The sequence below is a fragment of the Xenopus tropicalis genome, chromosome 4, assembly GCF_000004195.4.
Source record: "Xenopus tropicalis strain Nigerian chromosome 4, UCB_Xtro_10.0, whole genome shotgun sequence".
NCBI classification, from domain to species: domain Eukaryota; kingdom Metazoa; phylum Chordata; class Amphibia; order Anura; family Pipidae; genus Xenopus; species Xenopus tropicalis.
In genome coordinates this window covers 64,403,451-64,691,808 of record NC_030680.2, presented here as the reverse complement: position 1 = coordinate 64,691,808, position 288,358 = coordinate 64,403,451, and positions in this window count along the sequence as shown.

Below are 288,358 nucleotides of genomic sequence, written 5' to 3'. Positions count from 1 at the left end.
CGATGCTTTTGAGACAGGACAACTTTTTCATTAATGCTTAATTATGCCTAATTAGGGATTTGTGGAACCTACCTTTCTCAGGTTCCTGGGGGGCCACATTAGCTGTGCTGGTTCTGGCCTGGGTTGTGACCTGCTGCTGGGGAATGTTGGCTGGCTCCTCATCTGAAAACAAGGCCACGTCACTGCCACATACATGTGACCCTGTCTCACTTGCCTCCCCACTAAAGGTTTCCCCTTCAATTGCAGGATCACATTGTGGGGAGTGGAGCAGAGACAAGGAGCATTCAGCAGAGCATCTGTGGCCACCTTTTGGAAAAAAGAAAAAGACTTTATTTAATTTTTTGTTATTATGTTCATGAGGCCAGGCAAACTTCATGGACAATAATGATTGTCATTTGTTTTAAAACATGAACAAGTTTATTTTGCAAAAACTATTTGTGGACATTGATTCCTTCCAAATGAGCTAAAAAGGTAAAATATTTTGCCATACAGAGTGCAAGAGCAAAATCAAGTTGAAAAGATTTATTGTCCAAAAGTACAAGATGAACTGACTGCACCTAACCCAGCAAGACACACTTGTCCAATAACACACCTATCTTATTACATTGTATTACATTAATATGGGTTTGAGTAGTGTGAGTGCTATGGTCCAAGCTTTATGCGGGATAGTTAGAGTTGTTGGTAGTGGGGCTGTGTCTTTAAGGTGTCGATATGGAAAATTGCTTAGTCCTTCCAGGGAGCCGAGTATTGTTGCCTGGAGCTGCATATTTGGGTTAATAGTGTGTGTTTATAAGGTGTGGTGTGGGATATAATTATTTAGGTGGTTGGGCCTCTGGGTTTCATTTTAGTGTGTTTAGTTACGTTAGTGTCTAAACTTGTAGTGTATTCTAGTAATTTGTTTTGTATAACTTTGTGTGTTTATTGTATTCTCTTGTTTTATGCGTTTTATCTACTTTATGATTTATGTTTATGTAAATATTTGTTTCCAAACAATATAACATCATTTTTTACATTTATTGTTTAGTAATCTCTTTGCCACACTATATTGCATAACTTTGGTTAGTCCAATAATCTTACACATTGATGGGATTTACTTCCCCTTGAAACTGGATGAAATAGAAAACAATGATGGGATTAACTTCCCCTTGAAAATTTGTCAAGTACAGGCTGTCAGTGACTAATCTAATTTGTATGTGCAGAAACCATTCTTTTTTATATTTGGCCCAATAGTAAATCCCACTGAAATATTTAATGGGATAGGAAGCTTTAATTTGCAAACTAGTACAAGTACAATTGACAAAACTGCATCATCTTGAACAAAAAAGTGTTGTGTTTAGTTGCCTTTTTAAAGGATAAGTAAACCTTACCTGTAAAGAGAGTGCTATTCTAAGCATGTTTGCAGTTTACATTAATTATTTAGGAGGCTGCTGGGGTTTGATCCCAGGACCTCCTGGTTGTTGGTTGCATTCCCTAACCATTGAACCAGGAGAGCAGCTGACAAGAGTTCATTGCGTATATGTTCCACTCACCTGTATCCTGTGACATCACCCCAGCAGCCTTATTGGTTAGGTGGAGTCAGCCAATCGGGGCTGCATCTGCCCTATTTAAGCCCAGCCCTCCTCACAAACCTTGCCTGAACATTGGTCTAATATGAAGCATTGTGGGTTGCCCCTAGTGTGTGTTTTCTGTTCTGGCTCCTGATATTGCTCCTTTGCCTGTGCTCCATGCCTTTGCCTTTGCTTTTGCTTCACCTGTTCATCCTGCTCCATCCTTTCATACTCCGCCCCACTCCGTCCGCTCCGTCCTGTCCTGTAACAGCCCCTGCCTTAAGGACTCACCTTTCCCATTTCCTTTCTAGCGCCCTCTACCTATTACAGAATCCTTTCCCATTCCTTACAGAATGTTCAAGCCTAAAGAGTCTGCAGAGCCTGTTTCTCAAGTAAATAGTTTTTTCCCTGGCCTAATAAAGGCACTTTGAGGGAATCCCTGCTAAGATGTTTCTGGAGGAAGCTCAGCTCCTTGCAAGGTTGCAGTGGTTTTTGAATTCCTCCCCATTTAAGTAGATCTCTCAGATCATACTTTTCCTGCTGGAGGGGAAGGCTCGATCCTGGCCAGGTCACTGGGGACTTGCAGTACAGTAAGTTATCTATGACACTGCTCTTTTCCTGCTGGCTTTCAAAGGAAATATGCACCTAACCTGCTGTCTATGCCTCCAGCTCCATTGCTGGCTCCCAGCCTGTCTGTTCCATTGCTAGCTTCCAGTTTGTCTGCTTCATTACCGGCTCCCAGCCTGTCTGCAGCCGATGCCCAGTCTGGTGCCAGTTACTCCTTGGGCCGCCTCTAAACCAGGGCTGGATCCCCAAAAGTTGTTGGTACCTGCTCCAAGGTCGCCTGCCCAGCCTTTAGTACCTGCTCCAGGGCCTGCTTCAGCTCCAGGGCCGGCTATGCCAATGCTTTGTCCTGTGCCCTGTACAGAGGGGCCAATGCTTAGTTCTCTGCCCTGTAGAGAGGGGCCTCAGCTGTGTTCACCCTTAAATGTGCTTCCTCCCACTTACCCACCTGAACCCATGAGGGTGGCTCTGCAGCCGACTCCTCGGGCACCCACGAAGGTGGTTCTGCAGCCAACTCCTCAGGCACCCACGAGGGTGGCTCTGCCCACACTCCTGCCTGAACCCTGGGCACCCACAAGGGTGGCTCTGCCAATACTTCTGCCTGAACCCTGGGCATCCACAAGGGTGGCTCTGCCTGCACTTCTGCCTGAACACCCACGAGGGTGGCTCTGCCCACACTTCTGATTGTCTCCAGGGCATTTAAAATATATGGTCCCTTAGAAGTCACCTTGTGAGCAGGGGGATAATGTTAGGTTCTGCTGGGGCTTGATCCCAGGACCTCCTGGTTGTGGGCTACTCTCCCTAATCATTGAGCCAGGACAGCAGCTGGCAAGAGTTTGTGGTGTATATGTTCCACTCACCTGTATCACCCCAGCAGCCTTATTGATTAGGTGGAGTAAGCCAATTGGGGCTGACCCTTCCCTATTTAAGCCCAGCCCTCCTCATATACTTTGCCTGCACATTAGTCTAATATGAGGCACAGTGGCTTACCCCTAGCTTGTGTTCCATGTTCTGGCTCTTGATCTTGCTTATTTGCCTTTGCTCCTGATTGTGCTCCGTGCCTTTGCCTTTGCCCCTTGCTTCACCTGTCTCCACCTGCTCCGTCCTGTCATGTAACAGCCCCTGCCTTAAGGACTCACCTTTCCCATCTCCTTTTCTTGCGTCCTCTACCTATTCCTTTACAGAATCCTTTTCCATTCCTTACACAGGGACACATAACAAGAGCCCTATGACTATGAAGATTTTCATTCATTCAGGTCATGGTATATCTAGTACAGGTATAGGACCTGTTATCCAGAATGCTCGGGACCAAGGGTATTCTGGATAAGGGGTCTTTCCATAATTTGGATCTCCATACCTTAAGTCTATTGAGAAATCAATAAAACATTAATTAAACCATTAGACCCAATAGGATTATTGTGCATCCAGTAAGGATTAATTATATCTTAGTTGGGATCAAATACAAGGTACTGTTTTATTTTTACAGAGAAAAAGGAAATCGATTTTCAAAATTCGAATTATTTGATTAAAATGGGGTCTATGGGAAACAGGCTTTCCGTAATTCGGAGCTTTCTGGATATTGGGTTTCCGGATAAGGGATCCCATACCTGTATAAGTAAGTCTAGAGCAGCTGGACTTGCTGATTAACCACTGAAGATGTTTCACTACTCATCAGAGCAGCTAAAGACTGGAATCCAAGACTGCATCCCAAGCACAAAGAAACATTTTCCTGCCCCTCCCCCCCAAAAAAATCATAAAATGTTTCCAAAAAGGGGGAAGATTTATGAACCATTTTTTTTCAAGCAGTAAAAATGGTTTATATATGATATTTATTTAGAGCAGCGCTGTCCAACTTCTGTGGTACCGAGGGCCGGAATTTTTCTGGCCAACGCGGTAGAGGGCCAATAATGAAAGCCCATTTGACCATTCCCCCTTTTAAACCACACCCACTTAAAACCACACCCATGTTATCACAAGAGCTTTTAAGACTATACCAACATTAATGGTGGTAGCGCAGCAAAACCCAAATGGATGGTGCTCACTGTAGGGATATCATCCTTCATTCATATGTGAAATATTATGTCTTATTAAGACTCAACCTCCTCTTCCCCTGTGGATAGCACAGCAACTAACAGCACATAATTACACATCTTAGGGACCATATAATGACTATTTTAAAATCTAACAAACTCCCAGAACAAACCCCTGCCAGGTTCACCTCCCACAGGCAGCATAGGGCAGGCAAAGTATGGCACACACAGGCAGCATAGGGCAGGTAGAGTATGGCACACACAGCAGGGTAGGGCAGGCAGAGTATGGCACACACAGGCAGGGTAGGGCAGACAGAGTATGGCACACACAGGCAGCATAGGGCAGGTAGAGTATGGCACACACAGGCAGGGTAGGGCAGACAGAGTATGGCACACACAGGCAGTATAGGGCAGAGAGAGTATGGCACACACAGGCAGGGTAGGGCAGGCAGAGTATGGCACACACAGGCAGGATAGGGCAGAGAGAGTATGGCACACACAGACAACATACACTGACACAATGCTAGCACTGCTCCTACAGTCTGAGGTGTGAACAGGGGAACAATGTGCGTGATTAGAGCCTGAGCCTGAGGTGTGAACACTGCAGGGGGTGAACAATGTAGGGAATAAAAGGTGTGAACAGTACAGGGGATTACATATTTAAACAATACAGGGGGATTACAGTCTGAATATGAGGTGTGAACCATGCAGGGGGCCATTTAATCTCAGTACTGATACCATTTAAAGCTTCCACAAAGGTAAACCATCAAAGCAGCCAGACAGGTGGGGAGCCACACAGAGGAGGGTCAGCCCTGATTTAGAGTGATAACTTATAATGATAGCCACTCAAACAATAATAAAAAAAGGAACAAAAAATATACATTTATATATTTAACCTATGCTGTGAAGGCTTCCTGGGCATCTTTGGTTGTAAACAGAGTTTTCCATGAATTAGGTATGGTTCTTATAAGAACTGCAATTCCTTGCTTAGATTAAATAGAAACTTTGCCTGTTCCTGTAATTCCAACTGCAGAAGTTACTTTTCGGTTTCAGCCAGTTCTAACTTTTCTTTATTTGGACTTCCTAAAAAATGTAAATGATTTTAACCCCTTGTTTCTAGAAAGAGGTTTGCAACACATTACTCTTTCATTGACTGTGAGGCTTAGGGAGGCAATAGTTAATTATCGTTTTGTGTACAAATTGTAGCCAAATTTTGCTTCTGCAATTGATGTGGCACGTAAGCTCATACTGTCATACTAACACCTTGCTTTTTGTAAAAAATATCTTTAAAGGCAAAATGGGTGCTGGCAATCTTTCTCCTCCTTTTTGTGTACAAATAATGGTTTTTTTATCATTACAGCATAACAGCTGACCAACCCCAGAATGTAGGTTAGACCGAGGGCTGACATAAGGGTGGTTTTAGCAGCCGTTGAGTGCCATGGCATGGGTTAGACTGAGTGCCGGCGATTTCTTTGTGTGTATTGTGTACATATTTTAGGGTTAAGTTTGTCAAAATTAAACTTAGAAAAGCCAATACTGGCTATATGTAGTAAAAACATTCAATGTAATGCTACCCTCTTGTGGTTTGAAATAGGGTTGCAAGCATCAGATGCCTTCATTCTATGAGCAAACACTAACCTGATCTGGTTTGTGCCCATTACCATGATGCCTAAGACCTGGAGGTGAGCATTTCTAGAATGTGCATAGGATTCTATTTATTTTAGGAATAGGCGGGGTCTTATGCTTGTAATCCATCGCTATTGGCTTATTAAGCTCTTTGGCTGCAAGTGTTTAAATGATTGTATCACTGAATATTTCCCATTATGTGTTATATATTATTAAAAAGTACAATTCCTTTTTTCATAGAGAATGTATAAGGTGCTTATTTATCACTATTGTGTAAATAAAACTTGCCAGTACTGTTTATACCAGTTTGTCCTCAGTTTTCTCCCATCACGCTCTGTCACACATGTCTCTTAATCCGTTTAAATAAAAGTACTGATTGGGAGACAGGACACCAAAGAGTTAAACTGCAAAGTGCAAATTATTCCACTACATATTTCAAGCTTCACAAACCCTTATCACTAAGGGCTAAGGTTTAATTTACTAAAGATGTAAGCAAGGTGCAAAGTACAAAACATCATGTTTTTGTCTTCATTGCACCACGCTTTTCCAGGACTCTCAGATGCAGCTTGTTAAAGTGATACTGACACTAAAAAAATATTCTTCAGAATCTGAATGAACATTAAAAGTTAATTATAGGTCATGTTGATTGTGTTTCACTGATGTTTTTTGCTTTTCCAAGTAGTTATTACTTGAAGTTCCTAAACCTGACTGTTTTGCCAACCAGACTGTCCCTTCTCAGCCTGTCACTTATATCTTTGAATGCTAATGGACTACTTCTACGCAAATATGGCAGCCCCTCACAGAGAAACATGGGGGATCAGATAGGTAATGTAAATTAATTGGTCAAATACTTTTAAGGCAAAATTATAAATAGCATGCCAAGCCAATGTTATGACAGATGTAACCCCAGTAAAGTACTAAATATAATGATATAGATCTGTGAATACACATCTGCACTTCCCATCCATATGCTCTTTATAGATGCTCCCCTGAAACACACTGGGATTCATTTATATGCTGTTTATATGTAAAAAAAAATATTGGTTTGGGACCATCCGTTTTACTGTTTATCAAAGCCGTGAATGTCATTGACATTGGGACAGTCAACGTGCATGTCAAGTCCTCTATGCCCTCTCCCTACCCATACTCACACAGCACATCCCTAAAAATATTTATATACCCACTACTTTACAATATACATATACTCATCTATATAAAAGAGACCTTGAGACCTTGATCATTTATAAGGTTCCATGACTCCTCAGTGGCTTTTCATATTAACAGTAAAGGGTACATTTCACACATATATATGTACACTGTAACAGTCAGCCTTATTATTATCTTATTTTTCATCTGTCTATACATCTGAGGAGCCAGATAATGAAGGCTTCCCTTGTAATATGCCCAGTTCTAGTAATTTAGCTACTGACGCATGGGTCACTCGGGAGGAAATTCAAAAGAGACTTGAACATGTAAAGGTAAACAAAGGTCCAGGGCCAGATGGGATTCATCCCAGGGTATTAAATGAGCTGAGCGCTGTGATTGCCAAACCTCTTCACTTAATTTTTCAGGATTCATTGAGGTCTGGCATGGTGCCAAGAGACTGGCGGATTGCTAATGTGGTGCCGTTATTTAAAAAGGGATCCCGTTCTCAGCCTGAAAACTATAGGCCTGTTAGTCTGACATCAGTAGTAGGAAAACTTTTGGAAGGGGTAATAAGGGATAGGGTACTTGAATACATTGCAGTTCACAATACTATTAGTTTGTGCCAGCATGGTTTTATGCGTAACAGATCTTGCCAGACTAATTTAGTCGCCTATTATGAGGAGGTGAGTAGGAACCTTGATGCTGGAATGGCAGTTGATGTCATCTACTTGGACTTTGCTAAAGCGTTTGATACAGTACCTCACAGAAGGTTAATGATCAAATTAAGGAATATTGGCCTAGAACATAATATTTGTAATTGGATAGAGAACTGGCTGAAGGATAGAGTACAAAGAGTGGTGGTAAATGGAACATTTTCTAATTGGACCAGTGTGGTTAGTGGAGTACCGCAGGGGTCAGTCCTTGGGCCTTTGCTGTTTAACTTGTTTATTAATGACCTGGAGGTGGGCATAGACAGTATTGTTTCTATTTTTGCTGATGACACTAAATTGTGCAAAACTATAAGTTCCATGCAGGATGCTGCCGCTTTGCAGAGCGATTTGACAAAATTAGATAACTGGGCAGCAAACTGGAAAATGAGGTTCAATGTTGATAAGTGCAAAGTTATGCACTTTGGTAGAAATAATATAAACGCAAACTATCTACTGAATGGTAGTGTGTTGGGGGTTTCCTTAATGGAGAAGGATCTAGGGGTTTTTGTTGATAACAAGTTGTCTAATTCCAGGCAGTGTCATTCTGTGGCTACTACAGCAAATAAAGTGCTGTCTTGTATAAAAAAGGGCATTGACTCAAGGGATGAGAACATAATTTTGCCCCTTTATAGGTCCCTGGTAAGGCCTCACCTTGAGTATGCAGTGCAGTTTTGGGCTCCAGTCCTTAAGAAGGATATTAATGAGCTGGAGAGAGTGCAGAGACGTGCAACTAAACTGGTTAAGGGGATGGAAGATTTAAACTATGAGGTTAGACTGTCGAGGTTGGGGTTGTTTTCTCTGGAAAAGAGGCGCTTGCGAGGGGACATGATTACTCTGTACAAGTACATTAGAGGGGATTATAGGCAGTTGGGGGGTGTTCTTTTTTCCCATAAAAACAATCAACGCACCAGAGGTCACCCCTTTAGATTAGAGGAAAGGAGTTTCCATTTGAAGCAGCGTAGGTGGTTTTTCACGGTGAGGGCAGTGAGGTTATGGAATGCCCTTCCTAGTGATGTGGTAATGGCAGATTCTGTTAATGCCTTTAAGAGGGGCCTGGATGAGTTCTTGATCAATCAGAATATCCAAGGCTATTGTGATACTAATATCTACAGTTAGTACTAGTGGTTGTATTTATAGTTTATGTATGTGAGTGTATAGATTGGTAGGTGTGGGTTAGGTGTGCTGGGTTTACTTGGATGGGTTGAACTTGATGGACACAGGTCTTTTTTCAACCCTATGTAACTATGTAACTATGTAACTATGTAAAGGAGTGAGTGCTTGTTCACGCAAAGCTTTACAATTATATTTTACAAACTGCATTTATCTACAGCACAGTCCGGTTTGGTGTCTGTCTGCTATGTTTCTAGAGGCACATGGGAAGTATAATATTATCTGTATGCAGGATAGATTTTTTTCTGACCTCTAAATGAGGCAAAGGGTGAATCCGGATCACAGGTTTAGCCAAAGCAGCAGTGGTAGGACAGGAACTGCAGGATTGTGGCTTCTCCTGAGAAAGAATATCTGCTGTCAGGGTAAGAAAAAGCAGGCCACTCCTTGGGACACATAGATTGATGGAACGATACATTCCTTGTTTTTAGGGGAACATTTCTTTTTTGTTAATACCTAGAGCAGGCTGTGACGGTCACTTTGTAAATTTCTGGATAGTATCTTCTTTAACCTTCACTGGAAATTTCACCACCATAAATACTCAGCAAATCCGTTATCATATATCTCCATGGGCCTGCCTCTTAGCATCACCTTAACCATTTACGTGATTACTATAGAATAAATCCAAAGAAATTCTCAAGAATGATTTAGATTGCTTACAGAGGTTAAAATAATGTTATCAATCTATTACACGGGTGACATTTTTTGTGGGGGTAAGGAGAATTTGCCTAGTTATAAGACAGGCAAAATGGTTCCATTGATATCAACAGAAAGTTAAGGTTATCCACACTGAAATGGAAACTATAAAGCTCTTACTTTATACCAGAAATTTTCAGTCTTCCTTTTGTTATCTATCATGTTATCCTTCATGCAGATACATAAAAAAATTGCCTTAACAGTCACCCTGCTATTGTTCCAGTGCAATGCAGAATACAAAATAAGCATTTACCAAAAATCTTACCTTAACTAGCCCTTTGTTTGTTTCTTGTATCCATTGTGCCATTGTACCTAGCCATCTACCCCTTCAAAAGAGGCAGCGCCATAGAAAACACAGGCAATTTCCCTATTTAGAGCATTGATCTGGATAAGTAAATGGATGTACCTGTAAGGGCACTAATATAAAATATAGTTTCATATAGTTAATTAACAAAATTGCTTTTTTTTACATAAAAGATGTGATCCTGGACATACGTTGTTTGCTTGGCCCAAAGGAACAGAGCATAGGGCTTACAATGCAACTTCATGATTTTGGTTGGTTTCTTGATATATGCAATAATTTTGTTTACTTGGCAATGTGAGGCACAGTTAAAAGAGCTGACCACCAGCAATAAAAGGGTTAAAAGACTTTGCTGTGGGGCCTACACACTTGTGAATACAACACTGCAGCCAACTGTAAGCAATCTGAATTCTGTTTAATAAGAAACTGATATTGCTTCCAGTTAAATGTTAAGTGGTTAAACCACACACTACCAGCCCTGCCTATACATTTCCAAATGTCCTCCCACTGAAGGTTGTACAGGCATATCTGCTCAGGATTCTCTGCCCAGCTGTTAAATTGCAGAAACTGAAAAAGAAGATACTTTAACCTTCATATTAACCCCATTTTGCAGGACCATCATTCAGTGGATGTGTTTCCACTGTACTTTCTAAAAGCACCTCTGGCCCAGTTGAGTTATAGGTTACAATAAATAATGTTCAAGAGGGTGAGTAATTAGGCCTGTTTTAACTCATAGTACAACAGGGCCATGTAGATCTAGCACTTAAGGGGTGAAGTACATTTAAAATAAAAATTTTCTTTCTGCCATATGTGCTATTATCAGAAAATGGCAGTTACAAATAGTAAAATGGGATTTTTTGTTGCCAGGATGCACTTTCTGAGTGTCAGTGATTTTTTTCCCCAGCACGTTAAGGCATCTGAGGCTAATTATGCAGAAGATGACCCTCGTGAGTCAGTCAGGGCCATAAAACAAACATAAGCCACAGCCCACAACTCAATAACCTGCAAAATATTTATTCCTTGTAAGATAAATATCTGCTATAGTGCTGTGAAGGGGCTATAGCTTTGCACGTCTGGGTTGCGTGGGAATGATGGCATGTGTGCATAACTGCCCTGTCATCATGAATATGTGTATTGTTTCTCAATGGTGACGTTTAGAATCTGGATTCTCCAGTGTTACGCAGTCCTGGCCATTAAGACCTCAGAGGTGACCTGGGGGCAATTTTTAAAGGTGATGGTAAAACAAATCTGCTTTCTTGTTTCCCAGTAAAATGGGTTGGGTACCTTTATCTTGGCCATTTCATTTGTTAAATTGACTCTGAAGCCTTGGACATATACCATAAATGTTTACAATGCACCAAACCATGTAAAATAATGTAAAATAGAAGTAAGTGCTTTTATTTGAATACCTTTGGGTTCAAATACGTCCAACTGCTTGAAAACTGTGCTCTACCCAGACCTTTTGCAAGCTTCCAGTTTAGACTCTTCAGTATGTGGCTGAGGCTGCTGGGCCCTGATAGACTTCAGTAACAGAGCAACAGCTACTTAAAGTGCAGTGAAAATGCATAGGGTGGGGCGGGGCTTTGCGATGTCACAGGTAGTCCATTCCTGTTCTGCTCCCTCCTCTCCCCCCCCCCCATATATAACTGAATATGAATGTTATAAAATGTCTCCTTTAAACAAAATTTTCATTTTTACTGAGGGGACTCCCATGCATGTATTCATTTTGGGACTTATAGGGTATAAATACCATGATTGCTGAGGATGTGGGTGAGATGTAGCCCACAACAGGTAGAGCATTTCGGTTGAGACTATACAACTGTATTCTTTATTTTTTACAATCTTTCTTTTATTGATTTTCATTATTGAGAAAGGGGTTACAGAACAGAAGGGGGGGTAATTTATACATAAAACAAGAACAAAAACAAGTACAATGGTAGTATGAAGGGTTAACAACAAGATATCGCTACAGATTTAACACAGTATTAACAGTTAATAAAAAAATATGTAGCATAATCTATACCAAACCTGATTGCTTGTACTTTAGAGCAATAAGGTTTGTATTTAGCCAAGGTCTTCACATAGACCAATATTTTATTGTGTTGGTATGAATTAACAGTGCAATTGCTTCTAGCTTAAGGTAGCCATACACGCTAAGATCTGAAATCGGCTGATATTCAGGCAGGTTTAAACCACGCCAAGTGAGCAGATCTTCTCCCAATATCCCAACCTACGGGTGGATGATATTGGGCTAATTAGGTTGTTTAGGTCGTAATTAGGTCGTTTTAAACCTGCCCAATCGATATCTGCCCGTTCTCAGGCCAGATGTCGGTCAAACAGACCTGTTGAAAGTGCCCATAAATAGGCAGATAAGCTGCTGAATCAGTCTAAGGGACCAATATCTGCAGAATCTGAGTTGTGTCTTTGAAAAATCTACACCATTGTCTTAATCAAATAAGTCTGTAGAAGAACCACAACATTGCAAAGTCATAAAGCTGATTTCCACTGAATCCTGTGGCTTTGCAAAAGCAGAAGTGGAGTCATGCTCTATTATAACGGAGCCAGTCTGAAAAAAGCAATATCTGATTAGGCAACCTGCAGCAGCACAAAACGCCCCTGAACAGCATGATATTGTTAGATCATGTGAACTAAATGGTCACTGCTGCCAATATTTATGATTAGAATAGAAATAGTGTGCATACTTTTTTTCAACTCAAAACCCCACGCCCACAAGCAATTTTTTGCTTAATGGTAAGCTGTTTTTTTTTTGCACTTTGTGCACTTTCTGAATTTTCCCATGGACTGCATACTCCTACCTCCTTGGACCTCACGAACCGAGCGGATCTTAATGTGTATGGCCACCTTAAGACATAATTGAAATAAGTCAATGCAAGTAATAAAAGCGTGAGCAGGTTGCTCATTTAGAGATGCTTTTTGCATGGTGCCATCAGTATACACAGTACTGTACTGTACTGTCAGCTCTGTGCCTATTTACAAAGGCTCCTAAAGTTTGTCTGCTAATAAAATATTTTTTTATTTGTTTGTTGACGCCTATCCACCAAGAGAAGCCTTCTTCTAGAGCAGTATGTGCTGTAGGTACAGTGAGCTAGTATGTGCTGTAGGTACAGTGAGCCAGTATGTGCCAAAATAGTGTGCAGGTACAGTGAGCCAGTATGTGCCGTAGGTACAGTGAGCCAGCATGTGCTGTAGGTGCAGTGAGCCAGTATGTGCTGTAGGTACAGTGAGCTAGTATGTGCGGAAGGTGCAGTGAGCCAGTATGTGCCGTAGGTACAGTGAGCCAGCATGTGCCGTAGGTGCAGTGAGCCAGTATGTGCCGTAGGTACAGTGAGCCAGTATGTTCTGTAGGTACAGTGAGCCAGTATGTGCTGTAGGTGCAGTGAGCCAGTATGTGCTGTAGGTACAGTGAGCCAGTATGTGCTGAAGGTGCAGTGAGCCAGTATGTGCTGTAGGTACAGTGAGCCAGTATGTGCTGTAGGTGCAGTGAGCCAGTATGTGCTGTAGGTACAGTGAGCCAGTATGTGCTGTAGGTGCAGTGAGCTAGTATGTGCTGAAGGTGCAGTGAGCCAGTATGTGCTGTAGGTGCAGTGAGCCAGTATGTGCTGTAGGTACAGTGAGCCAGTATGTGCTGTAGGTGCAGTGAGCCAGTATGTGCTGTAGGTACAGTAAGTCAGTATGTGCTGTAGGTGCAGTGAGCCAGTATGTGCTGTAGGTACAGTGGGCCAGTATGTGCTGTAGGTGCAGTGAGCCAGTATGTGCTGTAGGTGCAGTGAGCCAGTATGTGCCGTAGGTGCAGTGAGCCAGTATGTGCCGTAGGTGCAGTGAGCCAGTATGTGCCGTAGGTGCAGTGAGCCAGTATGTGCCGTAGGTGCAGTGAGCCAGTATGTGCCGTAGGTGCAGTGAGCCAGTATGTGCCGTAGGTGCAGTGGGCCAGTATGTGCCGTAGGTACAGTGGGCCAGTATGTGCCGTAGGTGCAGCGAGCCAGTATGTGCCGTAGGTACAGCGGGCCAGTATGTGCTGTAGGTACAGCGGGCCAGTATGTGCTGTAGGTACAGCGGGCCAGTATGTGCTGTAGGTACAGCGGGCCAGTATGTGCTGTTGGTACAGCGGGCCAGTATGTGCTGTAGGTACAGCGGGCCAGTATGTGCTGTAGGTGCAGCGAGCCAGTATTTGCTGTAGGTACAGCGAGTCAGTATGTGCTGTAGGTGCAGCGAGTCAGTATGTGCTGTAGGTGCAGCGAGCCAGTATGTGCTGTAGGTGCAGCGAGCCAGTATGTGCTGTAGGTACAGCGAGCCAGTATGTGCTATAGGTGCAGCGGGCCTGTATGTGCTTTAGGTGCAGCGGGCCAGTATGTGCGGTAGGTGCAGCGGGCCAGTATGTGCTGTAGGTGCAGCTGGCCAGTATGTGCTGTAGGTGCAGTGGGCCAGTATGTGCTGTAGGTGCAGTGAGCCAGTATGTGCTGTAGGTGCAGTGAGCCAGTATGTGCCGTAGGTACAGTGAGCCAGTATGTGCCGTAGGTACAGTGAGCCAGTATGTGCCGTAGGTGCAGTGAGCCAGTATGTGCCATAGGTGCAGTGAGCCAGTATGTGCCGTAGGTGCAGTGAGCCAGTATGTGCCGTAGGTGCAGTGGGCCAGTATGTGCCGTAGGTGCAGTGGGCCAGTATGTGCCGTAGGTACAGTGAGCCAGTATGTGCAGTGAGCCAGTATGTGCTGTAGGTGCAGTGAGCCAGTATGTGCTGTTGGTGCAGTGAGCCAGTATGTGCCGTAGGTGCAGTGAGCCAGTATGTGCAGTGAGCCAGTATGTGCCGTAGGTGCAGTGGGCCAGTATGTGCCGTAGGTACAGTGAGCCAGTATGTGCAGTGAGCCAGTATGTGCTGTAGGTGCAGTGAGCCAGTATGTGCCGTAGGTGCAGTGGGCCAGTATGTGCCGTAGGTACAGTGAGCCAGTATGTGCAGTGAGCCAGTATGTGCTGTAGGTGCAGTGAGCCAGTATGTGCTGTAGGTGCAGTGAGCCAGTATGTGCCGTAGGTGCAGTGGGCCAGTATGTGCTGTAGGTGCAGTGGGCCAGTATGTGCTATAGGTGCAGCTGGCCAGTATGTGCTATAGGTGCAGTGGGCCAGTATGTGCTATAGGTGCATCGGGCCAGTATGTGCTAAAGGTACATTGGGCCAATATGTGCTATAGGTGCCCTGGGCAGTGAGATGTGCTGCAGGGCCAGTACATCAGAAATGTTTTGGGGAAAAATTATCATTTTGAATGCTTTTCTACTGGTGTTTAAAATGGTGCTCAATAAAAACAAAATACATAAAGCAGTGGTGCTTTATTGTGTTCATCTGTACTAGTATCATGCAACATCTTGCTGGTTGAGCCCTCTTTGGTACATGAGGTGCAATACATTGACTGCTCTGGAGCAAGGGTCCCCTCTACCTGACACCCACCTTTAACAAAAGATCATTATTGGTTTCCCATGTTGCCTGTTGGCTCTATGGGCTCCTGAAGCTGCAGGGGCTAAATCACATGCAATTGTAGGGTGTGTAGGTACATGCCCATGCACAGCTTAAAGGGAATACTTTTAGCCAATATATCCAATGGAGTAACTGCACAAGTATGTGGTTTAGGGTAAGTGCACCAACATATTTGTTGTGGGTCAGCTAGTATACAGTCTGGGATCACTGAGAAAAATAATGTTGTATTACTACCTTGCCTAACATGGGGTCAAACAACTGAAGACTACACATATGTTTAAGTAAGTCAGGCATGACGTAGGTTAATTTTTTATTTTAGAAGAAGCTGACTGAAACATTAGATGTATCACCAGGTTCAAGAAATCTGTTCAAGAAGGTAGATAAAATAATGCCATGCATACTATGTCAGGAATAAAATTTATTAACATTTTTATAACTGCACAATCAACAGCAATATCATTGCAAGAAATGCCAAACATAGTCCTTACTACACAAAGAAGGTGCAGAATGGGGATTTAGTGGAATGGATTTCCTGGAAAATCTTGCATCTGGATGTATGATGCTTATGGGTGTCCTTCCTGGGAAAAGCACTGTTCCATCTCGCTGTAAACCCTGTGGTCTGCAAGAATGCCTTGTGTAAACATTTTAGGCCATCAAAATTACAGCTTATTTCCATGTCTAGTAAGCTGATGTAAATGGCACGAGACACTTGGCTGGGGTGCATGCACACAGGACCTTTTCAGATTCGCCGTGGGAGGTAGAGACGCAATATAGTAACAGGGGCCTAGTGAGAAGATAGACTCACGTATTTGGCACCAGGACTGGACAGAAGACTGCTGTGTGTAACAACTAAGAACTGGCAGAAACACAGCCAGACTAGGCAATAATGCAGTATATGCATATTCTCCTAACTGTAGGGGTAATTTACTTAACCATGGGATGCAAGTGCCTGAGCGCTAAGGAATGCAAGAGCTTATTTCACTTTTAAGTTCACAAGCACTTGAGAATCCAGTGTGAGGGGCAGAGTGCAGCATCACAAGGCTCTATGTGCCTCCCCCACATGCCCCTCACCATTACAGTGCTGATTAATGCAGACGCCTGTGACAATGAAAATACTCATACCTATGCCCTTAAATTGGTACTGCTTTATGCCTAGTGCTGACCTTTACACAATGCAGAACAACTTGACCCCCAGTGATTTGGTACAACCACTTATCATATTACTTATGGTGGCACAAAAATTATCACTGCTTCCTTGCAGTCCTAGGGTTGATTCTAGCCAGAACACTTTAGCAAAAAATTCCATGTACTCCTATGGCTTATATATGGTTTTCTCCCACGCTCCAAGAAAACATACTTACAATTATAAGACTGACTGTAGTGTACATGTGTATGAATGTAATAGGAACCTTTGACTGTAAGCTCCACTGGGGCAGGGACTGATGTATAATCATAGGCGGAGAGTGACTTTTTTGTTTGGGGACATACTAAAATAGACTGACCAAAAGCAAATGTGAGATTCGCTGTTCGCATAAAAATGAACCCACTGACTTCCAGTATTCATACATGAAGTCTGTGAGGTGTTCTCAGTCCATTTGTGTTTGGGATCAGTTAGCTTAAATGAGTTTTAGTTATTTTATAGAGACAAAGGCAGTGCGTACTGACATCCCAGGCACATTATATACAGTCAAATGCTGTTTATATTTACAAAACCAGCACATATATATGCCGTGAGAAGCAGTGGGTACTGATGGCAGATATTCAGGCTCTGGCACTATAACACTGGCACTGATACATAGCATTATTTTGTCTCCCAGCTATGCAGTCTCATATACAGTATAGTACTTGTGGGAGTGGGATGAAATCTGCAGCAAAAGTTCAGAGTTGGTGAGGTTCTTAGGTAAAGGTTACAGCCTGCAGATTGTTTTTATCAGTCTTCGTTTCTGCACTGTCTTTAGTTTGTAATATCTCCCCATCCCTGCCTACATCTGTGCCCTGATTGGTCAATTTTACTGTGTATCAAGAGAGCTGTCTAATTGGAGAAGCCACAAGAAGAAAGATCCAATCAGAGCACAATTGATTACAGCAGAACCGGAACTAGCAGGAAGGAGGAATGCAACAAGATATCCCGATGTTAAAGGTTCCAGACCAGTGCAGAAACTGAGTTTTTTTTAAGGTGCCAAGCAGGTTTGGGGAAGCTGCCTATGTGTATAATCTCTGTAAAGTGCCACACAACATGCCAAGACTATAAATAAATAGCAAAGAAACTGTATTAGAAGATATTATGTACCCCTTTACAGAAGGGGCAGTATGAGCATATTAAAATTTGTGTTATATAGAGGCATTTCTTTGCTTTACTATTTTCTCTCTCCTGTCTTATTGTGGTATCAGCGGCCTAACAAAGTGGTATTGGGTCTCCCTGCAAAAAATTCCAAGGGGTACTGCGCATTGCAAATCCCTTGCTCCACCCTTCATCCCCACATGTGCATACATGCCTGCCCGTGCAGGCAGCAGGTGTGTAAATATTCCCAGGGGAAAGAAAGCTGACCCCACAGGGCTTCCCCCATGGGGTCTGCTACCTCTACAGTTACGCCACTGTGTAGTATGTAACTTGTGCTTTTTACAAGCCTTTTCAAATTCTTCCTTACTGGACTACAAAAGCTCTTTAAACTCTAACCAATAGTTGTATAATGTTCTACAGCAGGGTGGAATCATCATTGGATACTGAACTACATTAAAAAAAAGAAACAGATACCATGCTTAACCCAGCTGTCTAAAACACGACAAATGTATTATGATTTTAAAATTACTGTTATAATACTGTATTTCTGAACCCAGTATAAATCTAAGCACTTAACAAAAACTGTGGTAAGCCAGTATTGTTAGGATCAAATTTAGTCTTGGTTATTATCTATTCATATATAAAAACATTATTGTAAACAGATGCCAGTTACACCATTTAAATAAGGGAGCTTAGCCAAGGGAAGATATTTTATACCAACATTAACTTTGTCAGTCACAAAGCTTAGACCCCAAATAAAAAGTGTCATTGCTTTTTTTCCCCTAATCCCCATAAGCTTTGATTTAACTTTGGTGTAATTTGCTATTTCATAAATAGAGAAAAATGTATAGAGAAATGTTATAGGCACTACTCACAAAGCTTAGGAAACATGATGCCACGTGTTCTAGAGCAATTAACACATGGTAGAAATAAAGAACTAAATGCGGAATAGTTTGCAATAGGAAATGGGTTACATACTAAAAGGAGTAGAACTTACTTTTGTAACTCATAATAACAGATATTTGCTTTTGATTTCTAACAGTGCTAGACCAATAAATGTTAACTGCTGATTGGTTGCTCTAAGATACTGGACTAAGACAAAACTGCAGGAAAAGATCACATTTTTGCAATTAATTCCTTTTTTGCTGCAACCCGTTCTCAAAACTTCCTTGAACATTCAAAAGCATTATTCAACACATACTGGCATTTAGCATTTCCCCAACTGTAACTTCAGTTATTACACTAATTGCCCTAATCAAACAAGAAAAGTAAACAGGAAAACTTGACAGGCTGATAAGGTTCAAAGATCTGGGTGGATGGAGGGATTGATGTTAAAATTCTCAGCATTATGGCACAGGGGAGAAAAGTTCATTAAACTGTAGTTTAAAGAGATGTTACTGTGCCTCAAAAGTCTTAATTTTTAAAATAAGGAACAATAATCAGCATATCTTTTAGAAGTAATGAAACGTTTAGTGTTGCTGTGGGATGCTAGAAAACACTACAGTGGCATGGTTGTCAGCTTCACTTCTATAACCCTTGGCTGCAAACTGGTTTATAAGCAAAAAAAGTAGAATACAAATCATCAAATAAGACTTTAATTCACAGGATTCTATTCTGTATACTGGAAGCAATTTCTATAATGGGATTTCCACACATCTGACCAGGACCAGAATAAATTAATAGCAGAAAAATAAAAATGGATTCAGGGTGAATATTTACCCAAAACTGCCACAAAAATGTCTACTGTGAAAAAGTATCTGCAAAAAAAACGCCGTAGACACCAATGTATTCTGCACAGAGGAGGTTGCTGCAGAAAAGTTGCCATGAAAAAAGGTTGCCATAAAAAATACCCATTGACTCCAATGTATTTTCATGGAGAAAGTATCAGTGAAAAAGTCACCCACTGACTTCAGTGTGTTTTGTGAATTTTATCATGTTTTGTGAATTTTTCAGCAAAGTGAAACGGGACATCACAAGATTTGTTGAATATTCAGGAGGCAAAATCATTAAATGGACAAACCTACAACTTCATGCAACAATTTAAATACAATTCTATTTATTAGGCAACAAGTGATTAATTACTCAGTTGAGATAAAATTCCTGTGTTCATTCCTCCCTTTCCATTAACCTGATATTTTAAAATTTTAAATTGTTGTTCCAAAGGTCCAGTCAAGGGATTAAAAGCCAAAGAACTAAATTAAAGGTATATTATCATGATTTTTATGGTGTAATTTTTATTTCTAAATTGCACTGTTTACATTTCAAATAATTCACTCTACCATTTCAAATGTTATTCTTGGACCAACAAATGTATTTCTATAGTTGTAATATTGGTGTGTAGGCGCCATCTCAGTGCATTGTGCCTGAGTCTGAGATTTCAGAAGGAGCCAGTGCTACACATTAGAACTGCTTTCAGGTGACCTATTGTTTCTCCTACTCCCATGTAACTGGGGGAGGCCCAAGCCGGACTTTGATTTCTTACTATTGAGTGCTATTCTGATATCTACTGGGAGCTGCTATCTTGCTCCCTTCCCATTGTTCTGCTGATCGGCTGTTAGGGGGGGAAGGAAGAGAGGGTAATATCACTCCATCTCACAGCTCTGCAAATCTGTTTGCGTTTTTGGAAATTTTATTTCAATGCAGCATTCTGCTGGAGACGCTCTATCAACTAATGTGTTTTGAAAAAAACATGTTTTCCCATGACAGTATTCCTTTAAGGCACAGTTTAGTGTAAAAATGACACTGGGTAAAATAGACAGACTGAGCAAAATAAAAAATGTTTTCAATATAGGTAGCCAAAAATGTAATCTATAATGGCTGAAGCGGGCAGATGTGTAACATAATGGCCAGAACACTACTTCCTGCTAAACTAACTAAACATTTATGTCCCATGTGCTCCCGTCTAAAGTCATGACTTACTAAGAGGTTGACTTGATTATGAGTACCATCTTCCTATACTCTAGGCATCCTCAGATAAGTCAGGGATTTGCTTAAACCACAGCAGAAGTCGTACTACTTCTTAATGGCATTAGTAAGGGTGAAAACCCTAGAACTTTTTGTGCAGAGTTTCAATAGTTCCGAAATATTAAGCCTGTCAGGCTTTAATGTTTCAGTATACTTGGACCCAGTAGCTTGACCCACCTTTTCCAAGCACATTGTGGAGTCTCTAATTAAGTATTTGGAAGCTTAGGCAGCTAGGCAAGGCCAGAGTGGTCACTTTTTTCAGCTGTTGTCAAACCTTGATACCCTATCAAGCCAATATACTGTATGTCATATTCTTCAAGCTCTAGTAACAGCTGTTGCTGTCTTAGGCATATTCTCAGTTGCAACACTCACTGCTGAGTTCTGTTTCCAGAAACAATGTAAGGGCAAAAGCTCTTTATAGGCAGCGTAGTATTATAGGTGATCAAAGGTGATCCCTTCCACTAAGGCCACACAAATCTCTTGGTGTGCCATTACACTTACGGCTACAGTATATAATGACTTTCTTGACAATACTGTGTTTCCTACCTCCATCCTGTGGCAAAGGTTTGGGGAAGGCTCTTCCCTGTTTAGCATAATAAAGGTCACAAAGGTCCATACAGAATGGGTTTTCTGAGATAGAAATTGAAGAACTTGACTAGTGTAAGCCCTGACCTTAACCTAAATGAACACCTGTGGGATGAATTTAAACACCAACTACAAGCCAGGTCTGGTGCCCAGTATCAGTACTCAACCCCGCTTATGTTCTTGTGGCTGAGTGGAAACAAATCCCACTGACAATGTACCACAATCTAGTGAAATTCCTTCCCAGATGTGTAGAGGCTGCTTTAATGAAAGATTGACTAGTTTCATATCAATACCCTTGGTATGGGAATGAGATTTTGAATAGGCAGGTGTCTGGATGTGTTGGCATAGTTTATTTTGAAGAAGGGGACTATTTCCAATCTTCAAGAAATGCTCTATTTGTTGCTTAAAAAATATAGCCGGGTCCTTTAAAATAGAATCACCTGACCACCCTTAAAACAATGTCTAATTGACAGTTGTCTACTCTAAGTTGAGGGTTAAGAGTTCTGAATCTTTACTCTGGCCTTTCTGCTGTATATCCTGTATGTCAACCAAATGGAACCAAATGGATAAGGAAACTTGCAGAAAAACATTGAGTCTTGCATGTTCTTTCCTTAGAAGAACAAACCTTGGAGCCGTCTTTAAACGTTGCCATTTCCAGGAGCCTGCGCTGGCAGCCTTCTGTCATAAGCAGATTCCTGGCATGAGGAGAGGAGCACCTGTGTGTGCTTCTATGAGGAAAACCTTTTATTTCCAGAGGAAATATGTTTGGTTGCTTCTGCCAAAATAAATGTCCTTGTTCCATTAATGTTCTGTAACAGGCCTGGCCTTTAGGCCAATGCATCTTGCTTGCTGGAAGTGCTGACTGAAGGTACATTAGGAGCATGTGGCAATTATTCACATAAATCTCTTTTTTTCCAAAAAGGTTAACTGCAAGTAATAACAAATTTAGTTTCCATTTTCAAAAGAAAAAGTGATAACCTTCAGCTTGAGTCTCAAGTTTTAGGAAGCTGGACATTTTGGAGACATAAATGAAAACTCATTGCTTGTGTGACATATTTCCTTTCCTTTGTGTGTGTCTTTAAACAAACTGACTACTAGATACAATGCCAATTTGTTTTCTCATTTTAATTACTACTTAATATTGCTGTTTATCATTGGTGCAAACTATCCATTCTTGTGTTAGATAATACAAGCCTTTTATTAATATCAATTTCCAACATGTAAATAAAATTTAAAATGCAGCCACTGCTTTTAATGTGTGCCTGATATTTGCATGTAAACTGTGCCTTCCTACATGTGCCAGACAGGCTAATTTCCTATGCAAAAGCGCACACACAAGAATCGCATTGTTTTTCTTTGCCTGAAAAAAAGGCATATTAGCAAACAAAAATATCACTAACTTTAACTTTAAAAACTTTATAGTCACTTTTGTTCTTTCATTTTTCAAGGTACAGATGAGTCTTTCAGTGATTTGGTTAAATGATTTACATGTACAAAAAAGTGGAGTAGATATGAACATAAAAAAGGGGATAAAGGTTTACAAAACTTTTGAAATAAATAAGAAAGCAGAAATCTTTATGACACTATTTCACCCATAAGCATTGCTTGTCTGTTTTTCATATAGAAAATCCACACAATACATTTAAGACTTATTTATGAATGCAGTGCAAAGTGCAAAATATGGGCACAAATCATACAAAGAAACAATAAAGATGCAAACTAGGATCTGTATAGCAAGATAGCATCATTTCCGGATTACCAATTAATCCATTTGCATTAATTTCCTTTGGTGCATGTTGGAAACCATAGAAGTGTGTGTGCCATACTCTGCCTGTCCAATGCTGCCCGTGTGTGCCATACTCTACCTGCCCTACTTCTATATCATAATCAATGAGCCAGGCAAACAAAGTTACAACATATGTGTTGCAGTTGCCTCTGCTCTGACATAACTGTGGTAGGTGTGGTGAAATTGCATCAAGAGAAACGCCCGTTTGCATGCACTTTGAAGCTGGAATTCTTGGAAATCATGGTGATTGCTCTCAAAATTGCACTTTGCTCACTACTTCAAAGTAAGTTGATGCTGCAGTGTATTGAATTTATTGACAGAGGTTTTCTAAATAAAAAAAACCTTATTCACATATTTGTGCTTATAGGTATCAACTGGATCAGTTAAGGCAGCCATTTTTCTACATCTGGATACACTGTATCTAACATTGAGTGCCCTTCAGTGGCCAAGTTATCAGGAGAAATGCTGGAATCAAAGTCTGATTTAACTAAACAATAACCCTTAAATGAAGTATCTCTCAGAGACAGTAGTACCTTTGCTTGTCTAAAAAAGAAATGGCATAAAAATCATCAAAGTTTTTCTAAATCTATAATAGTATTATTTTTATTACTATTACTGTTATTATTAACACAGATTTATACAGCGCCAACATATTCAGAGGCACTGTACATTAAATGTGAGTATACATTAAACATACACATGCAATAACAATTGATACGAGAGTTTATAAGGGCCTTGCCTGAAAGGTCTTTACTTTTAAATCTCTCTTTAAAATGAAAATACACTGTAAAACAGTCTAGTTGAACTGGATTTTTGTACAGCAAAAATCCTAGCCTAGATATAATAGAATAGTATTATAGCAATGCCGTATTTACCATATAGGCACTCGAGGGTCTGTGCCTAGGGTGGCAGCTTTTGGGGGCAGCCCTCGAGTACCTATATGGCAAATTAAAATTTTTCTTAAATAGAAAAATAAATCTTCCCCCCTGTACCGGATAGTTCCTGACTAAATCCGGCAGTGGAGGAAAAGGTGTGAGAGAGAGCGCAAAAATACAGGGCTATATTGTAGGGAACCAAATTTATATGCTCTGCTGTAACCTATGCCTTGGGGGGAAATGTATACACATAGGTCCAGGTATAGTAGCAATATGGAAAGGGAGCACATATCTTTTTTGAACTCCACCTGGTTCTGGGAGTGGATGTATTAGGGAGCTTGGAGCATAAGACCCCAGTAAAAGCTTTGTGCCCTAAGGGAAGTCAACCCCTTAGAGAAGTCAGGGACACAAGGACCCCATGAATGAGATGTAGGCAGTGTATAGCAGTTTTATGTCTAAAAAATGAGCTAGATAGTGTAAGGGACCCTTAGCGGAGAGGGACTAAGGCTAGATTTTTTTTACTAAAGGGGATCTGGAGAACTAGATATACTGTAGATATCCCACTACTGGTAAACCTGTCCTACTCATTGACTTATGCCTAATCTGTTGCTTACTCAAGGAAGTACCTGCTGCCTGTTATTAATCCCATTGTGATGTCCAAGAACCACTCGTGACATTCATTTCATCAAACCGAAACTGGATGAAAAACTACAACAATGGTTTAGGTGAAAGAAGGCATAATGTACAAAGAAAATAGTAACAAACTTAGAGAAGCTGGGGAAGTCAGTATTCATAGCAATAAATATTTTTCTGCAAGTAGAATAATGTAAATAAGGCTCTATTGTTTGTTTGGGATTACTGCACCCAGGAAAGTTTGCCCAGTGTTAATAAATGAGCCCTGCATTTTTATATAGCATAGTTCCGATTTAAAAGTTCATTTATTGACTTATTTTTTTACTTGCTTCGTTCGTCTTACTCATAGCTTTGTTGTTCTGCAAGGGTTCTCCTTCTTATTCTATTTTTATTCTAACTGGGAACACTATTATTACTATACCAGGACCTTAACCCTGGTTCAAGACCAAGCATCAATGGCAGGGGACCCATAATTTCAAGAGGCCCATATGAAGCATATATAGATATAGATATATATATATATATATGGGGCGTAGCAAGCAGCAGTGCTTGGGCAGATTGGGGGCTAGGACCTGACTGTGTTAGGGAAGGTACGGAGCTGAATGAACAGTTCATCCTTGATTGTTTGTCATTGTCTTAGATCTTTTCAACTTGCCAGCAACAACTCTGGTGTATTTTAACCTGTGGATTTTTTTTTAAAGAAAAGCCTCATTTACACTCTGAGTGACTTTCCTAAGACAATTAAATACTGTGGAAATGTTGTCTCATAATGATAAGAAAAAATATGGTGATATCACAAAAACCGCAAGACAATTAATACAAGAGCAGGTGGGTTTAGCGTCGGACTGGGCCCAGACCCAATCCCTGCAGGGCACTCCACTGATCCGTCCACTGGATGGGTGTTGGGGGCCCCTGTGGGGGATGTGTGTGAAGGTGGCGGGGCCATCATTGGGGGGCTCAGGGGCCCCTTAGTCAGAAGCCCTGGAGGCCCCTGTACCCCACAGTTCGAGCCTGGGTGGGTTTAATCATACAAATATATATTTATATATTATATATATTTATTATACCTTATATTATATACTGTGTGTTGTATTGTGTATATTTATTGTGTTTTGTCTTCTGTATACGAAAAAAATAAAATACAATGTGCAAATGATTTTCCTCCGTAAGGAACCTTCTAACTACAGAAACTTCCAAAATGTTACAAAACAAGAATAGCATATTTAAATTATAACTGTTTCTAGTACAAGCTTCTAGTACAAGTTAATATCACAGAGATCAGCATAATAATGTGACCAGCTGAAGCAGTCTAATGTCAATTCATGGTCAATATATTTGGCTTGGTTCTTACTCTGTGGCCCATGCCCACTTGCACTTTCCTTTTATTGCATCTGTCAAATTACAATTTGTCATTTTGCCACTGAGGATCATTGAGTGCATATTTCATGCACGTAACTTTCAATCCCACATTTTCATTGCTTTTTCACTGCTACACTAATGCACCATTAGGGCAATGAGGAAAAAGTCCTAAAATGCCTAATAATACAACGAAGCAGGGGCTTGATTTGTTCCAATTTGAAAAAAATAACACAAAACCACAATCTGGCAGGTCATATAAAAGGCTGAAATACAGTTGGTTGACAGCAACACTTTGGAAGACACTAAATAACATGGCTACCTTAAAACACTTACAGTAAATGGATGTATAACTGTGTATAGAAAGGGTAAAAGGTTTAGATTACTTTTACTTTAAGTAGTTTATAGAAGGGTACCGGTAAATCAAGCAAAGGCCTTGGTTTGTTTCACAGTTATGAAGAGGGAGCTGATTCCCTTTACAATTTACCATACAGTTTTGTAATTGGCCAGAGGTGTCAGTTTTCCCTAGTGGCTAAAAGGGGAGTCACCATGTGGTTCTGTCTCTTTGGACCAAATTTGCTGGTGGGGATGGTAAGTGCTGCATAGCCTGAGGTAGGAATAGTAAGTTCCAGTAAAGACTCCCTAGTTCCATCTAGGTGTGAAAGTCAGGCTAAAGCTGTCCACACACGTGGCGATTTTCGATTCGGCCCTGAATAAAATTCTCAAAAAAAAAAAAAAATTCGCGAAACGGCAAAAAATTCACGAAATGCATTTGTCGCGCAATTGTTTTTGTCGCCCGTGTCTTTTTTGTTGCCCTGTCTTTTTTGCCGCCCGCATCTAATTTTTTGGTCGCCCGCGCTTTTTTGACGTGGCCATGCCTTTTTTATGCGACCCCGCCCAATTTGACGCAACCATGCCCAATTTGAATCTACCACGCCCTTTTTGATGCAGCTGCACCCGATTTGACGTGTGGCAAAAAAAATTGCAATTACATCTGATTGTTGGTCTCTGTAGTCTTCCATGTTTCATTCCCAAAAGGCATATAAACATAGGCTCATTACTTTGGTGGCCTTTATAGATTGTTAGAGTGCCCATCACCTTTTTTCACTCTTTTCCCTCCCCTGAGCAGGGGCTCTGGGGCTGGTGCACCTGGACCACTACTCTAATTTGGTGAATTAGTTACTGCTGCGTATATTCTTGTGCATTATGTTTTGTTTATAAGGGTTGGTACCACATGGTGTCACCCACTAGCATAGGGAGTCAAGCAGTTAGGCTCAGAGATAGAGAGGTTCCTGGAGTAAGCACTCGGAGCATCCTTTTCTGTTGGGGACTAAGTCACAAATAACTGAGTATTTCCTCTGGTTGTAACTAATACCATTGGGTTAAATGATTCTCTGAGGTATCTGTGAAGTGATTGTATATTGTACCATTTGTGGATTAACACAATAGAGATTTTATGAGAACCAGAAAGTAAAGTGTTAACTATTTTCTTTAAGAACCACTGGCGCCCAGGTTATTTAGTGATCTTCGTGTGTGTGTGTGTGAAGTCAGCGTGATTAACCCTTTCTCTATTCTACAGAGCCCACCCTCCCATTTAATGCATGCTGTAACCCATGCTGGAGGAGTTGCAGGGAGCTATGACTCCAAGGGGCCTTTTCATTAAAACATGAGTTTGAATCCCGAATGGGAAAAATTCAGATTGGATATGATAATTTCTGAAGATTGCAAATATCACTAAAATGCTTACGAAAAAATCGTATTAGTCACAATAAAAACGTATTGGCGATCCGAAAGTCACAAAATTTTCGTACCGAATGACTGTAAACAGCGGCAGGACCTTTCCGAAATTTTCACGCAGGCGTACAAAAAAGTAGTGCAAGTGTACGAATAAGTCGCGCAAGCGCGAAAAAAGCGGCGAAAATACGATTGGAGCATTCGGAAGAATGCTCCAAGTGTTCATGTCTTAATAAATCTCCCCCCAAGTCTTAGTTAGGTAACAGCAATTATGGTTCTGGGGAACAAAAAGTAGTCTATTTTGTTTATAGCGTTACATGTCTTAAGGTGGCCACACATGTGGCGATCTGCGATCTTCAGATCCGCCAATAACCTTCAGGGCTGAAACAGGCAGATAAGGAGGTAGAAACAATAGGATTTCTACCTCCTTCTGCCGATTCAGCCCTGACGGCAGATTTTGCTCAGGTGCCTTCTATGGCGCCCAATCAAAATCTTTTGACCTGGCCGATCGGCGAGTCGACCGATATCAGCAGCCTCCTGCGATACTTATCGGTGCGTGTATGGCCAGCTTTAACAATGCCAGCCAGTAGAAAGTGTAAGTTTTATCTCCTCCTAAGATCCCTCTCTGCCACAGACTCTATTCTTATTAAAGCCAGTCTGTCAACAGGGTTCCTGCTTCAAATCCTCCAGTATATATTCAACATGTGCTTTTTCCTTTTAGTTTTTTCCCTTTACTTTTCCTTTGAGCCAGCTGTCTCCTCTGTGAGAAATTGCTCCCCCAGGCAATCTGAAAACACAAAGAGCATGTTGTGAGAACAATAAATTACCCTTAATGTCTTCATTTCTGCCAAAAGATGCTATGGATTATGCCATTTTCAGTGAATTAATTCAGAGTGCTGACAGCCAAGTCCCCCAGAGTTATTGTTATTAAGCTGAACTCCCCATTCTGGGCTCTAGATCACTATCTAGAAAAAAACACTTTACCTATAAAATTTCATTTGATTGGATGATGTATTTTCCTGCATAAGTCAAACCTTGTAAAATCCCTCTCAATGTTTTGTAATATCACTTTTAATGAACCTACATTCTCCTGCCTAGTCCTTTGCTAGAGGTTAACATTTCAATGAAACATAAAACAAATATAATAAAATAGAATTCAGATAAAGCAATGTCTGCCTTAATGAGATCATACTTAAGAAATGTCCTTCCAAATATAGGTATTTTGTAGAATCAAAATGATTTCAGTTATAAGAAAACCTCTAATATGCAAGCATTCAACTGTATTTTATAGTAATTGGTCAATGACAGAGCCATTTTAAAACAAAACATCTGTCCATTAGCATTTTCCTTGCTGCTTGTTACAACTATATGTTTAATCCAATGTATAAGCAAATGCAATTCCAAAATTTCACAAAATTGCACAAAATTGCACATTAAATGTTATTTTTTCTATCTCCATTGTGTCCCTCAATGCTTCACAGGGTAAGTGGACACAAATACAAGATACAACATATACAGACAAACATTTCACCCCAATAGATGCACAGTTAACATTTCATATTGTATGTAACTTTATTGATAAAGTGCTACTAGGATATGCAGTGCTGTACTATTTGCAAAATAGAAAAGTACACACAATGAAGACAGCATACTAATAAAAAAAGTAAATAAATATGTATAAACATACAGCAATACAGTGCCATGTGGTAAAAGACACATAAAGAAGGAATCCCTGCCCCGGAGAGCTTATAATCTATGTGGCGGATTTATTAATGCTTGAGCATTCCGTTTTCTAAAAGCTTGTGTGGATTCCTAAAGTCACGTATAGTTTCTGCATCTGAATACCTTGGCTTGTTACCGATTGTGTATTTTTTCCAGAGCGGGTTTTTTAAAAAAGTAGAAAGCTCAGCATCTAAAACCTATCAAACTATTTGACATGTGTGAACCATGTGTGAGTTTATGAACTCATGGTTTTCGGAACCGAATACTTGAGCCAGAGGCTCGAGCATTAATAAATCCACCCTCACCGTGTCAGTTCCACTTAATGTAGGCGTGCTGCAAGGTTCTGTACTTGGTCTGTTGTTATTCTCCCTATACACTCTGTCTTTAAATCTCATCCACTCATTTAGTTGTAATATTATATATGATTATAATATGATATCCAAAAATATTTACCAACCCTGTCATTAGTAGGTAAGGCTCAAATCTCAAACTGCCTCCTAGCAATTTCCAGCTGGATGAAATAACACCACCACAAACTGAACCATTACCAAAACTGAACTATTTATATTGCCTCCTAAACCTGGTTCTACCCCCAGGTACCCCCTTCCCCTTTACTATTTCTATTGATGGCATGTTCATTACCCTGTCAGCTCGGCACATTGTTATGGGTTATGTTTGACTCCTCTCTCTTCTTCTCTGACCATATTCACTCCGCTGTCAAAACTTGCCACTTTTCTTATGTAATATTACCAAAATCATCCCTTTCCTTAACAGGTAAGACACTCATGCATACTCTCATCCTATCCTGACTAGACTACTGTTACCTGCTACTAACTGGTCTCCGTAACTTCCATATCTCCCCCCTACAGTCTGTATTAAGCACTTCTGGCAGAATTCTCCTCCTATCATCCATGATAGTACAGGCCCCTCACCTGCTGAAGTCCTTATCATGGCTTCCCATAAAACAAAGAATATCTTATAAACTCCTTCTTAAAACCTTCAAAGCCCTTCATTCCTCTACACCTCACTACATCTCTTCTCATGTCCTCCTTACATTTGGAATGCCATCCCTGATTTTCTCCGGAGAGAATCCTTCCTCAGTCTCTTCATAAATAAACTACATCTTGGGGGCACTCGCATAGCACCTGGGAACTAGCATTTCTATTACTGTGTCACTCACTGTAACCTGCAGCAGTTAATATCCTACTTCGATTGTAAGCTCTATGGAGCTCTAAAACTTTAATGTAACTGTACTTTCTATTTATTTGTATTTATTATTGTAACAACCCCTGTTTGTTCTATTAATTTATTGTTCTGCTGTACAGCACTGCATACATAAGTAGTGCTATATATATAAAAATATACATACTTACAACAAAATAAGGGCCCTGCTTGCAGGAGCTTACAGTCAACAAGGAATTTTATCTGCCACATAGCAGATAGATCCCCTTACAAGGATGCAAAATCCTGGGTTGATAACTTGATATAAGTGTATGCTTTGTGCTCATCAATAACCAGAAGAATAAATAAAGAATAATCTAATGGACTTTTGTAAAACAGTAATACCCTGCCCATAAAAGCAGGAGGGCTTTAGGTGCAAAAAGCAGCAGATTTTCCATTAGGGAATGTTGGGATGGGAAATGAAAACATACAAACTTTTAAAGGATTTTCTATTAGTAGATACACGGATCTACAGTATATGTTAGCAATAAATTAGCTGATTCTTTACCTCACAATTAATATTGGATTTATGCTCGTAGTATGAGATACATTCTGACTGATACATTCTGACCAACTGCTGCGCATATACGACACATGGCTTTAATAAATCACATGGGAAAACACACAGGAAATAATAAAATCTTACAAATTTCACAAATAACCCTTGTGACTAAATTCAAATCAGTCCCCCTCTAATGGTTTGCGAAAACATCCGCTCATTTTAACCCTCTGTGACAGTCAGAAAATTCTATTACAATTACACAAATATGTTCCCTACGTATTATACTATGGACTCTAGAATTGATTTGGCAACCACAAAAAAGGCAGTGTCTATGACAGCACCACCACGCACATGTAACTGGAAATAACACAGCACATACAGGGTACCTAGAGAACCAAAATTACAAAATGTTAGTAAATAAGCACCTGGGTATAAGAAAATCCACAATATGAATAGCAGAAACAACCATGGCTACTAGTGGAGCAGCCTTAAATGGGAACTCTGGCTCGCGAACCATTTTTTATGCTGAAGTCCAGCTGCAAAACAGTTTTCCTTTGTGTCATTTAAAAAACTGGCAGGGGAGGAGATACTAAAACACTGATGTTACAAATTGTAACAACTTCTTCACAGCATACAGACAGCATGCAGGAACTACATAATTTGGATTTGGAGGAAGCAGGCGGAAGGCAGGCTAAGGACAGTTGATTAGTGTTACATTTTTTTTAATCTCAAAGTAGTCAGCCAGATCAGTAGGAGAACAGGGGGGCAGGCTTAGGTAACTGTTCCAAACCATCTTTTTATTATAAATCATGAAAAGGCTGCATATTTTTTAACTTATGTATATTGCAAAGTTGCTTGAAACTATGTTAACTTTTTAAAAAGCCCTAGTTTTGCTGAAGCTGTCCTTTAACAAGGCAACCATTAGAATAAATGCAATCAACACAAAGAGCTTTGCCTTGAAATAAATACAACCACGATGATAACAGTGATCTGGGCTATTTATAAGGCCTTTTAAAAAATGCTAAAAGTACTCTGCAGTTATGAGTTTAGTCTATGACGTTTCACAGTTTTGCCAGCTGTGCCGCAATGAAAGTGTTCTTTGGCAAATGCTGAATTGGAGGTGCAAATTCTGACTGGCTGGCACCAGAATGCATATAATGATCTTATAGTATCAGTTGGCAGGGTTCTTGCCCATGTGGACAAGCTGAGATGATAAAGAGCTTCTTATTAGCTGCACACAGTCATGACAAGGGGACTCTTCACCTTGAGGCACCCCACTAAACACCCTTGTTACATACCTTAATGAAACACCAGGAGACAGAGGTGGAGAAAATGGCCACAGCATTTATTCATATTTTATCAAATAAATAGGACCTTGCCAGCCTAACCCAAGGCAATATTCTAAAGCCATAATTGCATAGGTCACAGAGGTCACTACTATGTTCTTACCTACAGAGTAGATGGCCCCAAACTCTGCTACCAGCAGGAGCTGCATTACCAACCATGAGAGAAGTTCAGCAGCCCTGCTGCCAGTCCTGGATCTGCAGTGTCTCGATGATAGGAAATCCAGGCAGGCTGTCACTTAGCACAAGCAGTAGTAGCGTCTGTATCTATCAATCCACCGTGCAGTCACAGGAGAGAACCTCCTTTCTCCCTCTGCTAAAATTACCTGTGCAGTACTCTGGCAAGGTCCTACCGCTGTTGTGACAAATAAAACTTAAAATATATTATAATATATCTGCTGTTTTGATCCAGAGGAAGGCAAAAAACCCAACCTGAAGCTGGAGCCAATTAAGAGGGAAAAAATTCCTTCCTGACCCCCTTGGCGATCGGAAACATTCCCTGGATCAAGCAATTGTAGTTAACATGAATTGAATTCAATGCTGACTCTCAAGTTTATACTGTATATAGATACAGAAAGCACAATATAACAATGCATTCAGGAAAACATCCACATTCAGTTATTAATAGATAATATGAAAACAAAAATAAGAGAAACTCCTGGCATTTTGCAAAATATGGGTGGGTGGGATGTTTCTACCTACTCAGAAGATAAGGAAGTGAGTGCTTCTTTTTCTGACATCACATCCCTCTCTTTCTCCGCCTCCCAGGCCAGTTTTCTCCTGCCTTAACTCTTTCCTTCTCACCTAATCACAGTTGAACCTAGTTCTGACAATCTCTAAACATAAACCAGTGGCAGCTGGTTATTCAGATCCCTTGTCATGCAGCCCCTGCGCTTATAGCTCCAGAGCTTTCCTTTCCTTTGGAAATTACCATATGGTCACATAGACATTACCAAATTGGAGAATTATGATAATAGGCTCAGGCACTTCTAAGTGTTGGGGCAGAGAAATGGTGATGGGTATAATGTGTGCTGTGACCTTGTGTTATGAGTGTCAGTTTATGAATATAGATCTGTCTGTTTAATGCCATTTGAATTAACCCAGGTTAAAGTTTAAATGCTGGGACATTTAAGCCTGTACCTTACCTATGAGAAGCAGGAAGGGGCATAACAACTTGCCACCCCTCAATGATTCTTCCCTTACTTCTCTTTACCTCTAGTTACACCTTGTATGGCTCTTTGGCTCAGGTCTGGATATTCATCATATAAAACTTAATTCCAGCATAACAGTGTATGCTTTCAAACTAGTGTGTTGCAACTTATGTGCATTTTACCAGTGTAGGCTTAAATTAGCATCCACATTAATAAATTGTCTGCAAGTAGCCATGTTGGGTTTTCTCAGTCAATGTATGTGGAATTGGTGTCACTTCCCGGGTACTGATCCCAGCGTCAATAATCGTGCAGGTGCTATTCCCAGGATTTCTTTGTAGGAAGAAAGTTGTAAAAAACATTTATGGGAGAGCACTTTTGTAAATATCGTTTAAATGGGTGCAAACAAAGCTTGTCCTTATATTTATAAGTAAACCCAGTCTCATTTATATAAGATATTCACTGGGCAAATTTGCACCTGGGCAGTAACCCATAGCAACCAACCAGTAATTCGATTTTTCCAGCCAACTGCAGGTTAAACTCTGAAAGCAATGACATGATTGGTTTGCCATGAGTTACAGCCCAGGTGCAAATTTTTTATAAAATGATCCTAGTCTCTGAGATTGCATCTTTAATATCCTATATAAGAATAACTGGTATGCCAGTATAAATGCAAGGATTTTTTTAATTTATTATTCATTACTTTAGTGCAGACAAGGTTCTAAGATTTGAATTCTTTTATGCTATAAAAGAATTGCTACGGGACTGACTGGATTATACTTATACACTATATATGTATATCTCTATAATATATGGCACAAGTTTCAGATTTTCTTTTTCCTGAGAACGTTACAGCATACAGGAACATAGACATTATACTGCTTTAAGTTTCACTTATGATACTCTGCAGATACATTTTATGAACTGTGTTTTTCCCTCTTTAAATCAGGAAAGTAATCAGCTTTTGTCTAATTCAATGATTTTTTCCCGTTTTGTTGCCTAATCAGGTTTTAGGTATCAGTAACTGGCCAAATTCTGTTCATTTTTAAATAGGAACAAAATCAGGTTTGTGTTAGTAACTTGGCCCAACAAAACACTGTAACAGCCCAGCATCCTTAGCTAAATCAGGCCTATGTGTGGGGCAGAAACTGGGGCTGACTGTAGGAAGGGAACATACAATGAAATGTTTTCATGCTAAGAGCGTGTGCCAAACTGCAGTGGCTTTGGCATCAGTGTCCTGACCTGGAATTCTCTGGTGATGGGCTTTATTATTTTCCTCTACCTTGAAGAACACATGGTTAATCCAATCTAGAGGAATGCTGAATCTATTTCATATTATATTGGCAATTTGTTTTCCCTCTTGATGGTTGATTTAGAATAGAGCCACGTCAGGAACATAACCCAAGCTTAACTGTATGAAGAAAGGAAATAACTTGATGGTATTTTCATTTTAGTTTCTTACTGGTCTGGATGAAAGGCTCTCTTCTACCTTCTAATTTCCACAAATATATTAACCATGTCTTTATCAGAGGTTCCTATATTATTTGTCGCATAATATTTTTATATTTCTAGAGCCATTGCTCAAAGTTATTTTTTGTAAAACATTTATCTAAAAAACATTGTGTTTCTAAAACAAATAAAATATAAAGCAAGGGCATAATAATGCTAATGTTGCTCCATGCTGTTCTTGATGGGATTTTAGACTTATGTAGCCCCAGAAGACACATGAGCTTGAAATAGGGCTACCTGTAGCTGTTAGAAACCCATCACAGGAAACGGGTTTGGTTAGGCGTTTGCTGCAAGAAGTATACATCTCACCAGGTAATGCAATGAATCAAAGCACAAACTTTATTGAGCAGCTTCTCACAGGGATGACAAGGTACAGACTGGGATAAGGGAAGCCCAAAGTTTTCAGTAAATATCAGTTACATTAAATTGACACTTCTCCAAACTATCCTTTCACATCCTCACACACAGTGTTTCCTCTCCTAAAGCCTCCAATGCCCCTGTCATGAGGAAAATCCCATTGAGGGGGACTCCTCCCACAATAACAGTTTCCCCCTGTATCTCTGTTTTGCCCATCATACAGTAATTGAGCTTATGCTTCTCTGTTGTGTCCAGCATACATGAACTTCTCTTGAGTTGTCTCACTACAGCTCCTGTAGATTCCCACTACCTACTTCTGAACACTCCAATCCCTAACTGGTAAACAATCACCAGGGGTTTACGGCAAAGTCTAACTGCTCATTGGGGCCACAGACTGCCCTACTAACTCACCACTGAGATCTATCTCACCACTGAGATGATCCTGTTACAAACCTCATAACTTGCCTAGTCCAAACAGGGTGCTTTGCAAAAAAACCAAAATTTTCTGGAAATCTACAGTCTGTCCAGTTATAAGGCCTTATATAGTCTCCTGTAGGGAAATCATGAAAGAGTGCCACCTGCTGTCTGCATTGGACATTGCTTTAAACTATTTACATTTGAAATAAAATCCAATTCACATTCTTACAAGCTCATAGGGGATGTTTTGCAGTGGGACTAATGGAGATTACTTTTCAATGCTTGTTATCTTTAAACACTGAAATAAGGTGAAAATTGTTAATTTAGTTAAATGTTTGATGTTTCAAAATTTCGCAAATTTTCTGCGAATGGAAATGGGAGAGATTCGCTCATCACTATTCATCAGAGCGGGAATAGAAACAACGATTTGGCATGCACACTGGGGGAAAAATAGGGCAGTGGGGCGGATGTCAGCCAGTCTCAGGACTCGCTTTCTGTAAGTAGTGCATTTCCTACACAATAACATAAGGATACCTTAAGATTAAAAAAACGTTTTTTTAGGTTTTGTTGTCCTTTAATGCTCAAGACATTACTTGAAGCATTAAATGACAAAAAACTATAGTATAGTATATATAGTATAAACACATGTTAAATAAATATTAACCAAGAATATGGGGCATATTTTAAAAATGTGTTCTCATGTATTTTTATTATGGACTTCCTCAGTGTGTCTAAATTAATTTCCCTATATAATGAACTCCTCCTTCTTTATTAAGTCTTACAGCATGGTCAGTAAAGAGAGGGAGGACCTTTTTGTCCATTCTTGAATTAAAACAATACTAACAGTCCCATTCCAGTGTTGTTGTGGGTGCAAAGGAGGGTTGCGCCTGATGCAATTGCAGGCTATTTGTCAAAATGAATGTAACTACCAGCAAACTTCATTGTAAAACAAGTACAATCACTCTGAAGTCCTCTTGGTGCCATTTCTGGTGTTCTGATCACAAATGGCATCTGTGCCCAATTCTTTAGAAGTGTACTGCACCTATTGAAAAAGGGTGCAAATAAAACTCTGGAGCTACCATCTGGTCCAGAAGTGGCAGTAGCTCCATGGTTCCTCTGCATCAATAGATGCAGCATTACACAATTCACAACAGGGACAGGAGGGACTGAGCGGCACTGAGGGCAACAATTCAGAAGAGCAAAGACAACATTTAAAGAACAAAGTTTAATGTTCAACTGACTGTGGGTAAATAGCAGTGGTAAATGTCCCCTACACTTCTTTTTAAAATAGGCCTGAATTAAAGTCCTGGTATGAGTGCAAGCATGGAGGAAGTGAATGTAGGAAGTGAACTTTTAAACCACATTTCTGTCATCATTGTAGTGCGTGAAACATATTGAGGCCTTAGCAGCTTTCTATATATAGATTTATACAGATTTCTATAAATATATGTACATTTACTAAAAATTATTATGGGATGCATCTGCTTGAGGGTCAGGAAACTTTCATGATGACTGAATTTTTCCCTTGAAGCACAATGGCAAACAAAACATACTACTACCTATAGGAGTTTAAAAAGAGATAAGCATAAAAAGTAAATAAAAAATATAAATGTAAATGTAATGTAAAATGAAAAATCAGGTTTGGATGAGTGAGATGAAACATCACATTGATGAAGGAGGTGGTTCTGTTCTATTAAAACTTCTGCAAAATATGTGAGTCTCAGCTGAGAAAAAGCAGTCCCAGTAGGGACTTGAAGTATTCATCTGCTATCTGCTGTGACCTTAAAAAAAAAAAAAAAGATTTTTTTGATATAATGCAGGATGGGAATTCAACTGCATAGCTGTTAGGGTCAGCAGGAACTTGGAAATAATAGCTTTTAATCATGTTGTATTGAAAATGATGTGCAGGTAATTCATTGTTTTACAGCTCAGTAAGACAGTATTTTCCCCTTGCATTTAAAGACACAGAACATAATTAAGGATACTCTATGGACATTTTTATTCATACACGTCATGACATACTGAGACCCTGAGACACAAGGGGTTATACTCAGTCACTTCACACGCAGGTCAGACTTACAACAGATGCTCTAAAACATACCACAACCCAGAACATTCAGTTGCTGACACAACAGGTGATAGAATACTAATATGACTATTCCCTTGCTCTCTGACAGGTACTATTTCCCAATACAAAACATGTATCACTCCCTCTTTCTTACTATAGTTAGGGTTAGCTTCTACTAATACAACAAATACTCTAGCAGCCAAAGGGTTAAGTTCTTGAAGAGCAAAATGACAAAAAGAAAACAGTGCATTATATCAAAAAGATATTACAAGTGTCCTCCTGAGGCAAGAGTTGGAAACCTGGGCACATACTCCCCCATATAATTGGGTCCTCGGTTATGAGTTATCATGATTACGTGTCATCCCTTTTTTATGGCTTGCTGGGACATTCTCCCCTCACCTTATGCTTGTGGTGGGAGTGCCCTGGGGTTGTTGGTTTCAGGCCACTTTTCTGTAATATAATATTGGTTATTACCAGTACCCAATATTATAATGAAAATAGTGGTATGTGGTGATCCTTATGTAGGCGATCAGAATGATACCAAACATGAGGGATGTCTCATATTCCACAGAAATGATCCCTCCTAATTGGCGGGTATAGACTTGCTCTGTTTGGTATCATTAGGAAGCATGTGATCTGCACATAACCAATATGTGATTTATGAGGATGTGAACCATATAGTAGAGGAGATATAATCCATACTTTCTCATATCTGCTCCTCCAGGCAGCTCAAGGTCCACAGCTCCCTTTCTTTGTTCAACAGATTAAAGAAACCAGTTATCCCACCTTCCTTGTCCAAAATGTTCTGTTGACGTTCACTTGGGTGTTAGCTGAAACTCTACTATTGACATATTGAAGAATATGGTGTTTTTATTACAAACAACACAAAGGCTCTTTGGTATCAGCTGATGCTATAATTTGAGAGGGGCTGTAGGAAATATTTTTTAACTTTTAAACAGGGGATAAGGTCCTTTTTGGGTGAGTGTAGCCACAGCCAACATGGTAATCTAACCTATGTGCCCACATTTATTAACGTTCATATTTTGTTTCACAGTTTTTATCTTTTTGTGCTAAAAAATTATATTTTTTGTTACAAAGATGTTGAGGTAATGTAGAAGTCAATGGGAGCTCTCCTAGGCTTTTATTTGTGGTCCTTTTACTTCAAAGTATTCATATTTTTCATATTTTTGGGGGAGCTATACATGCTGTTAAAGAAAGGTTTGCACTGTTTTTTAACACATTTTGGTGTCCACTGCTTTTTTTGTTGTGGTTTTTAATAATCAAGTCATGCTTTTCTCATTTGTGAGTTTAGTTGTGGTAGAAAGAACCTCTAAAACTACACAAACTCCAATTTTGATAAATCTGCCACATCTCTTGATTTGTCTCTTGCTTCCAATGACCCCTCAGCCACTGAGTATTCTCAAGACCTCACCATTTACTCCACCAGCTGAACACTGTCTGAATAGGTAAGTAAAAAGTCACTGACATTTCATGGAAATGTCAAGCCATACCTTCTTTGCCAGTGGTGAGAAACTACTATCTAAAAAATGTTTGGGATTTCCAAGTAGCAAGTTCCAGTTTAAAGAAGGAAAGGTAAAAATCACTGGAGTTGCCTAACATTTGGCCAGTGATTGTAATCACTTATACTGGCCCACCAGGATACCAGGAAAATTCCCGGTGGGCCCAGGTGTTACTGAGCCCTCTTGCTTCTAACTATTTAGCCTATTTCATGGTCATTCCCTATTTCTGTATGGGGACAAGGAAGCTTGATAGATGAAAGAATAGAATATAGTATGTAGAGAAAAGAGAATAGGATAATAAAGAGTTTGAGGGAGGAGAACAGGAATTAAAGTTTTGAGAGTGGGCCCATAGTGCAGGGTTTTCTGGTGGCTAATGCCACAGGAATACATTTTCTGGCAATAGAGAACTGCCTGACTGCCTGAGACTGCTCCCATTGACTTCAATGGCATCTGTGCGGCAGTACAGACGTGAGTACTTTTCTGCCTGAAAATGCACTTGTGAGTGTTTTTTGGATGTGGTTCCTATTGATGTTAATTGGAGCTGTGGGAAGTGTGTATGTGTGTGTCTTTGCTGATAGTTTTCTACCTTTTAACACTAGTGTTAAAAATGATTTGTAGTCTCTCTGTATTGAGTGCATGGAGAATGGTCTGCCTCAGGAAAATGGGATTTGAATTTTAAAAAAATTCAAAGAACATTACAAAAATCAGTAGCCACACATAAGATGAGTAGGGATACAGAACTAAACATAAAACTATATTGGCAACAGCTGTAATTTGCTTTTCACCTGTAATGTATACAATGCTTAAAGGGGTGATTCACATTTCAGTTAACTTTTAGTATGTTATAGAATGGCCAACTTTTCAGTTGGTCTTTATTATTTATTTTGTATAGCTTTTAAATTATTTTCTTTTCAACTTTCAAATGGGGGTCACGGACCTCAGCAGCAAAAAAAGATTGCTCTGTGAGGCTACAATTTTATTGTTATTGTTACTTTTTTTTACAGGTATGGGATCTGTTATCCAGAATGCTGGGATCTGGGGTTTTTGGAATAGGGGATCTTTCCATAACTTTTTATTCCTTATCTTTCTGTTCAGACCCTCTTCTATTCATATTTCAATCTCTCATTTAAACCACTGCCTGGTTGCTAAGGTAAACAAGTCCATAGCAACAAGCCGCTGATGTTCCAAACTGAACTAAGCTTTTTGTTCAACTGAGCTGCTGAACAAAAAGCTAACTAACCAAAAAGCACAAAAGATAAAAAATGAAAACCAATTGCAAATTGCCTCAAAATATCAGTGTCTACATCATACTGAAAATTTTAATTTAAAGGTGAACAATTCCTTTAAGTCTGCTAAAAATCACTTACATATAGAATAAACCCAATAGGCTTGTTTTGGCTCCAATAAGGATTGATTATACCTTATTTAGGATCAAGTACAAGGTAATGATTTATTATTACAGAGAAAAGGAAATCATTTTTAAAAATTAGAATTATTTGCTTATAATGGAGTCTATGGGAGATGGCCTTTCCGTAATTTGGAACTTTGCTGGATAACAGTTTTCCAGATAGCAGATCCTATATCTGTAATTATATTTCTATTTGACCCTTTTCTTTCTGTATTCAAATCTTTATTAATGCACAAAAAAAAAGAACTCGTTATATACAGATTATTCCTTGATGGTCTTAAACACATTTATATTGTACATTCCTTCATTTAGATCTATTCTGCAAGATTTGTATACAGTAGGACATACAAGTTTTAACAAGGTAAGTAACTTAGTGCTATGAAATAATTCTATGTTAGTACTATCTTCTATTATTTTGCTCTGTCTTGTTTATTTGACCCTTTTCTATTCATATTCCAGTCTCTCATTGCAACTGTACCTTAGCAATGCCCTGGTTGCTAGAGTAATTTGGACCTTATCAACCAGGTAGTTGCTGAAATTCCAAACTGGAGAGTTGTTGAATCAAAAGTAAAATGATAAAAAAAAACACATGAAAAATGAAGACCAATTGCAAAATGTCTCAGAATATTACTTTCTACACCTTACTAAAAGTTAATTCAAAGGTGAACAACACATTTAATATAGCTAAGTTTGAGAAATAACTTGTTGGACTCCAACCCCCCCATAATGTTGCTGTTTTCAAAGCCCCCTTTCCTGGGGGACATTTATGAAAGAACAGCCTGCTTTTAATTTAATAAATTGCTCTAAAGGATTGTAACTCACTAATTTCTGCTGGTGTTTCTGTCAGTGATTGCCTGAGGATACTCCATTTCATGCTTGGTAGCATTTGTTAATCTCATACCTTAGCTTTGCTTTCAACAGCAGTACACATCTGGCAGAAGTGTGAATGTATAGTTCTTTGGGGTGTGCTTGCTAACAGCAACCTCATACGTGAAATTCAGAGCCTTACAGTCACAACTGTGCAATGGTTAATTCTATTATACCTTGCTTTACATTTACTAAAATGATACTGACATTGCACAATTCACATCTTTATTATTATAATTATTAAAGATATATTCATTTCCTTTATACAGATAGTGTGGTACATTTTTTGTTTTGAACATATGATGGTTTTGCATTAATTCTTTCTTACTACAGATTTCTGTTTTGACAGCCCTAGAGCAGTGGTTCCCAAACTATGGGCATCAGTGACAGAAGGGGACAGCAAAAAGGTTTATTTGGGGTTTGGGGAGAAAGTCTATTTGTTTGTTTTCCTAGATTTTACTAGAACAGTTCTAGATTAGTTTTGAATATTAAATTATATGTCATTGCTTAATGCTAAATGGTATAGTCCCATCATCCTTTGAGTGACAGCTGCAGTACTGACTTGTATACCTACTACCATTGTCTAGATATTAAAATTGATACTTTATTTGAAATGAATCTAGCATGTATTCTGTTGGTATCTTATTCCAGCTAGGATTAAGACATTGGGGCTCATTTACAAAAATGTGAGTGAGGGGTGCAGCTCTTGGGGGCACATTTACTAAAATGCGTTTTTTTTTGGCCTTGAAACGTGATATGGTATACATTTGAAGTAACCACGATCATTTCCGTAGTTCTAAAATGTCTCAACAATGCTTTTATCGTTCGTATGAAAATATCTCAATTGTGCTCCGAAAGTCAAAAAGTTAAAAAAAGCCACGAAAACAGTTCTTTCTTTGAAGCCTTCAATTGCTGGCTTTGGAAGCCTTCCATAGGACTCAATGGCACTCGACAGATCAAACCTGGTGAAAATATAGTCCCGATGAAAATGTAACCAAAGCCTTAACGAATTCTGAAATGTTTGTATTCTCTGCACATGTTCCTGGAAATTTACCGAAAACCACAAAAAACTTGTGGAATTTTAATTAAATGTTCTATAATTTAGAATAAATACGAATTTATCTGAAAATTGTTTAGTAAATTTACTTTACTCTGTATGTGGCATTTCCAGGATTCCCTAGTGAACTAGCGGGCCCTGTAGTTAAAGTGTTCATGAGCCTGAAAAGTACTTGACTCTCTATGGAGCATAGCCTGCATATAGCAGCACTGCACATACATGAGAAGTGGGCATGGAGTGCATATTGCTTGCCCATATTGCACCATCTTCTGGGATATAATTTCTATTTTGCTGTAAGTTCTTATCATATATGCTTAAGTTTAATGAAAATTTTGGGCCTCACTTCTAATTTTTTTCCTTAAAATGTATTTGTATAGTATATCACTTATTTGTCAGTACATCTCCACTCTTATTATGGAAACTGAAATTACAACATCCAGACTTCATGATGCTATTTTCAAACTAAACTTTGATTTACCCAGGTTATTACAAAAATTATGTGGGTGAAGGATTATGCATCCACAATAATGTCTATTTTTGTGGACACGTAAATGTACAGTATATAAGGTTTTTTCAAATTGACACATAAATAAACGTGCACAATTGTGCAAAAGTATCCAGACACATTTTTGGCCAAAAGATGGAATCCTCATTTCTGAGTGCAAAACCCCATCTCTGTCAGGACAAGACTATTCTGCAGGATGATGGCTTTTTATGGATGAGCAGCTGCACACAAATTCAACATCATCATGTACAATGCCAAGCGTCAGTGCAAAAGTCACCATTATAGGGCTCAGGAGTAGTGAAATATGTTTGTGATGAATCACACTTTTTTATTTAGCAGTTTGACGGATGAGTCTGGGTTTGGCAATTGCCGAGAGGGCACTACCAGCCTGAATACATAATGCCCCCTGTAATACTATCTAGAGGAGCATTGATGACCTGAAGTTTATTACATGGATTGCACAAGAGTTTCTGGTTCTAGTGGATGCAATTAACCCTAGCACAGTAAAGAGTAATCCAAATGAACACTGCTGGGAGCAAATGGAATGTGACTGTAAGACAGGACTGATCACCCAGCATCACTACATAACTTCACTAATGCTTTTGTGGATGACTGGAATCAAATTATAATGCTCCCACATCTATTAGGAAGCCTTCCCCAAAATTGTAGAATTTGTTAAAGCAGCAAAGAGAAGGCCCTCATCACAATAATACCATAGCTTTTGGAGTGAGCTGTTGAAATGGAAGGTGTCTGTATACCATTGGCCGTATAGTTCATTTAGAATTTACCTAATTTATTTCCAAAGTTTAAGAATCCTTCATAGACAGGAATGTAACTTTATTTTTTTTAAATAAAATCTTGATGGTTTCTCTTTCTAAGAATACCTTACCATACAAGACACTGTAAAGCTCTGCTGGGGTTTCAATTTGGTACATTTTCTTTCTGTCTGTTACCTCTATGCCAGTTCTTGGCAGAACAAATATACCCTTACATAAGATATCTTAGATAAGGCTTACATAACAGCTTTGTGCTGTGATTGTTATAACAATCTATAGGTCTGATTTACTAACACAGGTGATTTTTGCTTTTGTTGATAGTAAATAATTTAGCGCCTATGTTAGAAAATGAACCCTTGTATGTATAATATCAGTAACTCACTTTACAGTAAAGTTATAGAATTCTTTGGAGTATGTTTTAGTGAAAGGGATCTGATGGATGCATTATGAAAGTTTGAAAAAGGGGTTAATGACATTCTACTACCAAAGTAATTAGTCTGAGATGATTGATCCAGGGGGTTGTCCAATTATTGTTGTTGGGGGCATTTCTGCTAACTGTATTTCACTAAACAATTCGACCAAGGTGTTAACGGTATCTCATTGATTATTGACACATTTGCATGGCACTTTACAGGGATTTTTCATTATTCACATCATTCCCTGTCCCAGACAAGCTAACTGTCCAAAGTGCTGATCACATTAACACAGCAGGATCAATTTCATCAGACTCCAATTAACCTTCCTTCATGTGGGAAGAGAAACCCATGCAGGCACAGTGGGAGCATACACATTCCTGTACATGATATATTAGTGCATGTTACAGATATTCTTCAATATAAAATATAATAATGTAATTAGGATGGATAAACATTTAAACAGAAAATATATTTCTCTTGATATAGGAACTTTTCTCTTGAACTTGTATTTTTGGGAGTCCTGGGGTGGGCAGGAAGATCCAATTTCAGTATGTGTTCATTGCGTGCAGCCAGAGGCAGGAAAAGCTTCCGCTGTCTCAAGTCTTGCTAGGGAAGCAGAGTTTAATGACGTTGCTAATTTAGAATGCAGAATAGAAAGTAATCAACACAAAGTTCAGCTCCTAGCAACACAATACTGCTAACCTTTTCTGTAACCCCAAGTGCTCTATGGGAAAAGGGATGCGGGAAAGGATTTTAGGAACAGTTTTCCAAAATACAATGGATACATCTTAAAATTTCCTGTGCACACAAAAAGCATGAAAACCATAAATCAAATTCTTCTCATTCCATTTTCCCTCTATCCCAATTGACGTATTTTTTTCTTTTTGTGAGCTAAGTAGTTCACTATAGGGGTTACTTTTCCAGTTTGTGAAAAATGCGACAGCTTGAAAAAAACATATTTATGTAACCATATTGCTAAAGGGCTACAGTGTAGAGTAATGGCAGACTGGATGTACTAATTTCAGTAATTGTTTTTTATGTGTCCATGTTGTTTACTGTGGCCCTGAGCTTAGGGCAGTCAGTTGGTTACTGGCTGCGCAGGGAAGCATCAGTGGTTCAGTCCAATGGCTATTGGATTGTAGATACGGCATATACAATTGGCTGGAAACTTTGTAGGGAAGGTGTTTCTGGAGGGTATTGTGACAAAAGTCTTTGGTGACAACTGGAATGGAATCTTCCACTTTGTACAAATATTTCCTACACTTTAAACAGAGCTAAGCCAACCAAAGTTCCATCTGTTTCACTATTTAATGTAGTATGACTTGTGAAGGCAAAACACTGGGATAAGAAGTATAGCTGGCTATATTACCTTGATCGCTTGCTACAGAATTCATTTGCACATTGATCAAAAGAACAAAAGGAAAAGAAAAGAAGACAAACCAGAGTAGTATAAATTAACGTTGTAAGTAGCAGAAAACTAATGGAAAAATTATGGTATGATAATATCCCTTTAAACATCTTTAAACATCTGAAATATGTTTGGCAAATGCCATCTCTCTCAGTGAGTGTTAGGTTACCCTACTGGATCACAGTAGGGCTTATTTGTCATTGGCGGGCAGGTTAAAAATTGCAAAATACCTTTTTCATTGTGCACCCTGCCTTCTGTGAGTGCGCTGTATTCCTAAGGGGTGAGCCTAGGCAGAAATCCCCAATCTTGCCCCCTACCTGTAGCCCAACATGCAATATACCCTAACATGTCAAGGGCATTTTAAATTTAAATTTATTATATAAGTGTGCACGATATTACAGATTCTGATTGAAGATTTCCAATAGTAATTAAAATAGTAACAACCCTTCATCTTTATTCGTGCATTTTCTAATCACTTCAAACTATTTCTAGGCTCAGAAAGCTGTGTTTGGTTTTAACAAGGAATATCTTTTACAATGTCACTGATGCTTCAAGCAATATTATGGGGCTGATTTACTAACCCACGAATCCGACCCGAATTGGAAAAGTTCCGACTTGAAAACGAATATTTTGCGACTTTTTCGTATGTTTTGCGATTTTTTCGGATTCTGTACGAAATTTTCGGATCCAATACGATTTTTGCGTAAAAACGCGAGTTTTTCGTATCCATTACGAAAGTTGCGTAAAAAGTTGCGCATTTTGCGTAGCGTTAAAACTTACGCGAAAAGTTGCGCATTTTTCGTAGCGTTAAAACTACGAAAAATGCGCAACTTTTAGCGTAAGTTTTAACGCTACGCAAAATGCGCAACTTTTTACGCAACTTTCGTAATGGATAGGAAAACTCGCGTTTTTACGCAAAAATCGTATTGGATCCGAAAAATTCGTAAAGAATCCGAAAAAATCGCAAAACATACGAAAAAATCGCAAAGTACCGATCATTACGAAAAAAACGCAATCGGACTCCATTCGACCCGTTCGTGGGTAAGTAAATCAGCCCCTATGTGTGTGTTATATGATGGAATCTCTTTATTAAGGGTGAAGATTAATGCCCTTCCCACACATGCCAGTTTCTGTGATGTTGATAATTTGCACTCATACCCAAAAACAAACCATGAAAAACTGTTTATTCTTAGTTATATTGCTTCAATTAGCATTTTATTTATTTTAGGTTTGCCTTGTAATTGTGTAAAAAAGCATGCTGTGGGTGTAAGCAAGATTATACTATGCACAGTACAGTGGGATTTTTTTTCACCCTCTATAAATGTAAAAGCTTGCATCATATCTTCTGAAACTTTTTCCTTAAACCACCATTCTTTGTGTTAAGTAGTATTTCCTCATGTTTCCCTTGACCTTCATACCCTTCCAGTGGCAGAACCTGACCTCTATTCCTGGCCCCTCTCTTCCTTAAGTTGGTGTTGGCCATGGATATTTTAGGGTCTTAATGAAGTGACCAACCAGACATTGACATATCTGCTGTGCTTAACTATTTCCTTTTGTTGCCAGAGATGTTGTGCAGCTGCTGCTGGAAGCGATAAAGTTATTAAACTGCCAAAAATATAGAATTGTTATGTCAATCAAAGTGTACTGATAAATGTAGCATTGACTAAAAGAGTATTTTGAGATGGCTTGAGAGGTCCGTCCCATAATAAAGACAGATATTACAAATTCTTTTTTTTCTAAGCAATTATCTAAAAGATCACTTTTTCTACAGTTGTTTCCCATGTCAATTAAAACTCCATAACATTATTTATGTGCATGTTGCTTTAGCAAATTGTCATTCAGAAAACCACTTGAAACCTTCACTGGAAAATGAATTGCCCGGTATGAAACCCACACCTCTTCCGTAACACATGTATATGTCAGGACTCCAAGTGGACTTTTCCTTACTAGAACAGGCACAAAGAGGTTCCACTCTAACAAAAGGAAACAAAAATAGCACAAAGCATCCTGCATTTTCCACTGATTCACTGCAAACACAGGAGCAAAGATGCATGAGTTGATTGTGACTGACCAGTAGTCAAACTACAGCCCTATAGATATTCCTGCTATATACAAAAAAACCCACAAAAATAATAACCCCCATATGTAAAAAGGGTGATCATTGTGCCCAGGAGCAGTAAACCATAGCAACAAATAACATTTGCTTTTAACCAGGTGACCAGTAGATGCTACCTGTTGATTGGTTGCTATGGGTTACTAATCCTGGGCAAATTTTTGGAATTTTATGACATATACCCTAATGTGTTCATAGTAAAATACCAGGTACTAAGTTCAAAAATATCTATAGGATATAATATAGCGACATACAGCATGCAGGGTCACACATAATGCAATTCTGGGGTCATTTAACACTTAACCAGATGCAAGTGCTAGAGCACTAAGCAGAACAAATTAATTCACCTCTCTCAGCCTGCCCTTCATGAATATTACCCTCATGGTGCAAAGTGCCTTTCATTTCATTTTCATTCACTTTTTAAATGAGCACTTTTCTTGTGTTTTACCAACAATAATAAGAAAAATAATTAAACATCCATAACCAAACATGGTGCAGCCCTACTGTGTACAATAGTTTGACTAGCTACCCATTCAACCTCAACTTGCTTAGCCCTTTAACAATTCTGTCTAGTAATCTCTTTAGCCACTGACACCCATGAGTGTAGTTCTGTATCAGCTATAAAACCCTATAGAGAGCATTTGTTATGTTATATATATCAGTAATTCTTCAAGGGATGAGTTGGCAAAGCCTGTGCCAGTGCCTTAAATGATAGCCTTAATTGCTCTTTAGCTACAAAGTTTGAAAAATATATATCAATTTGTCAAGTTTTCACTAGTCACACACAAGACAGAGAATATTTGACACAAGTCTGAATCTAAGAACATGTCTTATTAAAACACGGAGGATCAGTTCGTGTACTATATACAGACAATAAAAATGAATCAATAAGAATTTTATTGAACAGCACTATTATATGGTCTCTTACCTGACTGGCTGACATGTCTCTTACCTGACTTTACCTAAGCCTTAGTGCAAACTGGAGCAGGCAAATAAAATTCATATTGATTCATTTTTTATTGTCTGCAAATCTCACTATCTGTAAGATAGACCTCCTGAATGCATTATTGTATTAAAATAAACAATATACAGCATGTTGCAGCCAAGATTAAATGGATACATAATGGCACATTTTTTAAAGTGGAAAAGAAAATTAACCACAGAATTGTATCCCCTGAAAAGCCACCCTAAATCAGTTTGAGGTAAGAAGAATCTTGTCTGTCTCTGAAAAATAATCCAGACAAGTTTCCAATCAGATATACTGCATGGAATGGATACTGTAGGTTCTGCCATGCTATAAGAACTGGTTCCAGAGAATGGCAAGCTGAATAAAGGTGCTTCCACTGTGTAACGGAAAATGCTTTATGAATAAACAATACTATTAGGAGGGTGCAGTGATTAACTTCTGGAATTTGCAATGTGCTTATGCCATTCCTGGAAGCCTTTTGATTTAACTGAAAAATCTGGACCAGACTACCCAAAGGGCCGGAGCTGAAAATTTCAATGGAAAACAGTCCTCAGCTTGTGGTGAACTACAAACCTAATATTTAAAGGGGGACTCCATTGTTTCTTTTGCATAATAAATGAAAAGGAAATTCTAAGGAACTCTCTTATATACATTAATTAAACATTTTAGATGTTTTATGCAACTTTTTGCAATGCTTTCTGAATCACAACTTAGCAGAAGCCATTACTCCTGCAGCCAAGTTCAATTCCAGTTCCTTGCATTTTTCTTTACAGGTCAGCTGTCAGCTGGCTTCTGCTACACAGTTTTGAGTGTCAGAACCAGCAGTTCAGAAAACAAACACGAGACATTGCAGTAGTAATTGCAGTTGCAGTTGCATTTACAAACAACTTTAATTCCAATTAAAATGCTTAATAATTGAATATTGAAAGGTTTGAATTACTTTCCAAAGAAACCAGAAAACAGACTTATCTAGGGAATTAAAACTCTATTTGCCCATTAATAGGACCCCATCTTTTGCAGATTTGCCTATACAATTTACCATACATATTATTGCTATCATAATAAAAAAGGGTCTTCCTAAAAGCCACTAAACCACAACATCTTAGAATATTAACCAATTCATTAGGAATGCACATGACTCTACTCATTAAATTTGGAACTAAAGTACTCAGCAGCTCTTTCTAAACAGGAGTTGATAGCCTTAAGCAGGAAGGTGGAAATATGGATTTAGAGAAACAGGCATGTAGGGCTTATTAAAATTGAGTGCAAGGTGAATAGAGTTTTTGGTGAATTGTTCTGTTTTTAGCAAACAGCACTGCTTCCTGCATTCAGATGTGTGCTATACTAGTGGCACTGTGTCATCCACTAGGTCAGTGTTTCTTAAAAGGAATGTTTACATTTTGCAAAGTCCTCTTCATATATTTATATTACAGTGATACTGTAATTTTGGAAAAAAGCTGGTTGCGCTTGCAATTGCACTTTGCACAATTTACTTGGGAATATAAATGGGCCCTATAGTGATGGATCAATAATCTGTCTCCTTTTAATTAATACTGTCTATTGCAAAAGAAAATATCACAATATTAAAGGGTATCATGACAAACCACTCTAATAAGAAAGTACCGTCATGCAGTTTTGGGTCCTGACCCACAGGTAAAGAATTAGCATTAGTTGAAAGTGTTAAGGCTCAACATGCTATGGGAAACTTGGGAATAATGTATCCTTAAGGCAAGAGATAATTCCAGGGATCCCTTGTGTCTGTGAGCACTGTGCTTTAAATCTAGTATGTTAATCATCTGAGCAGACTGAACCCACATATTGGTGGTAGGTCTATATTTTAAAAAACTTGTTTACAGACTCATGTACCTGGATGAAAATCATTCATGTTTGCCCTAAATAGCACACAATTTAGCCCTATGCACTTTGTGTTGGTAAATTAGCTATTTTAAAATACATTTAAGTCATAACAGGATTCTGGGAAGAAATTCCTTAAGGCTCCTAGAAAAGTCCCATTTACATGGGTTTATCCTATAGGCTAAAGCTCACCCACTGGGTTTAAAGCAGAAGCCAGGATAATAGCTGATCAGATTCCCAACTACAGACCGGTTTCGCCCTTTTTGGGGCTCATCAGTGTAGCGCAGGGTTTTCTGATCAGCTTAGGTAGAGCCAGGAGTGGGGATTCACGAACAAGCTAACAGGATTGAGGAGACCGCCTCATACGTATGCAAATAAGTCATAACAGGATTCTGGGAAGAAATTCCTTAAGGCTCCTAGAAAAGTCCCATTTATATGGGCTTTGTCCCATTTACATGGGTTTATCCTATAGGCTAAAGCTCACCCACTGGGTTTAAAGCAGAAGCCAGGATAATAGCTGATCAGATTCCCAACTACAGACCGGTTTCGCCCTTTTTGGGGCTCATCAAAATACATTTAGTAAACTCGTACCCCCATACACCGCACTATCAGACTAATTTAGTAGTAGTAGTACAGTAGTACAGTAGAAAATAAAAAATATGCAAATTTCAACTTAGTACCATAAATGTGAAGATGAAGTAGAACAGTAGAAAAATATGCATTGTTGCATCTATTTCCTATAGACACTCCTCTATTTATGTACTGCAGGGTGACATTTGACCTTTAGACTATAACATAGCTATAAAGCAGTAAAACACACAGCAGGACATGTCATAATAAGATTAGTGGGTGCCCCTTAATGACCTTTCACAGCCCCAGTATTTTCTTCTGTGACATTTCTGCCTACTATAATTTAAGACCTCCCCTTCCCCTGGCTCTGCCTAAGCAGGTGCAAGTTAACTAAACAGGATTTCAAAAAGTAGTTTTTTTTGTGCCAATATATATATATGTTTTAAAAATGTCCAATAATTGGTGTATAATATTGCAACATACACATTCATGAAGCAACCAAAACTTCATCTACTTTTGGATGAAGTTTCAGTCTGATAAGCAAGCCCCCATGGAAAAGCGTCTTGCCAAATATTAGCAAAGTGAAGGCTACTTCCAAGTCTATTCACATCCGCTGACACTCATACTCCCAATTCATTTATACTAAACCTAATTCTTGACCTGTGCTGGCAGGTCTGTATTCAGGGTCAGTGCTTCCCTAGGAAATGGACCTCAGTTTGTTCCTTTTTCCTCCCCTTGTTGATCGCTACAAAAGCAGGTAACCCTCTTCCCCTCAGCTCTGATGTTGCATTTAGTGCCAGGTATCTGGTGGGATGCAATTTTTTTCTTTGCAATACAGGCATTCTATATGGTAGCTATGGCCCTGTGTGCTGGATTCCATATACCTGCCTATTTATAGAGCTTATGGGTGGGAACATCAACTATTTATAATGAATAAAGTAATAGATATCTTTAACCAAGCACAGTTGTCTCACATTTGTCCCAAAAGGGTAAGATATCTCTGCCCTGAAGCACTGTGGAATATGTTGGCACTTTATAAATACTTGATAATAATCTGTGCTATGTTGTGTACATAATAATGTTGTTAGATAGAGGGCACTAGAGAGACTGTATCATTCTAAAAGGGTCAAAGTTTTCCTCTTGGATCACGTTGCAGCTCCTATCAGTGGTTAAAAGATTAAACAGGCCTGGCTTTCCGCCTAACAGAGGTTGTGTCTGTTAAAAGCGATGATTTACCTGTTGACCCTGCTTAGACTCATCAGACATGAGCAGAGAACAGTAACAAAAATGAGGTTGTGAAAATGTTCTGAATCTACACAGACAAGTTCTGGATTTACAGATATACTCCAGACTCCATTAAATTACAGTGAGATGGAACAGGATTTTTTTTTTATAGCAGTGAGTGCAATGTAACGCCAAGAAGCTGCATATAAAACCAGTTTGTGTGTAAAGTTTATAACTTATTAATGGGCAATGGCCTACTTGCAATTTGATATGACTTGGTTTTCCCTTCAAATAAAAATAATGATGATTAAAATAAAAAGATAAAAAAAATTAAATATCCCTTGTCATAACCAGTTCCAGGTAATTAATACTTTGGTGACGGGGATCTTGGGTAATAATTCTGTCTAATCCTTGGATTCAGGGGTTCCAGGGCTTTTTTTCCCCACAAACCAATGTTTTCCCCATTATTCAAGCATCATTGTAGTTGCAAGGGGGCTATGTGCTTATTGCAATTGTGATGCACCTACAACAATTGTGTACATGCATTTTGTCGCAAATTGGATGCAATCTATTGACATTGGGCTAAAAGGGAACCCTGGAGCTAATGCATCAAATTTTATGCAAGTACTCTTAATAAAAGTGGTGCTACCTGCAACTGACTGTGGATGTGGCAGCTGCACTTGTGGAAGTACAGAAGCCCTTATGTTACTTTTGCTGGTCTAGAGGCACAGCTGACAAGATCAATAGGGCTTTTTCTAGCTTAGCCATGCCAGTGGCATATTGAAGGACTGAAACTGATAGATGCATCTACCAAATCCAAGTTATCAATGTAAATAAGTAATTATAACAAACTGTTCCAATGTGGTGCAGCTTGAGAAGTCACTTCAAATATACGGTTGAACCCAACCGAGTGCTGAGTGCTATTTCTTCCCTAGCCAGCCAGTATGAATCTGATGTTTAAAGCAGGTTGTGGGTAAAATCATGAATAAGAATTACAGTTTCATAACCAGATGATTTATATTACCATGTGATTCATCTTAACTTTTATCTATAGTGTAACATATATTAGGAAGGTGAGAAGTGACAAAATGTATATACCAGCATTCTTAATAAAACACCATATTTTTACAAGTGCATTAAAAGGTGCCTGGCTAAAGATTAGAGATACACCAGACCTGTTCCATCTGTTGCGTGAAATTTTTTATCTTATTCTGTAGTCCTGCTACAGTGCCAGGTGACCCTGCATCACCTGCAAGATAATCCCTTAACCAAAATGTGAGCAAAACAGATGCAGAAAAAACATCCCCATCTCAGGTCAAATATAATCAAAATCGGAGCTAACCAACCTAGTAGTTTCCAATCTGTCTTTTTCAAATTGACAGTGAAGCAAACGACCCCACTGAAAAACACAAAACTGGCGCAAATAACTGAGTGACGTCATAGAATGGGTGTCAATATGGCATCACCAGCAGAATATATATAATTTAAATAAAAGTGAAAAAAAAACAAACAAGTAAAAAATCAAACCCAACAGAGCATAGAAACTTGTAAAATATAGAAACTAAGGTAGTATGAAAAAGCAAAAATAGAGAAGCAGAGGGTAGGACACCTAAGGAAGGCCTGAATATGTGTAAAAAAAATATACATTTGTTACAAAGTCCTGCGAGTGCTGTGTTTTGATATCAACACCCAGGCACCCAGGCATTTCTAAATATTTTTTGTGGTGTGCCCTCTTTTACTATGGTATATATGGTATATATTTACTATGTGAGATGGCCTTTCCATAATTCTGAGTTCTCTGACTAATGGGTTTCTGAATAACAGATTCCTTACCTCTATATATAAATCTAGCAAATCCAGCTCTACTGATTTACTGTTATCAGTAGGTAATTTCTTCAATACACTATAGCAGTTTTACCTTATTCATGCTATTAACATGTTTTTAACTTTTGTTATGAAATGTATACATTTAAAGGTACACATTTACATATACATTTTGCTGTAAATCATTTCCCTTTCAGTAATGGTGTGGCACCATTAATGGACAAGTAAACTCTGCATTTTCCTACCATGTATAAAGGTTGGGCACATGTCCCCCACCCAAACTGCATCACATGTAATGCATATATCCACACTGCTCACCAGCACTACCACATGTTTCTGAAACAAATAGCGGCTTTCACCTGGCAGCCATTTTCCCTCTCACATAAACATGTTTCTTCAGCAGAGTGCACAGCTGGAGCAGAGTTTCTATGGAAACAAGCAATGCCATCTCTTTATTGGCTGCTAGATTAGAGGGAGTGTTTAGAAACCTGAATTAAGAAGAAGTGAGCATGCTCAGTAGCCAATAGCCAAAATCAATTCTTAAGGGAGGGGAACGAGCGGGTTAGAGGAGAAGAAAGAATCCCAAGTGATTAAAGGGATGCTACAGCCTTACAATTAACCTTTTAACATCCAGAGTGGCAGGTATTTAAATATTTCAAAGTGACTGTTCACTGATTATATTTTTTGTGGGGTGTTTACATGTCCTTTAAAGGTGGAAAAGTCCATTCTATTGTTGAATCCAAAATATGTATATGTATAAAAGAACAATACCTTTGGAAGACCAAAAACTGGAACTGTTTCTAACATCTCTTGCCAAATAGGTTGTTATTTCCAAGTTGAGTAGCAGCCCCAGGAATGGGGCCAAAATTCCGGCAGCACCAGAAGACAGGGCCAAGTACGAATTAAGTAGTAGGCGCTATGTGCTAGCTCTCTGGCATATTTTATAGACTCTGTGTCAGCAGTGGAATTTTTAAAAAGGTTTTCATGACGACAAATTGAGTCAAATGTGAAGGCTTAACATGATAAAGCCTCCAGCTCTGCCTTACATGGACAACAGCAAACAGATTACAAAACAACCCCTAAGAACTAAATAAGCCAGATATATCATAGACGAGGTCATCCTGAGGCTTTACCAGTGCATTTTATATCTATATTCATTATAACTTCCTTATGTAATATAAAGCAGAGACGGCTGAAGGTAATATTGGTTTTCTTTGGCCATGATTCATTTCACTCTTTACCCGGACACATTTTCCTTTGATGCTACATGTTACTGGAACATAGAAAATGATTTTTCTGTTTCTTAGTAACCCAACCTTCTGTTAATAAAATCTTACTAAACTTGTGGAAAAAAAAAATCCAGCTAATTAAGTAGGGGAACGAATCAATCTCTCTTATTCAAATCAAACATACTGGTGAGGTCTCATTAATATTCTTTGCTCTGATGGTTTGGATACATATGGGCCATTATTTTACTTAAAAACTGTATCTGAATGAAGAAGACATACAGGTATAATAATTGCCAGATTCAGTGAATGAGAGCAATGAATGGAGGCTGTTCTGTCACTGGTACTAGGCAGCAAAGGATACCTGTTTATAACTGCTTTTTGTGTCATTCCAAATACAGCCCCTTTTGAAATGCTATATGGTTGCTAGGGACACTAAAATGAATATTCATATTTTTTTATCATTTGTCTTTCAATTCAGTTCTTCTCTGATTCCTCTTCCAGTTTGTCCTTCAGTTGTTGCCTGATAAGTTGGACCCTACCAACCAGAAAATGGTTTAAATTCTAAGGTTAAGTGGCAGCTTATGTTGAGGTTTTAAGTAGTTAGTATTTTTAGTATTTAGTAAAACTAAAGAGCTGCTTGCTCTGATAGGGATGGGGAGCACTACCATAAGGCAAACTTGTGATAAGGGGCAGATGAAAAGAAAGGGTTAAAGAGGATTAAAATAACATTGTTGTTATGGTCAGGGGGTTGAAGGGGGAAGGTGGAGTAAATGGCACATGGTGTGAAAGAATGGCTTATGAAAAAAGGGGAATAAAAGCCGAGAACAGCACAAGGAGCATTGGGGGAAAGATCAAGATCAATGGCACTTTAGGGTAGCAGAAGGAGAAAAATGAAAAACAGAGGGAAAGAGGGTAAAGGCATATTGGTAACACCAGGCTGACATATGGCAACATAACACATAATGTCAGCAGTAGTTGGTAGTTGCTAAGGGTTTAGGGGAAGGATGGAAGGTGTCATCATCTAAGTGTTGGGCACTTGAGGTTAGGTTACCCTGTGGACCCCAGTCTGACACTGCTTTTATGTGAGGTCTGTACATTCTACAGCACATGGCACTATAAAGGTTTAACTAAATTTACATTTACACCTGACTAAATGAGTAGACACAAAGTTGCAAATATTTGCTAAAGGGAACCATACATATATGGAAACTGTCTAAAAGGACAGTGTCAGTTCCCAGGCTATATTTAGATACAGGCACCTGTGGGCCCATAAGTGCCTATATATGCAAACAAACAAAGGGAAATTTTCCCTGCCTAGTCAACAGGAATTTTCAGGGGTGTTACCATTTCTTTTGGTAAACCCCAGTCCCCTCAGCAGTCCATTGCCTGGGGTGCTACCAGACAGAAATAGAGCCTTTTAGTTCCTATATAATTGGTTGTAATTCAAACTGTAATTTAGCATGTCTCAGAGGGACACATTTCCTTGTAAATACATACATAGTTACATGGTAATTGGTGTTTATTATGAAGGCAATCACAAGGGATGTTATCCTTGGTGACTGGATATAATTCAAGACTTTGCAATTCTTCAGTCAATAGTGGTGCCCTCCCTACTTTCAACTGCTTTTCATGCTGGGGATTATATTTTATTTTCTATTTTTTATTCTTCTATGTAAGGATTATATCCTTTGACTATGCAGGAGGGACCAATAACAGGCAAACTAACTAAGGGTTGAGGTGGGAGAGAAGTTTCTTGCATTCACTGAATCCTCTTTTGTGGATCATTTATCAGAGGAGTTTAATATACCTGAAGCAACTTAATATTTGTTTTGCTGTGGTCATGGCAGTGGCCCCTCCTACTCAGAAATGAAAAGGTGCTGCTGGAAAAATGTGGCATTTTGCAGAATTGTAGAGGTAGGTGGCCCCACCCTGTTGGTAATGTAATTGCACTAAACCATCCCCTTTGATCATTTTACTGAGGCAGTCCTGAACATCTGTAATGTCATTGGAAGGGTTGATGTGGGCCTAAAATGGACAAGAACTTGGCATGTAGGGTCCACTGACTGACATTCTCCTGAGGATAGACTTCCCCTTCACTGTGACACCCTTTGGCAGACCTGGAACACTTAGGTGGCCACAACACTGGATTTGTAATCACAGCACCATGAGGCCTCCCCCATTCTTGCCCCCCTTCCCACGCATGTGCATCCATTTAGCTCATACGGAGAACTGGGGACAGGACGCACTGAAGTTTTCTGCACGTCTTGTCCCCATTGCTCCATATGTGAGCAAAGTTTCAGTGCTGCTTGGGTGGCATGCTGCCCCTAAATTTGGGCCTTGCCAAAAATCCAGGCCTGGGTGGCCAAAGCCAAGGATTTTCCAAACTAGTAGATGACTTCTAAGCCATAGGGGGATTTAACCTTATGGGTCCCTACATTACATTATATTGTCCATAAGGTGGGCAGAATATTTATTACCTGGTAATGCAAAGGCTTTCCCCACCCCTGTGTGATTCATTCACAAACAGTAGGGGGAAGGTGTCAGATACCTTTACACAAAAAAAATGAGAGAGTGCAACATAAGACACAAAATAACCGAAGGATTATTTACTAAGTGCTAACAAAAAGGGAGATTGTATCAACACAGCATCACATATTGGTAGGAGAGTTTCCTTCTTATATTGGGAAATAGGGTGCATAGAAGTTTACTGGTAGTACCTGGGTCTAGCTGTCCTGGGTGTCATAAATCATGTAATTCTTTAATACAGCTACCCCAATGCATGATCTCAGACAAATGAGGGCACTGTCAATGTAATGAAAGTGATGAGATGCTGGAAAAATTATTTTAGCATGGAGTTAAGTTCAGAGTTCAGTGGAAACTTTGTTTTACTCTGTGGAATGCTCAAACCAGTGTCTTAATGTGCAGTGAACCAATCAAATGGATATATTTGTCCATAAATACATTTCAGAGATTATTTTTTGATATGAAAAGCTTGCAAGTTCATATATTGCCACAAATCCGTGCTTGACTATTTTATATTATTACCTACTTACATTTGCATTAGTTATTACCTGTGCCAGTCCCCCACGCAAAAATTTATTTATTTTTAGCAAATTAGCAAACTTAACCCCCCTGATGGATCATTCTGACACTATGTTGAGGAAGCAGACCCCATGGTTTGCCAACATTTGTCTTTAAACAAACCACAATATAAATAGGGTTGTCACCTGACTGAACTTTTCTGGTCCAGTTGGTAAAAATGATACCTAATGCTATTGTTTTTAGTTACAGAAAAGAAGAGCAGTGCTTTTTTCCAAAGACAGTGGCAATACTGACTGGATGTCATCTGGACCATCTCTAATAAAGTCTGTAAAATATTTAGGAAATATGCTGTTCTACTGGAGCACAGCTCTGGAAAACTGACCGATACATTTTCCCTTACAAACACACTAAAATAATATATTATTATCCTTTGCTTATACATCACCTACATATATGGCAGCGTATGGATATAATGGGTGCACATGATAGCTTGCATCAAATTTCTATTAAAATTAAGAGCATTTTCTTTTAAAAAAATAATCTCAGCGCTAATAGCAATGACACCTAATCATGGGCAATTTTATCTGGAAATTATTTGTAGCACAGAAACCACAGTTGTATCATTTATCATCCAACTTGCGTGTGATGTCTCTTGCTTCTGCTGCACAAGAAATGCCATCATACATCATGTGGGTGTCCTGGTAAAGAGGCTACCAGAGCAAAGAGTAGTAAATCAGGAATGTGTTTACAAAAAGAAAAGCAAAAAAAAAAAAAAAAAGAATTCAGAGTAAAGCATGGGACCACCATGTACAGAAGACGTAACACGCGGCTGCTGGCTATGTGTCAGTTCTCATGGATCTCTACCACAATGATTGCTCTAAACTGATGAAGCACACCATACATTACTAAAATAATGTCTTTTATTTAATGGACCACAGGTGTTGTATCTGGGACTTATTCAAGAAACTGTTCCACTCTTGTGATTTTCCCAAATGTTGCTCACTCAATCATGCTCCTTGCTGTTTTGCTTCCCAGTTTAATCAAGGATTCTATTCTAAATTGAAGGCATGCAGTTTCCCTTTGGTTTATTCCTTCCAATCAACGTGAAACCATTTGTTCTGTTACTTTGCACAAGTAGTGTGCGAATGTGTTTATTTTCCTCCGCTTTTATTTCTTAATTAACTTTCAGCTGCCAAAGGGACTGAAAGTTTTTGAGTAATATTCTTCATTTCACCAGGAAAAAAGGAGCTTCTGAGCAAATTCTGGAATGTTATGAGACAAGTGTAATTAATTGTGCCAGGCAATAAACCTTTAATCAGGTGAATTTATTAAAACAAATACATTACATTAGATTATTTAAAGAAAATTAAAAACCATCATGTTCAGTTGAAAATTAAATGTGTAAAGAATACAAAATATATTATAATATGAAATAACCTACATACTAATTACATGTAATTAACTTTTTTTAATGTATTCAAAAACTTAAATGGTTTAAATGTTCTTGTTAATTACACACCAGGGGAATAAAGACTAGTATGTTATCTACAATGTAATATCAGGTTATCGCATTCGGTTTTCCAAATCTGCTACTGTATCACTGTACTGATTTCTAATTTTTCTTAACCAAATTACTGACCCCTCTTGGTAGCTGTAAGTTGTATATAACTGCTTAAGTGAGTGTGAATTTACATGCAATTACATATTACTGCAATTTATTAAATACTCCATTGTATTTGAGGGACACAATACAGAATTTCAATACAACAATGGAATAGCCGCCGCATAGGTTTGTGCTTGTCAGAAGGCGCCCCAATAAACCTGCCAGGTGAAGTTTCTTCAAAAGGTGGATGCGCTCGAAACACATTAAAAACATGTCAGGATGCTGCTAGATGTTTTTACTTTTCGATAAATAAAGAATTGTGTTTTTAACCAAAGATTCGGAGTACAGAGACCTCCTTTTCCCTCACCCAGCTATTGTGCAAGGATTGTGTAATGAGAAATGGGAACATATATTTGATGGGGAACTAACTCAAAAATGAATATGTAATATAAATTTGAACCCGTTATAATAAAAATCTGCACAGATATAATCAATAAAAAAATTGATATAATTAAGTTACACTTTGCTGTCCAAAAAATCTGTCTTTGTACATACAGGTTTGTGTTGGAGTTGGTTGCTTTGAAGCAGTTAGCTGTAATACATTGACTAGGCAAAAGGAGCACACACAGTTGTATCTGCCCAATCAAAAGCGGGGGCTTAACTACCGGGGGCGAAGGGATTGCACCTGGGCCCATGCCCCCTAGTGTATCTTGTGAAAGAAAGTGCACTTCCAGGGAGGAGCAGGGGGCCTGGTTGCATATCTTAGTTATGTAGCTGGAAAGCTGACTCCTGCATGTAGAGAGACAGAAGCTGAGAGGGGGATAGAGAAGAGTAACTTAATCTGCATTATATGCTTCTAAATAAATAGTTTAAAAAAAATGCATTTTAGTAGAAATGATATATATTATAAATCTGTTGAATAATGTGTGATCACTTGCCATTTCATGGAGTAACACTGATTCATGGCATGGGAAGAAATATTGCATGTATCTTGGGTAAATCTTAATTGTGCACAATTAAAATTAAAATATTTAACCAAACATTATTTTAGAGTTAAAAATTTAGGAAGATTTGCAAAAAAATCCTCACTAAATAGGAATATACCATCAAGGTATATCATTAACATTTGTGGTAACTATTCATTTATTCTACTCTTTCACCCCTCTTCTTTCTTTGGTCTCATCTTTCAGTCTTAGTTTTATGCAGAAGAACCATATGACCAAACTAAAAAAGTAAACATGTTGTCATTAATGAAAAATAGTATCCTTATAAGAAAAACTTGTGTGTGGGTATGCCTGTGTGTGGGGTTTATTCTATATCATCTTTTATGAAGTTGATTCTTCGCTGTTATTGTCACCCTATTCTCAAGGGGGTAGTCACTATTTCTGTCAGTTCCCTCTGTGCTAAAAAATAACATGAAGTTGGAAAATGAGTTCCCACAAGAACTATAGATGTTCCAGGAAAAGGGGGGTCAAAACAAACTCAGGTTGGGGTTTATTCCTGGTTTCAAGTCTGTGAAATGTCATAAGCTAACTGTCAAAAGAGAGATGAAACAGGGCAGGGGTCTTCAGATATCTAGAGGGGGCTTACCTAACTCACATCCTCCAAACTAATACTGTAAAAACTGTCAAGTTCTGGATGCTACAAGTTTATAGGCCTATACGTTTGGTGTGTCCTCTGGCTTGGTATAGTAACCAGCAGGAGTTAAACAAATAAAAAGGAATTATAAAGTTTGTTAGATTGGCACCACTGGATCAGTGCTATATATATATATTGTTGTATATATACATATTACTACATATATAATGTTCAGTAAAGACGTTTCTCCATCTGGAAGATAAAAGTCAGGCCACAAAATATTAAATATTTCTCTGTTGCTACTTCAAGGCACAGTGGCAGTGCCCTATTGCTGCTACTTTCTTTTCAGTAATCATAATATATTCATTATTGCACAGAATCTAACGCTGTCAGTTTATGTTAGGTTAGCACACAGTTTTACAAACCAGATCCTTGTCCTTCACAATTTCCTGATTCTGCAGAACCTCATCTCAGACAAGAAAAGAAGAAAAAAATGGACTAAAGGAAACATTATTATATACAAGTATAGGACTTGTTCAGAACTCTTGGGACCTGGGGTTTCCTTGATAAGAGGTCTTTCTGTAATTTGTAACTCTATTCCTTAAGGCTGCTAAAATCATTTAAACCTTAAAGGACATGTAAACCCCACACACAAAAATGTAATCAGTGAACAGCCTCTTTGAAATTTTTAAATACCTGCCACATTGGTTGTCCAGAGGTTAATAGTAAGGCTGCAGTGTCCCCTTTATCACTTAGATTTCCTTTTCCTCCTGTAACCCACTCTGCCCCCTCCCTCAGGAATTTGCTTTGGCTGTTGGCTTGTGGGCATGCTCAGTTGTTCTAAGCTCAGATTACCAAACACACCCTCCAGTCTAGCAGCAAGTGAAGAGATGGCATTGCTGGTTCCCATAGAAACTCAGCTCTAGCTGTCTGCTTCAATTTTTTTCTCCCAACCAACTCTCCTGAGCTCAGCTCAAACAAAGCAGAACTTTTATCAGACAGTTGTGCCTGTGTGAGCCTGTATTCTTGATGAAATGTATGCTGAATAAGGGTCTGTGTCTGTGTATGCTGTTTGCAGATTTAAATGTAACTGATTATGTATCAGAGGAAAAATGGCCACCGGGTGAAAGCTGCTGTTTGCTTTAGAAAAATGTGATGGTGCTGGCAAACGGAGGGGATATATGCAGGCCTGGATTTGTCGTGAGGCCACAAAGGCCTGGGCCTAGGGCGGCACAATTTCTAGGGGTGGCATGCCGCCCTGCCGCATTGAAATTTTGACATTTAGTGGCCATACGGAGCAATGGGGACTTCTCCCCACTGCTCCGTATGGGAGTTTAAATGGCCGTGCATGCACGCTTGCGTCGTGAATTTGAAATCTGGCGATGGATATATGCAGTACAAATGATGCCATTTGGGTGGGGGAGACGTGCTCAACTGATATACATTGTAGGCAAATGTAGGCTTTACATGTCCTTTAAATAAACTCTGTAGAATTGGTTTCCCTTTAATACGAATTAATAATTCCTCAGTTAGTATCAGGTACAAGGTACTTTAGGGAATCATTTGAAAACTTGAATTATTTGCTTTAAATTGAGATGGCATTCCCATAATTCAGAGCTTTCTGGATCCCTAAATATTTTTTCTTTTATTCCCCCTGTATTCCTACTGCTGATACAACAGAATACATACATCTGCTAGCACCAGACATAACCTAACATTTATATTATTGTATATGAAGAGAAAATGAACCTAGTTATTTGGTACAGTACTTCTATTACAGGGTGGCGTTTAGGGTGGCCCCTAAAAGAAAAAATCACAAAACAAGGTACTGTATTGCTTCACAGCTAATAAACTGCATTGTACAGATAAGCAAGGGCCAAAATAAATTAAGCAATCCCTCCTACTGTGGTTGCATTCTCTGTTGTAAGAGATGCTCTACATACACTAAAAGCCTGCTTAAAATCATTTAAACCCTAAATATTATTTTTTTTTAACTTTTAAAATGGTTATAGACAATGTTTGTTGAATGTTTTAATTATACTGAGAGTGCATACATTTTATTTGGAACACTGTACAAGTGCCACAACACTTTAGCAAGAAAGATCAAACCCTGTGGGCAGTATCTAATAATTGATATATGATATATATTGTGACATGCTGACTGCCTGTACACGCAATTTTCGGGGAATTAGCAATGGTAGGCAGGCATGCAGAGGATCTGGAGCATAGAGACAGGGACACCACGTCTTCAGGCAAAACACAGGTTTATTTAGGGCCAATTATTCCCAACATCGACATAAGACAGTTCATCAACATACAGTTCAGGATTATTGTTTGCCCTTCATCAGGGCTCTCACCTTCCAGAGTAACTCTCACTCAGGCCTTAAAGGAAAAATAAAGTCAAAGTCACTTGGGGGTGCCAAAATGTTAGGCACCCCCAAGTGACTTTGACCGCCTACCTTTTACCCCGGGCTGGTGCCCCTGTGAGGAAGGAACAGCACCAGCCCGGGGTAGCTGCCGGCGCTTCCTTTTCCTGATTCGCTGCGCGCGCATGCGCAGTAGAGTGAAAAGCCGAACTTAAATGTTAAAGTCGGCTTTTCACTCTACTGCGCATGCGCCCACCGCTGGCACTCAGGAAAAGGAAGCCAGGAAGACGGAAGCGCTGCGCTCCAGGTGCCCCGGGCTGGTGCTGTTTTCTCCTAACAGGGGCACCAGCCCGGGGTACGAGGTAAGCGGTTAAAGTCACTTGGGGGTGCCTAACATTTTGGCACCCCCAAGTGACTTTGACTTTCGTTTCCCTTTAAGCCTTGCTGACTCCTGTCAGCTCTCATCCGCCTGGTCACAACTCCCTCTGCTCCTTGCAGTGGCAGGAGGCACCCCCAGCTCCTCTGGGAGTTCCTAACACAGGCAGGCAGCCTTCCTACCCTGTGCCCCGCTCTGAGAGTGAACCCCTCTGAGTCCCCAATCACCTCTCTGTGTAATCCCACAGCCCTTTTATTTGCAGCTCACCTGCAGCCTAATCAGGCAGCCCCCTACAGCTGGCCAAACCAAAATACTAAGTGGAGTATGGAATGGAGGGTCTTTCCTGCTCTCCCTCCATTCACTCCAGGGACCTATTCGTTTGGCTTTTCCTAAGCCAGTAACAAAAACAAAGCATTACCTGCTGCAAAACCAGGCATTTTACCTAGTGCTACTTGTATCCCACCTTCAACACCGGAGGAAAATACACCAAACAGTGTTCTTACTGCTTGTATCTCTCACAATATATATATTCTCTCGATTGTAAACTATATGGATATTTTAAGTCACAGAAAAGTACCATATAAAGGCACAATGCAAATTACATCACTAAGCACCAATTATAACTAATGAAATCACTAAGCCATGAAGCACTGTCCACTGTTAAGGTTACAATTCACAGTATATTCATGGTTTTTGTGTATTAAATATATAATATACAGTTTGGCCATTTCCCTAAGGGACCAAACTGTAAATTCTATCCTTAACAGTGCTTAGTGATGTCATCAGTAATAATCGGAGCTTAGTGATGTAATTTCCATCATATGACTCATTAAAACTTATTAAAAATATATATTATAATAAATAAAGTACCCCCTTCAGCCTTGTGCTTTTATATGGTCATGGAACTCGTCAGTGACTTATAACATCTCTATATTTTACAATAGAGGGTATTCACTATATATACTTGCTAAACACATTTATCATATAATCCCTCTGTGATTTTATTATTCTACAGATAATAATAATAACAATCAGGGGCAAATACCAGGGGAAGACAGGGGCTTCATTAATACAGAACCCATTATCCCTGTTTAGCTATTCTGATTCCAGGGATGTCAATGGGGCAATAAGTGGAGGAAATTATGATGCTTCATTGCTTTATAATATATAAAAAAACCACAGATTACATTTAATTGACTGTGTGATAAACCCTACATGTCCCTACATAACCTTATGAACAGCACCCCTGCATTCTGGAAGCTTTGATTGTGTTTATATTTCAGAAATACTCTTACGTCTGTTCCAAACAGTGCTTAAAGTAGAAGGGAAAAAAAGAAAATATTTACAGTTTCCATTATCCTGAGGTTTGCAAAGCAAGCTTCAGCATAGTAGTTAATAATAGGATTGTATATATTAGTATTGATCATGTTATCTTAACGTCACTATGTATCATCGAGCGAGCTTGCTATGAAATGATATTGGGAGTGGTGTCAGATGGACAGGACATAAAGACCACTGCTATTTATCTATTTGTTGCTTGTGTGGGTCATGAGACAACTAAATAAGACTGGAGGGACATTGTCCAAACTTTGACCCTTGTCACATAACACCCAAGCTGACCCATTTCTGACTTTAAATATACAGACATAAAAATGTACAATACTCAACAATTCAACCAAACAGGATCATTCAAATGTAGGCCAAACAGTTGTGTAGAGTCATGCGTGTGGCTAAATTGGCCACTGGTCCAGTAGCCACAGAAATAGTATTTCTTAATAGAATTATTTTGTCATCAATATTGATTCATGCAGCTTAGTCACCATCAAGTACAAGGTAATGATAGCAAACAAACATAAGAGACAATACCACAAAGTCTTGTACAGTGATAGCTCATCCATGACTGTACAAGCATAAAGCACTCTTCATAAACAGGGACTCTTCCCTCTGCTAACTATTTCTTAAATTTATTATTAAGTGATCCTCCAAGCACTTAATTGAAAAATTGAGGCTCTTAGGGCTTATTTAATTGGTACTTGGGTCTTGGGTATTGCTGTATTTACACCTCATAATGAAAAAAAGGTGCAGCGCTGGTGGACACATGACAGCTTTGTCATTCATTGTCACTGACAATTGACAATTGACAACTGCCAGCTTAATTTGGAACAGAAGGGGCAGGATGGACAGTGTGGCAACAAGCGCGGATATGAAAAAGCACAAGAAGCAGCTTTTTATGCAAGTACCATTAATGAATGAGATTTTTTTGCAACCATTTTGTGTGACCGCAATTGCAGTTGCATAAATGACCGCTACAATCCATAGCGCTATAAATAGGTGTATGCACTAAACATATACTGTAGTACAGGTTAGATAAAAAAAAATACAAGGCCCTACCCTTCTTTTTTGTTTGATGCTAAAGTGAATGATTGAATTAGCCACTACAGATCAGCAATTAGCTTTGCGTAATCTACAAATGCAAGCAAAGATCCAATGGTTGTTACAGCCATAAATTGTAATAATGATAAGCATATCTGAAGACCAAGACTATAACTAAGACTAATTGAATGTTCTGGATAACATGTAGTTATGCATAAATAGTACTACTTGCATACACAGTGCTGCTTATCTTTATCTTACATCTTAAAAAACCTTCTGAAACAGATTTGTCCTTCCTTTCAGTACAATCCAGAATTTTAGTCCACTAAAAAGTTGAAGGCTTGTATGTGCAGGCCCCCCCCCCACACAAAACACACATATCAACACAGACACACACATAGGTACCAAACAGATGGCTTGTATTTCTTTTAGTGCAAGAGCTTTCCCCACCATTGCCCTGCCAATGACCTCAAACCTGACCTGGAACGACCACCCGCAGGGATGGCTGGTATTATTAGCAACCTCATTATAAAGGTTGCAGTGAACCACACTGTTGCAGGAACAGCTAGCGTGTGCCCATAGACATTTCTTGGAAAAACTGAAATAATTACTTACTGGATCATTAACCTTACTGGACAAATACTCAACTATGGGAGACCTGTGCCTCCACTACATGTTGTGCTTTTATCAAACCATAGTTTGGGTGTCCTTTAAAGTGCAACATAGACTTTTCTGTAATAATAGCACAAAATAGAAAAGGGCAATTGTACTCTTTGGATACTAAAGAAAAAAAATGTACTTTATTTAGAGCTTTTGGCCAATACCTGTAAAGTTATCTACAGTCCTGCACCCAATGCTACTTTGATGGTAATAGAATACCAAGAGATCACATATTTTTCTCTATTAAAGCCTAGTACAATAGTATGACATTATTTGAAGCTACTACTTTCAAGCTACATATCAGTTGTTTACTCTCCAATTAGATATATAACTGAAATACATTTCAGTTCAGTTGCCCACAGAATTTTGCAAATCCAAGATCCTTCTGCAATATGGTAATTACAAGCCCTTTATAACTTTGTTAAAAAAACGGGAGTTACTGAGTCAAATCTAGTTGGGGTTTTTAGCTGAGACTTCATCATCTTGGCTTATTATTCCAAACAAGCCAATTATTCCTGTCTCTTCTTCCCGGTTAGGACTCCTCTGGGGAGTGGACAAGGTAATATTTCTGAAATCTTGATATGTAGGGAGGGACTGTATGAGACTGGTATTAAAGTCATCTTAGAATGTCTTTGTACAGTGGCATCTGATATACTATTTTAGGGCCTGCAGAGTGGTAGACCCATCAAAAGAGGTGTTTATAATACTGAGAGGTAGCCAAGAAACACTGATGAACTGATCACAAATCACGGCAGTGGAAGAATTGCTACTATTCTTAATATATAGTAAAATCTACATGTGGGTCCAATAAGTAAATGTTTATTTTCATTGGAGTGTCTTGGCATTCTTACTAAAGAAGAACAATCAGAAGAAGTCTGTTCCTGCACCGAGGAGGGTACATTTCCCACTTACTGGTGAGCAGGGTGGTTTAATAAGTTGGCTACAAAAGGTACAGTTTGGCATTAAAAACTATTACAGACCAGATGTCCAGAAGAGTAATAAAGTTGTTCTCTTGGATAAGAAGTGCAAACTAGAGTTGATGTGTAGCTACATTCAGTTCTACATTACATCAAACATCATTGAAATTACAGTTTCCATATTTTATTGTGTTAATGTCTGGATTTTTTGTTTAGACATATTTATATTGCTCTTCCTGATTTTTTGTCTGTGCTATAAAACATAGATACATTCTTATAATACATCAGGAGCAACAGTTTTCTGGATCAGTTAGTCACTAATCCAAGCCTATATGAAGTTAACTTGAGTACAAGAATACTGGCAAGAATGTCACTAAACAGACATTACAGGCAAATGTAATAGTTTTCAAATTTGTAGAAACATATATGTACAATCCATGCTGCAGCTTCTCGAAACTTTATAAATCAGTCCGTTTATAGACAAACCTACCCTGCATTAACATGACAGTGGTCATCTAACTTTTTCATGAATATTATGAAGGAAATTGTGCATCTCAAGATTGTAAATAAGTACAATTTCAGAGGTGGATAATTCAGCTTTATAAAATATTCTTTAAGAAAAAGCCCCCTGTGCTGCAATGACAGATAGCCTCTATGATCCATATTTTTGTTGTGGTGGCCAAAGGAGGCACATATCAACGTATAAATTAAGAACAGGCTTTCACCTATGTAAAGACTCAGCAATAGCATTCTTAATAAACATGCAGGGGACATTAAAAATAACTCTGGAAAACATATTCATTTCATTCTATTAGCAGCTAGACAAGATAATAGCCGCATATTGACTCTGTTTGACACTCTCTCTATGCTATAGACTCAATTAGCTTATGATTCAGGGATGTGAACACTGCATTTTTTTAAAGATAAGAAAAGTAAGGCAAAAGAATAATAATTCTTCTCTACATGAAACATTTATAATGTACAGGAGTTCCATCACATTTTCTCTGACCAGTAACATCACATATCGGGCACAGGAATACTGTCTCTTTAAAAATATCCACTGGCAATAATTAGGTTGTAACATACAAAATCTACCTCTGCAATTTAACAGCCCATTTGCTTAGGCATCTTTAGGTTGATGAATTGCTGTCCACCTGATATAGTTTTGCAGAAAAATTAACCTTTTTGCCAGTGGCCAGATAAAAAAAGCACGGCAGTATTATTTTATTATAACTATACCCCTGTTTTGTGTTAATGTCTTGTAAAGCACTGTGTACATTGTGTTGCTATATAAATTAATGCATACATACATATTAGAGTTTTGCCATACATTATGTTTCACCAGAAAAAATAGTTTTCTTTGCACCAGAAAAAAATGGCATCAGCTTTATTAGAATTTCTCCATGGATTAAAAAAAAAAATGCATTTTTTTTGTACAGGAAAAATCTGCCCATTGACTCCAATGCTATTGGAAAGCCATTTTGTAAAATTTTCCATGGTTTTGCCAAAAACCAAATGAAACAAGGTAGATTTGTTCCCCATAGTAAGTCTAAATCAATTATTATCTAAATCAGCTAGCAGCTATTTACTCCTTACATTTTGTTTGAATACAGTGGAGAATTGCTAATACTTGGCTAAACACAAATGTGCTGTATAGAGGTATATTAGATCAGATGGTAAAAGGACAGACTGTCCCTCCCAAAAATTCTTTGAAAAATAGTTAAATAGCAAGTACAAGTTTACTGGGAGCTACAGATATTGCATAGTGTAGCATTTATATTAAAATGTATAAAGACAATATATACAAATGCATAACATTCCACCATCATGAATTGTCACTCAAAATGGCTATATGGCTTAGAGTGCAAGTAATGCTTCCAAAAAGGGAAAATTTTATTTCTTTAGGTTTTCAGCTTCTAATACTCCTGTTTCATCCCGTAATCCTTGTTTTCTAAATTATTGCCCCGTTTGTTATATTATTGTAACATAGGTTGCTGGCACTATATAAATAATGCTGATGATTGAAGTGGAGCCTAGGCAGTTAGAAAGGCATCCGTGCTTTAGTTGGGATATTGCAGCTTGTTTTAATTTTCTGGTTCATTAGGTCTTACAATCAGTTTAGGGGCTCAAGACCTATGCTTTAAGCACACGGAGAAAGGCCTGAATGTGAGGTAATTCACTATTGAGCATTAATTCTTTTACATCCACAGAGCTACTTGCTTCACGTTTTACACTAGGAAGAAAAGATGGAAACAACTTCACCATTTTGGCCAATGACCAATTTTTTTTTTTCCATGGGGCTGCATGGGTAGAGTGCCAGAATCTAATTTTTGCAGCAGATAAGAATTGGATGTTTGAAAAATCATAACATCTAAATTGAGCATCTTTCAGTGATATAACTGTTGTATTTATTTTCAAAGCACCATATATTAGACATCCTTGTATACAAGGGCGCTAAACAACGATTAACATACAAACAAATTTAGACAATGGATAACATAGACAGTGGCATCAATGATTTAGAGGGAGTGAGGATAAGTGAGATACAAGGTATAAAAGTATGTGACTCTATGAGGAAATTAGTGATGGGTGCCAAGCTGAATAGTCATTAGGTTCATTGCAGTTAATAAAGAGATAATAGGCTTTTTGGCTGAATAACATTTGGATGAGAAAAGGGGAGATTTTAGAAGACTATCTGTGAGAATAAAAAAGTAATTTACATAGACCCTGGGCAGAAATGCGAGTTCACTAAGAGCATCCATGCACCCATATTGTTAATGCACAGAGCATTGTCTGGCTGCACTATGCACCTAAAAAGATCTGGTACAAGGTGTTGAGTTTAGCATCGATGGGCACATGCCAATCCTGTCTTTACCATCTGTCATATTGCACAAGATAAGTACAGGACCCTGTTGTGGCCTGTTTGCCACTACCCAATGTCTAAATGCCACGTAAGTAGTGGGCATTGTCGGATTGGGGTGTCAGCACCTTCTTTCATTCTTACTTGTGTCCCCATATAATCACATGGGGATTGGATGGGCTGGAGGGAAAACTTCACCCATCCAATCCATCCAATTCCCATGCAGGAAAAGAAAGAAGGTGCAGGCATATGCTCTCCCTCCCTCATTTCTGAAGGTTGCAGCACACTGACCACAGGGGGGGCAGCTAATCAAATAAGTGCAGCACTGCCGGGCCCCCCTAACATCCTAAAGCCCACTGTCACCGGGTTTTTTCCTGGTAACTCTCTGGCCCAGTCCAACACTGGTAATATGAAAAAGTGGGGGCCATTTTCATGCCATTCCCCTCATGAATAGAGTACTGATAAACATGGTTGCAAAGAGTTCAATGGTCAACTACTATTATGACTATTGTTTTTTTTCTATGAAGTACACAGTGGCTTTTATATCATTCACATAACTTTCTGCATTAGCAGATCTTACAATCTAATTTTAAGTATATATTTAAACAAATGCATACATATGCAGTCTGGTCCTGGCTTTAGGCCAGGGCACAGAGAGACCTTGCTCCAAGCCCCCAGCATTAGAGTGGCCCCTTTCCTGCAAATTGGCAAGGACCTTAGATAGTAAGCTTCATATTATATGTGAATGATACACATTAAATGTATATTTTGAGTGTTGTTTGTTTAACTATTGTTACTTTATTTTATGTCAAGACTCACAGTATCTGTCAGTGGTTATTGCAGTATAACTACAAACGGTGGGGCACAGGGTGGACAACTCTCATCTAGCTACTTTAGTTTTTTCCCTTATGGCTCAATTTTCCCAGGTGCCTTTTCTGTAACTCCTAAAGGGGGGGGGGGCAATATATTTGGCAATATATTTGATTGCAAATATTAAAAAAAAATAAGTAATCTGTTTAGAAGGCACAGCAATCCATCTCTGAGAAGACCTTAGCCACTGTAATGCTAGTACTGTACTACAGCATCAGACATAGCTGACTTATTTCTGCACACACTGCACTAAAGAGGCTGTACTTTTGCTGCTAATCCTCTGTATTCCAAAATGCCTTCCTGATCCCTGGAGTAGTGAGAGGTCACCTCAATCTGAATTGTGTCTTTTAGGTTATCAGACACCAGACAGTAGTTCCCCTTTCCAGAACAGCCTAGGTCTCTAGGTCAAATGTCAGGGGTCATCAGCCACCAGACCCTCATGTGGCATGGATTTAATCAAAAATTATCTCTAAGTGGCACAACAGCAGTCTGCAGAGAACATTCATCACAGACCTCATAAGTTCTCAGTGTAAATCAGGATTGACATAACAGACTTCTAACTCTGCCTTTTACACTGATTTAATACACAATAAAAGTGAAACAAGCAGTGGCCTGACCTCTTGTTCCGAAACTCAATGCATCAACTCTCCAGCACTGCAGTCTGATGGAAATATTGCACCTTGGCCCACACTGTGCTAAAAGTAACTCTCCAAGTAAATAATGAAATTAATAGCACTTGGATCAGAAAAATCAGGTCGCAAAAACTAACCAAGGAGTATATGGTTCTCTTTTTGTATAACTTGTAGATTGTAAGCTCTTTTGGGCAGGTATCGGTTATTGATTGCTTTATACGTTACTCTGTATGTCCAATGTATGAAACCCAATTATTGTACAGCGCTGCAGAATATGTTGGCACTTTATAAATAAATGTTAATAATAAATAATAATAATAACTCTGTGGTTTAGATAATATAACCTCTATGGCTGCAGAGATTGTATACAACTAAATTGGTCTTGGATATATGTAATATTGTAACAAATAGTAATAAAAGAAAGAATACTTAAATCACTATTTTTATATTTTAGTTGCAATATTTTAATTTATCAGAAATATAGGAATAGAATGTATACATACAGCTAATCTTTTTTAATAGCTCTTCAGTGCTACAGTCATTGCCTGAATCTGCCAGTTGATGGCAGTAGTATTTTTTAACTCATAACACAAAATTCTAGTCTTTTTTTGGAGCAGTAAAAAACTTTTAAAAGTAGAAAAGTATTTGTGATACTGAGCTGTAGCAAAGCGTGTGTGAAGAGGTGAGACAAAGACAGTTCCTTTGTCTCCAAGGAACAGAAAATAAGACTCCCAGCATACTGTAGTACTTCATACAATACTTTGTGAAATCCACTCAGATCATCTGCGGTCTATTCTTCAAATTAGCAATGATAACTGCTGCCAGAAATGACATCAGACTGACTAATTTACAGGGAGTAACCACAACAGGCAATAAAAATGGGTTTTATAAGCAACTAAAAGCCTATAGTTTAGAGGCTATTGTTTCTAGGGCAGTGATTTTTTATTGGTGTTTATAACCATATATTGGCAGAACAAGGAGTTGAAGAGGCCCAGTTTATTCCATACACCAAATAACTCAATATACATTTTGTGTTGGGATTGTAAGAAATAGAAAGCTAATTGAAATAATTAACTAATCAGCAGCCATTTTGATTTCTCCCGTATGTGATGCTATGATAAGGGAAACACAGATGCTTTAGTAATTTTGTTTACCACCACAGATTGTGCCCATTTGTCCCAAAACACCATAATTATAGTTAATTTAAAGGGCACATATACCCCTGAACATTGCAGGCCTCTATAAAAATATAGCACATAAAACAGCCTGAACCCTGAGGCCTGACATCTGGGTATAATATACTCCTACTGCCCCTCAAATATGTTCCTTTAATAGCACAGTGATGCCAACAGAAAAATAATCCCCTCCATGTCTTTGCAGGGTTATAATTGGCAGCCTCATTGGAATGCAAGGGGTTAATTTCCTTATTTAAATAAAACACCATTCCCAATGGATACTATGCTTGCTAGTACTTTGTTTAGTTGGATAATTTCATATTGAAAAATATTTTTAGTCTGCTAGTCTGCCTTCTGGCTTATACAAAGCACAGCTCAAAAAACAAACCAAGGACACACATACAGTATATGCTAAGGTACATCAGCCAATCAATGCTGACAGAGCTTCATCTTTTACTCCCACACTTCTTCTTTTACAGTTAAAGCATTATTTCTGGTCAGGTGATCAGTGAGGGATGCACAGACCATCACAAGATGATGGCTCGCGAGTCTTTCTCGGCGATTTCGGGAAATCGCGCTGCCGCGTGTGCCATCCCGCCAGCGACTTACATGTTCGCCGGCGGGATGGCGGGTCATGGCAACTCGGGGATTAGTCGCCCGCGAACAGGGAGTTTTGTCGTGGGCGACTAATCTCCCCCGTGTGCCAGAGCCCTTAAGGTAAAAGATGTAAAAGTTTAATATTTACTGACATTTGTATGCCAATATGACTGTAGAAGTTGGCTGGGAATAATTTCCCAGCATTACCAAGGGGCACTGATTCATGGAAAATGTGGCTGAGATTTAACAAGGCACAACTCTGAAAAAACCCAAATGCTGCAGGATTAAACAGTAGATATGCCAGAGACTTATTTTATGTAACGTAAAAGGGTGACTGAAACACATATCAATGTGCCCAACTGCCCATCAGTTTCAATGAATTTTGTCAGGTTTCTGCTCATAAACCTTTTTGTTGGGAAAACACCACAAAAATACTTGTGCCAATCTATTGCTTTAACCTTCTTGGATGCTTGGTATGCAAGGTGCAACATACAGGACATACAATTGCAAGGGTAATTGGGGGATTGGGAACCTTTAGTGAGGACACAACCCTATGCAAAATGATTAGCATTTGTAAAACATTATATTATGGACTGCCTTTTTATTTATAAGTCTTCTGCCAATGGTATTATGAAGATTTGCAAACACCCAAACAGTATTTTGTTACTTACTGCAGACATAGCAAACAAAATAGAGCAGGTTGCCTGTAAGAATAAAAAGCTGGTATATGCTTAAAGGGGAACTAAAGCTTAACTAAAGAAGTAGGCTAGAAAAGTTGTACATTATATTTGGGGTTCTGTACCAGCTCAAGGCAACCACAGCCCTGCTTTATTGATCTTAGAAACAAACTCACATTATACTGGCTATACAGAATATAAATATCACAATATAAGGCTGATTAGTAATTAATACAGATCATTTCTACATGACAGCTCAGAAACCAGTGCAATTAGCATCATAATATAACAACCAGCCCTGTAGCATCTATGATAGGCCAACTTCATTTTCTGCTTGATAATTTGCAATGACTCCTAAGCTTAGCTTCTCAGTAGTTGCTCAGAGCACACTGAGCATGTGAGTGTCACAGACACTTTCCAAGATGGGGAGCTCCTGTGACAAGTGTGAAGGCCTGGCTTATTGCTGCAATTGAGATGATGAACCTTTAGGCTGGTGCAGTAAGTTCAGTATATAAAATATGGCATTTTTTGCCACATTCATTTTTAGGGTTTAGCTTCTTTAATCTTTAATCTACATGTTATTCCTGAAATACATTGCCCTGAGTAGCACCCTAATATTGATTCATCAGAAGAAGAGCTATTCATTTATATGCTAATCTGTTTCTCAAAAGGCATTGGGCCCGATTCACTAAAGTCCGAAATAAGGAGTGCTATTTATAGCATGCGTTAAAAATCTTATCACTTCTTATTTTTCACTCGATTCACTAAAAGGACACTTGTCATAATTAAGAAGCGATGTTCTTGGCGTTATTTATCTTACGATGACATATTTTCAAGCAATATATTACGCAGCGCACAAGATATTACGCAGCGCGCGATATTTTACGCAGAGCGCAATATATTACGCAGAGCGCAATATATTATGCACGTAACCATTACTTTCTGAAAACCACCATTTCCCTGAAAACTGGAGGATGCATCACTCTAGGGCCAACATATACTTGAAAAAATACGACTGCAAACTCCATGTTGTGTTGCCAATGGCTTACTAACCACAATTTTCTTTAAGTACCGCCTGCCCCAAGTAGGGTTAATATTCACACAGATTAACACGATATTTTGCACGTTTAACGCTTCATATGTTTGTGAATCATGTGTTAGTACTATTTCTATTCGCTAATTAACGCAATGCGTTTTTTTTGTGCATGCGATATGCGGATTAACACATGCGAAATGACTTTGAGGAATCATTACTTAATTATCGCATGCTTTTTAATGAAAAAAACTATGCGATAAGCGTCATTGACCTTTAGTGAATCGGCCCCTATAACGCTTATCGCATAGTTTTTTTCATTAAAATATGTCATCGTAAGATAAATAACGCCAAGAACATCGCTTCTTAATTATGACAAGTGTCCTTTTAGTGAATCGAGCGAAAAATAAGAAGTGATAAGATTTTTAACGCATGCTATAAATAGCACTCCTTATTTCGGACTTTAGTGAATCGGGCCCCTTATTTCGGACTTTAGTGAATCGGGCCCATTGTGTCAGACTATATATATATCATATTTACATGACATAATGGTTTAAAGCAGCAGCGCAAATGTCTATTCATACTCAAAATGGTTGACGATGTAGCAGATAAATCATGTGTCATGTAATAATGTCTGTAGAGATAATAGAATCTGAGGAATAATATGGACACACAAAAAAGAACATCTGGATTCCATGCTGGTTCTATTCCCCCTACTAGTGGCTAGGCAAAAGTGACAACAGAGCCATTTTATGACTGCAGACGAAGTAATTAGGCAGCATCTGGATTTAATTAAGCATGGAGTCGCCTGCCAATCAGAGCAGCATCCTTATCAAACTCTCAAGCCAGGAGAAAAGTCAGTAATATGTCTGCTCCAAGCAAGCTGAGCTGAACTAATTCAATGAAAGCTCTTTAATTACCAACTTTATTACCAGTTTAGGGGATTTGCTACATAAAGTTTAAACCCTGTAATGGAAAGGGAAATTTATTCCATGTAGTAAAACTTTTATTAGGCCAGAGGTAAACTAAATAATATGTAGGTACTCCCATGGTCTTTAAACATCAAAATGTGATTTAACATCTAATACTGTGCCTTCTATTCAGGTTGCTATTATTCCTGCTGGTGTTTTTGAGAGAATTTATACACCACAGTCTTTCTGACTCAACAGAATTAAGACCTTATGAAGAGAAGGCACAGTTTGCAGGTGTAGAAAAGGTCACACTTTATGCTCTTTGTGGTGCTCACCCGCGTGTTCACGATAGGTTTTGTGTGTCTGTTTCTGATGACCCATAAAGCTTTGCTGTCAAACAAGATTAGTCTGGTGGTATATTATGTAAAGCTGAGGCTCCCATTCTGTAGGGCTGGCACAGAGCAGTGAAAATGGGTCCCAGCATCAAGGCCACATAAGGTGCAATATACCATGGAAGCATATTTGCTCTCCTAGATGTTCTAGCCTAAAAGTGATAAATGCCAAAATTTGGGTAAATACTGTACCTATTGGTTGTCCTAGGTATTATTACTGCAGGGTGATTGAAATGGCAATGTATTAGTAAACTTGCTGTGTACAATAGGGGGCTATGACCAAATTCTGAACTATGAAGGGGAGTGTAACCCAAAAGTCTCAAACCACTGGTCTAAGAGTTGTTTCAGTGCCATTTGATTTGCATTCTACACATCATTTTCCTGGTTTCATATGTTCTTAATACACAGAGTGATGTAATCAGTCAATTGTTTTTCATCAAAGGGCCTGAGTCTTAGGGACTGGGAAATAATACCAGTGAATATACTGCATGTGTTTTAGATTGATAGCTCAAAGTAGAACATTTGGTTAGTTACTGACCCTCATTGCATCTGAAGAGGGGGTTAAAGCTGGCCATACATTAAAAGATCCTTTATAATGGTGGATATTTTTTCAATATGCCCACCTTGCCCACAACAATGGGAATACAGGCCATTACGGCGAGGGCTGCACTAATGAGCCAATGCAGCCATTGCTACAACAATTTTTTTAAACCTGTCTGATTGATATCTGCTTTATTTTTAACCAAATATGAGTCTGGTAGTTCCATTGGAGTGCCACTTACATGGGCAGATAAGCTTGGCTGATATCTGAGGCCAGCCCCATTCGTCGCAAACCTCCCAGTGAGCATGCGCATTCGCGGGAATTTACACTCACATACAGAGCAGTGGGGGAGAGGTGCGGCGGGACGGCCCCCAAATTTGGGCCTGCTGATATCGGCAGCTAAAACCTACCCATGTATGGCCACCTTAAGTAGGTAAAGAAAACGGAAATGCATTCTAAATATGATCCGCCCATCAGACCATTTATACAAACCTATCTAGATTAGATAGAGTGACAGTTAGCATTGTTAGCTAGCTTTAGGTTTATTGATGATTATTGTTGAACTATTGTTAATGGATTTGTGTAGGTGAACTGTATAAAATGAACATGAAAGGTTTAAAATATTTCCTTGAGAAGAAACCCCCAAGGGTGTGCAAGTTTAAAAGCACCACAGGCGCAAGAGCAAGCCCCATAGTGTTCATTTACCAGCGCTTGCTCTCCCTGGCGTTGTTGCTCTCTGCATGAGATCATAATTTTATTCCACTGCTGCTTTCTTCTGCGGCTCCCAACTTTGCTGATTATTGCAATTATAAGGGAGAAAAATATTGCCAGTGGCATAAAAATATAATGTATAAATGACACTAAAGACAACTTCTACAGAATTCTAAAGCTGAATATATTGATAAGGCTTTTTTTCACCAGGATCTTCTTCCTGATTTGACTTTATTTTACTTAATTCAAAACCAAATCTTGTTGTTCCAGAATATTTACATAGTCTGTTGCCACTTCAGGAACTGGAACATGTTGGGCATCCTTGTTACCTATTGTTTCTCATGCCGTGCAATGAAAAATTACGCTCTTCTGTCCAGTTGAGAGCTTTTAGTGCTTTTGTTTAATTCCCTTGTAATAGCTGATGGTTTGCTACTTTCAGCCTGGTGCATCTGGCAGTGTAGTGATTGATGCAGCAAGTTGGTAGGCAAGATCTTTTAAGGACACACAGTGCCTTAATGGTGGTCATGCAGGGGTCACCCAGAGGCCCGCTAACTTTTTATCATCAAGGTAAAAGCTATAAAGTGACCGTTGGGCAAAAACTATTTTACTAAAGCATTAAAGGACAAACTAACAATATATTTTACTAGGAATGAATCCTTGTTGCACAATTTTGCTCCAGTGATGTGTATCTCAGAAGTGATTGCTTGTTACTCTGAATTAGCATTTTACTACTTTTTATGATGACTATTCATGAGCTCATTCTTAATGTAAAAAGGTCTTTACAAAACTGTCATTTATTAAAGGAGTGTGGAAATCAAAGCCAGTGCTGTTAAGTCCCCCATTTTACTTTCCTAAATTTGAGGGCTATTCTGTGGCACAGAAAGAAACAGCTATTTGAACTGTAAAAAAATCTTTAAGAAATAAAATGTTAGTGAAAATACTTCCCTGCACACCCACAAGGAGTATAATTACTGCATGCATTACTGCATTAAATACCACACATATTCCGTTTTACATAATAATTCACCTACACTTTTTTTTTTTTAGTAATAAATTCCTAATAAAGTAAATGTTGCATTATTTGCATTCATTATTTTTATCCATCATTGTTTTTCGGGTTTGTTTGTGGAACAAACCAGTTTTATGAAGCTGAAATAGGAGTTCCAGACCACATGTATTGTAAAAGGCAAAAGCCAGCTACCTGCTGTGGGCCCCAAGTTATATAGCCCAGAATTACTGTAAATCACGTTATCTAAGAATTTAAAAATAGTTAAAAAAAAGGTAAATTGTTGCAGATCTTTTCCATTGCCCACTCCCCATACCAAACTAAAAGGATTGTGCTTGTGCAAAGATAAATTCCTTAGTGGAGCATGAATTCTCAAATATTAGCTTTCCCCTGAACAAGACTAACCAGACACAGAGAAAATACTGCTCTGTTTTTAATAGTTGGTGCAGGGAAGCTATAAAAAATGTGCAGGCAAGCCTGTATCCACATTTTGAAGGAATGAATGTGACCTTTTGTAAGAAAGAGACAGACCAACAACAAGGATTGACGATTGTCATACTTGAAGAAATCAAATACTAAAACTAAAATAGTTGTGTATGGAGATATCTATTTTAATATCAATGCATACAGTCTTATGTACATTTTTTAAGAAGATTTGCACTGAGGATATGTACTGGGTTTCCATCAACATTGCAGGCATGGCCTCCTCCTCTGGCCACCCACATAACCCTGCTCTCCAAACAGCATCTGTCATGGCCTTAAACTAGAATAAGGGAGTTAAATATGGATGAGGTCCAAAAAAAAAGGAGGAGGATGTGTTATGCTACAATTATTGAAACAAAATCCTCTAATCAAGTTGGAATTGACAAGAACTTTTACAAAGAAAATCTGTCATTGTGGCATGTTAACGCTTCATCTTCATCTTTCATGGTTGTTGGATGATGTCCGATCTCTCTCCTTTTTTCAATCCTTTACTGAAAATTAGTGTTGCACAATATATTTATGGCTAATCTTTAATGCATTACTGCTAAAATATTTGTACCACCATAACAGCTGTCAGTTCATGTTCTGACATTCTTCAGTTCCTTGGTGGTAAGTGTGAATGAGGATTAACCCTTTCATGAAGTGCTTGTTTAAGCAGATAAAAGCATTTTTGAACAGTAATAGTTTATATTTGTCAAGAGCATGAAGGCACTTAATGACATGCCCTTGTACTGTACTCCTCATCTCTCACACCTCATAATGAGGATTGCTGTTATTTCAGCCCTTGCATTTTCTATGAATCTCACACTGCTGTAAGGCTGTTAAAATTATGAAGATTTTTTCTGAACGAAATTTTTCGCCAGGCATGGATTCGCTGTTCAAATACAGTATGACAAAAAAAAGTTGTGGTCGTGTCAAAAAAGTTGCAGTCACATCAAAAAAGTCGTTGTGGTGCCAAAAAAAAAAGTCTTGCGGCAGCCGCATTTCATGAATTCTTTGCCATTCCTCTATAGCAGGGATCCCCAACCTTTCTTACTCGCGAACCACAGTCAAATTTAAAAAGACTTGGAGAGCAACACAAGCATCATAAAAATTCATGGAGGTGCTAAATAAGGGCTGTGATTGGCTATTAGGCAGCCTCTATGCACACTATCAGCTTACAGGGGGCTTTATTTGGTAGTAAATCTTGTTTTTATTCAACAAAAACTTGCCACCAAATCACAAATTCAAAAATAACTACCTGGTTTGGGAACACTGAGAGCAACATCCCAGGGGTTGGTGAGCAACATGTTGCTCACAAGCCACCGGTTGGGGATCACTGCTCTATATTAAAGCATTATATTGTTTCATGTTTAGGCTTGCCATATTTGTGTGTATCAAGGTGAAATGTGTATCAAGGTGAAAGTGTCAACATATCTGCATAAGGAAAGAGTGCACCCCCACTAAAAAAAAAAAAATGAAATAACCAGTGTACAAAACATTAAAAATCTAAAAACACATAATAACAAATGTGATGTATCTCAATACACACATGCATATCAGTCTAACAGACTGCGTGTAACATATTTGTCCAGCTGAAGAAAATTGAACAAGATATTGCCAAACATAATATAAACAACTATACATATATTTATCAGACTTTATCTTGAATCTTTTGGAGCAAAAAGACCCTCAATAGTTCAGGCAGAAATATAAAATTGCATATATGGAATACACAATTTGAAAACAGAAACTGTTCATTAAATTTATTTACAGAAGCTAAAGGACCAGGAAATAAGGAATTGGCCTTCATCACTTTGGAAGGAGAAACAGGGTACCTTGACCTTTTGCCAGGTTTGACATAAGAACATAACTCCATCCACTTTTTGCTGGTAAAGGCCTCTTAACCTTACCATTTTTATGAACAGAGGAATCTTGTATGAAAATGACTTTAATATGAAAATAAGCCTGCCTCGTGTAATGACATACTAGGCGATTATTCTCCCGAGACAGACCTCCTCTACCGGGGTGACTAATGTGTCATTGCCCTAAATCAGTGCTGTCCAACTTCTGCGGTGCCGAGGGCCGGAATTTCTCTAGCATACATGGTGGAGGGCCGCTAATGGAAGCCAGTTTTGACCACTCCCCTTTTTGAAACCACACCCACTTCAAACCACACCTATTTGATCACAATGGTGGTAGCACAGCAAAATCCCAAATGCTTGGTCCTTACTGTGGGGATATCAGCCGTCATTCATATGTGAAAGAATTATATTATGTCATATACCCTTAAATTCCAAATGCCTCCTCCTCCCCTGTGTGTAGCACAGCAACCCCCAGTACATAATTATACACCTTAGGGACCATTTAATGGCAATTTCCAACTGCTAACAAACTCCCACAACAAACCCCTGCCAGGTTCACCTCCCACAAGCAGCATAGGGCAAGCAGAGTATGTCACACACAGGCAGCAATCTGCCTGTTCTATGCTGTCTGTGTGTGCCATACTCTGCCTGTCCTAACCTGCCTGTGTGTGCCATACTCTGCCTGCCGTACCCTGCCTGTGCCATACTCTGCCTGCCCTACCCTTCCTGTGTGTGCCATACCCTTCCTGTCCTATGCTGCCTGTGTGTGCCATACTCTACCTGCCCTATGCTGGCTGTGTGCGCCATACTCTGCCTGCCCTTAGCTGTCTGTGTGTGCCATGCTGTGCCTGCCCTACCCTGCCTGTGTGTACCATACCCTCCCTGCCCTTTGCTGCCTGTGTGTGCCATACTCTGCGTACCCTATGCTCCCTGTGTGTGCCATACACACAGGCAGCATAGTCCAGGCAGTACCTACATAGGTACCTACAGTGTGAACAGGTGACCATGGGGTTGATTACAGCCTGAGCCTGAAGTATGAACACTGCAGGGGGTGAAGAATGCAGGTATTAAAAGGTGTGAACAACACAGGGGATTACATTTTTAAACAATACAGGAGGATTACAGCCTAAATCTGAGGTGAGAACCATGCAGGGGGCCAGTTAATCTCAGTACTGATACCATTTAAAGCTTACACAAAGGTACGCATCAAAGCAGCCAGACAGGTTGGGGCCACACAGAGGGGGCCACCAGTTGGACAGCACTGCCCTAAATCAAAGGAAATGCTATTGTTTAAACACTGGAGAATTGGTTTAAAGGCAATCACGCAGTAGGCGATTAGTTGGCCATGATAGATCTCCTCTACTGCAGGCGACTAATCTCCTGCATATGTTTTGTCACCATCAATTTTGCAAGTGAGCTGCATAGCTACTTTCCAAAGTAGAATGAACTTTTCTGCAGAGGCATTATTGCCGGTGGGGATATACTGTATATGCAGGAGAGTAGTCACCCTTGTCATTACCCTTACATTTCAGTCTTCTGCAAACACTTTTAGACCGCAGTAGTGCTACTATAACATTATGACCCAGTGCAAGTATTCTACACCAAATATACAGTTTATTAGTTCACCAAACTAGGGTGATCCGATTTAGATGCAGGCCCTAATGTACACCGATGGCTTTTGGAAGGAACGCTGCTGCACAGTGTAGTAAACAATTGTATGGTCAGTCTGGTAAGGTCTATGATACTTAGTGTGGAGCCATGCTTCATACATGATCCAGGGTTACTGAAATAATAGTGAGAAATACTGGAAAATTGTATCAGGTGATGGCTGCTGAAAAGTCTTCTGTGAGATCCAACCAAAAGCCATTGAAACCTATATAAACCTGATTTGGTCCACTATTTGGTGGTTAAATCAAGCAAATATCCACTGATTTGGTGATAGGATAGGTTTTCTTTTGTAACCTGCTGGATAGAATAGGAACCAGTAGGAATGGGTAAACATATGTTTCTATAACACAGTCAGTGAGGAAAAGGGGTCTTCTGCTGTTGGATTTCTGTAGTGAAGTCAGAAGAGATGCAAGCTATCTCAGGTATTTATGAGACACTAAGCAGCAGTAATCTCTAATTCCTAGATAAAGCAATGCAGAAGGTCAAGGCAGGCAGCAGGCTTCAATCTCTCCTGGGGGAAGGAGGAAGCCTCTAACAGCCATTTAACAGGCTGTGTGTTAGGGTCAAGCAGGATGCAAGTATCATAGTCCTGAGTGATGCAAGGGTCAAAGAAAAGAAAACTAAATCCAAGTCCTAGATAAAGCAAGGCAGGCAACAGGCTTTATGATCTCTATGAAATGCCCAAGATGGAGGCAGGAGGTAGCTTTTAACAGACCTTCAACAGGCTGGGGGTCAGAGTCAGGCAGGATGCAAGTATCATAGAATGATGCAAGGGTCAAAGAAGAGAAGACTAAATCTACATCTCTGAAAAGGCTTCAGCATGTCCACAGTAATCAGGAGCCATAATGGGAATCTGGAAGCGCTAAATGAGCCCATGTTTAAAGGAGTTTGGCTTCCACAACTGCCACAAGTGTGGAACTCACTTAAGAAGCACTGGTGCATATAGAAGTGCAGAGAGGATGAAAAGCAGAATGTCTGAAACAAATGAACCAAATGATTGGTTGAGGGATGTAAAGGCTGCAGATATCTGTTATAAAGATAGCTAGAATTTTAGCCATGAAACAATAGACCCTGCTGCATTTTGAGAGATACAGATGTAAAAGTTTAAATAATGTATTTGATCAATTTGGTTTTATATATGTCTACTTCAAGTACAAATAAAAATAAATAAATATGGATGATTTATTATATTAGACAAACACACATACACACACATATATATCCAGACTAAACAAGCAAAACATACTTTTTAAATTAAAATTGTTGCACATATTTTCCATTTCTGTTATTAATCACTCTTCATTCTGCCTAATATTATACATCCCATTCACCTTTTTCTCACTGCATCTCCCCTGAGTGAGTACTCTGATTTCCTCTTAGTCATACTTATTATTAAAAACAATAGATTGTTCTTAAACTACTACTATAACCTCAGATTTCCCTGCAGAATTGTGCTTTATATAAGGAAATCCATATGCTGGTATATAGATATCTCTCTGTACCAGCTATGACAAATCCTAAACTGTCCTTGCTTTGGAGAGTTCAACTGGTATCATGCCTCACCCAAAAGTCTGCTAGGTCATGCCTCTTTCTCCCTTCTTGTAATGACTTTATAACACAAAGCAGGCTTATGGTAGGTGATAAGGGAATCAGTGATCAGTCAGCCTGAGAGTCAATAGAAATGTGGGCTAAAACTGCAAGCTGGGACACTAATACTGCCACAATGACTATAACCAAAGAAAAACAAATATACATTCATCAAAAATTAATACATATACATTGAGCTTTTTGATATTTCAATTGTTCAATTAGAAAATGCATAAACCAAATGAAATAATTTAAAGGATTAGCAACAACAAAATATATATTTTATAGTGTAAGTTCTATTGAGCATTGCCCTTTTTACCTCTTATTTCTGTTATCATTTGTAAATGTTGTACATACATCTATCTATATTGGCACATGATAATGATGATGATAAACTATATTGTCAATACCAAAGGGAAAGCTATCTGCTCTAGACAACAAGAAGTGGGAAGTGTACAGTTGGGTTTTCTCTTAAAGAAAATGTGCCTACTATTGAATGTAAAAGAGCAGCTGAAAAATACATCGAAGCAAATATGTTTAATAATGGGGGTTGCGTGAAGACACAGAGACAGTGAATAAACCCATACAGAGTAACCCTCAATGCTATTTTAACTGGTAATGCCATAAATCCACAATTTTGGGGATCTTTCAAATACTGTACCCACAACAAAATATTTGGCCAAATACCAAAGTAAGTCCTTTGGGGGGGAAGGTATTAAAATTTGTAAATGGAAAAACCTGTGCACAAATAACAATACAAATTTGCATTTGTAATATTGCAGTCACTTACTGAATTGCAAATTTTAATTGTGCATTGTAAATGATTTAGACATGCTTGAAGATGGTGTAATTGTTAGAGTGAAAATAACTACTTTTTCTTTAAGAAGTTTATTACATACACTGCCACTTGCGCTAAAAAAAATTGGTATTGCTATCCTACTGTCACACGAAAGGCAAAGGGTTTGCAAAATGTATTTTACATTCACGTAAAAACAAAATTGTTCGCAATGTGAATTTTTAGTCCCATTGTGAACATTTTTTCCATTAGTGACCTATATTACATTTCCCCATTCGTATTAAAATATTAGGGACAATGTTAAAAACAAGATATGTCTATAATATAATTTTTATCACAGGACCATGTGAGATCTATAAAAAATACAATTTCTGTTCAAAAATGGTTAATCATATCTTAAATGCTCCATTAAATGTTAAGTCTTGATAAAAATCTATGACCCAAAGAAAGCCACATATTGACTCACAGAGTTGTCAGATGTGTACATTCAAACCAAGCTAAAAACATACAACAAAAGGTCAAATGGGCAAAAGAATGTGCCTTGCCATTGACAATGATATACACAAGGGAGATGAATCAGTCTTAAAGAGCAGTTGACAACTTAGAGTTAAGAGGTAGCATTAGTAAGGGGCTTAGTAAGTGCCTCCTGTGACAACTTAAGTGCATATGTGCCCATTTGAAATAATTTACTAACTGAACTCTTGAATAACTCCTGTAGTGAACCCAATTGTTATACACAGTCAAGAAGAGCAAAATATAAAAATATATTCTTGATAGAAATACCATTTAACTGATAACACAGGATAATTCACAGTAGCATAATAACATACATATGCTGTATACTAATTCTGAAATGTTAAAGTTATATATCTTAGTGCAGAATTTTATTGTAGTTACAAAGGACTGCTATGTGGCTTATGACATAAAAAATTCTTCTAGGTCTGTTGAATGTCAAGGTTGGTAAGAAAACCCATGCTTTTAAAGCTTTCAAGTTAGCTGGGACAGCTGAAACTTTCATCAGGTACAAGGAAGCAAATAAAGCATGCAAAAAAGCTATCAGGCAAGCTAAAATAGAGATGGAAAGGGATATTGCAGCTAGGAGTAAAGAGAATCCAAAATTATTTTTTTAAATATGTATAAAGTAAAAAAATGAAGAAAGGGGTGGGAGCCTTATTATCAAAATTCTGAGGAACCAGCTAATCAAGGCTTCATTTTTAATAGACCCAATTCTAGTAATATAACTACTGGTGCTTGATTCACACAGGAGTAGTGATGAGCACATTTTTTTGCCAGGCATGGATTTGCGGCGAATTTCTGCATTTCGCGAATGTTTCACGAAACTTCTGTGAAAAATCACTGCGGAAAATTCCCTGCGTGGTCAAAAATTTTTGTTGCGCTTCAACTTGGGCTCGGTCACATCAAAATTGTAAAAAAGCGTAAAAAAAAGCACAGGCGATAAAAAAAGATGCTGGCGACCAAAAAAGACGTGGGCGACAAAAAATGATGTTGCTTCTTGCTGTTTGGCAAATTTTATGGCAAAGTGAAATGGGACACATTCGCTCATCACTGTTCAAAATGTAAAGTTAAACAAAGGTCAAGGACCTTTCTGGTGGTGACGTTATTAAAAAAGGGATCCCATTCTCAGCCTGAAAACTTGATTGGCCTGTTAGTCCAACATGAGTGGTGGGAAAGCTTTTGGAAGGGGTAATAACGTATGGGATACTTGAATACAATGCAAATTATAATACTGTGAGTCTGTGCCAGTAGAGATGTAGCGAACCTCACAAAAAAAGTTTGCGAACCCGTTCACGAACTTCCGCCAAAAAGTGCGAACTTTTGCGAACTTTGCGAACCCCATAGACTTCAATGGGAAGGCGAACTTTAAAACCTAGAAAAGCCATTTCTGCCCATAAAACTGATTTTTAAGTTTTTTAAAGGGTGCCACGACCTGGACAGTGGCATGCAGGAGGGGGATCAAGGGCAAAAATTTCTCTGAAAAATACGTTGTTGACACAGTGTTGCGTTTTGTGCTGTAAAGGGCAGAAATCACACTACATTTCTAAACTTGTGTAATAAACTGCTTTAAAACGTCTGGCGTCTACATGCCAATCAAGTCGTGTAAAGGTTACAGCCGGTTCACACGCAAAGACAAAACGACGCAGTAGTGGATATGGAATATATTATTGCTGGTGGAAAAACATCGCTCAGGTGATTTTATTGCAATGCAATGTCACTACTATGTGTAACGTGTTTGGTGCACTACTATGAACAACAGCAAACAGCACTGGACACGTTAAAGAACAGTAATTTAAATTAAAAAAAAATAAAAAAATTAATAATAAAAAAAAAAAGTGATCTCTGGTTGGTGCTGGGGGTGAACTACTAGGAGCAGCACACCAGTCCCCAACACAGCTAGACTGATAGCACTGGGCTCTATAAATTACAGTAGCAAAGTAAAAAAACACAAATAAAAAAAAATGATGTGAATGTGTGGTTGGTGCTTAGTGCACTACTATGAGCAGCACACCTATCTCCAACACACACAGACGGAGCTGCAGTACACAATGAAAAGAAGAGTAACAGTAATCAGAAAATAAAAGCAGTCCTTACAAGGACTATTGGGTTACAGCAGATGAGATCAGCAGGACAGCTGCCCACAGCAGCTACATACAGAGCAGTAGAAAGTAGATTACTAGTCAGCAAAGCTACCTAAACTGTCCCTCAAACCCCTGCACAGCTCTCTCCCTATGCTAACTTATCAAGCACACACAGGCAGAATGTAAAATGGCTGCTGGGCATCGGTTTATATATGGAAGGGAGTGGTCCGGGGGTGGTCCAGGAGGGAGAGCTGCCTGATTGGCTGCCATGTATCTGCTGGCTCTGGGGTGAGAGGTCAAAATTTGGCTCCAGCTAAGGCAAACCCCAAATTGCGAACATCGCTAAAAGTTCGCGAACTTGCGAACACCCGATTTTTGTGCGAATTAGTTCTCCGGCAAACAGTTCGCTACATCTCTATGTGCCAGCATGTTTTTATGCGTAACAGATCTTAGCAGACTAATTTAATTGCCTTCATGAGGAGGTGAGCAGGTGCCTTGATAACAGTGGATGTCATCTACCTGGACTTTGCTAAAGCATTTGATACAGTATCGAACAGTAAGTTAATGATAAAATTGAGGAATATTTGCCTAGAACTGGCTATAGAATAGATTACAGAGAGTGGTGGTAAATGCACCATTTTCTAATTAGACCAGTGTTGTGGAGTACTGCAGGGGTCTGTCCTTTGACAGTCGCTGGTAAAGGGGATATAAATATTGGTTGGGGTTGTTCTTTCTCTGGAAAAATGCCTTTAAGAGGGGCTTGGATGAGTTCTTGAACAAGCATAGTATCCAAGGCTATTGTGATACTAAAAGCTACAGTTAGTATTGATGTTGGTATATATGGTTTATGTATGTGAGTGTGTAGATAGGTCGTTATCAGTCTATGGGGCACATTTACATACTCACGAACTGGCCGAATGCGTCCGATTGCATTTTTTTCGTAATGATCGGTATTTGGCGATTTTTCGGAAAATTTTCGCGACTTTTTAGTTGCCATTCCGAATGTTGCGCAAAATCTGGCGATTTTTTCTTAGCGTTACTACTTGCGCGAAAAGTCGCGACTTTTTCGTAGCCTTCGCGCCGAGTACGAAAGATTCGGATTCATTCAAGCTTCAATATGGTGACTTTTCTTGGGCCAGGTTGGAGCTGCAGGGTGCCATTGAGTCCTGTGGGAGGCTTCCAAAATCATGCTAAGTCTGAAAGTTTTGCCCGAGCGCTCAAGATACGAGCGCATCGTAATGGCTACGAAAAACGCGCGTTTTTTCGCGCAAATCGTATTGGTAACGAAAAAGTCGCGTCAATTTCTGAAAAGTCGTAAAGGCGCCGAAAAAATCGCAAAAAATACGAAAAAATGCGCAAAATGTTCGTTTTCCAATCGGAATTTTTCCAATTCGGATTCGTGGGTTAGTAAATGTGCCCCTATGTGTGTGCACTGGGGTGCGTTGGGCTTTGCTTGGAAGTGTTGAACTTGATAGATTTGCAGGGGAATGTAATAAAAGTTGGTAATGGGAAAATTATTTGCAATGCGAAAATGTATGCATCTTTGTGAACAAATTTGCCTTTGCGCGGATTTTATATTGGCTTTGCGAACGCTGAAACTGTTTAGCGACAGTTTTGCAAATTTTATTGTTTGTGACATTGCACAGTATATGTATAAAAAATTCTTAATGAAAAAGTTAAGTTTGCTCCAAAAGATTATGCCACCTTAAAAAGTTTGCAATGCGCAACTGAAATTTGCAATGCACAGTCTAATGAACAATATTACATTGCGAAATGTGAATTTTTATTCTTATTTGTGCGTACTTTTTTCCGCTTACGACTTTTATTACATTCCCCTATTGGTTTATTTTCGACCCAGCTTCACTATGTAACTATATTTATAAATGGAATATGGGCATAGAATGCATGGAATAAACCATGCTTAGCTTGTTTCATTGGAGATCTATGTGGCTATAGGATGGTAAAAGTCAGAAAAACAAAAAAATTATCAAGGCATTTTTTAGGTTGACTAGACTAATAATAATTTAATTCCAAAGTGCTAAAAATGCTAATATCCACAATTTCCCCATTGTTTCCCACAAGTCAACCCTCACCAAGCCAATCCTTGCAAAGCATTCCAACTGGCCAGAACCTCAAGCAACCTCTAGACAAATTTTTTTTAAAATGACCTACTGTTTGGGACAATGTTTATTTATTTTAAACATAAAAAAAATTAATTTGGTAGCAGTGATATACTGCAATCTTTTGGCAAATGTATGATAAAACCCTGATGTTTTATGGAGGAGATTGAAACATACAAAGCAAAATTTACAGGATTCCTGAAAACATCATTGCTCCCGATTCTGTATATTAGAAACATCACTTTATAAGGGTAGGTTTCCATAGAAATAAGCATAAGTTTAGGATAGCTAAGAATGTTGAGTAGCACTGTATCATATCTCAAATTTTAAACCTAGATCTGTTATGTTACAGAAAAGACCCAGGATTATTTAAAGCTTTGTATAAAACATATGCGAATCACAGGATATAATAGCATTTTAGATTTTTAAAATACCGTATGTAGCCTATGTAATATAGCTGCCAGCAGAAATGATTTCTCTTGTATTTACAACTAGAAAAGATGTGATTTTGTAATCATTTTCAGGTAAGGGCGTTAGATTTTGGCACCATGTGATGCTACAAATAAAAAAAAAAAAAAGTGGAGTTAGAGTTTGAAGAAAAACAGAAGTTATTTTCTTTCTTATTTGCGCCTGAAAGATTTATCTCTTTAATTCCACACTCCATGCCTGAAGCAACCTGGATATTTTCATTATCATGTTATCGTTTCTGAGTGTGTCAGCATATTTGCGAAAACAAGATATTTTTTACCAGGAACATTCTATCACTTCTTTTTACTTAATTGCGTGTGATTAGTGGTTGCCGAATTTATCACAGTCCACTCAGCATCAATCACCTCCCTTGCTAGTCCTTGTTATCACTAATCACCTTGAGGCAGAAGTTTCCCTACAATACAATGCTTTCAACTTTCTCCCCCGCTGCCACCCTCAAACTGAACACATTTTTGCTCAGATAGACTGTATTCCTTTATTTTCATATAATGCAAAAGGATAGGAACTTTTTCTTTGCCCAAGACTGGTATTTTTCTGATGGGTTGTTGGCTAGACAGCATGGTACCTTGGCAGAGAAGTTGACTTTACTGTCCTGCAGCGCTGGGATCTTGATTTAGATCCACGTTTTCTTTCTCTATATTTGCGTGGGTTTCTCCCACTGTGAAAAAAACATTCTCTTATTATTGATTAATTTGTTTGTTATTAAATGGACAATATTGCTGATTACATGCAGTCATTAGATTCTAAGAGCCCAGGGTTAGTAGAGTAATGTGAAAGATTCAGCATTTTCTCATGTGTAAGGGATTGGTTTTATATATAAAAAAAAAAGCATACACTTTGTTATAAAATATCAACACTACCATATAGTTGGAAAAAAGTAAATATATTCATAACAGTTATTAGAGCTAATAGAGCCTGCACTTTGGTTTGGGGCGGGCAGCCATGTTTAGTCATGCATCATGCACATGCATCTGGGGGGGGGGGGCTTTGCGTTCAGGAGGGATGGGGGTCTGGGGATCTTAGGAAAAGTAAGTATTGTGCTTGGCAGTGCCCATTATAAAGTTAAAACATTTTTTTGAAACATGTTGCTCCTAAGAATGTGCCTCAGCTAGCATTGCAAGCCCCTAGGAAGTAAATTATATTTCACAAGCCTTATAGGCAGGGGCGTTTCTGTCCCCTGAGCTGCCTGAGGCGGCTCCTGCAATGCTGCCCCCCATGCTTACCTTTACAGCGCCAGAGTGGCCCACACCGCTAGTGTAGGGAGTGCAAATGCAATTGCACATTGCAATATCTGTTTCTGCTTTTTCCTGCCCCTGGTAACTTTGGGGGCGCTGCCTTATGACAGCAACGCCCCTGCTTATAGGCTTATAGGGATTGCAGAGACAGGCAGACACCTGAAGGAATACATGGGGTCAGGAATGGGATGAAGAGATGAGAGGAGAAGAGAGGTGAAGGTAAAACAGAGTGTAGGTTGAGATCAGAGCCGATGTATATGTATATATATATATATATATATATATATATATGTACAGTTCGTCTACACAATAAATACTTTTTTATTTTTTGCACCTAAGTCCTGAGAGAGCGGCTTCTTTTTCTCCTTGTCTTGTTTACACTTTGAAGACTGCACCCAGGCGGATTTGCGAGTCATACGTGAGTGCCAGTATTGTATTTTGAGTTGTTATATATATGTATATATATAATAGAAAGAGTGCCGCACACACTGATATCTACTGGGAGCTGCTATCTTGCTGCCTTTCTATTGTTCTGCTGATCAGCTGCTGGGAGGGGAAAGGGAGAGGGTTTGATATGACTCCAATTTGCAGCTCAGCAGTAAAGTGTGACTGAAGTTTATCAGAGCTCAGGTCACATGGCCGTGGCACCCTGGGAAGTGCAGAATATGGCTAGCCCCATGTGAAATTTCAAAATTAGATATAAAAAAATCTGTTTGAGCTTTTAAAAAATGCATTTCAATGCAGGATTCTGCTGGAGAAGCTCTATTAACTGATGTGTTTTGAAAAAAATATATTTTCCTATAACAGTATTCCTTTCAGGTGATATTTAGCAATGTTACATAGATGAATAAAGCAAGAGTTGGCAAGTGTTCATGACTGAGTGAGGTACACTTGTCATTCAATATAGTGTTATAATTTGATAAAAATCAAATAAAATGGCACTACACAATTGATTTGGCAGGTCAGAATGCCTATTGGCTGTGTGGCTGGATCATTTCAAAGCATTAGAATTGTGCTGCTTTTGCAATTCCTATGAACCATTTAACACTTAAATACAATGATGTAGGCTCATTGGTCAACAGTAATGTCATTCTGAAGGCGTGAGAAGTTTTTGATATCTCAGAAACTTCAGCTGAAAGCCCCACACTCAGATCAATGTTCTACCAATTCAGGCAAAATCTATAAAATTAAGTGACCATCTTCCAACATGTGTGGCCAGTTGTAGGGAATTTCAGACTGTAGCATGGTTAAACGCACAAAATTAGATAAAACTTTGTATAGAGATAGAATTCTTGCTAAGAGATTTAAATTTCTATGTACTTTCACTTTGCATGACAGTGTATTATACAGTATAAACTATAGTGTATTATGTTTGATTAGCAAAGAAGAAAGGTACGATTTTTGATCCCAGGTGAGTACGTACAAGAGCAATAAGGGCACAATAGTGTGGGTGTATACACTGAACATACGAATTTACATACAAAACAAAAAGTAACTGATACAAGTGGTAGAGGGCTCTGCCCAAAAGACTTTACAACCTAAAAGTATGACAAGTTTTGCCTTGGTCAAAATTCTCTTTGCAATGGCTTAAACTGCCATTATAAAGATAGAACAACCGTGTTTGTATCTCATTATCTATGTCACCTCCTCCATCCTAATTTCCCACATACATCATTCCTTTATGGCAATTTTTTCCCACTACAATTGTATGGGAAATTATACTGGCAATTTTTTTACAAATTTTTTTTAGAGAATTTATTCCAGAAGAATATTAACTGCATTTCTTTCACAGAATTAAATAATAAATAAGAAATGTTTTGTGAAAATATGAATTGAAGTAAACTTTGGTAAAGTTAGACAAGAAGTAAATTCACACATTTTTTTTTAATATCAACAAATATTCCAAAAAGCCTTCGATAAACTGACAAGCATTTACATCAGATCCAGCACCTGTCACCACATATACAGAATGTAGTATCATTAACCTCATTGCAGCAGATCAGTAATAAAACAAAAAACTGAGAGGGAGGTACTAAAGAGTTCTGCAGAAAAACTTGCAGAGTAACTTCATAAACAGTTAAAGGGACAGTAACACCAAAAAATGAAAGTGTATAAAAGTAATTACTATATAATGTAATGCTGCCCTGTACTGGTACAACTGGTGTGTTTTCCTTAGAAAGACTACTATAGTTTATATAATAAAGCTTCTGTGTAGCCACAGGGGCAGCCATTTACAGGAGAAAAGGCACAGGTTACTTTGCAGATAACAGATAAAACCCCATTATATTCTACAAAGCTTATCTGTTATCTGCTATGTGCCTGTGCCTTTTCTCCTTTTTCCCAGCTTCAATGGCTGCCCCCGTGTTGACATAGCAGCTCATTTATATAAACTATAGTAGCGTTTCTGTTGCAAACTTACCAGTTTTACCAGTGCAGGGCAACTATACATTATATTTTAATTACTTTAAAACACTTTCATTTTTTGGTGTTACTGTTCCTTTAATCATTTTAAATGATCACATTAACAGGTGTATTTATTTACACTGGAGACAAACATCATCAATGATGTCGCCCATAGCAACCAATCAGATCTTTGTTTCCATTTTCTAACTTGTAGGTGACTGTTCAAATCTAATTGCTGATTGATAAGGCACACCTTATTCCTTATTTGTACAAAATTAAGCTAATATTAAATTTTCACAATAATTCCTCTGTAAGTTTGCCCACATCTAGTTACCCATGGCAACCAATCAGATGTTTCTTTTCAGACAGCTGACCAGTAAGCACCTGCCAATTGGTTTTTATATAATTACCACTTTGTGCTAACAAGTTAATCTTTAACAGTCCTTAATGGAATTCCCTTTAGTGCATTGATAACTAACATAACCTTTCATAAGCAAAACCTTTATGATTTCCTTTAGTGCTTTTTATATCAGTTTCAAACAGTAGGTTGCATTAATGACTCAATGGGGTCAATTTTGAGGTGTGATAGCAGGAGGTGTAAACACCAGGAGTTATATTTGGCTCACTTACAGTTGCAGGTGACTCTGAAGCTCACTGCTATACTGGATCTTATACTAAAACTTACATGCAAATTGGGAAATTTCCCCAATTATATAGGCACTAGTGATGAGCAAATCTGTCCTGTGAAACACGTGACTTTTTTTTTATGTGCGCCAAATTATTCAGTGAAACAATTTGCCAATGGCGAAATGCAGAAATGTGCTGCGAATCCATGCTCATCACTAATATGCACATTTTCCAGTGTTTCTTTGTGTGCCAGTAAATTGCTGATTGCCACATTATATTTCCATTGCTACCTATAGTAGCTAATGAAAAAGTTATGAGAGAATACTACCACTTAAGGGTGCCTGAATAATATAGGATAGATAGGCTCTCTGAATGGGTCAGTAGCCTAAAATCATACTGTCTTGTGAAGAGGATCAATAGCATTGCTTGGGACCCAGATAATACTTTTTGTGTCATTTGGATTTTCCCTACCTTAAAAAAATATTTAAACATTGAATATCCCCAATAGGATGGTCTTGCTTCCAATAAGGATTAATTATATCTTAGTTCAAGTACAAGGTACTGTTTTAGGATAACAGAGAAAAAAGTGAATTTGAATTTTTTGCTTAAAATGGAGTCTATGGGGGATGGCCTTTCCGTAATTCAGAGCTTTCTGGATCCTGTATCTGTATTGGTTTCACACTGTTTTGAACAAATTTTAACGTACATTACAGTGATGCAAGAACTGTGTTACCCTTGCAAGATAAGCCTTGTCAGACTTAATTCTACAAATAAATTTTACTTAATCCCATTATTAAACTGTGATTTGTATGCAGATGGTAAATTCATAATCCCCTGAGCACCCAGTACTGCCTGCAATGTGAAAGTGGATGACTCATTAGTAAAATATTCTGCCTTTCAACCTCCCAGCAGTTATCACTGCAATAATATATTTTCCACGTGCAAAAATTATCACATAAGTAGGGAGGAATAATTAGAGTGCATGTATGACATGTCAAATGGCCTTTGTCAGATCACAGTAAAATAGAAAGTATGTGGGACTACTTGTGCAATTTAACATAAAGATACATTATCATTTTAATTACCAGCCCTTTTAAACAGTGCCTATTTTTAAAAGAATAACAACTCTTTAAAAGGCCAATACATTTCCTTCTATCAGCAAGCGTTTGCATAAACATTATGGGCCTGATTCACTAAAGTGCGATTTAACGTGCGCTATTTATAGCGTGCGTTAAAATTTTTACCGCGTCTTAATTTTGCCTATTTTTCGCCAGATTCACTATAAGCATACTCGCGCTTTTTTACGTGCGATATTGCATGCGTTATTTAACTCGCAAAGACTATTTCAATGCGGTATTTGCTGGTACATGTGCTAAATTACGCCCGCGAATAGTCACCGCATATGAATGGTAGCTTAGAAATAGTGTATAAAAATTGTCGCCGCATATAAATGGTGTATATAAATATTAGCCACATATAAATGGTAGCATATAAATGGTATCATATAAATAGTAGATGCTTATAAATAGTAGCCACTAGTGATAAGCAAATGTGTTCTGGTTATCATTAGTGAAAATTAGCAAATCTTTTGAAAGATCCACGAAACGGCAAAAATTTTGTGCGGGCAAAAAAATTGTTGCTGTGACTATTATTTTTTGACGCTTGTATAAATTTTTGAATGTGCGGTGAATTTTTGCGTGGCAAATTTTTTCAGGCGTTTCGCCATTGGCGGATTGTTTTGCGAAACGCATGAAAAAATCCGCCGCAAAAAAATTCAACGCACGTCCAAAATTTCGCTGCGAATCCATGCCTGGCGAAACATTTCATCACTTGTAGCCAAATATAAATAGTTGCGCAAATGAACGCATGCCATGTTAGCCATACACGCCAATACTTGCAGAAAATTACTGTATTAAAAATGACCATTTCGCTGCAAACTGGCGGCTGCTTCACTCTGGGGGAAACACATACTTGAATAAATAACACTGTAAGTCCATATTTTATTGCAAAAAATCATTTACTGTACTTTTGTATAATTTTTCGCCTGCCTGTAGTAGGTGTTAATTTTCGCATAGCCGAATGCGATATTTAGCGCGCAAAAGTTATAGTGAATCATGCGATCATATTCTTTTCAGCACGGAAATGAACGTATGCGGTAAAACTAGCGCGAGAAATACCGCATGCGAAAATGCAACTTATCGCATGCGGTAATGCTGTAGTGAATCGCGCGCTAATTGTCGCGTCTTTTTTACCGCAAAAAAGCGTGCGATAAACTTTAGTGAATCAGGCCCTATATCTCTTACCAAATTGTAATCAATGTAAAAAACAAATTTACATTTATATTGCAGAGATTTGGAGCTGATCTCCTAAGTATGTACTAGCTAAACTAGATAGGCAGTGGCATAACTACCGAGGAAGCAGATCCCGCGGGGGTAGGGGGCCCAGATCTGCTTCCTTTGTAGGGGGGCTGCGGGTGCCCACAATTCCTGCACTTCCTGTCACTTTAGATAGGTGTTGTATTATAGAATGGAACTGCTTGTATCTTGTATTTAAATGTGATATAAATAACTACACAATAATTCTGGACATTTGCTCTAAAGCCAAATAATTATGGGATGTCTTATTAAAAAAAAAAGTTAAAATCATGACAACTGTATCATAAAATTAAAAATTAGGTTGAATATTTGAAGCAAACTGCCCAAACACTTTACTTTGATTTAACAATTAAAATTGTACTGATAAAATATAGGTATGTGTTATTCTATACACAAATCCTACAGAAATGCGATTTGTTATGCTTCAAGGCACACAATTGGTTTACCAACTTCATTCATCTTTTGAAATATAAAGGAACTCTGGGAAGGAGAGTCAACTTCAACCAAGATGGAATTCATCTGATGAAATGATAAAAGTACAGGCCTTTTTGACCCACCAGATCTGAAAATAGCTTGTGTAAAACATCATACTTAAACAATTAAACAAAAGGGATATCATGTGACCAGTTAAAGCAAAGTGTATACACTTTTAATCCACAATGATTAATGTGTGCTAGATGTTGTACACAAATGTACAGTGTGTGGCAAAAGAAATGCAAGTTCAACAATAAAGACTATGAAAATAATCAGGATAGTGGCTTAATATTTATAATAAAAACATGCTAAAAGCCTTCTTTCATTTAAGTGCTGCAAACACTTATACCATCTGCATCTGCCTCCAGTTATATGTCATATGCAAGATAGTTTTCTATTTTAATCATTGTCTTTCCAATATGAGATTAGTTTATATTTGTTGCCATTCTGAGAATAGGTAGAATGGAACTGTTTCATTTCTTATTAACAAGTTGCCATGTTCCTAGTTTCTCAGCATGCTTTATGTGTGTTACCCAGGGGTACATAGAGCAGCTGAGAATTGAAGTTGAACACTGATATAGTTTTGTGTTAGCTCTCTATGCAGGCTATGACCAAACTCTGGAAATTGTTTGTGCTGTTTTCGACCACTGTCTCTTTGATTTTTTTAAACCATAAAAAATGTGATTACCTTGAAAAACTTGAATTTACTAAATAGTTTAAATTGATGCCTGTTTCACACAAAAAGCCAATGATGAAATGCGGAAATTCACAGGGAATCCATGCCTGGCGAATTATTTTGCCCATCACTGATTTGTGCAGTATGATCCTGACGAAGGGAGGGTGTTTCCCCCCCGAAATGTTGATCAAGGTGGTCATAATAAATGGGGTAAGCTCCCCGACTGCATATGTTTGTGTGTGCGGCTCCATTACAGAAACAGTTCGATTGAGGATAAGGACCTGCCAGTCCTGCGGAAGGCTTGCACCTTGTGTTTGTACAGTATGATGCCTGATAATGTGCACCGATAGTGTATAGGACATTTTTTTAATGTTAAATTGATACTAAATGAATAATGTATTGATTTTAATGCTATTGCAGTTAAAGAGATACTCCTCTTTTTTTCTGGAAGTGATACTTTTGTTGTGTTTGCAAAATGGCAGATTTTTGGGCTTACAGCTGACTAAACTTCTAGAATGAACTGATTTAGAAATTCAGGTTGCCCAAATTCCTCTATACAAACATGCAGTAACCTGACTTTAGAATTCTCCTAAGACTGGAAGATAGAAAATGTAGTATTTTATATACTAATTACTTGTTATTTAGCAGATTTTTACTTGTTTATTCAATCCATCATGTGATTTTTGTTATACACTCATGATTGGTTCAATTTGTGTTTGTTATACTTGAACCATAAGAAACATTTATATGTACATAACCTATGCTACAATGTTTATGGTAAAGGATTTAGAATGAACTGTACGTTCAAGTTACATGCAAAAGGGACCTTGTCTACTCATTAGGGTTAGCTTCTGGCTGTTTACTGCTAGGGCTGGCCCATATTTGTTGCTGCTGAAAAGGATGGCTTCTTTTATAGAAGTCATATAACACAAAATAGAAAGTCCTGGAATCACATGAGCACATGGATTACTTCCCAAATCAGTCTAGATTGCATGTGTTCTATTTCATTCATAGAACATGAAGATTTTGTTTATAGAAGATTTATGGAGTGACACCAGACACCAAATAAGCAGAATACAATGTTTTGGGTATGTGAGTTTACCCCACACTTTCTCAAGTTAAGGGTGAGTGAATAGGGCTTATATATGTGGCATTGGCTTTTTTTCAAAGTTATTTTAGAAAAGTTTGCGGAACTTGATTTAAGCTGTAAAATAATTAAGGGCTTAGAATGGAGCTTTACATTTAATTTTCAGAATACATTTACATTTCAAGAATACTGTGAGAGGTAAGACCCTTCATCCCCTTAAAAATAGGGTACCATAAAGGTTACTGTTAGTAGAACTCCCACCTTACCTACCGTGAATTAGGGGTAAGTTTATCAGAAGTTTATATTCACACACAGGTGTGCCAGAAAAGTGTGTCCTTTTCTCTCCTTGCTGCACATTATATTCACTTTAGCACTTTATCACTTTATCTTTTTCCCCTTAATGGGATTTTAATAACCCTTCTTAAAAGCCTCTTTATATCATGCCATCACCCCAGCACAAGGTGTTGTAGGGATCCAATAGGAATCCTAAAAAATGTATTTATAGATTTACTATACCTACACCAAAACCAAAGACTAGGAGAAATGGGTACCCTGAAAAAAACAGAGCTTTACCTGGAAAAGAGAGGTAAAGAAAGGTAATCCAATATTCACCTAGGTAAGCATACTTTGTAGTCATGGGCTTCCCTTAAATTGCCTTTGCTTTGTAAATATGCAGTGTGAATCCTTCCACTCATGTACACATGTAAATATGCAGTGAAGGTGCATTCTGCATATCTGCATAACTCAACTGTGTTCTATTTCAAGAACAAGGGTAAAAATAATACAATAATAATAATATAAGTTGGCTAGACCCCTTTAATGGTATTCCTTTTGTGTTTTTTGCTTGATATGAATACATTTCTTAACTTAGATTTATTAATTTCTAAGCCTAGGTCTGTTAAAACTGAACAGTAGCTCTGGGTCATTTATTAAGCTGTATTCTGTGAGTAAAACTCCTCAGACTGGATACTGGCCTAAATAAACAGAAGAAACACAAACTTTTTAAAACAGCTATGATTTAGCAACACTGGCCTCTAGAAATATTATGATTTTCTTGTTGTTCTTAAAAAAATAATAGAATCTTGAAATTAATCCACTTTATGTTTTTTCAGAACATGTTTAACATTTTCCAGTTCTCTTCTTGAATAATGAACAATACTCTACTTTGTTGAATTAATTAAGAATTTATTCATACATATATTATGATCAAGATCAAATTAAATTAGTGACTGGTCAGAATTCGTCTATAACTGTATTGTGATGGGTAATGATGTGCATATGGCTAAATTCTCTTACCAGCACAGCAGTGTGGAATATTTTTGTTGCAAGGATGAACCCACTTTGTGCAGTTTTCTTTACTTAGCCTCTCTTTATTCTATTCAGATTTACACATAATGAGTTCAGCTCACCCCTGTTTTTATTCATTTATTTCTTCCAGTTACTGACTGTTCCTATTTTCCACCCATTATGAATATATATATATATATAGGACATTAATGTATCTTTGTTTCTGTAAAAAAGTTACTTTATCTCTTTTTATCAAAAAAAACTGACAGGGCTTTAAACCCATTGGTTTCCCATTTTCTGATGCTATTCCTTGTCTTGTAGACAAGCCTACGTGAATTCATTGGAGCACCAACAGCAATTCCATTTTTCACCATCTTGATCTAAACAACTGCTACTGCAGGATAAAAGCAGCAGGTTATAGCACTGAGAAGTGACAAAGCAAACTTGGATACACATTTTACCAACTTTATTGCATTACAAAGCTTTCTTGATATTTTACAGCTAGATCCAACTATTTGAAGATTTTTACTTTGTGTTCAGCAAGGAGCTTGAAAGAATGCCATTTTTGGTAACTAATATGAAAGGCTTGAAGTTAACTTATCTCTGCAATGAATTAGCTTGTAGAGAGACATTTTCCCTTCATAATTAAGACAAATGACTGGATAAATGCTCTAATAGCAGTTGATTGCATTGTAAAATTGTATCCAAATCTTTAGCTGCCTGTAAAATAATTCCTTTGGGTTATTCAATGCCGTTTTGTCATTTTGCCAGGGTGCTTAATCAGTCACCTGACCACACTGGCGGTATACATTAAAAAATGACATTCATATTGCACAGACGGTGCTGGAATGACTCAAATCCAGGCCAAAGTATACCCGGGAGTGCTGAACTGAAGAATCACGAATAATACCCCCTTTGCTAATCTGACACACATTCTAAATCTTACACATCTTGTATGGGAGGCAGAATGATTAATCACACATCTGCTATCAACAGGGGCTTAAGTACTAGTGCAACTCAAAAAGGACCAGCAATCCTATGCAGGCATGGAGATGAATTCACTAGGATGTCTACTGTTCATTAGATATGCCCATATGAGATATATATATATATTAATGGGTTGACCCGTGAGTAGTCTATTCCAAACTCTTCAAGATAAATAGGTCTGTTCAGTTGTAGATACTCTTTGAAATCATAGAATTGGAATGAACTGCTCCCTTGAGTATCTTTGGATTGGCCAAATTTCATTCTACACATGATACACAACTGCTATTAATATATTGCATACATTATTTGTATGACATATTATAAAAGTGGTGCAGATATATTAAAATCAATATACTACCAAATTCTATCTTGTTGACAGAACATCTCATACAATATATAGTTTAACACCATCCCCACAGTAAAACATGAGAGATTTCAATGTCAAAGGTGTATATAGCTGAGGTGGTGAAAGTCCTGATCTGTGCATACACTGGTTCATATACAACATGTTTATAAGGTGGATATTTGCACCAATTCAGCTTTAATACAACAATAGCCAGGCTCGGACAAGGCCACGGGGCACTGGGAAAAAACCCGGTGGGCCCCGGAGGCCAAGACCCAATCCCTGTCGGCGTTCCCCCAGCCACAGTTGTCCCACCAGTGTCCCTCCTTGGGGAAAATGTCAGGCGGGTGGCGGGGGCCCCTGTGGGGGGTTAGGGGGACATGGCGGGGGACCCTGTGGGGGGTGCAGGGCTCCTGGGGTGGTAGCCACAGTCCGACCCTGACAGCAGCAGTTATTTTAAAATAGCAGGTTAATGTTTTTTGCAGCCAGCCAGTCACTAGATTTCATTTGATATCAGGGGTAGAGAAACAGCATAAAAGAAAACCCAATTAGCTACAACCGAAACAAAAAATACAATGTTTTTCAAGTTGTTTTAGCTTTTTTTCAGAAGGGATGTATCAGAAGGAGTACCATTTGTACCAACTGGATAACAAACTCAAAAAACTAGTGCCGACTGCCTTGCTGTTCTTCACTTGGAAACATACCAGCGTTTCAGCCTGCTCTTTTCCACAGTTCGAGTTCAGACCCCATGTGGCATTAGCCTAAGACTTCTGCTTTCCATATTAGTTAATTTCAAGGTAAACAAATCCTTTCTATTTTAATTTGATACACTTATAGGGTTATTTATCAATTTTCGAGTTTGTGAATTCAAGTTTGTTTTTCTAACTCAAATAAACTTGCATATCGAATTCTAACTTATTTATTAATAATAATAATTTGAACAAAAAAACTTGAATATCTTAAATTTATGCAGTTTATGAGCTCTAAAAACTTTCACAGAGAGAATTTTTTACATTCAAGTGTTCAGGTTTTTTGCACCTAATAAATACCAGATAATTGAGTTTTCGAACCATAACTTGAAGCTGTGAAACAGGCTGTAACCCTTTCTACCTTGTACCCGGACACCAGAATACTCCCCACTCTCCTTTGTCAACTTGTATGCAAGTAACCCAGGCCAAAAAACTAACACAATGGATAAACACAATAGGTTAATAAAAATAGGAAGGTTGCCTGGGATTTGGTTTCTATCTCCAAAATGGATGTCATACCAAACTGACCCCAGTTCAAATCCCTTATGCTTCCCCTCCATCTGCAATGTATCTAAGCCCAACTATTAGCCCTGGCCTATCAGTCTTGTCCCAACCAGTCATGGGCCCTCATACAACAATTACCACACTGGGCCTTTTCTATGCATTTCTGAATTGGACTCAGGCCAGCTGATTGAAAGACCTGGAGGAGACCTGACCTCTGTTACTTTATTTTCAGTCAGAACTAAGAAGAAAAAGGGATAACAAGAAACACTGCTTTCAACTGCAATTGCAGTTGACTTTAAAACCATTACACATTTGTTTATCATGTATAATATATAATATATAATAATGCTATATAATAAAAAATAGTAATTTGTAATAATGAATTTGGAAAGTTGCTAAGAATTATACCTTTTTCAGTCTATAAGGCAGAAGACTCCTTTACTGGAATTAATTTTTAATAAAAAAAAATTTCTTTTTATTCCCCTGTAGTAATGATGCCATTGCTATTGTTACAAAACATATAAAAGCATCCTTATGACCTGTTTAAAATAAAAGTGCATTTTGAAAAAGGACATCTTCCCTGCTCCACTTAGACATGCATGTAAACATCCTGGTAGTTGCTCAACCTCAATTCACATACTTTTAATGTAATGTAAAAAAATAAACAATTAATTTTTAACCAGTTCCATCAAGGTTTAGCAGTCAATCAGCAGGTAGCATCTAATGGTATTCTATAGAAGCAAATATCTGATTGATCTGACTAGAAAGTGAACAAAGTTGTACTGAAGGGCAAGGAAACCCTAATTCACTGGGGTGTGCCAATTTGAACCAATTGGCGCTTTTTCTCTGAAAACTGCACCGGCCCAAGGTACTTTTGTGCAAGCACCATAGAGAGATCATCTTCCTGCTTCGTCTAGTCGGGTGCCAGTACACAGTAGACTGAAAAACCGAACTTTGAGCTAAAAAAGCAGCTTTGCCACTCTACTATGCAGTGGTGTAACTACCGTGGAAGCAGACCCTGCAGCTGCTGCGGAACCCGGCAGGGAGTCTGCTTCCTTGGTTGTCGCCTGCGATTTTGTGCGAGAAGGGGGGGTCATGTATGACCCATGATGGGAGCAAAAGTGGGGGTCACCCACAGCTTCTGCACAAAACTGCAGAGGGGGTCCAAAAAGAAATACTCCAAGCTTGTGCAAATTTTCTGATAGTAGGAGCATCGGGCCAGGTAAACAGGAAAGTTATTATAATCACTAGGGGGTGTTGAACATCTTGCAGCCCCCAATGATTTCACCTTAAGAATATAGAGCAAAAAAACAAACAAACAAAAACATTGTCTATCTATCTATCTATTATCTATATATCTATCTCTATTGCTCATTAAAGAGCAACTTGTAAATATTTTGTTTCGTGGCCCCTTAAATATCAAAGGTCAGTCAAAGTGTAAAGGTGGTGAAATTGCAAGGAATTTGATATCCCACTAATGGGACAGTGGCACTGGGCTTAAAGTCATTATAAGCATGCCTCTTAAATAAGTACATTCTATGGTTTATAGTGATGTTAAACAATCGGAGGCCCAGAGTATTCCATTACTCACAGCTGATTGAACTATATCCTCCCTTTTTAGTCCAGCTTCAGAGATAAAATATGAGTGTTATGTACTATATGGCATTCTGTTTCCTAATTTCAAATCTATTTGCTTTTTTGTGAGTTATTTTCTTATCTACTGCAATTTCCCCATTATCCGTTCTACCTCCCATGCTGTCTGGCTCAGAGACTCCAAGTTTTTCTAGTGTCTTAATGGAAAAAGAAAACACACTTAAAGGTAAAACTTATGACATTTGGAAGGTTCTGTGCTTCATCCATAAAAACCAATTGTTAATACAATTTATGTTATCTTAAACCAAAGCTCTTTGATTATTCTCAGAGCTACATGATAATAGGCACTGTTAGTGGGTAACTGCTGTAAAACGCAGGCAAAGAGAAGCCCAACAGAATGTGAACTAAGGGGAAGATTTATTGTTATTCAGTATCTTTTTAAGAGTGGTACCAATGTGTACTGCTCATAAGAAGATACTAACCTTTTTACAATTTATTTTCGGCACTGGGACAGTTAATCCAACAAGGAAAATGCTTGTCTGAATCTTTTTCTCAAGGCATGCAATATGCATCGGGCAGCAAGATTTCAGATAGGCGTTAATGCTCAGTGCTGCTTCTGAGAAGCTCTAAGTAGTAGCTATCTCTTAAAAATGAATGTATTAGACAGCTGTTGAACACATTCAGTCAAATTTTTTTAGGAAAAGTGTTGGAAAAATATTGCCCTCCATTTTATTTTGATATCTTAAATTTTTATGTCCTTTAAAAATCGGCCCCTAAGTATCTAAAATACAAATGAAATGCAAGTTAAATTCAAAACCTAACCCTGTCTCCCATAGACTCCATTTCATTAAAATAATTCAGAATTTTAAAACAGATTTCCTTTTTCTCTGTAGTAATTTAATAGTATGTTGTAATTGATCCCAACTAAGATATAAATAATCCTTATTGGATGCAAAACAATCCTATTATAAATTAATCATTTATTGATTTTTCAGTAGACTTAAGGTATGGAGATCCAAATTATGGAAAGACCCCTTATCTGGAATATGCTTGGTCCCGAGCATTCTGGATCACGGGTCCCATATCTGTACAACAGAAATAAGAGATTTTCATTACACTGTGCCTTATTGCTAAATCTGCCCAAAGGCCATGGATAAAATATGTATTGGGTTGCTGGCCCATTAAAGGAACAGTAACACCAAAAAATGAAAGAGCTTTAAAGTAATAAAAATATAATGCACTGTTGCCTGCACTGGTAAAACTGGTGTGTTTGCTACAGTAAAACTACTATAATTTATATAATAAGCTGCTGTGTAGCCATGGGGGCAGCCATTCAAGCTGGAAAAAAGGAGAAAAGGCACAGGTTACATAGCAGATAACAGATAAGTTCTGTAGAATACAATAGTGTTTTATCTGTTATCTGCTATGTGCCTGTGCCTTTTCTCCTTTGAATGGCTGCCTCCATGGCTACATAGCAGCTTATCTATATAAATTATAGTAGACTTTCTGAAGTAAACACACAACTTTTACCAGTGCAGGGCAGCAGCACATTATATTTTAGTTACTTTTATACACTTTCATTTTTTGGTGTTAGTGTTCCTTTAATATGTACTAACATTCAGTAGTACTGCAAATTCTTATCTACACTGGATACTGGGTTGCTTTGGTAATTCAGTCTAAAATTCATTTCACTCGTTTCTTATGTAGACATTCTGGGCTACAATTTCATTTCATGTGACTTGCCCTATAGAACACAATGGATCCTGTTTTCGGCTTACTAGAAATGGTCCGTTTGCATCTCTCATAGGGATATAATTTACTTTAGAAAAGTCCCTCTTTAAAGGCTGAATAAATATATTTATTTAAGGGTTAGACCTAGGTGTTAGTGCTATTAAAGTGTTTGGCTTTTGTTTCCCATGGTAACATTCAATAGGGGGAAATTGTGCAGGCTGGGTAAACAACCAAGCCTTAAGCTGGCCATACACGTGGCGATCTGACGATCCGCAGATCCGCCACACACCATTCAGGGCTGAATCGGCAGGTAAGGAGGTAGAAACAATAGGATTTCTACCTCCTTCTGCGATTCAGCGCTGAAAGGAGATTTTGGTCAGGCGCCTTCTATGGCACCCGATCAAAATTTTCAAACTGGTCCGATCGGCGAGTCGGCCGATATCAGCAGCTTCCTGCGATATCGGTCGACTCGCCGACATACCATACACGCACCGAATATTGTACGAAACGAGGTTTCGTACGATATTATCGGTGCATGTATGGCCACCTTTACAGCTGATGCGTATTCCTGTAACTTGCTTCAAAAACTACTAAAACTAATTTGTTACTCTATGTGACATTAGAGTACTTTCTTTAGTTGGGTAGCAGATTTTAGAAGAAGAGAATAAATGTTCTGATGCTGAATTTAAAGCCTTGGGTCAAAGGAAATACAAGAAAGTAGTTTATTATATATTATAATTTTGTATTCATAGAGCAGAAGTTAAGAAGATGTACACATACACACAAATAATACAACAATTAACACCTGAAAAAAGGGAAACTAAAATATGTTTGCTGTATCCATATTGCATGTGTGGCGCCATTGCTTTCTTTCTTTGTTTGTTTTTGTAGTAGACACGAGCAGTCCAGGCCAGTTGTCGGTGCAGCACTCAGTCCCATTTCACAAACCCTAATAGCCTTGTTTCGTGATGCTGAAGATACACAGCACCCATCCCTGCTAGAAGTGAAGGATTAGAGCAATACAGTGAATTTCCAAATTTAGAGTTCAGGAATCATTTAATATAAACAAGGAGGGATTTTAAAAACGAGAGGTTACAAAGTAACTGCCAGAGAACGTTAGCCTTTGTGACGAAATTCCGTTACTTTGCAGCCAAGAATCAAACTCGCTGCTGGTGCAACAGAACGAATACTTCCTGCCTGTCCAGCCGCATGGGTGGTCGAGCTTAAAATGAAATATACAGGCTGACAAATGCCTTTACAAAGGCCAGATTACAGCCTGTAAACGTACAGTCAGCTGGGTAAGAAAGTGAAAAAAAAAAGGCAAATGCCTCTTATACCATTTAAAGATTTCATTTGGCTTCAACTCGAAAGCACTTCATCTTAAGCGAGAGAAAAAGCTTAGGGTTTATAAATTGTTGTTTGAGATATAGTAAGCTAAGGACGGCGAAATATATCTGCAAGGAAACGAATGACCTTCTCTACATTTTGGGAGATCTGGGTATTGTTATGATGATAAAATGTTTAAGAAAAAAAAAAGAGTACAGAATCTGAGATAGTTCTATCATTCTCATTGCATGCAGCTGTAAAAGGGCAAATATTTTATGTCTTAAAAAATGGAGGATGTAAAATATGAAATCCTCTGCCTGAAAGATTCTTGTCATAGTACATTCCAGCGTTAACTCTGCATCATAAAAATGTGTGCATAGTGTGAGCGAAGTTACCAATCCCAAAAACATAGTTACACAGGTTCCTCATCAAGGCTTAATGCTGAGCAATTTTTTTTGCCAGACATGGATTCAAAGCAAAATTCCGGAAGACAAAAAAGTCGGCAAGTCCAAAAAGTTGTAAAGAAAAATGTCGCTCAGACAAAAAAACCCCAAAAAACTCATTGACTTTAATGCATTTGGAGTGAGAAAAAAAGTTGCGTGTAAAAAATGTCACACACGTAAAAATTTGTCAAGCGTAAAAAAATTCGCCTATTGACTTCAATGCATTTCGTTCACTTTTTGGGACAGATTCACTCATTACTAATGAAGACTTTGTACTGTTTTTGGTGTGATACTATAACTTTTTGGTTCTTAATTACCCATAAAAATTATGATGATTGTTTACATGAAAAATTAGGTTTAAAATAATTAACTATATTTAAAAATATATATTTTAAATCTAATGGGAATGCTGAAAAAACAGGAAACTATGGCAACTTTGGTGGTCTTACCAGCCCTTAATAATGCTTGACCAACTAATTTATAGTAGATCTTGAGATCATAAAGATCATGTGACAACTAAGAGACTTACTTAACCAATAATAACAACGTTATACTCTGCCATAAAGCAGATGTATTATTTTCCCTTTTTTTTTTCTTCATCCTTCCTTCTTTCCTTCTGTTTTTTTTACCCACAGTATCTTGTTAAAAACTAAAACTTAATAAAATATCCATTAAAAAAAGCAACAGATATAGGCACATTTTACATTTGCAAGGAAAGAGATATTGGATTCTTCTTGTTATAGAATTCTATTTGTGGACTGACATCAATAAATGTTTAAAATGGTGGGGGTATACCTATTGTGGCACACAGTTTTAAGCCCCATTTGTGCACAAGTCATGTTGTTTTGATCATTACCAGTAATGGTGGCTAAAGTTCTGTATGTGCAGTTGTCCTAATCATCTGCTGCTTTCATTTATTTATCTCTGCCACTTTGTAAGGAGATGAACTGTGGGAAATTTGTTAAACTTAAACTTTCTCAAACTATAAATAATGGTTCTTTTCTTTTTCAAAGCAGGAAATAGTTGATGGGTTCCCCAATAAAAAAACTGTATTTATTGGCTCTGCATTAACATCAGAAAAGACATCAAGGCCAAGGTTTTATGCATTTTTCGCATTACCACCCATAATCATAGGGGCTGATTTATCAAAATTCGAGCTTCAGGGTTTTTTTTGCAATTCAAGAAAAAACCCAGTGAAGAAACATGAATGTGAATATACTCAAGAACATTTTTAAGAACCAAGAATAGTCAGATTTATTAAAGAAAAAATACTTGAACATTTGAAACAAAGTAACTAAAAGCTGGCGCGGTTCAATAGAAGTAAAGGAGATTTGCCCCTAACAACTTTATTTATTTTCCTGGTAAAAATTTTCTTTGGAAATGTATGGAACAATGTGGCTCTCACCACTGAGCAACTTTTTTTTCTGAGACAAAACACGCATGGGAATTTTGTTACACATTTCAAAAAGAAAAGTTTTGTTGCGGTTATTTTTTTCACATCTGCTTTTTTTTTAAAGAACTCGAATTTGGATAAATCTGCCCCCTAGTCTTCATCAGCTGCTGTTGGTTATTTCATTGCTTTTGTTCATGTGTGGTTTATAGGAGTTGAGATGGTTAGTGTAGGATGCGCTCTGCTTACCTGTGCCTTGCAGCTTCCTGAGCCTGGCCATCTCAATGAAGAGCAATTTGGGGGTCCTCTAGGGGATGGCTAGTCCACACCTGCCCCTTTTAAATACAGGCAGCACTGCATTCAGGGCAAGGCACAGCTCTTTGTGTTCCATTCTAGGACTATTTGTCAATGTTACAAATGCATTTTACCTTCCATTAAATTGTATTTTATTCTTGTGGCTATTTCAACTCACTGGAATAAAGGAAATCTATGTGTTATTCTTTGCTTATAGAACCAACTTAAAAAATTGAATATCTGAAAAAGTAAATAGTATTTTGTTTTTTTTGTATTTCAACAAATCTTTATTGAATAACACACAATGTAGTTACAGCATTATTATCGTAATGATTAGAGCATATGTTCACAATCAGATGTTTTTAGTTATGAACAATAAATGGTAAGTAAATAGTATTATAGTAATTAAAAGAAGATTAACTGATAAGCACATGTACATAGTGATTGTCTGAAGTATATTTTTCTCTTTCAGCAAAGTAAGATGGGCTTATTTCTTAGAAGAGGATATGGCGAAGGCCAGAGGTTGATATAACAATTTACAATAGTATAAAATTATATATATATTTTAAAGAACTGGGAGGAATAACCTTGACCTGGTTTCAGTTCACATTGCTGTATTGCAAAGGCCAATTCACTTGTATAATTTTTTTGTGAGAGCAGGGTGCTGGATACTTTTCCTTGCCTTTGACAGTGCCATTGTATTGTATATGCTGGCATGTTAGAATACGAGTTTAATTAAAATAAAAACTAATAATAATGTACAATATTGCACCTGAATGTGTGTATTGGCTCCAAACCAAGCCAAAGTATCTGAGTGTTAAGGAAGAGCATGTGGATAAAAATGTGCTAGTTTTGCAAAAAAATGTATTCCAAGAGGATGGCTAATCCTTCAGGAGCAGCTGTATTTAGTTAAGATGATCATATTGATTATTGCTGCACTATGTGCTATGATAAATTATTCAATACAATTTGTTTACTTCACCCCTAATGCATATATAAGAGATAATTATGTGGGGGGGGGGAGGCTTGAAACTGATTTATTGCCCATTTCTTGTTCCACAACTGCTCTGAAAAACCAAGTAGGTGGGATCAAGTGTACAATGAGAAAGTGTTGTTAAATGTACCTTAAAGCACTGTTCAGTTCAACTTCTAACCAAAACTATATATATTGACTAAAGCATATTTATTTATGAATGTATTGGTAACCAGTTTATGCCGCTGTGTTGGATCCCAGGTGGCATGGGAATCTCCTATGTAGGGGTAGAAGAAGTAGTAGAGCTAGGATGATCCCAATAATGACATAGTTACTTAATTTAAAAACATGACTAACACAACTTTTCCACTAAAATTAACATTATGACAAATCTGTGAACAAAAGTGGAAGGGGATTAGGCGAGAATACGCTGGAAAGAAAACTTTTAAAAATAGTCAGGAAAATCACAATCATTTGAATCAATTTAGAACTCTTGTTCTCACAGTCTCAACCTTTAATAATTTGCCCTTAAGCAAAGGCACCAGCTCTTATGAAGTCATTTTCCTTTTAGAATCCAACATTCAAGCTTCTCCTGTATTAAGAAGGCATTCACCATATTTGTTATTAAAACATCAAACCAGAAATATCTGGGATTTCCAGATTCCTTATTTAATCATTCTGATCTGCTCGGCAAACCCGGTACAGGAGCTAGTATACTGCATCTATATCATATGGCCAAATGAATGTAGACACCTGTCTGTCCATAATGTTATTCAAGAACCATGGGTATTAATATGAATTTGATTCTCCCTTTTCTACTATAGTAGCCTCTCATTTTTTGGAAAGGTTTTCCCCAAAATGCTTGAACGTAGTTGGTAGGATTTGGATCCATTTATAAATTAAAAGTTGAGCACTGAATTCAAATCATACCGCAGGTGCTTGTCTGGATTGAGGTCAGAGCTCTGTGCAGTCTAATTAAATCTGTCCACTCTCTGCAAACAAACTTCATACACATCTTACTTTAATCATGGCATTATTATCCAGTTGAAACAGGAAAGGAACTTTCCCACATTGTTGCCACAAAGTATGCATCACAGAATAGTCAAGAATGTCATTATATGGTATAGTGGAATCTCTGTTGGCAGTTTTGGCTATGACTTAAGAAGACCCCTTATGAGGTTAATTCAGGACATTCCTACTGTTATGGAACAATATTAACAATGCAACACTCTTCTTTGTTTGTCAGGGGAGGTGTTATGGGGATGAGGTCAGGTGTTAAACAGCAGTTTGCTTTTGGAGGCATCTAAGGAGCTTTCCACCAAAAAAGATGGAGAAAAGTACCAAGTAGCATCTTGCAGTCAAAAGTGATATTGCATGCTTTCACAGAAGCTAAATGCGACAATACAAACAATATATTATTCACCTCACAAATCAACCTGGCTCCATCTGTATAGTTATTTCCCACATTATATACTGTATGCTGTCTGCATTGAACAAAACAGCATTTCCACATTTACATACTTAACAGAAAAATTATAGGATAGCTACAATTACTCATTAATGTTTAAGCCTTGGCTCCAACGTTCCTGAGCTTCTATCAGCACATTTTTTCCCCGGAAGGCCTAAATGTATATTCACAAGCATCTAAATTGTACCCACTTCCATATTTACATGCAGTTGTATATATGACCGGCAGCTCTACAGACCAGAATGTAAACTTGGCGGCTCAGTGGCTTACTTTCTCTGACATTATTTACATGTTGCTTAAGTTTCATAAACTGAAATGAAATGTATCTCATTATAAAACTAAAAAACACTAAATGAAAGAAAGAGAATGATAGGCTGATCCATCATGATACCAGTGGGACCAAGCTTCAGTGGGGCCTCTTATCTAGCCAGTTGACCTAAGTTTCCTGCTAGCACCATGGCTCTCTTTCCTTAAACTGGGGTACACTTGAATTCCAAAACTGGACTTTCAGTTCCGTGCTTATTGAACAGCTTAAAATATTGCTTTTTAGCTTAAAAGTATGCACTTATACCCTTTATGAATGAAAGAATGAAGGACATTAAAAAAATTGGAAGAAAGAGAGAAAAAGAACAGAAAACCAAACAAATATGAGAATAGAAAAATGCGAGGTGAGAAATACTTAAAGTAGGGTAAAAGAAAAATATAAAATAAAAGGCAAAGCAATTACAATTACTGATTTGCTTGCAGAATTAGTTTCCTAGGTACAGTTCCGATGAAGGCACTCTAATGGGGCATTTGATCTGCTTTTGTTTGTAACAGTTTCCTTCCACATTTCAAAACCTTACTGATAGTGTATGTGTATGTCTGTAGTAAGGCGACTGCGTTGGAAGCTCTGCTAAGGGGCAGTGCCAACTGTATTCTGAATAGGAGGTATGCTGAGTATTCCAATTATTTTGGAGGCCCAGCTAAAGCCTGATGTCATCACTATAGCAATTTGTTACATTTGACTATTACACTGTACCCTGTGGCAACAAATTGTGTATTAGCTTCCTCCAGGCAAACCGCACAAGGGGGGCCATGACATAAAAACCTAGAGGACAACTGGGGTTAAACAGGTGGGGAAAGACTTCAAATTAAAAGTCCCAGGGTAGCTAGTCATGGAAGCAGTATAGTAATCCTATGCAGTAGTACTGCTAAAATGAGCAAATATTTAGTTGAGATTCACTTGTTCTTTAATGGTAAATTTGACCTTTAAGTTATCGTTTGCCAACTTATAGAAGAACCTCTTCTTGAATTTTAGTAACTTGTAGTAGTAAGTGAAAATATCATCCCTGCACAAAAGTTTATTATACCACTGTACATACTCAGAAATAAACAAAATAAAAGTTTATATCATGTTACTCAATGTATAAGTGGTATATCTTGAGAACATTGTGACCCCACAAACATTGTCAATAAGGATTCTCTAGCAGTCTAAAAGTATATTTATCATGCTATGTAAAAAGTGGAGTAAAACATTATCAGTGATGTTGCTCATAGCAGCCAATCAGATGCTTTGCTTTGGTTTTCTAACTGTTGAAATCTAATTGCTGATTGGTTGCCCTGGGAAACATCACTGGTTTCCATCTTACCCCACACACTTTTTGTAGGATTCAAATTTGCTAATTTGCAAATCCATAATAGAAATGACCTCCCCTTCTTTCCTAAATTGCTATCAGTAGTGAAGTGTATATTACTCAATGACAAAAACAAAATTCACTACGTTGCTATGACAGTTATCTACAATTATGCTGCATTTATCAGGTTGCAAATCTTAGTTAGAAATATCCATCCACATACAATGTAACATAGTAACATAATAACATAGTAAGTTGGGTTGAAAAAAGACATACGTCCATCAAGTTCAACCATAATGCCTATATATAACCTGCCTAACTACTAGTTGATCCAGAGGAAGGCAAAAAACCCCATCTGAAGCCTCTCTAATTTGCTGCAGAGGGGAAAAAATTCCTTCCTGCCAAGATGGCAATCGGACCAGTCCCTGGATCAACTTGTACTAAGAGCTATCTCGTCTAACCCTGTATTCCCTCACTTGCTAAGAATCCATCCAGCCCCTTCTTAAAGCTATATAATGTATCAGCCAGCACGACTGATTCGGGGAGGGAATTCCAGAACTTCACAGCTCTCACTGTAAAAAATCCTTTCCGAATGTTTAAATGGAACCTCCCTTCTTCTAAACGGAGTGGGTGCCCTCGTGTCCGTTGGAAGGACCTACTGGTAAATAAAACATTAGAAAGGTTATTATATGATCCCTTTATATATTTATACATAGTTATCATGTCACCTTTTAAGCGCCTCTTCTCCAGTGTAAACAGACCCAACTTAGCCAGTCTTTCTTCATAACTGAGACTTTCCATACCCTTTACCAGCTTAGTTGCCCTTCTCTGGACCCTCTCTAACTCAATAATGTCCCGTTTGAGCACTGGAGACCAAAACTGAACAGCATATTCTAGATGGGGCCTTACCAGCGCTCTGTAAAGGGGAAGAATAACCCCCTCCTCCCGTGAATCTATACCCCTTTTAATACAGCTCAAAACCTTGCAGCTGCTGCCTAGCATTGCTTGCTACAGCCAAGTTTATTATCTACAAGGACTCCAAGGTCCTTCTCCATTATGGATTTGCCTAGTGCAGTCCCATTAAGGGTATACAGGGCTTGCATATTTTTACATCCCAGGTGCATGACCTTACATTTATCCACATTAAATCTCATCTGCCACTTAGCTGCCCAAATTGCCAGTTGGTCAAGATCCTGCTGCAGGGATGTCACATCCTGGATAGAATTGACTGGTCTGCAGAGTTTTGTGTCATCTGCAAACACTGATACATTACTCATAATACCCTCCCCCAAGTCATTTATGAACAAATTAAACAAAAGTGGACCCAGTACAGGACCCTGAGGGACCCCACTGAGGACCTTATTCCAAGTAGAGAATGTGCCATTAACAACCACCCTCTGTACCCGATCCTGTAGCCAGTTTTCTATCCATGTGCAAATGACTTTACTAAGACCAATAGACCTTAGCTTAGAAAGCAGTCGTTTGTGGGGAACGGTATCAAAAGCTTTGGCAAAATCCAAATAGATGATATCTACTGCATCCCCACTGTCCAGCTTCTTACTTACCACACCATAAAAAGCAATTAAATTGGTCTGACATGACCTGTCCTTCATAAAGCCATGCTGATTACTGCTCATAATGGCATTCTCCACTACATAATTTTGTATGGGATCCCTTAACAAGCCTTCAAATAACTTGCCCACCACGGATGTCAAACTTACAGGCCTATAATTGCCAGGCTGAGATCTTACTCCCTTTTTAAATATGGGAATGAAATTCGCCTTCTTCCAATCCCTAGGTACCATACCTGATGAAAGCGAATCTGAGAATATCAGAAACAAGGGCCACTGCAATTCTGCCACTAGCTCTCTCAGTACCCGAGGGTGTATTCCATCTGGCCCAGGTGCCGACATTTATCGTGTGTAACCCTTTAAGCACCATATCCTGTGCCAACCACTGTGTAGTTGGAGCTGAGGCAACAGTGCAGCTATTGGGTGGGACTTGGCCCTCTGGCTCCTCTACTGTATACACAGAAGAAAAGAACTGGTTAAGCACATCTGCCTTTTCTGTATCCGCTGTAACCATATTGTTACTATAACTCATGTATGGTACTGCTAAATAAATGATTTGGTCTTTCTATGGACAGAGGGATCTGACCTGCTTATGGAATTTATAGAGTGACCGACCAACAATAAATGTAATATCAAGTTGACATATATATTTGATAGTTGATTTAATAGTAGTCAGATTGATTTTGCAGATTTAACATTGTATTGAACATCCAAGGATATAGTATAGCATAAGTATATAGTATATATATATAGTATATAGTATATAAGTATATAATATATATAATAATAATAATATATATATATATATATAATATATATAAGTATATAGTATAAGTATAGTATAAGCTCTGCTTTCTCAATAAGTTTTTAGTAATCACTGAGTGGGGAGATGCCAACATGGGTTTATTCTTTTTTCTTTTGATTTTATTTGCAAATTGACATTATTTGTTCTGTGATGCTTTATTTTCATCATATGCCATAGTCTGTAGTTTAGAGGTTGGAATGTGTAGATCTTGTTGTTACCATGTCCTGGAGCATTATTGTACTTATGACTTGTAGAGCTTTTTAATCTCTCATTTATAGGGCATATGTTTTATAGCAGCTTTGCTGTTTCATGGCTGTGGTGCATGGTCTTTTTAGCATGTTTTTCATGTTATCTTATTCCCATCCCTTAATGTTTTTGAGGCATCTTTGGTAGATCCTATCTGTACTGACATGTAAGGGAAGCAAAAGAAAATGAAAATTTCACTTCATATTGTAAATCCCATTTCTTCTAGTCCCAGCATGTCAGTACAGGGTTTCTCATGCCTAGTTATTAATATTGGTTACTGAACTGCTATGGAAAATGTATAACTGTGGAGTCAGGTGGTCTTATAGGTCATGGTTAATTTTGATTGGCTGTGTTATAGGTCCTACCTCCTAATCTTGGAGGGGCAATACTGCCTATATGTACAGACTTGTTGTTACTAGAAGAAATTGAATTAACAATTTGAAGGCAAGTGAAATTCTCATATTCCATATGATGTAAATCTTTTTGCAATTTTCTCAGATTGATTATGCAAATTCAGGGTTTAGATTCTCTTTGGTATTTAAAAGAAAACTTTTTATAGAGTATTTAGCTGAACTGAAAACATTTTGATTTACCACACACTAAACTTCCTTACTCATCTTTTCTGGCACACATTACACTTCTACCAAACTCACTTAAGTGAATTCAACTGGATATTTGTGGTCTTCCCTGCTAAGGTAAATGTTCTATCAATCCCCCATTTTGTTTCATAAATATTGTTCTCTATAGGAGAAAGCAGATACCTTGTTGACTGTGAAACAGCTACAGACAAATAGCTGGGTCATATACAAAGAAACACTTTTGTCCCATCACTCTAACCTAATGTAACCTTGTAATATGGCTTAATTCTGTGTGTTAATAACAACTGGACAGATCGATGGTGATGCATCTGGAACACATTAAGGATATTTGTTCCAGATGCAGACACACTGAAGCAAGTGTGCTTTATTGTTTTGTTACATTAGATATTCTTGATGAAGATTGTCCTTTCCTCATGTAGTTATATATATATATATATATATATATATATATATATATATATATATATATATATATATGTGTGTATATAAACAAAAAGGCCCAGACTTTGTTTTTCTATATACAGTGTCCAGTACAGTGCTCCACTTTGTACGATTTATACATATATATATATACATATATATCAAAATAAAACAGCCAGCACCAAGGGTCTTTGTGTTTCAAAAAATCTCTTGTGTATTATAATTGCATGTACAACCGACGTTTCGGTCCCTTTTGGGACCTTTTTCAAGGTGAAAAAGGTCCCAAAAGGGACCGAAACGTCGGTTGTACATGCAATTATAATACACGAGAGATTTTTTGAAACACAAAGACCCTTGGTGCTGGCTGTTTTATTTTGATATTTATATGATATCCCGTGCACAGGGGCAGCTGCAGAGCAGCAGATTTTGGAGTGTGGTGCTGTCGTGTGGACTGTGTTATATATATATATATATATATATAAAAAGGCTGAGGCACACACGTATAGGGATTACAACCTGGGTGCAAATCAGATAAACAATGTAAATATGTAAAAAATGCAGATGCACACCAGGAAAATTCAATCAAAAAAAGATACTTATTTTATTTAGATCGACGTTTCGGTCCTCACCCGGGACCTTTATCAAGATATAAAATGAGCAAATAAACAGTGTTTATAAAGACTCACCCACCAGTTAACCACCACCAAACCACACCCCTCTCTGGAGTGGCTGTATTAACCCTTAAAAAAGATCTCAGTTCCAGCAGATATCAAACCAATCACAATTCCAGGTAATTTGTAAAATAAAGTGCATAATGCATAATATTCTATAAAGTGCAACGTAAGATAAAGTGCGATACATCATAGTGTATAAAAATGTATAAAACTTAAATTCCAAATGAATGGTGCAATGTAAGTTAAAATGCAGTCCATTGTGGTGCATACATAAAAGGACTTAAATGCCAAATATAAATACACACTATTAACACATAATAATAAAAGCATTGCAGAAAAATTACTTAAAAATACCTAGAGTAAAATGGCACTTGCAATAGTAGAAACGGAGTTTGAAGTGTACTGGGTGAAGCCCAAACATTACCTGGTATTTAAATAAGAGGCAAAGGAACAATACTCATTAAGACCCCGGGGGGAGACAGTATCTAGAGTTCTAATCCAAAACATCTCCTTCTGAAGCAGCATGCGATCCCAATCACCCCACCTGTTGGGCTCTGGGATCAAATATATTCCCATGAACTTGATAGTTGATTTAATAGTAGTCAGATTGATTTTGTAGATTTAACATTGTATTGAACATCCAAGGATATAGTATAGTATAATACTAAACTCTGCTTTCTCAAAAAGTTTTTAGTAATCACTAAGTGGGGAGATGCCAACATGGGTTTTTATTACAATTATAAAACAGTCTATTATAGGATACTAACATGTACTGTCTAAATCAAATGTCTAAAGCAAAAGTAGTGAATAGGATATTGCTCGGAAGCCCAAGCCTATGCAACATGTGCTATATCATTTTGAAGAGCAGCCATGAGTGAGTCATGCAGTCATTACCCACTCTTTAACACGAACAAGGTTAAATGGATAAAACAGCATTCATTTATACTGAACTCGTGTTGTTTCTCATCTGCATTCAGACATGCAGCTTTAGTCCATTGATGTTTAAAATGTTGGAAGGATTATCATGTGCCTTGTCCAGAGAACACACCACATTACAGTCTGCTCTGTTAGACAGATCTGCTATCGTACTTGTGCTGCCAAAAGACATAGCGCTAGGTTACTGTAACTTTATTTACTCAGAACTGGCTGCAGAACTGTAATTGAGATGTCTTGTCTGCAAAGACTGCATAGACTGAAAAGCATCTTAACATATGCACAAATTGTGTCGTTTTCTAGAGATGTAGCGAACTGTTTGCCGGCGAACTAATTCGCACGAAAATTGGGTGTTCGCAAGTTCGCGAACTTTTAGCGATGTTCACAATTTTGGGTTCGCCTTAGCTGGAGCCAAATTTTTACCTCTCACCCCAGAGCCAGCAGATACATGGCAGCCAATCAGGCAGCTCTCCCTCCTGGACCACCCCCGGACCACTCCCTTCCATATATAAACAGAAGCCCAGCAGCCATTTTACATTCTGCCTGTGTGTGCAGGGGTTTGAGGGACAGTTTAGGTAGCTTTGCTGACTAGTAATCTACTTTCTACTGCTCTGTATGTAGCTGCTGGGGACAGCTGTCCTGCTGATCTCATCTGCCGTAACCCAAAACGTTACACATAGTAGTGACATTGCATTGCAATAAAATCACCTGAGCGACGTTTTTCCACCAGCAATAATATATTCCGTATCCACTACTGTGGCGTTTTGTCTTTGCGTGTGAACCTGCTGTAACCTTTACACGACTTGATTGGCATGTAGACGCAGGACGTTTTAAAGCAGTTTATTACAGTTTAGAAATGTAGTGTGATTTCTGCCCTTTACAGCACAAAACGCAACGCTGTGTCAACAACGTATTTTTCAGAGAAATTTTTGCCCTTGATCCCTCTCCTGCATGCCACTGTCTAGGTCGTGGCACCCTTTAAACAACTTTAAAATCAGTTTTCTGGCCAGAAATGGCTTTTGTAGGTTTTAAAGTTCGCCTTCTCATTGAAGTCTATGGGGTTCGCAAAGTTTGCAAAAGTTCGCACTTTTTGGCAGAAGTTTGCGAACGGGTTCGCAAACTTTTTTTGTGAGGTTCGCTACATCTCTATCGTTTTCTTCTACTTCTCTTTACCTTCTGCTGTCAAAATACAACTGGTAGCATTAAGGCCTGGATTACTGCAGTCAGTTAGGGTTTACACCTGGTTGGTATTTTACTGGTCTAGCTGGTAAAATACCAGCCAGGGCCAGGTACATTTGTAATAACTTGTTTTACCCCCTGGCCTGCCTCTGATCTGCCTGTGATTTGCCCCAACCCACCTCCTATCCCCTCTATCAGCACCCTTTCTAGGCTGCCCCACTCACTATTTCTCCTTATATGCAGTCCACTAAAGTCATGCCCGCCCCATTTATGTCACAGCTCTATCCCTGATGTCACAGACCCACCCACTTGTGGACCCGCCCCTGCTCTGGCTGGTAAAAAGATTGAAGAAAGGTAGCAACCCTACAATTAGCTGTTCACCCAATAAAGGTTTCTCCACCTGCCTTATAAGGGGCACGTGCTGGTTTGAGTAGGAAAAAATCAAGAGGTACATGGTGCTAGGTGTCAAAATAATGTGTGCTCCATCAATACACATGCAAGTCCTACAGGGATTAACTTTAGTGTTATTTTGGGGCCCAAGAGCCCACAAGACCTATGGATCCAATATTTGATTGGAAGTGACCTAATTATATAATTACATTAATTCACATTTTACCAGCATAAAATATCTCTTTCTGCTTCAGGAAAAAGCTCTTTTGGGCAACATTTCTCTCATTTACAGCAACAGTAAGTAGATTTGTGCACCTATCCCCCACCTCAAGCTCATTGGTGCATCCTTCCCTTACATTACTAGTAATCTCAAACTATTTGGTGTACAAGATCTAATCTCAATTGGCTTCCCAAATCAGACCCTTAGAGGCACATTTACTAAGCCACGAACGGGCCGAATGCGTCCGATTGCGTTTTTTTCGTAATGATCGGTATTTTGCGATTTTTTCGGAAAAATGTCGCAACTTTTTCGTTACTAATACAATTTGTGCGAAAAAACGTGAGTTTTTCGTAGCCATTCCGAAAGTTGCGCAAAATCTGGCTGGTTTTTTCGTAACGTTAAAACTTGCGCGAAACATTGCACCTTTTAAGTTTTAACGCTACAAAAAAGGCGCAACTTTTCGCGCAAGTTTTAACGCTACGAAAAAATCGGCAGATTTTGCTCAACTTTCGGAATGGCTACGAAAAACTCGCGTTTTTTCGCGCAAATCGTATTGGTAACGAAAAAGTCGTAAAGACGCCGAAAAAAATCGCGAAAAAGTCGCAAAATGTTCGTTTTCAAATCGGAATTTTTCCAATTCGGTTCAGATTCGTGTCTTAGTAAATGTGCCCCCCTAGGATACAGTTTTAAAGTGCAGACACCCAATGAACCTTTCTGCTGTTTTATTAACAAAATGACTTATTTTATATTTAACCCATTTAACAACTTGAATTGAGTTTTGAAGGCTATAGACTAAAGGTTTTAAGCAGTGGGTCAGAAGCCAAAAATAAATCTCCATGGAACTGAGATTGGACCTCCTTTTGGTGCAGTGACATTTACTCATATAAGTTAGAATAGTAATTTAGAGGTAATGCATCATTACAAAGAATATGGATCTGATGTTGTACAATGAAATTATTCTTATTTTTGTAAATACACTTTCTCAACATATTGTGTGGGGGACTGCTACTATGCTATTCTTCCTTGTCTTATTCAAAACTGCTGAGCTGCTTGGTGTGAGGGGTTAGGTCTTGGCAAATGTTAGAGGTTAAGTGTGTTCTGGGGAGGTTGTTAGCTAGATTGGCGTCCTGGAGTGTGTATTTGTTTATTTTGTAACCTCTCGTTGCTACTAGTATTCTTAAAACACACAAGACCATTTCATAATAGCCTCATTAGCCCAGTACAAGAACAGACAGTTATTTTCTTGTAGGGACTGCATGGAAGCAAGCCATTTTGGTTTAATTAACAACAGCTTGTATTTCTAGGCAATGGTACCTATACAAATGCTTATTATCCAAATGATTGCTGGTCATTGGTTATGTTGTGCATGCTAACACAAGAAGTATGTTTTGTGTATTCATTAATTGTTTTACTTTAAAATGGTGTCTGGACAAATAGCAATGTACCTACCATAATTGTGCTCATTAATTAATTAATTTAAAGGTGCATTTACTTAGAACATTCTTCTTCACTTTTTTTATTCGTCGCTTTTAAGGATTTTCTTAGCACTTTTGACAACAATACTAACTTTTACAGCTTCTCTTTCGGAGGCAAACAAAGACACTCTTGTGTCTACATCTATAATCACCTTTAATGAATTTTGGCACTGCATTGCAGGTACAGGTATGGGATACGTTATCCGGAAACCCGATATCCATAAAACTCAGAATTACAGAAAGCCCATTTAAATCAAATAATTCAGATTTTTAAAATTGATTTCCTTTTTCTCTGTAAAAATAAAACAGTGCTTTGTACTTGATCCCAACTAAGATATAATTAATCCTTACTGGATGAAAAATAATCCTATTGGGTTTAATTAATGTTTTATTGATTTTTTAGTAGATTTGAGGTATGAAGATCCAAATTACGGAAAGACCCCTAATCCAGAATACCCTTGGTTCCAAGCATGTGGTTTTTGGAATTGAATGCTTGAGCCCAGAGGCTTAAGTATTAATAAATTAGCCCCTTAAGGTATGGAGATCCAAATTACAGAAAGACCCCTTATGCAGAAAACCCCAGGTCCTGAGCATTCTAGATAACAGGTCCCATACAATGTTTTTACTAGAGTCTGTAAGTAAGATTAAAGTGATTGCTCTGGCAAAGAACAATATGGCATCTGAGAAGAATAAACTATGACAAGATGTTTAATTGAACATTCTTTAGAAATATAAAGTAAACACAATTTTGCTTTAAAAGTCCCTATTATGCAATAGCTGTGCATACTCTGATAGATAGAATCAGTGTGAAACATTGGCACATTTTTACTAGACTCTACCCTGGACAGTAGAATACTAGGCATTTTTAACTGGAAATCTATTTCCAAATGCTGCATATAAAGGAAATGGAAAAATAGTTCAAGACAAGGTTCAACTCCAGAGGACCTCTTTTTTAGCAGCCAGTACATATTCACAAATGAATATGTTTGAACAGCAGGGCATTGTGCAAGCCTTGGTCTGTCAACAGAATATTAAGTCATCCAGTATTTTTTAGAAAGTTAATACTGCATTTAACATACATGGTTCATGACAAGAAGCTTCAGTTCTCTTTATGGTTGAACCAAATATGCACTTGGTTTCTGTACCACAACAACAAAAAAGATAGGCAAATATTCTATAGTAGGAAAGGCCAGAACTATAATATTGCTAATCTTAATTTATAACACATCATTTACTAACTTAGAGCAGGCACATTGTTTTTAAGAAAAGTTCTCATCTGGATAAAGAGCAAAAAAACATTTTTAGCTGAACAAAACAATCCTTACAATAGGACTCTTTACTATATAGGTGTGAAACTGCACTAGTGTAATTGACTGTGCCAACAAATCAGATCATTTAATCTTCTAATTTGTAGTAAATTATGTTAAAAATGAATTTCTCATTGGTCCATGGGAGTCAAAACATATAGTGCAAAATAAAAGTACTGAATATCAGTTATTCTGCAAACCGTTGTTGTGCTCCCTCTGCTTTCTGTGGTTAATTATTTGTCCCTAGGAGTGCAACACGAGGAGAAAGGATTTGGTATAACTTAATGCATTGATAACTCAGACGGCAGATTATTTTATCACTGTGTACTAAACAGTGATAAACCGTTACATGAGTAGTACTTTCAGTTTTACCCACCTTCTTGGCATGAGAGGAAGGAACTAAGCTGAGGGTAAAACCGCCCACCCATAATGAATTCTTTATTAGTAGAACATAGCCATAGTGTCTATACCTGGTGATGGTATAGAACATCTGTTTCCTTATGCCAGTTACACCTTTTATGGCACATTTAGCACAAGGCACAGATCGCAAAAGGGATTAAGCAAAGTGGTAATTTCAGGGCTCCAGAGCACCCATGTCCCACTCATATTCCGCCTCTCCTTGTATGCAGCACAACATACAGGTACACAGTGGGTAGCAGGAGTACAAGAGTACAAAAAATGTGGCTGTAGGTTGCACTTGAAATTTGGAGCTATAAAAATGCATTCTGGGGACAAACATGGTGCTTAATTTTCACTTTTCAACTGCCCCCCAACTTGCTTTTATATCTCTCTATTTCCTTGCCATAACATAAATAGAATTAGCCAAAAAACTGAACAATGGAATTACAAAAAATCTAATTTAGAAAATAAAGGTTTCTGCATTTTACTATACCTTTAAGGGCATATATCACCTAAAAATTGATTTCCCGACCCCACACTCTAGATGGGGGAATAATAGTATTTTTCATCAGGAGTTCCTTCCAGTTGTGGGGACAAGAATGCTCATAGGGGGCTTTTCTCAGAATGTGGGCTCCTCCAGTGTGGAAACATTTTAGGTGATAGTTGCCGTTTAAAATAGATATTATAATTTCTTGGTGTGATAAATTCTGTCATTCCAAGATTTAATTCCAACATCTGCTCTATTACTAATACATATGTTGCAACTTCTGATTTATAGTAAGATGTCTAAATGCGGCTGAATAATGCAGGGGGAGTGATTAATTGTAAGGGTTTGTGCATCCTTAGAAAGGTTATTTAATCCAGGCATGGTAGTCATTTGCAAAATAGCAGCTCCGTGTGAACCCCCACATTATGCAACAGTGTCCCTAACATTTACAGCAAAAGCCAGTGACTCATTAAACAGAACATTGTGCAGATATTAGCATTAATTAGAGTTAATCCACATGTTTATGTTTTTTCCATGTATGCCCCTGTGATTGTATCTTTGGACTCACTAGCAGCACTAATACTGTTATAGTCTTGAAAGATGTCTATGCACAGGGTGACAAACCAGAATAGAAAGACGCTGGTAAAAAAAAAAAAAACATTGGAACTGTCATGTGAAGTGCAGACACCCTGAGGTACCAGTATCTTTAGAGTATCTTCAAATGATTTCTCTTTGTGTCACAGGTTGCCTCCTTAAGAATGACTTTTCCTTTCTGTTAGCACATGCTCTTCAATAGCACATACAGAATTTTATTTCAGAGCTGCGGAGTTTCCTAATAATTTCACTTGACAGATTTCAAAGTCATATTTGTTATTTTAATAAGTGGTTGGGATTGGAGCCAGAAATAATGAAGAAAGAGGCACTGTCATATAGTATAAATGAATTGTTTCAGTAATGAAACTTTCTGATTTAAGAGTGATGGGGTAGGCCTAACTTTATTTTTGTGAAGAAGCCACTATGAAATGCAAATATGTCCTACATACTAGAGTAGATGGCAAGTCAAGGGGTTAATGGGCTTAGGTTCTTAACAAAGCTTGCAGTCTAAGGTTGGCTTTGCAGTGGATCATTCTGACCAAGCTCTAAACATTTAAATGTCCCAGCTGAGTCAAAGGAAAGAATTTGTTCTTATCTAGGGTCTTGTAATTTCCAGTACCAAAACTTGAATCAGTGCCACATCCTGTTGGGGAGATCTAACGAGGAATGTCTACGTACAACCTCAATGTAAAAACCTTTTCATGCCATAGGAACTAGACCGCACATCAGAGACCAATGGATGCCTTCAAAGCTCGCAGTATGTTACGTACATCAGTGAATCTCATACCTCATCTTCCGGATGTGAACACCAATGGATTTTCAATCATACATGGCATTTGTATACATTACTTTGTTTTGATCTCTTGAGTTTCCTTCGCCAGCCTCATGTCATTGAGAAACCCGGGCAATCTTTTGTCTCATGTCACTGGGGTATTAGGACAATTTTTCATTGAATGGAACTAGTACATAATATTGGAAAACAAACATGGCTTTTATAGACACAATTTACAACTACAAAGGGGACTTCCTATTTTAAATTTGGAAATAACCTTGTGCACCAGAAATGTACCCATCAAATGGAAAGGACAAAATCACGAATTTACGTCTTTGACCGATTTACTTTGGCAGAGCTTCAAAGACTTGGTTGCCATTGAACAGATGCAAACTGTACAAAGCCAAAAGAGTCAGGCTAGAACGTCTCTGATTAATGTAAATAAAATGACCGGAAAAATGTATTTGTACATTGTGTGTTTTGATTGGATCTATCATTTCTATTATTGCAATGAGAAATGATTTCTAAAGTATTATTTACAGGGATAAAAGTTACAATAAGGAATATAACATGTAAGGGATAATGGAGTGTGATGGATGGTGCACTACGTCTACAGATCATAATTTTCTTTATATTATAAAGCAATAGTTATAGATACTAAATACATTTAGATGCAAATATTTATGCTGTTCATATTGCCCTCCCTTAACCACCCACCCAAAAAATTATTTTGCCCTTATGTACCATATATTTATGCCTTTTGGATTATCAGAGAATACTACTTTGTTACAATCTTGGGGGTAGAACCGTTAGACTCAAGCAAGTAGGCTGCTGGTCAAAATGATCTTTTCATTACTCTATTTACTAGTTTTCATTTCTGATAAAGCCTTTTAGAGCTTGGCTAGGAATCAGCTCAGTGTTGTGGCTCTTTTTTCCAGCTGGAGAGGCTAGATGGACTTTCCTTAGTTTAGAAACCCACTTCATGTTAGTTGTTACTGCCTGCAATCATTTCTTGTAATTCTTATGCAGAGGAGATATTCCTATGAAATGAATGTTGTATAAAATGTAGTAAAATCATAATGCCATCAAAGAAAGTGATTGAAGTTTGTGTCCAGGCCCTCTTGGAGGGCCACATTAGGCCCATGTGTCTCCAACTGGATATCCTTGATGAAAAGTATACATTCACACAATATTACATCCATGTAATTATATTTATGTCATTAAAATGATGCTTTCATTGAGAGGAGGCTCATTAGATCCTTAATCCACTAATTTTCTTTTAATTACACCAGTATGCGAAAATAATTTCCCATGAAATTGCATTACCTACAGATGGAGCAGAATTTTAAATGGTATATGCGCACCATTTTCCCCTGTGTGAGCGGTTTTCGTGCTTGCCAACTAGAGCATGGCTTATCGCAGGTAACACTTTCACATTAATACATTATGAAAATGCTAATATAATCAATATTTGATCTGCAGCCGAGTCTCTACAGTCATAGCTAAATACTGTATAAAATTAATGTTTGCTGTCAAGCACAGATTCACAGATGAAAGGATCAATTTGCTGCGTCACACGCAAATAGCATAAACATCTCGTGTTATAGAGTGGCTATAAAGTATAGAGTATGGTAAAAAAAAAAAAAAAGCTGGATTCTGAGTCAGACAAGCCATGTTTTAATGTTCCTTAATCATCATGAACATGTCAGTTCACATCATCAACATCTCAAAAACCTCTGTGTGGTAAGCACCTGTATATAAGATGCTGCTGATAATTTAATGAACTGTGTAAATATATATATATATATTTATAAAGACAGAGAGCCGCACGCACAAGGACTTAGCGATTAGTGAAAAAAATTTATTTGAAAAAATCCAACGTTTCAAGTACTGACTGTACTCTTCTTCAGGGACAAACCAATATATATATATATATATATATATATTTTATATATCATTCCACTACAAAAAAGTGCGGGTCCTTCTGAATTGTTTTAAAGACTCACAAAAAGTCTATCTATCTATCTATCTATCTATCTATCTATCAATCTGTCTATCATCTATTTGTCATCTATATATCCAAATAATAAAATTTTTAAACATATTACCTTGTTTGTGGCTAGCTTTAATTTGATAATCTGCATAGTGATGAGTGGAAAATTTGTGAAACTCGGCTATGTAACTTTTTTTGACGCTGGTGACATTTTTGATGCAGGCGACTGTTTTGGCAAAAAATCTGCCAATGATGAAACGTAGAAATTTGTCGCAAGTTCATGCCTGCTGATAAATTCCGCTCATCACTCTGAAAATTCAGTTAATCAATCTGAATTATACTGCCTATTCCTCATAAATTTGTATATTTTGGGTGCAAAAAGCTTCTAGCTATTCTGCTACATTTTGTTTGTTGTTGGCCTCAGATGTAACTATAAGGGTGAAGACACACGGAGCTACTTAGTAGCTGCTACTTGTCGTGGCTACTAAACACCACAAAATGCCCTGCCATAGACAATACTGAGAATTGCCTCTGCTAAAACACACGTAGAGACAGTTATCAATAATTTATCAGCATTGTCTATTTCTGTAGCCATGACAAGTAGCTGCTACAAGTAGCTCTGTGTGTCTTTACCCTAAGGGAATATTAAGAATTGCCCTGCTATTTAAGGTTTCCTCTTCATACATACATGCTTACCTTAAACATATTAAAGAGCTGTAAATTCATCAAACAACCAGCTACAGCTTGTTTGGGATAACAAATATGTTTTGTCTCCAAATTTTCACAAATGTCAGTTCATAATGTTCAGTCCATAATTCTTTTCAGTTTCTTAAAAAAGAATTCTAACTGATTTTCTCTCATAAGTTAAGCAATCAGACATACAAAGCCTGCCATATTATACTAGTGAAATAAACAATCTTTTATGTCAAATATGTAAACGGAATAACACCAAAACAGACATTAACTATATAAAGCAGCTGCCTTTGTTGCTATAGACAGAAAAGAGATAGTATTTAGTATATCATTTTAACAGAGACCGTCCAAAATGTATTATGTCCGACATCCAGCCATTTTATAAAAATACACCAGCTGTGTAGTGTAATATTGTATTGCTGAAGAGAAATATTAAGCAAAGAATTAGTCAACTTTTTTTCATATTGGAACAGTGTGAGTGCTGCGTTCATTGTGCTGCTCTTAGATTACCCAGCCAGGACTTGTTCTTTTTTTTTTGACAGTAGCGACATGATCCTATGGCTTGATTCTGACAGCAGATAGGACTAAGGGAATTTAGAGAATGTTTTTACTTCTTGTGTTATCCAGGCACAATGCAGTGACAGCCCTTTACACTTACCAGAACTAAGGACCCCAGAGCTGAAATGGCATTGCCCACCCTGAAAGTCTGAAAGCAAAGTTTATTTTCATATATATTTTTTTCTTTCCATGATACAGCTTTCACAGACCACCAGGTACGTAGAAAAAAAGTGCTCTCCCCAGTGATGTGCATTCTGATTTAGATCATCCAGATCTGCTAGGTGTTTTATCTTCTATGGGGATGAATTGCAAATGTTTAAAAGTATCACAAATATGAAAACAAAAATCTTACTAATAAAGCATGTTTTTCCTATGTTCTGCTACTCCTTTGTCAACTTTATATTAGCATTGGAAAAATAAAACTTTTGTGATATGGAATTATTTTGTTTATCCACCTGACTTGCTTAGTGTTTAGGATATAGTTAATGCTTTAGAATAAACACTAAATATTACATTGTATTATTGTATTTGAAGGTAACACTTTTTCATCCAGCATCCATTAGACAGTTATTGCAATAACAATCAACCTGCGATTACCCTACCCTAAGCCAATATTTTCATTGATCTAATAAAAGTTTTTTTTTTAATTTTATTGAACAAAAGTGTGGAATAATAGTAATAACAGTAATAGTTTTGCCTAATTAAAGAACTTTAAAAACACAAACATTATATTTTACATGACTAAAAAAAAGAATAAAAATGCATTTTTCTGTTGGTTACTTTATTTTAGCATGTTATACTTCATTTTAGAGTTTAAAATGCTGGACCCTTTTTATTTGTTCTATTGGTCTGTGTGTTTTTATTTATATATACCCTACTCTTATCGTACAGCTCTGCAGAATATATTGTCAGTTTATAAATACTTATTTATAATAAACTTGCTAATACATGTCTTATATACATATTGGAGCAACAAATATAAAGATTTATATTCCTGTTTTATTTGTAATATAAGTATAAGTAATATTTTTGGTGCTTGTTCTGTTCATTGCTATTTTTAAACCAGTCTAATGCACTTTTCCCTAGGGGGAAAAATTTGTTAGGCATGTACTAAATTTGTAACTTTAAAGCTGGCATGGATGATACATGATAAATATCTAATTACATCAATTTGCTTTTTTATTAGCATCAGAAGCTGTAATAATTGAAATACAAATAGAATCCTATTAATAAACTGTATGTAACAGAGAAATATTTTATTTGTACATTTTATAGACAATTTGTATAAAATGCTGTAGCATTTTATACAAATTGTCTATTAAACATACAAATAAAACATTGTGTATTTAATATATATTTGATAATTAGTCTATGAAACATGATAAATAGAAGGTTTGATTTTTAGATTGTAAGAACATTTGAATTTATTCATCATTGCTCGGGTCTGAATAGAGCAATAAATACATTATATTTTCCCTTGGATATAAAGGGAGAAAAAGTGAGGCTGGCCCAGCAATCTCTGTATTAATGTGAAAGATAACTAATAACTGTGAGTATATTATAAAGTTGTGTAAACTGAATGTTGGACTTTCTTCCAAATGAACACCTGGAAGATGTAAATCAAATCTATGGTAAACATTTCACATCAGAACATATGACAGGCGCTGCACTCTGCTTGTTGTATGGAATAGACCTTCTGCAGGAAACCAAAAATCAATAAATCAGAGGATGAACCTTCTCTAATAAACACAGCTTTTATAAGGGAAAAAGTCACATTTTTGGAAAAGAGCATATAAAGGGATTATAGATTTTCAAACAGACAAGACAAATATATTTGTACTGATAAAAGGTGGCTAATGTTAATTCCTACAGGAAGATTTTGAAGGGAAAAAACATTATAAAGTTCTTTACAGATTTTTATTTTTCAAAAGTTATAATTATTTCTCCCATTTTTAATAAATATGTTATATTATGTACATAGAAAGCAACTAATTGCCTATACCATCTATTAAACTGCATGATTAGACTGACAGAATGTATATATTCATATGTTTTATAAATACATGTTGAGGTCCCCTTGTTTATAGATTGTGAACCACAAAATGCATGTCTTTTGATAAATGATAAAAACAAATTTGTCAAAAATTAATTTACTTATACTTACTTTACTATTAATTTACAAATAGTTTTTTTAGTGTTTTTAATACATTTAAATCTAGCTTTCCAGTATTATTAGTAGCATTAACAAGTAATTACTGGGATAAGCAGAAGAACGTTCAAAAAAACAGAAATTGTATCACAATGCCAATTATTTGGAGTTAATACATGCATGCTCTGAGTGTAATCACTTTGTTCACCTCTGGTTACTGATTCTAATAAACCTATGAACTGTTGCAATGTCAAATTAAAGGCAAAGATTATCCCTAACAATAAAACAGGATAATGAAAGCAAAGATCAATCAAGCAACCACTGTTTCTAAGTTTGTAAATACAACATATTGCATTTTCAGAATATTTATACTACTTGTAACATCGCATTAGTCCATTTTTAAAATAATATATACAAGCTTCTTTATGTTTAATGAATGGCTATTAAAGATATTCCTAAGATATTCTTAAGTTCCGCTATTGCAGTTTTTGAATGTATGGCTTGGCATTGTGGCATCTTACATGATTAAAGCACAATAGTACAATCTGCAGCCCATCATCTGTTGCTGAACTATTACTCCCACAACCTTTACAATAAACAAATTGCAGCTAAAGTATAACAACTGCAAGGGGGCCAAATAAATTGAGATCGCTTGGTTAGAGGATATTATTTGAATCTAGGACTTGGTGATGACTTATCTTGGTCTTATATTGACATTTTAGCCCATGCTCCTTGCATATTTTATCTAAAGTGACCTCATGTTAAAGTTTGTCTAACAAATGGCAGAATTTTGTGTGGAAGCTGCACACTATTAGTATGCAAAAATAAATAAAGAGAGAGAAGGTAATATTAAAATGGCAGCCCTTGGTTGTTGTGAATGCTACCCCACATCACTCCCATCCAGTTAACAAAAGCAGGAAGGAAACACTAGTTTTATTCTATACCAAACAGCAAAAAAAAACCATTTGAACTTAAGCACTGAATAAGGGCTGCCATAGTACTCATTAGGCACTTATATGTTCCATTTTTATAAATTGTAAAGTCTGCGTACTTTTATTCATAAGTCAAAAATATGATCATAAAATTGTATATGTTTTAGTTCCACATTTTATTTTTTATTCTGCCTTTGCAGCATCTTTAGGTTAAGAGCAAGTAGAACATCTATTCCAATATTCAAAACTGAATGAGGAGTAAAGGTTCAGTTTTATGTTTGTGTCTGTATTAATATAAGTAGGTTAATATTAGTATGTCTTTCTATCTATCCATCTATCTATCTGGCTATCTACAGTATCTGTCATCTATCATCTATCTTTCTAAAGAGAGAGCTATATATATATATTTTTTTAGAATTGAATGGAAATTGTAGCTTCATACTGTATGAAATCGCTGTAAGTGTGGTTGATATTTTTTCTTTGATTTCTTTTTCTTTGATTTGTTGTTTTTTTTCACAATTTTTGCAAGTTCAGCTATTTACCAAGTGGAATTACCTCATTGTATACAAAAAATGTCCAAAAAAAAGTCTTACAGAAAAGGAAACAGTTGTGCTAGCTCAAATTCATGTAAATTCATGCAAGTTTACAAGACAACAGTTATAATTAGCAGTCAGTTATTTAGAAAATTATTTTTACAAACATGTTCTTGCATAAATACAACTCATTGCATCTGAGACATTGGTCTCACTTGCAGAAACTGCTTGTCAATAAGCAAGTGTCAATCAAACGTCTGTCAACAACACTGCACGCTGCAGACAAACATTAACACCTACTCTGTCATCCCTTTTTGGAGCTATCTGCAATGTGTTACCAGTATCTGTCACTTCAAGTTGCTCTGTAACCTTTTCCTGAGGGTTTCTAAGGTCATCCCTAAATCTGTCTATGATATAAATGTAGAAGGACAAGGTAAATATATCCAATAAGCCCCCAAGTTTGTGAAATAAACTTGCATTAAAAAAAAACTTTTAGCACTTGCTTTTTTATTAATATGAAAAACTTTGAATAAAAAACCTTTGAATACCTTGTGTTTTACAAACTCGAATAAAACTCGAAAATCTGGATTTGGAAATATGGCTTGACTTTGCCTAGGACAACTCCCATTGACTTCTACATAAACAAGCAAGTTCTTAGATGCTGAAGTTTCCAGACTTTTTGCACCAAACATTCTGGTTTCTGAACCATCATTTGAATTTTGCAATTTTTAACGCTAAAAAACTCGAATTATGAAAAAGAATTAAACTTGAACATTGATAAATCACTTCCTTAACTTAATATATAACAAATAATATAGGAAATCTATTATTCAAATAAAAGATAATCACAATCTGAAAGACCCCATATCTCAGCACATAAGAAAAGCAAACCATTTGCCTCATTTCAGTAAGGGCGATGAAAATTACTTTCATGTTTATCCTGTTTTTTTACTGATCCTGGTGAAATCACAAGTAATATAACCTGTTATTGCGCATAGTCCATACAATGACATCAGTGATTTTACATGGCCTCGTGTAAGTACGACCTGTTGGAGGTCTGAACCTATATGTATACAGCAGGCTACTATATATTGCAAACTGACCAATACCATTTTAATTGCCCCCTTCTGTAACATCCCTGGATGGAAAAAAGTATTTTGATGTATTACATTTCTCTTTAAAGATGCAATATTGAACCTAGGGCTGCCACCTTCCGCTCCTACCAGTGATCACTAAATTATAAATTACCCTAACCCTAACTTGAACCATTTAACCCTTTTAGTGCCATCTATCGTAGAATATTGGTACCAGGAAAAACGTAATATAGTGCCAAAGCCAGAGATGCTACTCTACCAGGTTTGATATTGTGCCATGTTTTTCCCAAAATTAACAAAAAAAACAAAGTTAAAAGAGTTAAAAGATACAAAGTAAAGGTGGCCATACACGAGCAGATCCACGGGTGGGCGATATCGGGGACCATTTAGGTAAAAAAAATAATAATCCGATCGTTTGGCCCTGGGGCCAGACGATCGGATTATGTGGGCGGCAATGGGGCAGTCGGATCGGGGACCGCATCAACGAGCCGATGCGGTCCCCGATCCGACCAGATTTTCTAACCTGGCCGATCGAGATCTGGCCAATTTCAGGCCAGATATCGGTCGGCCAGGCCGCTCTGCTCTCCCCATACACGGGCCGATTAGCTGCCGAATCGGTCCAAGGGACCGATATCGGCAGCTATAGTCAGCCCGTGTATGGCCACCTTAAGACTTGCAGCACTTACACTTATCCATAAATAAATAAGCCTCTGCATAGTGCCCCGACATAGCTCTTTTTGTCCCTTGAATTATATTCCAGGACCTGCCCCTTCACCAAAACTGTACACAGTGTTTCCAAGATACATGATCAAAAAGTCCACACAGTTCAACAGAATCAGTAAAAGTGCAGTTACCAGAACCTGCTAAAACTGTTGCCCTGTTAAAAGCTGGAAAGTGATAAACTTGTCTAAGTTTAAAACCACCTCCCAACAGCTTTGCATGGCATAAACAGTGGCTTAGTACAATTAGTGCACACAGTTCATGATAATAGGTGTTTACATTAATTATGAAAAATACTACTACTTCCTCTTATAATTGAATTCTACATCATTTAATAATGTTCTAACGTGCTAAATTATAGAGCATATCAGGTCCTGAAAAAATGGCATGTCATACATTATCTAAAGTAGTTCTAGCTATCTCTCTTAAAATGGTCAACACTTTCTTTTTTGTTAGCAAACAGATTCATGTGCTGTTTACACTATAGCACCGTGCTTATCTTCTATTCTTCTATACTTGTTTATACATTCACTTCCCTTGCCAGATAATGAAAGTGAGAATTTTCTATTTATATGCCCAAATGATATACCTAGAAAAAGTCCAGCCCTTTTATAATGAAGTAAAGAATTTGGCTCTTCAGTTGGCCAAATTACTGTCCTTATGTACAAATTATGATTTTAAAATATACTGGCAGTTTCAGTTTACTTTTCATCTTAAAAGCAATCCCAAATGGCCATTTGCAAAGAAAACTCATATAGTTGAAAATAATAACAAAAATATATATACATGTAAAATTACTCACCTGAATAAAAAGCAATTCTACATTTAGATTTGACACATGATCCTTATATCACTATGGGGAAGATTTATCAAGACCTTTATCAGACCTTAATACATAAAAACTCACCCATGTTCTATTTTTTTCCTATGGGAGTTTTAGAAGTGTAATCAATGGGGGAAAGTATTTGATAAATACACTTCTAAAAAATGAATAGAAAGTGAGTTTGTTTTTATGTGTTAAGCTCTAAACTCACATTGTGATAAATCTGCCCCTGTATGCCACCTCTAGTGATCTTAACAGCTTTAGTATAGGTGCTGTATCCTTACTGTAGGTAGGAGCCTGTGAAAAGGCTTTTATTAAGAATGCTTCAACATGGTGGGTTCCAGGAGCACTTTAAAGTTTCCAGCTTAATGTAGTTTGATTTAGCCACCTAAGTTATACAAAGTAAATCACGTTTTTAAATGATAAACCATATCAGATGTCCGTAGATGCAGAAAAATTCCCTGCATAGGAGCATACTACCTAAACCATTGTCTTTCCAAACCCACTGTGTACAATAATTCAGTTTAATTCACAAAGTGGGAAGTGCAAAGCTTGTGTGTATACATAACTGTGAGCAAATGTCTGATGGTTTGCTTTTGGTTCCAGGACTTTGGCTACTATTTTCGCATATATTCTCTGTATTGTGATACACCCTCTGTGACTATAATGTGTGGCGGAATTCTCTAGCAATATAGCACCCCTGTTATACGTGTCAGACATTATTATGTTTCTTTTTAGCATTGTCCAAATATTTTGCAGACCCTATTTTTTAAGACAAGCTGTGTGAGCTCAGAATAGTTTCCAGTGGAGATGGTTCACTGCTTAGAATTACCACCGCTATGCTGATTGGGACACATTGTTTAAGAATTTTGTTTTGCAAAACAGGTTTTTGGTTATATTACACATAATAATTTGCCAGAAATAGCTTAAAACCACTAAAATGGCACTCAAGTAGAATTACTGGGTGGGAAATGTTTCTTTTCCCACAAACATGCCCTACACATTAGAATAAAGATTAAAAGGATGTTTGTGCTCTTTCATGGTTTATCCATCCATCACCAGACCCACGCTATAAAAGAACACAGCATTCCTTACAGCCGCATCTTAAATGCACAATCATTTGATGGGAAGGTGAAAGTGATTAGAAATGTAGTGGTAAAAAAGGCATAAACAGCAGATCGGTGAATCAAGTGATTGTTTGGCTTAGAAGTCTAAACTTGGGCTTCCTGATTTTTTTAATTTTAATAGGGGGACACAAGGGGCAGGGTGGGAAAATGATGCAGCACACAGAGTGTGTCACCAGAAATCTTTGCAAATTTCAAAAAGCCCATGCCCAGTGTGACATCAGCAAAATAAAAAACAAGGCAAATAATTTATTTGGTTTATGATTTTTAAATGTTTCTTAAACATTCCAAAAATTTATGTTGTCACAGAGAACTATTGGGATACCAAACTGTGAGGCTAAAAAGAATGGACGAACACACAGGTCATAAGGAAGCCCCAGGTATGGCTGTGCTGAAGTTTAGATTAAACTAGAGGGCCATAACATAGCTATAGTCTTAGCACTGAATGCCACTAATTAGAGTTGTGACCCAGCAATGGCTTGCTTAAAGGAGAAAGAAAGGCAAAGTCACTTGGGGGTGCCAAAATGTTAGGCACCCCCAAGTGACTTAAATTGCCTACCTTGTACCCCAGGCTGGTGCCCCTGTTCAGAGAGAACAGCACCAGCCCGGGGTAGCAGCGATCGCTTCCTCCTTCCGTCTTCACTTGCGCGCACATGCGCAGTAGAGTGAAAAGCCGAACTTTAACAGAGAAGTCGGCATCTCACTCTACTGCGCATGCGCCTATCGTTTAGTCGTTGCAAAACGAAGCAGGAAGAAGGAAGCGCTTGCATCTATCCCGGGCTGGTGCTGTTTTCTCCTAACAGGGGCACCAGCCCGGGGTACAAGGTAAGCGATTAAAGTCACTTGCGGGTGCCTAACATTTGGGCACCCCCAAGAGACTTTGCCTTTCCTTCTCCTTTAAGCAAGCCATCGCTGGGTTGCAACTCTAATTAGTGGCATTCAGTGCTAAGGCTATGTTATGGCCCACCCCCAAGTGACTTAGTCGTTCCTTGTCCTTTAAGGGTGTTTTTATTAACATTGAAGACAAACATCACCAGTGATGTTGCCTACAGCAACCAATCAGATCTTTGTTTTTGTTTTTTAACTTGTAGGTGACCATTAAAATGTAATCATCATCAGTGATGTTTGCCTCCAATATTAATAAATATATTCACAGGGGCATATTTATTGTAGTGTGTAAGCCAACATCTGCTGATGTTGGCCATAGCAGCCAATAAGCAATTTGATTTCACCTACAAGTTGGAAAACAAAAGCAAAGATCTCATTGGTTGCTATGGGCAACATCATTAGTGTTCTGTTCCACTACAGTAAGCTGGTAATAAACAGGATGGGATTACCGATTCTGAGAGGATTAGGAGGGTTGAAGTTTTGCATCAGTTGCAGAGTCCATACTTGGCTAGCACAATGCAAAGATGGAGCATTCAGTATACAGTGCCTCAGCAACCTGAAATCTCAAAGTAGGTTTATTAATAGTAAAGCTTAAAAATTAACAAAAAAATTATGAATTCCTGATCAGACTAAAGCTAAAGATAAAAGCCACGAAAAAAAATCTCATTCTATTGGGAATGTGCCTTTGAAGGCAGACCACCATGTATTAGCCGACAGGAATATTAACTTGCTGATAACTTAAAGTCTAGAAAACTACTGGCCAGAACCCCCATGTAGCAGAGTCACTTGCAGTTCATGAGATGCCCTTACTTAGAAAGCAAACAGATTTCATTCTCAAGGCAGTGTTAAGTGATTGATTAATTGGTGCCGTGTTCTTTGAGTGTGGCTCAACTTGCTGAAAAACTGTGATGAGAAAGTAGTCAAGCTGAGCAGTGATTAAAGAGAAGCTGTTGCAATCGCACTGTCTTGTTCTGCAGGAAAGCTAAACATTTCTGCTTTGCTAAATCATGAGTTACTAGGATATGCGTGAAATAAATAGAGTCTAGCTTGATGCAGTGGGGTTCGTGGTTTAATAAAACTGGAGCAACAAACAAGGGCATCTTTATTCCGCTGGTAGATGTAACGCTAAATACTTCTGAAGTGTCGGAATTTAAAAAAAAAAAACTTGTGCAAAATAAAAAAAATTGCATAAGGGAAAAAATTACTCATATTGCACATATTTTCCTTTTATTACATCAGTGTCTTGTGAATATACCATGAGGCGTTTTAGTTCTCTGCCTTCTGAATCATAGTTCTTTTGCACACTACCCATTTTTATGGATAAGTCTGTATTTCTGTTTAGGAGTCACAATCTTATTTTCATTGATTGTTGTCACATTCACAGCCACAGACACAAGCAAAAATCTTAAACATTAACACTGAGGCAGTGGGGAGACAAGTGGCGAGACAGAAGAGGTACATACAGTTTCACCTTGGGCACATGCCTCTTCTGCCTACCCCTAGTTCCAGCCCTGTTTTAAGGCAGTGCTATGTATGTAGTATAAGGCATATGAAAAGTTTTAAGAAGGCTATCACTGCACAGGTTATTTTTCACATAGAACAGGGCTGTCCAGCTGGACTTTCCCTCATGCATTAAGACAAATAAGTGACCCAGTAAATGTATAGAGCATCAGAATTGCAATCCCTCAGGCACATGGCATGTATTGTGCTCCACTGCCCTGAGGAGAAAAAAAAGCAGAGGATAAAACACCATTCTCCATCTCTCACTGATCCAAATACTATAGAATTAAAAGTGTTGCATAGAAATCTGGTTCAGCATTTGGGCAGGATTCGGCCTTTTTGGCAGGGTATGGTCCTGACTGAACCAAATCGGAATCCTAATTAGCATTTGGAAGGGTTAAATGTTGGGGGGAAATTGTGCACCAATTTTTAACCCTTACCAATCCTAACTAGAATTAGCATATGCTAATTAGGAATCGTATTCCATCGGGTGGGTTTGGCCAAACCCAGAAAAAGTGGGTTTTGTGCATCCCTAATGCTTATGTACAATTTTACAATATAGAAAAGTAGAAACAGGGAATAAAATCATAATATAATAAAGAAATATGTATAAATACAGTATAAAGAAATTAACTGCCAAGTGTTAAGAGACACCATAGGAAGTAGTTCCTAGAGAGTACTGAAATACCTCATGAAAGTATGGAGGGACTGTGGAGCCAGCCGGGGCTCAATTCGCTCCGGCACATGAGGGGTTAACTTGATTATCCATTGGGCGGGAAAGAAAAGATTCCTCACTCACCCCCTCCCTTCTTGCCTGTCAGCTCTCAGCGCAGCAGCGGCTCTCTCCACCTCCTGCAACACGGAGCGGCATCTCCCTCCCCCCCCTCCCTGTTCAAGCGCTGGTGAACTGTAAGTCCGTAATTTCGCTTAATTCACATGTTTTATGTTTTCGTTTCAGGCTCTGTTTATTCAAAAATAAATAAATAAATAAATTTTAAAAAAGAGAAATTTTAAAAGATTTATATATTTGTATAATTTGGTCTGTCACAGCAAATGGCGGGTGATAGTCCTTGGCCATTTAATCTTGGGTGTTGTTTGATGGTTTCCACGTGCCCACTGCATTCGCAGCGGCCGGCATTGGTTATAAAACAGTTAAAAAGTTTGTTAAGATGTTTGGTAAAGTTTGAAACACATGGCAAGGACTATTTCTGTTGTTGAATTCTTTAATAAAGCTGTGGCCGGACTCCACCCACAAAACAGTGTCATGGTGTTCTTCTTGTGTCATTTGGTTACATTGGGGGTTAAGGTTGGAAGGGAGGGAATAAGTCTCCGCAGTCTTCCCTGTATTGCTTACAGTCAAATTGGAAGAATAACATACAGGCACAAACAAAGTAAACCATTTCCTTTATAAATGTGCACACTTTTTAAAATGCATGCTTCCCAGAAAGGATTTCTGTTCCTTAAAGGAAAAGTAACACCAAAAAAATGAAAGTAATTGATTAAAATATAATGTACTGTTGCCCTGCAGTGGTAAATGTTGTGTGTTTGCTTCAGAAACCCTATAGTTTGTATAAACAAAAGCTGCTCTGCAGCCATGGAGGCAGTCAATCAAGCTTGAAAAAAAGGAGAAAAGGCACAGGTTACATAGCAGATGACAGATAAGATCAGTAGAATACAATGGTATTTTATCTGTTATCTGCTATATAATCTGTGCCTTTTCTCCATTCTTTTAGCTTGCATGGCTGCCCCCATGGCTACACAGCAGCTTATTTATATAAACTATAGTAGGGTTTCTGAAGCAAACACACAACTTTTGCCATTGCAGGGTACATTATATGTTAATTACTTTAAAGCACTTTTTTGGTGTTACTGTTACTTTAAACTATCTGCTTTGCCATGCTACTTATTTATAATAGCAATTTAGACAACAAAAACGTTTGCGTTGACACCAGAGGAAAGAAATCACAAAAACTGTTGTTTAAACATGAAAACAAATTGCAGAAATACTACTTTTGGGAGTACATGTTTGGATTTTAATGGTCCATTACACATATCCGGTAATTAGCAAACAGGAAATAACCCCTCTGGAAATTGCAAATGCTATTGAAACACAAAGCATTCCTTACTGTTAATATTTGTATCATGTTCCAATGCTACCAACTGTTCAGAGGGCTCCTTTCTTAATATCTGTGTTAAAGTTAATATAGCAGACGTAACACACATAAAATGTGAAATGATTTGTTCACATATTCAAAAAGAATTTCTGCTTACGCTAGTCACATGTTGTGATGGCTGCTGTGTTTCACATTTACTCCTTCTTCTTGACAAATAGCTATGTTGGGCAATGTAGTAGACACATATTACTAATAATGAGCGGACACATATTACAATTTAATGTATTATCTTTGTTCAGGCTCCCATGAAGCTAAGAAGCAGTCAGTGAAATATTTATAAATCAAAACCCTGTGGCAGGGAAACGCAGCAAGTCATGTTTTGCTAATACTATGGCTACCAATGAATTTCAAGTCATGTCAGCTGTGTGTCATGATTTCATGATGTATCAAGTCTTATAGGCTGAAGCCCCTTTTATGCTACTCTTCGTTATAGAGAAACAATATTTTTGTAATGTTTTATTGACAGATTCTACAGTGTGCAGAGGGATGTGTAAGGAAAACCAAAGCTGCCCACCCTATGCAGTAATGTAACTATATGCAATGCAATTCCAACTGCAGCTACATATGAGTAAGCACATCCATAGCTGAAACATTACACTAATTACAACTTATTTCCTTGCTTAACTGTGTCTACAGAGAAATAAATATGTTAGGAACAATTTCATGCCATGCCTCACTGTAAAGCTATGAGCAAACCTGAGTTAGATTGTGCATCTTTGCTGCTATTTACCCCTGTTCCTGTTCACATAGATTGACTAGAAATTTGAATGAATATTAAAGAGATAAGGGGAATTTTAGAAGTGAAGAGAATAGTGGCAAATATAGGCAAGCAGCATTGCAATGTCCAAATCACCCCCTCCATTGTCGGCAATTGGAAATGAGTGAACTTTGGGGGTTCTAGCATTCTCATGTGATTCCCACTGCAAGCAATGGAAGCATTCGTGAGCAATTTTGGGCATTATGGTAACCAAGCTTTATCCTCTCTCAAATTGCTGTACTGTATGTGCCATAGGCCTAAAAGAAGGGCAGTAAAATGCTGTTTAAAGAGTTATACATGATTCTCAAAGTCAAACTTCCATTGTTCAGGCCACATATAGATTATACAGGTATGGGGCCAATCATTTAGTATGATTTTTGCCTATTGTTTTAAAACATGAAAAAAAATTTTTTTTGTTATTTCATGAGTTAGCAAGGATAAACAGTTAAACTGAATCTACTCCAATATAATCATGTACCTCATAAGAGCCAAACATGGAGTAGCTTCACTTTACCTGTTTGTCCTGTTTGACTCATAAAACACATAGATTAAAAAATAGGAAAAAATGTATGTTCTGCACAATTCCTATTCACTGAACTCATTTTGTACAAAGACTTTATCGTTTTATGTTTACTGTGACACTGTTATAAAGGAGCCCCAGAATCAACTGTCCTACTTCACACCACATGTTTTTTTTTCCTAACACATTAGTACAAGGGGGTTGCAAACTGTCAAGTCCCAGATGATGGTGGATATTTGATTTGTGCCCTAAAAACAGAAGTAGATCCTAAAAATAAATGCATGGGTGGTGATGAGCTCAGAGGCATAACTAAAGGGGGTGGGGAAGGGTGCAACAGCATCTGGGCCCACACCCCCTCTGGGCCCACTGGAGAAGCAGAACTGAAGAGGATTTTTAAAGTACAGCAGATATTCACTTCCAGAAGGGGTGGGCCAAGTTGCACATCCTGCACCAGTGCACGGACAACGTTAGTTATTGGAAAGCTGGCCTCACATGTGGGCTATGATCCAATTTACTATATATCACCAATCTGGCTAGCAGATTACACATTTCCCCCCAACTACTGATTGAGCTGCGCTGGATATATTTTCCTAAAAACATGGCAGCATTTAACTTGCTAATTCCAAGAACAATCTTAAGAACAAAGGAAACAAGCCTATGGACACATGGAGTGTTTTGAACACAAATGCATGTATAGATGCATATGAACACAAATACAGCCCCAGTGCATTAATATGGTGCATTCTGATGCATCTTGCAATTTTTCATAACCTGGTATTTCATTGCATGTATAAAACTCTGAAAATTGTGCATACTGGAATACAAAAAAATCCCGAGTCACAAGGTGGCATTCTACTAACAATCATACATGGTGAAAAGGCTGAATGTGAAATATGCTATTTTGCATTCCTCACACTAAGATAAACGTACAGTATGTGAATTCACTCAATTTGCTTCACAGACTACAGATGCACAGCTGTTTCTGTAGAGTTGTGAATGGTCAAGCTAGAAGCTAATATATGCAATCATATTCTGAAATGTTATTGTAGGGTTAGATCTAGCTAGAGAAATCCCGTTTTTTATTGAGAGATTCCCTATTTATGTTTCCTCTATTTTCTTAAGGATGTGTTGGACTCCTGGTGCCTGTAACCTGGATACCTGAGTGGGATGTGTTACCTATTGGCCCAGGTGGGTGGTAACCAATTCCTGTTGTAGTTTAATGTATGGACTGGAAGCCCAGATCTCCTTCTCCATGGCTTCCAGCTACTGAGGAAGGTGGATTTCTGCTGAAGAGTGTGGAAATGCAAGGCCCCAGTAAAGGAAGGCCCTAAGGGAGGTGAGGCCTTATTGAAATTGGGAAATGGGACCTCATGAAGGAGGTATGTAGATAGTGGTAGGTCCTGTTATACTACACTCTAGGAGTGTAAATCAGATTTGTGTGCTAAATAAACATTTGTTGTTGGTTGGAAAACCCAAAAATTCTGCAGCACCTCTCCCTTCCTCCACATTGTATTGCAAAGTCCTAGATTAGACTGAGGGTCCAATGTAATCAGTGTCTACACCAGTTAAGTGGGGGCTAGTCCTCAGTGTTAAATAAGTATTACATCACTAAACTGCAACTCCCACAAGCCCCTACACCAGGCCATGTGATGAAATGAAATGGATAAGTTGATATAATAGCACATAGGGAGGATCTAAATGGAGTGGTACTGTCAGTAGGTTAAGAGATAGTTGCAACTTGGCACCAGCATAGCAGGAGTTAGAGCAGTGGAGATTCTATAGAATACGTTTTAGTACAGATTGGAAGAGAGACTGCATAAAACTCATATGAACTGATGCTTTGAAAATCTGTGACCTTTCCAGGGCCTCAGAAAGAAAGTAAAGTCAGTGTTAACTGTACAAAAGAAAATATTCACTATTTAATGTAATGTTTATTTACATGCATTTACCACAGAATAGATAGTGCTTACTACAATTAATAATAATAAAAACGCATATCCCCCTATCTCATCCTAACCATTTCTGTATAAACTTTGGAGCATGTCCTCTGGTATGGCCTTCTCTATAGACCTCTATAGAACAGTCTCTATAATTTATCCCTTAAAAAGTATTCCTTAATATATTAAAATTCAAGAATGTAATGTTCTGTGCACAGGCATTAAATATAGCCCTTTTACTGTGTTGTGTTTAGAAAAATATGATCATAAAGAGGGGATATATTTCGTTAAAGGTTAGAAAAAATATAGAACAGGAAAGGATTTTCAATTGAACTCCCAAAGCAGAGCCATTAATGGCTAAATTAGGACGGATTTCAGTTGATGAAGGGAGAAGCTGAGTGGGCCTGCTATGTAATTTAGGTATCTTGTAGGGCTTTAAATGCCAGCATATCTTTCTTTCCAAACGCTTGTGGATTCTTTCAAGATGACACATAAGATGAGCCAACAGTTGCCAGCTCTCCATTGGCAATAAACCTTGCTATCTCAACAGAAGATTTTTACAGAGTCCCCAATAAAAACAAATGCAGATCCCTTCATAAATCACCAGCTTAGCAACTTAAACCACTGAAAGCAATGCTTAAATGCAATCCGGGAAGATGGATAAAGAGGCAAAAGATACATTAAGAAGGCCAGAATGTTTTCTGTGATGCCTGTTACTGTAACTAGAAAGAATGTATAGAGCAAATGGGGTGGACAATGAGTATAGCCTACAAACCTTTTAGATATTATTCACCCTACAAATATATTAGCAATAAGCTAAATTATTTGGCAGTCCCATAATTCTAACTAATTCTGAGGTTTTTAAACATGTTTTAAATAAAAAGAGGAAATGTAGAAGTAATCAGCAATAGACAAAATCATTCAATTTTGACATCAGAAAGAATATATTAACCTCCATGAAATTCAGCCAAACTGGCTCCAATAACAGTAGCTGTTTTTAGCTCTTTTTTAGATGATTTAGAGAATTTTGCAAACAGTTTTCCCTTTAGTAAATAGCCAGCACTAGATTTTCTTGCCAGATATGATCTGTTATGGCAACGAACAGAATAAAAGGCATATTTTTTTTATTTATTTTCATATTATCCATTGAAAAAATGTTTACAGAAATGCACATGCAGATTGCATAGACTTGTGTGTCAGGGAGGAAGAAGATCTGTACAGAGACAGACATGTAACCCCCTGCAATGGATTTCAGGGAGCTGGTATTTCATTGGGTAGGACGCAGTCAGGAGTATAGTCAGCACCGGCTTTACAAAAACTGTAGTCCTAGGCCAGCCTCTTTGCACCCCACCAACACATGCACAGCTGACCTTACTTGGCTCATGCGCTCCTCTTGTTAGACACCTGCCTCGCTGGCAAAGGCACAATCTATCCTCCCTGGGTCTTGGAGTACTGGGGATTTGGCTTGCATGAGATTTAATCAAATGTCAAATCTTCTTCTCGCCCATTCCCCACTGCTCCGGAAAAAAATATGGCTGGGCGGCATGCACTAAAATGGTGCCCCCCTAAGCCTAGGACTTTTTCGCCTTTCCACATGTCTGGGCTGGAATATAGTACACTAGGTTAGTAGAAAGTCTTATATAAAACCAGACTCCACAAATAATGCAGTGAGGTACAGCTTATTGAACTGTAACAGTTTTCTATTTAAAGCTTTAAGGGGCTGGCCTGGAGCACTAGCAGGGAGGCTTAGCCTGAAGGCCATTTAGAGGGTGATTAAAGGGCAACTACTACATAACTGAAAATAATTATAATAATAAAGTTTTATTTAATGGAAAAAAAATTAATGTAGTTAAAAAATCTGTACTGTTTCTAAAATAATTAAGTTACTCTTTATGCAGGAATTGTAGTCAGATTGATTTAGACAGATCTAATACAATTTAGGGGGGACTACTTTTACCTACAAGATATATTTAAGATAACACTTCAAAATAAGTCTGACCAACTATGCATTTAAAAAAAAAACATTTGCATAATAGAATCTGAAAGAGCAATATTTTTCAGTTGTTTCTAGACCTACCTTAAGTCTGCAAATAAAATTATTTAAACAGTAAATAAACCCAATAGGATTGTTTTGGTTACATTAATTATATCTTGGGATCAAGTGCAAGTTACTGTTTTATTATTAACGAGAAAAGGGGAATGTGAATTATTTGATTAAAATTGGGAGATGGCCTTTCTGTAATTCTGAACTTTCTGGATAATGGGTTTCCGGATAAGAGGTCTGATACCTGTAAATAGTAAATCAACAATACTACTGGAGAGCTACTCTTGGAAAGGGAGAACTCTGAATTACCCTTAGTTTACTAGTTTACTCTAAAGCTGGCCATACACGCACCGTACGAAACCTCGTTTCGTACGATATTCGGTGCGTGTATGGCAAGTCGGTGAGTCGACCGATATCGCAGGATGCTGCTGATATCGGTCGACTCACCGATCAGGCCTGTTAAAAGTTTTTGATCGGGCGCCATAGAAAGCGCCTGAGCAAAATCTGCCGTCAGCGCTGAATCGGCAGAAGGAGGTAGAAATCCTATTGTTTCTACCTCCTTATCTGCCGTTTCAGTCCTGAACGGTTAGTGGCAGATTGTACGACCTTTTGTGTGACCGATGGTCGCACGAAAGATCTAAAATCGCCACGTGTGTGGCCACCTTTAGTTTACTAGTTTCCTAAGTCTATATGTGTTCAACTAATTGGCCAGTCTGCAGCATCTAGGTTGTCCAAGTATGCATTCCCCCTGCCCTAGATTGTAGACTACCTGGAAAGATCCTCTGTTTCAGTTTATATGTGCACAGGTCTAACAAATATGCTGTTAATTTCTAAACACAATAATTCCAGGCTTCAGCCCTGTATAGTGTTTTATCTCAGAGTAGAACCTAAGTCATATTCCATTTCTCTTCCAAGTAAAGTCAGCAGCTATGAAGTTGGAATGTTCTTAGTGATGCATGGAATGCTAAATGACTTCTTTAGTCTAATTCTGAAATAAATCAGGGAATGTTCTTAGTATTTTGCCTAATCCATACTAACTGATAGTTATAGTAAATCAGTTCAAATAAATTCTCTTATCTTAATAGGTGTAATTTGTCTATTAATGAACGTGTTCTGGGAGAGATATGCCATATTTGCAGATTGGGATTTTTTTTGCCTGGAAAATGAAACCTATAACTTTGGAGTCCTTCTTGGACAATTTCATTGGAAAGTAAACCCAGACTTAAAGGAATACTGGCATGGGGAAACATGTTTTTTTCAAAATGTATCAGTTAATAGAGCTTCTCCAGCAGAATCCTGCATTGAAATCTGTTTTTCAGGCTTGGGACTCCTCCAGTTACATGGGAGTAGGAGAAACAATAGGTTACCTGAAAGCAGTTCTAATGTGTAGCGCTGGCTCCTTCTGAAAGCTCAGACTCAGGCACATCAGCTAGTTGATGCAGTCCCAAATCCAACAGTGCCTATGTCCATTTTAATTTTCAGTCATTTATGCTGATAAACTGCAATTTTTAGCATCTCTCCTACAATGCACCCTTTGGTTTAGAGGTATGAATGTTCCTTGGGTAAGCAAGGTAAGCAAGGTTACAGGCACCCCTTGGCATAAAGACAGACAAAAGAAACCACCAACCTAATGGGGATACAGGAGTACAGAAGGCCCCATTATGGTCATTATTCATAAAACAATTTCAAAATACAGATATCTTTACCAACCTTTGAAGGGACTGAGGGTCCTGTGATTGTAATTTGAATTACAATCAATGTATTTTTTTAAATTGTAACAAATCACAGTGGAGTTCCTGCTGTGCCACTAACGAAAGAAATTCTTCCATTTCCATTTTTTAAATTTCTTATTGGGGGGGAGGGAGGTCAGGATCTTACTTCTCATCCTCATTCAACTGTCAAATAGAGGATGAGAGGTCATTAGAAGGGGTTGCTCGAAGGGCAAAATATTTTGTTTTATTCAGACTTATCAGACTTTTTAATTTATGGCCATCCCTAGATGCTAACCAGCGCTGTCATGGGATGCTTGAGGATTAGTAGTGATACCTACAGTCTTTGTCTTTTCCACCCTATGCCTCATGGAATGGTATCCATGAAAAGGGCATACAATGGACCCCCATAGCTGAGCCCCATTCACACGGAATTGTATCTACAAGCTACAAATTTAAATAATAGATATAATAATAGTATATCATGGCGCCATTTCAAAGGATGCTATATCTCACTAAGTAGCTTTAGATGCTGAGCTGATCAACAGCCGGTACATGGTTTTGAGGGCTGTAGCTTGCAGGAGCTATAGAAATAAATGTTGCTGGATATTTCATTACTTCTCCCTCACTGCTATTTAATGTGTTAATTATGTCACAATGTAGGACAGTGCTTCCCAAGATGGTTTCCAGCAAGTTTGCATTTCATTCATTACAGGCAGGGTACAATGACAAAAAGGGACAGTGGGAACATAATTTGAAAAAAAATAATTACAATATTTCCTGGTTGCCTTTTTTTAAACAATGGGGAAAAAAATTAAATCCCTCAATTGTGCGTGACTCTGAACTTTAGAACTCTCATCTTATCGTAAGAGGGTTCCATTTATACTGCAACAGCATCAATGTGGTACTTTTTACAGGAACACATTTTCTGCAAGTTAAAAAAGCTATTTTCTCTCCAAAAGCACAAGTTACTTCCCAGTATTAGTCCCTTGAGATGGCAAATTCCTTATCTCCTCTTTAACGGACAGCAAATATTCTGCAGGGTCTGGGCTCACAATCACTGTTCATGAATTCAGCAGCAGTGCAAAGAGTAAAACTATAAAGATTATTAGAATACACCAACGCTACTAGGAATTTACTGTATACAATATAGCCTGCCTGTTAGGACAATAATGATCAGATTGCCTAAAGAAAATTCATATGTAATAGAACAAATTGATTTCTCTTGAAAATCAGTGTTTTGGGCTACCAAGACCACATGGACTCTCTGTGAACTACTCCAATCCATGTGAATTAGCCACAGATGTAGTCAGTGAATTAGCAAGGCTGTGTGTGACCACTAATGCACCTCTAAAAGTGAAAACTGATCACATAATTGAAACGCAAGATAACTGCTGCAGAAGCAGTGTTTTGACTCCAAGAGTATCCAGACAGGTGCTGCATGGTCTGTTCATAAGACAGCAGACTATTATAGAAAAATTGTTCCATTTTTTCGGGGACGTTTCAAGCAAAAAATCCACAGTTATTATCCTATACCAGATGTGCACCTTGTATTTGTACAACTTAATTATTAGTGACTTATATGTAGCAATTCTTCTATTTCGCATATAAATGTTAAATGGTTGCTAAATTGAAAGGATATATATTATTTTAGTCTTAAGCAACCACAAAACCACATTATAGATCTATAGAGCGCCATGTTATTGTACTTCTCACTCTTTGTATAGATTTTATGGTCTGTGAGTCAGGATTTCAGTTGCTGCTAAAAAGAACCAAATTACAGGGTATTTTATAAGCTGAGATAATGTTGTTTTTGCAGTTTATTTAATAAATGGTGCAGTGTTTGTTACAGGTCTAATCACATAGTAACCAACCAGCAGGTAGCATTTACTTGTCACCAACCTGGTTTAAACATTAATTTGGAAAATCACTTTTCACTACTTATGCCTCAATTTAAATGTTGGATATCTAAGACCTGAGGTTGATTTGTGGTGTTCTTCAAGAGAGTGAGGCGTGAAAAAGGAAGCCTTTCTATGTGCCAAAACAGTGACCAGAGAGATCGGATCAATGCCATGAATATTTCATAGAGGCTATGGCCAGGGGCACATCTTGGGGGTCATTTATCAACACTGGGCAAAATTGCTTTTGGGCAGTAACCCATGGCAACTAATCAAACTGTTACATGTATAGTTCTACCTGCTGCTGGCTGAGCAGGCAAATTTGCCCAGTGTTGATTAATGAGCCCCAGTGTGTTTTTTCCAGTGGAGTCAGTGGAGAAAATGCTATTTTTTGCCCTCCTTGGATTTCGATGTGGAAACATATGAAATTTTGCAAAATTTGTGGAAAAAATGCAGTGTGCCCCCGCCTTAAGGCAATATTTTATGGCAATATCAGTTCCAGAAATGGCTGTTGATTTCTTAATTGCTGCTTTTGTAGAGTGTGTCACCCTTTTGAAGGCAAGAGGAGACATTTCTATAGGTGAGGGTGCTTAAAGGAGCACTAAATCCTACAAATGAATATGGGTAGAAATGCAGTGTTTTATATACTTAATGTCAGGATCACCTCACCAGATACCAGGTAACTTGAGAAGCAGATGGTAAAAGCCTTCCCCTATGCCTTCCACTGAGTGATCGGGACCTGGGTATGAGGACAGGGTGAGCTCAGGTGAGAAGTAACAGAGGTGCCAAAAGATAGGCAAATATACTGCAAACCAGATTTCAGGAACACAGGAGTCAGAAGGCAATTGTATCCAAAAACAGGCAGAGGTCAGGACAGGCAGCAATCAAGATAATCAATAAAGGTTGCCAAGGTCAATCAGGAAATCAGAAGAGGAATCAGGAAACAGCCAGAGAAAGTCAAATCAAGAATCCCAGGATAAGATGCACATGCATCAGATTGTGTACGAGGATGCGCCAAAGTATGCACCAAAATTTGACCAAAATGAAATACATGCAGATGTACACAAGCTAAAGCACAAACTTACCCTCATGCACAAAGTGACCCAACCAGCTGGAACAGCACAAGATGACTGACTCTTAACTTCCTGTACCATCTTAAAGCTGCAGCAACCCCATAACAGTAATATTCCATGCCCTCATCATTTTCCGCATGAGTTTGCCATTTTGGATCTTGTTAGGCTATCTTTTGATTATCGGCGACACCACACATGCTCAGTATGTTCTGGGCACTTGTTGAATCAGCAATCTTTAATTATGAAATTAAGTTTGCCTTTGATAGAAGCTGTTGCTGAAGGGATGATTATTAAATTTTGATGCAGAATGCACTGGTTTCTGCCATGTAATGAAAATCTGAATTGATTATAAATTAGCCTTGAATCTTTTATGATATATATATATATATATACAGTATAATGTATATTTTAAGTTGGTAGCTACACACACAGGCAGAAGATGGCAGCACAGTGCATCAGTGGAAAAGAAAACAGGGAACTACTGGGGGCATCTTTGGAGGCACCCAATCTGCTGTTTAGATACCTAGGGCCGGTAGTGAATCCTAAAATATAGGCCTAGTAGGTTGTAATAGGAATAACTATTTATTTAAATACAGGTATGGGACCCCTTATCCGAAAACCCCTTTATCCAGCAAGTTCCGAATTACCGAAAGGCCATCTCCCATAAACTCCATTATAAGCAAATAATTCTAATTTTTAAAAATAATTTCATTTTTCTCTGTATTCATAATATAGAACTTTGTACTTAATCCCAACTAAAATATTATCAATCCTTATTGGAGGCAAAACAAGCCTATTGGGTTTATTCAATATTTAAATGATTTTTAGCAGACTTAAGTTGGGGAGATCCAAATTGTGGAAAGACCCCTTATCCAGAATACCCCGGGTGCCAAGCTTTCTAGATAACAGGTCCCATACCTGTACAAGCTGGACTATTTTTTGAGTAGCATTGTCCAACTGCTTCTATAATGCAGGCCAAATATTCATTATACCATGGGCCCGATTCACTAAAGTCCGAAATAAGGAGTGCTATTTATAGCATGCGTTAAAAATCTTATCACTTCTTATTTTTCACTCGATTCACTAAAAGGACACTTGTCATAATTAAGAAGTGATGTTCTTGGCTTTATTTATCTTACGATTACATATTTTCAAGCAATATATTACGCAGTGCACAAGATATTACGCAGCGCGCGATATTTTACGCAGAGCGCAATATATTACGCAGAGTGCAATATATTACGCAGAGCGCAATATATTACGCACGTAACCATTACTTTCTGAAAACCACCATTTCCCTGAAAACTGGAGGATGCATCACTCTAGGGCCAACATATACTTGAAAAAATACGACTGCAAACTCCATGTTGTGTTGCCAATAGCTCACGAACCGCAATTTTCTTTAAGTACCGCCTGCCCCAAGTAGGGTTAATATTCACACAGATTAACACGATATTTTGCACGTTTAACGCTTCATATGTGTTTGTGAATCATGCGTTAGTACTATTTCTATTCGCTAATTAACGCAATGCGTTTTTTTTGTGCATGCGATATGCGGATTAACACATGCGAAATGACTTTGATGAATCGGTACTTAATTATCGCATGCTTTTTAATAAAAAAAACAATGCGATAAGCGTTATTAACCTTTAGTGAATCGGCCCCTATAACGCTTATCGCATAGTTTTTTTCATTAAAATATGTCATCGTAAGATAAATAACGCCAAGAACATCGCTTCTTAATTATGACAAGTGTCCTTTTAGTGAATCGAGTGAAAAATAAGAAGTGATAAGATTTTTAACGCATGCTATAAATAGCACTTCTTATTTCGGACTTTAGTGAATCGGGCCCCATATGTCTGGGGGCCGCTCATGTTTCCCAGTAAGCCAGTTTGATTGCTTTCTAAACTGTTAACATATGAAACAAAAACAAAATTTTATACATTTCTCAGCAGCATCACAGAAATGACAGAAATATATGTATCAGTTCATAACAGTTGCTCTATACTTTAGTAAAGCTAGTGAAGCATGTTCAGCACAATCTAACGATTCTGCAGTGGCACTATGTATTAACTATGTACCAAATTGTAACTGTTGCAGAAAGTCTGCCACCTGGCTCATAGAATTGCTTTAGAAAAACAGGAGAAGGGGGAAATGAATCAAATCTACATAGTAAAGACTAGAGAGCAATTTGGAAAATGTTATGTTGTGTGTGAACTTCCCCATTAATTTTACATTACTGCTTAGGACTGCAGACTTTGATTTTCTAGAAAGTCGGCAATGTAAATAACGCTAGATGTCAGTAACTTCCACATTCACCAGTGTTTAATCTTGTACTAATATACATAGGTGAAACAAATACTTCTGGTTCTTGTATGGTTTAAATGAAACTAGAAGAAAAGAAAAAGGGGTCTGAGCATTGCAGGAAGGTTGTGGCCCCAAATTCAGAAACAAATAACATATAATAAATAAGGAATGTGAGTACAACTGTTGTTGCAGAAGCCCAGAACATATTTGAAAGGAAAAACTAAAATTTCCAGCAACTGGAGCCTGCAGGTTGAACACCTCTGCTTTTTTGCTAACAGTAGTTAATAATTATAACATAATGTGATGACATTCCTTTGATACTTTTACCAATATTTTCTTTCCAAGGGGCCCCTGAGCCCGGTAATAAGGGTATATGCCTTCTCGGTTCTATCTCTTGTATCGGTTATTGATTGCTTTATATGTTACTCTGTATGTCCAATGTATGAAACCTACTTATTTACAGCGCTGCGGAATATGTTGGCGCTTTATAAATAAATGTTAATAATAATAATTGTATGCATTTATTGATGTATGTATGTATATCTTTATAAAGTGCTACTTATGTATGCAGCGCTGTACAGTAGAATACCTTAATAAAACAGGGGATTATTAAGATAATAATAGATAAATACAAAGTATAACAATAAATACAAATAAATACAAGACACAGTTGCAATAAGTTAAGAGTCAAAGACACAAGCGGATGGAGGTCCCTGGCCCGTAGAGCTTACAATCTATATGATATATAATTGGCCTGGTACAAAGATTTTATTGAAAGTAATGCAATTTTAATTTTGAACTAGGAACAATATTTTAACATTAAAGACAATGGTTTAGCAGCACTAAGCTGCAGTATTATATTTGTTTTTAAAGAATGTTTTATCCTGGGTCTGTAGGGCTTTACAGCAGTCTAGTGGTTAATATGGAGAAAGTGCTAAGCAGCACCCTCCTTCTCCATATGATATCATCCTGCCAACTCTAATAGCTTTGGAAAAATACATCCGCTTGCAATGTGAAGGCACATTTGAGTCACTTCTACTTAGCACCTGATGCTGCATTTGTGTGTCCATTAAACCCCTCCAAGGCCAGGAGAAGGTTAGCATAATGAAGCAAAGACCCACAGTAGTGATTGAGCTTAGGGAATGTGAGTGGACCCCAAAGAATACAGATGGTGAAAGGGCACAGCAATCCACGGCGGTAAAAATTGTTTCAAGTTTTTGGCAGTCGGTGGGATACTGGCAGTCGTAGTTCAGCAACATCTGGAGGACCTCTGACTGCCCATCACCAATGCTGTCTATACAGAAGGCCAATTTAAACAGCCCCCTGGCACACAACTACCATTGCGTCACTGGATTCTTTCAAGGCAGCAGTGAGCTAAGCAGATCAGGTTCTCAAGCTACTCTAGCCTCAGCAAAGGAAAGTCAGAACTACTGAATCACCCTGCTACAGAATAGATGATCTCAATCCAACCACGCAGTGACTGCATATTCTCACTATTGATCCATTAGGAGAAATGAGTCACTTTCCAAATTATCCCTGCTTTAGTTAGAAAATGAAAAATGCACTTCAAATTGAATTCAACTGGCAGGCTAGAAAACTGCACTCCCAAATAATACATTCATCTACCGTTTTACCATTTGTAAACTCACATATATAATATCCATAATAAATCTATATAAATATGTCAGGTGCTTCCAAGATATTAATAAGAGAAGTTGAATTTTCCATCCACCGCAAGCACCACAGGCACTTAACCACTTAGCAGTCAAATGGGCTTTTCAAAAAAGATGGCTGAAACTGGCAGCATTGTTAAGTGGTCTCCTTGGCAATCTGAGGCTCGTGGAGCTGTTATTTGCGTTTCTATAATAAATAGGAATATCCATTCCTACCTGCAAGGCACTCTGGATTATTTTCCAACTGCAACACTAACGCCTTGAATGCTCTGACTTGAAATGGTCTCTGTGGGTGGGATCATGGGTTTGTTTTCACAGGCTAAATGCCATCATAAATTACTAACTTGGCCTGAAATGTTAGGAAATGTTTCATTACAGACACATGTCCTTCAATCTCGCTTGGAAACTTCAGGATCAGCTTTCAGTTTAACAGACAAAAAAATCTGTGTTCTAAATCCGAGAACATGATCCAGGCAGGGACTGGTATGTACTATGCATCCACCATGACAATTTAACCCTTGAAAGCTTTTATTGCAACATGTTGGATGTCACGGAATATTGAATTTAACACTTTGGATGAAGGAAAAATGGCATTTCAATCAATTCTATTGGTAAAAAAGTTATTCTGATTAATACAACCATAAGAATAAACTTGGTAAAATCAAAAATGCTGTTTAAGCATAAACAACTTTACCTTTAGAAAAATTGTTGAACCTTTTAAAAATCGTTGAAATGTAAAGTTGTCAGTGATTTCCACTTTTTGCTACAGCACTGCTTTGTGTATTCTTCCCATTGTAAAAAAAATTCTAACCTTAAAATCTATGTTTTTTTTTCAATGAAAGAATTGAATCAAAATCATTTATTTATAGAATATAACACTCTTGTTTTTTTCTCTTCAAATACAGAGACATAGATATGTAGATATAAATGTGCCCCCTATTGTAAAATATAAGGATATTAACAATCATGAAAGAGTTCCAAGACTATAATACATATAAAAACATGAGGCAAAGGCAAAGTGTTTTTATCTGGTGTCTTTTAATACTCATATATTACTATGGGGACTGCATTTCTTCTAATAAAATAAATGTAGCAATTTAGATAATGCAAATGTCATAACTAAGCACAGATTAGAAAAAAAAATATGTATAGGTTAGTGCAGATGAAGTCTTATTTTTGTATAATGATATATATATATACTAGACCAAATATATTTATATATATATATATATATATATATATATAGCAAGAGGCAATACATTTAATATACATGGAAGTAATGTTTGGGGAATAATGCAGTTACTGAATGTTATGCAATAATAATCTGGAAAAAGTTGTGCAACTCATGCATTTGCCAAAAAACACACATATGTAATAGAAATTACTCTGCAAAAGTAGTTCAGCTAAATAGGTTCCATAATCTCATAATAAATAAAGTTACACCTGTACACTGATGGTGCATGTAAAACTATTCTGATGTGAATGCTTGAGCCCAGTAACCACAGGCAGGAATATTAAGTAAGTTCTGGTTAATTTTTTATTTATTAATGAGGCCAGTACCAGTAATTTTTTTTAAAAAATAACTACTTTAATTTTATAGAGCAATTGTACAGCAAAAGGGTTGCCACCTATCATTTCTGATTAATCCTATAAGAGAAAGTGACACTAATCACTTTGGGTTTCTTGTATCAGTTTCTATGACATCAATATAAAATTGTGTTGGTTAATATAACTACACATGGTAGATAAAATATTAAGCAACAATCACATGTTTTCTGGGGGGGGTTTCTGGATAAGGGATCTTTCTGTAATTTGGATCTCCATGCCCTAACTCTCCTTAATAATTTAGACATTAATTAAACACAATAGGATTGTTTTGCCTCCACTAAGGATTAATTATATCTTAGTACAAAATGCTGCTTGGTTGATACAGAGAGAAATCAGTTTTAAAATATTAAAATTATTTGATTCAAATGGAGTCTATGGAATATAGCCTTCCCATAATTCGAAGCTTCCTGCATAACGGGTCTCTGGATAACAGATCCCATACCTGTACAAAGTATATTATAATGTTGTAATTTTTAATACTATAAAAGAAATAAAATCTCTTATCTCCCCCATACAATTATGTAAGAAAGATAGCAACATGTTAGTTTTAATATTTTAGTAGTTGTTCTTTTTAGATATAAGGGACTTGCAGAAGGAATGCACGAGTGTGTATGTATGTGTTTTAAATATAGGTATCACTTAAAAATATAATGTGTATAATAATAATAAGTATTGCTTTTTATTTTTGAACAACAATGATTTTTTTTCTACATTCTATTAAAAAGGAATAAAGAAAGTGGTTTAAAAAAAATGAAAAAAGTGAATACAGAATATCAATGGATAAATAAAACAACTGTGATCCTATGCAGATTATAGGGCTGCTGCAGTATTTTTTGCCTGAGAACATATATTGTATGTGATATGCCTAGAATGTATGGATAAGCTTACAACTACAAGTAAAATATAGAGTCATTTGTTAGTAATATTGTGGTTTATGTTGGAGCAGGAGGCAGAGAGATTCACTAAAACACTTTAATTCTTAACATTTTTGTTCTGGGCAGCCTGTTGATTTTTGCTGACATCCATTCTGTATTAAGGAAGGTGAAAGGTGAGAGGTCATTTTCCTCCCTAATTTTAAAGGTACAAAAGTCTGGCGCCCAGAAAGGTGTACACAATTTCCTATGGCAAACACAATAATATAACATCTAGATCAATTTGGGCCACTAACAAATGACATCTGTTTAACGAAAAAGACACAGCTATGAGTGGCTGCGTATTATGTTGAATAGGTTTTTCGCTTGTGACAGCATCAGTATATAACACATAAACAAAAAGACACCCACAGCTACATGTATGCTATAGGCTTTGTTTTGTAATACTAATATTATATAATATAATGTTATATTAATATGACATATTTAGTACACCAAATTAATTCTTAGTTTATATCACAATGTGAGAAAGTAAATGAGAAATAACATTTAATGCTCATCATTTTCTGTATGTGTTAAATTTAACACTTGCAAAGCCAGAGCCCATTAGTACATTTCTGTATATGCTGCTGTCAAACTATTCCTTGTCTTCTTATTGTGCCTGAAAAATAAGGGTATGTATATTCAGATACTGTTACAAAAATAGTTACATCAAAATATTTATTTAACACTTAAATATTTATACTTAAATAATTTACTTCTAACCTACTGTTTGTGTATAGATTCTATATAGTAATTTAGTATACTGAAATATTACATATACAGGTAAGTGATCCCTTATCCAGAAAGCTCCGAACTACGGAAAGCCTGTCTCCCATAGACTCCTTTTTAATAAAATAATTCAGATTTTTAAAATTGATTTCCTTTTTCTCTGTAAAAATAAAACAGTGCTTTGTATTTGATCCCAACTAAGATATAATGAATTCTTACTGGATGCAAAATAATCCTATCAGGTTTAAGTAATGTTAATTAAAATTAATGATATTTTCAGTAGACTTAAGATATGAAGATCCAAATTACGGAAAGACCCCTTATCCGGAATAACCTTGGTCCCAAGCATTCTGGATAACAGGTCCTATACCTGTAGTATTATGTATTAAATGCATATGTTGCTTATCAAAATATCTTTTGGTATATAGGCTTGTTTTATATACCTGGCCAGGAAGAAGATTTACTTTTAACATTACAGCAGGCATGTGTGTACATACACACATACACACACTATATATGATAAGGCAACAATAGGGAGCAAGAGAAGTATTAAAGCAGGAAGTTACATCCGTTTTATTTTCTTATTATGCAAATCATTTAACTAGTTAAATTAGTTATTTGTTAATTACAAAACTCCATAACATATGTATTACACATATCAGGAACAGTACTATGATTGGTCATCAGGTAACAATACACAAATACCCAGCTACATGCAAAATATAGAGACTATGCTACACTCAGTACTTTGATAATAAGGGTATTAAACTACTAAATTGTAAATCTAAAGTTTTCATTACTCACAGGTGACCTTTTCCAGATAAGGGGTCTTTCCATAATTTGGAAAATATAATGTAAACATTAAATAAACCCAATAAGGATTAATTATACCCTAGTTGTGAGCACGTACAAGGTAATGTTTTATTATTACAGAGAAAAAGAAAATAATTGAAAAAAATGTAATTATTTTTATTAAACGGAGTAATTTGGAGCTTTCTGAATAAGAGGTTTCCAGATAACTGATCCCAAGCTTATTTAAGTACCACTAGGTTTAATATTTTGAATATATCTGTATATATCTTAAATCCTTGAGGTCCAAACAGGAAGCAAAACTTTGGAATATACAGTGATTAAAAATACAAAAACAGTTTTATACTTTAAACCTCAATAAACATTTTTCTTATGGTTTAGTCCATTGCTGCTTTTACCTGCACCCAGGCTAGTTGCCTTATTTCGGAGTGTTTTTTTTCTGTCCCAGTACATTGGTATGTAAGTAATTATTTATATGTCTGTATTTATAGGATTTGAATATATAAGGGATAATGTATTCCTTATAAAATATAAGTATATTAAAAGCCACAAGAAACTCCCATAACCATATAGTCACAAGGATGCAGGCAGTGGGCTTTTTATACAGTAGGTGTATGTTGCGTCTAATATTCTCATATTTTACAGCAGGTGTATATTATTTTTTATAATCATATGTTATACAATAATACTATAATATATATATATATATATATATACACACACCCACAATATTTAAAAAAGGGCTGGCTATCATCTTTTATATACCAATGTTGTGGTTTGGAATGAGCAACATTCATAAAATTGTAATGCAATGGCATAATATCCTATTTTTAACATTCATAACATGAACCGTTGACCTGCCAGCACATTGCTTTACAAATGTGTTACCCTCTTCTTTTATAGATGTGATGGAGAAATCACAGGAGAGATAATTGCCTATAAACTGGGCTTGGCTAGAGTTGCACACACATCTCTTTGCATTTGAGTATGGGGTCTCTGAGCAGGCCCAGCTGGGAGAGCACAGCCATCAGAGCTCTGTTGGTGCAGACAGAAGTAAAGTAAACATGCGTGGTCATTCAGCAAGCAGTTAGTAGACTTTGGACAGATGAACGGGGCTGGGGAAGACCACACACAACCCCCTTTGCAGACCACACAGGGGCCAGACTGAGATGGCTTTGCACGCAACACACACCCTGCCTGCTCTCCTCCCACAGGGCTGACATTTCCTCTGGGCTGGAACCATTAGCTGTAGCCAGAAGCCTGATACCCTGGCCTGCTCCTCTAAATATTTCCTGTCTGCTCCAATGCTGCGAGCAATTGATTCAGAGCAGCGTTTGTTAGACTGGAATTAAGAAAACATAGCTCTGTTATTTACCTTAGTGAGTCCTGTGTTGGTATCTCTCTGAGCTTCCCTTTGAGCCTTTCTATGAACGCTGTCTAGGGTTTGCATTAACCAGACACTGCTGTAAAGTTTAATCCTACACTGTCAGAGTTAAAAAGCAATTTGCACATTATTAGCAGCAAGCCTACGTAAAATTATCATTTTTCTTCTTGATTGTTCTTGTTTTATTCATGTATTTCCAAAGCAGGGGAAATTGGTATAAATGAAAGTGTGTTTTTAAATCAATGAACAACATACAAGGGCTGATTTATCAAATATCGGTTAATTTTACTAAATGGACACGACAGTTACTGCTCAGCAAGGCATTACCGGTGCTTAGATTTAGCAATCTGCAATGTATTTTACATGCTGGAATGATTTGCTCCAGCTCAGGAAATAATTGTCTGAATCCTTGCATGCGATTTGCTTAAGGGATTAACAATTTTGATGGGTAATAGTGTGGAGCGCTGTAATCAGCAGTGCAACATGGACTCAAGGCCCCACCACCACCCACACCCCTAGGTCCCACTCTGGTGCTAGATGTGAATTTGTTGGGCGTGGGTCCAAGAACGGGATTGTGCGAAGTTGGGGGTGGAAAATCATGGGCCCTTACCGAGCTCCCTCTGTCTGCAGGCCCCTCTGCAGTTGTAGGATGTGGTGCTTGTTAGTTATGTCACTAACTTTAAAGAACTACTGTATAAGAAGGGCAGATAATTGTGCTGTTCAATGTTTAGAGCTACTGGCTTCAAGGAGCTATAGTTTTTATTATGTTTTTAAAGTTTTTGAGATCTAAATGGTTTATTAGAATGTTTCCTAAACATTGCAAAATGTGTGAATATAGAAATGGAAAACTCTCTTGTCTCTGTAATTAAATTGGGATAACTACCAGGGGGTGCAAAAGAGTCAGTTTTAGCAAAGCTTTATGTTTCCTTTAAAGTCCATGTCACCCTTCAATTCAGATTTACGGTAAAGGAAAGCATCAGACTTGAACCTTAGGTCAAGAACATTAAAGTGCTAGTATAAAGGAGACATATACTTTCCATAGCAAAGTTGCTTCACCCAGATATTCTTGGACTTCAACTCCAACAATTTTGCAGGATATTATCAAGGCTCAAAGCATGATCGAAGCTGAACTCCAGCACTTATAGAGATAAGAAATGCTGCAGAATAAATATTTTTCCAAATTTTCCAGTGGAAGCGGCTCAGTTGATGCAAAGGGATCCTGTCATGAGAAGCCTGCCTGTTCTCTTTACACTGATCCTCTTTTCTCTTTGACCATTATAGAAAGGCATCGCATTGTTCTTATATTGAGTAAGCTGCTCTGTATTTGTCCGTTTGATGCATAATAACTGTGCAATACTAATAATCCGAAACTGCTTCATTTGTTTTATATATTAGTTAATAACAAGATGACTGACACAGCTCTGCTAAGGTTAACATTCCAGAAACATACAAGCAGGTCAATTGGTTCATGATAAAGATAACCATTGAATGGGGTTAGTAGTTTAACTGCATCAAATATATTTCAGAGTTGTGTTAAAATATAATTTACAGTATCAAGACTACTGTGAGGCAAGGATGGATCCATTACTTACATATTATAAAGACAAAGCCTACTGTATGAGATTAGGGCAAGATGATTACTGGCCTGTAGCTTTAGGTACATTTATTTATTTTCAGCAGGGACTGGAAATTAAATGAAGAGTATACAGATTACAGCCTAAAGGTGGCCATACAATATAAGATACATTCTTTGGCAAGGTCATTAAATGTGCGGATCTTTGCCACATATGGCCACTTTGTAATGGTTGATATCAGGCAAGCGGTTGGTTTGTAAAAGGCAGCAATGCAGGCTGTCGGGAGAACACCATATCAACAAGCCAATGTGGTCCTCATCACAATGGGATTTAAAGGGACTGAATGAGTGGAGGAACATTTATCAACCTCCTGATTTTCATGGTTTCCTTACCACGAATAAACTCATTTGTACTAAAACTACAAATATTAATTCGAATATTATTAAAATATCCGAATTTAAAAAGCATGAACAAATTAAATTATGGAACTAAAATGAAAAGAACATAAAAACCACATATTTTTTGTGGGTTTTTACGTTTCCCTATCCAATCTACATGGACTTACAAATGAAAAAACCCTGAAAACCACAAATGAAATAAAGATTGTCAGTTTGCCTAGGACAACTTTTATTGTTTTCTACATGACCTCAACATCTTTTAGATGGCAAAGTTTTGTATTAGTTGTTTTTGTGGTTTTGACCCATAATAAATGGCGAACAATTTATGTAATTTTTGCATGAAAAAATGATGCAATGGCCTCTTAGCATAAATAGCACATTTCTTGTACTCGCTTTGACTTTTCTCATATCTGCTGCAGTGCTAAAATATTTGCTCTCTAATATATTTTCTAAGTATACACAAAAGCAGTTTTCAGCCCAGTACGAGTTTATGAATTGGCTCTGACAATGGAAAAAGTAGGCATGCTGGAGGGTGACAAAGCAATTTTCTCTTCCACACAAGCAGTGGGCTCCCTAGAGGAGAGAATATTGTAACTCAGTATTACAGTACAGGTATTGGACCCCTTATCTGGAAACCCATTATCTAGAAAGTTCCAAATTACAGAAAGGCCACCTCCCATAGACCCATTTTAATCAAATAATTCAAATTTTTAAAAATGGTTTCCTTTTTGTAATAATAAAACAGTACCTTGTACTTGATCCCAACTAAGATATATTTAATCCATATTGGAGCCAAAACAATCCTATTGGGTTTAAATATTTTTTTTAGCAAACTTAAGGTAGGAGATTCAAATTACAGAAAGACCCCTTTTCCAGAAAACCCCAGATCCCGAGGATTCTGGATAATGGGTCCCGTACCTGTAATATACGAGTTGTGATCGTTTCTGTTCATTAAGATTTACAATCACTTATAAACAGCAAAGCTTTTTTTGGCCTCCAAAAATATACTGACAAAACTAGACTCTCTTCCTGCTTGTGTTTCTGTAAAGGTATTGAAGTGTAGCTTGTAAGTGTTTCCCTGACATACTTCTAACGATATATTTATTGGTTCTGCCTATAGTGTTCCTTTATAATATCTATTAAGCACCATAAAGCATCAAAGCAGTAAATAATATAATACAGTAAGTTTATCATCTGTATCTGGTCCCTATCTGGATATCTGAACACGTACAGAAGTGCTTAATGCTGTGACAATATAGCTGGGAAATTGGCTGTCCTTTTAACATAAAACATAATGCTTTTGCTCAACATATCCTAATATACTACTCTGTGTATTCATCATCTCTTTGAAGCGCTATAGCCAGGAAATCCAGTTTGTGTCTCTTTAGCTGTTGCTGAACTACATCTCACATCATTTATCAGGATGTTGGTAGAAGGAGAAGCACAAGGAGTGCAGGAAGGACACAGATCTGACATCCTGGCTCTAAACTATCTATAAATAGAGTTGCCATTTCAGTGATTGAGAGAAGGTATAAACAGTTTTGTTGATCACGCAGCGCTGGCATTCATGGTGCTCTGGGTACTCCAGTTTCTGCCCACACTCCAAGAACATATAGGTAGGTTAAATACCTCCTTTTAAAATTGGCCCTACTATGTGTGAATGTAATAGATTGTAAGCTCCACTGTGTATAATCTCTGTAATGTGCTAAAGAAATGCGTCAGCACTATATAAATACAAGAGACGTGGACTTTACTAAGATAGGTACCGACTTGCTGCAGTGCATTTAACCATAGCAACAGGGCCGCTCCTGCCATGTAGCAAAATGAGAATGAGATGAGCAAGCGGTCAGTTACCTGGGGTGGCAAAAAGCCACAGCAGCCCCAGTAATGCCCATGCATACAACTAAGTTGTTAATATGCTTGATTAAGCCTTGCATGTTATAATATTTAATATAACCCTTAATGTGATCTCACAGATAGTGGAAGTAACATTAAAGTTCCATGAGCTGTAAGAGAGCATTTGCAATGTGAGCTCATACTTCTATGTGATCATGACATTTTTTTATCCTTAAATTGTACAGTAGGGAGTAGATTATTCAATTTACATATTACAATACTACTACATACTACAACTGCAGAAAATATATCACTTTCAGAGACAAGCAGAAACTATACTTTCCTGCACACTTCTACTTTAAGAACATCAGCAGCCCCTTACTCAAAATGTAACTAGAAAAAAAAACACAAAATGGTACAATTACAACAGTTTAAGCTAAAAAAATAAGTGTGATCTATCTGAAGTTCTTCCCAACAAGTATCTTAAAAGATACAGTAAATAAGTAACAAAGCAAGGGGTAAATGTAAAGATGAACAGTCTCTGAGTCTCTGTATAGCATTGTGTAAACGTGCTGGCACTTTATAAATAAAGGACAATAATAGTAACTATTGTTGGGCTTTGTCAAGCTAAGGAATCTTATGTAATATATTTTATTATATCTGAAATTGCCCTTTCATAAATATAGATGCTTTAAAAACATGACATATTAATTTAGCTGCAAGCAGTATTTCTGGGCAATGGGAAGGTGAGCAGTGACAGATCTGAGTGGTTCCATTGCATCTTCTTTTCCTGGGGAATTTTCTCTTTGACCCGGGGCAGGCAGAGGAGTGAGCTCTCAATCACAATTAACATCCAGACTCCAGCTCAATTTGTAGACATGTTCCCTTTGACAGTTGCAGGTCATCTTTAACACACACCAGGGACCCATTTTCACCAGAGAGCTGCAAAGAGCTTGGGGAGGGTGGTAGTCAATTTTGATTAATCAGCCATATTACCTGATAACTGTTAAAAAAAAACTGGTTTGCAGAGTCTCTGATATTCACAGTGAAAAAACAAATGTATTGGTTGATTTTGAGTGGGAACATATTCCCTGCTGAGCAACAAATTGAGTGCTTATTCCTTGAATATCCCAGCAAACAGATGATTAGAGATGTAGCGAACTGTTCGCCGGCGAACTAATTTGCACGAAAATCAGGTGTTCGCAAACTTTTAGCGATGTTCGCAATTTTGGGTTCGCCTTAGCTGGAGCCAAATTTTGACCTCTCACCCCAGAGCCAGCAGATACATGGCAGCCAATCAGGCAGCTCTCCCTCCTGGACCACCCCCGGACCACTCCCTTCCATATATAAACCGAAGCCCAGCAGCCATTTTACATTCTGTCTGTGTGTGCTTGATGAGTTAGCATAGGGAGAGAGCTGTGAAGGGGTTTGAGGGACAGTTTAGGTAGCTTTGCTGACTATTGATCTACTTTCTACTGCTCTGTATGTAGCTGCTGTGGGCAGCTGTCCTGCTGATCTCATCTGCTGTAACCCAATAGTCCTTTTTATTTGCTTTTATTTTCTGATTACTGATTACAACAACGTATTTTTCAGAGAAATGTTTGCCCTTGATCCCCCTCTGGCATGCCACTGTCCAGGTTGTGGCACCCTTTAAACAACTTTAAAATCAGTTTTCTGGCCATAAATGGCTTTTCTAGGTTTCAAAGTTCGCCTTCTCATTGAAGTCTATGGGGTTCACTACTTTTTTTGTGAGGTTCGCTACATCTCTACAGATGATATAAAATAGCTTTTGAAGCACAGTTTACCCCCTGTTCAACATGAGTTCACTAAATAAGGTTTTCTGCCTATTGTTTTAATCTTAAAATCTATGTTTTTTGTTATTTCTTGAACTAAACAGGGAAACTGTGGCTACTCCATGTTTGGTCCTTTTGAGGTAGATAATGAGATTAGTACATAAATGTGAAAACACTCCTTGTCATGTAGCAAAGTTGCACATTGTAGATAAAATTTCCATTTTTACAGTGGCTTTTATAATATACATTTTTTTAAAAACGCCCTTGTCAAAAGATACTGCAATTTTCATAGCAGTTTTGTTTAAACATTAGAATACACGTATTGCTTTTGGCTAGTTTTCTGTCAAAAATGACCCTTGCTCAAATCCTTTGCTCTTAAGATTGTTCTTGGAATTAGCAATACAGATGCTCCCGTGTTTTAGGAAATTGTTCAAAGATGCTCCCAGCGCAGCTCAGTCAGTAGTTGGGGGGGAAATGTGTAACCTGCTAACCAGATTGGAGATCCATAGTAAATTGAATAATTGCCTACATGTGAGGCCAGCTCATCTCAGGAAAATACTTACCAGTCTAAGAACACAAAGGAACACCCAGAATGTGTTTAACAGACATAACTAGCTGGTCTGTGGTACCGATCAGTTCAGGTCCAAAGGAGATCCTGGCAACACCATCCATACATTTGTTTCTAATCATTTGGGATCTACTTCTCCTTTAGGGCAGTAAAAAGTTTATAATATTAATATATGTAAGGAAAAAAATAGGTTATTCTGGGGCTCATTGATAAAGGTGGTATAGTATTCAAAAGCAAAAGTGTCGCTACTCCATGTTTATGTAAGGTATATATAATTACATTCCCAGGGGCATATTTAGGTCTGGTGCTGCCTAGGCACTGGAGATAAACACGCCCCTACATTGTGCATGTGGCATCAAGCGCAGCCACAACGTGGCAAAGCCCGCAACCCCCTACCCCCCCTCACCCAACAGCTCTATTGCCGGATTTCCTTTTATTTTTTATAAAAAAAGAAAATATAGGCACCAGGGTGCCATCCATGTACATTCCCATTACAGACTATCAGCAAAATGAGCTCCTGCTAACAAAACAGTCAAACAATGGTAAAGGGAGGGGCTTGTATACTGGTTACCTCACAAGGACCAAACATGTAGCCTCAGCTGTTTGCCCTGTTTAGCTAAAGAGATAAAACATAGAGTTTTTGAAATTAAAACAGTAGAAAAAAATATATTCAAGACAAACCCTATTCATTTCACTTATGTTGAACAAGGGGGTATATATGCTCCTTTCAGTTATATTCACTGGGTATGAGCACCTATTGAAATTGTTCACAAGGGCACATATGCCCAACAACATATTTGCTTTCCTACAAGCCCAAATGTACACCAGTAGAGCCACTGGACTTCTATCCAGTGTAGACTGGAACAGCACTCTAGATAACTTTCTTTTAAGGAACAACCCAACAATAAGAGCAATATCTCATAACTATACATTTTTACAGAACATTTTTACATAGCCAAGTATAGCTCTTATTGCTACCCCCAGGAACCTTTATCATGCTTGTGTTGCTCCCCAACATTTTTTCCATTTGACTATGGCTTACAGGTCTAAAAGGTTCGGGACCCTTGGTATAGATCCTCATACTGTCTTTAATACCCCAATGTGTTGGAAACAGTTCCGATGATACTGATGTGCTGACAATTTTCTTATTATGAAGATGATTCAACTTTCTACAACTAGTGCTCAAAAAAAACCAAAAAAAAAACAAATCGTATTTTTTTTAAATTTTAGGCAAAAATGCAACTATGCTTGTTTAAAATATTTAAAAAGAATTATTAATGAATTGAGATTTAATTTAGATTAATTAAAGAAAACTCAACAAATAAAAGCTCCCAAGTTTCTATTAAAGCAAATGCGAATGGTTGCAAATGGTGTTCAGGTGGGCCAGGCCTGATTGTTTGAATGGAATCGGATTAGTAGAATATGAGGGCAGGGCGTGGCTCCTTGTGATTAGGAATGGCTAGGTAGCGTAGGATACAGAATTTTCAGTTTGGTATGTTGGGGTACATTGTAGCTTCCCATTCTCCACCCACCTTAATTAAATTAACCCCCCTAGTCTTGTCTATTACCCTGAGTCACTGAGTTAATTGTATTTCATTTGTTTTGCTAGATGTCAAGAAAAACTATGGTATATTTCTTGAAAGATTTTTCAAATGTGTATGTCACCTTCTGGGTTAAATTGAAGTTGTCTAACTTTTTACATAACATGGTCAATCAAAATCTTTTAAACGTAGCCTGGACTTTGTTTCAGATTGCTGTAATACTCAAAAGTGTGCAGTCCTGACCCTATGTTGTCTCTAATTATGCTTTGTGATGCTGTCTAATGACCTCTGTCTCTCATTTCTAAAGACCTACTAGTGATCTTTGACCCTTGACTTCAACCTACCACGTTTAGCTGCCGTGGCCCTTATCAACTGAGCTGCTGTGCCGTCATTTATAAAAGTATCCTTAATCTGTATTTGGGGATAAGCAACAACAATGCCTCAGTGTTCATATTATTAAAAATGTCTGTGTAAGACACCATTCAGATTTTATCATAATTTATACAGGCCCGGATTTGTGGAAAGGCCACAAAGGCCCGGGCCTAGGGCGGCAGAAGTTTAGGGGCGGTATGCCGCCCCGCCGCAAGAAAATTTTTAAATTTGGCTCCCATACGGAGCAGTGGGGACCTCTCCCCACTGCTCCGTATGGGAGTTTAGAGGAGGGTCTGCGCATGCGCACTGGGTCGCGGGCGCGTTCGCGCATGCGCACGGGGCCGCGTTCGCGCATGCGCACTGGGGGCCGCGTTCGCGCATGCGCAGAGGGGGACAGCGACAGGGGCGGCCTCGGGGCGCCTCACAGAGAAATCCGGCCCTGAATTTATAATGCACCTATTTATTGTAAATCTGTACATTAAGATCTATTTTACTTACCTGCTTAAGAAGCTGCACCTTTCCTGTCTGAAAGGTGAAATGGGTTGGGATAAATTACTTTCCTACTGCTTTGGCTGTGCTTTAAGCTCTAGCTGGCAGAGTATTCCTCAAAACTGAAACTTTAGGGCTCCTTGCTATAAATACTATTCATATGGAAGGGTTGGCTTTCTAGCACATTTACATTATTGGTACATATTGCAGAAGTTTAATGCTAATTGTTGATTGGATGCTATGGATTAGGGTATTAAGGCAAATTTGCACACTGATAATAAATGAGCCAAACATACAAATTAGACCAGTTGTACAAGACAAACAGTAACAATGGCAAACTCATGCTATTAGTGGTACACACTAAAATATATATCTATTTATGTTATTATATGCAGATATTTACATTCATTTACTGTACTTCTGTGTTTATAGGCATGAATGGATGGCATTTAGGCAGAGCATGGACCCTTCTCTTATGGCTTCAAAAGGCAGTTTAGAGCAATATTCATGATGAATTCACATGCAAGTTACAGGAAAACGTGTCTATTAATACAATCATTGTATGCATCACATCTCAGTACGAAGAAAACTGTGCAGAGCTCAGTGAGTTAATGACAAGTTAATAGGTAGGCTGTACAGTCCCGGGATTATAGAGAAAGTAGCCATCGGGTCAGCAGGCTGGAAAATACTGGATGCTACTAATAGAACTGGGGAAATGTACTGCCCCCTCTTATGCCTCAGAGGCCTGGGCTCATCACGCAAAGCTCCTTTCCCTGCTGCTGGGATAAACAGAATCTCCAATGAGGCTGCCCTTAGTGGCTCCCACTACAACTTCCAAAGGAAACTGAAGTCATTTTTCAGCAATTTAAAGGCCAAAACTGAAATGGACTGACTCACAACTTTCCTACATTTTCCTGGTTATTGTGAGCGACTTAGGGCTTATTTCCTTGCCAAGCAAGGAAACATGTATTTGAGCATTCAACCTTTTATAAATCAGGTCACAGAATATTGTTCCAGTCTTTCAGTAAAAAAAATCTGAATTTGTGTGAGACACATTTAAAGCCAACGGTCATGTAATACTGAATAAGCTTAACACAAGCAGGTTTTAGTCCAGATAGATGTGGAAACTGAGATATATAGAGATATAAGTGGAAAAAATGTATCTTTAAGGTGATTCCTGGACTAATAATCACAGCATAAACCAACATTTAATCAATGGTTCATGCATTCTGGGAACTGTAGTTCAGCTACATTTGTATGCTGAAAGTAATATTGTGTAATAAAATTTCCTCAGCACTCTAAGTTTTCTACCACAGAACAACAGCAGTATGTTTTCAGTGTCCGACTGGGGGGTGCAGGGCCCACTGGGGCTGCTGCCGCAGGGCGGGTCCGGTGGCCCAGACCCGATTCCTGTTACCGCTCCCTGATGTCCTTCCCTGACGCGTTTCACTTACTTGCGCTCAGGGGAGGATGTTGGGCGGGTGGCAGGGGCCCCTGCGGGGGGTTAGGGGGCGCGGTCGGCGGGGCACCTTTGGGGTGCAAGGGGAGCCCACTAGGGCCAGGGCCCACCTGGCTTTATCCCGGTGGCCAGGTAATATCATCAAATCAAAACAACACAATAATCTCCATATAACATAACAGCAAGATGAATAATATAGTGCTGAGCTCTAAATTCACACTTTGCTAAATCCATATGGGGGCTATTTATGATCACTCAGGCTTTTGGGCCCCTATGTGTTTTACCATAGCAATTCTAATCGGGTGTAATTAAAAAAGGTGTTTTTAGGCACTTTGTTGCTCATAGGAAGCACAATTGCTAGCCCTTTAGAGCTAAGGTCTGCAGTGGGATAGATTGATCGAGCGTTTAACAAGACTGCCAATAACACTGATTAATGAGTTCAATGTATTTAGACACTAAGGACCAGATTTTTCAAAGAAATCTCACCACAGAAAAATATACCCACTTTCTTTTCATTTCTATGGGATTTTCAAAAGCATATTTATAAAATAGTGAACCCTAACTTTTACCTATTGATTAATACACTTATAAAATTCCCATAGAATTGAACAGAATGTACTGTACATAAATATCCCTGTAGTGAGCTCTAATCTCATATTTTGATAAATCTGGCCCTTAATATGGGGGTGATGCCTTTATGCAATGCCACTATCTTTATTGCCATATAGCAGGAAATATGTCATTAATATTTGACTTTTTTGAGGCTGTGTTTGTGGCCTGGCTTTCTTTGAACCCAGGATTAACATTTTTTACCCAGACTTGACCCTACCACTGATGACTTTACTCAAGGGAAAAATCTAGATTTGGGGTGGTCCACATATCACAATTACAGAGACTGTTGAACACAATCCAAGTACTGCTAGTCAGGAAACCAGCAGCTGAGCTTGCCATGTGAGTAAGTCTGATAGTAATGACTCACCCTGGCTGCCTGTCGTCTGCAATACCCACTGCATACTAGTACCCTTTATCTTTCTTATTTATGTATATGTAATAAAATGCACAAAATCTGTCCAGGCGCAGTAACCAGTAGCAACTATAAGAAATTTGCTTTTTAATGGGTGACCATTAAATGGTACCTGCTGATTGGTGACTAGACCTGTGGCAAATGTTGCAGCTTTTAGTACCTAATCCTTTCCCTGGCTACAAATATTTCATAACTATACATTTATAATACACAGGTATAGGACCCATTATCCAGAATGCTCAGGACCAAGGGTATTCCAGACAAGGGGTCTTTCCGTAATTTGGATCTTGTTTTGCATCCAATAAGGATTAGGATTAGGTGGAGTCAAATACAAGGTACTGTTTATTCTTACAGAGAAAAAGGAAATCAATTTAAAAAATCGGAATTATTTGATTAAAATGAAGTTTATGGGAGACAGGCTTTCTGTAATTCGAAGCTTTTTGGATAACGGATCCCATACCTGTAATATAATTTCCTTAACTGCGTGTAATAACCCCTTGCCCTGTAAGTTTAGGGCGTCTCCATAATTAACAACATTGGATTTTCGGCAGATGAGCTTGACAGCCTTAAGTGTATCATTTCTGTATCCAAATAGATTTTAGATTTCTAAACCTTATGCATATAATTCCAAGTAGTCTGTTAAACCATACTTTCGTTCAGACAGAATGCCTTTCACAGTTCTACTGCCTCCGAATGCCTTAGGCACAGACTCATTGGCTCCTCCTGTTTTTTAGTTCAATCTATCTAGGCGGCCAGAATATCCATCTCCTGGGAGCCAGAGCTGCCTGCCCTAACAAATGAGGCATCATCTTGGAAGTAGTGAATACTTCTGTGGAACTTTCCTCGTCTTGCCTGCAGCCGCCTACATTCCAGGCTTGTGGAAGGCACTCAAGGGAAGATTAATGAGTTAAAACTTTATAGAAATGCAGGAGGTACATCTAACACGCAACATGCCTTCCTCTGCTTGAGAAGAACACACTGTGGCTGGGTGTAAGAGTTTACAACAAGTGCATCTGTTTCAAATGCTGCCTAGCTGAAAATGCTAAGAATGTAAGGGATACTAAGGGACTGATATCGGCAGCTAGAATTGGCCTGTGTACGGGCAGTACCGACGGGCCTGCCCGACTGATATCTACCTTAAAAAAATTGGCCAGATCTTGATCGGGCAGGTTAAAAAATCTAGTCGGATCTGGGACCGAACTTTTCCTATATCCGTCGTTATAATTCTATCGTTAGGCCCCAGGGCCAAACGATCGAATTAGCCTGGATTCTCCCGATATCGCCAGGATATATGTTCCTCTATATCCTTATAGCATTGCTCTAGGACTTTAGCACGTTGGTGATGTGCTGGCAGGAACTGGTGCAAGTTAGCGAGGCAGCATAACAGACTAAGGCCTGGAGAAAGGTCCGCCCTCTTGCTGTCCAATTGACCCAATCACAAGGGTAAGAAGCAGCAGGACAGAATAAGGTGCTATTGGTAAGTTTTTCCTGACCCACTCATCACTAATCATTGTATTACTTATACAAGCCTTTAAAGATTCCTTTTTGAAAATAACTTCTAATAACTAATAATAATAATAAAACATTAGTTTTTACCTGAATGGTATAGTATATTAGAAATGTGTTCACATTAAAAACCTGTAGTCTGTTATATGCTTTGTGCACCTTGCTCCCTTTCCCACACCATTAGTAAATGAGCCCTTCTATCTGCAATGACAGAGATTAATTGTTTAACCCTTCTACTTTCTGCAAATTAAAGGCTTAGAGTGCCATAGAATGGATATTCTACATTCTGCATCACTTCCAGGCAGGGCAACCAACGCACTTTTTTTGCGTAAAATTAGTCGTGATAATTAGCGCGCGATTCACCATAGTATTATCGCATGCGTTAAGTCGCCATTTTCGCATGCGGTATTTTTCGCGCTGGTTTTAACGCATGTGTTAATTTTTGCGCTGAAATGAATACGATCGCATGATTCACTATAACTTAGCGCGCAAAATATCGCATTGGTCTATGAGAAAATTAACACCTACTACAGGCAGCCGAAAAATTATAGAAAAGTACAGTAAATGAGTTTTTGGCAATAAAATATGGACTTACAGTGTTATTTATTCAAGTATGTGTCTTTTTACTCAATTTCACTAAAGTCTTGGCATGTATGGAATTTCGCTACTAATATACAGTACTATAGCGGTAAATATTTAGTCGTGATAATATACAGTACTATAGTGGTAAATATTTAGTTGCGATAATATACAGTACTATAGCGTAAATATTTAGTCGCGATAATATACAGTACTATAGTGGTAAATATTTAGTCGCGATAATATACAGTACTATAGCGGTAAATATTTAGTCGCGATAATATACAGTACTATAGCGGTAAATATTTAGTCGTGATAATATACAGTACTATAGTGGTAAATATTTAGTCGCAATAATATACAGTACTATAGCGGCAAAGATTTAGTCGCACAAAATACATTACTATGTATATTTTGGCGATTTTTTTTGTCGCGACTTTGTAATCTCGCGACTTGCTGACATTTTGTAGCGATTTTGTAATCTCGTGACATGTGCGACTTGGGGCCATTTTGTGTCATTGAGCCTGCAGTCACACTACAGAGACGATCATGCCTGGGGTTTCTAATCTGCTACCAGGGGAGAGGCGCTATATTATCACCGTTCTCCTACGCTCAGGATATGACGACCTGCCGCTGGCGCCCTTAGGGGTCCACGAGAGGAAGAGGGCGATCCTGCGCGAGCTAAGAGAAGTTTTGCTCGCCGGGTTTGCCCTTGATGTGGACCTCCGCCAGCTCCACCGCCTATGGTCTGACCTGAAGCGTAGGAATTCAGAACTGGTGGCTGAAATTGCGAAAGGTAATTATTGTACTTTATAATGCTTTTACAGTATACGTTCAGTAAAAGATTTAGCAAGTAATTTGAACTAAAGGTACAAATGTAAGAAATGTCAGGGATGATGAAAGTAACATAGTAACATAGTAAGTTGGGTTGAAAAAAGACATACGTCCATCACGTTCAACCATAATGCCAGTGAGGAACTGAAACGTTGGTCACAATAAACTGAATATTATTTCACATCTTCGTGACTCCTTGTGAAAATCCTGTGTGTGTTGTCACCCCATACCTGTCTAGATTTTGTTTTGCCACAGGCACCCAGGTATTATTGTTCCTTATGGTGTGCAGCTTCCCAGCACTTCCTATTGTATATATATATATATATATATACACATCTATTTTCAAATACATATGCATAAATGAGTTTAAAGCAGGGGGGAAGCAGCAGGGAGCGGCCCATAGTATGAGTCATTTGGGGAAGGGCCACAAATGTTTTAGGGGGCCCTGGCTAACAATGTCTGTGTGTCCTTTGTATTGATGTGAGGGTTCACAGGGGGAGGGGCCATTGGGGGCGTGGGAGGAGTGGGGCCCAAAAAATGTTGTTGTGAGGGGCCCCGTTATTTATGATGGTGTATGAATGTATATATATATATATATATGTATAATATATTACACAAAATAACATCTTGCAATACTATCTCACAGAACTTCAGCTGGCGCCTCATCCCCAGGCACAACCCCAGGCCCTCCAGGCTCCTGTGGCCCACCAGGCTCCACCGGCCCCAGAGGCCCAAGCACCGGCCCCAGAGGCCCAAGCACCGGCCCCAGCACCGGCCCAAGCAGTGGCCCCAGCACCGGCCCTAGCACCGGCCCAAGCAGTGGCCCCAGAGGTCCCGGACACTCCCCCCCTTCTTTCCTCCCCCAGTTTCCCCCCAGGCCCTTGAGTTCTCCCCCCAGGCCCCGAACTCCCCCCAGGCCAAGCGCTGGGCCCCAGATTCTCCTGCGCACGAGGGACCATCAGTGCAGGAGGACCTGGCCAACATCAAGGCTGAGCTGGCCCAGCTCCGGAGGGAAATAGCAGAACTAAGGAGGGATGTCAGAGAACTCAAGGGCAGCAAGCCCTAAGTTTTTTCATTCCCAGTTTTTTCCCTTTAATTGTAAAAATAAAAGTTGTTTTATTTTTCTACTTTTGAACTGAATAATGTCTAATTATTTATCCTTCATTGATATGGTATTCTATACTTTCATGTAGTTTCCCCTACACTCTTACATTTATCAGTAACAGCATCAATATGCTATATGGGTTAAATGTTTGCAAATATTCTGCCAACAATTTTGTCTTTAGCCCATTTTGCTGAATAGTAAAACTTGCGTTAATTAGTACGTAGCGTATTTTCTGGCGAGTGTGATAACTGCCAATCAAATGTTTTGTTGGCAGAATAATTGCAATATTATATTTGTTCCCGTTTAATAAAGTGCCCATAAAATATTTGCCATTTATTCTGTGTCTAAAATCTCCCACTTAATTTAAGCCACTTTAGCAAACGGACCCCTAAGTATTTGGCTAAATATTCTTAAATGCCCCCCCCCCCATTTTATTATCTCTAGCACTTCTTTTTTTGGGGGTTTTTTTTCCAAATAAACATTTATACAGCACCTCTCTAGCACTCTGTGCTCTCCCAGGGCAAAATGTCGCCAGTTTTATGCTGCCGATTGTCACGCGCGTAATATCGCGACAATTAGCGCATGCGATAAATAGTGTGCATGCGAAAAATACCGCACACGCTATTTATCGCGACAAAAATACCGCATGCAATACCGCGCGTAAAATAGCGCAAGTATGCTTATAGTAAATCGTGTGAAAAGTTGCGAAAATTAAGACGCGATAAAATTTTTACCACACGCTATAAATAACGCACGTTTTATCGCACTTTAGTGAATCGGCCCCAACAAATGTGTTTTTGGCCAAAAAATGCTTTATTGCCAGTGTGAATAGCATATTCCTTAATTTCATATTGCAATAACACTTTGGTTTAACTGCATTTTTTCCATTTTATTGCATTTTCATTTCTGCATAGCTGTTAATTGCTTGTTTGCGCCTGCAAAACTTCATTAAAACAGCAGGACTTTTGAAAATTAGATTCTATCTGCACTTTCACTAGGAAAAAAAATGATCCTCCACTATTTGTCTTTATTGCACTCTAAAATGCTTGGAAAAAATAATCACTTCCCCTTTCAAGTGCATTTTCTCAACCCTAAAACTGCACGGCAAGGAGAAGCCTTACAGGGGCCAAATTAAATTTCATCCCATGAGTTAATGCCCTTTTTATTTAAGATAAGTACTTTATTTTGTTTAGCCACTACTGCCTAGAGTAACACAGTTTGTTATCCACAAACCTTCCTCTATTAATGAGGCCCCCAACACACTACTTTTTAATGTATAACTTACATTTGTGTTATTTCTGCCAAAATGCATAATATTGCATTTATCAACATTGAACATCATTTGCCAATTTGCCACCCAGTTCTCCAGCGGCAACATCAAGCATGGAACGCAGCACTGTACTGCTGAACAATAAATTAATAAAACCAGCTCTCATCATTCATTTTATCTTCCTCTGATACTACAGATTCAACCTCGTCTTGTTTATTTTTTTACTAATTACATATTTAAAAACAATTTTGGATGTAGCGTATTACTGACTACATAGCCCCTTTGATCCTATTTTTTAACTTGAATGCTTTTTTTGCATGCTTTATTTGCTTTATTTTTGTACCTAATAAAGGTTTCTGCTATTCCAGCTAAACTGAAACTTTTGCAGCAGCTAGAGTGTCAGCCATGAATTCATGTACATATTTTTAATTTGGGCCATTACAAGTCATAAAGTTTATTAAATGTATGTATAGTGAGTAGTGATGAGCAAATTTTTTCGGCAGGAATGGATTCACAGCGAATTTCCCCATTTCCCCATTGGCGAAACTTCTGTTAAAATTTAACACAAAAAAAAATTATGTGCGTCAAAAAAAAAAAAGTCATGGTAGTGTCAAAATTGCAAATTATTCAGTGAAGCCAAAGTAAGTATCATCTTATGGCACATAATACACATTCAGGGTGCACTTTTCGCTTTCTCTTACTTATTTGCAACTTTTGGCCACACATAAAACAGAAAGTAGTTTTTGCAGTAGTAGAAAAATATGCCATTAAATATGTATGCATAATGTACATTTTGTGGTCTTTTTATACAGTATACTGTATTTTTATAACCCTATGCATATTGGGCATCTAACTGTTTAGTAGATATGTAGTGATATGATGCTGTAAAATGCAAGCTTTGAGGCCATTTTGGATTTTTTATCAAAACTGCTAAATTTAGGAATGCTTTGCAGATCGGTAGTTTAAAGTAGAATTCTTCCGCTATTTAGGATTTGACAAAATGTGTACTTAAAATGCACCAAACATGCATGGTTTTCTAGGTTGAACCTAAATTACATAGATGTGATGATTTTGCAGTAGCTGTGACTGCCATGACAATTTGTGTTTATTACTGTGATTGGTTGAATGCGTATTTTTCAAAAATATATAGCAGTGATCCATGTGCAATTTTGAGCGCAATCTCTACCACAATGCAGAATTTTTTCTCAGATTTCCAGCCATTTGAAGGGAATCCTATAGTTACTACCTGGTCAGAAGTTAAAAGTAGCTCAAGGGTCTCCCTGCATCGATAGGCGCAGAAAGGTCCAAGGGGTGCCAAAGGCAACTATACTGAGGTGCATGGAGTGAATTTTGACACAAGTACTATTAATGAAAGTGGGTTAAGGCACAAATTGTGGGAACCACCATTGTCCTTGCAGATGTAAATGAGCTCAATACTTTTCTGGTGTTCACTTTTTTGTTTTTTATCCCACATAAAGGGGCCGAGTGCTATTTATAGCATGTGTTAAAAATATTATCCCTTCTTATTTTTTGCAAGTTAACTATTGATTCACTAAAAGGACACTTGTCTGAATTAAGAAGCGATATTCTTGGCGTTATTTATCTGGTTATGAGCGACTTTAAACGATATTTTAACGCATGCGTACGATATTTGCACATGCTATTATGCGCGTAGCAGTTACTTTCTGAAAACTACTGTTCTGAAAATTACCATTTCCCTGAAAACACAAGCATGCATCACTCTAGGAAGATCACATACTTGAAAAAATCCGACTGCAAACTCCATCTTGTCACCACAGACAATCACCAGCAGCAACTTTGTTTAGTAATGCCTACTCCTGGGAGGCGATAAGTTTCACAGTAATTATCGCCACATTCTACGCATTTAATGCTTTGCAATAGTGTGCTTTTTAATGCATGCGATATGAGTGATAACACATGCGAACTTTCGTTGATGAATCGGTACTTATTTATCGCATGCTTTTTAGCACAAAAAAGTGGGCGATAAGAGTTAATGACCTTTCGCCCCCAAAGTAACAGTAAATGTTTTGATTTTGCTGTCGCTGAAGTGACATCCATGACATGCATTATTGTGACATATTGAGTTTGTACATGCCAAAAACCTATAGTAAACCAATGCACGATTGGTATTAAACTGTTAACTGGGCCCCTGGTATTCAAATTTAGGATTTTATATCATGGTACCTAATGATATGTGGAAGAAAGCATGCTGCAAAATGAGAGTTTTGAGGGGATTTTTCAGAGTTTTCCTATATTTTTATAAGAATAGCTAGGTTTATCAGATCTTTGCAGGGTGATAGTTTAGATTAGAAACATATATTTATCCAATTTTGATTTGTCAGAATGGTTTGGGTATACCTTGGAATCTAAAGTATGCCAGTTGTTGTTGTGGTGCTTTGAAAAAAAGGTAGTGTACTGCTGGAAGTTTTTGATGAAAAGAAGGCAGAAAATCCAAGAAAGGGAAGTTTGAGAACAAACTTCATTTTGGGTTGAAAAATGTGAAGTCACTGAATGAAATCTGATCTGTTGTTGGCTCTGCCCACTTTTTCTAACCTTGGACCACAGTTATATAGTAAAAACCACTGTGCAAAGTTTGGGGACCCTGGTTTTAATAGTGTCTGAATGGCAGCAATTACATTTCCCCACTGAGAGTCAACGAGTGACATCTGATTGGCGGTTGGTGGTCCCACCCCCTTTTTCTAACCTGGAACTGCAGTTACCCAGTGACTAACTCTGCAAAGTTTAGGGACCCTAGGATTAATAGTTAAAGAACGGCAGCATTTTAAATTTAAACCAATAATAGTCAATAGGTAAATTGTGATTGGTGGTTGGTGGGTGTGCCCACTTTTTCTTACCTTAAGTCAAAGTCACCCAATGACAAACAGTGGGCACCCTGGCATAAATAGTGTGAGAATGACAGCATTCTAAATTTAAACCAATAAAATTCAATGGATGAAACCTGATTGGCTGTTAGTGGCCCAACCCACTTTTCCTATTTTTAAACTGCAGTCCCCCAGTGACCAACTTTGCAAAGTTTGGGGACTCAGGCATAAAAATAGTGAGACTGACAGCATTTAACACTTCACCATTGAAAGTAAATGTGATTTGGCTGTTGGTGGCTCCGCCCACCTTTCCTAACTTTGAAAGGCAAATACCCAGTGACTAACTATGGAAAGTTTAACAACCCTGGAATTAATACTTAAATAATGGCATCAGGTTAAATATAAACCAATGAAATTTAATAGGTGGAAATGGATTGGCTGTTGGTGGCTCCACCCACTTGTTCTAACCCTGAATACGTAGTCAGCCAGTGACTGACTGTGAAAAGTTTGAGAACCCTGACATAAATAGTGTGAGAAAGGCAAAATTTTAAATTTAAACCAAAAAAAATTCAATAGGTAAAGTCTGATTGGCTGTTGGTGGCTCCGCCCACTTATTAAAACCTAAAAATGCAGTCCCCTAGTGACCCTGGTGTTAATACTGTGAGAATGGCAGCAGGTCGAATTTCCCCATTGAAAATCAATAGTTAAAATTTGATTGGTTGTTGGTGGCTCCCACTTTTCTAACTCTGAACCACAGTTACCTGGTGACTAATTCTGCAAATTTTGGGGACCTTAGTATTAATATTTAATGAATGGCAGCAGTTTAAATTTAAATGTAAGAAGTCTATAGGTGAAATCTGATTGGCTGTTGTTGGCCCCGCCCACTTTTCTAAACTTGGATCATAGTCACCCATTGACAAACTGTGCAAAGTTTGGGGACCCAGACATTAAACATGTGAGAATGGCACCAGTTAAAATTTCCCCATTGAAAGTCAATAGGTAAAATCTAATTGGCTGTTGGTGGCGCCCCCTACTTTTTTTAATCTTAAACCGCAGTTACCTGGTGCCTAACTCTGCAAAGTTTAGGGCTCCGGCATTATTACTGTGAGAATGGCAGCAGGTTGGATTTCCGCCAAGTCAATAAGTAAAATCTGATTAGCTGTTCACAGCTCCACCCACTTTTGGGCATCCAACAATCATCATATTTTCATTCAGGCTGAGCCCATGACTATGTGATTCAAGTTTGGGGAGTGTAGCCTCAAAGCTGTAAGATTGGCATCAGTTTCAATTTCCCTTATAAAAGTCAATGGGTGAAATTTGATTGGCTGTTGTTGGCCCCTCCTACTTTGGGGTCATCCAACAAATGTTGCTGTTTCATTTGGGGTGACTCCATTATTATGTAATTCAAGTTTGGGGCTGTAGCTTCAAAGCTGTAAGAATGGCAGCAGTTTGAAAATCTTCCCTGTCAAAGTCAATGGGAAAATTGGGATGAAGAAGAAGAAAAAGCGGAAGAATAAGCTGAAGTCGAAGAACAGTATGTCGTGTTTTTCAACCCAACAGAAATAAAACCATCCATATCTGGTATTGGCACATTGAGAAGACATGGAGATTTCAAATCAGTTGGATTTGGACATAAAATAAAATATGTTTGTGATATATACAGTATTCTTAATATAGAAGATTTGCGTGTTCTAAGGTAAATGGCTCAGTTACATCTATTTACAGTATAAGAAGGACTAAATTCTCAAGGATGGCAAATGTCCAGGCTTCTCATTTCTAGATTATGAGGAAATCTGATCACTGGAAACCTGTGATTCCCCTTTATCCGGCTGATCTACAGCCAGACGTTTACTTCTTGGCTTTATCTGGGAAACCACTCTGAGTCCCGAATTCTCAGAAAATGATGTGGTTTCCTGTTCCCTATTTAACTGCTTTTTAGCTCTTCTAAAGTTAGGGGTTAATATACAGCAAAAAGAGCATAGTCGGCAAAAGCACTATAGTAGGTATTATAAATTATATGGATGTATGTCTACATTTCATTTTAATGTGCACCCTCCTATATGTACTGAATCTGATTTAATAACAAATAATGATCCTGGCAATAATGATTACTATTTAGGATGTTATTTAATACCATGGGAAGCAAGAAGCCACATAGGGATTTTCTTAAGTAACCTCATAACATCACCAGAGGAATAAAAAGTTCCCTGTGGATATGTACACTGAATTAGACTGGGTAGTGAAAGATTATACTGGCTGGATAGATGGTTACATTGCTTGTAGTATTTTTAGAGGCAATTCCATGCAATGGAAAATGCAATAACCTCACAATTCCAGTTAAACCCAATTGCTTGCTTATAATACATAATACAGGTATAGGATCTATTATCCATAACTGCTAAAAATCATTTAAACATTAAATAACCCCAACAGGATTGCTTTGCCACTAATATGGATTTATGCAGCTAAGTTAGGCTCAACTACAAGTTACCAATTTATTACTACAGAGAGAAAGGAAATCAATTTTTAAAGTTGGAATTATTTGCTTACATGAGCTCTATGGGAGATAAACTTCCTGTAAATCAGAACTTTTTCTGAATAAGAGAACCCATAGCTATATTGTCATTAGATAACTTATTTACCCTTTGACAGCGCCATGCTCTAGTTATGACCTAAGGTGTTAGCCGCAAATGATTTTGTACGCGTTATTATTGATTATTGAAAGATGCAAAGATTACTTGTAGTAGACATCTGTGGGAAAGTATTATAATTCTGCATTTATACTTTATGTCTGCTTTCTTCTGTTTGTTTCAAAAGGTTGAACAGACAATTTACTACAATTTGCCAGAAGAGAAATCCAGGATCTTATACAGGCAACTGAAACTACAAAGTTTTCTTCCTTTGAAATGTGGGAAATGTTTGTTCACTATTGGATACATATGTCCACTGCTTGATAGATGTAAAGTGCATGTGTGGGACACTTAAAGAAAATAATATTTTAAGCACTGAGTTGTGTGATAAAAGCCCAAATGTGGTTGGGGAAGAGAAAACACTAAATCTTAGCCTGTGATATACTCTACTGTGTCTATAGTATTTATGCTGTAGGTGATTATTATTGTTCTAGGGGATTTTTTATTTCATACAATTACATTAGACAGTCAATGTAATTCACTGAGAAACAAAAACCTATAGAAATTCATCTTGCTCTATGAAAATACTTAGTAATAGTATCAGATTATAATATTAGTTAAATTGCAGTTACATGCAACTACATTGTAGGATGCAACCTGTTGATTCGTGGGAGTAGTCGCCTCACAAAGGCACCCGAAGTTGCCTCACAAGGAAGGGACACTTGTTTTCCTGCCAGTGATATACGTTACTGCTGGTCGGAAAGCGTGGGGATTAATCGTGGGGTGACTAATCTCCTCATGTGTCTCTGGCCAAAAGCTCTCATGCATTTCATTCCTAATTCTCTACTTCAAATGTGGTTCTTGCGGAGATAGTTTAGTTCCATATTGCGGTACGCACTTACACAGCTGACCAGGATTGTGTGAAGATCCATAGTGCATTGTTGTGCCTAGTAGAGTGGAAATGTACTGGATATTAAAAAGGAAGTGCAACACACATGCTTGGTGAGAGATAAATAAGTTCCTTCACTACATACAGCATTGAAATTTCAATAACTGCTACCATCAATACATCTTAGGTCCCTGTGGAAACCCCCAGCTCACTGAAAGGTTGTACATATTTGCCTTGATAGGCTATGCATATTTCTACTTTAAGAGAGTGGGATAGAAAAGTAATTTCAGGAGTAAGATAAAGGTATGAAATCCATTATCTGACAACCGGTTATCTAGAAAATTGAGAATTGGAGAAAGGCCATTCTCCTGTAGATTGTATTTTAATAAAATAAATCATATTTTCAAAAACAATTCCCTTTTTGTCTGTGATAGTTAAACAGTACCTTGTACTTGATCCCAACTAAGATATAATTAATCCTTATTGGAGGCAAAACAAATTTACTGGGTTTATTTTATTTTTATATGCTTTTTCAGTAGACTTAAGGTATGGAGATCCAAAATACTGAAAGATCCCTTATCCGGAAAACCCCAGGGCTGAGCATTCTAGATAACAGGTCCCATACGTGTAATAGATATATCTTTGCTTCATGACAACTTTTGTGCTGTCTGCTGGAAAACTCAATGTATCGGCAGCTCAATACTTGCTCACTGATATAAGGGCTCAAAAAAGCCATGCATTAAATGGAGACATTCTGGCAACAGTGTCAGTCAAAAGACAAATCCAATATCTAGTTTCTAAACAATGCAAGGTAAGGAGCCTTTCAGAGCAAATGCTCCTCATGCCCACACTACTGCCTTCCCTAATGAAAGTATACAGAATTCTTTGGTTATTTTTTGCCAAGGCATGTCTGCATTTAGGTCATGTAAATGGAGTCAAGGTACCAAGCTTCAGTGTTTGTCCTGCTTTGCACAGTATGTAACTCAGCCCTCACATATTTCTCTGCCAGCACAGTGTATCTTATTCAGGTGCAATTATTTACAAAATATTCCTAAACACTGATTTGCTGTATTTCTCTTACTTTGTTTTAAACTGAGGTCGCCAAGAAATTGATGTGCCCTGACATTATTTAGACAGTAAGCTTCTTGGCGAGGGATTTACATGTCTGTGAATTCTGGTGTCTGCTATAAAGACTGGCAGAAGTACCTCAGACATATAGCAGAGAACTAGTCATAGGAATTTCTCAGTCTACTAATAGAATCATGTAGGCATGCAACTGGAAACTGGGTATATAGCATGTGATCAGAATCAGAGTACCTATGTTTCCCTATTAAAATAAAATGAGCCTTAATTTTTGAAGCAATAACATCATCTACTTTAGGTACGATGTTGGAAAGAGAGATTTGGACTAAAATGTAAAACAGGGATATATTATCATATTCCGTTGCTCTGCAAAAACACCCTTTGCAATATGCGTCACTTAAAAAATATGCATGATTTCATGATTTTTACTGTAATACTATGGTTTGGAACAGTTACCTAAGCCTGGCCCTTTGTTCTCCTGCTGATCTGGCTGACTACTTTGAGACTCAAATAAAATGTAACAGTAGTCGACTGTCTTCAGCCTGCCTTCAGCCTGCATCCTCCAAATCCCACAATTCTCTGCACATGTGATGTCAATAAGGGAATGTAGTTCTTGCATGCTGTCTGTAAGCTGTTACAATTTGTAACATTAATGTTTTAGTCCCTCCTCCACTGCCAGGATTTCAAATGATGCAGAAAGAGAAGAACTCTTTTGGTTCAGAAGCCGGAGTTCTGGTAATACATAATAACAATAATATATATCCTGGTAATATCTGAAATAATGATTTTATTTACCTGAAAGATCCTTTGCCTGCATATCATTGTAAACCAATTTAACTTAAGAATACTAACGCATTTATCCTTTAATAAAATTCTAGTATTCAATGGAAGTTTTCTTGAGTGACTGAAGGTTCATTATCTCTCTGCACATGCCAATGAATGTGCCATAAAAAGTCTATACCAGGGATCCCCAACCACAATCATGAAAAATGTTCCTGGGGTTACAAATAAGGGCTCTGGTTGGCGATTTGGTAGCCCCTATGTCGACTGGCAGCATACAGGAGTCTCTGTTTGGCAGTAGGCCTGGTTTTTATGCAACCAAAACTTGCCCAAAAGCCAGGAATTCAAAAATAAGCCCCTGCTTTAAGGCCACTGGGAGCAACATCCAAGGGGTTGGTGAGTAACATCCAAGGGGTCGGTGAGCAACATGTTGCTCCTGAGCCACTGGTTGGGGATCACTGCTCTATACACTTTGAAATTTATTAGAAAGAGCTTTTTAAATTATCTAGCTTTAACTCCACTTATGAATCAAGTGATATGTAGAAGTGTAATGGGACATATGTATAACATTTTTGATCCAGCAGAGAAAATTCCAATTAGCTCTGACCCAACCAGTGTTGCAGGAGCACTGACAGGTTCAGTAACAGTCTGTCAGTGGTCACATGGGGCAGATTTGGCTATAAAAATGCACAGTTTAATGCTTTCATGTCAAAATCCACCCCCATATGTTTTCATGTACAGGTGGATACTATGCCTTCTAATGCTGCTGCAACATGGGGTGGATTCGACGAGATTGGGGAACAGGTGACAGTGCTGGTCAGGTGCTACTGGTCTTTCCCATGGCAGATTCTGGCACTTCTATCAGGTTCAGAATTTTTAGGACTGTTAGCAAAGAGAAACAGATTTTGTTGAGGCTCCTTCTCTATCCAAAATTCTGTGCTTTCAGGAATTCATCTTGCAACATTTTTACTGTGGGGACTATGAAGATTTATGCTTCACCAGAATTTTAGTTTACACACTGCTGCTGTTTTTTTATTGATGTTACTCTATTCCTGGGATACTGTAAAAAGTGTTGGTGAGCCACACAAGCATGAAAAATAGATCTTTATGGATGCCAAATGAGGACTGTGATTGGCTATTTGGTAGGTCCATGGGGAGTGCCGGCCTGCAGGAGGCTCTGCTTGGAGTAAAACAGTGTCTCTGTGCTTCCAAACCAGAAATGTAAAAATGGGCACCTACTTTGAGGCCACTGGGAGCAACATGGGGTGGTGATTGGCATGTTGCCCCCGAGCCACTGGTTGGGGATCACTGGTCTAGGCATATGGACCTCAATACAATCACATGTCTCAGATGATTACTGAACCCTTACATGGGTTGAAGTTGTACCCATAGCTCATTTGTTTTTATATCTGTGAAAAATGGTACCTGAAGAAGCAAGAGCCCAGTAGCATTTGTAAATAAGTAATAGAGCACCAGTCCAAATGTTCACTGAAACTGTGCATTTCCTCCCATTCTGTACATATAGGCAGGACTGCCCTATATCTTTTCATTTTAAATCTCTTAAATAACATTTAAAAGTGTGAAAGATGTGTTCAAATATGTGTGTTCTTTACACTTCTTTTTGGGAAATAAATGATGGCATTGCTTTATAAAAAGATTTGTGTTTCTTAAATTATACTAATAAATGATCACTGAAAAGATCTCCCTGAAGTCAAAGTACAGTTCACCAGAGCAGCTGTAACCTTTTTAGTTATCTTTCTATCTGTGAAATATTCTAACGTCCAGATCACTACGAAAGAATTCAACCTGAACTAGCATTTCTGACTTCAGACTAACAATTTCCAAATAGCATGTCATTGCAATTTCCTGTGACCTGGACAAAGATTTTGCTGGGAAAATGAGTTTCCTTGTCAGATTTCCAGCTGCTGATTTTCCCTCAGGAAAGTAAAATTATCCATTTACATAGACACTATATATAGTAAATGCATAAGGTTTGGGTGGTAATGTAGGGCTCACATACTGTAGCGAATGAAGACAGTTTTACTAGGTGCTTCTATAATGTGACTTCAATTTGTATATGGATATCTATAATGATAATGCTTTAGGTTTACTATTTTTTGCATAAGTCAGGCATAATAAGAATACTGCATGACTATCCAGCTTACCTACTACCCCCACCTTCTTCTTCTTGAATGCCTAATATAATGCAGGAAATTTTCTTAAAAAAAAAAAAAAATTTTACAGTGTGGCTTTCTCTAGAAGAAAATAAGAAACTTAGTCTTGAGCTTTCCCTATTGTTTTCATTAAAAATTAAATGGCTTCCCTGAAAGCACTTTCAATTTAAACTGGATACCACCCTTTGGCCTTTAGAGCAATTGTGAGAGAATGCAGTTAACCCAATTACCCTTCCCACTTTAATCCCATGTAATGAAATCCTGTATGTTTGTAAACTGGTAGTTAATGGGCAGAAGGAGGGGCCTGTTTATACAGAGCTCATTAACTGATTTCAGGCAGAAAAATGGGGAGGCAATAATGTGATAAAAGTTTTTTAACCTAAGGGAATAGGTAGAACACACTTTCAGATTAGGAACTGTTTATCTGGTTTATGTTGAACATAACTCTGAAATGTAAAGAAGCTTGTCCAGTTTGCCAGGAGTTGTAACTGAGATGTAAACCAGATACTCCATCTTGAGATTAACAGAACTTCTGATGGACTCCTCCCAGTTGTTGGTTGATTTTGCAATTTTTTAACTACTTTAATTCTGAGGCATAATATTAGCTAACAAAATAGTTTCATGATTCATCATCTATATTCTGTCCAATATCCTGAGTTTCTGTTCTACCTTGTCCATTGCCAGGCATAATCTCCCGCTAATACAGTTGCATTCTACCTATCTTCCTCTTCTAGAAGTCTCTTTCATTTGTGGAAGATCTCCAGAACAGAGCTACCAATAAATCCATGTAAAAGAAAAAAGAAAAATAACTGATCTGTAACTTGCCCAAATACAGTATACAACATGCAGTTTGACTATGAGTCAATACAGTATATTAAGCCTCTGTTTCTAAGTTATTTAGTGACTTATATTTCTGCATCACAAAACGTGCAGGGTTCCATTTTAAACATTTTAAGAACATTGGTTCTTGTTGCATAAGTGCTTATTGAGCATTAAGCTCCATACTTTCTCTGTGGATGGTATTTCTGGTGCAAGTAAAAACCTTCCCACAAGCTGCCAGATCTATTTAATGTAAATGGGCTCTCTATGAGCCCTCCATGATGCAGACCACAGTTAGCGCAGAATTCCCGAGATAAAATCAGCTTAACAAGCAAACTGTGATTACTCTCAAGACCCATTACTCTTTTCTGTGGCTAATCCCTGAAATAATAATGTACATAAACAAACCTGCAGAAATGTCCTGAAGGTCAAGGATTTACTGTATCTGACTTTCCTTGGTTAGAAATTGAACAGCATTTTGGTGAGTTCAGTGCAGAGCCCCCATTCCTCCCCGAACATGATATACTGTGGTCTGTATGCTTTTTGCAAACCAATAAACCAGACTGTCCTTGTATAACTTCAGTATTCACATAGATACAGCTTTACTACCTCTTTGACTATTTTATGTAGCATGTCACTGATTCCTCTTTGTTCAAGTCTGACATCAAAAGGTATTAAAGGTTTTTTAAAAAAATTCTATTAAAATGGATGTAGACTTCTGCTAGGCTGTTAGTTCTCACAAGCTTTTCTTTACTCCTGGCTATAATCAAAAATGTTTTTAGGTGTAGGTGGCTTGTGTATATGTTACTATTTCTTGCAGAACCAACAACTGGACTTGCTGAATGGAAGTTTTATAACAAAGCTCTTCAGTTTCAGTTATTGAGTAGTGGGGTTTGAGAATGAGGCATGGCCATGACAATGTAAATGTTTTAGGGTAGTGTCAAAGGTTTCCAACTATACTATTTACTGCAGTTTATGTCAATACTGTCAAAATTCATAACTACCAAAATAAGTTCCTAACCCCTCACTGAATAAAGACTGCAGGACTCTGACAGGCATAAGTTTGGACAGCTGCAAAGAAAAAAATCATAGTTCTTTACGGCACACCATGTCTTCTGCCATGGAGCAGAATAGAGATATTTGTGCTTTATAGATATTGAACACAGCAAAACCAACTAAAATCTCTATCTCTATCAGACAAATCAAAAGAAGATTCACTGCCTATGGTTGTAGATGTAGGGCCTCCTATGGCTTTAATCCCTACAAGATTTGTTATTTTACTTTCTAGGCAGAAGGGCCTGCATCTCAGTGAGTTCATTTAGATATGTATATTATTGACTAGCAGGTATGGTGACTACTTCCTGCCCATTCTGGGTAAGAGAATCCAGTGTGACCCATGTTCTACTGGTACTATGCTGGGATGGCATGGTTGACCCAGGTAGAGGTTACATAAGTAATAAGCTCCATGCAGGGCACCATCCAAAGATCTCCTGTACCTTAAAGTGGAACTAAACTCTAAAAATGAATATGGCTAAAAATGCCATATTTTATATACTTTACTTACTGCACCAGCCTAAAGTTTCAAAATCTTAATATCCAGGCCTTTAAACTTGTCACAGGAGCTCCTCATCGTGGAAAGTGTCTTTCAGCACTTTCAGCTGCTCAGTGCACTCTGAGTTTAGGAATTATTGCAAATTATCAAGCAGAAAATGAGATTAACCTGTCATATAAGATGATGTTACATGGCTGCCTACTAAATTTTAATGCTAATTGCTCTGGTTTCTGAGCAGCTATATGATAACTGTCTGTATTAATTACTAATAGGCCTTATATTGAGACATTTATCTTCTAGACACACAGTATATTTTGTATCGGTCCCTAAGCTCAGTTAACTGACAGCAGCACAGAGCATGTGCAGTGAATCAGCAGAAAAGAAGATGGGGAGCCACTGGGGGAAACTTTGGAGGCACAGACCTTCCCTGCTAAAGGGCTGTGGTTGCCTTGGGCTGGTACAGAACCCCAAAACATAATGTAGAACATTTCTGCCCTACTTCTTTAGTTAAGCTTTAGTTCTCCTTTAAGTCTGCTTAGATATTCTTTCATCTCTGTAGTTACAATATAACATCTTTGCCTGCCTATATATGGCATTTCACCTGTCCATACTTCAATTCAGTTCTCGTTGTACAAAAAAATGATTCTCACTTCAAACCCAAACCAGCAATTAAATTTAAATTCAGGTGAAAGTGCAACAGGGTTGATTAACCAAACATTATCAACAAAATAGGCATTGACTGTCATCAGCACATGCTATTAATTCTCTGCCCATCCTAGAAGTTGTTGCCTTAGCTCATGTTCAGTCAGTCTACCATGGCCAGATTGTACAAACATGCACCCTAACAGGCATAGGGTCTTGGACTACAATAACAACCTCTTTCTTGGCCCCCCTACAAATGGTAGTAGCATTGTTACAAATAGAACTAGATAGTAGTTGAAAAATGTACCTTTTCTAAGGTACAGAATATATATTGTTATAGTTTGTTTGTCTGCTTCAGTCCTGACGGTCCCAATTTGACTAACCTATAAAATGTATGTGTTGTGGAAAAACATCCTGGAAGTTTGGATAAAACCCTTCAGTTAACCTTAAACAGGCTTCTATGATAAATTCTTCTTTGCCCATCTACGTCTCTTTTCAACTTTTCGCCTGCATTTTAGAAACCAGTTTATATAACCCCGCTTTGTATAAAAGTGCACCCAAGCTGGGGGTATGCTGGCGCTCTAAGGATACTAAAAATGATGGGAAGTCTGACAGTGACAATCCCCATTGCAGCTCTATGTGATATAAACAGGGCACTGGTTTTACTCTTCCCTGGTATGTGCTTTGCAGTATTGACCCTTTCACCGTAGAATCTTATTTAATACCTGCCCATGTTTTCCAGGATAAGTTATATTATTATATTGCCAATGCTATTTCACAATTTCAGTGGTTTCAGGGACAGTTTACCTTTAGGATGATGAAGCCAGTGATATCTAAAATAGTTTTGCAGCTGGTCTTATTTATTTGTGGATTTTGAATGATTAAATATTTTCGCCTGCGACTTTTTACTTAAAATTGCTATCTGGTTGCTAGGGTTCCCCTGACCCGAACAACCAAAGCAGACAACCATCAGGCTAGAAGAGCAATAGGATGTCAGAAAGGGTTTGAATAGAAAGATTAGTGCTAACAAATATTGGTAATATTAAAATACAGCTTCGGAATGAATCTCCTTAAGGCTAATGGCACACATAGGGGCCTATTTACTAAACAACGTTAAAATTCCACGATTTTTTTTCTGGTTTTCGTTAAATTTCCACAAAAAAACGCACTTTGCACAAAGAATACAAATATTTCAGAATTCGTTAACACTTTGGTTACACTTTCATCAGAACTATCTTTTAACCGGGTTTGATCTGTCGAGTACCATTGAATCCTATGGAAGGCTTCCAATGCCAGACATGGAAGGCATCAAAGCCAGAAGGTGCCGCATAACGAACTTTGCGTCACGAAAATATTGTGACTTTAAGAACGTAATTGCGATATTTTCGTACGGACGATTATTCATGGTTAATTCATGGTTACTCGGAATTTATACCAAATTGTGTTTTAAGCCCAGAAAAAAACGGATTTTAGTAAATGTGCCCCATAGTGTATTCTCTGCAAACCGAAAAACACTTGCCAAGGATACATCCCCCTTCTGTAAAAACCTCCTACTTTTGCCTGCACCTGGAAACATTAAATACACTCAGGTGCAGGTACATGTAGTCGATATCCACCAATGTGAGACTTTGCATTTTCGGTGAATATCGGCTACATATGTCTGCATGTGAACATATTCAATGCTTTCTAGTGCAGGCACAAGTAGGGGCGTATTCTTAGCAAGCATTTTTCAGATTGTTGAGAATAAGCTACGTGTGGAATTAGGCTAAGATCTCCTACACACAGGTGTTTTTTTGTTTGAGATACAGGTTTGAGCACAACTAAATGCATCAGCAAACTGATTCCATTATTTTCTGGTTGTACTCATGAGCATTTAGTTGAATTTCATCACCTTCACATTTCATTGTGTTTTTTATGAAGCAATGCCTTTACTTGCGCTTGACACACATTCAAAAGACAAAAATGTAATAAGTTGCATTAAAAAATGCAAATAAATGCAATATTTATGTTCTCATGTGTTTATCTTTTCATGCACTCATCATGCATTTGTAAAGACATTAAAACATGCTGTCAGTGGCTACACCTATCATTTTTAATTTCAGGATTGAGAAAGGCAGAATAGAAAAGGCACAAAATTCAAAAAGCAAAGAAAATACTAATAGCAAATTCTCATAACAGGTTCAGATGAACAACCCCTTGAATGGATTTTGGAATGTGCTATGTAACTCTAGGATAGTGTCTGGGGTTTTATAAATTAAATAACAAAATTATTACATTTGTGAAGTGTCCCTTCTCATTCCTATAATACATTTATATTACTGATAAGGGGAAGTAAAAACACATGCAGCCAAGTTCACATTCTTATACTTTAATTCAGAGATTCCTGGCTAGGTGGGCCAAGAGTAGTCCTTGTGGGGAATTATAGAAGTGTGGTATTTTTACATTAGAAATGTAAACCTATTTAAGAACTATTTACAGCAGTGATCCCCAACCAGTTGGGGGCAATATGTTGCTCACCATCCCCTTGGATGTTGCTCTCAGTGCCCCCAAACCATCTAGTTATTTTTGAATTCCTGACTTGGTGGCAAGTTTTGGTTGAATAAAAACAAGGTTTACTACCAAATAAAGCCTCCTGTAAGCTGATAGTGTGCATAGAGGCTACCTAATAGCCAATCTTAGCCCTTATTTGGCTCCTCCATGAACTTTTATGGTGCTTGTGTCGCTCTCCAAGTCTTTTTACATTTGACTGTGGCTCACAAATAATAAAGGTTGGGGACCCCTGATTTACAGGGACACTTTGCATATACGTGCCATACAACGACTGTGCACAAATGTGGCATAATCTGCAACACCTATTATGTACATGACATGCTTCGTTACTATAGTTATAACAACACAACTGTGCTGTAAGCACTCCTTTTTTAACAATTACAAGCTATAAAGAGATAGAAGACACTGATAAATAATTTGCTGATATATGAACTGGTAACATATGTTTTCTGTTTGTCAGTCCTTTGCAATTTGTCAAAGTACAATGTTTCCAAAAGCAGAAAGTCAAAAGCAACTATGCTGTTAAGGGTTTTGGGTAGGCTTGGCCATAAATATGAACAGAAGAGGGGTTTAAGCCCAAGAAGTCAGAAAACCACCACTGTAAATACCAAAAGCAAGACGTCTGCCCTAAAAACAGAAAACATGATTGTTTCCTAATAAAATGTACAGTTCAAGTGTCTCTTTTTCTTTTAAGCTCAGTTTTAGCCTTATAAAGACATTTCTGCTTTTACACTCTAAAACCACCAGTGACTGGTGTCTGTGACCTCTGCGCTACAGTACTCCCACTAACTAAATAGACACAGCCCAAGAGAGGAGAGACTTAGCATAAATCACTTTGCCTGACAGGGACCACCTGGTAAATTTACCCTGCATTGTAGGTACCTTGTCTGCTCTGTGCTGCTGACTGTGCGCTTTCACAAGTTTTATGGGTGTTGTGGAAGGGAATCTCTCTGTTTATACTGAATGTTAAATGTTCATTTCTATTAGATGTAGATTCACTCTCACTCAGCGGGCAAAAAACATCCAACTAATTACGGGGGCCATCTGTCTCCTTAAATTTAATGGAAGCCTTCAGCTCTCTGACTGTGACATTGATCTAAGTTCAAATCTCAGTGTCAACTTCATGTAACCTTTACAAGGTCATAGGGTTATTCATTTATATTTTAATTCTGATTATTTATATAATGCCAACATATTTTGCAGTGTTTTTTTAAACATTAGTCCCAGCCCCAGTGGAGCTTACAGTCTATCACATTCACTTACACTAACATTCACTTACACTAAAACTAATAATTAGGAACACTGAGTAAGAAATATTTATCAAGCAGGGTGGAAAAATGCCATGTCACCCCAAAAAGGTATTATTTTTCATAGCTACCATAGGTATCATCAACTACATTTGTAAATCATTTCACCAAAGCAGTTTTACTTCTGTATAGTTAAGGACCACACAATTTTGGAAATTTCTTTCCAGTGTACATACAAGATATGATATTCATAATAAACTGAATTTGTTTTTGTAAATAAGTTACTTATTTTTGTGCAGTACATGGGTAGATATCTGAGTAATGAGTTTTAATGTGATGTGTTTCCTTCTTTTATAAAAGTACTGTATGAATGTTTAGTATAACAGCCCAAGGGAGATCAGGTTTTCTAAGGTGAGATTGCTGATTGGTGGCCAGCTTAACTGATCTACCCCGGGCACCCATCCTGGCACCCATCCATGCTTTAGAATAAAGCTATTTTTTTTCTGTAGTTGAGCACTCTAGTGTATCTGCTTCTTAATCCTTCACCTCCTGTTTTGGCATCTAGTAAAGTTCTGCAGGCATAGTAATGCACAGCATGTAATGATTCTCTGGAGCAGGAGAAAATTACATATTGTGAAATACTGGGGATAATTCAACTTCAATAACAATTTTAGAAAACCATGGAAAAAGTGGTTGACCACAACAATTTAATCACATTTTGAACCTGTGCAAAGGTTTGGCAACAGCAGTGGAGAAATCTATTCATGAAATGATTACCTACCCAGGAGTACTAAACAATAGTGGTATTCTCCCAAGGCAATTGATCTATGTATGCTGTAACTGATTATTATTATTATTATCATCCTTTATTTACACATTGCTGACACATTTACAAAGCACTTTAACCCTTTTAGTGCTGTATATCATAAATTCTGTGGCTTTTTTTTTGGCACCTGAGTGCCAAAGTTATAGAATTTACATTTCCAAGTTACAGCAAATCAAATGCCAACCACATGTTGACAGATACTAATAAGTGCTCAGATACCAGTGGGATTTTATTATGGAGAGAGAGATATATGTTTTGTCTTTTTTAAGCCTTTATTTATCCTGAATATGAAAATGAAGGGCTTGAAATGCTGCATGCTCAAAGAAATGTGCATTTAGCCAATAGAATAAAACATGGTGGCAATAGTTTGGCCTGGAAAAACTCAGCTAAAGACCAGATTAGAAATGAACAGCACTGCTGTGCTAGCCTATATAAATGTGTTTGCTGCCCAAGAATCAGACAAATGGAACCCAAGATATGTAGGAAGGCTCAGGTGTCAATCTGAAGGAAACAAGTTTTATATAAATCTGGGATGTCCAAGCTGCAGTTGTTTAACTCCCAGTGCAGCCACCTCACCATCCAGCCCCCGCACTATTAATAGCTTCTACATAGTTACTAAAAACCTACAATAAACAATGTGTATTTGCCTCCTAAAGCTTGTCACACATTGACTTTTCTCTATTCAATTTGGTCATTATCTAGCAGAACTAGAACTAGTCATTTGTTTGCAAGGCACTAGCTTGTACACAGAAACACACCTAATGGTTGTATATCCTTGCCATATGCAAAGGCAGGAAACACTTGACTAATGATGTTATGGATACAGTGTAAGATCTATTGAGCAGGGCCCTCTTTGCCTCTTGTATTGCATGTTGACAGGCCCCTGGCACAAAGCAAATGCCCAACCCCTTTTCACCCCACACACTGCATGCTGCCACTCGCCACAAATGCAAGAGGGCATGGAGTATGTTTGAATTTTGACATGACTAGAGAACTACCATACAGCAGACTCCAGGAACAGGCCCCCTCGACTGTGGGGTCTGCTGTATGGTAGTTATGCCACTGACAACTATACAAGAAGGTGGGGGGGGTTACATGAAACTGTGAGCCTTAAGGGGGGTTGGAAACTTGTCCCAGTGAGAGAGAGACTATCATGGTTTCCTTTCAATCCTTCAGTTTTTATTTGTGGAAGTTCACATAGTGAAACCCTTTTTATACATAAGCCCAACTGGTTGTGCTCATGTCAAAACCTTTAACCCCAAAATTACATTGTCCTTAGGAATGATTATTGTACAGTTAACCTTCTTACAAAGTGTGGATGAAAGAATAACATTTGTAAAATTTCTAAATGTTTCAGCTCATCACTATTCCTTAAATACGTTTCTAACAGGGAACCTACAGTGCTGTTTCTATTCTTATAAATGATAAAACAAACACGTGTCTAATTTTTTTTTTCTATACAGCAGATGGAGAAAGGTCAGGCTACAGTTCCTTTTTGCTGCACAAACCTATATTTCTGTTTAATGGCACAATGATCCCAAACATGTCTGTGGAAGGGTGGATCGTCCTGCTCTGGCTGGATTCCATTCTCTTGTTGGAGTCTTTCAGCAGGGGGATGCTACCAAGTGCTCCAAAAAAAGAATTTCTTTCATGACGTAAATGTAGCAGTGACACTTCCTCGAGCTATGTATGTTTCCTGCCAGAAAGTGGGAGAGAAAGAGAGCGATTTTGTTCAGCCTGTGTATAAATATATATATATTCCATTACACATTAAAAAAAAAAGCCTTGAAGTATGCTGAGTAAATTCATCGAACCCTTTGGCATGTCATTAACATTTGTGTTCCACATGGCTAGTTAGTGAGTTTAGACTCTGCGCAAGAGATCTGTTTTCTTGTGGAAATGATGGACATTAACTGCCTTATTTTCTTTTCTGCTAAAAAGACTGGCAAAGGGAAGGATTTTCTAAATGAAATATACTTACTCTGTGTTTCTGAGAAAAACTTTGAAACCTATATCTGAGAGAGAACCTTTTAAATCTGTGGTGGAGAAATGCAAAAGATTTCAGAAAGATTTCAAAATGAAAAGACTACCATAAAAAATCCCTTTATAACCTGTTCCTGCCATGGTGGATATTCTAATTCACTATATAAGATGGAGGATAGAGGGATATAGAGGGATGCAAGCAAAATGGAGACATTTTCCTGCACAAACAAAGCGGGTGTAATCTATCAAATGAATCTATTAAGAAATAGGGACATAATTAACACATGCATTTAAGGTGCTTTATTTACACCAGTGTTTCTTAACCTCCATGTTCCAGTTAATGTGCCACTTTACTTGAGTCCCTTAAAAAAGGGATTATGGAGACCCACCCTAAACAACATGGATCCTTACCGATTGGTTAAGAATCCTAATTAATACAAGAGACTGCAAGCCAAGGTGAAATTCTTTTACCTACTGAATTTATTGTTCAGAAATAACTGCCATTTCACAAAACTGACACAATATACAAAAGATCTTATGTCCATAAACACACTGGCAAAAAAGGGAAAGTTGTACTCAACCACTACATTTGAAACCATTAGGCGTGGGCTGCAATTTCTTAATGTCCTATATATATTGATAATGGGTCCTATATATATTGATAATGAGAATTTTTTTGTTGTTGTCTATACATAAAAACACTGGCACAGTGGATACAAGTCACAGGTACTTAGTGAGCACCCACTAAATCATTGTAATTCACTGTGGAATAAAAATGCTGCATTGTGGGTAATAAACATGTCAAATTGGGCCTGATTCACTAAAGTGCGATAAAATGCGCGCTATTTTTATTGTGCGCTAAAATTTTTACCGCGTCTTAATTTTGGCGCGATAATACTATGGTGAATCGCGCGCAAATTATTTTGTGTTTTTTAACGCAAAAAAGCGTGCGATAATTTTTATCGCACTTTAGTGAATCAGGCCCATTGTGTCTAAATATTGCAAATTGTACATTGCTCTGCATTTTAAAAGAATCAATTACTGATGTTATCTAAGCTAGTATAAGTCAATGTTTATGGCAAAATAATATCGAGTTTTTTAATGTATATATGTTAGAAGTGTTTTTTTCACATTATGGATCCCTTATACAAAAAATTCCAGGACCTCAGCATTTGGAATACTATATCCACACCCCTTCCATTACTTTTGTTGAAGTCAGTCTGTGGGTCATTCAAATTAGTATAACGCCTTTGATCAACTTCCCTTCCTTTCTGTGCTCCTGGTTTTAATTTTGAATTCCTCTATTCCTGGCTCTTATACTTTCTCTTTTTCATGTTTTCCTTTTCTTGGCCCTTTCCACTCAGTTATCTTTTTATCTGTTCCCTAGTTTTCAGCATCCCCACAAACCTGTGCACTTCATTCAACCTTCCCTTCATTTCTTTCCAACATCCCTACCTGCTCATACACAATAAAGTTCTGAAGGCAGTCTTTGCCATGTCTTTTCAAAGCAGGGGAAGTCCTTCAACCAGAACATTATTTAACATTAATATTGTTAAATATTTCCATTAGATTAATACTAATGGTATATTTTACTAAATGTTGAGGTTTTTTTGTATTAACATTTGTATTTAATTTTTTCGCAATTCATTTTTTTGCACTAATAAATTATACATTTTATGGATGTTGGATGGTTATTGGATGTTGAAAAGAATACCAAACATGATACAAATATGAGTGTTCTGTAGTTCAAAACCATGGTTATAATTAAGACAGGGGGATCTGCAGGCTCAGTTTTACATTGATAAATCTCACAACAGGCTAATGTATTCACCTGTAGGGCCTGATTCACTAAAGGGCGATAAAACGTGCGCTATTTTTATTGTGCGCTAAAATTTTTACCGCGTCTTAATTTTGGCGATTTTTCGCACGATTCACTATAAGCATACTCGCGCTTTTTTACGCGCGATATTGCATGCGTTATTTAACTTGCGAAAAGACTATTTCAATGCGGTATTTGCCGGTACATGCGCTAAATTACGCGAATAATCGCCGCATATGAATGGTAGCATAGAAATAGTGTATAAAAATTGTTGCCGCATATAAATGATGTATATAAATATTAGCCACATATAAATGGTATCATATAAATAGTAGATGCTTATAAATAGTAGCCACTAGTGATGAGCAAATGTGTTCTGGTTATCTTTAGTGAAAAATTAGCAAATCTTTCGAAAGATCCACGAAACGGCAAAAATGTTGTGCGGGCAAAAAAATTGTTGCTGTGACTATTATTTTTTGACGCTTGTATAAATTTTTGGATGTGCGGTGAATTTTTGCGTGGCAAATTTTTTCATGGGTTTTGCCATTGGCGGAATGTTTTGAGAAACGCATGAAAAAATCCGCCGCGAAAAAAATTCAACGCACGTCCAAAAATTCGCTGCGAATCCATGCCTGGCGAAACATTTCATCACTTGTAGCCAAATATAAATAGTCACGCAAATGAACGCACGCCATGTTAGCCATACACGCCAATACTTGCAGAAAATTACTGTATTAAAAATGAACATTTCGCTGCAAACTGGCGGCTGCGTCACTCTAGGGGAAACACATACTTGAATAAATAACACTGTAAGTCCATATTTTATTGCAAAAAATCATTTACTGTACTTTTCTATAATTTTTCGCCTGCCTGTAGTAGGTGTTAATTTTCGCATAGCCGAATGCGATATTTAGCGCGCAAAAGTTATAGTGAATCATGCGATCGTATTCTTTTCAGCGCGGAAATTAACGCAAAACGGTAAAACTAGTGCGAGAAATAACCCATGCGAAAATGGCGATTTTTCGCACGCGATAATACTATGGTGAATCGCGCGCAAATTATTTCGCGTTTTTTAACGCGAAAAAGCGTGCGATAATTTTTATCGCCCTTTAGTGAATCAGGCCCTTAGTGTCTTATAGATTACTTAATCAGATGTCTATAAATCTGTCTCTACTTCTTCCAGTAGGTTTTGCTTAATAATAAATTCTTGATTTGTTCCATATTCCTGCCTACTCCTGAGCTTGCACAATGCATTCATTTTTTGATCCAGTGTTCTGTTTGGTGGGTCTTCAGCTTTTTAACAGAATTTACCTCTGATGGGATCTTCACTGCTGACTCTGACCCTCTATTTGCATATCTTTTGCTTCCACCTCTAGCCCTGATAACTCTCTGCTCTTATACAGAGTGAGCTGCACAGTTCTATTCTGCTACTGGTTCCCTCTCACCTACTCTATAGTACAATCTACAAAGGTAGCAAAGAAGACTGAACTATTTTACACTTCATTGACTCCCTCCAAGTAAGTCAGCCTATCAGAGCTGTGTAAAGCTGGTCATACACTCACCGATAATATTGCACAAAACCTTGTTTCATATGATATTCGGTGTGTGTATGGCTGATCGACGAGGCGACCGATATTGCAAAGGCTGTAGATCGGACGGGTTAAAACGGCACCCGATACAGCCCAAAATCTACAATTAGGGCTAAATCGGCAGATGGAAGTAGAATCCCTATCATTTCTACCTCTATATCTGACGATTCAGCCCTGAATGTCAATGGGGGAAAACGACCAAATGGTCGCAAGAAAGATCAGAATTGCTATGTGTATGGCCACCTTAAGGCTAATCTGTGTTTTCCATGTGCATCACTCAGCTGCTGCCTGCAACTCATTTCTATTAATGCAACTTGCCTACAAAAAGAAGAGAGACACGTATTTTCATTGCAAAGCATTAATAAGACATACTAAAACCAACTGGTTTACTTGCCTGTTTCTGAATATTTCCTTGTTCACCTTTAACTTTGCAATTAGTCTTCATTGTCTATTTTTTAGACTTTTTGTATTATTGGGGGATCACTGACCCAGGCAGTCAAAAAAATCTTGCTCTATGTAGCTACAATTTTATTATTATTGTTACTTATTATTACTTATCTTTCTATTCATCCCCTCTTCTATTCATATATCAGTCTTCATCTAGACCACTGCCTGGTTGCTAAGGTAAACAAGATCCTAGCCACCAGATAGCGGCTGAAATTCCAAACTGGAGAGCTGCTGAACAAAAAGCTAAATAACTGGAAAAAAAAACTACAAAAAAATGAATAATAAACACTAATCGCAAATTAAAAGTTAATGTGAAGGCGAACAACTCCTTTAAATGTGTTATTAGGAGTAAATTTGCATAGTTTGTCATTTATGCCTACTTGACACTTTCTTGGCTTTGGGCAACGACAGGTTTCCTAACACTTATATGCCCAATGGTGTCAGTTTAAACTGAATTCTTGTGATCAGTTCTTATGACCTGACATTCATTGACTGACAGACTTGAGTGACAGAGGAAGAGGAAAGCACGAGGTAAAAGATTTCAGAAGCTGTATTTATTACAGTGAGAAAGGAACAGACCAATTAGAAGGGGATTACAGTAGTAAAGGCAAGTCACAGCATGGATTAGAGTTGTGTTGTCTCCTGCCTTTTGCAATAGAATAAGGTGATAAGTAATTTAAAGCCAACATTTTCAAAAGAATTGAATTTCTGTTCAGTATTGGTATTAGCAGGAAGGCATGTTATTGTATTTATTTTCAACTTGACAGAACTCAAATATGATTATATAAATATTATTGAAATATTTAATTGGTAATAAATTAAAGGTAAGTTGGGGATTCATAGAAAAAACTAAGAAGATGAATTCCATTAGTGAAATCACTTGCATTTTCAGTTTGCTTCATGATGGGTAACTTCCATATTGCAATACTGATGCAGATTTATTAACAAGTAGTGATGGGCGAAATGTTTTGTCAGGCATGGATTCGCTGCGAATTTCCGTGTTACGCCATTGGCGGATTGTTTCGCGAAACGGATGAAAAAATTTGCCACGGAAAAATTTGCCGCACATCCAAAAAAGAATAGTCGCGGGCGTCAAAAGAATAGCCGTGCGACGAAATAATAGCCGCGGGCGACAAAAGAATAGCCGTGCAACGAAATAATAGCCGCGGGCGACAAAATAATAGCTGTGCAACAAATGAATAGCCGCGGGTGACAAAAGAATAGCCTGCGGGTGACAAAATAATAGCCGCGGGCGACAAAAGAATAGCCGCATGCGACAAATGAATAGCTGCGGGTGATAAAGAATAGTCGCAATTTTTTTGCCGCACAACATTTTTACCATTTCGCGGATCTTTTGAAAGATTCGCGAAACGGAACAGATTCGCTCATCACTATTAACAAGCACTAATATCAATGGTTTCACACAAAATTGTTTTTAAAGTTCATTTACAACGTTTATAATGATTTTGAGCTGCAAACATATACAGAGACAAATTCTTATGCTTTACCCCAAAAAGCTTAAAAGTATTAAAGGACCATAATCAGTAGATTGTTTGGAAGTTTCAGCTGGCAGGTATTTTTGTACTTTAGGATTAAGTTTAAATTAATTGACCACTAAAAGCGTCACAATCCCTAAATTGCATTTCTAATGTGCCTATAAATATATATAATACACAAGAACCATGAAAACCCACAAAACAATTTAATAAGAAACCCTCACATAATGTTTCTCGTGGAGAACCAACACCATCAGTCAAATATTCCCGAGGGCCCACCCATTCTGGCTATAACAGCCACCAGAATAAGGCATCCCCTAGGGTTCAGTTGGAGAGTCGGCATACACATAAGCCGAGTTATCAGCTTGTTCATCCCAATAGGTTTGACCCCTTAAGGGTGGATGCACAGGCTGATACTTCCTCCAATGGGAACTTTGATACAACCATAACCCCCCCAGGGAGGCCCTCCAGGGATTTTCATCTGTTCCCTGTCCCAAGGGGTATAAAAAGGGGGGCCGAGCATATCGAGGAACCAAGGCAGGACAAAGAATACAGAGGAAGAAAAGAATATCGGAAATGACACAAACATCGATTTTTAACTTATCTGATAGAAATTTGACAAATAATGAAACTAAAGTTTTAAATAAGGGTTTAAAATTTGCACCAAGTTCGGGTCCCAATAGATTTGAACTCTATATTGATTTGCACAAATTTGTACGCCAACTTACCTTGAAGAGATATAGAGTTTTACAGAAACCTGGGGACCCCACCCAAGAAGTTTCCATTGTTAACCCTATAAATGGATTTAAATGTTATACAAAAACTAATTTTTATCCAAGAGAAGCACAGGGGGAACACATAAGGATGTATCAAAAATTGGTCCAACAGGATTTTGATGACTTATTTAAAGAGACACATACCTTTAAGAACAATTTGTCATACGGAGAGAGACAGGCCCTACAATCTCTGATGAAAGATCAGAACATTGTTATCAAACAGGCAGATAAGGGAGGGGGTATTGTCATACAAAATAAACAGGATTATTTTGTAGAAGCGGACAGAATTTTGGGAGATTTAGATACTTATGAAAGATTACTAACAGACCCCACAACTAAATTTATTAGCGAACTTGATTTACTGTTGAGTGATGCAAAAAAGTTGGGGACCATAAGTGATAAAGTATACAATTTTTTATTCTCCCATCATCCTAGAATTGCTTTGTATTACCACTTACCTAAGGTCCATAAGAATCCCCTGGTACCGCCAGGGAGACCTATTATATCTGGAATAGATTCCCTCACCAGTAACTTGTCTGACTTTGTAGACCATTTTTTGCAAGATTTAGTTGTTAGGCAGAAATCCTATATACGTGACACTAGGGACTTACTCAACAAAATTAGCAATATAGAATGGAGAGATACATATTGTTGGATCACCTGTGATGTGACTTCCCTATACACCAACATCCCTCACAAAAGAGGTATCGATTCGATACAACAAAAATTACGTATGGAGAGTGATCTACCACCAGCATTCCAAACTTTTTTATTGGACAGTATTTCTTTCATATTGACTCATAATTATTTTGTTTTTGATGATAGGTTTTACTTGCAAAAACAAGGCACCGCCATGGGTAGCAAATTTGCTCCAGCATATGCTAACCTATACATGGCGGTGTGGGAGGATGATTTTATTTGGGGCTCGCCCATCTTTAGGGATCATATTATACTGTACACCAGGTTCATAGATGATCTCCTTTTTATTTGGAATGGCCCCTTGGACCTTATAGATACTTTCATTACACACATCAATTCTAATGTATTTAATCTCAGTTTTACTGTGGAGATTAATCCCACGTTTACAAATTTTTTAGATCTTACCCTTTTTAGAGACGGTACCAAAATTCAAACGATGTTATATCGTAAACCAACAGACCGTAATGGGCTTTTGCATGCATCTAGCAGTCACCATGTTCAAGTTATTAAAAATATCCCAAAAGGTCAGTTTTTAAGGGCCAAAAGAAACTGCTCTAGGTTAGTTGATTTTACACGTGAATGCACCACCTTAGAGAACAGGTTTATAGAGAAAGGCTACAAGAGGTCTTGGCTAAAGGAGGCCAGAGTTTCAGCAACCAATACTGATAGGAATCAACTTATGCACAATAATAAAAAATCTTCCAGCCACACCCCGTATGAATATAACTTTTATACCAAATATAATTCGGCAGCATATAGTATTAGGAACATCATTCAACGACACTGGAACATTATTTTAGCGGACCCCATTCTTAGGGGGTCTTGTGGTCCGAGGCCACAGGTCCACTTTAAAAAGTCTCAAACGCTGAATAATATACTAGCACCCTCAAGGGTCCGGGGCCGACATGAGCATAAAAAACATCTTAATCCATTCGGTCTCAGTGGTACGTACAGATGCGGCAAAAAACGTTGTGGAACATGCTCATTTGTTGCACCAAAAAAACTTAATATAGAGGGCATACCAAAAACAAAAGACTTTATTAATTGCCGCTCTATATATGTTGTATACTTATTAGTCTGTCCCTGTAACAAGTTTTATGTTGGTAGGACTATTAGATCGGTAGGGACCAGAATTTCTGAACATGTACGGAACATCAGGGCTGGAAAAACTAATCATGGGGTCCCTAGACATTTTAAGCATGCGCATAATAGTGACCCAAAAGGTCTGATCTTCGTTGGCCTTGAACAAATAACATCTAGTATTAGAGGGGGCGACCGTTTTATTAAACTTAGACAAAGAGAAACCTTCTGGATTTTTAAACTTAACACGTTGCATCCATTGGGGCTTAATGTAGATATAGATTTGGCTGCTTTCTGATCTTAGGCTTCCCTTATTAGTCTAGTTAAGGACTTAGTTTCACTGTTGGTTTTTAAGTTAGATAGATTATGATTAGTCTTAAATTGACCCATTTCAATTTATATGAGGACAAATCGAGCAATGGATAACGCATGATATTTTCTCTTTTTGTATTTTTATAATAAGTGATATATTTTTGATATTGCTGAGATGGTCTCGGGTCGCCGGCACCATAGGTTATCATTATAAATATTTGACTAACAAATCTTGATATACACGTATTTTGTAAAGATGGGCATATTGACACTTATTGTCCTCTTATATCTATGGGTATGCTTTATTTTATTATATCTTGCTGTTGGCGAGTAAAGATAGGCATTTATTGTCCTCTTATATTTATATGTATGTGTTATTTTATTTTATTATTCCGCTGATTTTAATCAATCCCCACTGTGTGAAATTACTATGTATGTTTCCGTAAAGTTTAAAAAAAAAAAAAAAAGTGGGAAGGGTATAAATAGCCAAGGGGGATTGATGGTGGGCTCATTTGCTCCTGAGGAAGCGTGCCGTGAGCACGCGAAACGCGTTGGGCTTTTTGTTGTGTCTGATATACTGCTTCACACTGTAAGTAGCCTGCATTGTGCAGGGGCTTTATTTTACATATTAAACGATTTTATACTATTTTCGATTCCTCTTCATTCCATATACTCTGAGGACTAAGGATGCACTGCAATCAATAGCCGAATTGACTTCTCTACATGCTCTTATTTTAATTAAATCTGGTGAGCATTTACTTTGGACACATCGTGTGGGTGTGATACACTGCATTGGGCTGATATATAAGCACTTTTGATTGTTCGATTCACTTAATATATTTGCACATTTTGCACCAAATTAGAACGCTAAAAATCTTTTAGCGTTTTAGTCACAAAGAAAGTTTTGTACGTATTGCACTAGTTTTGCTTTTGTTTTTCTCTAATTCCATGCGCTTCCATCAACACGATTACACACATCTGAGACCCATCTAAAAAGGGAGGGTTGTTCTTATGAGGAGGCAGCACACGATCACACAGTTTCTACTATACTGAAGATTTGGTTTCAAAGAACTCCACCAAGAAGCGCTGAGTATTTGGGGGACCACCCTATTAACTGTTACAAAGAACCATGAATAGCCTGTAAATTCATCCTTAAAAACAGTGATTGGTGATGATATCAATTATAATCAGTGCTCAGTGATGTAATTTCTGTCACATGACTCACTGACACTTGTGTGGTATAATAAAAAAATGTAACTCCTGTTGTAAAATAAAGTATAATAATAATGTACCCTCTGTTGTAAAATAAAGGATATTAGAAGTCAACTCTGAGTAACTTTTGACACATCTTGCCTAGCCAATGACTATATAGTGTCCACATTTAGTGCATGTTTCATGATGCTGTAACAATTCTGAGTTGAAGCTATATTGATGAAGCTATAATGAACTAGATGGTCACTGGAGGAGACAAATCTCAAGATGTAAAAATGTTTTGGAAATGTTCATTGCAATATTTTATGTATATCTTGGACTTTATTAATCACATCGGGGATTTGCTTGTTTCTCAATGTTTACTGTATTTGCTTATTCTAATGAATAATAAAAAAAAAAATTTAAGATGTTACCCCCATATCTCCTATTACTTTCCATCTCCAACAGCTTTTTACATTTTTTATAGTCCAAGTTTATATCTAGTAAGATGGAACTGGGAACTAGGCATGGAAGACATATTTATAACTGCAAACAGTGAAAGAACATACAAGTTGTAGTTACATCGTTATTACTTGACTTGAGTTCAACATGGTGCACTATTACACACCAATTCCTAAATGTAGTAAAAGGCACTAGTTTGCCCAGGTGTAGTAACCCATACCAACTAATGAGATGTTTGATTTTTAACAACTATCCAGTGAATGCTACCTGCTGATTAGTTTGCTATAGGTGATAAGCACTGTATTAAACTTTGCACCTTGTAGTTCACAACCCCTTTAAAGCGAATTTTCAAACACAAGTGCAGAGTGCAAAGTACAACTTTGGATGCAATGTATCATGTTTTTACCCTTAATGCAGGATATGCACTTGCCACTATTGCAGCTGATGCATCAAAAACTTTGACAAACTGGATGCAAGTTGTGACCCAAACTGGTCAGATGTGGACTAAGTGAAGACTGCATTATTTTTGGCCCTTGATGTTAAAAATAACATTTGCATGTAAGTTAAACTTAGTGCAAGCCTGTTTGCAGCCCACAGTGGGAACCCTGGGATTATTGTCACATTCAGAGTGAAGGTAGTCCGGGGCTTTCCCCGCTTCTGTAGGTGCACTTGCAAGCATCTCATCATAAATGACCAAATGGACACAAAGCACTCAGCACAAGTATATGGAGGAGCGAGGAGCATGTTTGAACTCAAAAACCCTTAATGGAGAACCTTAGTAAGAGTATTGCAGTACAACCACACTTAACTAAATCAGCTGTCACAATGTGGTTAAAAAAAATCTAACAAGTTCAACCCTTCAATCACACAGTTCTTATTGTGTCTATGAAGATTCTCATTCATCCAGGTCATGATTTACAGTATCTAGTAGAATTAAGTCTAAAACAACTGGACTTTTCTGAGTTTTTCTTGAAAACGTTTCACCACTCATCCGAGTGGCTTCTTCAGTTCAAATGACTGGTAGGGAATTCCCCGGTATTTAAACTCTTGATGGTAGTAGAGTCACAGACATCCAATCACAATGGTTCCATTGAACTTGTTCAGTTAGGTGTTAGCTGAAACTGACAGGTGTAAGAAGGTATGATCCAATCACAATGGTACCAAGATTCTCATTGATGAAGGTGTTAATCCTTCAAAGTACATGACTGGAAGTGTGAACTGTTGTGAAACTGCCGGGGTAAGGATGTCAACGCGCCATTGTATGTTGGTGACAAGCGGTGTCTCAGGCCCCCTCCTCTGTTCAGGGATGGTTTTTCCAGGCTGGCATAAATGGCCTCTTTCACACCTCTTTCAAACCATCTGTCCTCTCGGTCCAAAATATGCACGTTACTGTCCTCAAAAGAGTGACCTTTTTCTTTGAGGTGTAGATAGACTGCTGAGTCTTGTCCTGAGGAGTTTGCCCGCCTATGTTGGGCCATTCTCTTACAGAGAGGTTGTTTTGTCTCCCCAATGTATAAGTCTGAGCACTCTTCACTACACTTGAGAATCTTGGTACCATTGTGATTGGATCATACCTTCTTACACCTGTCAGTTTCAGCTAACACCTAACTGAATAAGTTCAATGGAACCATTGTGATTGGATGTCTGTGACTCTACTACCATCAAGAGTTTAAATACCGGGGAATTCCCTACCAGTCATTTGAACTGAAGAAGCCACTCGGATGAGTGGTGAAACGTTTTCAAGAAAAACTCAGAAAAGTCCAGTTGTTTTAGACTTAATTCTACTAGATACAGTTCTTATTGTGTTTCCAGTTTGTTCAGTTTGTTTCAGAAGAAAGCATTACAACCTCTGAAGCTTGTCTTTAATTGAACCAATCCCTGTATCCACACAAAGCAGTATACTCCTAGCTTTGTATTTGCTAAAAAGGCTCGCAATTTCCCAGAGAGATTTTTTTTTTCATTTTGGATATGGGCCCTTTATAAATATATATACTGTACACAATGGTAATATGCTACATCTTATAAATATATATTTAAGCTGAAATTTTTTTTTAAAAAAAGACTTTTCCGAGCAGCTGAAATTTGGTCATCTCAGATTTGGATGCAAGATTGTTTTTATTGATCTTCATCCAAATCAGCTCTGGGCTTTGATCATCGTTAGAGAACAGCAGGATGCTAAAAACAGGCTTATTTCTATTTTTGTTGCCTTATTACATTAGGAAAAGCACAAGGAATGCTCTAGGAAAGAGTTTACTCACTGAAACAAGTTGCCAAAATCAACTCAGAAACACATTATCCCATGTGCCACTGTAACAGCTTGGAGAGCTAATCAGGAAGAATGCAACATGAGCCCTCGATATCGGACAACAGGAATTTACCCTGATACTGAGGGAGTTGGTAGTAAATCATCCCAGTTTATTTTAAAAACAGTAGCTGTTATTTTATTATTGTGTTTGAGTTATGCAAATCATTTCTATTACAGCACAGGAAAATAAATATTAGCATATGAATAGCTTTGCTCGGCTTTTCAGCTCCATAATAATGGCAATGGCAATTTATACAGAGGAGAAGAGTGATCTAATAAATCTCGGCTGCTTCCATTTATCAAGTTGGGTAGCTGCTGTTCCGTGCTGCATAGAACGGAATATTTATTAAGGAGTGTCTTTTGAACTAATTAATTGCATGTTTCCATTCATGTATCATACCATCCCAACAGGGTGAAAAGAGCCATTTATGGAAGTGAAGCATTAACATCAAACTTCAGACATTGAAAATTATTGAATGAGTTTACCCTGAGCATATTCTTTATTAAAGGGAGCATAAACCTTCTATAAAATTCTGAGGAATGCACTTTAAGCTTGAAGTGACCATTGCAATCACAAAGAACGGGGTACCAGCTGTACAAAGAGCAGGCAAAATTCTTATTGGAGGATCCTGCTGTTTTAAGTGGGCTGCTGGCTTTTGAGAGCTGGGGAACAGTATTATGGTGGAATGATGCTTTTAAAAACATTGCTTTCTAAACCTCAGTTCACATAGATTAACTAAGAATCTATAGTGCTTGGCAGTAGGTACTTGGCTACAACTGTCATAGCTTCTACAATCCCTATCAGTTGTATTGTGGGGATGTGTATGGGGATGTTTGCATTCCAAGACAGCACTCCTTAACTGTGTTACCTAACCCCTAAAATAATAGGCACAAAGCCTTGCTGCTGTTTGAAATTATTTTTTTACAGCAGGAATTTACTTGCAAATATTTTTTTTCAGTTGACTTGAATTGGTTACACTTGCCTGCCACAAATGTAAATGAAAATACACAACTCTATCAATTTGTCATTTATTTTACACTGACTTTCACACAATTTTTCTGGTGTATTTATCTGCATGATAAATAGGCCCCTAAGTTTTAAACAGCTACCCCCTTCATCAGATTAGGGGGCTGATTTACTAAGACACGAATTCGAATCCGAATTGGAAAAATTCCGATTGGAAAACGAACATTTTGCGACTTTTTCGTATTTTTTATGATTTTTTCGGCGCCTTTACAACTTTTCGAAAATTGTCGCGACTTTTTCGTTACCAATACGATTTGCACGAAAAAACGCGAGTTTTTCGTAGCCATTACGATTCGCTCGTATCTTGTTGCGACTTTTCGTATTGAGCGCTCGTAAGCGGCGGGCGAAACTTTCAGACTTAGCATGATTTTGGAAGCCTCCCATAGGACTCAATGGCACCCTGCAGCTCCAACCTGGCCCAAGAAAAGTCACCATACTGAAGCTTGAATGAATCCGAATGCTACGAAAAAATCGCAACATTTTGCGCAACTTTCGGAATGGCTACGAAAAAGGCGCGACTTTTCACGCAAGTTTTAATGCTACGAAAAAATCGCCAGATTTTGCGCAACATTCGGAATGGCAACGAAAAAGTCGCGATAATTTTCCGAAAAATCGCCAAATACCGATCATTACGAAAAAAACGCAATCGGACGCATTCGGCCCCTTCGTGGGTAAGTAAATGTGCCCCTAGGTGTCAGTGAACCTGTTTTACATTCACTTTCTAATCTATTATATCCCATAACAGGACAGTAGGACTGCACTGGTAGGCTCATGTCAAGAAGCCCAGTACTGGGCCCCAGCGATCCACCTTACCCCACCCCAACAGATACTCAGCAGTACAGTCCTGACCCTACGTAATACACATACATTTGTTAATTAGGGCTGTCTGCTAGAAAATATTGATCAAATAAATGATGATGTTCCCCTGGGCAAATGCCCCTCTTTTCCATTTTTTAAATCCTTAGGGAAATTCTTTTCTCAACTTCAAACTAACAAGCACCATTGTCTGAATATGACATATGTTCCCCCTTTAGTAGGTGTTACAGTTATAAAAAAATACTGTGAAAAACTAATTCTGCATTTTAACATTTGTGTGTATAATAAGTTACCATTCAATTTAATAAATTTGGAACAGAGGATATGTGTCAATTTTGGGGCAGATTTATCAAAATTTGGGGAAATTTTTTTTGTGAATGATAGCTACTTTAGGAAAAAAACACGACAGAATATTCCCCGCCGTGTTTTGTACAATGAGGTTAAAAAACTCAAATGTTTTAATAAACTGGAAAAATAAATTAAATAAAGTTGTTTGTGGCAGTTCTTATTGACCTCCATTGAACCTCTTCAGCTTTTACTTTACAATTTTTTTTCTGGTGACTATGGACTTTTTCTTTATTAAATACAGACTATTCATGGTTCATAGGAATATTCTCTAGTATATTTGTACTTTACAAACTCAAATTTTGATAAATGGGCCCCTATGTGTCAATTATTATTTCATCTCCATGTTTGCACAACTTTGGCCTGAATTAATCTACATGGAGCAGAGACTGGGCTGAAAAATGCAAAAGCATGCATTTTTGGCCCAACCCATCTCTGCCCCATATAGCTGTAATCAGGCCAAAGCTGTGGATACACAGAGCTGCGCATGAAAGTGGTACACCACATGACTGTGGCCTAACACTCTAAAATGCAATTAGGCAGAATGTGTTCTTTCCTTTAAATTTACTGTTGACTCCCTGGAGAGAGACTTCGCAAACAATGAGAGATGCTTACAGATTATTGATGCCGCTTTGAATTGAGCAACAAATATTACATCCACTGCTAAATCTTCCAAGACAAACACATGTGATATGATTGCATTAAAGAAAGGATAGGATTATTATGAATTAGTAGGAGCACAAGACTATAGAGCTAGAATCAGATAACCTCTCCTATAAGCCAAAAACATCAGGGCACATTTGTTTTGTGTTTTGCTTTTTATTGGCTGGCTTTGCTAAGCTACTCAAATTATTCGTTTATTTGGTGGAAATGAGTTCTGTTGTTTGTGAGGTGAATTAGACTGAACAGATAAAATTACAGGCCAATGCTATAAGCATCTTGGAAAATCCTGCATTATATTAGCCTTTTTTCTGCTGGAATTTAAGCTGCAGTGCCCTATTCAACAATAAAACAAAATCACTCGTCTAAGTAACCACATCCATGCCATCTTAATTGGTTTCATGCTTTGGGCTTTTTTCTTAATTAGAATGCAAAAAAACATATTGTGGATATTACTTTGGTTGAACTAGAACGTAATCCAATTGTCTCCCTGTGACATATTTAATAATGAAACTGTGATTTCTGATTTGATGTGATAACCCAGTACTGGCCTACTTAAATAAGGACAGCTTAGGCTCAGTAAACCCCACCCCATGGCTAGCAGATGTCACTGAATTACAGCCCTCAGAATCATTAAGCTCAGTGCCTTTTAAACTGTGAGGCCAGTCCCTACCTTTGTTGCTCACTTGGTAATCTGGTTAGGCTCCATTGGACTACTTGCACCCTATACATGGCAGGAAATACTTTTCTTTTATATAAAGCATGTACAATTATTGTAATTGTGGCAGTGCTCCATCAAGTGAGATAAGCTTGGGTGTTGACTATGATAAAGATATGAAACTCTGGTGAGAAACTAACTGATAATATCTATTTTAGAGACTGGGAAGCCTTGCCTAAGGATTTCCTTCAGCTGAACTACAGTTCCCACCACGGCACATAAAGCTATGTAGCTGATGGTTTGATCTCCCCTTCTGTTCCTTGGTATGTGTGAAGCATTTTAAGGGCAGCACTCTCTTGCCTAGAGCAAGGATATCCTCTGTCAGGCTTTTAGATCAGCAAGTACAATATCTGCAAAATTTGCCAAAAAATATGACCCACATTACATGGGAAGCATTTAGCAGAAAAGGATCAAAATCTTGTTTTAGAAATATTTGGTTTGGGTAGGATAAATTCTTTAATTTGTATACTTTTATACTTGAAAAATATCCTTGTATATTTGTACTACTTTGCCAGTAATTTAATATCACTGGAACCTAGGAATATGTACTGCAGGATAAGGGTGGGAACTATTTTTCCCATACATCTGAATGAAATTATACTGATATCCACCTAATTTGCTTTTACATGACAGGGTCTCCTCTAAAAGAATTTGAAGATTTAACAGTGATGCTTTGAAGATGTTCGAGTATTTGAGGCACATGAGTAGACAGACCAGTGTATATATGTAATGTGATTTTCTGAGCTCACATTCCTGTGTCAGTGGAAGAAATAGCAGTACATGTTTTCGTTTAATTTCACTTTGAAAATGATTCTGTCATTGCTTAATTGCCCCCTTTGTAAAATATGAGCAGCTATGGACCTTAGTACGGGTCCCTGGAATGTGACTTTAAAAGGCTGCTATAGGAACCCAGATCTACAGCAACTCTTGCACAATGTTACAGTAACATGGTATTCCCTCCCCAAACGCGTCCCCTGAATTTCTGTAGCATGTGCTGTTTGCTCAGTTGTTACCATGATTCAAGGACCTAGAGCACATTCTGTCCTTTCTGGGCTGTCATAGAATGATAACTCCTATGACTTTGGGCTGCTCAGAGCACTGTACATATGTAAAACTAATATCAGCTAGAACAAACAACTTAACCAGGCCAGGCTGCAAAAAAAGTGAATCATAGAACTTAGAGGCATCAATTAGGGTAATATTTATCAGACTGTGAAACCATTCTCACTTGAATTTTTACATAACACGATAACGTGGATCAGCATAACTGCAGTGGTGAGGTCTAATTTTATACTTTGATAAATCTGCCATAATATGTATTGGTAGTGTTTTGCAGCTAGTGTTTGCCCATGTTAATTCTAGCAGCCACCAATATCTAAGCTAGAACGTATTTTGAGGTTTATTCATTCGGAATGCTAAATGGATTGGGTGGATAGTCATTTGGGCCATCCTTCCTTGTAATGCATTTTTTGCAGTTTTGGTAGGAACCTTTAAGACTTGTTGCTTGCAGTGATTCTTCATAGAATGTGTACAAATATCTACTTCTGCACTAAAATGGCTCCTAAATCAAGTAAATACTACTTTTCTTTTGTAATTTATAGGACAAAATTTGTGAGACCTGGATGTTGACTATAATTTTTATGCAAGGGCTTGGTGGACAAATGGTTAAGATCCCCCTTAGATCCCACTTGGGGATTCTATCAATAAGAACAAACATTCATTTATGAATTAAACCATAAGTGCAGTATGCTAAACTGGCTACAAAATTGCCTGTGCATTAAGCCATTCATTAAACGTAAGTGCGTCCATACATGCTCCTTGCATTTCCAATTATTGTAGGGAACCCAAATATACCTACCCAGCTTCATATGATGAATAAGTAACACTAGGAGAACCTGGAATTGCCACTCACTATCCAGGACATGGCGGCTGCAGGTACCTGTGCTCTGAAACACAGCACAGAGACCTGCAGTAATACAGTAAAAATGTGTAAAAACGAAATAAAGGGGGGCTAATAATAGTGAAGCCCAACTGCATAACACCACATATATGTGAATACTTGCATTGATAGCACTTTTTCACAACATCAGGTCTGTCCTGTCATTACTTTTTAGTGTTAATATGGCTTTTACAAAACATGCTTTTAACCTTAGTAAATGGGTAAATTCCTTACCCAAGCTTTAAGTTAACTGATGTTACTCCATCTGATAATCTATTAACAAAAAAAAGCCTAAAGGAAACATTTCTTTGTTCATTTCTGAAGCAAAAAGTTTATAGAAATTATTTAATTGCTCATTCTGTTTCCTTGTATTAGATGATAATGCTAATCTGCAAAACTGATCATTTTAATTTCCAACTCAAGCCAATATGACCACCAAAATGTGGGGCTGGCATCTAATGTATCTATAACCCTAAAAATGTATGTCTTATAACCCTAAAAATGTATGTCTAGATTTTCAGATGACCATGGAAAGCCAATTTCCTGCCTTCATATTTCGTACTCCAAAAAACCAGATTGCAAAGGAAGCAGGCAGGAAATGGAAGCCTTGCACTTCCTTGTAAGCCAAATACCCCAAACATTTGCCAATAGAGGGTCACAGCTGACTGATTGTTAGGCTTAGATTAGATTTTACTTATATATGGGGCCCACACAGTAGATAATAATCGCTTAATTCTGTCGTAAACTACTTTACGACTTTGCATGGAGTTTTACACATATATCTGTGTATGGTGCTATTGGCTTTTTAACATTACATTACATTACATTAACATTTATTTATAAAGCGCCAACATATTCCGCAGCGCTGTACAATATGTGGGTTACATACATTGGACATACAGAGTAGCATATAAAGCAATCAGTTACCGATATAAGAGGTGAAGAGGGCCCTGCCCAAAAGAGCTTACAATCTACAAGGATTAAAAAAGTTCAATTGTAAATTCCTTTCTCTCTATTTTGCAATCGTATTTAGGGAACATTAAGACATTGAATATGACCTATTCCTTAGCTACAGTACATTTGCAAAATAAAATCATATTTTTCACAATCAGTGTGTGTTTCTATGTTGTCTGTTCACATAAAATGGCAAATGGCTCATTTGATTCCCTTTAGGACAATTGCAAGTTCCTGAGCAAATAATAATTCTGGTGCTAACTTCAAATAGAAAACTGAAAACCTTTTTATGATTTGAAAGATTTTATATGTTTTCATAGAAAATACTAAGCATTACAGTTCATTCTTTATCCCATTAAACATGTTTACAATCTGTGCAACTGTTGGATGTTTTAGTGGCGTACACAAGCTGTTGCATTCCCTTTGGTATAAATCTCTTTCCTTAACATTGTTAGTAAAATGCCAAGACATGGGCCAAGTTAGCATGTCATGGTCTTACCCTTCTAATCCCTGATGTAAAATAATCCCTTTACTTAAGTATACAGTATCATTCAGCTAATTCAGGAGAATTATCCTATGAGGTGTGACTTTGCTCAAGAGACCACAAAAAGCAAGGTTAACGGAAGGTGGTATACACTGTGCTGGACCCACATATCTACTGTCATTGTCTATAACTGAGATCTGTTTAACACCATTGCCAGTAGATTGTGACTTAAAAACAGATTCAAACATTCAAATTTAAATGTGTTTTTTTTCCCAAACTCTGGATTCCTGTAACATTTAATGATACCTGCACTGGGATTTAAAACAGGCCCTGGCCCTGACCGAAACAGCACCCCCACCAGTCAAATAAAGTAAGTGTCTATGGCATCTTACAGTAGCCCCTCTGGCATTTGCCAGAATCCACAGATTGCCAGAAATGTCTCTGCTAGTGGCTGCTAATTGTGCCATGTAAGAAAGGTAAAAAAGAAACATTTCTATCATATGATTGTTTATCTATATGTATTTATCTTGACAAATTTTGATCTTCGTAATTACATGTAAAATTTCTACAACTATTTTTGTTAGACCTGTACGTTCATGTTAATTAAACCCTCAGTCTGTGCCAATTTAAGACCACCAGATTTGTATACCTCCATCTCTTTTGTTTATTGGTGCACTTGCACAAAGTAATGGGAATATGTTGCATAGATGTAAGGTCTAGTAAAATATTTGTTTCTGTTGTAGAAATCCAAAAAATAGGAAAAATGCTTCAGCAGGCTTGCTGCAAAATATTTATTGTGGGTAGTGGTAACACCACATGTTTTGGGTCAGTACCCTTTATCAAGTGTACAAAGTTCACTGACAATTTTTATTTTTTGTTTCTGTTGTATTGGATACCATGGAGATATTACATGAGCTAATACTAATTACATGCAGAATGCTGTAGTAATAATGGTGCAATACTTTCACCTAACCTACATTTATCTAGCCTAATATTTTGTTAAATGCTTCAAATATAGCACAAGGCACAAGATCAATAAGACACCAATACCAATCCACAATTATTTGTATATGGGATTATTACTTCAAAATGATTATGGGAATTATGTGACCTAAAATTATTTATATATCATAGGGCCCCCGACCAAACCACACCACTCACCTCTCCCCTGTTCCTGGCTCCACTCCCCTGTACCTGACAAAGAAACACATAGCCATGCAAGGAGATTGGCAGATGCCATGTATGCCCAGCTGACTCCCTTTTCCCTTGTTCTCTGGTGTGATAGACAAGCAATAGCATGGATAGTTGAAGCTGCCAGACAACTAGGGTCAGGAAGTCAATCAGCCAGACATGGTGGTGTATCCTGCTGCACTACTATTCCTTTTATTACCAGATATAAGGGAACAGGGCCATTTTGGGGAGTGTGGGTATTGTGGTCAAGGAGGGGTCTTCTTTAAAGGTCTTATGATATATTTAATTTCCTAGTCATTTAGAGCAGGGGATAGTTGCATTATGGACTAAAAGCCAAGAGCTTTGTTTGTGTTTGTTGTACCTTACAACTTTTCTCTCATTTAAATATGACATTTGTTGTGTCTTATTTTGCTTTGCAAAGTTATGAAAAATGGTTTCAGTTGTGTTCACCAAAAAAGGAGATTAACAACTAATTTTCTTAATATCTGGGGTAAAAAATAAGATTCCATTGACAGGTTAAAGACATATACGCCTTGTAAACTAGTAAAGAAGTGATCTGTGAACATGCATTTTGTTAGACCGGGCCCTGCAGGTAAGTGAATAGTCTTTAAAAGCTGCCACTGTGTTGTACATTATATTGCCAGGTATTTAAGACAGATTGCTTCTTACTGGCAAAAACCCAGTTTTGTAATTAGAATCAATGAATTGCTAATATGTGATAAAAACCTAAAGACTATTGGGATACACATAGCTAAAACCCAATAAAACATAACACTGCGAGCCCCAAAAACATATTTTTATATGTTTACTTTTTACTTTATAACATTTTACTTTATATGTTTTATGCATGTAACATACACATTATGCTGATGTTTTGGTAATTGCCATATAATTAGCTTAATACCTTAGGACAAGAGTCTTTGTTAAATAAATACTTTGGGATTAGACTTAAAGAATGTTTGGACTATCTGAAGGGCATAAGCCACAATAACAATCAATTATAGATGTCCAGCATATTGTCAGGACCTAAATGAGTATCCTGAAATAGCAGTATAAAGTTTGTTATTTCAGTTAGTGCAGGAGACTTGATGGGTTGTGAAGCAAGGAATCAATGAGAGAGATAAATATGATAGGGTTAGCTGTGCGCTAAAGGTCTTCCAGTGAAAAACCAGCTTGTGAGTGTAGACAAGGTCATGCAACTCAGCTGTCTTTGGGCTTTTGGAATCTTTTCAATGGCTTGCTTGACAAAAAAGGCTTATGGAATCCATCACTTTGGTTAAAATGGGATGATGCTAAAAATCAGATTAGTGGATAAGACCACCAAAGTAGAAATCATAGGAGCAGGAAGCCCTCCCAATCCATTGCTTAAAGGAGAAAGTTTATTATTGTTATCATCATATATTTATCAAGTGTCAACCTGTATTGGGCAGTAGAGAGTTGTCATTTTTTTACATCATTATTTTATTTGAAGTTCATCCACAATATAGCTTGGGAATTTGTTGTCACTTACATATGGTTGGGCGACATACCTACTATTTTCATCATGACAACAAAGAGGTCCCATGGACGACTCTTGGTACTGTTACCAGTGTGTTAACCGGAATTCTGTTCATCAAGTGCTAGAGGCTGAAGTGATAGATGTCGGCATTTGTGCCTTGTTGGGCTACTTAAGTTGTAAAAATATTAATACAGCTGTCATTTGATTTTATGTCCAAGAAATGGAAATTTAAGATAAAGAAAACTTTATTATAACCCTTATCATAGAATAGTAGGAAGTGGACCAAATGATGGTCAGTCCTAAAGACTTACTATTACTTGAGTGGTTATTGATGAATTCCCCCATCTAAAAGCTTTGAAAGGCAAAGGAACTTATTGCAAACCATAACACCAATAATAAAGGTCACAATTGTGCTGTCTCAGTGGCAGTCTTTACAACTTCTGCTGTCAATTTTCTTGGGCACTTTCATTGTACTTATCATGGCAGTCGATGCTTTCAGTTGAAGCACTTTTGAGACAGAATGTAAAGTTGACTGATTTAGCAATGAAAGGGTTATTCTAGGACGTAATTTAAGAAAATATATTGTAATGGTGAGACTTGAATACCTTTATTAAATGTATCTTTAATGAAGCCAAAATTAAGTTGGTTAGTATCATGATTTCAAGTGTAAGGGGCAAGATTTGCTAATAATGAAAACTAATAGCAGTCACTAGGAAAATGTGACTGAAATATGTACTAGCAAATGAGTCGAGACATTCATTCTATTTCCACCTTATACAAGTCCATTGAATGACAGTGGTTGAAGTCCAAAATAAACTCTGTGCATGTGTGGTTTCTATTTGATCATTTGCCAGGATCTGTGCTATCTGCAACCTTTACCAAGCTAATATTGGTAGGGCCACCACCACATGGTTCCAAGGTTATGCTATGTGAATTTATCTTGGAAAAAAAAATACAGTGTCCTTACCCAGACACCTAGATAGACACTCTTCTAACAGTATAAAACATGGGTCTTCAGAGACCAGCTCATACTTGTCAACACCTAATTTTTAGCATTCAGCACTTTGTGAGATTTAACATACCATCACCTAACACCTCTCACATCACAGTGGTTGCTGAAAGTGTTGAGCAGTAAGCAAGCAGGAAAACAGTCAGATCTTTTGTAACTTACAGTAATGCAATCCTCCCAAAAGTGGAATAATTATGACAGCACATACTCATTCAGAGGGTCATGAAAACCCAGGCTGCCATTTTATTCTTTGATCTTTCTCCGATAGTGTAGGTTTTACCAAGCTGAGGAATATCATTTATTCATGGCATTAAATCCTATTTAGATTCCATTGCTATTACTTTACTTTTTCCTTATAGAATGTGACCTAGAATGAGCTCCAGAATGGCCTGCGAATCAGTTAAGCCTACCACACACAACGCAGAACCTAGATGCTATCTTCACTTCATTTGCTCCTGCTCTGTTCTTAATTAAAAATTAATGAAGCTTCTCGTACCTAAGGTTTTGTATTCAGAGCCCCTGTCAGCAAATTCAGTGAGCCTTGATGTGTGTGTGGTTGTGTTCATATTCACAAATATTTATTTATTTTCTGTACATGCAGATCTAAAAATCATTAACTGCCCAAAGGCATGGAACATGCTTAAAATGTTCTCGTGTAGTACATTCTGGCAAATAAATAAAGGACAATATTGTAGACCATTCATTAACTGGAAGCCCAAAGGTCACAAGTGCTAAACTAACATAGACGTTTTTCTGGTCTAGTAACCCATAGCAACCAACAATGAGTTTGCTTTTAAACACCAGACCAGTAAATGATTCCTGCTGGAAACACAAGTTCTATATAGTAAAAGTAGTCAATTTCCAAAATAGCATTACTCTAGTAGCTTTGTATTGTTTAACTAACATGTTAAACATGCATCAATCCCATGAAACTGTGTTAACCCATCTTCCTCTGTAATTATTTAGAGAGCTTAACCCACAACTTTTTAGCTTTTAATGTGACTTACTTTTACCCCTGCAATTTTTTATTATAGGTGTTAATTCCATTAGGGGTGATGCTTCTCATTAATGTAGGGTGCTATGTAGCAAATTTATGAGACACAAAAACATTGCACAAAAGAAATGCAAGGAACATCAAACATCCCTGAAAAATGAAGGTACCGAATATAAGAACAATGCTCTCAGACCTTTATGTTTTGGGACATCTGCTTACTTTCTTTGGGTTTGACTGGAGCCAACACCAAACTCCCCAAAGGATAACATGCATTATATTTAGAAATATAGTCTAAGCAGAGATAAAAATGGAACCTGAGCTGGTGTAACTGCATTGAATAGATTGTGAGTAGTTGATAGTTCATCTCTTTAAGAAAAAAAGAAAACATAACCTGAGCTTGCTCAATCACTTTAAATGAATTGCAGAAGTAATTCTTATATTCCTTCTCATAATGTCATTTTATCAAACACCAAGTGACATGGTCCCTGGCTGAAGCTTTCATATACCAAGTCATTAGTCAAGGCCCAGTAAATGGCACTATTGTGAAACAGTTAAGGAGAACAGCAAGCACAAATTGGGCAGCAGCAGCAGCAACACACACACAGCTGCTTTATTGAATCATCCTGTCGATGGATTTCGTTTATTAGTCCCATGAGGGCACTTTCATCCCTTGTTCTTGTCAGTTGGTCTTGTACAACCGATGTTTTAAGACACTCAAATCCTTTAATTAGGACACAGTAAACAAAATCAGCATATCCTTTTAAAAGGGGAAGTGACACCAGAATAATAATAGTCAATTATTTTCCAAGCAGTCCTATCTTTTTTATTTGATCTTGCATAAACACAGGGTTTTTGCATGTGTGTTGCACCAGTTATGTTTCCACAAAGAAATGTTGTTGAAGACATGTGAAAGTGCTGGACCCCCACAAAATTGGCTTGTAGCTTTGTGGCTGGTAATAAAAATCTGGATACACTACTGCAAAGATTTACTTGTATACATGTGTTTTTACTCTTAAAGTAATACAAAAAGGAACAATATTTGCCTATGTCTATAAGGTTGGACCAGAGGAGAGTTGAAAGGAAGAACTTTATTATGTTTGAAGCATACAGGATATGATCAATATGATCTAATATAGTCATGGTGCTAAGATAGTAGATGTGTGTGGGGGGGGGGTAATGCCCTTTTCATTTGAATGAGGAATAGTAACAGAGATGTCAGATAACCCTGAGTCATTATTGATGCATTAGGGACATTTGTGTGACCTTATTGTGCATATTTAAAGGATTATTGTACCTGGGGAATAAATTGATAGTAAAGCAGCACCTACAGTAGAGGGGGTTCTAATTAATCATTAAAGAACTCATAAAACCACTGTGCCCCTTAAAGTCAGCCATTCTAGAAGCTGGGACTTGTTTTTACTTTGACCCTATGGAACGAAATTCTACTTTGGGGACATGGACTACTGTGTTTGTCAGTGCAAGTTTTGTGCATGATGCAAATGTAATGGGCAGGCATAAGGTTTTTTCTGGTCTAGTAACCCATAGCAACCAAGCCATTGTTCAGTTTTAAACACCAAACAAGAAAATGGATCTACTAGAAAAGCAAACTTTTCATCCATTATTAAATTACCTTCATACTATCACATGGAGTAACTATTCCTATTTTTAAGGGCCATGAAAAGGGGAGGGTCTGTCATAAAAGGTTGGTTGACCTTTGGTGGATTGAATAAGGTTTTTTATTGTTTTTTCAAATGTTGGCAAGTATGTTGGTAAGGTATAGGGCCATAAAATTGATTAGTTTGGCATCTCAAACATTGGAGTAAATGACACGGACATTCACTGAATTGAATGTATCTGCTGTCCTTTGTTTGTTTATTAAATTGTATAGTTTTTTTCCCAGGCCTGCACTCCATGTGGGGAAAAAAGTGCCCATTGAACAGTCTATAGCTGCACCATGCAGTCATCCTGCAGTGGCTTTCCAGTGAATTAGTGTTTCTATGTCCTTTAAAAGTAGTTATACACCTAATTTAGTATATTATTCTCTGTCGTATGAAAAAAAACATCATAGTACTAAAGGTGTCAGAGGGACTAATGGGGACCCATTTTTAGGGCCTCAACCCATAGATGCCAGAATCATAGATATATGTGTGTGTGTGTTGGTCTTTTTTATTTTAAGACTTTTTAACATCATGTTAACTTTTTTCCAAAGTGGTATTTCACTGTGATTTCATTATGTTTGTATGTGGCAATTTACAAGGTGCAAATTGTGATTAATGGGAGACTGCACTCCCTTCTAATATCCTTTATCACAATGTTCAGTTTATTTACCATTAGAATTCCATTAACCTCCATATGATTATGTCAGATGATAAGATACTGGGATCTATTTATCTTAAGTTTTTGTTGACTTTAGGCAGTTTAGATTAATTAATTCAATAAACCAACAATGTATCTAGCTCTATTTGACTTTTCGTTTATTAAAGCTGGTCACATCATATAATGACTAATAACGTTATGCTATATTCATATGTTACACTGTCAGCTCTAATTTAATTGGCTCCGTGTCCCTTATGATTATATATATACTAACCCAAGGCAGTAGGATGAGAAATGCAGAGAATATCTTAAGTGGTGCAACCGAGCAGAGTTTTCTTGCAGGATTCAGATTTCCAACCACTGAGCAGTATTTGGTCTGGACACATTTACCAATACAGAAGTCACATATTTGTAAAACCATACTGAAATTGACCTAATAATGTTAGATCCCCTGGTCATTCTTGTAAATTTTGGTGCTGAACCCCTTTTCTGCCAATGGCTTATAATTTACAGTTTGCAGATTTTTTATTTTCCCATTCTATTCAAATGAAAATAATTTGGTTCCTGAGCTACTAGCAGGAAGAGGTCAAATCAAATTTATGCACACCTCATGCTGATAAGACAATAGGGTTGATTCACTAAAGGTCGATAAGCGTTATCACATGCTTTTTTGCATTAAAATTGACGCAAAAAAACGCGCAATTCACTAATTCGTTAATTCTCTAACGCATTATTCACAAACACTTAGACGCACTAAATATCACATTAGTCTATGCGAAAATTAACTAAATAATAATACGGTAATTATAGAAAAGTACTGTTCATGAGCTTTTGGCAACACAATATGGACTTTGCAGTGTGATTTATTCAAGTCTGTGTTGGCCCCAGAGTGATGCAGCCTCCAGTTTGCAGGGAAATGGTCATTTTCAGAAAAGTAGTTTTCCGAAAGTAATGGCATGTATGGCTAATATAGTGTGCGTTTTTTTGCACGCGGCGACAGTTTGTGCGCACTGCTTTAATTAGCGCGTGTTGCGTCAAGTCTTTGCGACTTAAATAACGCAAACAGCATCGCATCTAAATTATCGCAAGTATCCTTTTAGTGAATCATGCGTTAAGACACGAAAAATAAGACGTGATAAAATTTTTAACGCATACTATAAATAGCGCTCATTTAAACGCACCTTAGTGAATCAACCCTTATGTATTTTCAAGATGGCTGTCTCTATAGATGGCATCTGTCTACTCCTGGCTTTCGGATGAGCATATTAAAGGTGATTTGTAAATGTAGTTTGCTATTGAAAGCACTGTTTCTATATCCTTTTCTGTTATCTGAGTCTGAATTTTTAAACACTGTAGCAGAAGTTGACCCTTTCTGCTCCATACTGGAATTGCTTATTACAGCTCAAGTAACCCTAGACCCTTCTCCATCAAGGATATGTGTAAGGGTATAAGTGGCTTGCATATTCTTGTATCCCAAGTGCACAGTCTTATATTTATGAATATAGAATCTCATCTGCCACAGTTTGCACAGACCCCCCTGCAAGGATGCCACATCCTGAACAGAATTGAATAGCTCACTGTGCTATACGTTGTGAGTATTGGTGGTGCATCTTGCGCATCTGGTCATCCATGGTAAAATGGAAGAGTCTGTATTTTCTGTGCTAGATGCCTCCATTAAGCCTTCTCTGTCTGTTTGTTTTTTCATATAACCTTGGTAGATTAACGTTTAACACATATCAGTTCCATCTACTCACAATTAGCTGCCGTTTGTATGACATAATGTGTACTTTATTAAGACATGCATATTATGACTTATGCCATTCTCCAGAACAAAATCTTAAATGTGATCCCTTAAAAAGCTTTCAAATATCTTGCCCACCATAGATTTCATATTAATAAAATGATAAATGCAAGCATTTCTTTGGAAAGAGAAAATATGCGTAGGAAAGGAAAAGCAGATACATCTGTTGATGTTTGTCTTCTGTAGAATTCTATCAAGATGGTGCGGCAAGGAATGAAGTCGTCATTTATTCTGAATAAGAAGGGATAGGTAAAGACTTAATGATATTTAGATATGTACAAATTCAGAAGCAAAGAGATTATTATTTTGACAGGGTCCCTTAACAAGTTTCCTGTGGGGATGTGCCCCTGTGCCATACGTGTTGACTAAAGAATTATTAATGCATCTTGTGGATCTGGTCCATGATGAAATGGAAAAGTATGTAGTTTCTGTGCTAGCTGCTGCCATTAAGCCTTCTCTATCTGTATTTCTTCTCATACAACCTATGTAAAATTGAAAAAATAAAGTCCAATAAAAAAGAAATTGCCACAGAAAGGTGAAATCCAGTCCAGTCAATGTACAAACATGATGTACAACCTAAAGGTCCCCATACACTATAAGATCCGCTCGCTTGGCGATGTTGCCAAGCGAGCGGATCTTCTCCCGATATCCCCCACCTACGGGTGGGCGATATCGGGAGAATCCAGGGTAATACGATCGTTTGGCCAAACGATCGAATTACAACAACGGGCAATGGCAAAGTCGGTTCGGGGACCGCATCAACCAGCCGATGCGGTCCCCGATCCGACCAGATTTTCTAACCTGCCTGATCGAGATCTAGCCGATTTCAGGCCAGATCTCGGTCGGGCAGGCCTGTCGGGAGTGCCCATACACGGGCCGATTAGCTGCCGAATCGGTCCAAGGGACCGATATCGGCAGCTACTATCGGCCCGTGTATGGGGACCTTAAGTGGCTAAAAACCCAATATAGGCCTTAAAGCTAGACATCTCAATGCAGGGTTCAGTCTTAGCTTTATTCTTAACCTTTTTCCTCAGGGGACTCATTTAAATAATATTATTATTAAGAATCCCTGCCCTATATGAACCTTGGAATATCCAACCTGTTGCCAACTAAGGTTGGCCAGTGTGTAACCAGATTGAGTTGATCAGAGTAAAAGAGATTTTTGGTTAGAATGCCCTAGTATGTAGATAATATAACTTTTTATCAGCGCTTAGAATTTTTTTTTTGCAAAAAAAAGTCTTAAATCTAGAAACCGCCATTGAAGGAAACTAGTTTACAAAGGCAGGAAAGGACTTCAAAGAAAGCCGCTTGGCAGCTCTGTGTGCTTGTACAGTGGCTGTCAGAGTTCAAAGGAAGGCACATCATTAGGAAGGTAACATGCAGCAGGATCTCTCTTTTTAGTACAACTATACCTTTTGGTTAGGAAAAAAACTGGCATATTAAAAATGACTAAGAGCATGTAATTATAGATTAAAATTCCAGGTCACTTGGAGGGTGAATTGGTTCTCAAAAAATACTCATTGTTTCAAAGCCCACTGGGAATAATTTGTATTAGCTGCATCTTAACATAAAGGCTAATATTGCAGAAACAATCTGTAGAATAGTGAATTGTCATTTATTTGGGGCCTATTTTGTCAGGGTCCCTTATTTGATGCTGTCTATTTTACTATTGTGTCAAATGGCTAAGGATTCTGGGAAATTAATTTCAGAGAAAGAAAGACTACTAACCAATGTTTGTAGTGCTCTGAAACTGAGAACAGTGAAAGGAATTAAAGAGTGATGGTTTCATATGTTTTGTTATCTTGTAAGGTCTTCAATAGTGATGGGCGAAAAGTTTTGCCAAGCATGGATTCGCGGCGAATTTCTGCGTTTCGCCATTGGTGGATTGTTTCGCGAAACAGATGAAAAATTTCAGCGCAGAAAAATTTGCCGCACGTCCAATAGCCGCGCGACAAAATAATAGCCGTGGGCGACAAAATAATAGCTGCGGGCGACGAAACAATAGCCGCGGGAGACGAAACAATAGCCGTGCGACAAAATAATAGCCGCGGGCGACAATTTTTTTTGTCGCACAACATTTTCGCCGTTTCGCAAATTTTTCGCCGTTTCGCGGATCTTTTGAAAGATTCGCGAATTTTTTGGCGAAGCGAAACAGAACAGATTCGCTCATCACTAGTCTTCAACACTGATTCATTATTTAAAAAGTAAAGAAAAGAAGTCTATTTATAAGTAGAAAATCATATGCCAGTACATTTTACATAAAGATGCAAAAGGAAACCTTTTAAAGGAGAGAAAACTTTCAAGAATTGATTATAATAGGTACAACTTTTAGGGGTTGATTCTTTAAAACACGAGTTTGAATCCCGAATAGGAAAAATTCGGATTGGATACGATAATTTCTGAAGATCGCAAATATCACGAAAATGCTTATGAAAAAATTGTATTAGTCACGATAATATCGTATTGGCGATCCGAAAGTCCCGAAATGTTCGTACCGAACAGCAGCAGAACCTTTCCGAATTTTTCGCGCAAGTGTACGAAAAGTCGCGTGGCCTTACGAAAAAGTAGCGCAAGCGCGAAAAAAACACAGAAAATACTCTCGAAGCATTCGTGTCTTCAGAAATCTCCCCCTTAGAGAACCATTGCTTTTTTAATACTGATAATAATTTTCATATTGGTCCGCATAACAGGATAAACAAAAAACATTGTTTAGGGAACCTTGGAAATGATTTACTGGACCACTATAATAGTTCTTGTGGCATATACTTTCTTCCAGTTATGTCATTCTAGTTAAGTTAGGCCCAAAAAAGTCAGTGGTCTGAAATCCATTTGGTTGCCTGTATCACAATCCTGAAACCTTCCAAGAAACAAATGACTTATTTACAAAAGCGAGAGATAGTTACAATAGTGAGGAATATAAATAAAAAAAAAGCCAAAAAAAATCTTCAAAATTTTAAAAAATGGATACATGGACATTACTCTGCTCCCATTACTCCCATTTCACTAGGGGGATAATCTAATAAAAGTCACAAAAATTTGCATCGATAATAGCAAAAATTCACATTTATCTGACAGTTATTACATTGCAAATAAATATTGTGCATGGTGTACCTTCTTAAAGGCACAAAAATAAAACTTTTTGTTAGAAAGTTTTATTACATACACTGCATATTATTATTATTATTATTAACATTTATTTATAAAGCGCCAACATATTCCGCAGCGCTGTACATATTGGGGCAAACTATAAAATTGCCAATCCTTCTTTCACTGAAGCATAGGTTTACTAAATATTTTCCATCATTCGTTAAAGCTATGTTAAATTTACGAATTTAGATTGTAAGCTCTATGGGAGGGACCTTCATCCTCTTGCCTCTTGGACACTTAGCTCTGAACAATCTTTAATGCAACTGTACTTTGTATTATTTTTATTTATTATCCTACTTTGTATTTATTTGTATCTATTATTGTAATAACCCCCTGTTTGTTCTATCAATTTATTGTTCTGCTGTACCAGCACAGCATACACAAGTAGTGTTAAAAATACAAATACAATACAAATATACCTATATAAAATGTTTGTAAAATTGATAAATTCAAAAGGAAGATTATTGTAAATGGTTATTGAATACCTTTGCAGTTTCTTATAAATTAGTCTAGTCTAATCTAGATTAGGGCAATGGCACACAAAATTTGTTACCTATGGGGAATCTGTGCTACCCTCGGGCAACAAATCTCCTGAACTAACATTGGAATCACCCCATGTAAAAACATTTATGGGAAAAGGCCTTCCTCCCATTTTCCTGTAATAATACCAGATTGTGTTACCCATGGATGGATAACCCATTATCCAGAAAGTTCCAAATTATGGAAAGGCCATCTCCCATAGACTCAATTATAAGCAAATAGTTCCAATTTTTAAAATGATTTCCTTTTTCTCTGTAATAATGAAACAGTACCTTGTACTTGATCCCAACTAACATATAATTAATTCTTATGGGAGCAAAACAATCCTACTGGGTTTAATTACAGGTTAAATAATTTTTTTAGCAGACTTAAGGTAGGAGATCCAAATTAAAGAAAGATCCCTTATCCGAAATACCCCAGGTTCCGAGCATTCTGGATAACAGGTCCCATACCTGTACTTGTAAATGTGAAGGTACTTTCTGGCAATTTGTCCACCGTGGGACTGGCAACAAATGGCTGAGTGTGCCATTGCTCTTACAGTCACTGATAATGTTTTGTTGTCTGCTTAGAACCCTAAGTAAAAGGGTTGGCTTTTGTATTTTTGTACATAGAAAAGAAGCCCTGAAAATAGGTGATAACATCAACATTTAAAAGGTGTGAATAAAAGATTTGTTCAATGAGCTATTCATCCTCAGGATAGACCAGGTAACAAGAGGACATCCAATATTATTGAAGAAAGATAATATTATTATATAATTCGGCAATTACTGAGAAAAAAACATATCTGAATGCTACCAATGGCCTAAAAAAAGGAATTTTCCTCCCGACTCAAAAAGCTTTCTTGGCAGCTGGCTTGAAGTTTGGTCATCATCGCTTGCTATAAATATATTAGGTTATTTCAAATGTTTAGGTAGAATACAGTGGATTTTTTATTGTAATTGCCCTAGGTGTCAGAAGGGGGGTGGGGGCACAGGAGATATGATGCCCCTAGAATTTTTATTCAGGTTTCAAAAAAGGTTTTGTTTCAAAAAAGGTTTTGGTGCAGCATACTTAGCAGACCACAGTAAAACTTACCCTTCCAGTGCAATGATCTCCTGCGGCCTCTGGTAATTAATGTAATATTTGTTTTTTGTCCCCCTCTGCATGATGGAGGGCAAATAAATAAAAGGGTGTTGCTTCTTCTAGTGACAATGATTCTATAAGATGCTTTGTATGACAGATGTAGCAATGATTGGTTTGGAGGAAACCTGCCTTTTAAGTTCTTTCATGGCTAGGGGAAAAATCTGGTTTCCTGATGTCTTGGATCCTATCCAAAGATGTTCTTCTGAGGTATTGAACAATGTCCAGCAAGTGTTCCATTGATCCCTTCTCATTTTGTGGTTGAGTAAGAAGGAAGGCAGGGCTATGTTTATACTAAGTTGAAAGTCTGAAATTGCTTTAAGAAGAAATGTTGAATAATAGCCCCAGTTGTAGTGACTGCCTGAGACTGAACCTTCCCTGTACTGAATGATATAATGGAAAGCAAAATAAGGCACAATAATTTGAATTTAAGCTATGTGTGTTTAATAATTTGTACAGTTTAAAGCATGAAACATCAAGCTTTTCAGTTTTGTTATTTTTTTATTGGTTGCCCTGTTGGTATTAAGTATCCACTCACCCAACTAGTATCACCTTCAGATGTAGTTCTGTTGGTATGGAACTTTGGCTACTCAACTCTTCTCTCATTCTCTGAGATTCCAGAACTGTATAGATCAAAGACAAATAAAATTATAAAAAAGGCCTACCCTGACTACAGCAACAAAAACATTGATTCTCAAATACCTTGAATGCTAAGGAGCCAATCTAAGCTAATGAAGTGTGCTGTTGATGTATCAGTCCCTGCCTCTACGGCCCTACACTAGTGTTGAAGAGTAGTCAAGAAAACATCAATTTATTAAAACAAAAACTACTGCTGTAAATCATTCAGGGTAAACTGATGATTCAATGTGCATGACTTTTAATTTGAAACGTGTTCTTATATTCAATTTCACTATTTGACAATATACAGAACCTCCATGGCCCCTGCAGTGGGCTTTTAAGCTAGTGGGGCATAGAGTAGGCAGCAATATATTTTGATGGGAGCACTGGCACTTTATAATATAGCTGCTGTGCTTGTTGCTGGGAACAAGGCCAATGTTACTTTTAGCCTTTGTGAGAGATGGCCAGGTTCACTCCATCAAACATTTGCTTTTTTGTCTGGATGTTTATATTGTTATATTATAAGCTGCAGTTTTTGAAATTCCATAAAAATCCCATAATTCAAATGTTCTGTTTCGCTAATTTTTGCAATGTATTAAAATTCTATTTGTTGAAAATATTATTTGATTATTTATCTTGGATAACCAAATCTTATTATTTCTTCGTGAAGTACATTTCTTTGGTAAAAAAAAAATATGGTGGAAATTAAAAGGGGGCTAATTAACACATGAGTAAACACTTTTCAGAGCATAATAGGTAATTTCTCTTTACTGATAATTGATGAATCCCTGCTGTACTGGAAAAAAAAACAGTATTACTCTGCAAAAACAACTTCATAGGGTACACAAGCCAAATATTTAATTGTTATAAACTTGTGTAACCATTGATCATTTAAAGCTTTTTGAGCAGAAAAGCAACAGATATGGACAGAGTTTTATTTTTTGCAAAATAGGTTATTTAAACATTAAATTAGAACTTACCCTTTATGCATTTCAAAGCGTATAAGTAAAACATTAAAATCCATGCATGTGTGACCTTATATCAGTATCTATGGTGCAGTTCCATTTTTTTCTCAAAGTATGTCTCTTAATTTGGTACAGACCCTGCGGCAGCAAAAAGGGGGTCCTTTTCTTTGGAAAGTGTGCAGTATGCGTAGGAATGATTATCAGCATATGTTTGCAAGCGTCAATGCCACCAGTTGAATGGCCTTCCGAAATGATTTTTAAGGCGTGGGATCTGCTGTATTTGCTTTTCTTTACACAGGGACACAATGATTGCATTGACTTCACATCAATAGCTGAAAGTGAGCAAAGGAACCTCGAAGGATACAAACATACTAAAAAGAAACTCAAGTTCGTGATATAAACAAAAGGTGGGTGGCAACCCCCAGTGCTCTCTTTTTTTTTGACAGCCAGTGGCGGCAGTGATGAATTTGTAAAGTTATCTAATTTTCCACTGTTTTAATTAAAGGCCTGGGCTCTGAGGACTAACAGCTGGGCTCTTTGTACTGCTTTCTGTTGCCTGACAGAGAAAAATTTCTAGGCTAACTCCAGCCAAGCTTTCAGCAAATGGAAGTTCTGCGATTCATAAACTTGTGGCTTGCGGACAGATTGCTTTTTTGGAATTTCTCTCTGAGCACCTCAGCAAATAGATTACAATTTGCATTTGTTATACCGGTATTAACGGAAATATTTTCCCTCTGTTCTACACTAATATATTGTGCTAAATATAACAGCTACATAAATCTAGTTCTTCCTCACCCAATAGTCAGACATATCCAGTGCCTCTTCTGCCAGCCTCAGGCAGCTTTACCATTGGCAGAAAAAACTTTACACATATTTTTAGATCTGAGTTCAATGGGCACCTTTTAGATGGTGACAGCATTCATTTATTTCCTGTTATTTATATTGCGCCAACACATATCCGCAGCGCTTTACAGAGATTATTCATCAGTCACATCAGTCCCTGCCCCAGAGGAGCTTACAATCTGAGGTCCCTATCTCATTCACACATGCTATGGGCAATTTAGCCAGGAGCCGATTAACCTTCCTGTATGTTTTTGGAATGTGGAAGGAAAATGGAATATCCACAGAAAACCCACACAAACATGGGGAGAACATACAAACTCCTTGCAGATCGTGTCCTGGCCAGGATTGAACTCAGGACCCCAGTGATACAAGGCAGAAGTTACTCACTGAGCCACCATGTGTGCAGTTTGCAGAATGCATGCCCTTTTGAATGTTATGAAATACTAGCAGTCACAATCAATGGACATGAGGAAACATTAGTCTTGCTACCTTACAAAGCTAACTTATAACCTGGATGACTAATTAGTATTTAATTTTAAATTGTACATTGTAAAATAACTAATGATGCATTACTGGCACCCAGGCATTTCATTTATTTTTGAGGGTCTGCTGTTCTTTTTGGGAAGCGAAGGGTTAATCTGTTGGGAAGGGTTATTCTGTCTGTCTGTCCTTATATTTCAGTAACAGAAATAGTAACTGGAAGAACATTCTATTGCATACTTCTTAGGTTTTCACAACAATATTGTGACTTTTTTTATAGCCAGATTTGTTTACTTTTTTACTTTACATTGATAAATGTCCCTGCCTTTTCTTCAGAATTAATTTTATGGATTTTACACAAGGCACAGGCCTGTTGTGACAGAGTGACAGATGATGACTATGTACCAACAGTTAAACATAGTGAAATGTAGTAATGGTTCAGAAGGTGAGGGCATTGTATTCTATTGTAAATTTTGATTGTTAGAATTATAGCCACTATGTTAACTTTTTCTGGTGAGCAGGTTCATCATGTGTTTTTAAAAACAACAAGCCGAAACAGTCAATTTGTGGTTGGTTAGAGAAACAGAAAAATTAAATTGTCCCATGTAAAAACATCCATTCTTAAAGGGTACAACAATGTTCTGATAAATTATATATTAAAGTCACCATGTTTCTGTTTTGCCTGTAATCTGTACATCTAACATGAGCGATTGGCCCCTGGGCTCAATAAATGAGTACTGTATGAGGGGCCATACATTTTATGGTGCCTGTTTCTTGGTCTTTTGGTTCAGGCCAACAGGTTAAACAACAGCAGGATCACCTCCTATTTTGTCAGCAGTATCATTGCCGATTCGGCAGATCAGGTTTTAAAAAAGACCTGACCTATAGACCAACCAATAGTCCATAGTAAGATAGCATAATAAAAATTGTATAAAATTATGCAATATTATTAGATTTAGGGCCAGATTCAGGATAATGAATTGTTAGGCATTTTTTCATAGCTACATGTTTTCCTTTAGACATAATTCCAGATGAGCAACTCAAAGGGCGTCACTCTTTTCTATCATTAAAGTTTCTTGTGTCATATCTCTGATTTTCACTGTGCATATGTGTGGTCAATGAAAGGACAGACCAGTAGAAAAGGCCACAGACCATCATAGCTGTTAATCTCAAGCAGGTTTCACATTGTAGACTACTTGGGACCCAACATGATTGTTAAAGGAGAATGCAAGTCAAAATTTAAAAAGCATACTGCCCAATAGTCCTCCTATTGTTTAGTAAAAATGCCACACTTTTGGCTCACCTAATCAAATATTTACTCAGTCACACTTACTTTTTACACATTTTCTAGAACAGGCAGCCATCTCTAAAAAGGTATTGTCCCTTCCTTTCCCTCCTTGCTTCATACTGCACATGTGTTTCATTCCCCCCCCCCCCCCGCCCCCGGCAGATCTGCTTCTGATTGGCTGGTGGGCATGTGTAGCTCAGAACAGCAGACAGGATCAAGTTACACACATGCTCAGCCTACAGGAAGGACAGAGAGATTTCAGTGATGTCACTGTAGTCTTCACACTGCTGTAGGCTGCCAGCACCATATCTCAGAAGCAAGCAGGGATCTGGGAATTTAGATATGCAGTAAGTACTTAAAAAGAATGCCTTTAGACTTACTTTTAATTTATATTAACCTTTCCTTGTCCTTTAAGGAGTATGGTGCTTTAACATTCTAAAGTTGGCCATACACTACCACAACCACTTGTTTGACAAGGTTGCCAAATGTGCAACAATGGAATCCTACACTGGGGCACATAAAGGCCCATTGATTGAAGATTGCATCAATAAGCCAATATAGTCCTCGTCTGACAGGATTTTTTACACCTGCCAATTAATATTTGGCTGCTTTGGCTCAGTACAGGCAAATCATCTGAAATTGTGCAATATTCCAAATGCACTTATTGACTGTAGCAAAGTCAAACACACTGGCTTTTTCTACTTACCCCTGCAGCTCTGCTACTCATTGTGCCGAACAGTGAATACTCGTGAAGTAATGGGAACAACTATCATAATGCTTTCCATAGAAAACATGCACAAAGCCAATTTAAATTATATTAACATGCACTATGGAAACGTTTGCCTATCCAAAGCTTCTGGATGAAGGTTCTATGCAGTAGGGGTGTGGGTGCTGCACTAAATGTGTGCTAGAAACTGTGACCTGTACCATTTAACCTAAGTAGAATAATCTACAATGGAAAATGCAACACAGTTCTGCTACTAACTAGAACAATATATCTGAAGTTTATGTTTAATGCTTTAAAATGATGACTGTTTGATTGTATACATTTCATCCACTGCATCTGGGGATTATTTGGAGACTGACAATGACAGCATGTGGACAGTTTACCACTGGCTTAGAGTACAAAGTTTAATTTATGATTGTGGGATTTACTCATCTGTATCACAGATAGTGGAGCTCTGTTTCCATCTCTCCACTCAGTAGCCTCTGCTTCCCCTCTTTGTGAATTAAAGGTGGCAATACACGTGAAGATCTGCTGATATTCCCACCTTGAAGTGGCAACGCTCCCTCGCAGCTACCCTGGGCTGGTGCGGTTTTATCCTAACATGAGCATCAGCCCTGGGTATAAGGTAAACGATAACAATCACTGGGGGTACCTAACATTTGGCAGCCCCCAGGGATTTTTACCTTTCCTTCTCTTTTAATGTTTTTTAACTAGTATTAGACACACACATTGTGCTTCTTGGAATTATGTAAATGTATTAAATGCAACTTTATATTATAGCTAATTAATAATAGTGCTACATATTTTGCAGTGATGTGCCCAATAGAAGAATGAACAAAAATAAGAGAAAAAAACAATAAATGCAATTACCCCCACCAAATAAAATCCTCCTTAAATATTGTGCCCATAGAGCTGCAGATACAGAAGTGCAGATACAGTTCCTAGAGTAGTGGTCCCCAATTCATTGGTCATGGCCTCTACTGATGTTACTTGAATCAGTTGTTCATTACCTAAGTACCTTGCTGGGCTGGAGAGCACCTTGCCTAAAGCAATGAGCAAAATTGACCCATTTGACAAAAAAAAAATCACAAAACCTTAGAAAAATTAGCATAATGAATGAAATTGGTAAAATAGGTGGAATTTTTGCAAAAATGCACTGATCATCAATAGGTGTTTTTACATGTTTTTCCCATGCTAAATGCAATTGAGTTGAAGGGCTTTTTTCTTGCGGAATATACACTGAAGTTAACAAGTGTTTTTCCCTATTAGAAAAAATACATGGTGAAATTTTAGTGCAGATTTCTGTAAATCTGGCACAAAACATTAATTTCACAGCAAAACTGTATCAGGCCAAAAATGTACCCATCTCTAGTGTTCTATTATATTAAGTGATTGTATTGTATTAGAAGGGATCTGGAAGACCCAACTAAAAACCAAAGTTGATAAAAAGGATAATGTATTTTAGTTGCCTTTGTAATTCAATGAGCCCCTAACTGGTTTCCTTTTTTGCACTGTAATTTCTCTGCAGGACATTAGATAAAGGAACCAGTGCCCCCGTGACTGGCCTTCCATTACACTTTTAAAGAAGATAAGGAACCCTTGGCGACTTTGACAAAACAGAAGTCATTGAACTTTTTGAGTTCACTCTGAACAGTTATAACATTTGGGTAATTGCATGTAACTGCCTGTATCAAGACTTTAATGAACAAACTGTACAGCGTGAAAAGAATAAAGGAAAATTCCTGGTGGGACTGTTCTTTGCTTAGTGTATTAGCTCTGTAAAAGCTGAAAGTTAAAGTCCAGCTAATCTACATGTTTTTTCTGCTTTCAAAAACATTTATTTAATTTATTATTCCCAAAGACAACTTGATATATTAAAGAATAAGTCTCGAAAAATGACTCTTAATGGTGCCTCAGAATAACATATCTTTCTCCCAGCATTCACACAAAGACAGTCAATACCTCCTCCTTTTATCAAAATCTTTCTCCCAATGTAGTGATAATAAATTGGATCTATAAACACATTTTATTGAATCATTTATGGTTTAAAACATATATTACAGAATAGATTTACATCTGTATAGAGCAAATAAGAAGGAGTTTTGAATGAGGCAGTGCACATGTTCCTATTCCTGGTTGCTGTGCTATTAAAAACAGGCAGCACATTATCAGCAACGTTGTGGTAAAATTATATCCTTAAAAACAGTGCTTAGTGAAGTCATCAGTTATAGTCGGAGCTTAGTGACTCACTAATAATAATAATAAATAAAGTACCCGTTGTTCTAAAATATGAGGATTTTCCATGACGGCCTCATGCTTTTATATGGTCATGGAACTCCTTGGTGACTTATAATATCCTAATATTTTACAATATATAATACACAAGAGCTATGAATATCCTGTAAATTATATTCTTATAAACAATGCTTAGTGGTATCATTAGTTATAATTGGTGCTTAGTGGTGTAATTTCTGTCATATTGTGTATTATAATAAAAAATGTACCCCCCATTGTAAAATATAAGGATAAAAGAAGTCAATTTACAGTTCCATGACTTGTTATATAGTTATGGAACTGCTTGGTGACTTTATTATTATTTTACAATAGGAGTACAAAAAAAGTAATGCGCATCAAAAAAGTGGTGGTTCGACAATTTTTCGCCAGGACAGATTTGTTCATCACTACTCATTAGTGATCTTCTCACACTTCTATCAAAGCACTGAGAGCCTATTTATCAAACTGGGTAAAAAAAGCATTGGTTAAATACACCACAGTAACCACCTGGTCACTAGGCATCACTTTGTTAAGTGAGGTTATGCTGAGTGATACTGACACTGAATAACTACTTTTCAAAATATGAATGTACATTAAAAGTTCCCTATAGGTCATGTTGATTGTTTTTTGCTGATAGTGCTGCTTGTGTAAGTAATTGTTACTTGAAGTTCCTAAACCTGACTGTTTTGCCAACCTGGCTGTCCCTTCCCAACCTGTCAGTTATAGCTTCTAATGCTAACGGCCTACTGCAGCACAAATATGGCAGCACACATAGAGGTACATGTGGGATCAGATAAGTAGTGTAAATTGCATGCAAAGACAGTGTTATGATTTATTTAAATTCAGGTGTCAGTCTCTCTTTAATTTTACCTGTAAAATTTTATTGTGTAAAAATGCCATAATAAAATCTAGAGCAAACAAAAGGAATTCTGGGAGTGAATTCCAAACTCTTAAAAAAATCCCATTTACATGGGTTTATCCTATAGGCTACAGCTCACCCACTGGGTTTGAAGCGGAAGCCAGGACAATAGCTGATCAAATTCCCAACTAATAAAATCTAGCAACTGCTTGAAAATGCTGTGTAGAAAAACCATTGTCTTTGTCAAAATCCATTGCCATTTTTAAACTTCTGTTTGTACTGCTGCAATATGCTTGCCAACAAAAGTTTTTCCCATTGACTTCCATAGGTTGCTCCATAAAAATAATGGAATTAAATACCACAACCTGGTGGCATGAAAGAAAGTACACACCTTACTTAATTCAGTATTTACTTTACACCGCTTTTTATACTGTTTTCCAGTGTAAATAATTTTACAGCGCATGAAATGCAGGTCCCCTAATGTTTGGGGCATTGTTTTATGGAATACCATTGGTTTATCCTTGTGACTATAAAAATATAATACACAAGAGCCATAAATATCCTGTAAATTATATCCTTATAATCAGTGCTTAGTGATGCAATTTTTGTCATATGACTCACTGAAACTAGTGTATTATAATAAATGATGTACCGCCTGTTGCAAAATATGAGTATAGAGTTCCGTGACCTTAAAAGCATTTAGCCTTCAGCTTTGCTGTCTTTATATGGTTATAGAACTCCTTGGTGACTTATAATATCCTTATATTTTACACTAGGAGGTAAATTATTCACTATATTATTACACCTCTGGAGTTGTGACCAGAAGATGGAAGGAATTGTGATTGTTAGATTAGGAGACATAACAAATGAGGGAGAGAACTATTTTTTACTTTAAAATGCTCTAAACCAGGGGTGCCCAGACTTTTTCCCCGGCGATCGACTTTTGACTCCGTACACGACGCTGCGTATGTACGCATACCCAATAAACACTCTGAACTGCCGCACTTCCGCATTTCCCGGCTTCAAAATGGTCCACCAGAAATCTACGGGGGATCGACTGGTGGACCACGATCGACGTTTTGGCCACCCCTGCTCTAAACTATGCTCAGTATAATAACTATATCACAAGTATGTTTACCTGTGTGATTTAAAGTTAATTGTATGACATTTTTATCATTTTGTCTCTTGAAAATAGTTAAAATGTTGTGGTGAATGTGGTGTGTCATGTATACCATTGCTATAATACTAAAAGGTGTTGTAAATCCTCCATAAAACTGTCCCACTCTGCTCTCTAGATCTCTGTAAAAACACTTAATGATACATGCAGGAAAACTCAACAACACTATGGGGCTGATTTACTAAGACACGTATTCGAATCCGAATTGGAAAAATTCCGATTGGAAACCGAACATTTTGCGACTTTTTCGTATTTTTTCGGCGCCTTTACGACTTTTCGTAAATTATCGCCACTTTTTCGTTACCAATACGATTTGCACGAAAAAACGCGAGTTTTTCGTAGCCATTCCGAAAGTTGCGCAAAATCTGGCGATTTTTTTCGTACCGTTAAAACTTGCGCAAAAAGTTGCGCCTTTTTCGTAGCGTTAAAACTTAAAAGGTGTGACGTTTTGCGCAAGTTTTAACGCTACGGAAAAATCGCAACTTTTTGCGCAAGTTTTAACGCTACGAAAAATCGCCAGATTTTGCGCAACTTTCGGAATGGCTACAAAAAACTCGCGTTTTTTCGCACAAATCGTATTAGTAACGAAAAAGTCGCGATAATTTTCCGAAAAAATCGCAAAATACCGATCATTACGAAGAAAACGCAATCGGACGCATTCGGCCCGTTCGTGGGTTAGTAAATGTGCCCCTATGTCTGTCTTCTTGCTGTTCTCTTACTTTTTGTTTGTTCTGTAATGGGAAAACTGTGCTTATGGCTTTCAGTTCCAGCTGCAGGAACAAGGGACATAAAACTAGATTTGCACAGATCAGTTGGAGTTCTCATTGGAGAATTCCTTTGCATTTTAATTGAGCCACTGTCTCTGTAGGAAGGTTTCATTGTACAACATTGCATAAAGCATACAACCCTGATATTGTTAGACTAAAGCAACCAGCCTGTTTAATCTGATAACATATTGGTGTACACTGTTTGCAGCAAAATGTGGGTAAAGTTTCTTGCACTGTTAGGGAGGGAGGAACATCAGACATCCAATTCAATGGACACATCTGTTTAGCTCTAATGAAAAAAAGGGCTATGTAATTTTTGTAACTCCATATTGAGTACTATGCATGAATAGAGTAGACTGAATAGAGAATCAGTCTGAAGCAGAGAACCATTTCAATACCAGAGACCAATTTAAAGTTTCCAATGGAAATCAATAGTGGAAGAAGAAGAAGAAGAAGAGAAAGGAACTCACTGCACAATCTTATATACTTTTTTCCCACTTGAAAGAATACTTTTCTTAATAATTATAACTAATGTAACAGGTTTTTGGACATGGGAGTTACTAAGATCTCAAATACCCTGGTAGTTTCGACAGGGCAACGGTTACATGCAACTCTTCTCTCAGTTAGGCCCTTGCGTTACTGTTGGAGGAATGGGTTAACCACACTGTATACCACTAGTGACGAGTGAATCTGTCCCGTTTCGCTTTGCCGAAAAATTTGAGAATCTTTCAAAAGATTTGTGATACGGCAAAACAAATTGTCGCCCGCGACAATTCTTTTAACTGGCGACTATTCTTTGGACACGCGACTATTCTTGCGACAATTTTTGGATGTGCAGCTAATTTTTTCATCCATTTCACGAAACAATCCGCCAATGGTGAAACATGGAAATCCATGCCTACCGAGACATTTCACCCATCACTATATAATACCATGATTCAGATATTTCAAATAATGGGCTCCAGTGGTTTTTTTTAAAAACAAATGAAACTCTTTGGAAGATGGAAGATATACAGTTCTATTGCTGGGTGTTGATTCAGATGGTACAAGATCACAAATCAGTAAATGCTTTAAGTATTTCTCATATCAGTTATTATTCACATAGTCTCAGTTGTATTGTTCACAACACCCAAGAGGTAGTACTCACTGTCCTAGTGAAACAAACCCCAACGCTAGGTGAAGTACAGTGGTATATTACTTCATTCCTCAGCCTGACCGCTTATGTACAGGCAGCATTAACACCCCACTATACATACATTTTTTGTGTGAGAGTATAGACAAGGACTGGATATGGATGATATATATATATATATATATATATATATACCGTATATACTCGAGTATAAGCCGAGTTTTTCAGCACCAAAAATGTGCTGAAAAACTAACCCTCAGCTTATACTCAAGTATAAGTATTAGAAGATGGAAGTTTGTTGTGCGCACCCAGGAGGAAGTCGCTGGGGGGGGCTGGAGGAAGCCGCAGGGGAACCAGAGGAAGTCGCTGGGGTTTGTGAGCTGGAGGAAGTCGCTGTGGGGGGGGGAGCTGGAGGAAGTCGCTGGGGGGGGAAGCCGGAGGGAGCCGCAGGGGGGGCAAGCTGGAGGGAGCCGCAAGGGGGGGAGCTGGAGGGAGCCCCAGGGGAACCTGAGGGAGCCGCAGGGGGGGAGCTGCAGGGGAACCGGAGGAAGTCGCTGGGGGGAGGGAGCCGCAGGGAGGGGAGCTGGAGGGAGCCGCCGCAGGGGAACTGGAGGAAGTCGCTGGGGGAGGGGGGAGCTGGAGGGAGCCGCAGGGGAAACGCGCGCATGCCCATCCATGGTGGGGGCACACAACAAGCTCGTTCCATCTTCGAATCCATTTTGCTTCATGGTGGATCCACAGTACCTGGTGAATGCAATTAAGTATTGGCATTCTCCCTTAATCAAATTATTGCTTGCTCTTTTGGTGCTGTTGGTAGTCCATGGGTAACCTGTGCAGAGACGGATACCCAATCAGTCATTTATGTAAAATAAGTTGTCCTCTTTGGTGGCAGCTTTTCTGGTCTCCATACTGTTCCAGGCCCAGCCAAGTTCTCCCATAGACTGAAAGAAATCTGATACCATCCTTCACTCTTGGCCTTCAGCCGCCCTCTTGTCCTTCATCTTGGCTTTTCCTGTATGTTTTTTTACATTTGATATGAGCTTTGGTAGGCTGTGCTGCAAACCAGGTCCTTATCCTTGTACTAAAACAGATATACGTGTCCTTGTTTCATTGCAATGGATGCTTGTGTTGTATCTAGTAAACAGGATCCATGCATCACATAAAATTTGTTGCATTCTTGGGTGCTGGTTGTAGTTTCAAAATATATGCGGCTGCATTTCCCACCCTAGGCTTATACTCGAGTCAATAAGTTTTTCCAGTTTTCTTTGGTAAAATTAGGTACCTTGGCTTATATTAGGATCGGCTTATACATATATATATATATATATATATATATATATATATATATATATATATATATATATATATAAATTAAAGGTAAATGAGCTTACATTTATGTCATGAATTATTCAAAAATGAAAACATGTTGATTTTCTATTCTACATTCTGTTACCTTGTTGTGGCTGCAGCCTGTTTTTGACTTGAATAGCCTTCACCCTTCTCTGTCCTTCCTATGAGATGACCAGGGGAAGCAACAATTGCAAACAATGGAATGACTCTACAAACCCTCAGTGGCATGACCTTTTAGCATCTGCTATGAACTGCATATACCATATAGCTATATGTCACACTTTCTCATACTAGAATTTCCTTGCTTGCTTAGCTATTACATTTTGCTTGTCTTTAATGCTAATATATATAATTAACTTCCTTTTGGGAGTACAGAATGGGAAAGCAGAGGAGATAGGGTAACATGAGGACAGCGTGGATAAGTGCAAGGGTCAGTTGTGCCAAGACAGTTTGTAATTCACAGTTTCAAACTGATATGAACTGCATTTGCCTGAATGTGTGCACTCTCCTTTCATGTATGTAGGGGTTCTGCAGATCATAAGCACATCATAAGTTGAACTGTCACACTATTAAAATTTCCTTTGATGTGATGTTATCTTCTTGCAACTGACATGCCCATAAACGAGACAGTGATATTGCCTTCAAAAGTAGTCATAGAATATAATATAATTACTATGTAGATGGCATCTTAAGGAAATATATAATTATCCTTTATGTGTGTTTGTGTTTATACACACACACACACACGCGGACGCATTCATATATATATATATATTTATATACTGTATCTACATGCAGTGCAGCAATTCTATATACTAAATATTTCCAATAAAACTCTGTAAGTCATAATAGGGTTAAATACAAAGTGTACATATAAATGAGATATGCTCTTATCAAGAAATGTTGCCACGGCCTTTATTTGCAGCTATGCCAAATCCCTTAAGGCTACAAAGTTATATCCCAGCTGCTTGTGTTCAAAGGTCTCAGTGCAAATGACCCAACACTGCCTGTGGGATCAGCAATGAAATGATGGTTTTGAGGCAATGTTAGTTATCAAGTTTGCATTCATTTAAAATGGATGATTTCTAACCCTCCTTTTAACCCCATTCCCTACAGTATGTTGTAATTGTTGTAATACATATATATAATTATAAAACAAATATTCTTATTTTTCTGTTTTGTTTTTTTGTTTTGTTACTCTAGTACCGGTATGGGACCCAGGGGATTCCTGGGATTTGGATCCCCATACCTTAAGTCTAATAAAAAACCATGTAAACATTATATAAACTCAATAAGACTGTTTTGTCTCCAGTAAGGATTTATTATAACTTAGTAACAAGTTATTGTTTTATTTGTACAGAGAAAAAGAACATGTGTTGAATTATTTTAGAGAGAACCTTCCTGTAATTGGAAACGTTCTGGAAAACGGGTTTCCAGATAACAGATCCCATACCTGCATAGTGAGGTCTGCTTCTTTAGTACCCTAGTGGTAGGTTAGCAAAAATGTATTCATTCTTGCGAATTCAATAAAGCTTTTGCGAACCTGAAACTTACATTATATTGTGAAATGCAGATTTTTATTTTTATTTGTACAATTTTTTTTCCTTTTATGACTTTTGTTACATACAAAAGATACATTTACTCAGGCACCACTGAAATTCAGTATACGAATTTTGAATTTAGCCTCCTCCCTTTTTCCCATAGCTCATAATTGGTCTGCAATATGAAAGACAATCCTGGCCTCCAATAAGGGACTCCAAAACTCAGCATTTTAGAGTTGTAACCAGAAAAATGCTCGTTATTTGACCAACCATTCCAGATCCAGGTTTCAGGAAAGCAGAGGGATGTCTTAATCCATTGTGTGACTGGGGGGGGGGGGGGTAGCAAACAAAGGTATTTCTAGGTCCCTCTGGAGTACGCAAATACTGTAACTGTCTAGATTTTCATAGCAAGCACTGGATTTATTGAATCACTTGCAGGCACAAAACAATGTTTCGGTCCAAAGTCAAGGCAATGCATGCATTGCATTTTACATAGTGGAAAACATGTAATATTATCATTTAAGAATGATAATGCCACACACCAAGCCTTAAACATGTAGGGGGTCAAAAAAATTCCAGCCAGGGGGCAACATCTAACACACATGCCAGTTAATATTATGGTTTAGAGGATAGATAGGGAGAGAAACAGATAGATATGCAGATATATGACAGATAAAAAGACAGATAGAATGATAGATCCTCATTGCCTAGTAAGATGTTTAGATGCCAAGCACAGATGTGGAGACTCACTGATTTCTTTCAGTTAGATTTGAGTGATGTATATTCAAACTACTGAGCTGTCAGTATGATATAATAGCTGCACCAGTTAGCCAGATAAACCCCAATACAATGCACACATACAAGTTTAACTAGTAGTAGTAATTAGCAATGATAATAATAACCACTGATTGCCTTTTGGACCTGCCAATATCACTTTCACATGATCCTGCACTACAAACCAATATCTTATCTTTAATCATAGGGAATCAAAGTCTCTGTGCATACATAATTAAATGGGAGAAATATCTCCACTGATAACTGTGTGGTTACTATAAGGGATATTTCATCTTATGTTAAATTTACTGTACCCCATGGAGTATCATAACAAACAGAGAGCATATCACCAGAGGGAGCCTTTTACCAGAGGGATTCAATTCATCTTTGATAAATCACTTTAGTTTATGTAGTAAGGCTCCCTGGGGCCTTATTTAAACTAAAACCTTTAAGCAACAAACTAGCATAAGGAATATCACAAACTAGTACAGACTGAGGTTTGAATTTTAGTTTTAGGTTTGGATTTGAGTTTTGAAACTATTTTATTTGAGCTTGTTTGCCACCCCAGCTCTCACAAGCATCTGATATTCTCCCTTGTTTTCAGGATCAGTGAGATGGGTTTGGTGAGGAACTAGAAAGCTGCCCAAGGGAAACAATCTCCTGTTTTAAGTTCACAGTACAGAAACTGTAGTACAGGGGCAGGGAGGGGGTTAATCAACACCCAGGGGCTTATTGCAATGATTTAGCACTGTCATTAGGGCTGAAATTAAATACTCAAAGCCTGCACACTGTTTTCAGTTATGGCTGACTATCCAAGTACTTTGTTTTCTAAGTAAAGAGAAATTCTGCCTTGTTGTCGTCAACATTTTCCCACAGCTGGCCCTGTGAAAGACTGAAATGGGAGCAAGTGGGCGAATGTCAAGGAATTTTGGATATTCTTCATTATATGGTCCACATATGGCCTGTCATCTAACACTACTGTATCTCAGGAGAAGTTTGCATGCAGCAGATTTTAAATGCACCCTGTTTTCCCACAACTTATTCTTGGCCATTTAAAATGCATTTGTTTCCATGGGAAGCAATTGGTAATATAAAAATTCTTTGCTGTAAATAATATTTTTGTTAAACATTAATAAATATATAGATACTGTATAACAGTGACTAGAATGTTAAATTTTCAAAGTACAATTTGAGATAAATGATTTCGATTTGGTACAAAATAGCCTACCAGGTAAGGTTTTCCTAAGTTAAGGAACCACTGTTGGTTTAGGTATATGAACAGCAATCCAGAATGCTCGGGACTTGGGTTTTTTTAATTAAGGGGTCTCCATACCCTATGGGGCACATTTACTAATCCACAAATCCAAATGGGAAAAATTTGGATTGGAAACGAACATTTTGCGACTTTTTCGTATTTTTGAGATTTTTTCGTCGCCGTTACGACTTTTTCGTAAATTGTTGCGCCTTTCACGTAGCCGTTACGACTTGCGCGAATTGTCGCGACTTTTTCGTAGCAGTTACAATTTGCTCGTATATTGTCGCGACTTTTTCGTATTGAGCACTCGTAAATGGCGGGCAAACCTTTCAGACTTTGCATGATTTTGGAAGCCTCCCATAGGACTCAATGGCACTCTGCAGCTCCAACCTGGCCCAAGGAAAGTCACGATACTGAAGCTTGAATGAATCCGAAACTTTCGTACTCGGCGCGGCGGCTACAAAAAAGTTGCGACAATTTGCGCAAGTCGTAACGCTACGAAAAAGTTGCGACAATTTACGAAAAAAACGCAAAATACTGATCATTACGAAAAAAACGCATTTGGACGCTTTTCGGGCGTTCGTGGATTAGTAAATGTGCCCCTATCTACTAAAAAATAATTAAAGCATTAAATAAACCCAATCAGATTGGTTTGCCTTAGGATTTATTGTATCTTAGTTATTATCATGTACAAGGTACTGGTTTATTACTACAGGGGGAAAGGAAAAAAAATTAGAATTTTTTTGTTATAATAGAGTCTATGGGAGCTTTCTGGATACTGGGTTTCTGGATAACAGATCCCACACCTATATTTCAAACACAGAATGCAGCATTTCCTTTGTGGTCTACTCATAGCATGGAGTCAGCATGTTCAACCACTGATAAGATCATTAAAGTCACAATTCTTTTGTATGTGTAAACAATGTGTGGCATGCACAATGCCTCCCTTCTTAGGTTCCTCCCAAGGATCCCCAGTTATTCATTTTCTTATCCACCCACTCCAAAGAATAGTTGGTTCAACAACAGGAAGTTTGAATGAAGCCCCATTGCCTTAGAGCTACTTCTACCACAAGAGGGGTTCAAAGGTTCCCCCCAAACCTTTAAAGAGCAAGAAGCATTGCCTTTTTTAACTTTTAAATTGTTCCTCCACGTCTCTATAGGTAAAGCCAAAATTCTAAACATAGCTTTGCAGCTGATGGTATAAAAGTCTGAATAGCTGGTTGAAATAGAGTCAGAATGCTGAAGCCATAATTTCCAGCATCTTAGCTGCATCATGTTGGTTTTTAAGTACAAGATGATGAGGTTCTGGGTCTTCATGATGTATTACATATACTAAGAGGACCCTTGTGCTATGTACAAACATTGCAACCACGTGAGATGCTTAAATTGTAATCAATGATCACATTCTTCCTACTGTTTGCATATAGTTTGTTTCTGTTATTTGGACTGTATTGCTATCAAATGAAGATGAATGCATTTGTTATAGTGCCATGCTATTATTACTCTGCTAATCCTTGTTTCTTTTTTTCATGAAAGGAAAGTTGTAATTTATGTGCAATAATTTTAATATATTTTATAAATTTTAATATATTTGTAATATATTTTAATATATTTATGTCACCTCAAGGGTTTACAGATTATTGACTAGATAACTGGTTTTGATTCCTTTCCTGATGGCAGTGGGGAATAAATATTTGGTACTCACAACTTCTCTGTAATTCTGAAAAAGATCTCTGTAAGGCTAAATAAGAACACTGCTTGGTTTTATAGCAAGTCCTGAGGGCTTATGGGAGTTCTGTCTCTCCTGTCTCACTTAAAGCAAGTGTTGTTTCCATAGTCTTCATTTATTTTCTATGGCCTTGCCTATTATGTTTTTAGTATAGTTTACAATCTTTGTTTTTGGCTTTGAGGAAATGTATTTGTGGCACAAGTCATGTGAATATCTTTATTTTTATGAAGGCTATTTACTGTATTTAATAAACAGTACAGGCTGTTTGCCTATTTCTTCTTAGCTTCTATGTGGTTTATTCCCCAAGTCCTACTCAGAAGTCATGTTCCAATATTTTCTACAGATGACATCTATTGAGACTGAAAGAAGCTAACAACAAATGTCCAGTTATTGGTGTGAATTTAAAGCTGTGTGGCAGAACTGGGAAAATGTTCAGGCCTAATATTGCTAGACTACAGCCCCTGGCAGGCTTTCACCCATGCTAATTTGTTGGAGTATGCTAGGAATTTTGGAAACAACAACACCTCCAATGGAAGACTTTGGTCCACTTTAAGTGAGGGTTTAAGGTATTATAATATATTATAAAGCTGTACTTTCTGTGTAGCATGAGGCATGTAAATCATTTCTGCATTACCAACCATGAGAGAAGTTCAGCAGCCCTGCTGCCGGTCCTGGATCTGCAGTGTCTCGATGATAGGAAATCCAAGCAGGCTGTCACCTAGCACAAGCAGTAGTAGCGTCTGTATCTATCAATCCACCGTGCAGTCACAGGAGAGAACCTCCTTTCTCCCTCTGCTAAAATGACCTGTGCAGTACTCTGGCAAGGTCCTACCGCTGCTGTGACAAATAAAACTTAAAATATATTATCATATATCCACTATTTTGATCCAGAGGAAGGCAAAAAACCCAACCTGAAGCTAGTGCCAATTATGCCTCAAGAGGGAAAAAATTCCTTCCTGACCCCCTGGGCGATCGGAAACATTCCCTGGATCAAGAAATCGTTGTTAACATGAATTAAACACAAAGCTGACTCTCAAGTTTATACCACAATATAAAAATGCATTCAGGTAAAATTCAACATTCAGTTATTAATAGATAATATGAAAACCAAAAGAAGAGAAACTCCTGACATTTCTCAAAATATGCAAAAAGAGGGAGGGTGGGTGGGATGTTTCTACCTGCTCAGAAGATAAGGAAGTGAGTGCTTTTCTGACATCACATCCCTCTCTTTCTCCGCCCCTCCCCAGGCCAGCCTTCTCCTGCCTTAACTCTTTCCTTCTCACCTAATCACAGTTGCACCTGGTTCTGCCAATCTCTAAACATAAACCAGTGTAATCTGGCTGCTGGTTATTCGGATCCCTTGTCATGCAGCCCCTACGCTTATATCTCCAGGGCTTTCCTTTCAGCTGCGTGCTGCAATTTGCTTGTCTTTGTGCAGCAGCAAGTCAATTGGTGCTTTTCTGTGGTGTCTTTTTTTTTCATGGTGACTTTTTCCATGCAAAATACAATGGAGTCTGTGGGCATTTTTTACAGCGACTTGTGTTGCACAAAATACATTGGGACCTATAAGTGTTTTGCTGCCACATTTTTTTTACTCAATAATTTTGCAGTTATCTAAACTTTAAAAATGGCGACACTTAAAATTTCCACTGCAAATCCATACCTGCCAAAACATTTTGCTTATAACTAGCTGATACATCCAGCTACAATTAGCCACTATGCAACCAAGGAGATATTGCATAAATTATACAGGAAAAAAGAAAGGATTGCATTTTGCCTAGGTTTAGTTCTAGGGTGAGTTACTTGTGCAAACAGTTTAATATACCTTTGCCTTACATTGGATGGGCAGGAACTCCCTCCCAGCGCCAGTTTTCAAAACTTTGTGGCCTGGTTCCCTCTGACTAGTAACTTGTGGGTTTATGTAATGACAACTGTACTGTACACAAACATTGTTGCTGTCGGTTACACAGTAACTGGTAAGCTCAGAGCAACTTTGCTCTTTTTTGCTCCATTTCCCCATATGTGTGCAGATTTCAGTAAAAAATAGAGATATTGAATAAATTATATAATATTATAAACAGTTAATTAAAATGATGGGTCTGTCTTTTCTGTGGGGGTTTTTGCAAGGTAAAACCTAGGAGTTTATTGCTTTCAGTACCAAAATGCTTTCAACAGTTCCAATTATTTGCTCGGCAGGAATAAAGAACATAAAATAATGTCTGAAATGGGAAAATGTCTAATGATGTTCACACTCACCCTTTCTTAGCCAAACTGTTGGCCTCTGTGGGCATTCTAGCAGATTATCACGCAGGGTCATTATCCTGACTAATTGCAGAACTCAAAAATAATAAATGATTTCCATGACACTTTTTGATAAGTAAAACAAGGGTATTCCCATGTCTGAGAGGTCTTTCAAGGTTCAAAAGTTATTGTTCGATAAAGTCAAGAATACAGTCTTCATTATTGTCTATAGATGAAATTTAACTTAGAATCATCACAGAAAACAATATGGCAGCAGCCACTAAATATATTAATATTTGTTCAAAATAATAGGCCTATAGCCTCATCAGGACATATACTAGGAATAGTTTATGTAATCTGATAGTAGCCTTCTTCAAGACCAAACATTATTGCACATATGGCCATATTAATTGTTTTGCTTTATTAATTCAGCACCTCCATATTCCCTGGCACACATATTAGACACCATTCACATCAGTCCCTACTCCAGTGGAGTTTACAGTCTAAGGCCTAGGTACCTAGGAGTGGTTCACCTTTAACTCAACTTTTAGTATGGTATAAAATGACCCATTCCTAGCAACTTTGTTATTAGCTTTTATTAATTATTTTTATAGGTTCTGAATTTTTCATCCTCTTCTACCTCTTTCCAAAAACTGTTGTCTTTCTATGCAGACGCTCTTCTATTCTTATTCCCATCTCTGGTTCAAACCACTGCCTGGTTGCTAGGATAAATACTAAATGGAGAGCTGCTGAACAAAAAGCTAAATAATTGAAAAACCACTAAAAATGAAGACCAATTGCAAATTGTCTCAGAATATCATGTCTACATCATATTAAAAGTTAATTTAAAGGTGAACTACCCCTTTAAGAACTACACAGCAGTTATTCTAACTACTGCATCACCACGCTACTCTACCATACTTAAGCTTAAACTGTAGTACTGAAATGTTTTAATACGCAAAAAACGCATTTGGTGGATTTTTGCCGTTTCACAAATTTTCCTGTTGTCTTGCGAATTTTCCAGCGAAATGGGACAGCTTCGCTCATCACTAACCAGAGTCCAAACCCAAGCCATAAAAAACAGACCATTATTTTAACTTCACAAAATTTTCTAGTCAGCATTATGAGTAGCATTTAGGTAGCATTTTCCTGACATATGACAAAAGTCCAATAATGGCCCCCTTTACACCACATATTAGTCATACAGTGGCTTGCAAAGTATTCGGCCCCCTTGAACTTTTCCACATTTTGTCACATTACAGCCACAAACATGAATCAATTTTATTGGAATTCCACGTGAAAGACCAATACAAAGTGGTGTACACGTGAGAAGTGGAACGAAAATCATACATGATTCCAAATTTTTTTACAAATAAATAACTGCAAAGTGGGGTGTGCGTAATTATTCAGCCCCCTGAGTCAATACTTTGTAGAACCACCTTTTGCTGCAATTCCAGCTGCCAGGCTTTTAGGGTATGTCTCTACCAGCTTTGCACATCTACAGACTGAAATCCTTGCCCATTCTTCTTTGCAAAACAGCTCCAGCTCAGTCAGATTAGATGGACAGCATTTGTGAACAGCAGTTTTCAGATCTTGCCACAGATTCTCGATTGGATTTAGATCTGGACTTTGACTGGGCCATTCTAACACATGGATATGTTTTGTTTTAAACCATTCCATTGTTGCCCTGGCTTTATGTTTAGGGTCGTTGTCCTGCTGGAAGGTGAACCTCCGCCCCAGTCTCAAGTCTTTTGCAGACTCCAAGAGGTTTTCTTCCAAGATTGCCCTGTATTTGGCTCCATCCATCTTCCCATCAACTCTGAGCAGCTTCCCTGTCCCTGCTGAAGAGAAGCACCCCCAGAGCATGATGCTGCCACCACCATATTTGACAGTGGGGATGTTGTGTTCAGAGTGATGTGCAGTGTTAGTTTTCCGCCACACATAGCGTTTTGCATTTTGTCCAAAAAGTTCCATTTTGGTCTCATCTGACCAGAGCACCTTCTTCCACATGTTTGCTGTGTCCCCCACATGGCTTATGGCAAACTGCAAACGGGACTTCTTATGGTTTTCTGTTAACAATGGCTTTCTTCTTGCCACTCTTCCATAAAGGCCAACTTTGTGCAGTGCACGACTAATAGTTGTCCTAGGGACAGATTCCCCCACCTGAGCTGTAGATCTCTGCAGCTCGTCCAGAGTCACCATGGGCCTCTTGGCTGCATTTCTGATCAGTGCTCTCCTTGTTCGGCCTGTGTGTTTAGGTGGACGGCCTTGTCTTGGTAGGGTTACAGTTGTGCCATACTCCTTCCATTTCTGAATGATCGCTTGAACAGTGCTCCGTGGGATGTTCAATGCTTTGGAAATCTTTTTGTAGCCTAAGCCTGCTTTCAATTTCTCAATAACTTTATCCCTGACCTGTCTGGTGTGTTCTTTGGACTTCATGGTGTTGTTGCTCCCAATATTCTCTTAGACAATCTCTGAGGCCGTCACAGAGCAGCTGTATTTGTACTGACATTAGATTAAACACAGGTGCACTCTATTTAGTCATTAACATTCATCAGGCAATGTCTATGGGCAACTGACTGCACTCAGACCAAAGGGGGCTGAATAATTACGCACTCCCCACTGTGCAGTTATTTATTTGTAAAAAATATTTGGAATCATGTATGATTTTTGTTCCACTTCTCACGTGTACACCACTTTGTATTGGTCTTTCACGTGGAATTCCAGTAAAATTGATTCATGTTTGTGGCTGTAATGTGACAAAATGTGGAAAAGTTCAAGGGGGCCGAATACTTTTGCAAGCCACTGTATTAGGCTTGTTTTTTTGTTGCTCCTCAATAACAAAACATACTCCAGATGAAGAGTTCCTTCTTCTGCTGAATATTGCTTTCAAAGACATGTTCCAAATTTAAAAGTATTTTCCATATTTCTGGTATCAAATAGAGGAATGTTCCCTTTCCCATTTCTAAGCCAGATGTACATTAAACATGCTGTGGGCTTTGAAGGTGATTAAATTCTTACAGAAGGTAGAGAAAGAAAGGGTTCCTCTTAGACGATTTCTGCTTACAATATCAGCTAAGGCTGATCACACACAATAATTTCCTCTAATTTGAGAAAAAATTGTGAGGTTACCAAATAAATGGATCTTTCGCCATCTATGTGCATTGCCTTATTGGACTGATCTGATCATTCAGCCCCTGGGCCAATGATCAATCATCTGGAGAAGACTGCATCAATGCCGTGACCCCACCTGTCTGGATTTTTAATCCCGCCTGATTTCATCCAGATATCTATTGGAAAGGCTGTCAGAAGAGGGCTAATAGAATGGCATTTAATCTGCCAAGTCAGTCTGAGGGGGACAAATCAACATCTTAAATCTGCCCGTGTATGGGCATCTTAAGTCCCAGAACATATCAGAACAAATGTCCTTCTGCCACTTGTTCCTGTATACCCAGATACTGCGGTACTGGTGTTTATTGCAACTAACCCTATTATCATGTCCTGACTTACTGACATTTCTCCCCATGTTGCTAGCTAAATTTAAATTAAACATTTTTGTGCATATTATCTTCAGTGCAGAAATCCATAGCAGCCAATGTGCTTTGAACAATCTGGAGCAGTTAAACTAATAAAAGCTAATAGCTACTATTGGGCAACCTTACTCTGTCGGTAAATAAGTTTGTAATATTCCTGTCCAGTTTCCTACCTTCCATGTTTTTCTGGGCCACAAGCAAATCAGCCTAACACAGTTAATCCCATGTGCATGTTCCATAATGACAGCTTTTAATTGTGATGGAAAATGTTCAAGATGTAGCAGCATTTCAACCATTCTAATTTTTCCATACTCAGGATACAGGTCAAGGCTCCACAAGCTGCTTCCTTTTGTAGTAAGAGTGCAATGCCAGTGCATATGATTTCCAAATGCATTTTCTGACCACAATCAAGTGAAAAAGCCCATATCAGTGTTTTCATATGATTCCAATTGACTTCTGTGGAAGGCCGTGACATATTAGGTGCTTCTTTGACCCCTATATTAGAACTAGGAAGAAACCCACAACATGTGTCATATTAGCCTGAAAGGCCCATTGTGGCTGTGGCAAGATATTACAGTAAAGAGTGTTATACGTGACATGTACATTAATCTGTTGGCTTGCTGCCTCCCCAGTCTGTGCATCACTGCATAAAAACAATTGTACCACACGAAACGATTAATTTGCCCAGGTTCATCTTGACAAGGCAATAAATAATATTAAATAAGAAGAAACATCTGAAATCAATTTAAAGGGCAAGCAGTGCATGTAACCTGTTAGTAGAACAGCTGCTTTGAGCTATTTTCCAATCCCTGGTGTCCGCCTACAAGTCTGCAAGTTGCTGTTGTCTTGGCCTGAATCTGAATAGAGAATTTACTGCTCAACTTTTGCAATTGCAACAAAACCAAATGGGCTTCAGATGCAATGAAAAGCTAAAAAATAAAAAGCCAATACAAAAACGTTTTGCAAAAAGTGTTTTTAAGAGTACTTTTATTATTTATAATTTATTATTTATAATTATTATTATTATTATTTACACAATATATCCTTCTGTTTTGACCACCAGTCAATAAATATATTAATTTTAATTGGTTTTCCTAAATAAAAACATTGTCACAGTAGAATTTGCAATTAGACCTATGGGGGCAAGTTTTTGAGCTTCCCAGTTGGAGTGCTAACAGTGGGCCTCTCTTTGTATTTGGCAGTTAGGTTGTCTTAACCTAATTCCGCCCATGAGTCCACAGCATGCTTTAGGGCATTATACATATAGGAAGAGCATGAGCTGGGCCTCACATGGGTAACCATTGGCATGTCTCTAGCTTGTGCCTCATTCAGTATGCATAGAACAGGAGCACCAAAGGAGGAAATGAGGGATATTTTATATGCACTTATTTCTATTAAATCTGGAGGCAAAGTTATTTCCAGGCGCATTATCACCCGAAGGGGAGAAGATTTCACAAGGGAGGCAAATACCAGCATCCTGAAGGTGATCACTGATGTTTTTTTCCCCATTATTTCTCCTTAAACTCTAATTTAATTTATATTCATTTATATTTTTTTAACTCAGCATAGAAAGCATTTTACCACTTTGAAGAGAAGTCAATAAAAACTAACAGTAGAGAAAACTTTCTGCTAAAATCTTTGACAAACATCATCACTGTAAAAGCTCCAGATAGCATTAAAAGCAGCACTCTCGGCATTCTAATCAGCCCCTTCTTGATAAGAAACCATACCTCAAAGGGTATTGGCCCATAGATGTCTCAGGACCATGGCACCTGGCATGTTTTTATAAAACGTTCTGTATGTCAGGAGTCAACACAAACCATCATCTGTTTATATAAGGTGGTAGAAAACGAGTTGTTTTAGAAATATATGGATCCAATTCCACCTTTCACACTTAATGCTATCTTGCAATCTAGGAAAAAAGGGCAGCCATTTTTTTCTGACAATAGTTTTGACTTTGGGCAGAATTACTGGTGGGTAATGGGACATTTATGCTCTCCGTCAAACTCAAAACCACATTTAAGTAGCCAGTCTGAAATAAACAGCTGCCATACAAATAACAGAGTCTTTGGGGAGAATGTATGGATACAGGATTATCAAGATTTGGATTAGCAAGCAATTTCCTGAGATTTTTAACTCCATAAATGAGGTCAAAAGGGTCCATTTTGAATGGAGCCCATTAATCTCCCTGCCGTTAGCGAGGAAATGTTGAAAAGTGCAGGTGTTAACAGTCTCTATGTTATTTTTGGGAGAATGTGAATTGAAACACTCACAGGAAGCGCAGTATTCCCTTGCCAGTATCACAAGTATTATTTTAGGCATCTGTACTAAGAAATGTATGCAGGGTTATGCTTTCATCACACCTTTTGGGATAAATTGCCCTGTGCACAAGAATTTGCCTTGAGCTTCTAAAGTATTAACCAATTAGTTGCTGGACTTTCTCAACCATCTAAACTAATTTTAAAAGCTGTAATGTTTTCTAAAATTACTCGGAGATATCTTCGGGGATAACAAAACTGTTCTCGTAGTCTATATGTTGGCATTGCTTTTACATTCTTACTTATATGAAATGATTTAATCTTGCATTTTGCATGTTTTACAAACTGAAGGAAGACGGAGACATTTTTATTATGCTTTCACACAACAATTACCAATATTCTAACGGGAGTGTTTATCAAGAGAAGCAATTATAGCTCCGCATCTGGTAACCTACAACTACTGGTCAGGTTTGTTTGCTACCTAGATAGTTGCTGTGGGTTACTACAACTGGAGCAAACTTTGTTCCTGTGATTTCAAACCTTAATTAATGCATTTTCCATAAAAAGCTTCTACTGCTTTAGTATACATTTAACAAAGGGACTGAGTTTTACTTGCAATGTACTTGCTTTCAAGGTTAAAACCCCAAAATGGTTGCCCTTTTATTGGCTCCACTGGGATCACCTGACTGTAGCTGGGAAGGGTGGGAGCTACAATATGAGGCTGGCCACTGCTCCTGTATAAACTATAGCAAACAAGGGGAAGTTGTGCTCACCACTAAATTTTTAACCATTAGGCAGGGGTAGAATGCATATTGAAACAGTAGAATTCTTAATGAATCAGAGTGTAGGACTGGCCTGAGGGGATGACTTTGACGTAGTTGGCCAACTTAAGTATATTGCAATACATAGACAAACAATCCCTGTTTTGCTTAGGGGGAGGGCATTTCTTGGTAGCTTAATGCACAGAATATATTATTAATATATATTGATAATAGGGGCAGAGTATCTCTTGTTGCTGTCTGTATCCTTTGTAACCTTGAATCTGGGCAGCCACACTGAAAAGTTTTTTTTATTTGCAGTGTTTTGGGAGAATGTGTTTAATTTATATAAATTGTTATTTAGTTAATAAACTATTAAGAATACATTTTAGTGCATATAGCTGTGCACAGGGTAACTCCACTTGTGCCCTTCATTCAGTTTCATAAAACCATAAAAAAGAGCATGTGTAACAGGCAATAAAAACAGGCATTGAAAAAAGATCATAATATGTATCTATGTTATGCTTACCATCTGTCCCACAGGTACAGGCCACAGTTAAGGACTTTGTGTCTTCCAAAGGGGGCCTGGTCTAAACATTTGCCGTCTCACCCTGTCCCTGGATTTCACTCTAAAAATCTGTCACCTTAATCTATGTAGCAGTTTTACATAAAACTTCTGGAGATTCAGAATAACCTAAACTGCACTGGCTACATTCAGCTAAAAAATGCTTCTTAAAGTTTCAATTGAGTTAAAGCCATTTGCATGGAAATTTATACACAGCACATTAGATATGGGACCTGTAATCCAGAATGCTCTATACGTGGGGTGTTCCGGATAAGGGATCTTTCCTTAATTTGTTTCACCATACCTTAAAGGGGTTGTTCACCTTTGGGTTAACTTTTAGTAAGATGTAGATAGTAATATTCGAAGACAATTTGCAATCTGTCTTCGTTTTTTTTTACTTGTGGTTTTTTCATTATTTCACTTTTTGTTTAGGAACAGTTATCTGGTTGCTAGGGTTCAAATTAGATTAGCAACCAGGGAATGGTTTGAATGAAAGACTGGTATATGAATAGGAGAGGAACTCAGAAAGTAACATTAGCAATAAAATTGTAGCCTCAAAGTGCAATAGTTTTTTGTTGCCAGGGTCAGTGACCCCCATTTGAAAGCTGGAAAGCGTCAGAAGAAGAAGGCAATTAATGAAAAAAACGTAAAAAAAAATAAATAATGAAGACCAATTGAAAAGTTGCTTAGAATGGGTCATTCTATAACATACTAAAAGTTAATATAAAGGTGCCATCCCCTTCAAGTCTTCAAAACATTAAGTAAACCCAATGAGATTGTTTTGCCTCCAATAAACTTTAGTTTTACAGAGAAAAATGACATCATTTTAAAAATGTGAATTACTATTTAATTGGAGTCTATGGGAGATGACCTTTTCTGTAATTCTGAGATTTCTGGAAAACAAGTTTCCAGATAACGGCTTTGGTACTTGTAGGAGGTGTATAGACCAAACAACACATATACAGAGAAACTATAGCAAAAACAAATAGAAGTTATTTATTTCTGCCCCGGGTGTAAGTGCAGGATGCAATATAGAGTCGTTAGTGCTCATAAATGCCTCCGCCAACTCTACCCTCATGAATACAGTACTACTCAATATAAGCAGTGTTGTTTTCATGGGGCAGACACAGGTCCTTGCATTTTATTTTTAAGCACAAAAACCTGAAGCTTTTCTGCCAAGTGAAGACCAGGGTGCGTAACGGTACAAAACATGAAGGTTTGTGCCTATTTTTGCACTTTGTTGTGTACTTTTTAAATGAGGCCTAATATTCCTTCCCAGGTATGGTGTTTCTACATAAGCAAAGTGAGTGTAATTTTATGCACAGTTTGAGCTGTCCCTGTAATAAATAGGCTGTGCATGAACCCCCAGTTCAGCTTTCTCAACAACTAGTTGGCAGAGTGTAATTGGTTTACAGTGAAGGTATAGGTTTGCACATTTCTACATGGGCTGGTGCAGCTTACAAGTCATAACATGGTGACGTTAGCGCTAGTGGAAAAACATTTCATGTGAAAATGTCAAAGCTTATACTCGTGACTTCTTTTGCATTTGTGGATTCTTTACTATGATTTTATTTATTGATAAACCTCGTTACTATTCAGCACATGACCTAGCTGGTTTCCATATTATATTCTCCACCACAGACATTACTTCATAGGTAGCTGCCGTCATGCTGCAAGCTGATGCTTTGTTAGTGTTACACATCTATACTTGTAATTTCTCTTGACCTTCTATGAGCTAAAGAATCACACTTCTTTGTGTGTTAACTTCCTGCATTTAAAATCTGCAACTGGATTTTAGATACAGTGGAGAAAAAAAACAAAGCTGGGAAGCAAGTCACAAAGGGCTTTATAATGTGCAAAGCGCAATTTCAAATGCTATCATCTTGTGTTTTTAACCATATTTTTACTTACATTTAGATTGCATTTTCACACCAATCAATATCTGAAGCAGAAAAATAGTGCTATTTAAGCCCACTTAAGCAAATAAACCCTGCCCATGCCCTGTTAGCCCTGCCCCTTTTGGATGTCCTGCCTAAACTGATACAACTGGTGTTAATTTTTTAGAATTTCTTTGGTCATTATTCCCTTATCTTCATTAATATATCCTGGTGATTAAAGGGGTTGTTTACCTTTAAATAAACTTTTAGCGTAATTTTAAAAGATTCACAAATTTTTCGGCAAAGCAAAGCACCATAGATTCGCTCATCACAAGAAGAGGGACCATACCAGATGATAATTAAAAGTAACAATAACAATAAACCTGTAGCCTCACAGAGCAATAGTGTTTGACTGCTGGGTCAGTGACCCCCATTTGAATGCTAGAAAAATGCATAAGAGGAAGGCAAATCATTCTTAAACTATAAAAAATAATGAAAATCAATTGCAAAATGGCTAGGAATAGGACATTCTATAACGTACTAGGAGTTAACTCAAGGGTGAACCACCCCTTTATAGGGACAGTATACTCCTTTGTTCATCATAAGTTTAATGAATAGGCTTGTGCTGAAAATACTGCTTGCCTTTTTTTTAAAAGCATAAAAAATACATGAATTTTGCTGTTTTTTGAGCTAAATAGGGCTACTAGAGGAAATAAAGCTACTCCATGTTTGGTCCTTGCAAGGCAGACAATTAAATTACTACAGCACAGATAAACACCCTATGTAATGGACTTCTGCTAACAAAACAGTCACAAAGGAGGGGGTATATACCAAACAAGCCAATCTGTATAATCAACCAAAATAAAAAGATATTCTGTGTTTGTATTTGCACTTTGAAAAAGGCTATTTTTGTTACATGAAACATCAGCCTCCACATTACTATATGTGTGCGTGTGTGTGTGTATGTATAGATGGATGTGTGCCTGTCTATGAATGCTATTACAATTTTCTTATGATCAGTGCTGAAAACCTCCAGTTTAATTACAGTATGAAACGTGCCTCTTTGCCTCTTTCAAGCTGTCTATTGATCCTGGGCCAACAAGCAAACAGTCTCTGCAAATAATTTTTCTGATTTAGAAACTAGTGATTGCAGAGAAAAAAACAAGATAAGGTTATAATTTACTCATTTCATATTTGCCAGATCCTATTTATTTTTATACATTTTCTGTCGAATGCAGTTTTTCAGCTATGTGTGATATAACCGATTCTTCAGGGTGTAGAGGCTGTGCATCCCTGTGCTTCACCTGGGTCTTTAAATTTTGACATAATGAAACATGGGGGCACCTATACTGAGAACACACAAAGCAAAACAAAATTATTATATATCACATAAAACTGCCCATGTGTAAAACACTGTTTTATATATATAAAGTTCAATAAACAAATAGATTTTGCTAATAATTTGTGCCATTGCATAGACCCATATCAAAACATGGCCATTTTAAGTATTAAGTCAATCCCTCATATGAGCCACTGTGCTCACGCACAAACCACGGGCACACATACCTGCTAGCTGATATCAGCCAGTGAATACACAGAGCTGTGTCTTTACTCCTTTATATCACTCTCTGCTATAGTAGCCTACATTATCCCTGTCAGGTGATCAGCAGTCTACACACACAGAATATCGCAAAATGTTGGCTCAAGGCAAAAAATTAAAAAAAAAAAAATGTTTATGCCAATATAATAAGATTTTTTGATTGGTCACTTAATAGGATATACTTAAAGATTTTGGTCAAAAGTTTTCCTTTAAGCTTCATTTTTATTATTTTAAAAGACAGACTGGTCAATAAATCTATGTGTTATATAAAACATGCAATATTATTATTATTTACAATACTGTTCACATTTTGTATATGTATTTACCAATTTACTGGGTATATGGTCATTTTGATTTTACCAGTTTGAGCAATAGGCAGGTTGCCTTCTCTTTGTTCCAATACCTGAGTATCTGTGAGAATAACAGTAGCTCAGCAGAATTCCTACAGGGGTGCCTGGTGCATAGTTCAGGTCAGCTTAACCCTATACTATTCTTAAGCCCAAACTTGACCTTTATACCCAGTGGCATAACTATATATCCTTCAGGCCTCACGGTTATTGCTATTTCAGGTAGAGACCTGCAGCAGGTCAGGTACATGTAGAATACCCATAAAGTGGTCAGGTTTTGGGTAGAAAGTTACCAACCAGGTGGGCAGTCCATAGGCACCCTGCCAGGGTATCAAGGTAAAGCACAGCTCTTAGCCTAGAAGATTTGCCTCCAGAGTCACATCACTCCTAGTCCACAGTGACATCACTTACAGTTTTGCAGTCCTGAGTAATGGTTCATAAACTCACTGTGGGTGGGTTCAGGTATCTGGCCAGGGTAGGGGGCATAGCAGGGTAGTGGGTCAGACCCATGCAGGGCTTTAATCAGGTTCTCTGTAGTTATGAGCATGGAAATTTACATTGTTGTGATAGTTAGTATCTATTTATTGGCACTTGTTTTGTTTCCATGGCTTGCAGGTCATCCTATATTCAACACATACTGTAGGCAATATCTCACAAACAAGATGCATTAGACTTTCAGAAACACAACAAAACAGTAATCTATGGAGTGGTGCCTTTTAAAGATTGTGCCAGCTCTCCTTGAATAGAGCCACCTGCCACAGTCTGCAGCTGAGATACAAGTTCTGGTGCAGTTATGGCATAAAGTGTGAATGATATTTAGAAGACAAGGAGAATAAACGCAAATTATAAAGAGAAATTCTAACTTTTGTCACTTATTGCCAAGTCTGAGATATGCTTTATTTAAAAAGTTACCAGTAGTAAAGCCAAGCAAACATTTTATTTATTGTAAAGCTGGGCCAGAATACTCTTTCAGACTAGTGGGCACCAAGTTGTTTTACTGCCCATTTATAGAAATATAAAAGTGAAACCCAAAACGAATATATAACTTATGTCTAGTCTTCTTTTAAATATTGCTTTATTGCACAAATAAAAAAGAAAAGTAAGAAAAGTTTGAATAAGTGTCCATATGGAGAAACTGTATGGAGGCCTTTGAGGCTCAGAGAAGTATTACATTACACAATTTGGGATGAGGGCATAGCATGGCCACGCAGAGGTGCTTATAATAGTTAATACAGTCAGACAGTCAATTACTGGCCTAGCCAGCACTTTGGCAAAGATAAAAAAGGCACATAGTCTGTGTGAGATTTTACAGAACAGTTTGTGTGGGCCAGGTGGTTCTTCCTATTTTCTTTCTTTATACACAAGAATTCAATGCATAATTATACCCAGAATTTTACATTAATAATGCAAAACACTACAGAACATCAGAGCCTTGACTACAGATGTTGATCTTTTTTTTTTTTTTTTTTAATTCTCCCTTATAGCTTTTAGCTGTAACAATAAATTCATTACTTGTGTGACATTCTCGGCAACGCACACTTTTCTATTGTTATGTTTTCATGTGATTCCAAGAACAATTTCAAGCAATCTTCTCAATGTGTGATTCCAAAGATTTCTTTTGATCACAATCAGTTCACCTAAATTAAATGATTCTGCCTGATGTTTTTAATTAGCTGGCTGGGAACTTCCCAAAGTCAAGTTACCGCACATTTGGCAGGATTTCAACCCAGCTTACAAATTACTTAGTTAAAACTAAAAGCTTTAGAAATCCCTGGGATTAAGGAGAGAGGCACAGGGAGGCCTTGTAGGGATGAGCTGGGAGAGAGAAGCTGTTTTTATTTACACTGGTTTAAGAGCTCATGCTGATCGCAGATGGCAGCATGACAGTATAGAAGCACAGAACATTGTGTCTTTCTTCCCAAGAATAGCATCAGGCACTATCTGGGCTCCATCTACCCAGGACAATTCAGACTATTGTTCTTCCCCCCACCCCTCATATCTGCTCAGCAGATTCTCAAATATCACTCTATGAGAATAGTTGATCAGCCATGCCATTATGTGTAATTGCCAACATTTGAAAATAATTTGCAGGGATGCTTTACTGCTAGGCTGGTGTGATACTCAGAGTCTTTGGAAAGGTTCATAATGCTCTATGAGTATCATACATGATATTTTAAAACATCATGTGCATATCAATGACCTTTTTCCATAGGGCTTCTATATTAGTTAAAAAAGCCTGAAGGACTCAACAGTCAATGCATTGTGTGTGCTTAGTGCCAAAAGGGCAGGGGCTGTGCCACAGGGCAGCAGCACAGGCAAAGCAGCAGTGCAGTTTCATGACCTAAGATTAAATAAAGTTAAGTAATCATAAAGAATGGAAATTAAAAAATGGTATCTGGTCACAAGAATATTTAGACACATTTATAAAGCTGCAAAACTTAAGGAAAATTTGGCATTTCTGAAGACAAAAATTTCCTAGGAAAGAGACACAAAAATCAGGACTATGCCTGAAAAATAAAGGCAGATATAAGTTGACGGTCTGAGAAACCTATGCCTGTCTGTTCCACCTTTCAAAAACACATTTCATATTTTCTCTTTCTAGCAAAAGTGAAGCAATACGACGTGCCAAGGAAACCTGGTGTGTTAGTAAATGCTGGCCAAAATGTCTGGCTCATTTACTCTTTTTATGAGTAGCGCAGTGATGAAGTGTGACATGGAGAGAGGCAGGCCTAGGGGACTATGGGTATTAAAATAAAGCAGAAGAAAGAGGAAGGGAAGAAAACAAAATAATAAAAAGAATTGTTTTATTATATATAAATATATATTATATATATTATATATATATATATATATATTTCTGCTACTTGAAATGAGTCGAGGCAAGAAAACAGCTAATACATACTGGGGCCAACAAGCAACTGGGCCACATTATTTTACCTGAAAATTGCTAGAAAGCAAATCAGAGTAAATTATAGAAGTAAATCAGCATTAAGTCGCACACACAGATATATTGAATAATAACCTTGGAGTGCAAGTATAGTTATTAATTAATAATTAATATTTCTGGGGTTCTCTAGGGTATCTGGAAGAAAACAGAAAGGTTGGGATGGTCTAAAAGAAGCCAAAGAGCCATCCAATGTATATAACAAAAGCCTTCAGAAAGAATTAATTTGCCACAAACATATCAGCAGATTATCAGTGATAGGCATGGAGCCCACTTATGTGCAAGGCATGTAGCCCACTTATGTGCAAGGCATGTAGCCATTTATATTAAGTCGCAGACTGACTAGTGATTGGTTAAATTCCTTATATGCAAGTGGGTGTTGTTCCTATTATTGTTTTTTCTCAATTGTGTTGTAATTCCTAGACCAGGGGTCCCCAACCTTACTTACTCGTGAGCCACAGTCACATGTAAAAAGACTTGGAGAGCACAAGCACCATAAAAGTTCATGGAGGTGCCAAATAAGGGCTAAGATTGGCTATTATGCAGCCTCTATGCACACTATCGGTTTACAGGGGGCTTTATTTGGTCTTAATTCTTGTTTTTATTCAACCAAAACTTGCCCCCAAGTCAGGAATTCAAAAATAACTCCCTGGTTTGGGGGCACTGAGAGCAACATCCAAGGGCTTGGGGAGCAACATGTTGCCCCTGAGCCACTGGTTGGGGATCACTGACCTAGACAGTCCTGCAGGTGCTTATTTTTTAATTCCTGGCTTGGGGGCAAGTTTTGGTTGCATGAAAAACAGGGGTAATGCCAAAGAAAGCCTACTAGTCCACATAGGGGCTACCAATAGCCAATCACAGCCCTTATTTGGCATCCCCAGAGACATGTTTCATGTTTGTGTTACACCTCTTGAATGTGACTCTAGCCAGTCAGCTTATGGAGCTTAACCCTATGCCGAAATGTTTCAAAGATATTCTTCAGAAACTATACAAGGGAATCCCGTGTTCTACCAGTGCAAAAAATGCCTAAGAATGCCAAGGTTACTGGTATTAATACTGTATGAATACCACTGTTCTGTGGCTTGATCTGAGTTGCTGTTTTTGACCCAGATGTTTTTTGTCTTCCCTAACCTTTAAAAGCATTATTATAGCTCTGCTATATTACACAACTAGTCAGCATTCACCTCAGTCCCTGCCCAAGTGGAGCTTACAATTTAAGGTCCCTGTCAGAATAATACAAACTAGAGTCAATTTCATGTAGTGCATTTATATAATGGGTTAAAAACTTCAGCACAAAAACAAAACCACAGTCATATACCTATACAAATAACATAAATATGTAATTACAGAATAAAAATAGATAGAAAATAGGGTGGTCATAACCACATCATGTAGAGTTTAATAGCAAAATGCACAGAAATGCCATGCTTACAGGCATAAAGGAAGATACCAGCACCATGCACAGTGGCACATTAGGTGTTTTAACTGCTGCTGCTGCTGCTATCTTGGGTAAAACAGTGATAGTCAGAACACCCTTGTCCACCAGTCACCACTCCTGATGGAATGGAAATTGCCTGGTTGATGAACACAGAGAAGTCATAGGCAGACCAGATGCATAAAAACTTGAATGAGTAGACATCTAGACATGCAAGCTTAACAGTTATAATCTCATATTATATCCATCAGAAAAGTACCCCCTTTTGCAACCACTATTTAATGGCCCTTGCATATCTCTCTATATCTGTGAAAAAGGTATAGTAAAAATAATTGCCTATATCAGAGAATGCCCCATGATAAATGTAAATAAGGTCCTGAAAAATCTGACCTCTTAAGGCAATCTCCAAACCAGCAGAATGTGCTTAGAATTAGCCTGTTCGTAGTAATCAGTTCCATATAATACTTCATAGCAGTGTTGTGCCACTTTCACTTTCTCATTTTTTATAATCAATGTCTAGGTCTTGCACCATTTCGATTGTATTACCAACATTCCTTTCATGGACAGCAATCACTGGCAATTACTGGCAATTCAGATTCCCTCATAGTACTACCTATGCCTATCCAATTATACCCACAACAATTGTATCCTCTATCAAACCCAACTCACCTGATCAGCAAAGCCATGCCCACAATTTGTCTGAATCCCAGCCCTAGTTAATTACATTTTTGACCCATCATAATTATATGTTGAAAAGGTGGCAACCTTATTCTTAGTCTTGTTCCCAAAACTGCAACCACATTTGGTCCCCTCCAGAAGAATGAGGCCAAAGAATAAGACTGATTTCTGACTGTTAGCAAGCTTTTGCATTGGTCTGGGTATTACTTGGTTTTTTTTTTTAGTAAAAATCAGTAGATGTAGAGCTGCTGTTGACAAATTGGATGCTGATCATTAATGTTATAAGGCTGCTGAACAAACATACGGGCTGGAACAGTAAATTAACTTTATAAAATTCAGTGTTTTTATCTAATTTAGGCCCTAGTTCTCTTTTAAAGAAGACATAACTCCAGGTTGTGGAATTGAATTAAGTGAACAAAAAAGTGAAAATAATGCATGTAGTCACACATGGCAAAGTAACTGGGCCTGTGTATGTTACCCTTGTTGCACTCTGCACCTCGCATGAGATATTTAATTCTACATAAAGTGAAGCGCACAGCAAACCCTGTGTGCAATTGCTGGGAACTCCCTGGTCTAGAACCAGGGACCCTGCATATACTTACTGCTGCTCCTCCAGATTGAGCGACAGGAGGTTAGGCCTGGAGGTTACTATCATTTCATTTTCCTTCTGGCTGCATTCCCTGGCTGACACTGTGATCCAGCTGCAGGCAATAGCCCAAGTAAGAGGATAGAACCAGGAACCCTGTGTATATTGGCTGCTGCTCCTCCAGGTTGAGCCACAGGAGGCACTGCGGTTTTGGCCTGGAGGGTAATAAAAATGACATTTTCTCCTGGCTGTACTCCCTGGCTGACAATGTGATCCAGCTGAAGGCTGGATATTTAAGCCTGCCTCCTCCTATTAATACCCTTGGCTAGATCATTGTGTTTTGCCTTGACCAAGTGCCTGAGTATCTTGTAAATTGTTCCTGTCCCATCCTTGTTCCTCATTCTCTGACTTCCTCGTTTTAATCATTGGCCTGGTTTCTGGATTACTGGTTGTCTGCCTGCCCTGACCTTCTACCTGTTCATAAACTCTGCTTGCTGCCTGCCCTGACCTTGTGCCTGAGCTGGAACTTATTTTGATGCCACCTGTACTCAGACTTTCTGTCAACTCATTATACACTGGGGTCCTTGCTTTCAGTTTTGAAATTTTAAATATACAGTTATTACCTCAGTATGGTTGCTAGGGAATACACTGCATGTCTCCCACTGAATAGTTCAGCTAGCACCCCTAACAGCAAGGGTCTTAGTTAGTAACCCCTTAAGCCCCAACAAACACAAGCTGAAATGGCTGTTACTATACTACTGTTTTAAAAAATAAACAGGTTTTTCAAACAGATAAATCACTATCTGCATTGTATTGATTAGTGGTAAAGAGCATCTCAGTAGGGACTATTATTTTTTTTACCTTTTTAATATTCATTTTGCTGGGTGTGATGCACAACACCTTTGGAAACATGTTATTGTAATCTTGGCAGATTGGGTGGCCAAACTGCACAAATTAAAAGAAATGACAAGCAAGCTCATCAGAGGGGTTTCCTCAGCACTACATGGTCACTCAGTAGTGGGCCAATAACTATGGAGAACTGGGTTATCAGTCTGCACCTTTTTCTATTTTGGTTAATTAATTGTTGCTCCATTGTACTAGAGCTTGATCATCACTTTGCTGGGGGGCAAAAATCTACTAAGGCTTATACCCCATATGTAATAAAAAGCACTATGTTTGCCCAGTAGCAGTAACCCATAACAACCAATAAGGTGTTTGCTTTTAAAAAGGTGATGAGTAAATTCAACCTGTGATTGGTAGTTATGGGTTACTGCATCTGGCAAACATAGTGCCTTTCATTACATAATCCCCATAGATTTTACTTGCATACTAAGTGAACTGGGGTAAATATTGGTGAGAATTGCTCAAAATCCTCAATGCACTGCTCTCTCTATTGATTTTTTCTGTAATACTAATCAGAATTCCATTTCACAGTTTAAATACAAACTTTAGATTGTAATTTGGGTTATGACTTAAACCTCAGGGTTTTTTTATGCCAGTAACTGGTCAACCACAAGTGTGTTTGAAAGCAAATATTAGGGAAACACCATATCCTGAATTGGTTTAAAGCAAATGATTCGTCCCCTTTAGTGATGCTGCCAGCCTACATGCTAGTGGGTACTTTCAGTACTTTTTTATGGTTTCACGGGTTTTGGCATTTAGTTTGGTCTGTGGCCAGAATATTTTTTTTATTACCCATATATGACAATGGGTAATAAGATCAGGCCATGTTTTGCATTAAATAAGACTGCATTAGCATTTTGGAATAATATGTTGAAATGTTTTTTAACACTGTGCCTTCTACTGAGATATACATTTTATAAAAATACTGCATTGTTTGTCACAGATCCATTTAAGAACAAACAGGAGCTGAGTGGGGCTACTGAAGGGTCATTGTTTAGAAGGAGTCCTAATGGAGTTTGACTTTGGCTCTTCATGAAGAGGTGTTGAATTTCATGTTTTGTCTGCATATATACAATACAGGAGATCCCACTGCAAAACAAATCCCTCAATTGTATTATTAGCGTTGTGTGAAGACAGAGCTTTGGCAAACAGCCATTCCATACGTGCAGCTGTGATAAAAACGCCACATTCTAAAGTGAATATCAGTCATAGGTGTACAACATCAAAAAATCCTAGAACATTTTAAGATAAGCTGCATATTCAGAAAACATAATGCTATGTAAGTATCGTTTCTCGAGCAGCGGAAGAATGCAAAACAGCCTCAGTGTTAAATTGATTTTGATGCTTACTTGATGCCTTCTGGCAGCTTTACACAATTTAAAGTTATATTCTGACATTTCCAATTCACATTCGTATTGACTTTACTAGGGGTGCACCCAGAAGCAACTAGTATGGAAACAGCAGCAGTGTGTTGCAAAGCCATAAAATGAATGAAAGAAGCAGAGTCATTTGCTTTAGCATAAAGGGAAAACTTTTCTAGTTTTGCTAATTTGTCAGTTTTGCTCATCATTAATAGTCAGTATATTGGCAAAGTGTTGTCTGTAATGAACCCATGATTTAATTTGCAAACAATTATGCTGTTAAATTACAGTACTAATAGCTTTATGCACTGTTATATAGTACATTTTGTAGTCAGAGGCTATACATTATTCTAATGTTATTGAAAGATTATTTCAGGGCATAAAAGGGATTTAAAATGATTTAACTTACAGTTCCCATAAGTAACATTATCTTGTTAAATATGTTAACCCCCAAGACTTTGCTGTGTTCAGCACTGGATACAAAGTAGGAGAGACACTTAACAGGGAGTGGAGCTGTCAAAGGTCAAGAAAACATTGATTTTCAAGATGGCTGTTCAGCTGTCATGGGAACACTGAGAATTTTTATGAGAAACAGACTTTGCAGAATTTTGTTTGCAATCAAGATTGTGATTTCTAAGATGTTGAGCATTCTGTGGAATATATATAAGTATTTTATGCTTATATGTAAGTGTGGATAAAACATTTCTAACTATATATAGTTTGTATCTGTAATCTAAAGTAGGGGGTCTTCTTTATAGTTACAAAAATAGCTATATAGTTATTTGAAGTATACTGGAAATTCATGGTCATTAGGGGAAACTTACAAAAAGAGGGGCACTCCCATAGACTCCATTATAATCAAATAATTCAAATTTTTAAAAATTATTTATTTTGTCTCTATAATAATAAAACCTTGTAGTTGATCCCAACTGAGATATAATGAATCACTCTCTCTCCGTGTGACTAATGATGTAACTCTGCCTTATCACCTCTCATTCTCTTGTTCCATTGGCCCCCAACATTTCATGGCACAATGTGCCCCCTGAGCACTGGGCACTAACACACCAAGCATACCATATACAGTGTGAGACAGTGACACTGGCCCCTCAAGCACACTCTACATAATGAAAGGTGTACCCTGGGATAGCAGTTTGAATTCAGTGCCCACTTTGTGTTTAATGGGCCAGAATACATAGCTGCATTATCAGGTAATCGTTGTTGGGGGTGGGCTAGACAGCTTTATGTGCTTATTCCTGCTGGTGTTGGGCCCTCATGAGTCCCACTCGCCCAAGGCCGTCCCTGGTGCCGAATAATGTCTGTTACTGGCTATTTGGTAGCCATTAGGTGGACTGGCAGCCTACAGGAGACTTCAGGAGGTCAGTACACCTGGTTTTTATGCAGCCAAAACTTGCCTCCAAACCAGAAATTCAATAATAAGAACTTGCTTTAACGCCAACATTTAAGAGGCTGATGAGCAACAGTTTTCTCAAAAAATTCATGCCTCACTGGTTCCCCTACAATTTACAATATTTTTGTTGCATAGCGTCTTAGGGATACACAGTGTAACATTAACATGCCAGTGGCATCTCAGTGCTCGGAATACATTAGCATCGAGATCTGCTCTTCTCCCTCTAACAATTATTATGCTTTGTTTTTTATTGTAGGCTCCGTCTATGAGATATTTCCTTCTTAGACTGCATTGTGTATACTACTTCTGTGATCAGCTCACTGTTTATGTATTGTGTTTATGCATTGTTTTTATGATTGGTTTTTATTAGTCTTCATTCGTTTTATATTATTTATATTAGGATATTTTTGTTATTTCTTACAATACCCTTTTTCATTGAGTCATGTGACATCACTAATCACCTGTGCTAAGGGTATACTTTACTGCAGTGATCCCCAACCAGTGGCTCAGGGGCAACATGTTGCTCACCAACCCCTTGGATGTTGCTCTCAGTGCCCCCAAACCAGGTAGTTACTTTTGAATTCCTGACATGGTGGCAAGTTTTAGTTGAATAAAAACAAGATTTCCTACCAAATAAAGCCCCCTGTAAGCTGATAGCATGCATAGAGGCTCCCTAATAGCCAGTCTTAGCCCTTATTTGGCACCTCCATGAACTTTTATGGTGCTTGTGTTGCTCTCCAAGTCTTTTTACATTTGACTGTGGCTCACAAGTAAAAAAGGTTGGGGACCTCTGCTTTACTGGTTGTTTATGACTTTTGCGCATCACTATTTAAGGATATAGGCTGAACAAGACCTGCGGTTGCATACCTTTACATGGTCACAGATCTTGGTGATTTCCAATATTGTATTGTATTGTATCTTCATTCTTATAGTTATTTATTCTTTATGGCTATATAGACTAAATCAACCAGGGGTACTCACATGCAAAGAATTTTAAGTGGGGAGACTCTCTCCTCGTTTGTATTCATAATGAAGAGAGCACTATAGCAGTTGCAACCAATGAATATTTATTATGGCCACCAATAAAGCATAGTTGGATGTCAAGGGGTGCATGGAAGACACAGATGGGAAAAGTATATAACAAATATACAGCCTTAGCTACAGTAGAAACAATGCCCAATATTCATTTATACCACACCTTTACTTCTAATATGTTTTGACCAATTCTAAGCAATTTTTCAACTGGTCTTCATTATTTATTTTCTATAGTTTTTGAAAAATTTCCTGGACTTTTTCCAGCTTTCAATTGGGGGTCACTGACCCCAGCAGCTAAAAAAAAATTTCTGTGAGCTTACAGCTATTGTTATTATTTTTTAATACGTATCTGTCTAAATAAGCCCTCTCCTATTAATATTCCAGTCTCTCATTCAAACCACATCCTGGTTGCTAAGATAATTTGGACCCTAGCAACCAGATAGCAGCTAAAATTACACACTGGAAAGCTGCTACACAAAAAGAAAAATAACTAAAAAAGGACTAATAATAAAAATCTATATCTTCCAGTTGAACAACCCATTTAATATTCTAAATTTAAAATATGGAAACATTTTGGCAACCATGACCAATACCTGCCCAAATTCCATTCTCCATTCCATTCATTCTGAAGTCATGATTTGGGTCTGCAGCACTTTAGGGGCAAAAAGGATGTATGTCATAGTTTGTACAAAGTGATAATAATACAACTATATTGGCAAAGGCATCTCTGTAATAATCACAGTTCAGCAGTTTTGGAACTAGCATTTTACATAAACATATCACTCCAGCTTTTTAAACAGATGTTTATTTTCTTATTCTCACTGCATATATTATTTGAAAAAGCTAAAACTACAGCAAAAGAAATGGCATTATTAATGAATTTATGATGAAATAAATGGAGACATATAAGCAAAGTGTAATAGATGAAAATCTTTTTTTATATAGATTTTAAAATAGATAAACAAACTTCTATTATAAACTTATTATGGCAGTTTTCCAGACACCACTTATATATTCATACATGGATTTATAAACGTATGTAGTCATGTAAAGCCTGAGTAAAACAAATAATTGCAGGCAATTTATAGCACAATGGGTTAGAAATAACAAAAAATTAAAAGCATAATATTTTGGCCCACATACCCTTCGCCAGATGCATGGGAATAGGGCCCACAAACTTCATGCATTTAATTAGCTGAGATCATTTGAAGCCTGGCAAGTCAGGCTACAATTACTTTTGAGATCTTCCATGCTAAAGCAGTAATGTGGGCAAAGTTTACCCCAGTCAAGTACCCATAGCAACCAATCAGTAATTAGCTTTGATCAGTCTAATGCAAACGGAATGCTGAAAGCAAATATTTCATTGGTGCCATGTTATACTGGATATGGTGACATTTTGTCTACTTTTCTAAATAAGCAACTTGATATTCTTAGAACTGTGAAACACTTAAAATCTAGAGGTGCCTCTGTGGATAGCACTGAATTATTGCAGCTCTGAGTTTCAGCTCAACCTAGACACTATCTATCCTCTCTGTGCCTTGGGGCACTTAGTCCCATACTCCAAAACCCTGCAGACAGGTTAACTTTGGAACCACCCCTGATTTATGAGTATCATAGGAGTGTAGCTTGTCCCTAGGGGCCCCAATGAATAAAAACAGGAATTTTCTATCTTTAAGGCAAGTGTGGGTAGCAAAATTGCCACAGGAACAGAGCACAGAGCTCTATGTTCAACCCTTAAATACAACACTGTCTGTATTGGGCACCAATATATTTATGAGGGATGAGGGGGGGGGCATGTAACGTATCCTCCCACCCCCATCCTGTCCACTAACTTGTCTGTCATTCATTCATGTAAGTTGGATGATGGCAGCAGACACTGACTAAATCGAGGCCCTGCATTTAGGGGTGTTTATTTATAAACCCTGGGTACATTTGCACCTGGGAAGTAATTCATAGCAACTGATCAGAGATAAGCTTTTCTTCACCAGCTGCAGGTAGAAAAATGAAAGCAAACATGTAATTGATTGCCATGGGGTACCTGCCCAGGTGCAAATTTGCCCATTGTTTTTAAATGACCCCACTGTCTTCCCTAAAGCAGGAGGTCCAGGGCCCCTGACAGAAGAATGCACTTTTTTGCCTCTTAGTACTCTTGCACTTTAGTTTCTGTAATAAGTAAAATGCCCCTATAGTACAACACTGTTTTATGTGAATTTAACATGTAGTATGCTTTTATTCCAGTATTACATAATGTAAAAAATAATGAAAAAAATGCACATTAGTGTATCTCATTTTTAAATTCAGATAGATTTTTTTGGCTACAAAGGATTGATTGTACCTATTGCTGCCTATGAAACTTAAAAACATTTATTTAAAGCCATAATAGGCAATTTGGTTTTGCATTATTGTTCTTGGAGCCTAAGGTTGAGTTGGAATTTCTTTTGTCATTCTCTTTTTCCTCCTGTTTCCAAAATGTTCTAACTTTCTGAAGTTATTGTGCATTTAATCATTGATATAGTAGACAAAACTAAACAAACAGTTACTCTTTAAAACATTCGAGTCTCCTTTTTAATAAAAAGAAAGTTCAAAATATCAAGTGTACATAAAATTCATTTATCCTTAGTATTGACAGCGATTGCAATGATAGGTATAAAGCTAAACACTCTTATCCAGCAGGTGTTGGCTATGTCAAAGGTTGCTGTGTGTATGTAACCTCTATTCCATTTGCAACAATGAAAAATATCCCTCCTTTTTATTATAAACAACTGTTGGCTTCATTAAACACCAAGAAGGAAGGTCACGGGATTGCTCATTCACATTTGTTTCTCTTTTAAACACAAGTCCAAAGTAGTTTTTCTCTTCTGTTGATGTCATTTCTGGAACATGGTAAAGCTGTTACAGTTTATGAAGAAAAAAAAAGATAATTTCTCCAATTTCTCCATCAGTATCTGTTTACCTAATCCCACTACATTTGTTTCAGAGGTATTTAATGTAAAGGAATCGGTGTTAAGATTGCCTATATGCATTTATGACATATTGAAGTTTATACCCTGTAACAGAAGAATATATTGCCTAGGGTATACAGGTACAACTTCTTAAAGTATCACAAGTCCCATTGTATATCAGTCCAAACATGCTTAGACACTGTTACTCTTTAAATCTTATACTTAGGCAAGTTATAGTCCCTGTGGGAATATACATGCAGTCACTTTGATTTAAAGGCTAGCTAGTTGTCTCATTGGCTGGGTAATTGAATAAAAGACATTCTAGATCAGTAATTCCCAACCAGTGGCTCGTGAGCAACATGTTGCTCCTCAGCCCCTTGGGTATTGCTCTCAGTGCCCCCAAACCAGGTAGTCATTTTTGAATTCCTGACTTGGTGGCAAGTTTTGGTCGAATAAAAACAAGATTTACTACCAAATAAAGCCTCCTGTAAGCTGATTGTGTGCATAGAGGTACCTAATAGCCCATCTTAGGCCTTATTTGGCACCTCCATGAACTTGTATGATGCTTGTGTTGCTCTCAAGTCTTTTTACATTTGACTGTGGCTCACGAGTAAGTAAGGTTGGGGACCCCTGTTCTAGTGGTTCATCATTGCTGACTTTTTAAGTACAACATGGACATCTCAGGCTCCATTTAGCGCAGGGGTCCCCAACCTTATTCATCTGTGAGTAATATGAAAATATAAAAAGCTGTAGAGCAATGCAAGCATGTAAAAGGTTCCTGGGGTGCCCAATATAGGCTGTGATCAGCTATTGATAGTCCTTATGTGGACTGGCAGCCTACAAAAGACTCTGTTTGGCAGTACATCTGTTTTTTATGCAACTAAAACTTCCCTTCAAACCAAGAATTCAAAAATAAGCATCTGCTTTGAGGCCACTGGGAGCAGCATTTAAGGGGATGGTGAGCAACATGTTGCTCGCAAGGCACTGGTTGGAGATCTCTAATTGAGCATATACAGTACAATAGGTACTGTCTCTGTAGCTCAAATGCACCTCTAGAATGGTTAGTCATTTAAAAAAATCTATAAAGATAATGCTTATTTTTGTTTTTTTAATTAATGTTTATTGTCTATTTTTATTAATTTTTTTTATTTAGACATTTTATAACATTTAGTATCAGAGAAAAAAGACTGAGCAGCCATCACAGCAATAATTCAATGTGATGTCCCACTTGAAACTTATTATTTGACTTAAACCTTGAATTGAATGCAAATGATTTTTATATTCAGCTTATCAGTGTTTTATTGTGCGATTGCCTGCCAGATATTTAATGTGTTTTTATCAGTCAGATCTCACATGATATAATGGAAGGCTAAAAAAATCATTTTACACTTTGGATTTTGGTCAGGTAACTTCTGATGCATCTTTATTGCTATAGAACAGTGCTGTCCAACTTCTGCAGTGCCGAGGGCTGGAATTTCTCTAGCATACATGGTGCCGCTAATGGAAGCCAGTTTTGACCGCTCCCCTTTTTAAACCACACCCATTTTATCACAATGGTGGTCCTCACTGTGGGGATATCAACCATTATTCATATATGAAAGAATTATATTTTGTCATATTAAGACACACCCTTCAATCCAAATGCCTCCTCCTTCCCTGTGGATAGCACAGCAACCCCCAGCATATAATTACACACCTTAGGGTACTAACAAACTCCTAACAAACTAAAAAAAACCCTGCCAGGTTTACATCCCACAGGCAGCATAGGGCATGGCATACTCTGCCTGTGTGTGCCATACTCTGCCTGCCCTATGCTGCCTATGTGTGCCATACTCTGCCTGCCCTATGCTGCCTGTGTGCCATACTCTGCCGCCCTAGCCTGCCTGTGTGTGCCATACTCTGCCTGCCCTATGCTGCCTGTGTGTGCCATACTCTGCCTGCCCTATGCTGCCTGTGTGTGCCATACTCTGCCTGCCGTACCTGTGTGTGCCATACACACAGGCAGCATAGACCAGGCAGTAGATACAATTTCTGAGGTGTGAAGAGGTGAACTATGAACCAAGCGTGTGCTTGCAGCCTGAGCCTGAGGTGTGAACCCTGCAGGGGGTGAACAATTTGGGGATTAAAAGGTGTGAACAACACAGGGGATTATATGTTTAAACAATACAGAGGAATTACAACCTAAATCTGAGGTGAGAACCATGCAGGGGGCCAGTTAATCTCAGTACTGATACCATTTAAAGCATACTCAAAGGTAAGCCATCAAAGCAGACAGGTGGGGGGCCACACAGAGGGGGGTCGCGGGCTGCCAGTTGGACAGCACTGCTATAGAACATCTCAATTCATCTTACATGCTGTTATATGAAAAGGTATCCAATCATATAACCTTCACTATAGTCAGCTCTACTATTTTCTGCAGTAGATTTATATGATGCTATCTGTACAAATATGGTCATTATCATAATTATTTTGGCAAATTAATGCTTTGGAGCCTCTACACCAGAGGGGGTCCCCAGGAGGTAAACTGTTGTTGTGAAAAATATACATACATACTCTATGTAACAGTATAGATATTTTCAATATGACCATTGCGAATTTCGAACCTGCCCCTTTTGTTTATAACCCCCAAATCCACCCTGAAGGATTCCCGAACCGAATCCAAATCCTATTGAATCCTATTGAGTAGATAGTAAAACATTTACTAAAGTTACAGAAAACATTGGAAACATATGTAGAGCGGGGCTAGGGTATTACAGAAAGCAAGCCTTTGCCTACAGCTTGTTTAATTATTGTAATATATGGTAAAAACTTTTTAGTTGCCAAAAAAATAAAAATGTATGTGACTAACTGTAACTGAAATTGATTGTAATTTTTTATTGTGCTATACTTTAAAAATAAAAATAAAAAAGAGAGATGTTTGATGTGTTACTGCTATTGATTGAGGAGTTGTAGAAGACATATTGAATTGACATATTGAATTGAAAAAGTCCACATGCCATACTGAGTTGAAGACTAGACTGTTGAAGACTGTTCTAATAAAGGCATGAAGCATAATGAAATACTAGTAATACTATAATAGTAGTAGTCACTTAGTACAAGAAAAGCTTTGCCATTATGTGCACATCAACATCATCATCATTTATACATTAGAAGCAGTAAAACTGTCAAAAGGGTTAATTGCTTGGCATTTTTGCATAGCTTGAATATGTGGAATTCCTCCTGGTAGTGGCAAGTTGGCAACTTGAACTAATGATAACTAACTTAAACTTAGTGACACTCATCAGAAAGAGACAGACAAAATGCAGCAACAGGCCCTTCTATAAGGTTGCGCCTCATCCGTATGTGGCCTGTCGCTGCCGCATAAGAGAGAAGCAGCCGCCGGCAATGACTTGGTCTGTTGCGGGTACTTTCTATGGGGGGGTACTATCTATGGGGGCAATTGGGGGGGCACGGCACAGTCTATTGGGGGTACTTTCTATGGGGGGGTACTCTCTATGGGGCAATTGGGGGCACTTCCAGATTTGGATTCGGTTCGGCTCAGAGCAAGGATTCGTCCGAAACCGAATACCTTGAAAAAAGGCTGGATTCGGCCCGAATCCCGAACCGAATCCGTATCAGGATTGAGTCATACTTCACAAGTGCTATGTGATAAGGATAAGAGATCCCCTTTTAATCTACTTCATTTTTAATCTATATGTTTTTGTTTGATTTTTCTCTCCATTGCACTGTGCAAGATTTATGGTTTAATCACATAAGGTGCTAAATCATTAACTTTTGGATTTCAGCATATAGTGAACCCTCAGCAGAAAATTCATATCAAACAGAACTAAAATGTGAACTCTAATTCTAATTCAAATGTGAACAAAATCTGTGAATAAAGAAGTGCATAACCTGACAAACTGTGCTTTTAAGCTCCATGGAATGCATTTACTTAAGGTCCCCACACACGGGCCGATTCTAGCTGCCGATATTGGTCCCTTAGACCAATTCGGCAGCTTATTGGCCCATGTATGGGGACTACCGACGAGCCTGCCCGACCAATATCTGGCCTGAAATTGGCCAGATCTCGATCGGACAGGTTAGAAAATCTAGTCGGATAGGGGACTGCATCGGCTCGTTGATGCGGCCCCCGAACCGACTGCCCCATTGCCGCCAATATAATTTAATCGTTTGGCCCCAGGTGGGGATATCGGGTGAAGATCCACTCACTTGGCGATCTCGATTAGACAGCAATAATAGACTCGATTAGACAGCAATAATGACTTGTGCCAGAAAAACACCAGGAAAAATGCAAGAACTTTTGTCATTGCAAATTTTCTGGCACACATTTTCACCAATTATCACATTCATGCTACATAAGTTGTCTAGCAAGGTTTACTAAAGATTATCGCCAAAATTGTCACCAAATATAGACAAAATAGTTTGCTAGATTTATAGCAGATAATGCAATTAACTTAAATGAGCACCAAAAAACTCTTAACTTGACAGATATAACACAGAAACTAACTGCTACGCTTGCGTAAATATTGCCACTTATTGCACTTTAGTAAACATGGGAGCTCCATTAATTTGTCTCAAGATTATTCTCAGCGATAATAGGTGATAGTTTATAGACAATTTTCATGAACTTAAGTAAACAGACAGGTTTAGCTGCAGTAAATACAAAGACATATTGTGCAGTACAGGCCCTATATTCAACGGAGCAGCCTTTCCACAGAATACAGAGAAAAGCCTCTTATAGCAGCAAAGGAGTATGCTTTCTACTGCTGTTTCTGGCAGTGTGTGGGGTCCTGCGTGCAATGCAAACGCTGGATATCGGTTTTCAAATATGAGCTTGCAGTAATGTCCAGGCTTAATGTAATGTCTGGAGCCAAAAATGTCCATTTTCATTTTCTTGAACAACAGCCACAAGTGAAAACCTATCCTTTATATTGACAGAAAGACAGTGAAAAAACTTAAGTCAGGGTCAAAAGTAATATTTAACAGTAACTTCTAAATAGCACATGGAAGAAATGGGAGTGGATAGGTAAGGGAAGGAAAGTGTCATTATGGTTGCATTTGGCACTATTACCTATGTATCAGATCTACTGGTGTAGCACATTACACATGACCTACCTGCTCCCAAATCGAACTTGTAACCTATTGTTCTCTGAATCTCCATTCCAAAAGGTCCATTAATTTTCTGGTGAATTAAAGGTTACAATTTGGTCCACAGCACTGAATTTATTATTGAATAATAGTTTCAATCTTTTGCAGGCGAAAATGTTAGTCGTGCAGTTCAGTTAGTCTGCCTATCTGGGCAGGTATACCTGTTATCTGTCAATGAACCAAGTTGGTGCTTATGTGTTACAATATAAGAGCTGAACTTGTGGCCTGAGGAAACGGCATGATGAAAGATGGCAATTCTGAGTATGGCCAGTCATATGATATACAGTATGTCTGTTCAGCCCACAGGTTGTCGTAACTTGTTAATAACTTTGAGGACTGGTCAGTGAATGGCTGCCATTAGGGTGTGAGCACCTCACCTTTTCATGCTACCCAGATTCCAGAGATAAACTGCAGACTTGTGAATGTAGAATTTCCTCAAAGGATAACAAATGAAATGCAATGACTGCTTCTGTAGCTAGTGCAGTTATGTATGTATGTTCAGATGGCTGCAGTGAAAAAGGCTATGTTGAGTCTACGGGATATTTAACATACATGTAGTATAGAAAAATTCTAATGATGTCATAGTGCAAAAGCGAATCACAGTAACTTTACTATGAGTAATGAAGAGATTCATTTTGTGTAAAAGCTACACTTCTCAGTCAGGGTGTAAATGGAGACCCATTTATTTCTTTAGTGAAAGGTATACAGAGTCATGCTGCTAGCTTAACTGTGTCCATCAAAATTTCTTATGGTATATATTTTACTCAGGCTACATACCTATTGAATTGTGCATGTCTCAACTGCCCTCCCCAACAAAGTAAGTCTAGGTACAAGGCATGTTATCTTCATTGCTGTACATAAAGCGTGTAGTCAGCTTGTTTTACAAGGCTTATGTCCCTTTTACTCATTGCAGTTAATGTTATTTTACTGTCTGGAAAACAAATCAAGAAGAAAGGCTGTAGGCTGCTAAATATACAGCCTTCAATGGGACGGAAGCAACTTGTGTGGGGTTAGGGGTGATTGACAGCAACAAAGATGTCGATCATTTTCGTAGAGGCAAAAACAGGGAACAACAGAGAACATAACAATTCTTCAAACAATCAATGGAAGTTTTAACTAAAACAACTTTTTTAAACAACTAAATTAATAGAAAAAAAATATTTTTTATTATTTTTATAATTGCATTGAGAACATAATTTATGGAAATTCAAAATATGACATCATTTTTATGGCTGTCTTGGTTGGTTTGTATAAAGGGGCTGAGATAACAGCTTGTATCTTCCTCCCACAACACACTTCTTTGAAACACTTTAGGGTTACAAAGTGCATCACCCCTAGATGGTTTTTCAAGAGTCTTGGGGTTACTCAAAGTCTACTATCTTATCTTTCTGGCTAGGGCTGGAATATCATCTTACTGTTACTATCCTATCAACTTTTATTTAGAGACCAGCTCTTCCTTTTGTTTTAATAAGCTGATGGAGAAAGCTATATCGTCTGATTGCAACATCTCCAAACAGCCAACATCACAGGGCTAAACTACCCAGCAAGCCACTCATATTGCTCAATGAGCAGCACAGGTAACAGCAACACAATATTATTTTTCAATTTTTACATCATCTAAAAGTTTGTTCAATAGACAAACTAAAATTTATAGCACCTGGACGTAAAACATTTCATGTAGTGCATTAACCCAGGGCTCCCAGATCAGGACGGGCAGCAGCCTTTTATCTGATGTATAAAAATCATCGCTGACCTTCAAAATCATAATAATGTTAAATAAATACATATTTTCACTCATGCATTTATTTGTGAGGGACAGTGTTATATGCATTCCCCAAAAGTACGCTCCTAAATCAGCTTTCAAACAAATGAACATGTGGTCAGTGACTCATGAGAGAAGTGCTATTAGCTTCATGCATGAACTTTCCTATGAGCCAAGCTAAACAGATCAGCAGAAATGTGTTTGTTTTTATTACAGTTTATGGATATTCCAATGTATCAAATAGTAACTAATTCTGTACTTTTAAACATCCAACACGGCTACATTGGAAATTCCTGGTCGACGGCTAGAAACTAGAGAACAAATTAAGGGAAAATAGCTACTACCTTTGCAAAATGTAAGAAGATAACTGCATTTCCTTGGAAAAGCCTCAACACAGGTGGCTTTCATTTCAATTAACCCTTTATTTCAGGTTGAAAATATATACATATAGTATCCTTTCTCTGTGTTTTCATTTGATTCTTTGGTTGCACCTTGACAAGCAATCTCAATACAGATCATCGGTTATGGCTCACTGACATTTATTTTTGGTAATTAAACAAGTTACTATAAACGTGTATGTAGTTTTGTATGCAAAGCCAAACGTATATGCCAGGAAAAACCAGGATAAATTGCCACTTGTATTTAGGAAGTAAATCTAGCATATATGAATAAAGCATTAATAGATTCCCCTATTAGTAATGCACCAGTATGTTTTGTCAATAAGAATGACTATATACTCACCTAAACACTAATCAGGATTGTTGAAAGACACCGGTCATTCAAGGCCAGTTACCCCTGCAATCTGCCCTAATGTGTAACTGATCACACACTGGAATAGCCAAATGGCATATAGCTATGATTTATCACTTCCGGGGTTTTTAAGTAGAAAAATGTATAATGAAGCCATAGAATTGTTGATGAATCAGAGGAAAGTGAGTGTAAGACTGGCCTGACTGGGGATGACTTTGATGTAGTTGGCCAGCTTGAAGTGTATTGCAATATATGGACAAACAATCACAGTCTTGTTTAAAGGGGAAGGCACTTCTTAGGAACCTAAAGGACATGTCAACCCAAAAAATATTATTTTTTAATAAAAGAAAACATAATTCTAAGCAAATTTCCAATATGAATTTATTAAAAAAGTGTCAGTGCTTTAAAAGGTAATTGCTGTTGAAAGCAGCATTAGCTTAAATCCTGGTTATGACTTTGCAATGTTGCAAAAACTTATCTCCTCCAGCAAGACAGGTCTGTCAGTCTGCTGCCTTGTGTTATGTTGTTTCAAAGCAAGGCCTGGATTTGTGGCAAGGCCACAAAGGCCCGGGCCTAGGGCGGCACAAATTTAGCGGTGGCATGCCGCCCTGCTGCAACAAAATTTTTACATTTTGTGCCCATACAGAGCAATGGGGACTTCTCCCCACTGCTCCACATGGGCGTTTAAATGTATGGTATACGCATGCGCACTTGCATCACATTTCCATAAAGATCTGTGTGTCCCCATTTCCGTGTTGATGAGATGCAGTATATTACAATTGTTTTTTGTTTTTAATCTGTTTTTAAATTATTCTAATGCTGTTACTTTCTCTGGCATGGTGACAAATAAATATAGCCTTTTATTATTCTACTTGCCTGATCTTAGTTGGTTTGATTCAAGGTTAGCACCCCTTATAATTAATATTGTGCGATTATTTAGTTTCCCCTGCACGTTGGATATTAGCTCAAATGAGAGATACTGTATTTAGGTTGTTTAGTTGTTTCCAGGTAAAAGTGTTTTTTTTTTTAATATAATGTTGATTATAACCTAGGAAAAAAGCAGATACATTTCATATAACTATTGCTGAAAGTTTAAAATATAAAAAAAATCAGTGATGGACTGGCAATCTATTATAGTTACAGTATGTAGATAATGCCCCTTTGTGCCATTAAAGTCATGTAGCTCAGTGTTTTTGGCCTTTGCTTGCCCTTTTTCTTTGACAATATTATTATTATTATTATCATGTAGTTATAAAGTGGCAACATATTCTGCAGCACTATGCAATAAATGGGCGTAGACATTGAACACACTGATTTACATCCAAAGCAACTAATAACCGATAGAAGAGGTAAAATGCCCTGCCCAAAAGAGTTTACACTATAAAAGTAGTAAAAGCAGTCTCTGGTGTGCGTTGGAGGGGGGGGCATAAACCTAAATAGCTGGCACCCTAAAAGAAATCTTGCTTCGAAGTTATGATGAAAGAAATGACCTAGATGGCTAACCTTTCCATTCCCGGGCTATATACTAGCTGCATTGTATGTCTGAGTCACTGTTTAATACATTCAATTTGCATCCTGTTTTGTTTCACATAATGACTTTGCATCAGAAATACCTTGGAAAAAAACATCCTTTCAGTTTAATGAGTGATCAAAGAACATGTTCCTAATGCCTGAAATTTGCTAGAGAAAAATCACTTTCTCACATGCAGGAATAATGAGTAATTTGGCCCCCAAGTCTTTTAAATCCATGAGGGTTTAAATGACTGCTGCGAGGATAACTTGTTTTCAGTTTTCTAAATCCAGCAGCCGCTAATTAAATACATAAGAATATATGGTCCACTTCATGTTTGAGCTGATGGAGTAATTGGGCTGTAACATACCCGTCATAATATGTTTACCATAATTAACACCACCTCATTCAACCTGATGAGATCAATTCATCTCAGTGAGATCTAATGAGATGTTCCTATTACATGTACTTTGTACACCGCTAACCGACTCTTTCTGTTTAGGGAAGAAATTGGTGGCCACCCACGTAGCTCAGGCACATGGGAATCATATATGCTGAAAAATATTCCTCAATGAGCGAATTTGTGTTGCACAGGATGGTTGGATGAATGTTCTCCTAGAGATATGTTTTCTCCAATAACATCATGCTTTTAACCCTTATGGTGGCCAAGTGAATATAAACATTCCAGGCAAGTCAAAGGGTTAAACAAAGAACAATTTACGAACTCTCTCCAGATTACCTCAAGCTGCAGAATGAAACTAGTCTTTATAATAATTCTCTTTAGTGGGGCTGCTGAAAACCTTTAGGCATTACCTACAGTTCAGTTAGAAAGGAGCACTACATTTTCCCTCCCGGGGGACTGCTCAGCAGCTCACTAGATATGGTTTACAGTCAGTAGGAGGCAGTTTTTGTTGTTGAAAGCCCACATGAGAGAGGTATTAATAGTAAGCATTGGAAGACTGACTGGAGCAGCATGGAAAAAAAATATAAATGCTTTGCGCGAGTTGTACAAATTGGCAGTGACAAATTTTGCCATTGAAAAAAAAAGATGGGAATTGTGACATTGGCCATAGAGGTGTATAAAAAGCGTTTACTGAAGTAGAACTCCCAGTGTCCCAACAACTTACAGACAATTGTCGTTGGAATGTAATTGTTGAATGGAGAAGATGCATGTCAATTCTATTTACACAACAACGAATGGACCTGCACAATTTATCAAAGCCTTTTTGTAGAGCACTTAGAAAGACAAACGAATGGTTCTAAAGAAACTAAGATCTCGGTTTACTGAAGGTTAAACTAAAGCAGCACAGAGCTTGGCAGTGAATCAGCAGAAAAGAAGATGGGGAGCTACTGGGGGAATCTTCAGAGGCACAGATTTTCCCTGCTAAAGGACTATGGATGCCTTGGGCTGGTGCAAAAGCCCAAAACAAAATCTGCAGCATTTCTAAACTACTTCTTAAGTTAGGCTTTAGTTCTCTTTTAATATGCTGATGAATTTGCTCTGGGTTAGTCTGGGACTAAACAAAACATCACATGTTTCTGTGCTGTCCCAGTCTGTCCATACTGCAAAACTTTTGGTTTATTCACCTTATTTGGACCCAACGCCTTCTTTAGTTAGGGTGAGATTTAAGCTAGCCATACATCTAAAAAAAATATTGTACAAACAATATTGGTACCTGTTTGGTGACCTGCTAATCTCAGCCGATATCCATATACTTTGGATATTGGTCGGTTTAAGAATCAGGCTGGTCTGAAAATGTAATCTGCCAATACCTGATGTTGGTCAGTTCATGGTGCTTTGACAAATAAGTGCACAGTCCCTCTTCATATCCTGCTGTTCTAATTGTGCTCTTTGCACAAATGACTTGAACAATAAGAAGGCAGACATAATGGGGCTGATTTACTAACCCACGAATTCGAATCCGAATTGGAAAAATTCCGATTGGAAAACGAACATTTTGCGACTTTTTCGTATTTTTTGCGATTTTTTTCGGCGCCTTTACGACTTTTCGGAAATTATCGCGAATTTTTCGTTACCAATACGATTTGCGCGAAAAAACGCGAGTTTTTCGTAGCCATTCCGAAAGTTGCGATTTTTTCGTAGCATTAAAACTTGCGCGAAAAGTTGCGCTTTTTTCGTACCGTTAAAACTTAAAAGGCACGGCGTTTTGCGCAAGTTTTAACACTACGAAAAAATCGCAACTTTTTGCACAAGTTTTAACGCTACGAAAAAATCGCAACTTTCGGAATGGCTACGAAAAACTCGCGTTTTTCCGCAAAAATCGTATTGGTAACGAAAAAGTCGCGATAATTTTCCGAAAAAATCGCAAAATACCGATCATTACGAAAAAAACGCAATCGGACGCATTCGGCCCGTTCGTGAGTAAGTAAATGGGCCCCAATGTGTGTGACTTCTCATACACTCTTTGCCTGTTTAGCTCATGAGCCGATTGGGCAGAGAGCACTCTTGGTTGGCCCATGTATGGCCGCCTTTAGGAATACTGCCCATTTGCTCATTTAGATAGTTCTAGAAGTCCAACCCTATGTCAAAGTGAGAACACATTTGCTGCCCTGGATGTTCTCAAAACTATGGCTGAATTGCTCACATAGAAATATTTTTATAAATCTATAATCTTGTTAAAAGACTAAAGTCACAAAAGTCTAAAAAAACACTTCCATATTACCTGTTGTCAGGAGTGGAAAGTGCATATAACGAAGAGACAAACTACCAACTAGAGCTGTTGACATCATTTGGATGTGTTCTACTGGGTGAAGGCAAGGTATTAAATAAATTGAATGCAAAATATAGGCCTCAAAAATAACTATTGTATACCTACTGATCTAACAGCAAAACAACTGTATATTTTCCCTCAATTGACCATTCAACATATGTACATGGCACCTATTGAGGGTGGAGGCACTATGCCAGAAATAACAGGCCAGGCATCTTCCTATACAGTTGAATACAGGCACACGGGAATGAGGTGAAAGATGGGCACAAGTACATTTTAATATTTTTTTTTATGTATCTATAAACCACACAATCCTATAAAAATTCTAAAAACTTAAATAGTTTACATCTCAATTCTTTCTTACTGCATTTTTGTGTCACCACATTAAGATTAAAGGATTCTGCACAAACCAAAATTGTACTCTGATACTAAAAAGTGGCAGCAGTGGTCTATTCCTGCTAAACGAGTCAACCACATATTGCTATAAATGTTTGGCATTAGACTGGTGGACTAGTAACTTTAAAAAGGAGGTGCAAAGGCTACAATGAATATTGCTATATGCAACTTTGCACCACATTCATAACAGTTTCATAATAACATCATATCTGATAATATGAATTACAAGATATGGCCAACCAGGTGTCTCACGTGTAAATAACTTTGCAAGTTGCCATTTTTGCGTTGGAATTCTGGGGAAAATGTTGCATTGTGGGTGTAAAACATGATGATTCATGTCTAATAATGGGCCTTTGTATCTTTTATACCCTACTGGATAGATAGATAGATAGATAGATAGATAGATAGATAGATAGATAGATAGATAGATAGATAGATAGATAGTCCAAAGAGTGCATGAAAATACAATGGAACAAGGACACTACTAGGCACTACTAGGATTTAAAGCATTTAAATTTTTGTTTTACAGTTCTACTGTATATATCCTGGGAGTGCTGTGCTTGTTCCAGTATGCATGGTTGTGTGTGCACAAAAATCTAAACATTAAGTGAACCATTTCTGTAAAGGGATTCTGTTTAATAACGGACCAATACATTATGAGCTTACACAGCAACAAGGGAGTTAAGGTTTCACTTATATCATTAGCCTAAATTAATTCTGAGTAATACAAATAGGGTATCATTGCAACCAGCACATCACTGCTAACTGGAAAGTACTGCAGCTTCCTATTGCTTCAGGCCGGTCACATTAGTGAAACTTTCTTTGCCTCACTCTAATGTTAATGGATTGTGACATTTCTGATGCCAGCTTGGATGGTTGCTCCAATTTTACTTTTATTTAATAAAGGAGATGGAAAGTACAATGGCTTGTATTTGATTTCTTGAATACGGACAGAAAAAAAAATATATACAGCAGGTTTACAGTTTCTCCATATCAACAATGAGCTCCCAGATGTTCTTATTTCCCAGAGCGAAAAAAGAAAATCTAAAGCTACTCTCTAATGGTGAATGTCAGTTTGGGTGTTCCACTCAATTTCCTGCA